A 226,428-nucleotide genomic window follows, 5' to 3' on the forward strand; every position below is an offset into this window, starting at 1 on the left:
TTTGCTTTGATTTTTAAAATGTAATGTAGTTTATAAATTATGTGTTTTGCTTTTTTATTGTGGTTTTGATCTTTAATATGTTTTTGCGTTTAGAGATTTGTTCATGTGATTTGAACTTTAGGGCCACCGTAGATGTCGTTTTAAGTTTAAATAAGGAAAATCTAAAAAGGACAAAGAAGGTTAAAACTATAAAACATGAGCCATGAGAGAAACTCTTTTGCTAAACCAACATTTCTTATTCTGGCCAGAAGTTTTGCAAAATGTCCCTGTGATCAAAATTCATTTTTAGTTGCACAAACAAAACATGAATCAAAAAAGTAATCTATACCTTGTTAAAATACTGATCTTTTTTTTAATCTAAAATGTAAGTGTCAAAAAAAGATGGTTTTATCAATTTTTATATTAACTTTGTTTCTGTTGCATGAAGAAAACAATAAAAGTTATTTTTTCTTAGGATATCTCTGAAAAGGAAGTGACTATTGGAACCTAATGAGGGCGGAGTTAGGTCAATGCAGCAACGCTCATCAGTTTTTGTGCATGGTCGCACATAAATATGCCAAATAACATCAGCCAATCTCAAAAATTGTACCAACGTTTTATGAGGACAAATATAATTTAACAAAGAAACAGATCAATTTGAAATTTTTTTCCATCTTTCACTTTGAAATTTCTGCTCTTCTATAAGGTTGCGATGCAATTTCTTCATTCTAACGTTCGTCTGATCCAAGTGTTTCTGTTTTAGTGTGTGTTTGTGTGTGACAACAGCAGGATTAATAAAAATCAAAAGCAGTTGTGAGAGGAGAAAAACACAGCACACCTTAAAGAAGACTCTCTTCAAAGCCGCATCACCAAAGCCAGAGATTCGTTCCTCGAGCATCACTGAAATAAAAAAACAAACAAACATTGCAGTTATGCTCAGGTTTGTTTCTTGCTAAAGCGAGTTGAGAGAAAAGTTGTCTCTTTGAGGGCTGGCACCATCAGAATTACCATCTTAGATGGTTAAATCACAAGCAGCATTCATTTTGTCTGGATCTGTGTTCAATAATTCAGTTGGAGCCACAAATTTAAAGGGATTTTTAGATGCAGCAAAACCTTTTTCTTTTTCGGTTGAAACCTACTCGTGTTTGGGTTGATTCTGCTGACTTTACTGGAGAAAAGGATTATTATCTTCATGATGATGCGTCGTCATGGAGACATGCATGAAGCAGTGTCGGCCTACATAGACGCCCCCCTGGGAAGGGTTGGGATCTTTGATTCTCTTTGATTCGCCATTTTGTGGCATTTTTTTCATCACTCGGCTAATAACACACCATGTTTCAACTAAAGACTTGGACTCCCGCCGGACGGCCGCTCCACAAGGACTTTGTCTCAAACATACTCACTTATCTCCTTTCAAAACTGCAATTATCCCACCTAATGCACCGATTAATTCATCAAAATGTTCATTTGCATAGGGTCTAAGTAATCATTGCTTTTTGGAAAAATCACTTTGCTTTAGTTCTCCTTAAATCAAACTCCACTTGACTTTACTTAATAATCACTTTATTTCATGAATCTAATGTGACTTAAATGTGTCTTGTATTCATAACTGTGAATATCTGTAGATATAATTATGAGATAAATATTTTCTTTTTACATTTACATTAATTAATGTTTGTTTTTGTTGTTTTTAATCAATGAACATCATTAATTCTGTAATGAGTTTGATATATATGTATGGTTTGTTGTATTTTGTACAAACAATGCTTGAAATAAACCAACAAATCTAATAGGTAAACAGCAATGGTATAAATTATGAGTCAGTTAACCATTCAGGTTGTACCTTGACTAGGATAGGCTCCAGCATCTCCCTTGATCCTGTAAGGGATTAAATATGTCGAAAATTCTTCAAATTTTCAAAGGCAGGTTTGAAAAAGCAAAAAAAGACTACAGCAACTCTTTAACTATGCCAAAGAGCATGTGATATTTAGGTGTTGCAGGCGATATCCCCGGCGTTAAAGGGTTAAACTAAGATTATATTGCTATCAAAAAACTTTCTTGATAAGATCATTTTTCTTCCAAGACACAAAATAAGTACATTTTTCCTAAAAACAAGGATCTTTTTACATCCAGGTTTCGATTTTGTAGTGTAGTTGCTCCAACCCTTTGGTTAGAAAACGCTTTTTATTACTAAACATGCAGATATACCGCTGATAAAATATACCCTGCCTGTCCCACCAAGCATTTTAGTGAATGCTGTCACTCAAAATGTGTCCACTCAGCAAAACACATGACATCACACGTTTATTTGGTTCTACTCATGTGAAATGAATGACAGTCAGACTTCTGCTTCAGGCTAAACAAAAGTAACTGCAACCAAAAGGAACATTTCATTTGTGAAACAATATTTATTTTAAGAGAGTGCAAAGAGTTTATAAAATAAAAGCAAAGTGTGAGGACAAATTGTAATGATGTTTTTACAAAAGGGGTTTCTGCCGGTCAGTGGTAAAGTCAGTTTTCACTCTTAAACTTGTGATTTCATGAAGCATATGCCAAACACCTAATATGGTGAAGCTGAACAAACGCTGCTTTATAGAAGTTGGAACACTGCCGTTGTGGTGGCTAAAAGCTTGCTTTGATTGTGCAATTGGAAAAGTACAAAATAGGGAAGAAAAAGTCTTCATGGATTTGGGAAAAAGCTCTTAATACAGTGCCAAAAATGGAACGGTGCTATCAGACGTGGTGGAAACGTGTGTGAAAGTGCTTCAATGCGTGTATGAGGCTAGTGAAGCCGTGGTAAGATGTTCTGTTGGAGTGACAGATGGGTTCAAGATAGGGTGGGATTACTTCAGGGATTGTCTCTGAGCTCCTTTTTATTCACAACAGTGATGGACAGCCTGACAGATGTAGCAGGGCAGGAAACCCCAGTGGACTAGCATGTTCGCTGACGATACTGTGATATGTAGGGAGCAGTTTGATGGAAGCCTGGAAAAGTGAAGGCGTACACTGGAAACAAGGGACATGAAAGTTTATGCTAAGCAGAAAACATGAGTGTGGGACGTACAGTATAATGTTAAAATGCAGGGTGAGAAGACTGTCGCGGATTTAAATACCTGGCATCAGCCGTACTAAGACATTTCACAAGGTGGAAGATGTGAGGAATCCAGGGAGAGTGAAGCAAGTCATGATGGATGTTGATGTGTACCAGATGTATGGTAGCAAGAGTGTAAGTTCTGGTTTATATTGTATGACGGAAGCTGGACCAACACGTTTCAGCCACGCCTTCTGTTCCCAAATTTGAAGCAAACTGAGAAGTCCCAAGCGATGCAATCTTAATAATATTTTCTTGACTTGTCTAAAAGAAAACTCTTTATTTTCACCAAAATTTTGAAGATATATAGAGTTTTGTTTCATTTATTTTTGTGCACACAATTCATAAGTGTTTTTTTGCGTTCTTCATTTGTCGATGTGCGCAGATGTCCATCGAGGGTTTCAGCCGACGGGTCTTTACGTAAACTGAGTTTGAGCTGTTCAAAATTTTGGTTCGGTTGGGAAATACGCAGTTAATGCATATTTTATGAAGTTTATACGCAATAATTACGTAAATCTTACGCAATTGTGCATGATTTTTGCAAGACGCATGTATGTCCAATAGATTTTTTTAAACATGTACCACAAATGTATAACTTTTGTGTTGCGTATACGGCGCACATATCACATTCAAACTACCCAATTGACGCACAAATCATTAATGAATTGCATATAACCAGCATAATAATCACATATGGTTCATGTTCTACGATGATTTATGTGTTCTCTGTGTGGTTTGCTTGTACTTCTTCCGTGATTTTAACGTGGTTCATACGTGATACATCTATCAAAACTTAACGTGAAGAGCACAACTTTTCTTACTTTTTCAACATATTTTATAACTCGACCAATTTATATCCATGCAATGTGCGCAAAATGTACATGATGGCTGTTTGACAGGGCCTTTCAGTTACAACTCCCCCTACAAGTAGATACGGGCTGTCTGCAGGCAAATCTGCATGGGGCACACAGGGGGTCTGCACAAAATTTTAAGATAGTAGATTGCTGGGTGATCCCGTCGTACAGATTTTTCTTTTTTTTTAGCATGCCCCCCCTCAAACCTGCACACTGCTCCTTGTGCGCTCCGTGTGTAGCCAGACAACAATAAATGAGGAAATTAGACACTCAAAGCAAACTTTGTGTTGACATCCTACAGGCGTCTTATAGGTGCTACCACATGCGTGTAGCAGTTGCGCATGGTCAGTAGACTACAGCAGTGTTTTTCAACCTTTTTTGAGCCACGGCACACTTTCACCCTGACAAAAAGCCCGCGGCACACCAGCATCCCAAAAAAAAACAAAAACAGAGATTCATGGTCTGTATTGATCGACCGCCCCCCCCCCCCCGTGCAATCTCACGTGGATTTTTGTGATAATTGTGGCAGAAAAAGCAGGAAGTTGCGGCTGTATTTTTCTAAGAGATGAACCACCACTAAAGACGAGCTCTAGCTGGTATTTTTGTTAGAACTGAGCGACTTTATCAGCAGAATTAAGAACAAGGAAGTGAAGACTTTAACCACTTCTGATAGGTCAGACCAATGACATGTGATTAAGCCTTCAAGAATGATTGGCGGAGACAGTTAAAGGGGCCAGACTTTTCCTTACACAGTTATAGCTGCAGCTAAATCGCGGTACCGTGATTCTTATCAAAATGTCTTTAATAGAATTAAATAAACACAAAGAAAAAGTAATTTTAAGATCTTTTACACTCCTAACTACTCAGTGTTTTATCAGGGCCTGTTTGGATGAACACAGAGCTGAAATCCTGGAGATGGAAAATGTTTTTAGATCAGTGAATCAGGGCAATTTTCCACGGCACACTTGACCATCTCCCACGGCACACTAGTGTGCCGCGGCACACTGGTTGAAAAACACTGGACTACAGCATAAGGGTACTGTATTACAGCATCATCCATATGTCATAACTGTGTGTAACTTACATTATCCTTACAAATACTTCACAATACACTTACCAAACGCAAGACATTCAGCAGATGCATGTGGCTAAGGCTTTAACCTGTCCTCCCAATTGCCTTTTTTAGAATATTGTTGAGGCTGGTGAAATAAACCCCGCTCAGTGACCCAGTCCCACTTTAGGCATCGTTTTCATTGGTTAAAACCCAATGGGTGAAATCAGAGACTTTCTTATCTCATGTCTGTCTTTAACAAGCCCATTGAGACGTCTATTGTTGTAATATTGGGCTACATAAATAAAGCTGAATTTAATTTCCGGTATCAGCTGGTTGTTTTGGAGATGCCCCTGCATGTTTGTCTCTTGTCCCCACCTGAGAAGTGGGGAAGTGCAGGTTTCAAAGAAGCTGAATTATGTTGATCATCCAGCTTATCTCAAAATAGGCGTCCTGCAAAAAAAAAAGGTTCCAAATGTTCTCATTTGACAAAACAGAAGTCTTGAAGCACGATAAATGTTAAAACATTTCATTCTGACGTCATGCTTAATCCTCATTTCCCTTCTCAGGAAGACGCTTTGCCCACAATTGTTTCCCCACCTCTGAGACGTTTTGAAAGGTGAGCTAAGGGGTATTTTATTGTTAAGTGGGCTTGGACACAGTTAAGAGCCGAGAGCTGGTGTTTAATAGGACTATTAACAGCAAGATGGTGGATCGATATAGCAAGGTAGAGAGGAGGCGCATCTCTGTCACAGTGATGTGTCATTAGAGCCTGAGAGGGGAGAGAGCTGGCTTTCTTCCAGTTCCGGGGCCTTGACACAATCCTTGTTTATCTCATTTCTGGTATAAATTCAAAGGCCTGTAAAGCACCAAAAAACAAACCGGTTGGCAATTCTAACCTTCAGAAGATAGTTTGATCTTTTAATTTGAAATTATTGAACATGATCAATAGAATTCTTTTGCCAGTATATTCTGTTTTTAACAGCAGTCGTTTAAAGTAGTCTCAAACAAATAAACTTAAGATTGAGAAATAAATCTATTTAAAAAAGAGATAAGTCTATGAAAACATTCTGTTGACCTGCTTGAAGGTTTAGAGTAACTTCAAATGGGGAGTTGTTAGTAGAAATAAGTGATATTAACATTAATATCTCCTCCTATGAAGGCTGAAAATTATGGTTGTTATTGTTATTACCTTTCAAATATTTCCATGACAACATCGATTTCAGGAAAACAAACCTAAACCGGTTTTGTAATTGTTTAAAAAATCATATGCCATTTAGGAAATTGTTATGATTATTTAAAAACAAAAAAAGTAATTTGGAGATTTGTAAGGTTGTCTTTAGGTTTAGGACATAAACTCATTGGCTGATTGTTCTTGGGTTGTAGAATTTACCAGCAAAATGTTGTGCCATCATACTTTTTAAGTTGATGAATCAAGCAGGCAAGAATTTGGATGGGCGGCAATTGAGAACAGCATAGTGGAAGGCCATTACAAATGAAGATATAAAATATACCTGTTTCAAACCGTTCTGTTATTGTTACTCTATTTTCGTTTGTCTTGTTGCGCTACACGTTAACTAAGTTAGAAGTGTCAGCCACCTGTACACCTATACCTCCCAACCTTGTTTACAACACGTAAAAAAACGGCTAATTCCACTACACAAATGTTATTATTGTGACTATGCCAACTCCCGCCTATGTTAGTAACATATGAAACAAAAACACAATGCGGCAAAACTACATGTTAGCCACGTTAGAATCGTTAGCGACATTAGCCATGACAGCGTTTCAACAACACCTGTAACTCCTAACATTGTTTACAACACCTAAAAAACTGGCAAATTCCACTACACAATTGTTATTGTGACTATGCCAACTCCCACCTATGTTAGTAACATATGAAAAAAAAACACAATGCGGCAAAACTACATGTTAGCCAGGTTAGAATCGTTAGCCACATTAGCCATGATAACGTTTTAACAACACCTGTGACTCCTAACATTGTTTACAACACGTAAAAAACCGGCTAATTCCACTACACAATTGTTATTGTGACTATGCCAACTCCCACCTATGTTAGTAACATATGAAAAAAAAACACAATGCGGCAAAACTACATGTTAGCCAGGTTAGAATCGTTAGCCACATTAGCCATGATAACGTTTTAACAACACCTGTGACTCCCAACCTTGTTTACAACACGTAAAAAACGGGCTAATTCCACTACACAAATTGCCATGTTGGCATATTCAGTAAAACCTAACCAAACCTTTTAAAAGAAGGCTGTAACTCTTAAAATTGCTTCAACATCAGTAAACACAAACAGAATTAATACTTTGTCATGTTGCCTAAAGTCTTCATTATTTCCCTCAACCCAAAAGTCCAGACAGAAACATCAGCACAGGCAAAAGAGATTCGGTTTCCCTCTAGTTTTTCACCTTCTTCCTTCGTTTTCTCCAGCAGGCAAAGAGATTAAAAATGAAAGAGTTTAACAGTGTCTCCGTATAATTTTTTGTCTCATTGATTAACTTACTGAAGTCAAATCACTGTTCACAATATAAGATTTAGTCAAAAGATTCACCTGACAACACCCTTATATCTACTCCAAAGCAACTGACGACTTTCTTTGCTTGGAGTCCGTCAATGAAAAGTTGGCCTCAGTCATGGTCAGTGGCGTAGCCTTGACTTATGTGTCAGCTGTCTTAACTCGGCTCCAAATGATTCTTTAGCTCAACTATTGCGCCATATGGCAAGTTTAAAAATTGCCACAATGGTGGACAGCCACCACCGTGTGACCACAGGTCAACGTTTGAACAACAGACCAAACATCTCCGTCTGTCTGCGAGTGCAGTCAAAGTTCTGCTTGAGGTGGAGTCTTAAGGTCCGCTAGACGAGTTTCCCTGCCAAGAGTATTTCAGCAGAGCTGCTCGACATATTTGGGCCTACCAGGTTTGTCAGGAGTCCTCCCCCAAACATCTCACCCAACCGACCAGCGAGTAGCGATCGGTTGACAGCTCTGCTTGGTTCTGTACCCAAGTGGGCTTTAATTGGCCCCATATCAAGTGACAAAAATGAAGAGTGGATCATTCCAGAGCAGATCTTTGTGCCTCCGGCACACATAGAGGTAAAAACAATTGATTCTACTTAAAAAAAAGTCTATTTAGTCCAGTATAAAAATTTGTAATGATGAAGAAATAAATAATAATTGATAAAGTAGTCTTTACTAGTTCAAGCCTGCCAACTTTTCATAAAACTTAAAGTCACACTCCATGATGCAGGAAAAAAGTCACTCTATATGATGGCAAAACACACGACGAGGCAAGTATGATTGGTTAAATATAGCACCACGAGATAGCAAGATTGATGAACTGAGAAGGGATAGGAAAATAAATAACTTCCTAAGAGTTTAAACCTCCATAACTATAGTATGTATCAACCTTTTGGTTTAAAATGTCTTTTAAAAGATAAAAATGAGATGGAAAAGCACAAAACGATGATTGTCAAGAAGCTTTTTACGTTTAGATTTCAGAAGACCCGACATATTATTGACTGTGTTTTTTGGTCTCCATTTCAGCCCAGAAATTCTTCATCTCAATGTTCTCTGTCCTGCAGGGGTAGCATTGACCTTGTTTATTTTTTGAGAAACTCGTAGGTCATGTGTGGCCCATGGAAGGGGAATAGATGTGAAATCCTCATTTAAAAAAACAAACTTTAAGTTTTTGATTACTGCATTCTCAGTTAAAGAGTCACGGGTTCCAGGACTCAGTTTGGGTTGTCTCTTTTTGCATTTGTCACTGCGTCTTCCAAATTTGACAACTGATGATGCAATCGCCTCCTGCAAGTCCCTCAAACGGCTGCACTGACCTGGTGGGGCTCGAGCTGCCCTCATGGGTGGATACCAGCAGTCTGCGCATGAAAAATGGGCAAATCGGTTAAGGTTATAGGTGTGTAGCGCTGTAGACGGCTTGGTGAGCCAGTCAGCCACAAATGTTCATGCATGTTTTTTCTACAGGCATGCTGGAGGGGTCATTTTTTAGTAAACAAACAACATCTTAAGGTAAAAAAGGGGGAAGTAGGTGAGAGGCAGGCGTTTCGTACAAATCCCTCCCCCACTCCAAATCCTGTGCAGGAAGTCTTTTGGTGCTGTTCAAGGGACAGTTGTGTGCTCTTTGCGTGCAGCCTGGCTGTCAGAAAAACATTAGACAATCCAAGTGTAGTTTGTGTGGTCATCTCAATGGCACCTACGTACGCGCGTAGAGTCATGGAGCAAGTGTACGTACCTCAGTAAATGACTGGAGTGTGGCGTAAAGACTTTGTACAACTTACATTGTCCCTGTGCTTTGTGTGGAAGCCTCAACTACTTATAACACTTATCACATGCACAACAATCACATGTTTCATTTTCATGATGTCCCTTAAAATGGCCGAACGATTCACAAGGGAACTGTAAGACACACCTGCGCTTCCTGTAACTCTTGTGCTATCCAAGACACGTTAGCGTTGGGAGTGGGGTCACCCCACTAGACAGTGCGCTGAACCTTTTTTCTTCAATGATCTTCACTGGTGTCCATGGATTACATGAAACCCTCCCCACCTTTATCCACCTTTGTTATGGTAGGGAGAACACGTCAATGCAAGGGTGGGGTCATCTGGACCCCATAAGATAGTACAAGGGTTAAGATGTGGCCACACCTGTCTATGACCGTCCACGGGCCCGGACATCCCAAAAACCCTCCTACTTATGTCCAATGCACCAAACTATAAGCTGCATACAGTGAGTCAGAGATGAGTCCATCAGTCAGTCAGACTTTGTTCACAGTAATTCTAGAACTTGTTTGTAACACGCTACACGTTAGGCACGTGAGAAGCGTTAGCCATGTACTTGTAACTCTCAACCTTATTCCCAACTCGTGAAAAAGCAACGACATTTGGACAGAGCGCCGTGTACCTCTCAAAACTGCTTTAACATCAGTAAACACAACTGGAATGAATCCATTTACATGGAGCTCCTGATTATAAAAAAAGCACCTTTTACTGTAGACATTTTGGTGATCATGCAGCAACATCCAAGCAGCAGAATCTTTGTTTCACTTGTCCAAATTCTAAAAAAACGCATCTTTAGTTAATTAAAACCAGTGTAACCGATATGAAGGAAATGATGTTTCATTGAAAAATTCTGTTTGATATATATATTTAGAAACAACAATAGTTTGAAAGCCTTTCTTTTCTGCAAGGTATTATTAATAAACCTGTGAAAGGTTCCAGTAGCTATTTTTTATTATAAATGTTTTATATTAAAACCATATTCAATCTTTTTTCAGAAAAATGTGCAGCAGCACAGTTGAGTTATAATAAGAGTTTGTCCTCCAGATGTCTCTCTGAACTCCAGATGCTCTCAAGTGCCGTCTCCCACCATCATCCTTCTTCATTCCCACCAACAATTAGATAATGAAACATTGATTTTTAGTTAGATTCATATTGATGCTATTAGCTTTGTGTGGATAAATCACCGATACTGAAAGCCAGACCAGGAGACATTACTGTGTCCATCTGATGGATCTGCTCTTTTCGTCGTGCATCTCTTCACCTGGACTGTCACACGCCGGCTCTTTAACGCTCATGGCTGCACGTCGGGACAGAAGCATGACTTCATATCAGGCCTTGAGGAATTTTGAAGCTCCACTTCAGATTTGTCACTTTTAACATGACCAGATCAACACCTAAACCTAAAGGCCGTGGCACTCACCCACATTTTCTTTCACGATACATGCATGAAATACATCATTCATAAATGTTTCCTGCGCAGATTTTAGTTGATAACTTCGGCCGACGGGCTTTACTGTTCAAAATGTTTGGTCAGTTAAGAATAAAGCAGTTTATGCGCATTCTGCAAAGTTTGTACACAATTTTTACATAAATCTTGTCCGTGACTTTTGTTAGATGTATATGCAAATTAGTAAAACAGTTCCACTTATGTCCACATAACTTACTTTTCACGCATGTACCACCACTTTTTATGCCGCGCATGTCACGTTATAATTATGGAATTCGCGCAAGAATCACTAATTAATTGCATGAAAGCAGTCCAATAATCACACATAGTTCATGTTCTACATTCATTCACATGTTTTTTTTTTGGGAATCTATACTTCTTCTGTTGTTCTAACAGGGTTCATTTGAGATGCATTTGTGAAAATTTCACAAAAAGACCACAACTTTTTTACAATCTTTCTACATATATTCACGTACAACCAATTTTCATCCGTGCAATATATGCAAAATGAACATAGTGGCTGTGTGACACGACCTTTTGACCTTTGAAATCCTGAGAATTACTTTGCAACTTTGGAAGATTTTCATTTAAAGTGTGTGTTGTGTATATAAGTCATTTTCTGAGCATATTTAAGCGTAATGTTATTTTAAATTATTTTAAATCACAAATTAAAATCCAACCTGACATTGTAAAGGCGTCCTGCACTACATTTACTTGAACTAAAGATGTTTAAGCTTTTATTTTTATTCTTTTTTTTAGTATTTGATCTAAAAATATTATCTGATTATTAGAGGATTAATACCCTTTTCATGACTATTTTTATTAAAAATCTACATAGTCCATTATTAATATCTTTTTTGAACCTTTTTCTAACTTATTACAACAAAAAAGACAAAACTGTCAAAACCCCAATAGCTCATTTTTCACCCATAACCAAGGAAAACCTTTTGTGGTGAATGTTAATTGAAATGTTTGCTTTCTTTATTTTTTATGACATCATTTTGTTTAATGTTTTGCATAAAATCCGCCATAAAACAGCTGATGCATCAAGGAGGAACAGAGGCTTACATTTTGGAGAGCTGAAGGAGGATGCTGAATAAACATAAGGCAAGCAAATACAATATTTGTTTTTGTTGTTGTTTTTTCCTAGCTATAGTTTTCCTAGCAAAACAAAATTCTCAACTGAAGCTGAAAAGTGGGGGATTTTAGAATCATCACAGTGACTTTTGGTTACGTTTTAATCATTATAACAGTGTTTTATATATATATTTTTTGTTTATAAGAGTCAGAAAAAGAGATGTGTTTTAAATAACCTGGATATGACAGAATGGACATTAGGTATTAAAAAAGAAGTAAAAAAGTATTTAAACACTAAAATGTGTGAAAATGTAGAATCCAGAGTTATTTCCATGAAAACTCTGATTCCTTGTGAGAGTGCAATAGACCACGGTGTTTTCCTGCAGACCTTCGCAGGGATTACCTTGTAGCTTCACGGTACGAAGCCTGGAAAAGGAGCGAGTGAGGCGATGTGTGAAAACAGCAGGTAACCATCTGGAGGATTAACGGCAAGTGACTGTGTGCTGATGAGAGCTGCTGTTTCCTGCCTTTTTTGCTGACAAGTCCTGCAGAAACAGCAGATGCATGTGGCAGTGGCATCCATGCACAGACAGTCAACAGGGAGTCCCGTTTCTATCACCTGACCTGAAATCTGAATTCCACAGCAAGCCCTAACTTAAATCAGCTCTTCCTAAAATCCAGTTTTGATTGTGTTAAATGCAGCTGCTCATCTTTTCAGAAAACTGAATCTTCAGAAAGTTAAAAGAGTAAAAAGACCCTTGTTTCACAAAGTAAAAGAAACAGTTTTTTCTTAATATAAGAATTCTTGGTAAAATCCATTTTTCTTACTACGGTGGCAGGTTTTTCAAAGGAATGTTTTCAGACTTTTAGAATTTCTGATTTATTTCTAGGAAGGCTGTTTTTGCAGAGTCCACTCCCAAAACCTATTTTAACCCAGACCTTATTCACCCATTCCTTCATAAACTGTTTATATTTCATTTACGCATCACCCTAAAAAAATGATTTCTGTTTTTATATTCATGGTTATGCCTGAGTTACTGACACTGTTCTGAGCTGCTTAACAGCAGTATGTTTTTTTCACAAAACCTGGTGGAATTTTACAGTGTACAAGAAAATACATTTAGCAAAAAAAAAACAACCATAAAATATATCAATTTACAGTATAAATATTTGGATCAGATTTGGTTTTTAGAATGATCCAAACTTTCCTTTTAAACCCACTGTTTAGAACACAGTTCATGCCCTGTAGTTCATCATCCTTCCACTAGGGGCATAGAAGGGCTTTTCCTGCTCATTTCAAAATGGCTGCTTCCTGAAATCTCAAAGTTTAGCTACTTTCTAAACTTTTTTGATATAAATAACTCATCTGATTTTTTTTATTTGTTTTTTTTTTTTTCAAAATGACTACTTGCTGTATGAAATGAATGGGAAATTTGATGATAATTAATTCTTTTTAATACAGTTACACCATGTTATTATTAAAACAATAAGGTGCTGTTTTTTCCCCTGAAACTCAGGTTAATATTTTGACATCTTAAATTAACATTGTTCTATGATGTACTGGGCTTTGCAGGGTTGGTCAAAAATACTTTTAATTTAATTTAATTTCAAACAGCAAAGTCTATGCCTAAACTGTGTCTCTTGGCTTCTGTCTGAGATTTTTGCATTGGACTAAGATTGTAGGACTGTCCTTTAGTAACATTCAATGTTGTACTCAGCGTGGATAAAATGCAGTAGGAAGTTCAAGCACAAAAGACTTAATAGCATCTCTTACCCAGAAATTTCATTCCACAGAAATGGGCAAAACAAAATCATTGTCAACTGGAAAAACTGGGAAATCTGCTTTTGTCTTGTGTCCACTGGTCTGACGCAAGGTTCTGCTGCTCTGATTGAGGTACGGTGGCCCTGAAGTTCAAATCACACCAACTAATTACGGGACGCGAAAACATTTTAAAACTCACAAATTAAAAAAGCAAAACAAAGAATGAATAAACGCGTTAAATTTGGGAAATTAAAAAAAAAAAAAAAATCCCATAACTGAAACAATTCCAAAAAATGACACAAAATAAAAATAAAACATTTCAGAAAACAAAAGTTATGTCTAGAAATTCAAAAGAAGTAGTAAAAGACGAAACACAATCAGAAACCAGAAAAGGTAGGTATTATGGGCTTTGCTGACTGCAATAATCATGTTTGAGTTTCTTCAGATGCATCTTTAGTGTCTGCATTAAGGTTAGACTACAGAGCTCATCCAGCATCACTTCATGCCAAAAAACCTTCATTTGAAATGAGAGACAGACATCATCATCCAATCAGAGACATCCCATTGTACCTCCCTTTTCCTGTTTCCTATTGTGTTTCATTTTTTATCATTTCCAGAAGAAACAAGCACATTGGAATTTTTCTTTGGCAGCTCTCGAGTCAGGTTGGTGAATTACAGAAAAAAAGACGATAACTTGAAGAGGGATCATAAAGAAAAACAGAAACGAATTCAGAACAAGAGAAAAATGTGACTTTAATAGCTAAGTGTTGAATTTCAGATAAATAATCATAAATCAATCATAACCAAACATTTTTGCACAATATCCCAACTATTCATTATTGCACATTATACAGTATTACTGTTGTGATTTCCTTTTGATTTCTGGAAATCACTTGTTTTGCAAAATGTTTCTTTTTTTTCTTTTTTTTGTATTGATTTCCACAATGAAATGTTTTTTTTGCTTGCGTTGAGGGATTTGTTGGTGTACTTGGCACTTCAGGGCCACCGTAGATCTGTCTGTAAAACAACTTGAATCAAACTATTTTTAGATGCAAATAATTAGGTCTGAGATTTTAGACATCCTGTAACTTGAAGAGAGGCTTTTGTTTTGAAGTGCAGCTCTCATCCAGCTCACTCTACAGCAGTGTGGTTCCTGTGAGGACAGCAGCACACGTTGGGCAGATCCCGACAGCTGTCACTCCCATTGGCCACCAAACCGTCTCCACTCCCTGCTCCACCACATCCAGGCATTTGGCTGTCAGACAGCATATGCCGCTGCGCTCTTCCTGCTCTGAGCGGCCTGACATGATCCACTCCCAGAGCCTGTGGCCGGCACGGACTCTCAGCCCTCTTTCTGGTGGCGCAACGAACATGATCTCTGATGTCTCACAGGCAGCAAAACTGATGCTGTCATTGCACAAAGACAGAAAACTGACAAACACGCTGTGACAAGGACATGCAGGCACACACACACACACACACACACACACACACACTGGAGTCATACAAGTACTCACATCTGGACTGTGGTACACAAAAAAAGTAAGCTTAACTATAAAAATTATTTAGAAATTCAACAGGAGAATAGAATAAATGCCTGTGATTTTACACACTGCTAATATGAGTTAAATAATTAGAAATAGAGCGTAGAAACATAGAAGAAAAGTTATTTTGTTCAGTTATGACATTTGATAAACTGATAGATAATTACATGGAAAAATATTTTTTTATTTTAATAAAATAGCTCAAAAGGGATACTAAAAGATATGGGAATTGGAAAGAAAAGAATCTCAAAGGGGGTTCATTTGTGGATGTTGCACGCCACCTGGTGGACGGAAGAAAAAATGAGCTCAAACTTTAGTTTATATACACAATAAAATCCCACTAAACCTGTAAAAATCAATACGTTCTTTTTCATTCATGTTGTGTTGAAAAATATTCTGAAATCTATCTTTTTTTGATAAATATGGAATGCTTTCTTTTTGTTTATTTTTGCTGGATGAAACACATCACACAGCACAAATTTCACGTTTAAATATGTACTTATATTTAGTAGTTTAATGTAAAGGTTAAAATCCATCCATCCATCCATCCATCCATCCTCTTCCACTTATCCAGGACCGGGGGGTCGCGGGGGCAGCAGTCTAAGCAGAGATGTCCAGACTTCCCTCACCCCGGCCACTTCCTCCAGCTCCTCTGGGGGGACCCCGAGGCGTTCACAGGCCAGCAGAGACATAGTCTCTCCAGCATGTCCTGGGTCTTCCCCGGGGCCTCCGCCCAGTGGGACATGCCAGGAACACCTCTCCAGGGAGTCGTCCAGGAGGCATCCGGACTAGATGCCCCAGCCACCTCAACTGGCTCCTCTGGATGTTTTGGAGAAGCGGTTCTACTCCGAGCTCTCCGCGGGTGACCGAGCTTCTCACCCTATCTCTAAGGGAGAAACCAGCCATCCTACGGAGGAAGCTCATTTCAGCCGCTTGTATTCGGGACCTCGTCCTTTCGGTCATGACCCAGAGCTCATAATCATAGGTGAGTATTGGAACAAAGATAAATTGAGAGCTTTGCTCAGGACAACATCATCTGCAGAGAGCAGAGAGGAAATCCTGTGGTCTCTAAACCAGATCCCCTCCGGCCCCTGGCTGTGCCTAGAAATTCTGTCCATAAAAACTATGAACAGAAACGGTGATAAAGGGCAGCCCTGCCAGCGTCCAACGCGCACCGGGAACAGGTCTGACTTACTGCCACCTTTGCAAACCAAACTCTTACTCCGGTCATACAGAGACTGGACAGCCCTCAGTAAGGCTCCCCGGACCCCATACTCCCAGAGCACCCCCCACAGGATACCACAAGGGAACGCAGTTGAGCGTACACATAGTTCTTGGAAAGTGTTGGGGGGCAGAATATTATTGATTTAATGACAGGGGCCTGCTCAGAGGAGGTTTTAATGCACGCTGCATTTGGCCCACGGGCCGGACTTTGGACATACCTGTTTTTAAACTGTGTGTTGATGGACTGAGTCCACTGTCAAAGGAGAGGGGAAAATAGAAAATGCCTGTCTTTGGTTAAAATGGCTGTGGTTTTTCTATGTGGGGCTTTTCTTCCATCATGCATCAGTCATGATTTTAAATATGTCTGAATAGCAGGGGCGGAGCTACAGGGGAGACAGCAAAAAGGTGCCCCCCACCCCCATTTTTGAGTTAAAGGCAGCATCATTATAGACAAAGATAAATAAATGATAAATACAAACTTCTTTAAGTTTTGCATCTCAGCTAAACTAAAACATGTCAGTGAGAACAAGTTCCACCATTCCAGAACCCCCATACTCAAAACGTTTAAGAAAAATCAAAAGATATTTCATTTTTCTTTTTCTTTTTTGCAAAAGTTGAAAGTAAAAATATTTCAGACCAACTTTATGAACTCAATCACGTCACTGTTCTCAAACGTTAAGGGTTGTAGATTAATAAATTTTCCATTTGAGTTTTTTGTGGTAACCATGAACTAATCCCCAGGCATGTAACACGCCAAAAACGTAACTGATTCCGTGTAGTTTATATATAGATAACTATTTCTCTTCTGGATTTGCCCCAGGCGCTGAACAAAAAGCAAAAAACATAATTCAAAACTAAATTCATTGTAATTGATTTGGTCCAATTAAGTCCAAACACCCAAAAGTTGACATTTTTAGAGATCCAAAACCACCCTCCCTTCTTTCCTATAGCTGTCGCTCTGATGAACTGTTGAACAGTATACGAAACCGCTACAGCAAATTTTCTATAAATCTTTCTTTTTTTTTTCCTCTTTTACACACTGCAATGACATGGGGCATGGGAGCTTAAGCCTCCAGTCAGGCTCCTGGTTTGTGCACTCCTATGTTTCAATATTGGTCTGTAAACCTGATTTGGATGTTTCAAAAAGGAAAAATCAGAAGTGCGGCTGATGGATCTCCACAATGAACCAAAGTTGAAGGAAATGGCATTCCAAATAACTCAACAAGCTTGTTTGAAGAGTTATTAGTGACACTAAAGGATAATCAATGTACCGTATGTTTCCGAGTATAAGTCACCGTTTTTTGCATAGTTTTGTCAGAGGTGCGACTTATGGGCGTCTGTGATTCTTTCCCCCCCAAACATAAATAGGCTCATTTATTCGTTTTTTTCACACTAACAACAGGTTTCCCTTCAGTGGTGGTTTTCCGCTAACACCCACTAGAGGGCACTGTGGATCTGTGTATCAATATTTGCTTCTGACACCAAAGAAGAAGCGCCGTCCAAAACAAAAATGGAGGAGAATCTGATCGTTCCCCTGAATGTCAGTATATTTTTATTTGCACTGCGACATTATTATTCTGGTTTTTATTTTTTCCTTCCTCTGACTAATGCAGAACAGCAAGTAACCAAATGGGACCACAGAGACACGGAAGTACCGCTGAAGGCGCCGTAATTCAGACGCAGCTCCTGCAGCCGACGGCAACGCTCGTTGTAAGAAAAGACTCTGAATGATTTCATGAACCCAGACATGGAGACGTCACTACCAATCCTTTTGTAGAGTTCTTCAAAATAAAGAAACCAGATGTCTTAACATCCTCTGTGTCTTCATGCATTGTAAATGAGATGTACAGTCAATGTTTCCATGTAGTGATGAAGCTACAAACTTGGCGGTAGCTCCTCCCACGTTTAATTTGATCATTTTATTTGTTTTTATTGTCAGTATTTTAAGCTAACTTGGAACTAATTTATGGCCGGGATAGGCTCCAGCAGCCACATGACCTGAAAGTGACGAAACGTGTTTAGAATGAAGGAATGAGTAAATGAATGTTTATACAAAATGGCATCAGAAATGCCGCTTTTTTTGCTGTTGCTTGTTTTAAAAGTAGCGCATCGTCATTATCGTTATCGTTTATTTTTGTTGAATACAACGTAACTTTTGAGTATTTACAAGTGTAAGATAACAGAGGACTCCCAGAGGGGGTGTTAGGACAGTTTACAGGACAACTTCAGAACAGTAACAAAAATATAGTGTAGATGCTACAACTAAAACGGAGGATACAAGCTAACAGTGGAGTTCTGTTCCCCGAATCCACCACGATCATTATCTGTCAATCATACCCTCCCCCATTAAGCAAAAAAGAGATTACTATTGTCTGTGACAAAGAAAGACTGTTTTGATGTTTTTAATAGTTTATTAATGTAACACACATTTGCAAAAAAAAAAGAAGAATAGAGGGATCAAAAAGAAACAATAACTACAATCAAAATAATACTATTGCAAAATGTCAGCAAAAGAAAAAAAAATGACATTAACAAAGAAGAATCGGCTGTGTGTGCTCCGGTGTCAAACTCACAATTCCTGCACGAGAAAACATGAAGTACAGCTGTATCCAGGCTATAACAAATAACTATTATGTGTTTACGTCGTCAGCTTTCCTATACAGGCAAGACGTTTTTTAACGGCCACATGTGACCCAGAAAAATAGCATTTTTGAATGCAGTAGAATGGCGTTTAGGACGTGCAGTTTGTACGCGATAAAACGCTGCTTTTACCAGTCTTGAGACGACACAAGAATTATGTGCTACTTTTAACCCTTGTGCTATCTTAGGCACTTTAACATTGGGAGTGGGGTCATCTAGACCCACAAGGCAGTGTGCTTAAGTTTTAAAAAGTAGCCAAACTTTGAGATTTCAGGAAGCAGCCATTTTGAAATGAGCAGGAAAAGCCTTTCTATGCCCCTAGTGGAATGATGATGAACTACAGGGCATGAACCATGTTCTAAACAGTGGGTTTAACCCTTGTGCTATCCTAGGCACTTTAACATCGGGAGTGGGGTCATCTAGACCCACGAGACAGTGTGCTTAAGTTTTGAAAAGTAGCCAAACTTTGAGATTTCAGGAAACAGCCATTTTTAAATGAGCAGGAAAAGCCTTTCTATGCCCCTAGTGGAATGATGATGAACTACAGGGCATGAACTATGTTCTAAACTGTGGGTTTAACCCAGGGGTGTCAAACTCATTTTGGTTCGGGGGCCACATTCAACCCATCTGATCTCAAGTGGACCGGACCAGTAGCGTAAAGGCAAAACAACAGCTTTATTCTTGTTTTTTACCCAATTGGAAAACATGCCTCAACCAACATGGTAGCCTAATCATTTCTTATTACACATTCATTCACAGAGGCCAATGGATCTTAAATAAAATTAATTTCACTTTAAAAAATATTGGTTTATTCAATTTTATACAGCCTGAATATTTTAAATCTGACACTGAAGCAATCCTGATAATAAATTCAAGAGTGGCTACAGAAAAAAATGAAACATCTTCCTAAAATGTAAACGTCCAAACGATGACAAAATTACACTAAATTAAACTTGCAAACATTGTGAACATAAGAGTTTGGAGATGACCTCCTTTCTCTTCTGAAACTTCACTAGATCGTCAATATCAGGATTCAAACCCTGTGCAGAAACACATTTACTGTCATTCAAGTGTGCAAAACACAATGAAAAGTCCATTATTATTATCATTCATTATTATAAGAATCTTTTCCTGGTTTCTGCCTGAATTTTGTGGCAACACCTGCCTTCTTCCTGACCTTTGATGGAGCGCCATCAGTGACCAAAATTACTTAATGTGACCAGTTCACTCCAAAATTGTCCAGCGCAGTAACTAGAGTGCTGACTATGTCATCAGTTGTTGTTGTGTCCATCAATTCAAGAAACTCCACTGTGACGTCTCTTCAACACCTCTAATAAACATGCACAGCTGTACATATCTGTGATGTTGGTGTTTTCATCAATAGTGACTGAAAATACAATAAATGACTGGATTCCTTCATATGGCTGCCCATGTTTCCTCAGAGATGTTGGATCTGGAGTCGTAATTCTTGACAGACTCATGTTTGACTGCTTTTTGGAAAAACAAGACTTCTGCAGCCTTCAGCATTTTTCAATAAGTTCACCATCAGAAAATGATTTGGATGTTTGCTCCAACTTGTTTGCAATAAGGTAGCTAGGTGTCACTGCTCCATCACTGATGTCACGGCTGCAGTAAATCCAGATGGTTATTTATCGGTCCAGCTAATAGTTGCTAAATCCTTTTTTTCTTAACTGCAAATGGTGAAACTTTTCTTCGTGGAGAGTCTCATAGTGGTGCTGAATGTTATATTCTTGGACAACCTGTTGATGACATACCAAGCTTGCAGGTTTGCATTCAGCTCTGTTAACAAATAAAACGCTTTCCATTTTCCTGGAAAGCTCAGGACTTCACTTCAACCTTTTTTTTTTCTTTTTGACAACATTTTGGTCATTAGGGTGTCACTACTGAACATCCTTCAGTGATGAAGCTGACAGGGAACCAAACTACTGCTTACCCAGACACAGAGCTGTTAGGTTTCGTTTTTGGCACATGCAGAGTTATGTTGTTTCACCTGTTAAGCTTTTCCTTTGCTCTCCCTAGTGGCGGAATTGCACATTTCGGTTATTTCTTTAAAAAATCATAACTCGCCACAGGAATGGACTAGAAACTTGCTTTCTTTTTTAAACATTCTTGCGGGCCGTATGTATGACACCCCCTGGTTTAACCCTTGTGCTATCATAGGCACTTTAACGTTGGGAGTTGGGTCATCTAGACCCACTAGACAGTGCGCTGAACCTTTTTTCTTCAATGATTTGTGATCTTCACTGGTGTCCATGGATTACATGAAATCTTTCCACCTTTATCCACCTTTGTCATGGTAGGGAGAACACGTCAATGTAAGGTGGGGTCATTCAAGATAGCACAAGGGTTCCAGTGTGCATAAAAGCGGTGTTTCTGATGGCCAAAAGGCTGTTCTTTGCACCACTTTTCCTGTCAATTTGTAACATTTTCACTTGCCGTATAGTGGATGCGTGAATCTTGTTCGGTGTTAGAGCAGCATTACGCAACACTTTGAGGATTTGTTTAGAAGCATTGGACTTAAAGTTTAAGTTCTATAATTTGATAAAAGTCTTTATTTTCTTAATTATGCATGTTTTGGCTCCTGCGACTTATCCTTCAACTGCAGAAAATACGGTAAATACAAAGAAAAAAGATGCCACAATGGACATGATGTGGTAATCACTTGTTTTAATAGAAATCAACTACAAACAACTACATTTGAATAGTTTTTTTCAAAAAAAAAAAAGCCGGACCTGCTGAAAATAGAAATTCTAATGGCTACATAATGACAGTTTACAATGTCACAAAAATGAAACCAATAAAAACACAAAACTTCAACGTTTGCATAAAAGTTCAGACTTGCATAAAAATCTACGACTCACTTCCTCTTTGTGGAACCCTTTAATGACTGCAGCATCACAGAAAAATACTGTTTAGACGACTAAAAAACCCAACAAAACACGTTTTTTAAACTATCAATATGAATCTTAATTTTAAAAAAATGAGAACAAGTTCTACACAGAAACTCCAGTAATAAATTCTGTTTTTTTTCTCGTGTTTTTACATAAAAATTGATTTCATGGCTTATTTTTCTATAAAGATCAATGCAGTAAATCTTTAGAACTAAATTGTGAACAAGCTAAACAATTACTTTAACAGAAAACACACAATTAAATTAAAATTGAACAGATATTTTTCCGTCTTTTCAGTGGAAGGGTTTTTTGTCACGTCGGCAAACTACATCTATAAAAAAAAGTCGTAAATTTGCTACATCATCGACACGCTGTAGGGGGGAGGGGATTTTTGCAGTTTAAATGAGACAAATACTGCATCTGGATTTAAAAAAAAAAAGAACATTTTCTACAGTGGGAGTCACTTTTCCAAAAAATTCATTTCTCCTGACACGGGAAGACACAGGAAATGACATCAGTCTGAGTTAGGTTAATAGTCTGGGTGTTAAAATCCAAAGTCCCTTCACAAATGAGATGGCGGCAGCAGCAGCAGCAGCGGTAGCGGCGCCGGCAGCAGCAGCAACTCCGTCAGGGTTCCCTTCAGCAGCACTGGTTAAGGCATCTCAGCCAGGAGCTTTGGTTCTTGGCACGGCACAACACAGCCGCAAGAAAACCATGCAAGACATCCTTCAGGATTGCGCCGAGGCCCCTCTCAGAGTCACAGCTTCAACGTAGCAGTTCAAAACCATGGAAAATGTAAGGATATTCCACTAACAGCACAAGCCATGCGACTTACAGTGGATGCAATATGCCAAACAACATCAAATTGGACAGAAATGGACTGTTTTGTTCCATTCCTAGTGCTTCAGATAAAAAACGATAAAAGACGGGACGGCACAAAGGACTTAACCTCGCTGAATCTGCATGAACTCGACGGAACTCAACCTTCTGTAAGAGAGTTAAAAAAACTCCATCTGTAATTTTAAATGTGCTAAACGACGATGAAAACGTACAATAACAACAAAGAAAATAAGTGTTTACTAGAATAAAATGAGCTAACTGATATATAAGCTGCTAACAAACATTTATATTCTGTAGTTTCAGCTAAGGAAATCCGCCTTAACACTCCTTCACATTTCATGTCTGCCTGAGCTGGGGTTCTCTCAAACCAAAATTCGGCCTTTTTTCCATCAAACGTCCTGAAACCTCTCTGGGAGTTTGCTAGCAAACATCTGCCTTCATCAAACAAAAAGAATGCATTCCAAATGTAACAAATTAAAAAAGGCTCTTCACATTTCTTTGCAAATGTTGTGCAATTGTTCAGTGCTTCTGTCCTCAGGACCAAGACTTCCACACCTCTTTGTTTTTAGCCGTCAGGATTGTCCGAGCAAGTGCCAGCGGGTGAAGAGGGATGCTTCACGTGCCTTTATGGTGAGACCCTGAGGATGAAGAGGAGGAGTGGCTGTTCATCTGTGGAGACAACACACAGTTTACACAATGGCTTAAAGACCCACTATGATGAAAACAGTGTTTACATTTTCCTCCTGATGGAGGACCCATTTAAAAGAGAATGGAGTTAAAAATGGCATTTCTGAGTAATTCCCTATTCAAATCATGAATCAGGAGCAGACGTTGGAAAAAGATGTGATCGCTTCACCCCATCAGTTCTGCCCACAACTCAGACGCTCTGTTCACACCGCCTTCAGCAATGCGCCACTTCCAAAGAAAGCTCCATGGAAACACGTAGGTATTTCGGGCATTTGCGTTCATGCTTAGCTAGGTAACCTTTTTGGATAGTTTTTAGGCTCTATGTGCAAAACATGTGGCTACTGAACGTGCAAGGAAATTTAAATTTGACCAATCAGGGACTTGGATTTGGCAGTGATCTATGGATGGCGTCCTCCTTGTATACACAGAAGTGCCAACCGTTTGAAAAGTGATCGTGTGTCTGGCTGGCACTTATATATCAGAATAGATGTATATCATATATCTATTATAGATGTATATCTTATTACATATATCACAATAGAGCTGGGAAAAACGCCTGCAGCAAGATTCACAGGATTTGCACTGCTTCCTCATTTTACATCAAGCCCCTTCCGGCTATAGGTGGAGGACGTGAGCTAGGAAATAGTAGAAAAGAAAAAGAAGAAGTCCCTCCCTGCTTGTTCAGTGTGAACCCCATGGGCGTGTTCAAGAACTAGTGTTTAGCGTGTTCTTAAACACACATCACAGGTTATTTGATTTTGGCTAAAATTGGCATTATCTTAATTAAAAGACTAATGGGAACACTTTGAAAATAGATCGGAGTGGGACTTTAACTTTGTCTATCTTGTAAACATTTTTCACATTAAGGCATGTTTTTGGTCTAAATGCAGATATTTCTGGTAACTAACTTTTTCACATTAGTTTAGCATTTGGCCGACAGATCAGTGCTTGGATGCCAAACAACTTTCTCCAGCTAAACCCAGACAAGACTGAAGTCATGGTCTTTGAGACAGTGTCAGCAGTTACCTTCACTCCCTGTCTCTAAAAGCTCCAAATCAAGTCAGAAACCAAGGGGTAAGCATGGACTCTGACCTGAACTTTAACAGCCATATCAAGTCAGTACAATCAGCAGCATTTTACCATCTGAAGAAGATTGCCAGACTCGAAACATAGTGTCAAAGCCAGACCTAGAGATACTTAAGGCCCGTTCACACCGGGACGAATATTCGCCAGGCGTTATTCGCCAGCATTTTTCGCCACGTTTTTTGTGTTCACACCCAGGCGATTTTCGCTGACGATGAGCCGAGCGAACATGCAATTTCATTCCCTGACATTAGATGGCGCTTAATGTAAACAGAAATACTCCTGTACACAAGGTGGCGCTGCGCAACTTTACGCTTCTTAAAGTCGCTTTTCGCTCAGAAGAAGAGAGCAAGTATTTACGCGCTTGTCAGAATCAAACAAAGAAAACATGAATATTTCAAGCACAAGTAGCTCCAACTGGTGCTACTTGGTGATATTTTAGAATGTCCGTCATTATTTCTCCACGGCAGTGTAGACGCTACTTGGCGTCTATCTTCTTCGCTGGGATGTGTGCTCAGCAAGGAAGTTTTGTGTTTGAGCGCCCCCAAGTTGTGTTTTACTGTAACTTCAGAAGCTCCAGACACGTGTGCAAAAGCGCCATTCTCATTGGTCGAATAGATTTCGACGCGAGGCGTCAAAAAAAAAAAACGAACCCGAGGCGTTTTTTTTTTTTTGACGCTTTGACGCGTGGCGTTTTTTCGCGTCGGTGTGCACACTCTCATTGGTGCCCTTTGTTTAGTCACGAGGCGTTAAACGTCGGCGAAAATCGCCGGCGAAATTCGTCCCAGTGTGAACGGGCCTTTATTCATGCATTTGTCTCCAATAGGTTAGACTACATCAACGGCCTGCTCACTGGCCTCTCCAAATGAGCTGTAAAACAGCTTCAGTCCTGACTAGAACCAGGAAGCATCACATCAGTCCTGTGCTCAGGTCTCTGCACTGGCTTACATGTTAGGACTCTGAGGACCTCAGGGACCGGCCTTCAGGGTCAGGACCAAACAAAGGGAATCAGCGTTTCAGTCTTATGCAGCTAAAAGCTGGAACAGTCTCTCTGAGGTTGTGAGACAGGCCTCTTCTGTACTAAAATTCAAATCTAGACTCAAAACATTCCTGTTCAGCCATGTAAATAATCACCTCTGTTCATGTTCTTTTCTCTTTCTTTTCTTTCAAAGTAAATTTTACAACGATTCTGTATGTTTTTAATCTTTGCACTGTTATGTATTGTGATTGTAATGCATTTTGCTGTGTTGTGAAGCTCTTTGAATCACTTTTTGTTAGAATTGTGCTATTCAAATAAACTTGCCTAGCCTATTTTAAAATGAATTCTTTCTTGATTTTAATATATTTTATCATTATTTTGTACATGAAAATATGATATTTACTATTTTACTGATTTAATCCATTTATTTGAATGTGTTATTATGTATTCAAGCTTTTTGATTTTTGAACACTTTATTTAGAAAGAAGTAGACAATGGGGCGACTAAAGCCGTACCGGTAAAAAAAACATAAAAAAGCTGCATTTATTAACCCTTTAACATCAGAGATGTCGCCAGTAACAACTAAGGAATCTAGGTTGTTTGAACTACCGCAGCTCTTCAATCATTTACGTAATCAGCGTAATTCCTTCTGCTGCCCCTAGTGGAATGATAAAGCACTACAAGCAAAAACCACGGATGAGGTTAAAGCGGCATTTTGGAATTACGTTAATTTTGTAAACAATTTGAGAGTTACAGTAGTTCAAAGAACGCTAAAGTTTCTGTGTTCAAGGGTTAAGAGAGGACACTGAAAAGTATTTGGCTATTTTTAGCTTGACAAATGTTTTTTTTTTAGCTCGTTCTTCCTGTTTTTCCTGCAGGTCTGATCGGATCAGTACATTTGCGCTCTTACAGACAGGAACACTGTCCATCAGTATCTTAAAAAGCAGTCCGCACTTTCCTTTAAGGGGGAAAAAAGAAAGCTAGAGCAATTGTGAGTTGCCTGGGGGTAGGTCTGACTGACAGGTTGAAGGCACACCATATGGAGACGCTGGCTGGATTTTACCCTAAGGGGGGGCAACCATGTCTTCCTATCATTTGTTTGCTTCATCCCTGTCAGCTTTTCTTGCACAGCGAGTGGGAAGAGATGGCCAAATTGTGGGAGCTAACAGACACAGGAACATATAAGAGGGCACATGTGTACATAGAATGACAGACAGTGTCAACACAGACAAATACAAACAGGAGAGCGGACAGACACAGCTGGTGAAGACGGAGGGGTTTCGGTGCTGCTACCCCACTAACTGACTGAAGTTTTCCTAATTAGAGCATGACATGTGACAAAAATGATGGGAGGGAAAGTTCTATGCAGCTTTGCTCGGTGTGTCTCTGAATATATTGTGTGATATAGTAATGACTATGCTGCAAATGTTCACACTACCAGACTGATATGACACTTTTGGTTATTTCCTATAGGAATGTTTTTCAATTCCTAGAAGTCATCTACAGCCAGACTCTAAATGTTACAGCAATTCTACCCACTTTGTGCACAAAATTCAACTGGCCATAAATACAAACAAACCCAGTGTCGTGTATTACTAGATTACTGGATTTACTAGTTCAAACATTTGGAATCACACTGATCCCTCGCTGTATTACGGTTCACCTTTCGCGATCTCCCGGATTGTTTTTTTGCAATTTTTTTTTAACAGCAGAGTGTTCTGCGTCTTGATGAGCTGTGGCGTGTCTCCTGTACTGACTGTGTTCAGCTTTTTTCAGAGATACAAAAATCTGTGGATTTCATAAAACTGGACATATTTTTCTATCAAGGTTTGAACTTTAAGAGTTTAAATAAGAGAGAAGGGTGTTAAAATGTGTCTGTTTGAGGAAAGTGTATAAAGTGAAGAGTTTTACACAGGAGTGTCAAATTATTTTGTTAATTGCAATTAGTTGACAAGAAACAAATGAGCTTTTTTCTTATTGCATTAATCTTATTTTTAATCTTTAACGTTACTGTTTCTGCATCTTGTTGTTCACCTCAGCTTATTCCGCAATCATTTCATTGATCCCCACATGTGTTTTTTGTTTTGTCGGATGCCCTTCCTGACATAATCCTGTCTTTTAACCGGGCTGGGGACCGACACAGGGAGACCCAAACTCAGGCCCCCTTGTGACTACAAAACTGTCTCTGCATGTCAGTTGCTTAAAAAAAAATCTCTTTTTAGACTTCTACATGCGAGTGTTCAGTATTAAGTGTGTAAAACATTCAAAAACACTACACACATAGATAGAAGTAGAGGGATGTGTCTTCTTTGTTCCAAGAAGTTTGCCTACCACTGAAGCATTTGGTAAACCACAGCCACCATGTTCCCTGTTCCTGACTAGAAGTGAATGCTTGATGCTTTTTTTTTCAACATTACTTATTAAAAATTTGTGTGTCCGTTTCATTTTAGATAAAAGTTTTATTTGGAATGATCAATGTCTTCTGGTTTGCTCACAAAACTGTTTGCCAAGTGTAAAATTAGAGCATTCTGAACCTGATGTTTTGTTTTTTCTTATTGTTCAAGACTGAAAACAACTACTAAGGTTTGAAATCTGTTCTAGCAAAACGTAAAACAGGGCTCGACATAGCCATTTGTCCGCTGGCCCGGTCCTGTTTTTTGAGCAGTGCGGACCACAAGACTTTACTTTTCACTTGTCCGCTCGGGCCACTAAAATATCTAACGGTTTATACATTCTTCACCTTTTTCAATAAAGTAAATTTTGCGAAAACGTGTAGATTTACCTCGTCTTCATAATTTAGTTTTTCTGCTAGTCCTGTGTTCAGACTTCAAGGGTTTCTATGGGAAACCTTTGATCACTTCTCCTTCTCTCCCGCCTGCACGCGCTCGGCTTTCACTGCCGAGCACCACGCGGCACGCGCTCACTACTTTTTTTTTCAAACTTTATTGAATGTAACAATTCAATACAAAACAATGTTAAACAGCAACAACGAAGGCACAAGCCAGTGGGTTATTATTACATTTGATTATAAATCCGACACCGTCACTGAAGAGAGACTGAAGCATGTCAGAGATGTGGAAGACATGGCAGGAATAGAAAGGAATATGTTAGATGGAGTAATGGGTATAATTAGTAGTATGGACAGCAAGATATTTAATGAATGCATTGTAGATGAAACTGTATCCACTAAGCGTTAAGCTGAATGTCAAAGAATCAAAGGCAACTCCAAATACCTGAATCTCAGACTCAAATGCAGTAGAATGTTAAACTACTTAATTTTGTTTTTCTTTACAACACTGTAAGCAGTAAGTATTTCTAGTTAGCTGAATGATCTCAGTTAGACCTGCACAATATGAGGAAAACTCGCGATATGCGATATCAGAGATTAAAATTGCGATAACGATATAATTTGCGGTATATAAACAAACAGCAAAATAAACCAAATAACCATTCCCAGTTTAAAAATTATACTCCAAATGACCCACGTTGACATAGGTTACAAACATCTAACATAACAGGGCTCCATCTGATTGGTCAACAATGTGAAGGCGTCCATCCGATTGGTCAAATGCATTAAGGGATTTATTTGATTCGTTAAATGGTTCAAGCTGCCATTAGATTGTTTTAACACATTTAAGGTTTATGATTTATTGCGATATTTGCCGTTAGAAGCACCATGAAAACTTCTGAACTAGTGTTACCTACTACACTGCAGTGCTCTCTTCAAAACATCTGAAACAGACTAGAGCAGATTTAAGTTTGACATGGTCTATTTTCAGTCATTGAAAAGTGTAGAAATAAGTGATGTCACCAGAATGCACCAAATTGCACCATATTAAAAGTTTCCGGGGGGGCATGCCCCCGGACCCCCCCTAAAGTTGCAAGCACCTGCGGAGCGGCGGGTCCCGCTATGCGCGGTGTCGGGCCAGTAACTTTCAGGCAGGGCCAGTAAGTTTCAAAAACTACTGGCCCTGTGGGCCAGTGCAAATTTCTGGGCTATGTCAACCCCTGTAAAAGCCACTTTTTTATATGTATTTCGATCTATTACTTGGGGATGGGTTTCACCAATAATTTCCAAAACTGATTCGATTTGATTAACCACAGCCAAATATTTTCGATTTTTTTTTTAACTCACTTGGTTCAATTCACTTTTGAATTTACACATTTACACATAATTGTATAGAAATAAAATAATAATTTATATTTTTAGAAGATATTCATATTAATCTAATACAGTTCACAAACTGTAAAATGTATTATTTAACGCAGACGCTCCAACAAAAACGTGCAGATCGTTAAGAAAACCTGCGTTTCAGTTTGGCCACTAGGTGGAGCTTACGGTTTAGCATTACACGCTATATTTGAGCCAAAAAATGTACTTTAGACCACAGATGGTTACTTTACAAAAACGTTTTCTTAAAAGAGTTTGGAATATTCCTGCCTGTGAGTACATAAAGCTGTCCATTTAGTCAGCAATGTAAGTGTTAGCATTAGCCGTCCTATGGGAAATTCCATTATACGTTAGCATCAAGCTAGCAGACTTTGGCTTTACTGCTGTTAATGTTAAAATTACTCTGTAGATGTATCCGAGTACATTAGTAATGCTTCATGAACCTTCTGATTGTATTTTGAAATCTGTTTAGCAGTTTTACATCTGTACACCATCATAGTTTCAATGACTGATCTCACAAAATCTCACGGGAATAGCGTTAGGTCACCGGAAAAGGAAAAGCATCAAAGATCTCTACTTTTATGGATCGATTCAGATTGATTCATTAACTCAGCCCTACTTTTACTGCGCAATAATGTCAAGACTTTAAATGAAAACACCTCAGAACAAGGCTTTTCTCAGTAAATATTGCATTAAAGACAGATTAATTAATTGCACATTATAATTAATTGCTCAAAAAATTAATTGCATGACAGAAATAGTTTTACAGCCTTGAAACATCTATAATTTCACCAATCTCAGATTTTTTTTTAAACTCCCACAATAAATGAGGGTTAAATCAAAGCCAAGTTTGAGTGAATTTTGAAAGAGAACATACTTGTTTAGAACCTTCGGAGGCAGACTGGACTTCATTCCCAAAACTTCCATTCAGCTGCATCATTGCTGTAAAACAGTAAAGGAACAATTTTACGGAAATCAAACATCTTGTGTCAACATTTGTATGTTTTATGATGGAAAAGGGCCTCTGTTAGCATTTTCCTGCCCTTCTACAGACCAGAGTGTCCTCCCCACCTTGTGGATCAAGTCGTGGATCTATGAAGCCCCAGTGTTGATAAAGAGCTGCCAGATCATGGGGACTGTAGCTCTTCAGGAGGCTGAAAATGTCCATGTCTGCTGGCCTTTCTCCTGTTGATTCACTATTTCCCTGAGCAAACAGAAGTGGGTCTAAATATGTCTTGCCTCCTGACAGCCTCCACATGTTCATGGTCGACCAAAGATCTGGAGCCTTTAGACCTGACGAAAATTCACACGACTTTCTGCGAGTGTAGTGTCTGTCTGTGTTTGAAGAAGTCCCGCTGTGGTTTTTTGCCAACATAAACCCTAACCCCTCCTGTGGGAAGATCCCTTCCTCTGGAGCCATGTTTCCTCTGTGTTTCAAGCTGCTGGTAGGCTGTAAATTAGGGACACTTTTGGCTCGACTAGAGCTGTCTGACAACGTATCCTGCGGACTGGAGCCTTTGCCTCTACCCTCTGTTGCTCGCTTTTGTTCACCGGACTTCCTTTGAGGTTGAAGGCACACCTTCCCACAGGGCTGAATCCCATCAAGAGGGCAGGAATCTTTCAAATGGGGCTTGGACTTTGTCGTTAAGTGCTTGCTGCTGCCTTGGCTTGTGACTCCTGGGGGTAAGGTGCGTTGTGTTCGTGGCCCGGGTAAAGATGGGCAATCTTTGCCTTCGAGGAAAGGCGGCGGTCCTGTACGTCTCCACTGACACGCTCCAGCTTTTGAGCTCTTGATGCTGTTCATGCATGGGGCCCACTTTGGTGCTGCCGAGCTTTTGCTGTCCACTTTGTGGGAAACGCGCTGATGGATCCACAGAACTTCTGGATAGTTAGTGTTGTGGGAACAGTATGGGCACTGATGCCTCACAAGGTCCTCAGCTTTTACTGGACAGTTCATGCTACACTTGTCCCCGCTCACTGATAAAGAGAGATTCAGAAGACTGACACCATCAGCAGCAACGTCTCCATCGCCCGTTACCTTGACGTTTGCCTTTATTGTGTCCTGATCAGGAAGATACGTGCAAATATTCCAATATGGCTGACTGAGCAACACGCTCCTGCTCCTGAGGTAATCCATGTATTTGGAGGATTTGGAGCTACTTCTGCTCACGTTGTTCAAAACGGGGCTCTGTTTGCTGGAGAAACCCAAATGCTGAGTGTGCTGATGAGACCTGAGTAGGGAAGCTTCAGCGGTGTGGAAATCACAGTGCTCACAAGAGTAGGACTTTTGACCTGCATGTAAGAACATAAGATACGGATTGAATGAAAAATGAAGTTCTGTTCCGAGACATGGAACAGTTCTTTACAGAGCTAATGTCCGTGTTAGAAACAGATCGGCCTTAAAATAAACATTTTTTTTCATCAATTCCAACATCTCAAAAGTTTTCAGAGTAGGAAGCTACCGAGAAGAAAGTACGAGGCTACACCCAAGCACTAAGATGAGGGGAACTTTTTAAAATTAGGATTTTTAGAAGCATTTTGGGCATCATTTTTGTTGATTTGAAAGCAGTAAAGAACGCGGATTTAGTAGTTACATTTACTCAGTCACTATTGACAGCTTCTTAACTACATCCCAACTTTTGAGGAGGAGCCTCTGAAGGGCCAGTGTTTGTAAAGTCAATTTACTCGCAACACTGTCAATGAAGTGTTTCATTTTTCATAGCAAAAAAGTTGATTCTGTGGAGCCCCTCTGCTAAACATAAAGTTGAATTCACAGTGGATTCATGTCTGGAGTTATACTTAGAAAATACCTTTTGTTTTTATTTAATGTTTTATGAATTCATTTTATTGTATTTATCCACAACGTCTTAAAGTCCGGTCCATGAAAGTGTTGTCTGACAATAAACCAGTTTGTGTTCACATTCTGGTGAAACACAGAACAGCTTATGAGCATCATAGTAGGCCTGCACAATTAACTGAAAATTTATCGTTATTGCGATTTCAAGCTGTGCAATATCCATATCGCAAAAATCAGTGAAAATCGCAATAAATGGTAAACCTTAAATGTACTAAAACTATCTTATGGCAACTTGAACTATTTAATTAATTGAATGAATCCGTTTATGCATCAGCCTTCATCAGCCTAACGCTACACAGAAGTGAATTAACAGGAGTTCAATTAAGTTACCTTCATTTAACATTGCGAGTTCTTTAAACATTCCTCAAAGGCTGGCTTTAGAACTTTTTAGTGATTTGGCAACCCCAACAGCTTGTAACCCTTGTGCTATCCTATGCACTTTAACATTGGGAGTTGGGTCATCTAGACCCACTAGACAGTGCTCTGAACCTTTTTTCTTCAATGATTTGTGATCTTCACTGGTGTCCATGGATTACATGAAATCTTTCCACCTTTATCCACCTTTGTCATGGTAGGGAGAACACGTCAATGGAAGGGTGGGGTCATCTGGACCCCATAGGATAGCACAAGGGTTATTCCAACACACATTGTGTGTAAAATCTTGATGTGAAAGGAGCCCTAGAAATTTCCCAGAAGTCTCTGCGAAAAACCAGGGTTCAAATTTTAGAGCATCAATACAAAAATCTACATGCTTATTGAATTTGACAACACAGGAGAAACCAGTGCTCTAGCTTCACTATTTCCAATCTGTTATCTACCGTAACCCATCATACAGCAACACTTTACAGAAGTTAAGTGTTTCATATGAGTGTGAAGGCGATATGAAATCTTTCACACTGATCACATAACCGGGCGAAGAGTTACTTTATGTCAAATAGTGTGTTATGGAGGAGTCATAAGCAACTTCTCTGGCTTTATCCCTTGTGCTATCCTAGATGACCCCACCCTTACATTGACGTGTTCTCCCTACCATGACAAAGGTGGATAAAGGTGGAAAGATTTCATGTAATCTATGGAGACCAGTGAAGATCACAAATCATTGAAGAAAAAAGGTTCAGAGCACTGTCTAGTGGTTCTAGATGACCCAACTCCCAATGGTAAAGTGCCAAAGATAGCACAAGGGTTACAGGGTTAAAAAGAGACAAAAATGTAAACAACAAAGTTGATGGGTTAAAAAAAGCTGTGACAGAGGCAGAGAAGTTCATGCTAATTTAAGACTTGTTTAAATCTCTTATTATATTTCTATCTATTAATATTTTGATTTTTTGATTAATCATTTCTGTAGGTATAGGGATAGTCAGTGCTTAGGGGTTTTGTTGGCTTTACAACGACTCAGAATGCGCATGTTTGTTTCCGTGAGAGGCGATGCGTTCAAGTTTTAAATTTGAAAACTAGTTCAAAATGCTAGAAGTTACATTTTTAGAAAATTCAAAATTGATTTGCATTTAGGTATTTTTACTTTTATCTTCACGTGCATCAATCATTGAAAACTTAAAGTCGTTTGTAAATCATGGCAAAAATTAGCATTAAGAAAAACCTGAATTTGACAAAAATGGTCTTAATTAAAAGATGTTAGCTCACCTTCTTTGTCTTCACCAGTGACCTTGAATGAAACATGAACCTCTTTAATCTTCTTCGTTTGTAGAGCTTCATAAAACGCATGACCAAGCCCATTTAAGACAATCCGCTCCTTCTGGCAAACCTTCTTGTCTCCACTTTTACTGTTGCCTATATTTGGCTCCAGGCCTGAGTCACACTTCCTCTTCTTCACACTGGAGTTGGAGGCGTCGTTCTGTTTCCTCTTCTTCTCCTGTTTCAGGGGAACATATTCTCCCTTCTCTGTGTCATAAGCTACCTCTGCATCCGCCAGTCTCTCCTCCCAGCCGAAGCATTTCTCCGAGGCCTCCACCAGTCGCCCCCTGGTGGCTAACTGCCATGCTTGGTAACTGCAAACTGGGTCCAGTTCAGGAATTCTCTTGGCGACGCTTTTCTCCTCCGTTCTGCCCTTGTGCTCAGCACATTTGAGGTGCAGGCTTTCCAAAAAAAGTGTCTTATCAGCATTTTTGTCTGAAATGTCAGCAGAAGCTTCATGTGTTGAATTCTGGGAAAAGCCCTGGTTGAGTTTATGTAGCTTTTCGTGAATCCGCAAGGTCTTTTGGTCCTGGAAGAAATTCCCGCAGCCTGCGCAGAGCTCATAGTGGCACTGTTTGTTTGTGAGGGATGCTGGGTCCTGGAGAACCCCGTTAATGGTAGCAGGCGGCTCGTTGACTTTGTTACCTTGCAGCTGGGCTTTAGCCCGGTGAATGCGCATGTGGCTTTGTAGAAACCACGCTTGGCGAAAGCGGCGCCCACAGATGCGGCACCCGTGATCCTGGGAACCATGGTGCCTTTTAATGTGGGACTTGAGGAGCAATAACTGGGGGAAAACCTGCTCACAGATGGTGCAGGTAAAAGGGCCGGGCTCAGCGCCATCTTTCCTCTTGTCTTTTTTGGTTAGTTTCTTCTTCACCTTCCCGTTGACATTATGGGCTTTGTCAGGTGTGCTGATGAATTCAGCCGCATCTGCAATGTCGGCGTGCCGTCTCTGTCCTTGCTCTGCCTCCAGCTCCTTCTCACTGACGTTACGGTTCAACAGCCCCAGTTTATGGCTCCTAATGTGAGCTTTCAAGCTGCCCTTTTGCGCCGTCCTGTGCTCACAGTAGGGACACTTGTACGGCTTTTCCCGGGTGTGTCTTCTCATGTGCTGCGACAGGGAGCTGAGCAGAGGAAAGCTGCGACCGCACACACCGCAGGTGTGGCACGACGGCATGTCTTCCTCCGAATCGGCTTTTGTGCCGGGTTCGTGTTTATGGGATTCCGCCTGCTTTTCTTCCGTCCCCATCACTTTTAGCAGTACGTCACAAATTTGGAAAAAAAAATCCTTTAACTAAATCGCTCGATGTTTCAGGCGTTACTAAGTTCTCACAGCAGGCATCAGGAACAGGACGAAAGCTCTAGTTTCCATTGTGATCCTGAAGATCTCACGAAACTACCTGGAAAATAGAAGAAAATTCAGAATTATTTATGTTTGTGGTGTTTAATATATTTGAAAAGTTCATAAAATATGTCCCAATAGAACAGCTCCGCTACATTCATCTTCATTTTATCAGCAAAAACAGCAGAGAAACAGAATAGAGAAGCCAAAAAGTACAATTAATTTCTAGTTCTGGTAAAGTAAGAACATGTTTGGATTTATGAAGTTTTAGGTTTCTTTCCATTGTTGATTTATTTATTTCTATTTAATCCCTTGATTTTTTTTTAATATTCAGTTGACCTTTTATATCTAATCTGACCAGAAATAATGTTTTGGGTTGCATCCTGCTTGTCTAAAAAACACTTCGAGCTGTGCAGAAGAATGGAGAACATTCTGCAGACAAACTTTTAAGGGATTGCTCTCCTTCTAAAAACATTTTTATCATTTTTATTTAACAGTTTAGGCTAAAAAGGGGGGTTGAAGTTTTACACACATTTTAGTTTTACACACGCTTAAACAGTCATAAAAATATTTTTTCTTGACAAATCTTAGTATTTCTCACATGCAATAATATCATTTTGTACCCCAGAGCACCATTCTGGGCCTTTTTTTACTTTTTAATGCGTTTCCATTTCATAAAATTTTGCATTATATCCTCCATCCCTTTCCTCTGCTTGGAATGAGGCATCTCTTATAATCCCTGAATGAAAATTGGCTTGTCATCCTCTGCAGATGTAGACCAGAAATCTCAGCTATGAAATATTTACAGAAATCAGCTTCTTTTAAACCAATGTTATTATATGTCAGAATGCATACAAACCCATTCATATGAAACTGTGTAATTGCAGATTAGAAGTTGTTGAAAATGTACAGGGGTGCAGCAGAAAGGATGGACAGATATTGTGGGTTTACTATCCCCTACCTCCATTTTCAGAGGTTAGACTTTTGCTCAAACGTGCTGTAAGACGGCTGCATTTTACCCAGAACGATGCAGCTTGGGTTCTGACTAAAACCAGGAAACCTGATCGCACCGGTCTGATCTTTCCACTGGCCTCCTGTCTGTCCCTCTCAGAACAGACTCTAAAACAGCTCTGCACGTGTACAGGTAGCTTAAAACTATATAGTGGGAGACTATGTAGTGCCCTGGATTTTAAAAGCAATCTGGACACCACGCTCACTGCAAACAATGTTTTTTTTAATCGAAATGAACGTTTTACGCCGACTATTTATAAATCCACTGTGTTCTGATGATGAAAATGTGAATGCTTTATTTAAAAAATACATTTATGCATACAAATAAAAAAATACATTAAACGCAATGCATTGTGGTCTATGTTTGCCAATCTAGTGAGCATCGATGCACACTGGTTTTTCACAAAGACTTCTGGGAAATTTCTAGGGCACCCGCTTTTGGAATTTGGTTCTGTGTCCAAATTCCTTTCCTACTCACCACATATACCGGTAGTTTGTTTGCCATTTTGTAGTGCTGTCCAAATCTATAATTTCAAAATCCAGTGGCCCAGAAATTTCCCAGAAGTGTCTGCGAAAAACCAGTGCACATCGATGCTCACTAGATCGGCGAATACAATTTTTACCCAAAAAATGTATTTAATTATATTTTTTTAATAAATCATCAACGTTTTTATCTTCAGAAGACAGTGGATTCATAAATGATTGTTGCAAAAAGTTCATATTTCATATTAGACCAAGTCAAAGTAAACTTTATTGTCAATATCTATAATGTTTTCACATACATAGAAATTGATATTCCATTTCTCTCATTTTAACTTTGTTGAATCGATGACGTCATATCCACCTGTAACAAAAGAAAAAGTAGTGAGCATGGCGTCTGAATTGCTTTCAAAATCCAGAGCACTAGAAAGTCCTGCACTATCTAGCTTTTTAATAGTTAAGTATTAGGGTGGGAATTCAGACATAGCTTTAGATTCAAGCAGCACTATAAAATGGAGAACGCACTATACAGTGCACTATGTAGTGAGTATTGAAGGAATTCGGACAAAGCTTTTAAGTTCCAACCAAATGAAGTCAATTCAGTCGCTATTTTTCCACAATATGTATGCCGCTATGTCTGAACCAGATGTTGTCCGTAAGCAAAGATTGGTCCAAATCAGTTGAGGTCATCATTTCTATGGCAACAACTCTCGCCAATCAGGAGTGAGCTTGTTTGAAGTCCACACCCCTACCAATAGAAAGCGGGCTACACGAAATCTGTCAATCAAACCTTTTAAATGTTCAACCTTTGACCACATGCTTCTATTGAGACATCTGATTGCTTAATAACTTTTACTAAAGAAAAAATTTGTATTAGCAAGAACATTTTAAAAATAGGTGGTAGAACAGAAATGGTTATTCTGGTGTAATGACTGAGTAATAGATTTTTATTTCTCACTGGAAGGATTTTGGTTTCCTGGAGCCAGCGGGTACTTCCTGTTTGGAGCCCCGGGGGGGAGGAGTCACTCAGTCCACTTCTCAAACTTATTAAATGTAAATACAACTACGCTGCCTTGCTGTTTTGTATAAATCTTTAAAGCTTAACAACTGGGAAATTAAAGTGAAATATTAACTGTACACCTATGTTCAGTTGTAATTTTCTCCAATTTAGTTTTCTTGGTTTCTACACCAATATTTACACTCATGAATTCATGAATTTTGTAGGCTCTTCTGGCTGAAAACAGTATCTTTCAGCTAAACTTATCAACAGTTTTTAGTTTTACCTGTTAAATCTTCCACCTGCATCAACTTGTGACCCCCTTCTCTAAAACTTTATAGCTGTATTTGTATAATTTTCCGTTAGGGAAAAAACATAAGAACAGGTTTTAGGTTTTATAGCTTAAACTATTTGAATCACAGATTACATTGCACTCTGGGTAATTTGACTGTTCAGATTAAACTATGAGTCAGTGTCCCAACAAACATGTGTCTGTTGGTCCCGGGGTTGTTTGAGCCTAAACTGAGTATGTGAGGTGAAGCATGAGGAGAACTGTTCAATCCTGTCCAATCAGGATCAACCCCAAGCGGGCATCCTCTCTAATTCACGATCGATAATCCATTATCAGCAAACTTCATTTTACAAACTCACAGACACAGTCTAAGCCCTGATTCATATTTCTAAATGTTCCTTTTTAACATTTTTCATGTTTGACAAAGAACAGACAATTCTATCCGCTTTAATGCGATCCAATGCACACAAATCCAACACTCGTAATTGAAATGACAAAAAATAATTACTGCAGCTGCCAGACCCCCTTAGCTCTTAGACTCATAATAAAAAAAATGGATCACTCCAGAGCACAAAAGCTATTTTTTCCATTCTACATGAAAAACAGTGCAGAGCACAGGCATGGTTAAACACGTTACTCAAGCGAAAATGACCATTTGTTGGGTTGCCTCTTAGTGAAAGGAAGGTACTCTGGTATACAGCCAGCCGAGCAGTCTAAAGAAAAACCTGCTATTGTGTTGGCCGCACCAGAACTGTCACATCGCTTCATGTCTGGCCCTCCAGCCCTCATTAGGGGGTCGAGAGAGTGATTGTTAAACTAAAGAGACCTGGATCCACACGTCACACTCTTCAAATCCATGTCTGGAGAAGAAGCAGCACTAAAAAAGAAATGGCTTGTTTGTGTTTGTCAGGGTCTGAAGTGTAAGGAAAAGCATGCATTTAAACAACAGTGAGTGATGGATATAGGTTTAGCTATAAAATGAATTCATGTGCACATCTGTCTACATGCAGATCTTTTTGGGTGCTGGTTTGGAATGGGTGTCGTTTCCTGGATATGGAAGATTTTCCGAGGGCCTTTCGGGATATGGCAGGTGTTCTGTAGGCAGACGCTATCAGATTAGTGCACGGCCAATGTGGCACACTGTCTCCAAGAGGCGGAGGATATGCGAGAGAAACTGGAGGGTGGCAATTAAGCGGTCAAGGTTAAGGCGAATATAATGAGTTAACACAATGGGGATAAAGTCAGAGAGCTGAAGGCAACAGATGGGTATAAACAGGCCATCAGTTTGGAGCTCGCCACCTCTATATTACGAGCTTATGCCTTTGTTGCCACAGCTTTTGTCTTAGGTCTTTTGCAAATGACTTTTATTTTATTTTTTTCCCTGTATTTTAGCTAAAACAAATTGTAGATACGTCTTACCTCCACCCACCCCCCCCACCCCCCCTTCCCATCAATTATCTTTTCAACCTCCTCAGCTTTCATTCCATAAACCCAAAATGCATTTTAGAGAATCAGTAAAGCAATTCAGCCAAACATGTTGCTCCGGGGCTCCACTCATTTCTTTTCACTCCCTTTTCCTCTCGCTTTTCTTTGGCAGATGAATAGGCATGTCCAGTCAGCTGTCCTCATATTGATTCATCCTGACGTCCAAACCAGCTCAGCACAAACTCCCTATGGTCAGGGCATGGATTCTGAAAGCCCATGTTGGTGTGATGTGTGTGTGAAAATGTCTGGTGTGTGTGCCTCACTGCTGCAGCAAATTGGAAATAGCAGATATCTGCTGCAGGATGCATCTAAACTCCACAAAGGATTTTTCCTTTCTTTTCTTATAAAAAAGATGCTTTCTTTATCCTCTTTGTGCATGCAAATGTTCCTGTTCTACTGTGTGTGTGGGCCGCTGAAGTCATCCAAAAATTCACATCCACAAACCCGTGCCAACATACCCCTGACTGGAAATAGCATGTGACTGTCCTTATGCTTGTGTTTCCAGCAATACTCACTTGTTAAGCCTCACCTCGCATCCACAGATTTGTGGCCGGCAAGGCAAAAGACCAAAGCCAGAACAGAAACTAAGACTGCTTCCTCTGCTAAATGTAGTTCAGACATAAAGACCATTTTAGCCTAACGTTACAAGAAGCTTAGTGCCAGTTGAAAGTGTTTGAAACATGTCGTGTACAAAATGTTGTTATAAGAGCTTTTACAATGTAATCAAAGCAGAAGGAAATATATAATTTGATCCTAGGAAAACAAAATACCTTGATGAATTAAACATATAGTTTTTTTAGTGCGTATTTTATTTATCATATTTTCACATTTAAAAGCCTAGATTTTCTTAAGGAAAAAGAACTGCACCTATAATCCAGGACACCTATTTATGCATTAATTCTGGTTGTGTTTCCTGATGTTGAAGCGACTTTTAGAGGTACACGGCACACTGTCAAAATGTTTGGTCGGATGTTGTTGTTAACACGTTAATGTGACTTAAAGTGTAGAGTAGTGTCAGACAGTTGTTTGTTTGTTTTGTTTTTTTTGGTGTTAGCGTACTCACAATAATGTTTATCTTAGTGGTAGTAGTCTTTTTTAATGTGTTGCAAACGAGGCTCTGTGTTACAGTTCTCTTGACCTTAGTTAAAGTCTGACTAACTAGCAGACTTTTCTCTGAATTTTTTGTCTTCCTTAATGTGCCTTATATTTAATATAAGTTTCAAAATAGATCATTCACTGACGGTGCGCCTTATAATGTGGTGCACCCTATAGTGCGGAAAATGCAAGCATACATTGCAAAGAAAATTATATATATATATATATATATATATATATATATATATATATATATATATATATATATATATATATATATATATATATATATATGACATTACTTTTCTTTCTCTAAAAAATGTTGTGCTTTTAAAAAGTAACAAATAAACAAGCCTCTTTAAATAATTATTTCAAATAAATCTCCAATTTCTTTGGAAAAAGAAAATTTAGCCCAAAATGTTTAAAAACAATTTCTTTGAGGATTAATAGCTGTAACAGTTAAGCTGTATGCTAATATGTTTAATTATAATAACTGAGACATATACCAACTATTTTATGTACAGAGAAAGAACATTTGCTGCATTGAAGTGGGTCAAACAGGACACCATCATCTGCATAGTCACACACTTGACACCCAGGTTTGAATTTTAGCAATGTGTGGTGTTTGTCAACACTTACTTGCCTGAAAAAAAGAAAAAGAGGTGAAGCAGCCCTCTTCTGAGGCTGGGCCGCCTAATGTACCTAAAAGATTAGACGGCCATGAGCTCAACAGTCACAGTGTGCTGAAACTTCCACATCGCTGCCCATCCCCCTCCTTACCCATCTCCACACTTGGTTACACAACAATATACAGGGATTACTCTTCACTGCATGAGATGAGCTGCTCAATGAGTGGCCTTTTATCGTGGATGCCCCTTAGTGCATTAAGGTGCATCTATGACAAGACAAAGACCAGAGCAAAGGAACAAATGGCAGAAGTTTTACCAGACGTGCTTCCTGAAAAATTCACTCCACTTAAAACCAGAAAGGTAGAGGAAGAAAAGTCTACTCAATTATTTGTGTTTTATGTATTTGGTGAGGTAGGTGACAAAGACCCCATACTCTTTTTCAGTTTGGATTGGCTAGTGTGGGAGACATTGAAGCATAATCTGCTGGCATTAACTTGCTCTCTAAAAAAAGCACTCTCGACAGGGATTAGATTATCATGGCAAGGTCAGCTCAGACTCACCCTGTCTCCCTTTATGTGTCTCTATCACTCTGGATGGTGTCTTTTTACTGCATCACTTTTCGTCATGCTCCCACCTAAGGAAGACGTTTGTCGTTTCACTTTAGCATAACGTTACATAACACATTACAATACATAACATTGATTGCTTCATTTTTGCACTCCTTAATTCTTACTGAGATTGATGATTAATTGGTAACTGTACAAACGATGACAAATATGTATTTTTTTAAATCAATTACTGATAGGTAAAGTGATACTCATTGATGATTTATTTTTATCACGTTATATATAAAGCGGCTTTGTTTAGCTGTAAGATCTTTGACTGTATACAAGAACTGGACTGAGTACATGAGATGTCACCCATAGAAAATGGCTTACTATGAAGTCAATTTAGTCGCCATTTTTTTGCAATTCAGATGCCACTCTCAGTTATCATTTCTATGGCAACCATTCTTGCTAATCAGGATCTCAATCTGTCAATCAATTGTAGATTGACAGAGACATTGTAATTTTATTGCGGCATTTGATTGGCCAGTTTATAACTTGAATAACTTGCTCTACAGAAAAAGATTAGGGTTAGGGAGAACATGCTTAACAAAAAGGTAGCAGAGCAAGAAAATATGAGTCATAGGTGTTTATTTCTCAATAGAAATCTATGGGATTTTGGCTTCCTGGAACCAGCAGGTCCTTCCTGTTTGGAATCTCATGGGGTAGGGGTTACTCAGTCTAGTTCTCTCATATAATTAATGGGTAAGATCAGGTCCTTGCCCCCAGGAAACCCAGGATCAAGTGTTGCTAGGGAAAACAACAAGACAAGCAACTACAAATTGAAGAATTAAAACACAAATGGTACAGCGGGTCAGAGGAGGAAATGTTACCAACATCCCAAAACTCCAATTTGGTACCAAGCCCCCCAAGATAAACTAACACAAAAGTATCTATCCTCAGATAGAACATAACAACTAAAATGGGATAGATAATAGATAATAGATTTATTAGTGATCAGCTACCAACAGCAACAGAGATCCAATACAAAGGTCAAAGTGGAGAGATCACAATAAGATCCAGTGGATTTAGTGGCACTTCTAGATACAAAAATGGCAATGGCTAACAGTTCAGATATTGTAGTGCTGGAGAAAAAGGAGATGAAGTCTGTAATGATAGATGTAGCAATCTCAGGAAAGAGCAACGTCAGGGAGTAGGAACATGAGAAGATCGAGAAATGTTAAGGGCTGAGAGAAGAGAGGAAACAAATGTGGAAGTAAAAGGCAATTTTTACACATGTAAAAGCAATAATTCTCCAGTAACTTTTAATTTGTAAGAACATTTCTGATAAATAAGATATGCGTATTTTGTTTTAGTAGGATTTTCTTCTGATTAAAGCAAGAATTGAACAAGAGTAACTTAAAAACTGCTTGGCTATTTTGCCCAAGAGTCACAGAGAATGACAGCTGGCAAGAGCGTCTGGATTAGGTTTCCCATTGGGGTATTGCATCTTTTACACCACCGCTTCTCTGGAGTAGAATGGGCCGATAGTAACCTGATTCCCTCAGACTCATCCAATCTCATCTCTCGCAGTCTCACTGGGACGAAACAGAAGGGATCTGTGAACCCCTTACTCATCCCTCCTATGTTCCATCTGGACTGTTCCCCAGTGTTTGAACTCCAGATCATCCACTGGACACTTAAGGCCAAGATTCTCTTGTTTTTTATTTTCCGGGAACTTGGCTGACACACCACAAGCTGGATTTATGTTCTACTATATTATTTCTTTGTACAAGTATTTAATTTCAAAGAAGATGTCAACAAAGCTTTTGGAGAAGTTTCCTTTTTCACACTCTTGAGCTTCATATTATTACTACCCACTCAAATACAGATTCTCATGTTTTAAAAGATAATAAATCAGAATTCTTTCTTATTGGGTTTTCCAAACCCAATAAGATATATAATAATATTTTTTCTCAAAGAAATATAAAAACTTAATTCCATTCTCTGTACTGCTATCTATTGGAAATGAAATCCTTCAGAAATCTTCTGGTTTTCTGCATTCTGGTGTTTATTTCTTTCATTAACTATCTTCTAGGAGTTTGGCAGGTCCTTGCCTGTTTTAATATCCTGTTAGTTTTATTTTGAAACTGTGTTCTCTTTGTGTCAAATCCTTGGTCTGGCTTGCCCTTCATCAGCTTATCCACAAGCAAGTTGAGCCCCTTTAACCCTTGTGCTATCCTAGGCATTTTAACATTGGGAGTTGGGTCATCTAGACCCATTAGACAGTGCGCGTAACCTTTTTTCTTTAATGATTTGTCAACCTCACTGGTGTCCATGGATTACATGAAATCTTTCCACCTTTATCCACCTTTATTTATGGTAGGGAGAACACGTCAATTTAAGGGTGGGGTCATCTAAGATAGCACAAGGGTTAAAAGGCAGGGACAGGTGTTTGTTTCTGTAGAAACAAGTAGCAAGAGATCAAATTGCCTTCCTTTACAAGTAATAACCTACAAAAGATAACTTAAAAAAATACTTTATCAAAGCAGCTGTCTAAAATATATCTGGAAAAGGGGAAAATAAGAAAACATTGGAATTTTAAAGAAAATTATTGAAACCAATTGTTCCAGTAGTCAACAAATACTCCAGTTACTTTTTAAAAAATAATTTTAGCTAACGTAAAAAAATATTACAACATTTTACCAAAATTGGAGGGAAAAAAATCAGGCTACATTTTGAAGTCTTTTTTTCTTGATGTTTGTCTGGGGTGATTTTAAGTTTCCGCAAAAACAGCTGCCTTGCTTGTTATGTTGTAAGATAAGTAATTAGGCTACTATCGGTGCATCATTGATTTTTAAAAACTATTTTGTTTCTTTCTGTAAGATGATATTTTTTATTAAAGTTTTTGAAATATGCAGCATATGGTCTAAAATATGATGAAATTATTGTTAAAACAGCTCTACTATAACTACAAATCGATAAACTCATGGAAATTTTACACGATTTACATCTCATATTGACACTATTTTGATCCATTATATAGGAATTTACATTCAAAAAAATGTATTATTCTGGCAAAAAATTATTTTAGCGCTAAAAAACAAAATTTAATTTAGCCAAAAACAACATGATCAAAGTAAGCAGAACTTAGCTTGTTTTGTGATTGAGTCTTCTTGAACTATTTCACCACTTATATTGGATAATTGATTAAATGTTTTAATGAAGAGAAGCAATAAGGTACATTTGTCATGACTAAACTTTAAGGCGTCACCTGAATGAATAAATATCTTCATTCGCCAGGATTGAGCTTTTGACACTTAAGCTACATATATACACAGTGGGCATGTGACGTATGTTCAAAAACATGCAAAATATGGGTTCTTGAGCCTCAGGATAGCCCATGGGGTTTACCTAGAAGAGCATCTTTTTCCGTCCCTGAATCTTGCTTCAGGCTTTGTCTTTTACGGATCTATTCCCATATATAAAACATTTGTGTCATAATTCCATCAGGGCACAAACTGCAATTATTAATTTCTCTTTCAAGATCAATTGTCAAACGTTGGGCACTTCCGTGAATTAAAAAAGACGCCATCAATTAGTTACTACCAAATCCACGTCCCTGACTGGTCAAAGTTTGACCTTGTTTAACTTTTAATGCTTACAATGGCTGGGCATTTTGTAAGTAGAGCCTGAAAACAGTTTAAAAAATGTACGTAGCTACGTTTGAACGCAAGAGTTTTAAAGGTTTTTAAAAAAATGCATGAACAAACTTTTGCATAGAGTTTCAATGACAACGGTCCCTTGAATGCATGTTGCAGAAGGCAGTGTATTTTTGTTCGACTGAGTCTGACAAAATGTCATTGGAGACTCTTGTCCAGGTGACGTCTTAATGTTGAGTCATAGCATCTGGAAACTGGTATCTGGTGAAACATTTTACCACTCATCCAACCATCAGTCTGAGTCTAACGATGCCAAGATAATATTTACAGGCTGTACACTGACTGATAACTAGATGTGATCCTTTGTTATCCAGCATGCAGAATGTTGGTGGAGCATTCACACTTTATACTGGTTGTGGTGCCTTTAGCAGTGCCTGTTAGAATCAGAAAATTAGCAGGACTGGCCGGCTTTCTTCTTCCAACCTCCTTCTTCTGTCTTGGTCTGGCAATATCACCGTTAAGAGAGCAGCTGTTGAAACTGTGTGGTTATTCCAGGCACGGTGGTCATCTACAGTTCACTGCTGTGTCCAAACCCAAGCAGATGCAGGTGTGACACTTATTACCATTCTCTGCCCATTCAGATTGAGTTCACAAGGCTTTCCTGGTTACATGTACATGTAAAAAGTACATGTACATCTACTTTTATTGTTTTTTTTTGTGTGTATATGTTGTGCAGTTTTTATAAAAAATATATGTTATCTTTATTTCAATAGTAGTACTGGTAGTTAATTAGTCTGACATTTAATTTTAGTTTAAATATCTTTGGTTTTTTATTAATATTCATCTGTTTTCATCACATTTCTTTATCAGCTTTCTTACTGTGATGTTTTATGAGCTTAGGCAGGACCCAGCTAAAAACAGACAATGCTAACACGTGTTAGCATTCCTCTGAATCCAATATGAGGTAATCACAGCGAACGAGGTGATGCACACTCAGCAAGAATGGATCCACACTTTTTTGAAGGCAGATTATGAGGCTTTGCAGCAAAGAGTCTTAGTGCTAGAGGAGGGGGTTTTTGTATTCCGTCGTGTTTTTTAGTGTCATTTCTCTGCTTAGGTTTTTATGTGTGACACTTCCCCCCTAGTGTGTACCATGACAAATGAGATACAGCAAAGTATTTGATAATGTTCTTATTTAAAACAATAAAAACTGCAAAAAATTTAAAATCCTTAATGCTAATGACAGAATTTTTCACTTATATAATATTTGAGATAAAACAGGACTGTAGAGCTTTAAAACTGAATTTAATTTGCTTTTAAAAGGTGTTGATGACTTTGGAGTTTAATAACACAAAGTATTAATAATACTTCTTGTAAATAAGATCTTTGCTTTTTTGCATTGTTTGACCAGGAGAGCAGTTTATACCCAGGACTTATATGTGATATAAAGTTTTATCCTCCCACGGTCCAAAAACATGCTTTATAGGTTGATTGATTACTTTAAATTGCCCCTAGGTGTAACTGTGAGTATTTATGGGTCAATGAGTAATATAGGCTAGCAACCCTACAACAGCCTGTTACTATTGTCCAATGTAAAGATGGACGTCATATTGGAGAGGGCAGTAAACAATGACACACATCTTAGCAGATGCAGTAAAATGATCATTGCATGGATCATTTTGGTCCTATTTAAAAAAACAAAACAAAAGTGATAATCATTAAAAAGGGAACTAGGGCGTGGGTAGCCGACATTACTGTCGACCCCTTGTGCCCGCTGGGCGACGTGACCCTGTAAGATTGCACTAGGAACAGTGCGCCCTGTCCCTCTCACATACGGGAGAGAAGGTGCAGGGAGCACTTCAGTCCACGGTGAGGTCGGGTTGGGGGCAGTGTTGCCGAGACAAGGCCGGGCGCAACGCAGCGCCACAGGGATAATGCAGCCTGCAAGGAATGGGCAAGGAAGGGCAACAAGTGGACCCCACCCAGCCTCTATCAGAAGAACTCCGGCACCTGCGCGACACCAGGTAGGCTATCTTCCGTACACTACATGTACAGACGCAATCTGAAGTCCTGAGGCACGATTTGGGCATCAGGCAAAGCGCGACAGACAGGGATTTAATGCTGTGGTCTTCCCTAGCCACTCAGTCTGTTCTTGTTACAGTATTTTGTTGAATGCATTTCTCCCAAATGTGCAACATATTATATTTTTCTCCTTTACTCTGCATTTTTGACTGCTGCGACTTATCCTACGTTCAGCAACATGCGTTCAAGACGCCATTTCAAAGGAAAAAAATATGTAAACGCGTGTTTCGAACTTTTGTAACCCTTGTGCTATCCCAGGCACTTTACCATTGGGAGTTGGGTCATCTGGACCAGTGTTTTTCAACTAGTGTGCCGTGGGAGATGGTCCAGTGTGCCGTGGGAAATTGCCCTCATTAACTGATCTAACAACATTTTCCATCTCCAAGATATCAGCTCTTTGTTCATCCAAACAGGCCCTGATAAACACTGAGAAATTAGGAATATGAAAGATCGTAAAATACTTTTTTCTTTGTGTTTATTTGATTCTATTAAAGACATTTTATAAGAATGACAGTACCGCGATTTAGCAGCAACTAAAGCCGTTTTCTGAAAAGTCCCGCCCCTTAAACTGTCTCCACCAATCAACCAATCATTCTTGGAGGGCTTAATCACATGTCATCAGTCTGACCAATCAGAAGTGGTTAAAGTCTTCACTTCCTTGTACCGATTTAACTCCTAAAGTCTCTCAGTTAAAACAAAATACTAGCTAAAGCTCATCTTTAGCGGTGTAGCTTTCCACAGAATCCGGTGTCAGACCATGGAACAAGTGAACAAAACAATGAAGCTCAGAGACGCCAATCTGTCTGCGTTTGGCGGATTTTTTGCACTACATCTCCCATGATGCATTGGGTTAAAGAGACAGCTTCTCGGCGCGCAACGAGTCTCTCCTCTAAACGTCTTAAAACAACAACGAACACACATCAAACAGTTTCTAAATCTTCTAACTTAACTTTTATTACATCTTTTAGAAAAACCTTTTTTCTTCCATGATTTGTGATCTTCACTGGTGTCCATGGATTACATGAAATCTTTCCACCTTTACCCACCTTTGTCATGGTAGGGAGAACACGTCAATGCAAGGGTGGGGTTGTCTAAGATAGCACAAGGGTTAAGAGCGTTTTTGGGCTCTACGTACAAAACGCACACCTATTGAACGCTAAACCAGGTGGACACCAAGTCCCTCATGAATCATTTTAGAACTGTTAAAGAAAAAGCCTGGAGCAAGATTTGGACCACTTTGACATTTTCCACCAAGCCTCTTCCATTTGTAGATGGTTGACATGCCCTAGTAAAAACTGCTTGTCCAGTGTGAACACCATGGGCTAAATGCGTATGAACGTAGTATTATACACCAGAGCGACTTATAGTCTGAAAAATATGGTAAATGGGTTTTGAAGCAGAAATCTAAAACGATGTTGCTTGCTTATTTTTACTTGGTCACCGCTCTGGCATTTGTGCAGCATTTCTGTTTTAGCTGTCACACTTGAAAATAAAGAATCTATTTGATTTGATTAGATTATGAAATCGATGCACCTTATGGCAAGGCAGCTCCTCAAAGTAGAGATGGCCTTAACCCCTAACATCCTCCTGTCTCCTATGTCTGCACCCATCCCCCCCTCCACCAACAAGCTCCTGTCCAGACCCCGTCTCCTGACCTAATCTAGATGATTAAATCATTTTTCTTTAGCACAAAATTTGTCGTAACCCCCCCCCCCCCTTTTCCCATCTCCACCCTCTCTGCATCTCTTGTCTGGTAGTTGTGTCACACACCCTCCCCTATTGATCGCCATGCTGAGGAGATTACCCTAATAGCTGGGATTACCTCCCCACATGTTGGTCGGCCGCATACTCCAGGGGGAGGAGGGGAGAGCTGAGGCATGGTGCATGTCAGGCATGATGTGCAAGTGTATGGGGTGGGGGGGGTGAGGGGGTGGAGGAGCAAGAAACAGCAAATCTGGAGCAACGTGGTTTATTACCAGGGAGGACTGCAGGCCTAAAATTAATATCACATCTGGATATCGGCGAGAGTTTAGGATGACAGAAAAAAACACAAACATCCCAGATAAACATGTTTAAAGCCTGTAATACTGTCTGATTAAAGTAGAACTAAGGGTTAAACCACTAATAAAAATGGAATACACTGGAATTATTTAATTTGACAATAAACGATGTGTATATTTGGTTCTATTGTATTAAAAATAACCACTTGTCTTCCATGCAGCAGAACAGTAATGATCTCTGGCCCATCCACATGTTGGATTAGTAAACAATGGGGCCTCATAGTTAGTGTCCAAGTTGAATATTATTTTGAAAAGTTAGGGGTATTTATGGGCATATTTGCTGTGCTGCGCCCCCACAGAGGCAGGGCAGGGGGCAGAGAGGGGCTGCAAGCCATTCAGACAGTGCAGAAAGAAGGAATTCCGTTAATCCGCCGCTGATCCGGTACAATGGCAGCCTTGTTGTCTATCCCGTCTGCACTCACCTACCACAAGTTTAGGGGAGCAGGACCCCGCGCGCCGCGGCGGGCTTCCATCAGCCGCGCGGGGCGACCGTGGCGGTCTTTGAACTTGACCGAGCGTTTGACGACAAGAACCCGTAACAGTTGCAAACAACCAATAAAGCGGCAAACCGGATGTTTTTTGGTACTTTCGACTTGACAAAGTAATAAAAACAGAGCGCTACCACTCAACAACCCCGCGGGAGTCACCAACAACCCCACACAATACCCCTGTTTCTGCCCCATGACAGTCGTTCCGCCTCATCATCCCTTACCTTGGGAGTTAGCGACCGGTCGGCGGCAGGTCGTTCCTGGAAGAGTCCCGTCAGAGAAGAGACAATGGCAGCCTTCGTTCAGATGACAAACACGGCCGATTTGGGCCACGGTTGGTTCTCCAACACCGCAGCGCCACGAACTTCAGTGTAATTCAATCACAGCGGTGCACCTGAACCGCAGTCTTCGGCTCCTCTGCAGTGGCGGTCCTTGTTGAGACATGAGTGACGCGAGAGATAACGTTATTAACGTTAATAACAAGCGGCGCGAGGATCTCTGCGCGCGCGCGCGCCGCTCTGTCCGTCCTGCGCGTGCTCGGACTTTCAGCTGAGATGGCAATAGTTTGGGCCAGTGTTTTTGTTTTCTTTGGTACTGTTTTTCTTTAGCCATGGGGCACAAGACAACTGAGTTTGTGTCGCTCCATTCGGACAAAAAGGCTTTTAAATTAATTTACAAAATGTCACCGGCTTTAAAAAACCAAATAATGAAGTTAAATTAAAAATATTGAAATAATCATCAACATGTTGCAAAAAAACAAACAAACGTGAAGCTAAAAATTAGCATTAAACGTATTTAGGTAGAAAGGTTGTCTCTGACAAATGTAAATCTATACAAAATAATTAGAATAAAAAAGATTTCTGGTCAATTGCTGTTTGTTATTTGATTTATGGGGACTTTATAGTTTATTTTTATCAAAGGATCTGTTTGATATAGCTGAAACGGATTAAGACCAAAACTATAATGGATGACGGCAACAGTCCTGCCCACAACACCCCAGATGGAATTTCTAATGAATTACTGGCGCTCTGCAGAAAGTATGTCCTAGAAAACCACACAGGTTTTTGATTTCGGATAAAATCAACATAATCATAATAAAAAAAAGACTACTGTGGAGGCTTTTATAATAGATCAAAAGAAGTGGTAGTCGGCCTCAATGTTTTCACTGAAACACATACAAAGGTGCCTGAAGAAATAAATCTGACCTGCAGTTATGAAGTGAACAAGCCAACCAAGAGAAAAGAAATATATTATAATATTGACTTCATTTAATACGATGGGGCAGTTACAGATGCGACAATGGGGGCAACTTTGTTTGAAAAAATGGAATACAGGATGAATGTGGTCCAACTTTTTACTGCATGGGGATACAGAGTAGACTTGACAATCAAATACAACCTACTGACATCACTCAGAGCTTTTCTATTGGCTGCTGCCTCACACAACTTGTTGTTTTTGGTCTTCCTTCTCTGTCTGTTGGAGGTATTTTCACAGACAGACTTCTGTAGAATTGACCAACAGAAGGGTTAATTTGGTTGCTTTTTTTTTTAGCCTAATATACACATTTTAGTGTAATCCTTGTGCTATCCTAGGCACTTTAACATTGGGCACAAACCTAACCTACAGGCCCAAACTGGAGAATCCAGCGTCTCTCACGATGACATGCTCTTGAGAGAAACCACAGCTTGTTTTTGTGGAAAGGTCTGCACAATCACATGTTGCAGATGTGTAAGACCCTATTGGGAAACTGTAGTCTGACTTAAAGCCCAAAGAAATAACAAAGAGGAGCAAAGCTTAAAGAGACTGTTTGGACCAGTTTTAACTTGTTCTTTTACTTTCATAGAATCTTTTCTGATTTTTCTAAAAAATTGTGGCGTTTCTGAGCTGTACCTGTTCCTGACCTGAACCAGCAGCTTTGAAGCATTGAATCTCCATTTAAATCTCCCTTGTCTTAAGACATGATGTGCTTTTCCTCATTAAGAAGCATCATCAAAAGAGAAGGAAACATCCTTTTTGTTTTTATACTGATAAAACAAAAAAAAGCCAAAACTCAGTGTAACACACAGCTGCCTGCACTTGGTTTATTAGTTTTTCTATTTAAGCTGCTTTGGCAGAGCCCTCTGTGTCAGAGCGTTCTGCCTGTTCTCTGACGGTTGATTACATTGGCTGATGGGTTTTCTCTGCATCTTGTTCCGTGTCATCCTGTGAAACCCAGGAAAGGCCCAGAGTTGGATCCAGAATGGGATCCGCTTTGATTCTGTTTCTGGAATGAACCGCTGCCTGGAGGTGTCAGTTTACACATGATCTACACTGATTGAACAGGAAGTAGAACTTGTTTTAACCCCAGGACAGCCATTACACAAAAGATGTAATGTAAATGTAAACTGTCACTGTAAATGTTTTTTTCTAGACATCCAATAGAACAATTCAAGGCAAAGATGAGGCCATCTCCGGCGGGGCCCTGCGTTGGGCTCTTCCGGCGCGGCGGGGGGGCTGCTTTCCTGGTTGGGCCGGGGCGGCGCTCTCTTTCCCTCCGTGCCTCCCTGCTCTCTGGCTCTGGGGGCCTCGCAGCGGTCCTGCTGGCCCTGGCCTGGGTGGCGGTCTTGGTCGCCCGGGGGGCGGTTGTTCCCTGCCTGTTCCCGTGTGGCGTTGGGGGAATTCCGGCTGCCGCTGCTGCTGCGGCGGGGGTCTGGGTGTGGGGGTGGCTGGGCGCTCCTCCTCCTTCTTTTCACATTCCACCATCCATTTTAGAAGAACATAAACACTCACCTGAGCACAGGTGTTAGCTCACCTTTGCACTTATAATTTGCATGATTAAATGAATGAAAGATTTCACACTAGTTGGTTTAAAGGCATAGGTATGCGTTCGTGAACACTATCTGTTTTGTGTACATGTTGACATGTGGACATTTTTTGCAGCTAGCAGGTGTGTTGATAATATTTGAGCGTGTGTGAACAGGCCCCGCCCTTTTTGTACTACATTTGAACCGTACCGTGATGATAAACAACCAGTAAACCTGTCTGCTCTATGCTGCTTCATGGTCTTACCCCCCCCTTTCACTATCACCCCCCTCTGACATCCCTCCTAATAACCCCTCTTGTTAAAGTAAAATATGTCCAACACAAGAGGCCCTCAGCTCTCATCTGCCTGCCTAGCTGTTGGACAGGACAAGTTAAAAAATAAAAATAAAAAAATAAAAAAGATGAGGCCATTACAGTTTTTCTCCATTTGTTTGGCTCATTTCTTGAAACAGGAATTACATTCTGAAAACTCAAAGATCATTTGGCAAAACAGTCTTACAGTTTAGCACAACACAATAGCTCACTTGCAAAATCTAATATATCTCCCAAAACTGTTGACTCATGCTTCATAACTAAATTCCTTTCCCATGTAAAGAGTCAGTGCCACCAAAATGGCAAAGATCCTTCTCAATAGCTTTGGCTCATTTCTTGATCAGACTGGACGTTCTCAACACACTTGGTGCTTTTGTCAAAATAATGTGGATGGTTCGGCACAACACCATGGTTCACCTGCAAAAGCTCATATTCGTCCCAAAACAATTCACTCATGTGTCAAAACTAAATTTACTTCTCATTTAAACAGTCAGTGCCTCCAAAATACTTTGTCCCTATGGCATTGTGTAGGCACTGCAAGTCAGAATGATTAGATATTTTGTCACTAAAGCACAGGACCATTGAAATATCCCTTATGTCCACTTTTCAGTCTTAGCTCAGTCCTTTATTGACAATGGTAACTGTACTGTTTTTGTATAGCTAACAGAATACAATTTTGAATAAAACTGAAAAAAAGAAAAAGGATTTTAGGGTAAGAGTAGACTCTTAGGTTTACAGTAACACCAGACATTGCACTCATACTGCCAAGGAAAATCTAACCATTATCATTCACACACAGAAAGTAACTTTCATACATCAGAGTAAAAAGAAAAATGTATACAGCATAATATACTTTATAATATAAACACAATGAAATGATGCAGCCTACAGTGCTGTAAATAATGCTTGAGTTTCCCAACTAACAGTTCTTCACTGGTCGCTGTCCTCACCCTCCCTCTCTCTCCTGGCCATCGTCCTCACCCTGCTCGCCGTCCACACGCTGCTGTCTGTCTGGCCACAGATTCTCGTCCACATCAAAGCCTATATTCTCCCTTGCGATGCAACGAGTAAAGAAACAGCGTGCATGTCGCAACCATCCCCTACACTGACTTCCTGTAAATCCTCACGCGCACTTCGGGTACCTTGTGTTGCAAAAGTGCAACACTTAATAAACTTTGGTTTGATTTGATTTGATCAAATAATATTCAAAGCAGAAAGACTGTATTACCAAAAATAGACAAAAGCTGTTCATCAAAAGAGAAGAAAAAAAAACAAATTTCAGGGGAAAAGTCATATTTATTATACACAAGGCACGCACAAACAAATAACAATTTTGTGTTTCCATATGTAGAGCAAGGCTGCAGAACAGGACATGTTTACACTTAAAACAATGTCCAATATTTCTTTTTGTTTGTTTGTTTGTTTCCATTTTTGTCTATTGTTTCCTTTAAAGCAAATGTCAGTAAAATTATTATCGTGTATTATTTCAAATTATCTACACAAGACGTGTTGCATTAAATCTGGCCACTAGAGGTCACTGTTACCCACTTTTAGACACAGCGAGGTTCTTCTGTTTTTTAGAATGGGGGGTTTAGAATAGAATAGAATAGAATAGAATAGAACCCTGTGCTGTGTCATGCAATGCTCCCATAAGCTGACAGGTAAATTCACACAACAGACATGACAGGGAAGCTAAACTATCCTGACCTCACTATTTCTCTTCATTGTTTACATTTAACTTTTCAAAGCTGAGCTGTTTGGACCGGACAATAACCGGATCAGAAACTGGGTTCTGAAATTATCCCAGAAGGCCCACTATCAAACACACAAAAGTTATTTAAAAAAAACTGTTTAGTTTAAAACATCCAAAGACTGTAACCCTTTTATTTTTGAATGAAAAAAAAATCTTTTTGCTTTCAAGTCCATGCTAAGTTAAGGTAATTAAAGCTGCAGTGGTTTGATGCATATTTGTATCTAAAGTCGTCAAAAGGTCAAATCTGTCTTTAATTAGAAATATGTGATAGAAATAAACTCAAGAATATTTTATTGTAAAAGTTCAGGAAGGAAAAACAGATTTGTCTAAAATATTTAAAAAATGTAAAAAATAGTGACTTTTATTACTCTATTGTGTCTCTTAGAAAAATGCTAACAATCTAAATAAATAAAACATTATTTAAGATTTTATTTATGTTTAGATTTTTAAAGTGAGGTAATCTTATATTAGTAAAAATTACTTGACTTGTTTCTGTACCACTCCTAAAATTACACTTTTTACCCTTCTCAGAACTGCAAAAATGTAAGATAACTAATTTAAAAATATAGTGAAAGCTTTAATCTACTATCAGAGCTGCTTATTATTAGGACAAAAATAATCAAATCTGTTCTTCTGCTGCACTAAAGTGTTTAGCTGCAGTTTTTAAAGTATATACTGTAAATGCATTTAGATGTATAGCTTTTTGTGGATTCTACATCAATGTTGTCATGTTTATTATACTCCATAGTAAAACGAGGTGCACCAATAATAATGATTAACCCCTGTGCTATCTTAGATGACCCCACCCTTGCATTGACGTGTTCTCCCTACCATGACAAAGGTGGATAAAGGTGGAAAGATTTCATGTAATCCATGGACACCAGTGAAGATCACAAATCATTGAAGAAAAAAGGTTCAGAGCACTGTTTAGTGGGTCTAAATGACCCAACTCCCAATGGTAAAGTGCCTAGGATAGCACAAGGGTTACACAACATTTTTTGCTTGACTTTCCTGCTTTTTAACCCTTGTGCTATCCTAGGCACTTTACCATTGGGAGTTGGGTCATTTAGACCCACTAAACAGTGCTCTGAACCTTTTTTCTTCAATGATTTGTGATCTTCACTGGTGTCCATGGATTACATGAAATCTTTCCACCTTTATCCACCTTTGTCATGGTAGGGAGAACATGTCAATGTAAGGGTGGGGTCATCTAGGATAGCACAAGGGTTAAGTCCATCTTCTGATGCAGGGTGTGTTTGATTTTGAAGGGAATTTATCTGTACTGTCCTCTAAGTTAAAAGAAATTAGATTTGTTTTAAACAGAAAAATATAGCACTGTAATAATTCAATTATTGAAAATAATTCAAACTTTATTTTATAAATTTGTGCCTTAAGTGCAACAAAAACATAAAGTGTGGCTCCTTTAGTGTTAAAGGCTAAATATAGCAATGTAAGAAAAACGGTTTAAGAAAAAAACATATACAACCAATAGTATAGAATTACTGCTTTACATCTAGAAAGTCTCAGAGTTGTTTTTTACATCATGTTTTTTAAAACTCGAAGTGAGGCATAAAACGTTTTGTCTCCAGTTTTCAGAAGTATTTCTTTGTTGTTTTAGGTGCTATACCAAACTGTTGCCGTTTCTGTGCTCTAATTCTGCAGCTCTAATTAGTTTTCCTACATCTAATTGCTTTTGTAGCCACTAATTTGTTGCTGGTGCTCACACATCTTCCCCTTTATCTTGCTTCTTTGCACTCTTACCATCAATTCTTCTTTTTTTTCCGGCTTTCTTACCAAAATAAAAGCATTTCCCAAATAACCAAACTTAATTATTTACAAAAGAATATAAAGGATTTTATCAATAATGTGGCAATAATTATGAATTTTTGTGGAAATTTCTTCATTTCTTTGAATTGAATGTTTTGTTTAATTAAGATACTTGTCACTCCGTCGCTCATGAAATGAATTCAACTGTTAAGGAGCTGTTTTGACACAGTAGTCCAGGTTCAAATGTCCATGATTCTGCTCCATGTTTCTGAACGGAACATGAACGCTCACGCAGCATATCCTTTTATTTCGTTATTTATTTATTTGTCCTCCTAGTTTATGACTATGCTCCCGCTTGGACAGATCAGCATAAATCAATTTCCTCACTCTTCCGCCGTTTTCCATCCTAATTTCATTTGCTCTTTCGCTCTTGATGTTCCTTTCACTATCAACAATTTATAATGGAGAAAGAATCATTTCTGCAGAAACAGTTCCCTCCTCTTGTGAACAGTAGACAACAAAATGTATATGAAATAGATTTGCTTCCAATTAACCTTTTGTGACAGGAACAAAACCGTTTTTTTAGTTACAAAAATCACATTTTTGGCCATAAATGATAGAAAATCACCTGTTTTGTGTACAGAAAATGAAGCAACTGGTCTAAAACAGGAAAAATATTGAAGAAAAACTAACAACTGAATCATTTTCACATTTACATCTACAAAAAAGCACAAAATGTATAAGTTAAAAAATGTGCATCATGATAAATGAACATATTCAATAAGTATTTTTGTTTAAGCTAATCTGTGGGGAACTTTCATAATTACTTCACTATTTGGTAAAATCAGCATGAAAATTGTTTTCTTAAAATAACAATTAGTGCCACATCATTGTTTTTTTATTGTGTGTGTGTGTGGGTGTGTGTGTGTGTGTGTGTGTGCGTGTGTGTGTGTGTGTAAAGATATGACTGCATTTGTTATTTCCATACTTTTAAAACAAGAGTTGAAGCTTAAAGATTTAGCTCATTTTATAATATCTAATTCTAATCATCATTTATTTAGAGTTGTTCGGGAGTGAATTATTTACTGGTTCTGTATTTTGTGGTGCCAGCATGGCTGCTTCTTAATTTGGACAACCCTGTTGGGGGCGGGGCCAAAATCCAAAGCAGCAAACGCATGCATGGTTATTGCTGTTGCAGTCGGAGATTTTCAGGAGAGCTGCAACTCTAAATACATGCTTTGGATGTTCGGGTAAGTTTATCTCTGTCTCAATTTCTGCATGTCACACTCCTCTGACAGCATGCACATGCTTCTAGCCGTTTTAGAAATTAACTTTAAGAGCTTTGCATGTTGGCTTTTTTTTATGTATTACTTGTTTGAAAAGATGACAGTTCACATTAAGCAAGCAGGACAATACGCTATTACGTTATTTTCGCCTGCTGATGAAAATCTGAAAATCTTTCTGCCAAAATATAACAATTTTTGGAAGGAATTGTTAAAACCTATTTTGATTAAAGACCAAATTCAGTGTGAAACTTTGAAACATGCTTTTATTGTGGAGATGACCTCACTGTTCGACATTAAAATTGTGCAACTTTCTGTTTGGTCCATTAACATACCTACATCCTTTTTAGCTATTTGTTCTGAATAAATGATAAATCTTTACATCAAAGGGGGAATTTACTTGCTGCCTAGTATGTGATTTCGACTGAATTATCTGACTGTGGCCAACGCTTCAATGTAATTTGTTTATCTGACTAAGTTAATCCACTTATCTGCTCAAAGTCTGCTCCCTCTATAATGTAATAATAATTTCCTCTTCCCTTGCAGGGTAAAGGACTTTCATCTAATAAAAACTCAGCCAGAACGTACATTTTTAATTCTGCGTGACCACAAAAGACGACAAGTGGACAAAAACTAGCCTTGAGGTTTTTCAGGGAGACAAAAATGTCAAATCTTGACCTGGAAAGAATGGAGTTCTTCAACAGCGTCATAGCTGGATGTGTGGGTCCATTCTGTAACAACTCTCTGCTCATTTTCCATGGCCTTAACAATGGCAGTGGCTTGGAGACTTATGATGATGGATCCCCTTGGCTCAGAATACTCATCTCTGTGGTTTACTTTATTGTGGCCACAGTAGGAGTCCTGGGTAATTTGTTGGCCATGTTTCTCCTGTATTCCACTCGCACCATCACCATAGGCACCATCAATTTCTTTGTTTTTAATTTAGCTGTGGCTCATTTTTTCTTTTCTTTGGCCTTACCGTTTTGGGCGGTGGACATTGCCCTGGACTACAACTGGCCTTTTGGCTTGGTCACCTGTAAGGCTGTTTCTCTACTCACGGGGCTGAACGTGTTTGCCAGCTGCTTTTTTCTGACGGCCATGAGTCTGACCCGGTACTGCTCCGTGGCCACGGCTCTGAAGCCCGGCTCGTCTCTGTGCAGCAGATCCTGCTCTTACCCGCTGGCCACCACCTTCATCTGGGTGGGGGCACTCATCGCCGCTGCGCCCCGAGCCATTTTTGCAGATCTGAAACACGTGGGCAAAGACACGGCGTGCCTGCTCCGCTTCCCGGACACGACCTGGCTCGGAATAAACCAACTTTTGAGAGTGGTGCTGGGGTTTCTGCTCCCCTACGCCACCATCATCCTCTCCTACCTGCTGCTGCTGCGCTTCCTTTGCAAACATAAACTCAGAGGCAGCGGCGGCTCCTCTCGGACTGCTGATATTTCCAAGACTGTGGCAGTGGTGGTGCTTTCATTCTGTGCATGCTGGTTCCCGTACAATGTCCTCACACTTTGGAACGTCCTCATCCACTTTGATGTAATTGATATCAGCAAGTCTTTCTACACGGCTCAGACATACTTCTTTCCTCTGGCCAACTGCCTGGCTTTTACCAGTAGCTGCTTCAACCCTGTCATCTACTGCCTGATCAGGAAAGAATACCGCGCGGCTCTTCGTAATGTTGTTCTCAAACTTAGACTGGCAGTTATGTCCAAGATGCCTTACAAGATGCACTCGGAGGAGGCGTCAGCGCAAGCGGGGTATCCTGCTGTTCCACTCAACATGTATAGCCAGACGTCCCAAACGGACACATGCAGATACGAACCGCTGTCCCCACTACCAGGTTTGGAAACCCCTTTATAAACCCCCAGAACAACCATCGGTCACAGTTTTTATCAAACATTCAATTCAAGGATACCTTCTAACAGTGTTTTTCAACCGGTGTGCCATGGGAAATTACCCATTCACTAATCTAAAAACATTTTCCATCTCCAGGATATCAGCTCTTTGTTCATCCAAACAGGCCTTGATAAAACACAGAGTAGTTAGGAATATGAAAGATTGTAAAATACTTTTTTCTTTTTGTTTATTTGATTCTATTAAAGACATTTTGATAAGAATGACAGTACCACGATTTAGCCGCAGCTTCAGCTCTGTTTCTGGAAAAGTCCCGCCCCTTTAACTGTCTCCACCAATCATTCTTGGAGTCTTAATCACACGTCATCAGTCTGACCAATCAGAAGTGGTTAAAGTCTTCACTTCCTTGTTCTGATTCTGTTCATAAAGTCTCTCAGTTCCAACAAAAATACCAGCTAAAGTTCGTCTTTAGCGGTGTAGCTTTCCACTGAATCCGGTGTCAGACCGTGAAACAAGTGAACAAAACAATGAAGCTCAGAGAAACGAGTGTGTCTGTGATCTGCAGCAGTTTTAGCACTACATCTCCCATGATGCATCGGGTTAAAGTTACAGCATCTCTGCGCTTCAATGAGTCTTCCCTGTTAAACGTCTTAAAACCACTACGAACAGATATCAGAGAGTTTTAAATCTTCTTGATGAAATCAGAGGTCAACAGTTTAGTTCCCCTTCAAGGTTTGTGTTTATTAACAGCCAAACATCCCAGAGTTTGGTCCAAGTCATCTTTCTAACGGAAACACTTTTCTAACAATGTCTGGATTATTTTATATTTAAAATGTTAAGAAGAAGTAATAACAACATTTAAGAAACAGGTTTAAGGTGAAGTGGCCAACAGACACAATTAAACTAAATTGAAAAAATTTAATAATCTAAGTAAGGGTTAATGGCCAACAAAGTGTGCATTATCACATTTAGAAAGAAGGTATTTGTTTTTTTGTGAGGTTTCATAAAATTGCATGTTAATAAACTAGAGGAAAAAGCAACTACCACGGTAAAATTTCAAATAATTTAGTTGAAATGTATTACTGAAAACTAATTTAGATGCAACTTCCAGCTTTTTCTGCCACAGTTATCACAAAAATGTGTGTTAGATTGCGAGGGGACTGTACAGAATTACAGACTATGAGTTTCTCCTTTTTAAATTTTTGGATGCTGGTGTGCCGCGGGATTTTTGCCAAAGATAAAGTGTGCTGTGGCTCAAAAAAGGTTGAAAAACACTGATCTAACTGTATCCTTGAATTGACTCATGCTGTGTTTATAATGACATTTATCAAATGTGTTGTACACCTGTTGTGAGAATAAACATCTTAAAGAAGCTACATACACATCACACGTTCATAAGCCCATGGTGTTCACACTGGACAAGCAGGGAGGGGCTTCTTCTTTTTTTCTACTGTTTGCCAGCGCAAGTACCCATCTACAGTTGGCTTTGTGCAAAATGTCGAGCGGTGCAACACTTGGGATTTGGGGGCAGGGAACAGACATGGTTGAGTTCATTGCTAGCATTCTTGCCATGTCAGGAGAGTAGCCTTGCAGATGTCGTCAGGCCCATCGTCGTGTCTTGGTTTCCCAGATAAACCAGCTAAGCTCTGAGTTAGTGTGTTTCACCGCATCACGGACAAATCTGAGTGGTCAAAGTTAACCCTTGTGCTATCCTATAGGGTCAAGATGACCATTGACGTGTTCTCCCTACCATGACAAAGGTGGATAAAGGTGAAGAGGATTTCATGTAATCCATGGACACTAGTGCAGATCGCAAATCATTGCAGAAAAAAGTTCGGCGCACTGTCTTGTGGGGTCTAGATGACCCCACTCCCAATGTCAAAGTGCCTAGGATAGCACAAGGGTTAAACCTGGTTTTGCTGGCAACTCGAGTTCAATGACCATGCTCTTTGTACGTAGGACCCGATAATGGTCGTAGAAATTTGCCTGCACATTAACGCAAAAGTTTTGAACATGAAAGCCCCAAAACACGGCTTTCAGGTGCGTTTACATAGACTTTTTATTGGAAGTGGTCGCTTGAATGTGCTTTGCTTAGGGCGGTGTGGACATAGCCTGAGTCGCATGCAGCCTTAAGGAGGGTTGACCCATAGGGATAATGCAGGTCTTGGGGTCGTTCGGGTCCATGGAGGGTCGTAGAGAATGGCAGGAGGTTCATGACAACATGAAAATGGAAGGTACAATTGTCGTGCTTATGGTAAGTGTATCGTAAAGTATTCGTAAGGCTATTGTAAGCTGCGTCCACTTATGACGCATGGGGATGCTTATGTACCACCATACGCTACATTCTCGTCATTTGTAAAGTGTAAGTACTGGCCCCTTACTTGCACAGTAACAGGTACGTGCCCATAGGAGGACCACATGAACTACACTCTGATTGTCAAGTTTTGTCATTTCTAGGAGGGCACACTTATCTCATGATCAGCACTAACCGGGTCCTTGCACAGTGCCCAGGAGTTGGTGGGGGTTGGAAAAAAGAAATCTGTACAACGTTTCTGCATCTCACCTACTTCACCCCTACTATGAATGTACACTGGTCCGTCTGCAGTGCGTGAGGACTTTGTTTCAGGACCATCAGTCATTTTACATTGACACGTTGCATCTCAGGTCCGTCTCCCCTCCCCCCTGTATCCCAGAGGACTGGTTGTCCTGTCACTCCCATGTCGAGTATTTCATCCTGTTCTCTGCGCTCATCCAACACTAAAACGATCATCTCCATGCCCTCCCCTTCCTAACTGAGCCTTGGTAAAATACATGTTTTGTATCATACATGATGGTATGCATTTGAACATCTACAAATAAACTTTGGTCATCCATGGTGGTGTTCTCTGCGGTGATGACATGCGTCATCACATGAGCATGTCACCCTAAATAGGAAATGAGGAGGCGATGTGAACAATCTGATTGATTAATAAACGTTCTAATTTTTGTGTCAGTGCAATGCAACAGAGATGCAGACGGACCAGGGAAATAAGCCTAATCAGCCTGTTGCCCTCAGCATGCCTGTTGAAAAAATATGTGCAAAAATATGTTGGCTTTACGGGAATATGTCACGCAGGTCGCCTGTGTGCCCCATACAGATTTGCCCATTTTCCCCCTGTTTATATGTGTCTTTAAAATAACTTGTGTTCTTTGCGGTTTATTGTTTCCATGCATGAAAAGTGTATTTTATATTTGATGAAAAATGAGAAAATAAAGCTTCTACGTACATTCAGTCACCTTACAGCACGAGTGTTTTTTTGTAAACAAAACCCAGAAAAAAAGTTATTCAGAAGAAATAATCATTTTGGCCAGTCATTAAAATATAATTATTTCAATGTTATAGAAAAAGAAGCAAAAAAGAAGATGTAGATCTTGAAAACATTTTCTAAAGTTGCTCCTTCTTTGGACACAGCTGTTTCTCCGTTTTGCCACACAGTGGTGCTGGTGTTTAATTTAAACATTTGTCCTCAGCTGAAACAGTCTGGATTGAGGTATGTCCTATAATCTGCACATCAAAACAATCATAAAACCTGCAGATTTTGGAGTAAATCAAACAGCAAATAAATGAGCATGGTATTAAACTGTGTGTACGGCATCTTTAATGTTTGTGGATACCCACTTGTGCAGTCATGCACAAGCTATTAAAGCTATAAACAACTTCGGGTGCCTTCTTTCTATTTCTCCATTTAATCATATGGAAATCTGTGTCTATTTACAAAAATATGTCTATCCATTCATTGTTTTTGAGATTAATGTTTCATTGAACCCACTCCAATGAAAATTGTGTTTTTAGTATTTTTCTTCTGATAGAGGACCTACATTAAGAAAACTAAGCTTAAAACTGAATTTCTGAGTATTTCTTTATTCAAATTGTTGTGAATCAGGACCAGTTGACAAAAATGTTGTTTGAAAAAGATCATACTTGTGACATAGAAAACACACTGGGCGGGTCACAGGCTCCCTGCTCCGCTCCATTCCGATGCAGACAAATAGATTTTGGTTTTCGTCTTTGGAGCTGGAATCTGTCTAAATACTGTACAACTGGATAGCTCCTAACCGGTAATGTGGCATTAGATTAATTTCACTAAAAACCCTAAAAGTTACCCCCCCCCCCTTAAGCTTTAAACCTTTACCCCTTGTGCTATCTTAGATGACCCCACCCTTACATTGACATGTTCTCCCTACCATGACAAAGGTGGATAAAGGTGGAAAGATTTCATGTAACCCATGGACACCAGTGAAGATCACAAATCATTGAAGCAAAAAGGTTTAGCGCACTGTCTTGTGGGGTCTAGATGACCCCACTCCCAACGTTAACGTGCCTTGAAGGCACGTTAACGCTGGGAGTGGGTTCATCTGGACCCCTCAAGATAGCACAAGGGATAAACAGAAAGCCCCTCAGCAATGGGGTTGATTGCTCGGCGCCGGTCGTCCCATTAATGTAATAAAAACAAACATGGCTAAGGAATGTTCCTGCTGTTGGGAAGTAGCTGCAGTCTCTGTGAAATTGATTTTCTTTTCTCTGTTTTCCAGCATGTCATGCAGTTGAAGCCCTTCATCCTCAGTCAGTCTGTACCTATCCTGTGAACAATAGCTGACATCCTCATTACCTGCTTACTTATTGGAGTGACACCAGAAAAAGACGGGTTGAGTGAAGTGGTGGGATCCTGAGCAGCCTTGACAGAGACAGCTGTGAGCTGCCCAAGGATAAAATATCAGTTGACCTCATTTGCATCTTTTCACTATTTTGTCCAAGATGCTAAAAAGCAAAAATATAGTACAATAATTTATATTAAATGTTAAGTTTAAGGAAAAACCAATTAGCTAGAGAAAGATAACTCTTATCTTCAGCCAGATAAAAACAGCTTTATTTTGACACTTCTGCTATGAACTGTTAAAGTGACTTTCTACTAAGCTTGATTTGTATCCGCCATCTAGACCAAGCAAAGTTTGTTGGTAGATGTTTCTTGTACTACAGGGGTTATTACAAGCAGAAAATTATTTAGAAAAATCTGAAATCATGCATTGTGGGAAGAAATCTCTTGGCCATAAGGAAAAACTTGCCATTTTAATTTCACTGCACATGCAGATCTGAGGTGACATTTGTGTTACTACTCTGAAAAATGGTCCCAATCTTTTTAAGAGCCAAAAAACAGATGGTAGGACTCGATTCTATGTGCCTTATTTTAGCATTTAATTTCATTTTTATGAGGAAAAAACTTGGGTTTTTTTTCTTCAAATGCATGAGCAAAGGTTTTTGGAAAGTCAAGTATGGAGTTATAACTTCTGTTCAAAATGTGGAAACAAATGTAGAAATTTCAAGATCTATTTTCTAATGTTTCAATTAATGTAAATATTTGCTTGAATAGGGCTTTCTAATGTCAAGCTAGGCAAATTCCTCATGATCTAAATTTGTTTTTACAACCTAGTAAGGTTGTGTTAGTTAGGTCAAATTGGGCAAAATATGATGTAGTCTAAAGCTACATACACATTGGGCATTTGATGCATGTTAAAAAATTGCCAAACATTTATCCCATTGTGTTCACGCTGGATAAGCAGGGAGGGGCTTCATCTTCTTTTTCTACAGTTTACTGGCGCATGCCCCCCACCTGCATTTGGGAAAGGTTTGGTGCAAAATATCCAAGCGATGCAAATCTCTTCAATCTTGCTTCAGGATTTTTCTTTCACAGCTCCATTTCCATATATAAAAACAACACCATCCATACGTCACTACCAAATCCGAGTCCCTGATCAGTCAAAGTTCAACCTGGTTTAACTGGCAATGCCCATTCACCGGCGGTATGTTTTGTACTTAGAGCCCCAAAAAAATCGTAGAAACTGCGTAGCGATGGATGAACATGTGTTGGTATGAGGGGCCGTATAAGACATTATTTATTCTGAACCATTCACATTAATACATTCTTGCTCTCACAGTCATATATACTCTCTTTCGCATACATATATTCTCTTACGCATCCATATATTCTCTCTCTCACATTCATACATTCTTGCTCTCACAGTCATATATACTCTCTTTCGCATACATATATTCTCTTACGCATCCATATATTCTCTCTCTCACATTCATACATTCTTGCTCTCACAGTCATATATACTCTCTTTCGCATACATATATTCTCTTACGCATCCATATATTCTCTCTCTCACATTCATACATTCTTGCTCTCACAGTCATATATACTCTCTTTCGCATACATATATTCTCTTACGCATCCATATATTCTCTCTCTCATATTCATACATTCTTGCTCTCACAGTCATATATACTCTCTTTCGCATACATATATTCTCACTTGCACATCCATATATTCTCTCTCTCGCATGCATATATATTCTCTTACGCATTCATATATTCTCACTTGCACATCCATATATTCTCTCTCTCGCATGCATATATATTACTTTACACATACATACATTCTCACTCTCATTGTCACTCTTAAAAAAGAATGTATGTATGTGAAAGACAAGTATATATGAACGTGTGAGGAAGAGTTTATATGTGCGTGTGAGAGAGGAGTATGCATGAAACGGAAGTTACTTTGCATGAAAAGGAAGGCACTTTGAATGAAAAGGAAGGCACTTTGAATGAAACGGAAGGCACTTTGAATGAAACGGAAGGCAGATGATTTCTCGTGCTCTGATTGGACGAGAGGCCGCCACCTCCCATTTTGAACACACTCTAAACCCTATCACTTGTACTGACTCATAACTATTAAGGTTACACAACTTAAATGTCATTTTGTAGTTGATTCAACTATAAAGTATTAAGCTCTATCAAGATTTTTTCAAATTTAACTTAACAGTGCTAAATATTTTAAAGCTTATTTGTATCTGGCACTCAAAAATTTTAAGATCCGTGAAGTAGCGTTATGACGTCATCACGTACTGGTGGGAGGGTCTTTCGTTTTCTCTACGTTAGCTCAGGTGGCCATGTTGGATTTGCCGAATGCGAGTATGCGACGTTTGAAATTGAAAGTCGAGCATTTTATTATTCTGCAAAGCGTTGCGATTTCGTCCCGCTTCAAGACGCCCCAACCTCGTTTTTTTTTCATCCGCCTCATCGCTGATGGTGCCGTCTTGTCTTCAGCCCTGATTTAATTTGGTAAGTATCGTTCATGGTTTATGAATGAATGCTTTAAAAATGCTCTTATACTACCGTAAATGTGGTTTACTGTTGTTTAAACATATGTGTGTTATGATTGTTTTAGAGATTAATGTGGAAATTTATACATGATTAGTTTGTCATATTAGCAGAAGACGTATGGCGAGCCAAACCCAAAATGCATTTCTGCCCGTAAGTTACGACAGTGATGAGGTTTTTTTTTTTTTTTCAGAGGTAGAAATGATCTGTTATGCTGCAATCACACTAAACATGATCCGCGTGTGAAATTCGCGTTGGAGGCCTCTGTCTGTGGCTAAAGTTTGCTGCTGGACATTTGTCCAAAAATGTCACTCAAAGCCTCTAACGGTTGTGTGGGAGGAGCTACCGCCAACAGTTTTAAGCCTGGTTGCTACATGGAAGCATTGGGTTTTGAATGCAGCTTTAAGCTTTTATAAATCACTGATCTCCGTTATAAAAAAGGTTTTTGTAAAAATAAATTAATCAACGTGCTCGTGTTGTGTTCAGGTACCGAACTACAGAGTGTTCAGTGTTTCACCTCCAGGTAGACGCCAAGGCCAGCGAGGTAACTTGTCTCAGTTATTTGTCTAGAGCTATTTTAAAAAAACAAAAAATGCAATAGGTTGTGTAGTGCAATAAATGTTTTTTGATCAGAATATAATTGAAACATTTTTTAACATTGAAAAATCTCTTTTGGACTTTTTCAGATACTGAACTTCAGAAAGTTCACCAGAAAGTCACCATTTCACCAGAAAAGAGGTGTCAGTGGGTGAGTTTTATACTTATTTAATACATTCATCCTGAACTATTACCATTATTAGATTTATACGGCAGCATGGAAACATTTATGCACATTTTAACTAGCCAAAGGTCTAAATAGAGCTGAAATTATTTACAATTTAACTAAACATATTTAGATTGCAGGCTGAAGGTGGCACAATGGAATGGAGGTGCAAGTTGTGTTCTGTTACTTTGGCACTATGCAGTACTACATATAATACTGCAGTACTACATAGCAAATATTCCAAAGTGTTTCCACTGCCATGTATGTGGAGACACTTTGGAATATTGTCATGTCTTTATGACAGTATATTACAATAATAAAATGATGTTGCATTAGCACCATTCCATCATTTGAAACCATGAAAACTCATCTGTCAAGATCTGAAATGGATTTATGTAGAGTAGATGCAGTCAGAGGAAATTGTGCAGTTTTTACATGTTTGTGTAACTTAAAGCTGCCCTTTTCTGAGACTAAGTCCACCAAAACAGACAGGAACTGGCCAGCTTGGTTAGGATTTATGACCTCCAGGTGAATTTCTAATGTGCATAATTCAAAAACGGATAACAAATCATTTGTAAACAGCTGTAAGAAGCCACGGTGTAACTTGCCTTCAAATGACTTTGGGTCTTTGACCTGAAGTGGATCATGACATAAACACTGTATTGTCCTCTTACTAGAAATAGACATCTAGAAAAGGTATCATTTTATTATTTCTTAAAGTTCCTTAAGTAAATATTGGAAGTGTTTGCTCTGCATTTGCTTCAAAGGTAATGGATATTTCTTTTTATTCTTTTAGGACCAGCGTGACGTGAACATGAGACGGGCACTTGTCCTCCTTGCACTTCCTGTTTATCTGCATGAAGATGCCTCCAACTTCTTCAAGACCTGTACAGTAAGTGCACACGACTCCCTGTCAATGGTTTTCACTAATCCTTTAATATTGATTGAGATTTTATTGAGTGACATAATAAATAGGGCAATTGTTTGTAGTTTGTAAACTGAGTGATATTTTTAAATGGTTTTAAAACTGAGACGGAAGATGAAAGGCGAACATCAGGGACTCCTGATTGGAAGGAGTGGAGTTTCGTTTACCTTTTCTGCTCCTGATCCATCATTATTTGAATAAAGAAAAATGAAGCTTTAGTCTTAAATTATTTTATAAATGTCCTCCTTCAGAAAAATGCTAAAGAACTTTTTAAAAACACAATTTTAATTGGAGTTGGTCCTTAAAACATCATAGCCAGTTGATTAAAAGCTAACAGAATGTTAGCATGAAAAGATTCCTATTGACAGATGGCAGGAATGTCAGTTTTGGACATTAGTGTGATGAATATCTTTGAGGGTCTGAACTCATCTGTGTTTTTTGTTTTGTATTTTCCAGAATACCAGACCTCACAGACACTGCTGTGGGTATCTTCTCAGTTGTCGTGGTGACGCTCCGGATGCTGCCGTCAGTGGTCCCACAGATCTGGCTGACTAATCTCTTCTAACTCTTCGGGGACATCTATGCTCTGGACCTACAGCACCCCAAAAAACTTGAACTTGCCTTCATATTTATTCAGAATGCTGTCTTGAGCCTTGAGGACAGCAAACCACTGAAAGGACATTTATTGTAACTAATGTGTTTTGTTGTGATCATTTGCTTTTTCTGCCGTAAAATACAAAACCAACTCTTTTTGTCAATATGTTGTGTGGCACTCTTATAATGCAGTTTTATTGCACTTATTGTTTCTTCATCCTCTTGATATTTGTGCTTTTTTTTAAAGAGCAATTAAAAAAAGTGTATTAAGCAATCACTATTGTGTGGCCTTCACGTTTGTTGGTTTTTATCAATGTTAGCCTTTAAAATGTAGTGGGGCAGTATCAATATCTCTGTTTAGAATACATTTTAAGCTGAAGAATTTTAAATATTTTCAATGCTACACATTTAATGAGTTAAAGAATTTATAAAGCATTTGAGTGAATTTTACATATTTTATGAGTTGAGTAATATAAAAATATAGTTAGTTAAAGCGTTTTTTAGTTGGAAAACATTAAAAACTTTAAGTAAATAATCTCTCTTTTATAAGTTGAGGAATCTTAATATTTTTTATATGAAATAATACAAATGTAAGCCAACTGACAATATGAATTTTAATAAATGTTAACTTAAAAGTTTTAATAATATAACTTAACTGTTGCGTAATCTGTTACAAAATAATTTTTAAGTTCAGTCAACTCGCTAGGGATTACAGTGCAGACGCTAACATGAACAAGCAAGAAATCCCAAATTAACAGACTTGTGTTGTGGAAAGGTATGTTTTTCAGCTAGCAGGAATAATCAAAGTATCCGTTCTCTGTTTCAAAATGAGATTGCCACAAAACCGTATGTTATCTCATACTGGAACAGCTTTGGATGTAGAATTCAGTGGGAAAAGGTTTGGACCCTGCCACAAAAGTATTTCATCACCAATAAAATCAGAGAAATTTCTTTCAAAATTCTTCACAAATTTTATCCAGTGAAACATTTCTTTACTAAGTTTAAAAAAGATCTGGACATAAACTGTTCATTCTGTCATTCCTCACCAGAAACTGTGCCTCATCTTTTTTGGTTTTGCTATTTCACTCAACTATTTTGGAAAGATGTGATACATTTTATAAGAACTCATCTATGTGAAGATTATAGATTATTTTACGAGCATATTATTTTTGGATATTTTACACAAGAAAGACTTAATGCAGAAAAAATATATGTAGTTAATTTACTTATAATTATGGCTAAATACTTTATACACAAGTGTAAATATGCCAACAAAAAAACCGTGTTTTATGTTTTTCAGAAAGAAATGGTTTTGTATGTGAACAGTATTAAATCTTCCACTAACAAAAAAGCTGTCAGAACAGTTGAAACATGGTCTCTCCTGAAACTTTAACAGATTCCTTTGCCTTATTATTTTTGTTTTCTTTTTGCATAACCTGTTTTACATGGTTATCATTATGTTTTTTTGTTCATTCTCATGGCGAACGTGAAGATTGTATTTTGCACACAGTGGAGTTTTGTGTTTGGTATTTTGTATGTGCAAGATATTGTTAATAAAGTTTATTTTTTTTTAAAAACGAACCGGCAAGAAATAGCCACGGGGGTCCTGCAGCCATCGGAACCTTAACAAATATTTCATCTCCACCTCACCGTTGCCTTTTTTAAGAAATGACAGCTGGTTTTCCCACATTTATATGTAGTTATGGATCGAAAACAAGAGGAATTTGTTTTAATGTAAATGCGTGTTCCAGCGTCTACAGGAAGTGTCGCCCATAATTCACGCAAAGGCTCATGGGGGCTAGGAATAAGGTGGATACGGATTTTCTGTTTCGGTGGCACTTCTATTACCATTATTGGTATTTGAGACATTCCTTTGTGTCTCTAGAGATGCAGACAGATTTGTGACCACTTGAGGTGAAGATAAAATATTTCTTAAGGTTCCGATGGCCTTCTTATTGGTTCGTGTTAGCGTCTGTTCAAAATGGGAGGTGGCGGCCTCTCGTCCAATCAGAGCACGAGAAATCATCTGCCTTCCGTTTCATTCAAAGTGCCTTCCTTTTCATTCAAAGTGCCTTCCTTTTCATGCAAAGTAACTTCCGTTTCATGCATACTCCTCTCTCACACACACATATAAACTCTTCCTCACACGTTCATATATACTTGTCTTTCACATACATACATTCTTTTTTAAGAGTGACAATGAGAGTGAGAATGTATGGATGTGTAAAGTAATATATATGCATGCGAGAGAGAGAATATATGGATGTGCAAGTGAGAATATATGAATGCGTAAGAGAATATATATGCATGCGAGAGAGAGAATATATGGATGTGCAAGTGAGAATATATGTATGCGAAAGAGAGTATATATGACTGTGAGAGCAAGAATGTATGAATGTGAGAGAGAGAATATATGGATGCGTAAGAGAATATATGTATGCGAAAGAGAGTATATATGACTGTGAGAGCAAGAATGTATGAATGTGAATGGTTCAGAATAAATAATGTCTTATACGGCCCCTCATATGTTGGTTAAGAAGGCCGGCTCTGTCCAAGGCTGCACACTGGTGTCCATGGAGGACGTGGCGGACAGGAGGATGTTGGCTAAGCTAACATCCATCATGGATAACCCCATCCACCCCCTGCACCAAACTGTAGAGGTGCTGACCAGCTCCTTCAACAAGAAGGAGCGCCACCACAGGTCATTCCTCCCCACAGCCATCAGACTGTACAACACGCTGCTGCAGTGACACACCATGTGCCCACGCAGTGTTTTTTCATTTATTTCTGCAATTGTTGTTTCAGTCATTTTTGTTTTTATAACAGTTGCTTGGTTTGTTTTTTCATTTTTTTGCGTTAATTAATTTAATTTGTCATGAAGGTTGCAGATGTTCTTCTGTACTTTCATAATGTTGCACTGTCAAACCCAAAGGTCATTTTGCTTGAATTCTCATGGTGCCTCTGGCAGCTCTCCTCCCCCTCCCGTCTATGATCTGCTCCTGACATGTACCAGCTGTGGCCACTCACCTCATCACCCTCCAGACTTTCTTAAGGAGATCCAGTGCCAGCATTCATCGCCGGTACGTTGCCCCTGATGGTGCACAGTCTGGTCACTAAGTTTATTCTCAGCTCATGTGTTTTTGCTCTTGCCTAATCTCACTTTACGCCTCGTCTACAGGACTACTAACCACGAGAGGTCACCTGAGTCTCCCGTCTCCCAGAGCAGAAGTTTCCTCACGGAAGTTCCTGGAAACATCCCGTCACGCCTTAACCTCCAGCCATGCCCAAAGCCACTACTAACCCTCCAGCCACGTCACGAGCCACGATTAAGCCTCCAGCCTCGCCACGACTTCAAGCCACACCGGATAAAATAAACTCTATTGCTCTATTACCACATAACTCACCTGTGTTTTCCTTCCTGGTTCCAGCACCTGGAACCAGGCAATTTCTAATGCCACTTTTGCCATTCTGGATGTCACTTTCCTATCTAGATGTCTTTTTTGCTGCTGCAGACAAAAGAATTTCCCCATCGTGGGAATAATAAAGTCTTATCTTACCTTTTCTTATCTTGAACGTGGCAGACCGAAATGCGTGTTTACATAGACTCGCATTGGAAATGGTCGCTTGTATGTGCGTTGGCAAGACTGTGTGCACGGAGCTTCGGAGTTGGGGGCGAGACCGCTGGGGCTGAGCAACTTCGCCCCCTCCGTCCCCTCCCCATTGCTGAGAGCTCTCTGTTTACATGATCCACACCCCCAACCTAGCATTACCAGAGCAAGTACTCTTGTATTATCTAATATAATCTGAGAACGATTTAAATTGATTCTTGCCTTGTTTTATTTAATCTTTTATATTTTTTTTGTATTTCGCCAAATGTTAAAAAAAACTAACAAATCACAAGTTGAGAGTTATTAATTTATTGAAATCACTCAGAAAAATCACCTGTAATATGAATACATTCCCTGTGTTCAAAAAAAAGAATTATATCAATCAAATATACACACACTTGTTATAATTACAGTCGCAATCATACCTACTATAACTACAATTATAAATTAAACTACCAACATTTAAACATCCAGCACACAACATGAGGGATCTGGAGGGTATGGCTTATCAATGGGGGCATGGCTTATTTCAAACAAAATGTCAAGTAAATTAAGGTATTACATCCATTAGGCCTAATTCAAGTCAAAAATCTCATCAACATATTTGTGACATTTGTGACTTTTCCTTAATTGTGCAGAATAATAGCTGCCAAGAAAAATATTGATCAATTCCAAAATGCTATACATCCATTTTAGAAACATAAATATACTGATTAATGGAATATACTATTTCTCAAAATATATATGTAGGATAAATAATCTCTTCTGTTAGATTCTGCATTAGCTGCACCCAGTTACTTTTCCTTTGATTCAACAAAGGATCATCCTAAAATTTCTAAAAGCACTTTTTTTTATCTTCTTTTTTTTTAATATTCCCCAAAGTTTTATTTCCGTAGTCGATCAGTTCACTTCTTCAGTTGGATTAACAAAAGGAAGATTTGTGGTAAATTAAAAAATAACATTTAAGTTATACATTTTTAAAGACAGGCAAGAGCAAAGAGCCAACCACAATAAAATCATCCTGTTTCCCATGTGCTTCAATTCGTGTTTAGCTGTAAATCTATGGTCGCCCTGAAGTTCACAGCACACCAACAGATAAAATAATGCAAACAAAATTCAAAGATAGCAACGACAATGAAAAAAGTCAAACAAATAATAAAAAGACAAAATGTTATTACATTTGGATTTCAAAACAAAATCCCATAAGCCTAAACACAATTTCAAAAAATGGAACGAATAAAATGAAACAAAAGCAATTTCCAGAAGTCAAAATGAAATGTTAATAAATCAAACATAATAAGAAACCAGAAAAGGTAGGTACTATAGGACATCGCTGATAAGGTAGGTACTATGGGACATCGCTGATAAGGTAGGTACTATAGGACATCGCTGATAAGGTAGGGACTATAGGATATCGCTGATAAGGTAGGGACTCTAAGGCATCAGAGATAAGGTAGGTAATATAGGACATCGCTGATAAGGTAGGTACTATGGGACATCGCTGATAAGGTAGGTACTATAGGACATCGCTGATAAGGTAGGGACTATAGGACATCGCTGATAAGGTAGGGACTCTAGGGCATCAGAGATAAGGTAGGTAATATAGGACATCGCTGATAAGGTAGGGACTCTGGGACATCCCTGAAAAGGTAGGTACTATAGGACATCGCTGATTACCATCCAATAAGAACACTTCGCTCGCAAAATGCAGGACTGCTTGTGGTTCCTAGAATTAGTAAAAGTACGGTTGGAGGTAGAGCGTTTAGCCACCAAGCCCCTGTCTTATGGAATAAGCTCCCAGCTCATGTAAGAGAGGCCGATTCAGTTTCTACATTCAAAGTTAGACTGAAAACATTTCTCTTTGGACAGGCTTATTGTCAGACTAGTTAGTATTCAGAGATTATTTTACTTAATGTTAATTTGTTTAAATTAAACTTAATAGTAACTATTTGTTTTAAAAGGCTGCTAGAAGTTGAAGCTGGGGTAACTATGGTGCTCTGGGGTTCTGTCCTCTTTTCTCATCTACTTCTACCCTTCCTCTCCTCTATTCTTAATCATTATTCATCATTTAGTTCTCCATGCCTCTGTTTGGTACAGTGCGATTCATGTATTGTCCCTCTTTCCCTCTCCCCTCCTGGGGACTGGGAGTGCTTCCAGACTCCTGTTGGCTCATCCGTGCTCCAGTTCCTGACCGTCTACCTTGCCTTTGCTCCCGCTCTACACCTGGCTGTGGATCCTGCCTCTGGCTCATCTCTGGCTCGTCTCTGCCCTGTACCTGACCGAGTCCCTCGTCTCTGCTCCTGCTCCTACACCTGGATGTGGTTCCTGTCTCCGGCTCGACTCGCGCCTTTGACTGTCCCCCTAACCACAGCTGGATGAAGCTCGTCTGCTGGACTTTATATATGTAGTTGTAGATTTAGATAAGTTAATTCTTCTCTAAGAGTTCTGGTAAATCGCCTGTCTGTCCTGGGGGAGGATCCCTCCTTCATGTGGGCACCCCTGAGGTTTCTTCGTTTTTTCCGGAATCCGTTTTTTTGGGAGTTTTTCCTTACCGCGAAGGGGGGTCTAAGGGCAGGGATGCCAGTATAGCTCAGTCAGTTTGTAAGTTCATTTTAGTATTTTCCTATTGAACTCTTTGTATTCGTGATCCTTTTGAGTTCATGTTTTACTTTGAAGCCCATCGAGACGACTGTTGTTGTGATTTTGGGCTATACAAATAAAATTGAATTTAATTGAATTGAATTGATAAGGTAGGGTCTATAGGACATCGCTGATAAGGTAGGTACTATAGGATATCGCTGATAAGGTAGGTACTATAGGACATCGCTGATAAGGTAGGGACTATAGGACATCGCTGATAAGGTAGGGACTCTAGGGCATCAGAGATAAGGTAGGTAATATAGGACATCGCTGATAAGGTAGGGACTCTGGGACATCCCTGAAAAGGTAGGTACTATAGGACATCGCTGATTACCATCCAATAAGAACACTTCGCTCGCAAAATGCAGGACTGCTTGTGGTTCCTAGAATTAGTAAAAGTACGGTTGGAGGTAGAGCGTTTAGCCACCAAGCCCCTGTCTTATGGAATAAGCTCCCAGCTCATGTAAGAGAGGCCGATTCAGTTTCTACATTCAAAGTTAGACTGAAAACATTTCTCTTTGGACAGGCTTATTGTCAGACTAGTTAGTATTCAGAGATTATTTAACTTAATGTTAATTTGTTTAAATTAAACTTAATAGTAACTATTTGTTTTAAAAGGCTGCTAGAAGTTGAAGCTGGGGTAACTATGGTGCTCTGGGGTTCTGTCCTCTTTTCTCATCTACTTCTACCCTTCCTCTCCTCTATTCTTAATCATTATTCATCATTTAGTTCTCCATGCCTCTGTTTGGTACAGTGCGATTCATGTATTGTCCCTCTTTCCCTCTCCCCTCCTGGGGACTGGGAGTGCTTCCAGACTCCTGTTGGCTCATCCGTGCTCCAGTTCCTGACCGTCTACCTTGCCTTTGCTCCCGCTCTACACCTGGCTGTGGATCCTGCCTCTGGCTCATCTCTGGCTCGTCTCTGCCCTGTACCTGACCGAGTCCCTCGTCTCTGCTCCTGCTCCTACACCTGGATGTGGTTCCTGTCTCCGGCTCGACTCGCGCCTTTGACTGTCCCCCTAACCACAGCTGGATGAAGCTCGTCTGCTGGACTTTATATATGTAGTTGTAGATTTAGATAAGTTAATTCTTCTCTAAGAGTTCTGGTAAATCGCCTGTCTGTCCTGGGGGAGGATCCCTCCTTCATGTGGGCACCCCTGAGGTTTCTTCGTTTTTTCCGGAATCCGTTTTTTTGGGAGTTTTTCCTTACCGCGAAGGGGGGTCTAAGGGCAGGGATGCCAGTATAGCTCAGTCAGTTTGTAAGTTCATTTTAGTATTTTCCTATTGAACTCTTTGTATTCGTGATCCTTTTGAGTTCATGTTTTACTTTGAAGCCCATCGAGACGACTGTTGTTGTGATTTTGGGCTATACAAATAAAATTGAATTTAATTGAATTGAATTGATAAGGTAGGGTCTATAGGACATCGCTGATAAGGTAGGTACTATAGGATATCGCTGATCAGGTAGGTACTATAGGATATCGCTGATCAGGTAGGTACTATAGGACGTCAGTGATAAGGTAGGGACTTTGGGACATCGCTGATAAGGTAGGTACTATAGGACATTTCTGATAAGGTAGGTACTATAGGACATTTCTGATAAGGTAAGTACTATAGGACATCGCTGATAAGGTATGGACTATGGGACATCGCTGATTTGATGATGCTGTTTGATTTTTTGATGTTTGAGGTTTTTTTAAATGCGTCTTCAATGTCCACACACCAACAGAATTTTTACGAGTAGCCCCGAGCATATCCAGTATAATAACGCCATCATTTGATTGAAAATGATGGACAGACATATGGGTTAAGACACAAGGGCTTTCTAATGTCAAGTTAGACAAATTCCTCATCATTTAAATTTCTTTTGTCAACCTACAACATAGGTACCTATTTCAGTGAGTCAAGTGGGCAAACTATGATGTAGTCTAAACCAACATAGTCACCATTCAATCAGCAATGTCCCACAGTACCTACTTTTTCTGGTTTCTCTTAAAAAAGAAAAAAAAAGAAAAACTCTGAAAACTTTTCAACATTTCATTTTAATTTATAGAAAAAAAAATTTCTCAAAGTGTTTTTTTTTTTTGTTTTTTTTTACGGAAACAGGAAAAGGTAGGTAGCATGGGACATCCTGATTTGATGATGTTACTCCATCCTTCTAGCCAAGTTATTTGACATTAAGCAATATTGGATATGCATTGCACTTAAATCTTTTATTAGTGTGTGGACATGAAAGACACATTAAAACAAACCAAAAAACAAACAAACAAAACATTAAAACTCAAATTTCATCATCCAATCAGCATCGTCCCATGATACCAACCTTTTCTTGTGTCTTATTGTGTTTTGTTGTTTAACATTTCAGTTTGATTTCTGGAAATTACTTTTGTTTTCTGAAACTTTTTTTTTAATTTAGTTGAAATTTTTTTTTGTTGTATTTTGATTTGGAATGTTGTTTTGATTTATAAAATTTAATGATTTTTTTTATTATTCGTTTTGCTTTATTAAATGTCGCTGTGATCTTTGAATTTCTTTGCATTAAGTACATTTTCATCAAAAAAACAAATGTTTACGTTTTTGTGGCTTTGACAGTTAAAAAGTTCCCTCTGAGAACAACATCTGGAGTAATTTCAGTGATACTTATGACAGTAGTAAGTTTATAGAACGAATGTTAGCAACTAGAGGTTTCTTAGAAAAATCCAGATTTTTCTCAATAAATTCCCAATGAGGACAGGATTTAGAGGTAGCACGCTACCACTGCAGCTAAAACAGACAACTGTTCAATGATACATGGACATCTTAAATAGTTTTAGATCTTTAAAAGCATATCTTAAAGACAATGGATAGTAGCTATCTGTAAATTTGAAAAAAGACAGTGTGACTATTAAAGAATTGTATTCCAAAAAAAATAAAAATAATAAAAACTCATAATTTTGAGCAAAAACGAAGAAAAAAAACTTAAAACTGCAATCCAGCATTTTTAAAAGCACCACATCTATTTTGGTTTTAAAACATTGGTGAGCTAAAGTTCATAATTACGTCATCTGAAACGGAAAAGTGCTCCGCTGGGAATTTAATTGGCTGTCTTCCCGTATAGCACTGTCGTTCTGGATTGCAGCATTAAGAGTTATTAGCTTTTGCCACAACTTCAGCATGCCTGAAGGTCTACCCTTGATTTCAATACGTTTTACATATAAGAATAGATATACACTACGCTATTTTATACATGTTAGGTAACATAAACATTTAACTTTTGTATCATTTATCTTGAAATAATGTCTTTAAAAGGCAAAAGGTTAAATCCTATGAATCAGAAAATCTGTTATGTAGATATGGTTCTGACTAACATTCAGTTAACTATCACTGTTTATTAATTTATCACTTAACTACAAAAAAGGACATTTATTATACAAAGTTTACAGGTTTTTGTATTGGCGTTACTTTTGGGCCCTGTTGCAAACTGTAAGGCGGTCAAATCCTATGCACATATACTACATATCCCTGCTTCTTTATGTTCTGTTGTTCTCCCTGTCCGTCCTCTGATGTCCACTTATTTCTTCAACTAAACCTCATGCTGTATAATGCAAAAGACTGAATGCCACGCTCTTCGCAAAAAAGATGGAAGAGTTAGCGGGTTGGACAAAAAAAAGAGGCCTTACAATAAGAAAGTCGAGTCTAAAAGTTGTTTTGTAAATTAGAATATCAGCATTTTCAAAGGACATGTTAAACTTTCGTACATCTGTGTTCTAGAAACATAACACAAACAGTTAATACACTAGTTGATATATTTTAGGTATGTAAATGCACATTTTTATATGATTAGAGTCATCACAGTTCCTCATTTCCACATTTCAAACCAGTGTTACAAAGGGGGTAAGGCAAAGGTTTTATCATTTCTAGCAATAATTTTATGATTCTCTAGTTAAACATGGGTTGAAATTTTAAATTTCTTTCCCATTCTAAAAAAAAGGGTGGTATTTTTATTACTAAATCTCATAAGCAAAAAAGGTTTGGGAATAGGAAAAAAAAATACCTAAAAGTAAAGGCATTGTGTTTCAATGTTTGTTTTGTCTCATACATCAACTCAAAGTGACTAATTCACAACTGTTAGGGGAAATGAAAAAAAGAAAAACTTAACAAACTTTATTTAAGTAAAATAGCTTATTTAATGTGCATTACAAAAAAGTAATTTAAATATCTTTTTTCCCTAAATTGCTATGAATTCTTTAAAATTATTTTAAGGCTGCATTCACACTGTTTGGTCTACACATAGACCCGTCTCGTTTAGCAAGTGCCTAAAGCTGTCTACTCCATGTATATGATTCCTTTAGTTTCATTGCATTTTAGCTATATAGGCAAAAAAAAAAAAAAAAAATTAAATATTTTTCCGCACTATAAGGCGCACCTAAAAACTTTAATTTCTTTTCAAAAAAACAGTGAACTTTACAATCTGGTTGTGCTAGGTTGGTAGTTAGCGTGGTCACAGTAACAATTTTTTGGAGGTATCACTATGTATTTTTACAAAATGCAAACAACATTAGGTGTTATTGGGAACATGCTAACATTTCTAACATGTAGTGGTGTCGAACTGAGTTTTCATTGCACGTTACTGACAAGATTAGGAGTTAGCCTAGTCACAGTAACAATTATTTTAGCTGTATCAGTCTGTTTTTTATTTTTGTTTTTTTTTACAAGATGCAAACAAAGTTAGGTATTATTGGGAATATGCTAACGCAGCTAACGTGTAGCAGTGGTGGACAATATTTTTTGTGTTACTAACAAGGTTGGGAGTTAGCATAATCACAGTAACGTTTGTTTTAGCTGCATCAGTCTGTTTTTAGGGTTGCAAACAAGGATGGGTATTATTGTGAATTTGCTAATGCAGGTAACATGTAGCGTTATTAAACTGTGTTGTTTTACTAACAAGGTTAAAAGCTAGGGCAGTCACAGTAATGTTTGTTTTAGCGGTACCAGTCTGGTTTTTTTTTTTTTTTATAGCATTTAAGGTTAGGTGTTATTGTTATTGAATATAGAACCCAATGCATTGTGTCGGAACATTTAATAAAAAAAATGTATTTAAATGTAATTTTTTGATAAACCATCAACATTTTTACCTTCAAAAGACTGTGGACTCAAGTTATCGTCACAAAAAGCTCATTTTAATTCGATTTTAACTTCGTGAAATCAATGACGTCATATCCACCATTAAAAAAAAAGTAGTGAGCATGGTGTCCGAGTTGCTTTTAAAATTCACGGCACTACATAGTGCCGCACTATATCATTTTTTAGCAGTTAGGGGTTAGGGTGGGAATACGGACACAACCTTTGTTTTTACACGTGTTACTAATAAAGACAGAAAGTAGGGTAGTGTAGCTAACGTGTCGCATGTTACAAACAAGTTCTAGAACTACTGTAAACCCAGTTAATAGAGTCTGGCTGACTGATGGATTTATCGTTGACCCTTTTGTCTTGCTTAGTGTGCCTTATAGTTTGGTGCAAACAAGTTCGAAACTAGACCATTTATTGACGCTCGCACTATAACTTGGTGCGCCCTACAGTGTGAAAAACACAGTGATGCTGTATTTTGAATTTTAAAAAACTGCCTACAGCCCAATCCAAAAGAAGTGCTACGTACTAAAAAGAATAGACTTGAATGTATGGTGTAGTAATCACGTGAAGACACTCCTTCATTGTTACTGGCCAATTCTCTTTGTGTTTTCTGTGTTTGTTTGTTTTTTGTTTTTCTTTTTGCTTTGTTTCTTGTTAAAGCTTGTTCTAGGAAAACAGTGCCCCCAAACAAGCAGTTGTTACTGCATGATGTTTTCGTCCTACCTAAGCGGTACAGTGTAAAACCAAACCAAAGGAAACTACCTTTTATTTAGCATTTTCTGTTCAATTAAACAGAGTCTTGATGTTGAAAGAAACTTCAAATTTATCTTGGAAACTTTTTACTGCATTTAGTAAGAACAGCTTAACAAATTTACAGCATTAATACTGACTTCTGCTAAAAAATCTGGGTGCCGTTTGATATAAACTAGTATTCCTCTTTGTATCACTGCTTTGAATTGCTAAGTATACTTAGAATATAATTTGTTACAATAAAAAAGAATTCGACTAAAATAATTAATAAATGTTGAGTTTTAAAATAATTAGCTATTTAATACATTGAAAGTCTAAACTGTGCAAAGGAAAAAATAAACGAGATGATAAGGATTTTGTGTGAAGCAACTCATAGTAGGACTTGTATATCGAATTGCAAAACTTACAGAATCTCTATATTAAACTAAACATTGTTTAATTGTTTCATTGTCGTCCAATAATCAAAGAGAAAACAGGTCTTTGTTTGGATTCTGCATGGCAAAATCATTGATGGCGCATCTTGTAACAACAGGTTGTTGGGAGTGTTGCCATGATGGATAACTGTGTTTGTTACAAGCTGGATGGTAAAATCTCACTCCATCTTCCTGCTTTTGTTTTAACACCCGGTTTTACATTCTGCTGTACAGTTTCAAAATGTCAGTAGGTACACTATTGCCATTATTGTGGCACTGGCTTATATTTCAGTCAATATGTGCAAAGAAATCCCCACACATATTGGTCCTCACATCAGGATGATTGTCAAGGTTGGGTTGAGGCTAAATTTTTAAATTGTGCATGTGTTTGTTCTTGTTCTCGATGTTGTTGTGACATGATGCATCCAGGTGTCCTTTGCAGAGCTCTGTCTTGATTGGGGTTTTTCCTTAAGGAACATCTGAATCAGCCCTCTTACACTTGAGTGACCATCATGAACTCTGGTCACTTTGGAGCTGACAGTCAGGATCCTGGGTGGCCCCCATAGCCCTGGCTGATAGACTGAACAGAAGAAAAGAGACAGTAAATAACACAGATTTCAACTAAAACTTGACTAAAACCTACAACAAAGTATTAGGGCCTCTGTAAGATTTAAAAAAAAGATAAATATATGAGAAAGAAGTGAAAATGTACAAGAATAAAGTCATAAAATTAAGTCAAAATTTTACAAAAAATAAAGTAATTTCAAATGTTAAAGGTTGAGAGATTACGAGATTAAAGTTGTAAAAATTGTTAGATAAAAGTTTATTCAGATCTACCACCGCTTATTAACGATTTCTGGTTCCAACATGGTGGTGCCAGTATCGCGAAAAAATGGCGACCGAATGGACTTGATTTGGTTAGAACTGGAAGTAAGCCATTTTCTAACGGTGGCGTCACACTCACTCGGTCCAGTTCTCGTATACAGTCAGTGAGTTACACCTACACATTTTAAACAACAATGAATGCATTGCTCCAAAATATTATTCAGTATGTCAGCAGAACAATAAAGACACAGGTTTAATGAGGCAACTGCACACAAAACATTAAAGAAATAAAAGAAACCAGCACTGTCTATTCACTCTTGGCCAAATTTAGGTAGTGATGCATGCCAAAGTATTAAACCAGAAAAATGGAATTTATAACTCGTGTATTAGATTTATAATTTAGATATTTGACAGTTTTGCAGAAAAGCTTACAAATCTGCATTTTTTCCCCCCAAAAAGTTATATTTTTTCACATTTTTCTTTGGAACATACTTAAACTTATTAATTAAATTTTTAAAGAGATTAGGTTTCTTTTATTAGGTTTTAAATATTACTGTATTAAAAGCATTCTCCTAATTTCAAAGAATATCATTTTTTGAATTTCTAATTCACAGAACAATTTTTTTAACAAACTGAACAGCAGTAATTCAAAGGTACTTTTTCTTTTTTACCATAAATACTTTGGTAGGACTGTAAAAGAAAGCTTTTATACTACTTTTACAGAGCAATAAGTAAATAAATGACTTAATTTGTATGTTTATCTGGCATTCGAACCAATCTCACAGCAGAAACATTTCTATATCTAGATGACATTTTGTCTATCTATGAGAACACCTGCGTCACAATTCAGCCCACGAGCTGTATTCATGGAGCAAAATTACTCTGATGAGTCACTGTCCTATATAGTCAAGTTTTTAATGCAAATAATCTCCAAACTGGCTTTGAAATCTAGCAGTTTCTTTAAATAGATGCATCAGTTTGATCTCCATAAACCCGCTCTTGATGTTTTCATGATCAGGACTATCTATCTACTCCTGGGGTGTTAGTGGTGAAATGTTGTGGCATTGAGAAATGGGATTAGGTGACGCCAACACCAAACTTCTCTTTGGCGAATGTTCTAAATATGATGCAAAAATGAAGCAAAGTGATTTAGAACATGTCTGGTTTAGGAAGTAAGGATGATAAAAGATGTAGACACAGGCACAAACCTGGTCTGTGAGGATTCGAGGCTGAATATCAGGAATGGCACCCCCTCTCAGCTCATCCTCCACAGCCAGGAGTCTGACAACAGGAAAATAAGAACAAACAAAACCGGATGAGAAAAGGAGAATTAAAAACCCGGTGCTCTTCAGATTTGCTGTAGGATTCTGCGGCCATATGGTGATATTAAGATCTTGAGATGTTTGTGTGCACAATCAGTTCTCCTCAGAGCTGTGCAGGGCTGAATCTGAGCTTCCTTCAGATTCAGCTGTTGAGAAGCAGGGGATGAGGAATGAGTGCTGGAGATGCTGGAGTGTTCACATTTTTGAATAGAATTTTGATATTGATCAAACTCAGTCAAAGTTCAAAGCCCGCTGTGTCTCCCTCTCCCCCCGCGGCAGGTGCTGCGATGCGTGCCGCCACCTCTCCTCTTCCTGGCGGCTCACCCCCCTCATCGGCCTCTTCCCCTCACGCAACAGGTGTGCACCAACTCCCGCTTGTCCTGCTGCGACGGGCCCGCTCACTCCAAGGGGACCCCCCTGGCTCCTTTGTCGTGGGAACCTCAATGGTCAAGCATGTCCGCGTTAACAGGAGCCGCATTTCCTGTCACCTAGGCGAACTCGTCCATGACATTGCCAACTCTGCCCACCAGCTTGCCCATCACAACCCCCCCCCCCCCCCCCCGTTCACACTATAATTGTCCACGCAGGAGTGAATGACCTTAAGCTTCAGAAATCTGAGACCCTCAAGAAGGACTTCATCACTCTCATCCACTCCATCAAGCAGCTGGACAAACAGTGCATCATCTCCGGTCCGCTTCCATCTCCCCGCTTTGGAGACATTAAATTCAGCCGTCTGCGACAACTTCACATCTGGCTTAAAGGACACTGCATTTCTAATAATATTCCATATGTTGATCATTTCACCACCGTCTTCAATCGACCAAATCTCTTTAAACCAGACGGCATCCACCCAAACCAAACAGGATCTCAACTTCTATCCATGAACATTGAAGTCACACTCCGCTCTGCTAAACTGCTCACTGACTGACTGGACCACCACCAGAATCCACCCTCAGTTAAAACCACATCTATCCCACAACACATCACAGTTCGCATAACAAGCAGATTTCATAAACACCCCCGGCTCAGACCCACCAGCTCCACAGTCAGATATCTCAATCACATTCACACATCACTGGACAACAAAGATGAATCAATCCACACACAGCCTTAAAGTTTGCTGTTTTAAACATTCGCTCTCTTTCAAATAAATCTTTTATTGTGAATGAGCTCATTTTAGAAAACAACATAGATTGCCTTTTTTTAACTGGGACCTGGCTGGGTACTGACGCTCCTGTTGTTCTCACTAAAGCTTCCCCACTAGATTTTAACTTTTTATTTTCTATTAGGGGAGATAAAAAAGGCGGTGGCACTGCATCGATTGCTTGTGACTCATTTGCAACAAAAACAATTACGCTAAATAGCTACTCCTCATTTGAGCATTATGATTTTCTTTTAACAGCCCGCCTATTTTATGTGTTACTGTTTACAGACCACCAAAGCCACCTTCAGATTTTTTATCATTTATACACTGTAAACATAGTAGAGTTCTAATAACTGGGGATTTTAACCTACACGTGGATAAAGATAGTCATGCATATGTAAATTAGTTTCTTAACCTTTTGCATTGCATGGATTTTACACAGCATGTCACACAGCCTACCCACAGCAGGGGGCCCACTCTAGACTTGGTCATAACCCATGGTCTGTCCTGCAGTGTGTCCTCTGTTGCTGCCATGGCTGTGTCAGAACACTATTGCGTATTTTTTAACATCACATGTTTTACTCGACAGGAAGCTCCAGCGAGAACTGTAAGGACACATTACATTACTCCTGACGTGGCTGCAAATTTTATCAACATTTTACATCAAACTCCCGCTCAGATTTTACCTGCATCAAGTGGTTTTTATGGTTGAACATTTTAACAACAAACTGCAGTCAGCCATTGATGCTGTAGCTCCAATTAAAACCAAAACGGTGAAAACTAAAGCTACAGCACCCTGAAAAAAACAAATCGATCAGAGCCATGTAACGCCAGTCCAGGAAAGAGGAGAGGAGGTGGAGAAAAAAAAAATTAATTCAAAGAAAAGCAAATGATGTACAACCAGCAATAAAAAAAACCTCCACTTCTCAAACTTAATCTTACTAAACAAAAACGACCCTAAATTTCTCTTCAAAACAATAGACACTAACCAAATGAAATTCTCAGAGGTCCTCCATTGCACCATCAGATGCTACATGTGTGACTTTGGCAGACCACTTCAGGAGTAAAATCAATGCTATTAGGTCTAGTCTTTTAACTCAAAAATGTGTTGATTTTAATGAATCTATAGCATTGTATTCATCGGAGGAAACACTGGAAAGTGTTGTCCTGGTTGACGCCATGGCACTTGGCAGAGTTCTCTCCCAGTTAAAGCCAACCACCTGCCTTTCAGACCCAATCCCCACATCCTTGTTGAAAACCTTTTATGACTTTTTTGAGTCTGAGCTTTTAAATTTAGTAAATTGCTCTCTTCAGACGGATGTCTTTCCTGCTGCCTTTAAAACGGCAGTGGTGAGGCCTCATTTGAAGAAGACCAATTTAGATCCAAACAACTATAACAATTATTGTCCAGTATCCAACTTACCATTTTTAAGTTAAATGATTGAAAAAACTGTTTTAATCCAATTCACTGAGTTTTTAAATAGAAATAACATCTTTGAAATACAGCAGTCTGGTTTTAGGACAAACAACAGCTCAGAGACGGTCCTTGTCAAAATAGTTAATGACATTAGATGTAACCAAGACCCTCAGAAACTTTTAGTCCTGGTACTACAGGATCTGACTGCTGCATTTGACAGTATTTTACTCAAAAGAAGCTACTACCAGAGATTTGGGCATCTCTGGTAGTGTGATGAAGTGGTTTTATTCCTGTTAGGAGTGATTAGAAACAGAATAGTTAGAAACTCCCTTTTACATTTTATTAAACTAACTTTTACCTTTTATTACATTAATGGCTTAACCTCGATTTACTATGTATTATCATCTCAAAATTATATTACACTCCAAACAGAACACAACCAAGACTATTGTCTCGCAAACATTCCTTTAACATCCTCCCTTTTCATCTTTGTGTGTTCTGGTGTATGCGTTCTGGCAAATGTCTCTGATAACCTCAGAGAGATCTGACACTTTAGGTGCTCTGACCTTCGAGCATCTAGCCTGCAACAGTCTGTGGGTGTGTTTTTCACACCATGATCCATCGAATGAGGTTCTGAATATGCAAATGCAAGGTATATATGCCAGGCCTTTTGCTGAACCCCTTTGTTCAGACTTTGAATGTACCTTGTTCATCTGTCTGTAACCCTGCGTACAAATCTGTGGTCTTTGTGCGGAGTAAATCTACAAAAGATAAGTTTTGTCTCTGAGTCGTTATTCATTATTTCTGTGTGTAAGAAACTGACGGGGTTACGAACTAACACAAATACAGTCCTTTCTAGAGAATCCAGTTTCTTCACAATTCCTAACTCACAGATCGAATATTTTATGTAAGTATAGATACATGCTCCTCAATGATTAGTGAAATCAATTGTGGGGTCCCCCAAGGTTCAATTTTAGGCTCAATACTTTTTAATCTATACATGCTGCCACTTGGGGACGTCATCAGAAGGCATGGCATTTGTTTTCACAGCTACATTGATGACACTCAACTCATCGCTTTGTCTCCTGATGACTAAGAGTCACTCAATAAACTCTAAAAAAAGAATTTTAGACATTAAGTCATGGATGGCTGAGAACTTCTCACAGCTCAACCAGGACAAAACAGATGTTTAAGTGATCGGCTCTGAAGACAAAAGAGAGATTGTTTTGTCTAAATTAAAAAATTACAAAACTTCTCAGTGTGTGAGAAACCTGGGTGTTACTTTTGACTCTGAGATGAATTCTATCCCACAAATTAAAAATATAAGAAAAACAGGATTATATCATCTTAAAAACATTGCCAGAGTCCGCCCATTTCTCTCTCTTGCCAGCAAAGAGGTGCAAATGCATGCTTCTATTCCAGCAGACTACATTATTTTAATGCCCTGCTCTCTGGTCTCCCCAGAAGAAGGATATCAAACCTTCAACCTCTGCAAAATTCAGCCGCACGCGTGCTGACAAGGACCAGGGGGCGGGAACACATTCCGATTTTAAAATGGCTGCATTGGCTCCCTGTGCAATTCAGAATTGATTTTAAAGTTCTTTTATATTGGTTTATAAATGTTTTATGGTCTTGGGCCTTCATATTTATCTGATGTGATTTTTAAGTATGAGCCCTCGCAAACCCAGAGATCCTCTGATAAAGGCCTTTTGGTTATACCAAAAGTTAGAACAAAAACATACGGCGAGGCCTCATTCAGTTTTTAGTGCTTATCTGAGTTTGTTTAATTAAGCTTTTATTTTTGGAAAATATGAAACTCACTTAAACATCAAGCTCTGACTATAAAACAGGATTTCTTTGTAGAACCTCAGAACATGTTTGTGTCCGAATTCCCACCCCAACTCCTAACTACTAAAAACTACGTAGAGCCCTGGATTTTAAAAGCAATTCGGACACCATGTAACGCAATGCATTGTGGTTTATATTCGCAGATCTAGTAAGCATCAATGCACACTGGTTTTTTGCTCATACTTCTGGGAAATTTCCAGGGCACTGGATTTTGGAGTTGTAGATTTGGACAGCACTACAAAATGGTGAACGCACCATATAGTGCACAATGTAGGGGTTAGGGTGGGAATTTTGACACAGCCAAAGTCTAAACTGGTCCGATCGGCACGTGTCCTAGTGAACAAAAGGTATGTATTTTTCACGTTCCTAAATCTGCCAGTCAAAAATTTCTAACTGTTCAGTTACCCATAAAACATGACCTAAAATTGCTACGTAAGCAAGTTAACAAAGTTTTTTGTAACCGACTTTGATACGTTGATACTGTGAAATTCCCAGACTCCAAACCTATATAAAAAATCTTCAAATGAAGAACTAAAAATGTATCCAGAAATTCTGTGAACAAAAATCATAATCATGTGTATTCTCCAAATACATATAATTATAATTTTGCGGACCATTATAAACCCTGATTATTAATCTTTGATGTAAAAAAAATAGCAAGAATAATTTCTTTATGTTAAAGAAATTGTTTATCCAATAAAATGTGTTTTCATGCATCTGCCTTTCATTTAACTTAATATTTTGAATATTTGAACAACCTATTTTACTTAATTATAAACTGTAAATACTATTTAACATTCAACCTTTTTTCAGCAGTGAACTTTTTTCTATGTCCTTTGCTTTGTTAACTGCTTATGCTGCTGTGGAACACTGAAATGGAATTTACGGTTATCCCGGGCAACATTTGTTAGGTTAATACTCTAATTTTACAATTACCGAGGTTTACATGAATATTTAAGATGATCACATTAAATGCTGTGGTGTAAGTAATTGGCAAATGCTGATGAATAAATAATTTAGCGTCACGAGTTGCAAAGCTAATGAAAAAAGATTTATGCATCCACAATGACATTAAAAACAAATGATGTTATACCACTTAGTTAAAAATGAAAGAAAAATACAAATTTTGTGTTAATTATTCCTTTCCGAAAAATAAACACAATAATCATTGTCATCATTTTAAAAACACTGCTTTACTATCCAAATATAGATAAAGACTTTTTTACTTTTTTACCGGAAGGCATTGTCACACAACCACTGTGTGCATTTATTTTCCATATTGCACGGATGAAAATTGGTCTTACGTGGAGAAAGTTGTGGTCTTTATGTGACGTTTTCATACATCTATCACGAATGAACCACATTAAAATCCCGAAAGAAGGATGACTAAACCACGCAAAGAACTCATAAATCAACATAGATCATAAACCCTGCATTATTATTATTGTGCTGCTAATATGTACTTCGTTAGTGATATGTGCGTCAATTTACGTAATTTGAACATGATGTGTGCTCGGTTTATGCGACATAAAAGTTATACATCGGTGGTAGATATGTGTTACACATACGTAGAACAGTAGTAAGAAGCCACAAATTTGCATATGCATGTCGAAAAAATCACACAAAATTGAGATTTATGTAACAGTTGTGTATAAATTACATAAAAGTAGGGGTGTATCACCAAGAGTATGGTGATACGATACGTATCCCGATACGCGTCCCACGTTAAAATTACATATCGCTATAATGTACCAGAACACGTTTTGAATATTAATATGTGTTAAAAAAAAACAGAATAAATGTCCCTTAACCACTAAGGTTCTAAAAGTATGATTGAGGAAATCTGTTTGTTTCAACATTGTTTAGTGTAGCTTCTCCAGTACCTTTTAAACGGTTAAGTAGCCTGAACGGTCCTTGAACAGGTGCTTCCAAAATGAAGAGGGGAAGAGAACAATTCTTTCCAGAAACATGAAAGTGTGATGATGAGGCAGCATGACAGGATGAAGGAGACGCTTTGATGTGGTTAAGATGCTGTATTGACATGACAGTCTGCACTGCAGCTGCAGCTCCGCTTTCTCACACGCAGAAGTAAACACGGATTTCACCGCTCATCGCCACGATGTTGGCCTTTTTTCAGAGCGTTGTACACATCAGTCTAATTGTTACGGCTGGGGCTGTATTTGGTTTGGTTTTGTTCTGTTTATTCTGCCTTTTGTGTATTTGATTTGTATCAGAGTGGGACTTCTGTGTTTTTGTGGATCTTTGTGTGTGTATGTCCATGTCTGATTATTTGCAGGTGTGGTGCATAAAGGTGTGGCTCCCATTGGACCCAAACTGATGGAGGCAGCCTTCAAAAGCCCCATGTGGACCTCCAGTCTGTGAGTAGGGAGCTTGGCTGCAGCCGGTCTCCACTGCAGCTTGGCCCTCTTCTCCATTTTGTTTTGTAGTTCCTCATTTGTTTTAGTTTGTGTGTTGCACTTAGTAATACTTTGTGTTTAGGCCCACTCTGTAGTTGTGTGTGGTCTAATTTTGTTTAAGTGAAGCTGTAGGGGTGAACTGCCATTTTCTTTAGTAGGTGTTTTCTCCTGTTTATGTTAGTGCAGGGAGATTAGAGTTTGTCTTTGTTTTCCCTTTTCCTTTGGTTCAGGTAAGAAAACAGATTTCAGTTAGGTGGGGTTTTGTTTCTGATTTTGGCCTTGGTTCACCCTGAAGTCTTTTTGCTTCACTTTTAGTTATTTATGGAAGCGATTGTGTAGCATAATTAAAAATAAAAGTCAATACCAGAAATGCTTTTTCATTTTCAAAATGAAGCATTTTTTGACTCTAAATTAAAATGAAAAAGCAATCGACCAAGATGCTTTTTCATGTACTACCTCAACACCGCTTATTCTGTCACTTAATTAAAATGAAAAAGAAAATGGTATTTGAAATTTCATTTTCTAAAAGTTCTCTGGTAAATGTGTAGCAAAATTCATTTAGAAATGTCTAATTTGACAATTAAAATGGATTAACAGAAATGCTTTTTAATTTTGAAAATGTAACTGCATCAAATGACTCAAAATTAAAATGAAAAATCAATACTTCAAAAGGATTTTTCATTTTCTTCTTTAACATGGCTCATTCTGTGACATAATTAAAGCGAAAATGCAAAGAAGGGATTGCATTTGCATTTTCACATCCACCCCGCAAAAACTGTAGCAATATTCACTACCAGTCAGCATTTCCAGGGGGAGGCGGGGCGGTGCAAAGTGCAGTAACACGGAATAAAAGCCTTCATGGGATATTCACTATATTTTTGGTTCATTATGTCAATTGTTAGAGGCAGAAAAAAATGCCACACACACAACCACTCTGTGTTTTTTCCACGTATGAAATTTTGGTATTTTAGCCATATGTGCGTGATATACATAATTCATAAGTGTTTCTTGCGTTCCTCATTCATCGATGTGTGCAGACGACCGTCGAGGGTTTCAGTCGACAGGAATTCAGTTTTGAGCTGTTGAAGATTTTGGGTCGAGGTTTCACACATTTTTTTAACACTTATGTCTGCCACCGATCTACCACCGATGTATAACCTTTATATCGCATATACGACCCACCTAAATAATTAATAAATAATATGTATGTGTATATTATTTTTGTCTTAATATGTGCATAGTATTTTGCAATTATAATTCATGCTCAGTATGTATGACAGTAAAAAAATTATTATATTTTATAGCTTATAGATATTATAAAACATTATGTATAAATAAAGAAGCTGCTTGGTATTATAATTAATATTTATGAGGACTAGGGGGTGAGTTTATGTAAGTTTATACTTCTTCTCACTCTTTTTCAAATATGTACGATCACCTGAGGCCGACGCCGGGACGATCACCTGAGGCCGACGCCGGGACGATCACCTGAGGCCGACGCCGCGACGATCACCTGGGGCCGACGCCGCGACGATCACCTGGGGCCGACGCCGCGACGATCACCTGGGGCCGACGCCGGGACGATCACCTGAGGCAGATGCCGCGATCATAAAGTCGCGGTTCACCCTTGCAGCCGCTGTTGAAGCTGGTGTGAAGCATCGCTGAGCGGAAGAACAAGGAGTGTTCCTGAAGATTCATCTTCAGAGAAAGATTCATCCTTCCCAGAGTCTGTCTGTTTTCACCTGACCATGGCGGTTTCTTCAGCTTGTCAAAACTGTTGCTGTGATCAAATGAATGAAACCGTCACCAAGTTCAAGGATGAATTAGTAAAACTTGCTGATGCCCTCACTGAAAAAGAGACCCTTCTCTCCAGTGCCTATCAGCTTGCTGCAAAGCAATCGCAGGTGATCACCAGGTTAACCGTCGCACAGGACACTCTTACATTGGACCCCGAGTGTGTCCGGACTTCCTCCTGCTCCACACCGAGAGACCATCCATCCTGGGCAGAGGTAGTTGTTCGGGGCCCAAAAAGATCCCAGTCGAGGCCGACACCGCCATCAACACCTCCAAAGCTCCCCCTCTCTAACCGGTTCACCATTCTGGGAAACGATGACGCTGATGCTGGGGATGGGCTAGGACCATCTCTCACCACACCAGTATGGTTGCCCGGGGGAGTGAAATGCTCCCCCACAATTGTGAATGGTGCAGACAACCCTGCTGCAGTTTCCTTCACTGGGGCCCGTGCGAGGAAGCGAACCCCGGAAGCGGCTCAGACCCGGCGGTCGCTGCGCGGAGAAGCAGCTTCCGCTAATCGGAGGATAAAACTCCTCCGGGACGCGGTGACTGAGCGGTGCATCGGCCACGACCCACCACAATCTGGGCAACCCTGCAACCGCCCCACAGCCACACGAGCAGCACTGAGATCAGCAGAAGAGCGGGAGGGCTCTGCACCTGTCGAGTCCCACTCTCCCCCACCTCGTCCACTCTTCACCCCAACAGCCTTGATCATCGGAGACTCCATCACCAGAAATATAAGATTCATCAACGCAGTCACCAGATGTTTTCCAGGAGCAGAAGTGATGGACATTCTCCTAAAACTCATAGACCTTCTGCTCTCTCTTCCATCCACCATCATCCGGATTATTGTTCACGTTGGGACTGATGACACCACGCTGCAGCAGTCAGAAGTAACAAAACGTGATTTTCTGGATCTTTTTCACTTCTTAAACACTGGGAAAACTGTCTTTATTTCTGGACCCATCCCCACACTCTCCCGAGGATCCACTAGAGTCAGCAGGATCCTTTCCTTTAACACCAGGCTGCAGTCTGCCTCTCGCAAGTTCAGCTTTGGTTTTATTGACAATTTTAATCTTTTTTGGAACCGCCCCTCTTTTTATCGACCTGACGGTCTTCACCCCAGCTCTCTCGGAACCAATATTTTAACTGCTAACATCCAACACACTGTGCATTGTTTGAGAGAAGACTGACTATCAACTTTCAATACTTTCAATTTTATTTTAATTAATATTTGCATATTTTACCTGTTTTCATATTTTAACTATTTTATTTCATTACTTCTACATTTTAGACTGTTTACGAGTGTTTTCTCACCCTTGGCCGGGGTGATAGTGTTCGGGCTCCAAGAGATTCTGGCCATGCTTGTCCTCTGGCATCTCTTGTTCCGACTACCCGGGCTGCCGGGCCTGGTGTGCCCATGTTTGGTCCTCTGGGACTGGGGGTTGGGGGTCTCTGGGGCGTTGGGTGCTGGGGATGAGTTGTGCTTGTGTTGCTTAGATGCTGACACCCCGGCAACAGGAGGACAGGGCGGACAGCGCCTTCTGGGTTCTCTTTTCTTAAGCTCTGTCATTTCTCTTTTACTTGTGCTTGTTTTTGGGTATTTTATTATGAAGGGGTTATTTAGTGATTTTATTTCATATGTGGGGTTTCTTTTTATTGTATTCTTGTTGGTTTTTTATGGAAAGCATCTTGACCTGTCTGTTTGACATGAAAGTTGCTTTGTAATTAAAATTAATTTGAATTTGAATTGTTGTATAATTCATATTCATATTTTTTTTCTGCTTGTGTTTATAATAATGTTTTTTCTTTCTTTTTTTCCCCGAGTGAACGTTTTTCTTTATTTTCTCTTTTTTTAAATATGTGTTTTTTTAATATTTGAAATAAACTTGTTTCTTTTCCATTCCTATCACATTAAAATTATGTAATTGACCACAAATCACTAATGAATAGCATATTAGCAGCACGATAATAACACACGGTTCATGCTCTTCGTTGATTAACGTGTTCTTTGTGTGGTTTTTTTTGTGCTTCTTTTGTGGTTTAACATGGGTTTTTTTTGTGATACATGTGTGAAAATTTCACATAAAAACCACAACTTTTCTCACTTTTTCCGCATATGTTCACGTAAGACTAATTCTCATCCATGCAATAAGTGCAGAATGTAAGGAGCGGCTGTGTGACGCAGCCTTTAGCAACTATTGTGGCGCCTGACCCACAAAAAGAAATGATTCTGTGTTGAAACGCCACAAAGGTAAGCAGAGGGCTAAATGGCCCTCTGTTAGCTCTACGGGCTGGACATGAAGGAGGCTGAAATCACCTGTGAATGATGCCTTTGATTTGAGAATCCTTCTCCAACTGCTGCAGCTTTAGGCGGCGCTCGCTGTCCTCCAGGCGGCATTGATACTGCTGGAGGATCTTGCTGGTCTGTTGTTCCTGGGACATAAGTCTCTGCTCATACTCTTCCAGTTTGCGATGTGACATCTTCAGGCGCTCCTTCAGGTTATGAATTTCTTCTTCATATTCTTTAACCTGGGAGAAAAATAACTTCAAATAGTTATGGGTTTACAAAAAAATTATCAGGAGGTTCAGAGCAGCAAAAATAGTGGAAAACATAGTTTTAGAATATAAAATACTTAGAAAAAAAATAACCTGTGTTAGAACATAAAAATCATATTTAAAGACCCCCTCTGATAATCTTTTGATCAATTTTCAAAGTGTTCCCAATCATCTTTAAATATGATTATGCCGTTTTTAGTCAAAATATAAAAACCTGTCATTTTCTATAGGACAAAGTTTCTGCAGAGCGGCAGGAGTTCTCTAGCTAAGTACACAGGGCATTTGACACATGTTGAAGAACACGCTAAACGCAAGTTGTTGGTCACGTGTTTAGCCCGTGGTGTTCACACTGGATAAGCAGTGTCCAGAAGGGTTTCTTCTTCTTCTTCTTCTTTTTCTACTGCTTACTTGCACATGTCCAACACGGACGCTAGTGCGAAATGTTGAAGCATTTTAAATTTGGTGAATCTTGCTCCAGGCTTTTTCTTCCACAGTTCTACTTGGTTAAATGTAAGACTTGCTGAGGGCAGTGTGCACGTAGCTGCTGAGTTGTGGGGAAGCCCCTTGGTGCAGAGCAACCCCACATCTCCTTCTCCGCCCCATTGCTGGGAGTTTGGAGCAGGGCAGATTTTGTCCTGCTTAGTGTACTTTCTACGTCACAAATGTAATCTTTTTCAAACTGATTCTTTTTAATCTGCTCCTGATTCACAACGATTTGAATAAAGAAATACTTAGAAATGCACATTTAGGCTCATTTTTCTTTCCATGTATCCTTCATCATCCGAAAAATGCTACAAAAACATCTTAAAAACACTAGAAACCCTGTTTTCATTGCAGTAGGTCTTTAAAGCACAGCATAACACATTATACACACCCTTTCTAGTCTGGATTCATCCATGCTCTTGGAATACTCTTTGAGCTGCCCCTCACGGTCTGGCCGCAGACTCTCGATGTCAGCAGAGAGGTGTGGCATGTTGGACACCCAGGCGACCGTCCGTTCATTCATGTTCCCCTAAAACAACGATACTAGGTCAAGATTTCAGGTCATTAACTTCCCAAACTGCGTCATTTTCAGCTGGACTCACCTGTTTGTTGGCGACTGGCTTGAGGAGATGCTGCTGTGGAGGCTGCAGCTGTGACTTCTTGCCGCTTTTGGTTGGTGTGTCTGTTGACTCCTCTGCAGCTGCCGCCGGGGCTTGGTTCTCTTTGGCGGCACCGGTCTGGAACGGGAGCCCGGGAGCCGGACTATCCGTCGCCGTCAGCTGCGCGTCCTGCTGAGGCGCCTGCTGTTGGGCCGCCTGCTGACTTGATCGTGATTTTGGCTGGCTACCGCTCATGTTTGTGTCAGAGGCATCAAGGAGGATGTTCCTGCTCTGCGGGCGAACCTTTGGAGGTGTGGCAGTGGCTGCAGTGTTAATAGAACGCTGGGACTTTAAGTGAGGAGCAATCGATGTCTGGCGGACAGGATGGACTGTGGTTGGAGGTGTGGCTAAGGAGGCGGGAGTACCTGTGCCAGTGCCTGTATGAGATGTGACTCCCATCAGATGCTGTTGCTGGAGAGATTCCTGAAAAAATAACAGAGTTAAGGAAAATGATGACCAAAATAATTGTAGAAATTAAGACGTTAATTTAACCATACATCAAAGTTATCTGTTATTTTAACATTTGCACACATGTCCTCAAAAAAACAGTTTATTTTCCAATGAAAAAATTCAAATTCCCTCTGAGACACACAGTTAAAAGTCTGCCAGATGAGAAGTCTGATTAGTAGACAGTGGCCTTAATGTGAAATGTCATAATCCCTGCATAGTTTAAGACCAATATAATATATAATATATATATAATATTTATAATACAGAGATATCCTCCCGATTGTCCTCTGTAGAAGCCATTTCTAAGCCTGAATATCAGGCATACTACTGAATTTGATCCTTTTAGTATCTAAAAACAAACATGATTTAAAAAATATTTAAAAAATATCTACACAACAGATATCTACAGCGAAAAGGTGCATTTTGGGTTTCCCTGTCTAAAACTCTCGCATTCAAGCATCACTATGCACATTTCTAAAATGGTTTTACGTTTAAAAAAAAGCGAGGCCATTTAATGCACTTTGAAAAAACCCAGGCTGAACTTTGACCAATCAGGAAGTCGGGAAAGGATTTGCTAGTGACGTATGGATGGCGGCCTTTTTAGTTTATGAAGTGTCAACTGTTTGAAAATTAATAATAGAGGAGAGATGAATAATTGTAGTTTGTGTCTAGCTGGAATTTTATGACACCAAAGTCTTTCATAGTTTGGGATAGAGCTGTGAATGAAAAGGCCTAGAGCAAGATTCTAGAGGTTTGCTCCACTTTGACATTTCACCTTAAGCCACTTCCAACTGAAGGTGATGGACATGCGCCAGTAAACGGTAGAAAAGGTAAAAGAAGAAGAAGAAGCCCCTGCCTGCTTGTCCAGTGTGAAGGTCATATTCTCAACGCAAGTTCAAGACCACAGCCGGTGCAAACGTAGCCCAATTCTTTTTGATTGACAGCCTGACTTTAAACCCCTGTTGCAGGCCAAACTGTGCTTTTTCTGCCTTTGCAACAAAACCAACAAACCCATTTATGAAAAAACAGAGGTGCAGCGATCTCCTGCCGAAATACCTTAAATGTGGATTCCAATTCAAACCATTGAGTAATGTCTAAAACATTTTGTCAGTGTACTTTGCAAGAGAAAGTGGCAGAAACTCCAATTTGGTGGTGCAAGACATTTTTTTTTCTGCTACTATTGTTTGAGGTCAGCATCGGCTTCATTTGCCACAAAAATAGCGGTGAAATACCTTTTTTTATTTTACTTTTTTCTTTGCTAACTTTTTAGAAACTAAAATCTGACTTGACATTTTGTTGATCAGTCTGCCCACCATCTGTTGCAAGTTTTAACTTCATTACAACCACACATCTATTTTTAGCATTTTGGGATATTATTTCTTTGCACATGAATCACACTGCCGCCTTAAAAGAAAAAAAAAACATGTTTTTAACGATCGATTGAAAAATAGGGTTGATAATTAATTCATAAAACACCGTCCTGATGAAACCATCTGCATTAACAAGCAGGCGAATTGTGACGTTTTTTTTTCCATTAAGGCCCACGCAGCAGGACGGAAATAGCTGAAGACGATACATGACAGCCCCATTAAACACAACAGCCTCGCAGAGAGAGTAAACTTAGGAGTGTGATGGATCCACAGCCAGTGAAAACAAGCCTCAAGACACAAAGGTCGGCGGATTCCATTTCAAGCTGCTTCGCAAAATACACGCTGCCCTGGAAAAACCAAGTCAGAAAACTGACAGTTTCATTAAATCTGAGACCCAATCTGGTGTTCTAAAAAGAAGTCTCCCTCAGAAGATTCAAAGAAACTGCGATCTTCAGTGCAGAATTGTGAACAGATGGGTACGTTTGATGAGCAGCAACAAGTGTTGTAACCGTTAAAACAAGGCCCATCAAAATACTCGGAAAAATTCTGCAGAGCAGGTGCAGGATTTATTCGCCTTTTCCAGAATTTACTGCCATTAAACAAGTGCTCTTGTACTGGTGTTGCATTTGCATGTTATGCTGCTTGATGAAAAGCCTTTCATTAAAGGTTTCATTCCAACCGAGTTCAGTTACCCACGGTCAACATGCTTCAATCATAGAGGCTCTCAAGCGACAATGAGCTTTAAAAAAGAAAGCCAAAAATAAAAAAGAAAGCAGAAAAAGGTCAAAAGAATCCTGTAAACGATCAAATTAATTATTTCGTTTTTGCTTAATATGACTTATAATATGAACTTACCCATCTGCTAAATCGATTTCTGCAGATTTAATAGTTCAAATTAAAACTGCGAGCAAGGTATTGTGGCATTGCCGCCCCTCTTCCCCAGCCACCCCAGTCAGAACTACATGTGTCAAAAATAAAAATCACTTTTTTCAAAATGGCAGCTTTTCTGATGGTTTTATTTCCATAGCAACCATTTTATTTTGTGGTTGCCAGGGGGTGACAAACAGATCTAGGTACGTTTTAGAAGATTTGGCAAGAGTACATTTTTTGATTTCCTTGGCAACGGAAGCTTTTTGCCAACCATGCCCACTTGCCTAGTACGTTTGTATCGTTGTCATTTTGTTTTGTTCAGCTTAAGCCAGAGATTCAAGTATTACCTTTTCCAGAAAAATGTGCGAGCAACAGGGGCAAACACCACTTTTGCGAGCTCACCACTCTAATGCCGTACAAAATCTGTAAAGTTTAAAAACAAACGTTTTTTCCTGAGTAGCTTCTCTATGATTATGCGGTGATAGATTCAGACAGAGGTAGGTTTAAATTTGTAGCTGCTACCAAAGCTAGTTTTGGTGGGGGAAATTGAAGATGGTAGCTTCCTCCCGAGGTCAAAGGTCAATGAAACTTTGTTTGTGGTTGTAGACTTAACATGCATGCGCGCGAAATTTAGAGAAAATTGTTGTGACAAAAATCTTCTTTTCCCATATTGTGGGGAAACGTTACAATTGACAAATTTCATGTTTTGCCACAAAAATGGGCACCAAGCTGTAGGTTCCCTGGCCATCCCATAATAATTTCAAAACTTACTTTGGGTACTCAGAGATGTTTGTTTTGGTTTCATAAGTTGATTTTTAAGTAAATCTTTTGAGCTCCAAAGGAGATTTTGGCCCCATAGATTTTCTTTTAATTTTGCCTGTCATCAATTGTTTGAGGAAGGGGTTTCTGACAACACCCAAAATTATTTTTCATTGAGTACTAGGTGTGTGCACATTTTGGTGGGTTTTTGAGCACGTGATGCTAAAATGTGCAATAGGAAAGAAGACTCTGAGTCACCTGTGCTTTATAGATGATAGAATTCAGGAATCACTTGCACTAGTTTTGTCTATGCGTGTTTCATGTTCGATGATGGATTTCATTAACCTCAAACAGTCCTTCTGAGCACGGTGAGGACATGTGACACATCCTTACCTGCACCTGCAGTGACAGTTGGTGCCAGGCGTAATCGTTGCTCTGATTCTGCCGGGTGAAATCATCACTGTAGCTGTGTGAGTGCACGATACTGGGCTGCACCAGACTGCTCTGTGACCGCAGGGCGGACAAGTCCTCGCTGCGAGAAAAAGCGCTGTTGCCAAACGCCGGCGGGTAGTCGGGGTGGCCATTTTCAGGCTCGGGAGCGAGCAGAAGAGGTGGAGGAGGAGCAGGATGCTGGGACTGAGCTGGGGAGTTCTGGGCTGCCAGATGGAATAGAGGGTTCTGGAAAGACAGGGGGAAGTGCATTGCTGCTGCTGCTTGTTGTTGTTGCTGGGATATGGACTCTGTAGGGCCCCCCACGTGGCCCATCTGGCTAAGTCGGAGACCCGAGCCGGAGGATCCAGGCGGCAAATGCCCCCCAACACGAAGAGGACCACCGAGATTCCCGAAACTGTGACCGAGACCAGCTATGGAGGCTTGAGAGGAGGCAAGCATGTCCCCCACAGAGTTCAAGTTGGAGATGCTGTTCATGCGAGAGTCCTGAAGGTCCATCATGGACACACTTTTATTTACACTGTGAACCTAGGAGACACAGAACACCAGCATTAACACTCTTTTTAACTGATTTTGTTCGTGTTTTGTCTGCGCGTCATTTTGGGGAGAAGATAGTCTAACCAGATTTGATTTGTAACTCATACAATTCATTTGCAATTGTGCATTCACAACCCATTTATCAGCCACTTTGAAATTTGATTGTGAATAATCTCAAGTAAAACCTCAACTTGAGTGCTGTAAAAAATGCGTATTAAGACTTTTTTTTAAAAATCTATTGGGGCATATCTGTTTAAGAAAGGGGGAAAGATAATACTAGATATCATTCACGTTTCTTAGTTCAAAGTGGCTGATAAGAAAACTCTGATGACCTAGCATTCTGGCAGTATTTAAACACACCACCTACACAAATCTGATGACCTGAAAAGAGTTTCACACCTCCTCGTGCACTTGCAACTCTGATTTGTGTGTAAATGGGGTTTTGTGAGTGAGTGTGCACATAGTACGCACAGATCAGGCGATTGGTGCGTACTAATTAAAGATGTGTATGTGTAGGTGCCATTTTAAAGTAGTAGTTTTAAGCTGGTGTAACTTCAAGTTGTAGGTGCATAAATTCTTTTTGGTATTTGTACGTTTTTGATATTTGAGGGTACATGTGAATACACAATTGCAGTGGAAGCCTGAACCGTCCAACGCGAAGCCATTAACCCGCTTATAACATGGTCACTTACAAAAGCAGTAAAGATTAACAGAATATTATCTTTTGGGAACGAGATATTATTTAGTGCGAACAAAATATTAATTTGTGGGAACAAGATATTAATCTGTGGGAACGAGACATATTTTCATTTTTTAATGTCAGGATACGGGCTCAGTAGAAAATAAATAGACAAAGATTTTAAAAATGGATTTTGATTAATTTTCCTACCATAACAGTTCAGATATGTTGAGCCAGAAACCAAGGCTCTTTTTTACACTAGTCCTCAATTTATTTAAACAAATAGCTGACTTTTGTCCAAAACTAGAATGTAGCCTAAGGTAGATTAGAGTTGCATTTCTTTCCAAACAGTAAAAACATGTATACAGTAGAACAAATTACAGATCATCTATTTAGATGAAGATGGAATATTTACGTAATGACCCCCTTTGACCTTTGGATCGGGTTCTGTGATGTCCGAGCTGCTGGTGCAGTATGCAGGGCTGGACCGGGCCAGTGGGGGGCGGGTGACATAGAACACCTCCCTGGAGGAGCGGAAGTCGCGCTCCGCCTGACGCCTCATGTTCAGATTGGATGAGAGCGACTCCACAGCCGACACCCCGGTGGTGGGAGATGGAAGGCGAGAGATGTCGATTGAGCTGGAACCACAAAACACAAAAAACAGCATAGGAGTAAAAATAAGATATTAGAAAAATGTTTAGAAAGCCTAGAAGCCATGTGTTCAGTGGTTCATCTTTTGGGCATCAAATTTAGCTAAAAATGAAAAATATTCAGGCAGTTCCTGAAAAGTATCGTTTTTAATCCATCTTCACACCTTTTATCTGCATGAATTGCAATTTTTTTTCTGACTTTGCACATTCAAGCGACCACCTCCAATAAAAAGTTCAATGTAAACATGCATAAATGCGCGTTTTGGGCTTCCGAGTTCAAAACCCTTGCATTCATGCATAGCCATGCACATTTCTACAACGGTTTTTGGACTCTACGTACAGAATACACGGCTATTGATTGTGCATTGAACGTTAAACCAATCAGGGACTAAGGTTTGGTAGTGACGTAAGGATGGCGTCCCTTTTAGTTTACGGAAGTGCCAACCGTTTGAAAATTGATCCTGGAGGCGAAATCAATAATTGCAATAAGTGCCTGGCTGGAATTCTATGACACCAAGTCTTTCATTTATCTGAACGGAGCTGTGAAAGGAAAAGCCTGGAGCAAGATTTGTGAGACTCACACCCATTTTATCAGGTCAGGATGGTTGACGAAGGACCCAAAAGGCAGAGACGCAAGGCAGGTGGTTCCAAGAACAAAGGGGTTTTAATTCAATAAAAAAAAGCGCTGCCGAGAAGGGAAACCAAAAAACCAGGGGTAGGGGTCAAGATGCAAACAGAAAGAAGACAGTATGGACCAGCATAGAGGGAAGCAGAGACAAGACTTAACAGGACTGACAAGACACAGGTGCAGACGATCAGGAGAGATTGGGACCAGGGAAGTAAAACTCAAAAACAAAGACAAGTAGAAAACCGGAAGCAGAACTCTGACGGTATGTCTGAATGCCCACCCTAACGCCTCCATAGAGCGCTGTTCGCCATCTTTGCTGTCCAAATCTACAATTCCAAGATCCAGTGCACTGGAAATTTCCCAGAAGTCTATGCGAAAAACCAGAGTGCATCGATGCTCACTAGATCGGCAAATATAGACCACAATGCATTGCGTCGGAACATTTTTTACCAAAAAAAAGTATTAAAATTTATCTTTTTGATAAACCAACCACGTTTTATCTTCAGAAGACAATGGACTCATAAATAATTGTCGCAAAACGCTCATATTAATTCGATTTTAACTTCGTGAAATCGATGACGTCATATCCGCCGTTATTTAAAAAAAAGTAGTGAGCGTGGTGTCCGAATTGCTTTTAAAATTCACGGCACTACATAGTGCCTCACTATCTAGTTTTTTAGTAGTAAGGGGTTAAGGTGGGAATTCGGATACAACCTAAATAATGGCAGAAACAAAATGGAAGCAAAACTAAGAAAAAAAATCCAAACCATGACAACTTTGATATTTTGCACCAAGAATCCTTCAGCTGTAGGGGACAGACAAGCGCTAGTATTGACTAGGAACGGTCCAGTGTAAACACCATGGGCTAAACCTACCAGTATTTAAATCTCTTTTAAGAAACCTACCTCTATAGGCGGGCTTTTAATGATTTTACTGGTTCTTAAATTAAAACATTTGATTTTATTGATTTTATTGATTTCATTGATTTCGTTGATTTTACTGATTTATCGATTTTATTGATTCTAACCTCTATCACCGTTTCATGTGTGTGCTGGGTTTTATTTCTACATACTGGAAACTGTTTTTAATACTGATTTTGTCTCACATTAATTGTGCAGCACTTAGTAATCTGGATTTCGAAAATTGCAATATAAAAAAAGTTTATTATTATTATTATTATTTTTAAACACGAGTTCCAAAATGTGCACGTCACATGTCCGTTGTGAATGTATCTTAACGGTTGCATCACGAAGCACGCGGCAGTGGAAACCAAGCATCTTGTTGGCACCATAGTTGTGACACTTCTGAGGTTAGAGTTGTCTCTCTCTCTCTCTGTCTCTCTCCTCAGCCATTTGATCTGTGCCCCCTCAAGCCTGGCTTCAGCAGATTATGCAACTGTTTCGGTGACATGTTTACCCTAGCAGATTTGGTTCCCTTCAGTCCAGTTTTTGACAGGAAGGACACTTTCCAAAAGAAAATTAGCACTGTGCAGTTCTTCTGATATTAACACGGTTTTCATCTCCTTTAAGAGGTTCTAATTTAAGCTCCCTGTAATGGAGCGACTGGCTCCTGACAGCAGCTGATGAATTCAAAGTAAGAAAAGGTTCCGGTAACCGCGCCCATGAAAAGGCTGGCGCTGCCAATTACTCATTGATAAACACTCATAAGACATGAAAAGGTTAACTATCTTTATGGGTTCTTAACAACACACCTGGAATATAAAAAGCTCTTGAACTTAATTTCTTTTATGTTTTTTGTCTGTTCTGCAAATTTATCGTAACAAACCAGAATGTCTTAAACTTGTAAAGCCCACTGCATCAAAGAACTGACAGAAAGTTGCAATTTGCCTCTACTTTTTTGATGATAACCTTGATGATTTGGTTAGTTTTTGCTCACAAAATTGTTAGTTTAAGATGCAAAAAATAGTAAAGTGTTCAGGACAAAAACACCTTATTTCCCTCTGTCTCAAATTTGACTCACACATTTTTAACATTGAGTAACTGTATTAAATGGAAATAACTCTCAACAAATTTTTTATTCTTTTAAATCAGCAAGTGGTCCTTTTAAGGAAAATGACCAACAATAGATGAATTATTATCATCATAAAGGTTTAGCTAAAAGTTTCCCGCTAAAAGTGTTTTTAATTTTTCACGGAGGCAGTCATTTTTAAATAAGCAGGAAAAACCCGTCTACTGCCCCTAGTGGGTTGATAATGAACTACAGGCCTGAAAACATGGACCAAAATTATACATAGTCTCATAAAATTCTTGATTCAAATATGATACAAATGGTTGCATAGGATTAATGGAGCCAAAAAGCCAAACAGAAGCTGAGGACGGGTTCTGTTCACAGACTTGCAAGAACGTTTTGATGGATAGGAACTGAAGGCCGCGGTGTTGTAAGAACCTGTTCAAGTCACGCATCATAAGGCTTTGGAAGTCGGAGGACATGAGGCGATTGAAGGATGGGCGGGTGAAGAGCCTGTCCTTCGGTCGCTCCGGCTGCTGATTTGTTGGCATGTGGAGCTGCGGGTTTCTCAGGGCGACGCTGATGTCATTCAGCAGGCGGGGCAGGGGTCCAAGTTTCAAAATGGCATCCTATAATAGAGTGAAGCTCAAAATTATTTCAAGAACTTCTGCATTTCAAAAGTACAACAAAAGAGTTTTCCATAACAATCTGAGACAATATGAGGTCCTTTTGATTTTTTGATTTAGGAAAAAAGAAATGATTCTTTACTTTCACTAATTTCTATAAGTCAGTAAACACATAATGAGGATTTTAACCTCTGACTTCCGGCCTGTTTCTCTGAAATATTATTTCTATTTATTTCATCAGTTAGAGAGCTTCTACTTTTTTACAGTATTATCTGCACTATAAAGGTCTACAACATAATAGCCTACATAAAAAATGCAACAGTTGATCAATAAAAACAAGGAATCCCAACTAATCAAAAATTACTAGAGGGTCTTCCATCTTTAAAAATCAAGAATGTACAATGAAAAAAGGAATGTCAAAATAGTTAAAACAAGCTTAACTATACTATATAATAATAAATATACTTTAACCTTAATAAATTATTCAGTCTAAAATGTCAGAATTTCCGACTCTAATCTCCATATTCTGACATTTTACATATACTGTAAAATATTAACAACAGCCTTGTAGTTAAGAAAAAAATGGACTTGGTGACATTGACATATTTAAGGCACCTGTGTCGGCATGTCGATCCTATTCAGAGAATGAAATATTTATTTTATTAAGTCTTATAACTGCAGTAAATATATATTTAAAAACACCCAAATTATAAACATGGTTATGACTTATTTCAGCTCAAATAATATCTTATTATTACAAAAGTTAAAATATAATTGACAACATTGTGTCCTTCCACCCACCTTGCTGAGTTGGCCCATGACTTCCCACAGCAGACTGTGGAGCATGGACAACTCTCTGCCCAGGTCAATGTAGCCCTCAAAGCCTCCAGCGTTTCCTCCAGTGTCCAAGTTGGAAATTTCATAGAGGAACTGCTGCATGGAGCCCCACTCCATCTCCAGGAACTCGTTCATGAAATACATGTATTCCTCCTTTGGCCCAAATCTGAACAAAAAGATGACAAAAAGGCACGATGCCGGTCATCGGTGGATACAATTTTGGGGGGAGATTTTGACATTTAAATTGAAAATGTCATCAGCATTTTTCTAAACATTGAACAACTAGAATATATTATTAAACTTTGTTTTTATTGCAAGAATGTGTCTTGGTACAAAACATCTTCTATCAATATGAAAGCTAATGATGACCCTGATGGTAACCATGGTTACAGCCTTCTCTTCTGCTCTAACTAACAGGGGTCAAAGCACGTTTCCACTTCCACAAAAGAGCTTAAAGACACGGCAGCCTCCGTCACTTGGCAACTTGTGTCGTTTTTTGTTTTGTTTTTTCACATCAGTCAGCTTTGTTGTTTTACAAACCTCGTCTACTTAACCGTTGTTTTCTTCTACCTTTAGAAAAATGGCATCTTATTCTTAGATGATCTATATCTTGGCACTTACTCTGATTAAAGTCAACTTTTTGAAACTATGAATGTGCAAAAACAGCAGCAACTTTAGCTTACTCCCAAGATGTTAAATGTGGCAGACATCTCACAAGTTACAGGCAGTGATCAGTTGACAAACTCTACCAGATTTAGCATATAAATCCCCTAATCTGTCATTCAAACTGGTCAACCTTCCTCACTGATAAGAACATTCCCATGATTCTGCAGAAAGTTTCAGACAAATCTTGAAAGGAAAAGGGGGTCAACACTGTAACGCAGCAAAATGTAATCAAATGTAAGTTTCTGACATGTTCAGCAGATTCAGGCGGGATTGATGTACTACTGCTTTTCATCAAAGGTGGATTGACTTCTTCCTTCCTGCTTACAGCATCACTGACAGAAGATTCAAACCCAATGAGAAGTGAAGCTGCTCAGTTTAGTACGTAATCTTGTCATCTTGTCTTGGTCTTTAGGAGGGTTTGGCATCAAAGCAGTCTATTTTCAAAGCGTTCCCAGTGGTCTTTTTATGACGATTAGGCCATTTTTAGCCAAAATAAAAAACCCTGTGTCGTTTTCTAGGACATAGTTTCTGCAGAGTGGCAGGAGTTCATCAGAAATGTGCCTGTGATTTATGGGCGGGGGGCGGGGACCCCCCCCCCTTTTCCTCCCTGATGCTGAGAGCTCTCTGTTTACCTGCTCTCCTGCTAGCTCACAGCCTCCCATAACCCAACAGTAACACGACAAAATCACTTGGACAAGGAAAACGAAAACATACACGGATGTGGATGCATCAGAATGAAGCGCAGCAGGGAGCTAGTGGTCCGCCTAGGGTATTTTCTACATCACAAATTAGCTCTTTTTTTTTATACAGCTTTTTTTTTTTCTGCTCCTGATTTACTAAAAATTAAAAAAAGAACTTCTTATAGGCCTCTAGACTCAACTTTTTCCTTAGGTGCACATGTGTCAAAGTGTCGCAGCAACCGTTCACACGATGACCATGAATCAGCTTTTCTTTGCACCAATGTGCAACACATTGCTAACGTAGAGAGCTGCTTTTCTCTGTGGCAGTTTAGCCGTTCATCGCATAAACATTCAAACATTCACATTGATTCCCGCCTGGCACGCCCATGAGTCGATGTTTCCTTGGGCGAGACACTGAACCCCACCTTGCCTCTGGTGGTAGGTTGGCGCCTGTGTTCGGCAGCGGACACGCCACCGGTGTGTGAATGTGTGTGTGACTGTGTGAATGGTACTGTGACTGTAAAGCGCTTTGGGCCTTGTAGGTAGAAAAGCGCCATATAATTATACGCCATTTACACCATTTAAACAAAAGCCTAGAGGACAGGATGGAAACACTGGAACGTGTGCAAACTGGACGACTCAGATGTACATTCTCATAAACAAAAACAATCATACCGTTTTTTTTTCCTCACAACGGCTGGACCCACAGATGCGACCGTGTATTTTTTTTTTTTAGGCGCACCATTGAAAAATTCAGTTCATATATATGTATCTATCTATCTATCTATCTATCTATCTATCTATCTATCTATCTATCTATCTATCTATCTATGTATATATATATATATATATATATATATATATATATATATATATATATATATATATATATATATATATATATATATATATATATATATATATCTGTGTGTGTGTGTGCATGTGTGTGTGTGTGTGTGTCCTGCATCTTTTAAAGGCAATACGCTCAGTTTGCTGCACCACTGTTCTGCATTGAAACCGTTCAGAATTGTCGATCTTGGGGGGTTCCGGCTGCCGCTGCTGCTGCGGCGGGGGTCTGGGTGTGGGGGTGGCTGAACCTTACCGTAATGATAAACAACCAGTAAACTTGTCTGCTCTATGCTGCTTCATTGTCTTATCCCCCCCTCCCACTATCACCCCCCCCCCCCCCCCCCCCAACATCCCTCTCTCTTCTTCCCTTCTTTCCTTTTCTGTCCGGTCCAACGCCAAAGATTTTCAAACATGATTGAAATTAATAAAGTTTGGCCTCAATTACAAAAGGGGTTTATTCAGTCATGCCTTTGGTTTGTCTGAAGATTGATAACCCCTCTTGTTAAAGTAAAATATGTCCAACACAAGAGGCCCTCAGCTCTCATCTGTCTGCCTAGCTGTTGGACAGGACAAGTTAAAAAAAAAAGAAGAATTGTCGATCTTAACTGGTCACACTTCCAAATGTCAGATAAAAGATTTTGTGATTTTTCACACCTAAATAACTGCTTTTTAATCCATTATGTTTAGCAGCTCATAGCACAATTTTCTGTGATTTGACACCTTCAGAATGCATATTTATTTCAGTTTTCGCCTTACCTTGTAAGTGTTTCTAGGTAATAAAAATGTAACATATTAAATGATCTGATCAAGAAAGTTTTAAATAAGATTAGCTAAAAGAGTGAATAAATCCCTCTTAGCTTAAAATCTAATATTAAATGTTGAATGTGTCAGAGCTCACATTATACATTTGCAGAACTGAGCATTTTAATGTAAGCAAGGCTCATTTTCTACTGAAAGAGCTACAAGCAGACAGGCAAAGCTTAAATGCATACTTGCTGAAGCTGGCCAGGTTCTGCATCACCCTGGCGATGAGCGTAAGCGTGCGAGACGTGCGTTCAGCGGGGTACTCCTGCATCAGGCTGAACAGGGAGGGAGACATGATGGCTGGGCACATGAAACGCAGAAACAGGGAGGAGCTGATGAGGCTGTCAGCAAGATCCTCTCTTCCACGCTCAGCACATCTGGCTCTCCAAGACGCAAAGACTTCCTTCAGCTCCCGGGGGAAGATGCTGAAACATGTATTTTTTTATTTTAGTTTATTACAACAACTGTCAAAAAAGCTACGCAAAATGCTCTGAACAATTCCCTGTAATGCCAGCTTTAAAGAACATACAACTATAACCTGATGGAAGTGAATTTTAAAAAAGAAAGTGGCAGATTTAGGATTGAGCTGCCCTGACCAGAGGGAGTTGATGATTTTGCAGAGTAAGAGCTCGCAGCACATGCGAAGGTTGGCTTGATGGTCGGCGAGGACGGATGGGGGGACACGCATGGGGTCCACCTCACAATTCTCCTCAGACTCATATAAGGCTCGAATGAAGTCACCTAAAGATGGAGAACAAAGTCCACGCATTATTGGATCTTATACCATGGTCCGGTTGAATACTCGATTCTGATTGGCTGCTGGGTATGCGTTAAAACCTGATAACCGCACGGTGAAAAAAGAAGTTCCGGTCGGCTAGCTTAAATGATTTGTATCACTGCGCCGGCTTCTGTAAAACAACCTTTTGCTTCATCATCTGGGCAAAAACAAGCGGTAAGCGATTAACTTTCCCTCTGAATTGATGCTTTATTCAACCCATCGGGACGATCAGCATATATATATCGCCGAATCTTGACTGCAGCGGTGGTGCTGCGCGACGCGTACTATATGTTACGTTTATGTTTATGAGAAAAGTGATCCAAATCGGAAAAAAAAAACAAGAATAAAGTACTAAAACTGATTGAAAAATATATTTTTTTGTAAATGACCATGGTATAAGCGGGTTAATGGCCTTCGAAGTGTGCGGTTACTACTTTTTAACGCACTTCGCGGAAGCAACCGTCCTCCGCTTCGCGTCGGACGGTTCAGGCTTCCACGGCGTGCGTTAAAAAGTAGTAACTGCACACCTCGTCGGCCATTAACCCTTACAAAACACACAGAAACCAAAGGATTAGCAAAAGCTTAACTTATTGTAATCATCAATTTCATACAAAGTATTTTCATGATTGAACTTATTTTAAATGAAACATTGGGTTTGAAAACAGGCTTCTGCAACTCAAGCCTTATTTAAGGTTTTTCACAAAATATGGAAGGAATTCTTTTTAGAATTGAAAAAGATTTATCTACACAATGTAAGTGAACGGCATCAAAATGACATTCTGAGTCAAAATGGCTAAAGGTGATAGACCATATAGCAACAGCTGGACTTTTAGCTTCTTTTGGACCAACGTATCCATTTTTCATGAAAATCCATGGCTTAAAAATTCTGGAGTTCCTCGGCAACCAGAAACCCAGCCCTCAGTGATGGAAAATAAAGGAGTTGAATAAACTGTAATCACCTCTATCATCTATATTTCTATCATCACACAATTTAAATCACCATCCAACATGTAGAATACTATTAAATCTGTTTCAGTGATAGTTTAGTTTAGCAATTACCTATAATACATAAGATTATACAATTATGAAGCCCATTGAGAAAACTATGTTGTAATTTGTGCTATAGAAATAAAATTGAATTGAATTCAATATATAATTTGGTCCTTGCAGGCAAGGATTGCTGTGGGACAGGATAACATCACAATCATTTTTGTGTACTCTTGTAATTTAGTGTAGCCTCTATACAAGAAACAAAACTGTAATTGCATGAACAATGCTTTATTCAACCAGTAAAAATGAACTTTAATTCATTTGAAAATCAATTTACGACGGAGTATTAGGGCCACCATAATATGAAAAAAGTAAAATACATTTACGAGAAGAGAGTTGTGAAATTATAAGAAATAGATCGGAATTTTACAAGAATAAAGTTGTAAAATGATGAACAAAAAAGTCAAAAGTTTATGAGAAAAAAACTCAGAAATACGAGTAAAAAAAGTTGATATTTCACGATAATAAAGTATTAATTTCATAATTTTCCAGTTGAGAATTTACTAGATTAAAGTCATACATTTCTTTTTAGATCATACATTTTCTCTCACAAATGTATGACTTTATTCTGGTAAATGTATTTATATCATCTTCATGGTGGCTCTTATCCTCTGTTGTATAAATACCCCAGATGGTGAAATGTCATGGTAATAGATCTGGAATGGACACAGTGTCTTACCTATAGCTTCCTTGAGGTATCTGTGGCCTATTAGTTTGAGGTACTCTTCCACAGCCTTCGTAGCGAGCGTGTTCTCCCGAAAGATCAAGTGTTCACGGTCCATGAATCGATCTGCCTCACACATGGCCATGTCTGACAGAAACTCCTAAGAGGAGATCACACTTCCAGGTCAGTGAAGGCCACACAAAGGAAACTACTGCAACCGCACACACGCCGCACTACACTACCTTTGTTTTCCCTGTGCTTTGCAGGATGTGCACCAAAGCGAACGCCACCTCCTCTTTACTCTTCACGCTCAGCAGCGGCTCCAGGACAGCACACAGTGTTCTGTAGTTGTTGGTGATGTATTCGGCGAATTCCTTGTATAACTCCATCGGGAGGATGTTCATCGTCTGGTAGCGAGACTTTATGCGCAGTGAAGCGTTGATGACTTTGGTACTTCCCACGCCGCCACCTTTGGCCAGAACACTGGACTGTATCACTGGGTACCACTGCTCCACAAACTGTCGGCCTGTGATGCTGGAAATGGGGATGCTGACCAGGCCAATGTATGTGCTTTTCTCCTAAAGAGCGGAACACAGAGACGTTCTTTCTTTGACACCTTTTTGTCTTGTTTTTTTGTCGGTTGTTCTCACCTTACGCCTCTTCTTGTCTGTTTCCTTGTAGAGGTGCAAACGAAGGCTACGAATGGTGGGTAAATTGTTGAACTCGAAGTGCTCCCCCCAGAAGACGGTGTCAGTGCGGGGTTTGCTGGTTGTGCGTGCATACAGCATGTCATCCAGACACAGCTCACAATAGTAGCGCTTCTTAGCTGGAAGATCTCGAGCCTCAATGATCCACAACTTGAGCACATTATCCACTCGTCGGCTGTTATCCTGCAAGTGTAACAGTGATCATACTATAAGAAATGTTTAGACCCACTGAGAGTTTTTAACATGTTCCTGTGGTATTTTTACTGATGATGGAAGACATTTATTAAAAAAAAATTGAGCTTTTGTGAATCACAACAAAATGTTGTTGTTTGTGACGTAGAAAATACGATGGAAGAACCACAAGCTCCAACCTCTAAAGAACGGGAACAGGAAGAGGGGGCGGGGTTACTCCACACCAACAGTCCCGCCCACAACTCATAGGGTTACCTTAAAACTTTTTTTTTATTTTTTTATTCCGAGGTGAATATTTACTGATTTACTGCCGCTCTGCAGAAACTATGTCCTAGAAAACAACACAGGTTTTTGGATTTTGGTTAAAACGTCATAATCATAACAAAAAAAACGCTAGGAACGCTTTGATAATAGATCAAAAGATGTTCGGGGTGAGACTTACGGCAACATTACTATTTTGGAATCCATTTTACTATTAAAGGGATAAAAATAACATCTGCACCGAGGTTACCTTGTTTGGTTTGACCGCTCGTTGCAGATTTTCAATCCATTTGTCTCTTTCTGAAGCAGATCGGCAGGCAAAACACTTTGTCCCTGAATTTGTTGTTACCTGCAGACAAAACCAGCTTATAAAAGTAAATTCACACATTTGCACAGTTATTTTGTTTGTTGAAAAATGGTTCATCTAGACCAGTTTTTTTTCAACCTTTTTTAAACCAAGGTTCACTTTATCCTTGACCAAAATTCCGCGGCACACCAGCATCCAAAAATTAAAAACTAGAAACTCTATAGTCTGTTTTGATATACAGATCCTCTGCAATCTCACGTGTATTTTTATGATAATTTTGGCAGAAAAAGCTGGAAGTTGCAACTCTTTTTTTAAGATGCAATAAAAGTTAAGTTAGTTTTCAGTAATGAATTTCCAATTAAACTATTTAAAATGTTACCCTGGTAGATGTTTTTCCCTCCAGTTTATTAACATGCAGTTTTATGTAACCTCACAAAAAACAAATACATTCTTTCTAAATAACATTCTAAGTGTTGGTGCAAAGGCAACTGTAATTTCTGAACAATTATATGATCACTATTTGTTTGATGCATTTTACACAACAAAAACTATTATATTTATGTGTTCTGTAGCTACACAAAAAGTGAACATGTTGAAGTTGTATTAGTTTTTCTTTTGTCTTAATCAAAGATGAAGTCTTTGAAAACTTTAACAAAAATGTTTTATTTCTTTTTAGATGATTAAATTGTTTCAGACTGGCCAGACTTGACTATTACATTGATTTGCGTATTCTAAGCGTGCTTTATTTGTACGTCTTCCGTGGTTTTAACATGGTTCATTCATAAAGTTCACCTAAAGACCAAAACTCCTCTCACTTTTTCCTGGTTTATTCACGTTTGACCAATTTTCTTCCATGCAATATATGCAAACTTATGTGGTGGCTGTGTGCCATGGCCTTTAAATGCAAGTTGTATGAATTTTAACTACACTTTTCCCATTTGATCCTTTACTTTTCAGCTGCAGTTTAAACAAGCTGCCTCATCCAAAGTTTCAACCAAAGTCCTGCGATGATTTCTCAAGATTAAATGAAAAAATGAGGCAGTGAAGGATTGGAAAATGGTGATACACTAACCTCAAAGCAGTACTCTTGACCTAAAATACTGGAGTGGACCGGCTTGATTATGGCATCCTCATCCAGAACTAGATCCAGAGCTTCTGCAGCACTGCTGGGGGAAAGAAGGGACTCGTGGGAGTGGGATTCTTTGAAACTTTGCATCAACCGTGTCCTGAAGAGAAAAAAATACAAATCCACACCTTTAAAATTTTAAACAGATTAATTTCCACATTTTCAATGTTTCTATTTTAATTAATTAAACAATAGAACAGAAAAGACATGAAAAGTTGCTGTAAAAAACTCAGGTTTATTTTACTTTAGTTACAGAAGCTTTTATTGGATTTTTTTCTATTTTCCTATTTTTTTCTCATTGTGTCCCTTTCAGTGGGAAGGGTCTACTACACCGCACATTCACTGAGCTGCTGGAGCCTATCCTACTTACTGTTGGGTGAAGGCTGAGTGCACCCTGAACAGGTCGCCAACAACAAACCCTTTGACAATAAAACCGCATGTAGTCTTCCCAACATGTGAGATAAGCTGTCTCCAAAAACACAGAAGTAAAAGAAAGAGAAGGGGGCGGGGCTACACTTCATCAGGATGTACAGCATAACTTTAGAGGAGAGCAGCGCCGTCTAGGAATAGAAAAGTGGTGAAATTGGAAGCAAAAGGTGAACAAAGGTAAAACAAGGTCCCCTTACAAGCTGAAAAATACAGCTAGAAACCTCATTCTGGTGATCTGGAACGCAGACAGTGATATCAGCCGAGGAACAGACGCCTGTCCTTCAGGGTTAAAGCGCAAACAATGAGGCTCAAATTAAGCTGTAGGAAGCCTGCTTAGACCCAAACACAAAACAGAAGGATTTATCATGTCGGGTTGATTATTTCTTTCTTTTAACGGCGCTTCTTGACAAAACATTTAATATTGTCATGAACAAATTGGTAACATTTAAATGGTGCCACATTTTTAAGACAAATACATCTGTAGGGATGAGCAGAGGAGTGCAGGATGATTTAAAAAGTCTCTTCTGTCAGCAGAACTTTATTTATTATCTGCTTGCTGGAATAATTATTAGAGTATTAAAGAAACAGAACCAAACAATTGCATTTTTAAATAATTTTAGCAATTTAACAATTTATACCTTTAAAGACTGGTTCAGATAAAAAAAAGTGTGTTTTTGGTGTTCCTAACATGTTCTTGTCACGTTTTTCTGATGAGAGAGGACATATAAAAAGAAAATTAAGCTTCAAATTGCTTTCTGAGTATTTTTTTTATTGAAATCCTTGTGAATCAAGAGCAAACGAAAGAGAGCGTAGTTGGAATATAGAAAACATGATGGGGAGGCCACAAGCTCCCTGCTCCAAAGTGGAAGGAAAGGGGGGGCGGGGTTGCTCTGCGCCAACGGTCCTGCCCACAACTCAGATGCGAATTTCTAATGAACAACTACCTGCCTACAGAAACTATGTCCTGGCATCATCAGAATTAAAAGACTACTGGGAACACTTTCAAGATACATCAAAAGATGATCAGACTGAGTCTTTCACAAGCAAGAACCTCAGGAACACGTGGAAGAGCCTAACACGCTAGAACACCTTTTTTCAGACCTTCTTTCTTTGTTCAGAATGGCTTTCAGTTCCAAACCCTCTCAGAGCACTCAGGTCCCAAGGTGCAGGTCCTCTGGTGGTCCTCATGGTTAGAAGAGAAACCCTCTGTGAGGTCAGTCTCCAGCACACTGGAGCTCGCCTGTGAAACAGCCTGCCTGCGTAACCCTTGTGCTATCTTGTGGGGTCAAAATGACCCCCACCCTTACATTGGCGTGTTATTCCTACCATGACAAAGGTGGATAAAGGTGGAAAGATTTCATGTAATCCATGGACACCAGTGAAGATCACAAATCATTGAAGAAAAAAAGTTCGGGTCTAGATGACCCAACTCCCAATGATAAAGTGCCTAGGATAGCACAAGGGTTAAGTATGTAAGGGCTTCATCTAGTTTTTAAGAATAAACGTAATGTTAACCCTTTTAGCCTTTCTATGAGGGAGATATTACACACCTTCTGATGTCTTAATGGATTTCGTGCATCGTTTGCTTCTGTATGATGTGCGTGTATGTTGAGTGGGTTTTATTTAGGCTACTATTTTCACAGTTTCATGTATTTATTTTATGTAAAGCACTTTCTGCAACAGGGGAAGTGCTTCAAAAATAAAATTGAATTTGAATTTGAACTCACCGCTGTGGGATGGAAACCCACCTACTGACTGTAACGGCGAACTGGAGTGAGTGAGTGTGACATCACCCACTCAGGATGGCTCACTTCCGGCTCCAACTAAATTAAGTCAAGTCAGTCGCAATAGGAGCCAGTAAGCAGTCATTGGTCTGAATCGGTCTGACTCTTTGTTTCCAAGGCAACCACTCTTAGCAATCAAGTAAGTTTGTTGGAAGGCCACGCCCACTCAAAAGCAGGTCAATCAGGCGTTTCAAACGTTCGACGTGACACCATTTACTTTTATTGAGGCATCTGATTGGTCAGTTTATGACTTAAATAACTCGCACTACAGAAAAAATATTGTGAAAAAAGTCGGGATTATCAAGAACAGTTTTAGAAAAAGATAGTAGGTCATGAACGATTGTTCTGATGAACAGAATGACTGAGGAACAGCTGCTTATTTCTCTATAGAAGTCGATGGGGTTTTGGCTTCTTGGAACCAGTGGGTACTTCCTGTTTGGAACACCAGGGGGGGGGGGGGGGGGGGGGGGGGGTCACTCACTCAATGGAGTCATCCTTCAACCATGTCTGACTAGGGAAGCAGCATATGTGTCTCATAATTCAAAATAAAAGTCAATAGCAGAATTGCTTTTTCATTTAATCAAATAAAGCTGCGTCCATTGACTTCAAAAATAAAATGAAAAATCAATCCGCCAAACGGCTCTTTATTTGACTTTTTTAACGTCGTCGCCCCGCCTCCCCCCTGGAAATGCTGACTGGAAATGAATTTTGCTTTTGCGTTGTGGATGTGCAAACGAAAATGCAATCTTTGCATTATTGTTTTAATTACATCACAGAATAAGCAGTGTTGAAGTAGAAAATAAAAACACATTTTGAAGGATTGATTTTCCATTTTATGTTTGAGTCATTTGATGCAGATACATTTTGAAAATGAAAAAGCATTTCTGTTAATCCATTTTGTCAAATTAGACATTTCTAAATGAATTTTGCTACACATTTACCAGAGAACTTATTGAAAATGAAATGTCAAATACCATTTTCTTTATCATTTTAATTAAGTGACAGAATGAGCGGTGTTGAAGAAGAAAAAGAAAAAGCAGATTGATTTTTAATTTATTTTTGAGTCAACAAACACAGCTTCATTGTTAACAGGAAGTACCCACTGGTTCCAAGAAGCCAGAACCCCACCGACTTCTATAGAGAAATAAGCAGCTGTTCCTCAGTCATTCTGTTCATCAGAACAATTGTTCATGACCTACTATCTTTTTCTAAAACTGTTCTTGATAATCCTGACTTTTTTCATGATATTTTTTCTATAGTGCAAGTTATTTAAGTCATAAACTGGTCACAGTGAACAGCACACCCAGGCTGATCCCACAGGTGTATGATGGGGTTAAGTTCAGGACAAACAGCCGTTCCATCTTCTCCACTCCTAAATCCTGAAAGTGGTCTATTCTAGTATAACATATTCTCATTTCATTTGACATCAAGGCTAAATAAATGCAAAGCGGCTCTCCGTGGTGATGGTAATAATTCTTTGGAAGCTGAATCTCAGGTTGTGCAGATTGCAGCACATAAACTGGTAAATCAAGCGACTTGGCAGTAGAGGTAGAGCAGCTGCAATGGAAAGCTAGAGTGTGAATTTGGATGCTGCGGGTTTATGGCAAAGTCATCTTAACACTACAGAGGGAATTAAGCATGTGTGGGCAGAACTCAGAACAGGCTGTGAAGGCAGCTGTCTGAGGCAGCGGTTAGAGGCGACCTGATCAAGGCAGTCTTTCAACCCCAACATCACTTCAATGCTGCCCCTCAGAATCAACTCAGGCTGCAGAAACACTTGCAAAATCTTTTCTTGAGCCTCTGCCGAATGACTTTTTCCACCTCCGTGAGCATCGCACATCCTCATCCGGCCTAAAGTGTCTATAACACATCTCTTGCTTCGGCAGGAAACTGTGCTGTCAGCACTACATTTTTACTCTCAACATCTTTGTATCTCCCAAATGTGCATCGTGACTGGATTGTGTGAGGACAGCATAAAATTTGATCACAATGCCAGCCAGATTCCACTGGGATGTGACCTCTGAACAGAATGCACAACAAGGAGACGCTGTCAGGGAGCTGCGAGCCAGTGCAGCCTGACGACAGCAGATTAAGAAAAAGATTTAGGAAATTAAACTGGCGTGATAAATGCAAACACTAACCCTACCTTAGTCTCTCTGGAGAGAGGGAACAGGTGTGACAGCATAGGTTACATCTGTTCAACATGGCGTTGACTCAAATATCCAATCAGCCAATCAGCACCGGATCAATGTGTTTAGACCAAATGAACTCGATCAACGGACCTGCTGAAGTTCAACGAAAGTATCAGGATGCAAAAAGGTGGAATTCAAGTAACTTTTAATGTGCTACAAATTAATACAAATTAATAAATACTCAGATTTAAAATTAACTTGGTCATCAATAAGCATAACCAGTGACTCCATATATAAGGTGCTTTGCTGTTGTTTTTTTTAGTGAAGGCTTTTGAGTGTACCCAACCTTGGTCCCTACCTCCCTTCTTCCCTAATATCCAATGAAACCTTAAACGTCAAGCATTGTGTGTTTAATGTTCTGGCACCATCCAGGCACAGACCTGCATGTTTGTGGACGTTAATGCCAACGATTCAAGTAGAATAGACAGACTCAAGAAGACAGAGGACCAGGATGCTGCTGCAACCCTGAAGAAAGTACTCAGATCAGTTAATTTCTGTTATAATTATGACCAGTCCGAAGATGAGAATTATTGCAGTTCCTTAAATGGCCACTGGAGGCATCCTTCAGAAGAGAGCAAGTGACCAAGACGTGAAGTCTCATTATACCCAATTACTCAACCGTTTAAAGTTTTTTTTAGCTCAAATTTGTGCATAATTAGGTATGTTTTTAATATGTTTTTTTAATGAAAAGTGGGAGGACCTGACAGAACCTTTATTATCCGTTGACTTGACCAATTGCTCATTTTTGAAATGACAGAGACTGTTTTGAATGAGGACTCAAAACCTACCCTTTTAGCTGAAATATATTTGTTTATTATATAATACTTTGTTATAATTGTATCTATTGAAACTTTTTTTTACGTTGTATTTATGGTCAATTGTTTTTTGTGACCGTTTATGTCTACTTTTGTGATTTTTACCTGTCCATTAGAGTTTATTTATTTATTTATTCGTTAGTCTCTACATTTACTTTTGTTATTTTTACTCTTCAAATCTTTGTTTTAATCCAGTTTCCTGACTTCAGGAGGATCCTCCACAAAGGGACCAATCCATCCCTGCTTTTGTTTCATTTCATTGGGTCCATGGCGTTGGGAGGATTTATATATTTTTTATTTCTAATTGTAGTCTGAAAAGCACTTTTTGCTATAGTAAAAAACTTTTTATAAATAAAGTTTGATGTGAATTGATTTGATTTAATTGACATAATTTAATTTAAATAATTTGATTACATTACATTAGATCTGATTACATTAGATTAGATTAAATTAGATTACATTACATCAGATTTGACACATTCATTTGTTCATTTTTTATCCATTCTAATGGTTTCAATTTCTTGAAGACAAGATTCCTTGAATCAATGTCATCAACTGACTCATTCAGATCCCAAACGTTATGGAAGAATTCGTTTAATTTGTTTGTGCAAACTAACATTTATATTCTTATCATACACACATAAATGTGAAGATAAATGTTTTTATTGTTTAAATTGTCATAAATCTGTAAATAGAATTTTAATGAAGTACAGAAGATTACTACATTATTTTCCTGACAGATAAATCTGTTGTATGTGGATTTTAAAATGAAATAGAGGAATAAAAGTCTTTCCTCATCTGTGTATGGTGAACACTGATTCTGATGACTTTTATTTTGTTGAAAAGTAAAACAATTCCAATTCTGTTGGCATTTGCTGGTTACAATGGCTGCTGATCTTTGATGTGCTGCTTCATTTTTACCAACATTTGTTGTGTTTTGAATGACATAAAGTGTTGCAAAAAATTGTTTTCGACGGTCACCTGATTCTGCAAGGAATCCCTCTTAAGAAAATGAGAGATCTATAATGTTCATCATAGATGCACCTCAGCAGTGAGAGACAGAATGTAAAAATACAATCCAAGAAATCACCTTGTTTGTTTTTGAAATAGTTCATTAGTATAATGGTGCAGAAAAAAATAATCAACAGAAGTTTAGCTCAGTACTTTGGACTGTAATGCTGATCTTCACAAACAGAGGTCAGATGTTTCCTGTAGGTCTTCTTACACTGTAGCTGCCATTTTGGTCCATTCTTCCATGCGGATCTTCTCAAGAGATGTGAGGTTTTGGGGCGACACACAATTTCAATGCACTTCATGTATTTTCTATTGGATTGAGGTCCCGCTGCTGCTGACGCCACTGCAGAACCTGGAAAACCTTCTTTTGTAGCCACTTGCTCCTCACCTGGATGGCGTGTTTGGGATCATCGTCATGCCGGGGGATCCAGCCAAGTTTCATTCTCGATGCTCTCACTGATGGAAGGAAGTTTTTCAGATACCACAACCATCTGTCCCTTCATATGGATCAGCACTTTGCATAAAAGCGACCCCATACAAAAATGTTTCCACATCCATGGGCTTCAATACAATAACCCTGTACAACAACTCACAATGCAACAGATAACCTTTGCACATTTTTTTTCTTCTTCTTCTCTATTTTGCACATTTCTTTTGCACATCTCTTTACCTGCACTGTTTTGTAAATAGCTTTTTAAATTATACCACATTTTACTTGTTCTTGTTTTTTATTTGTATTTATATTATTCTTAGTCTTTTTTTCCCCTGTCAGTTGATATGGTAACGAACAAATTTCCCACGTGTAGTATCAATAAAGTATTTCTGATTCTGATTTTTCATTCCTCCTATTAATCTTGTGTTTACTCCATTTTCTCAAGTTGTTTCAACAGCTGATCTTGTATCACTAAGTTGATAGGATCATTTCAGCAGGGGGGGGATTTTATACGTTCGCTTCCTTCCACTTCCTTTCAAGCAATATTTATTAATATGTCTAATTATCCTAAGTTTGATTTGTCATTGTATGAATGTATAACTGATGATTGTATCGTTTTTGTGATTTATTCTTATTTGATTGCTTGAAATAAACCATTTCAAAAGAAAAAAATTAAATCAAATCTTATTCAGGTGAACAATCATCTCCCGGTTGTCCTTCGACAGCTCTTTGTCGTGGTGGAAAGGTAGCAGTCTGACTGCTTGAGGTAATGGAAAGGTGACTTTTATACAGATAGTGAGTTCAAACAGGAGCCAGGTAACAAGTGAAGGACTGAATTCTTGCTCATTTGTAGGAGAGAGATTATTATTTTCTGCACCATCATGCAAATAAATTCTTCAAAAATCATACAATTTCATCCTTTTTTTAACATTTTGTCTCTCACTGTTTGTTTACCTTTGATTGACACTAAAAACTTCTCGTTTTTCTTTTTTTAAGTGGGACAACCTACAGGCTGACAAGTAGTTGTTTGTCCCGCGGTATGAGGTTGGCAGAAGTCCCTTACCTCTCCTGGTCAGCACTACGAAATCGAGGTAAAATCATCTGCCTGAAACTGCTGGTCCGGTCCAACTTGGGTTGACTTTTTGCCCTCTTGATGGATCCCTTCAGTTTTCGATTGAGAAAACTCTGCAAACCCCAGACAAAAAAACAAAAAAACAAAGACAGGTGGCTTTTAATGGCAACACACTTCCAAAAGCATCACCTAGACTTTGTCTTCCAGCAGTGGCAGAGAAAGAACACTTTATACTGGAGGGGGAGCAGAAGACTTTGGAAGGGTGGCAATAGAGTGAAAGACCTTTACAAATGAAAGGATAAAGAAAATGTTTAGTTTTATTATTATTAATATTAAAACACTTCTTTTACCTGAGGTGCTTTTACTATGCTTAGAGAAGTTTGTATTGATGATTTCTTAATCTTTGTCAACAATTATGCTAACATTGACTCAAAAAGTTGGGGGGGGGGGCAAAGCTTCTGTGCTTGGGGGCAGCTCCCCCCAGCCCTCTAGCTGCGACCCTGTCCTCCAGCAGAGCATTTTTGACAGCTCATCAAGGGTATTTTAAAGAGCTCATAGAAAAGTTCTGCTCTGGTTCTTTTTTTCTTTTTTGGTGGGGGGCGGGATGTTGTACTCACAGGCTGCCTGAAGGGCTGTGGGGTCGTATTGGGAGGGGTTTCCATGCTTGACTGTCTTACAGAGGCAAAACTTGCCCTGCGAGATTGGTCTGTAAAAAAAATAAAAAGGCAAAGTAAGGAGTCAGGAAATAAATTATTATCAAAATTTCTGACTATTTTTATATTTTATCTAACTTTTTTGAAGACATTTTTACTTAAACAAAACTGCACCTTTTATCAAAAGAAACAATATTTTCAAAATAAAAGCTGGTGAGAGTATCTTGTGCGGGTATAGAAGGTATAGAATATTACCTTGACATTCCTGTCTCTACAAAAGGAATTCAGCATAATGCAAAGACATATACATACGATTCCACCACATAACAGCAGAAGCAGAGGAAATACATCGACAACACACACCTAAAAACATAAAAATGTGACTGCGCGAGCAGACGTTTCTAACCAGCAGCCGCCGTCATCAACGGCTGTGTTCCAAGGTCAGCAAAAAGTGGTGCACAAAACTTCATGTGAGAGCTATATTGGAAGGGAAACAGACAATCCAGTGAGTCATCTGGGAACTCGTGGCTCAGGTCTCACTTCAGGCAAGAGCAAACTCTGCAGCTTAGTGATGGATCCATGAAAGGATGAGCAACTATCTTTAGAGATACTTTTTTCTGTTTGACCACAGAGGAGGTGGTCATTGCACACGGAGAAACTTGGAGCTTAAACTCTGCACCAGTACAGATTTTCTTATTTTTCCAAGTTAGTAAAGTTGACAAAGAGGAAGGAATTGTGTGGCAAAAACATTTTTTTTTCTTCTTCCAGCCACATCACTTTGGTTTTTTTTTGAACCATCAGAAGGGCACCATCTTTCACAGATGTGACGTCAATATGTGACGACTCTAAACATGCAGCACGATACACCAGATTTATGAACGGAAAGGCCCAAATTTAAGCTAAAAATGTACTAAATGTTGGTTTCACTCTCCAGTCCCTTTTGTTTCTGTGGATAAAGAGCCGTGGCGTTTTTTTTTTTGTTTTTTTTTTAATTATCCTTTGCTTTGAGCTGTTTTTTCCTTTTGAAACAGAGAATCAAGACACTGTCATCCTGTGATTTCTTTGCTCCTAAAGCCTGTAAGTAGGCTACTCTCCAGGTTCTATTCTGAATCACAGCTAATTGTTTGGTTTCTATGGAAACAACTCCAAGGGCTTCGATTTTAACTTGAATCTTGGAAGATGATGGCGAACGACAGCACACGGACTCAAAAAGAACACTAAGCCACACAGCAAATGTTGTGTCTTTGCTTTAAGACATGAAGAGATCGGATCTTTGAACCAACACAAAATCTTTCCATTTCATTTTTCTTTTTTTTGAATTATGAACGATCAATTTTTTCACATACCTGTCTCATAAAACAGTCACTTGTCATATGAGCTGATGTGGAAAAGTGTGATGTTTTCAAAGACATGGATGCGTTCTGTTGGGCCACTCTGAATGTAAATTGCTGTCAGGACTGAGCGTGTGGGCGGCAACAGCCTCTAGCTCACCGAGGCACAGAGAGAGGAAGACAGAAAGAGGAAGATTGTGAGTGGGTGTTGCAGAAACATACTCAACCCCTCTCATATCTATTTATACATACAGAGAAACTTTTTCAATAGATACACATTTCAAAATCTGTTGGTCTTCTCAGTCTACTTTAAAGCCAAAAGCAAGGAATTTAGAGAGTGTCTTCAAATATTTACATACCATTGTGACCAAAGCTACAATCCAAATGATTGGTGAATCAAATGCGTTACAACATACGTCAGAGGTGATGGTCTGAAGCAAACCAAGTCTCCTCTGGACAAAACCAACAGCCACGCAGGAGGGCTTTCAATATCATGGGAGTTTCTTAGAACAAGAAGCATTCTCAATCTTAAGGTTAAATCTCTGAGTTGCAGCACCCAAAAAATGCATAATAAAGAAGAAAATCATAGATGAGTCACGCTTTTGGGAGAAATTTATTGAACTAAAAACTGGAACCAGAACGGATATTTTATATTGAAATAATAGCATAACAACAATATAAATATCTGCACGCTTCACTACGGTAACACAATGATGCTTATGTAGCTTCATGAAACATGAGGAATCTAGTCTATTAGTGCAACACATGAGCAATTATTCAGATAGCATAAAGAACAAGCTAACAAGTCAACTCAACTCTTTATATCACTTTAAATCACTAAATCCATTGAGTTCTTAATCTTCTTTGGAACATTTCTGCCAAACCCGGTGTAAGAAAAGAACAAAATCAATCTTGAATTTTTTTAGATTCAATCCAGAGCTGTACTTCTTCTCTTGCAAAGAGGGGAAGGTCAAAAAATGTAATGATAAAAACGCATCTGAACTAATAGAGTGAAAAGAAAAGTATATATCAATGAAGAAATCAATTAGGAAATTAAGAAAGTAACTGCTCAATTTTTTGGTTTAAAAATTATTATTGAGACAAAACGAACCCTGGACATGACACTGAAAAACTAAATGAAGAAATGATCATTAATAAATGATAAATGATCATTTTGTTTTCACAAATCAGTGTTTTGTGAGCACAAGTTAGTATGCTGGGAAACTCAAAAAGTTTTTTACATGATAAAAATTATATTATTGAGTCAGTCAGGTTTGAATGACATCATATCGTCTGTAAATTATTAGGAGTAAAAGTTGACTAGAAAATCTGTATTTCTGCGTGTTAAACTACTAATTGAATATAATATAGAGGACAAATAAAATGAAATGTTGTTTTTAGGGTTGCAGACAGGAACGCTGACTGCCTTACCTTTCTGTTTAAAATAAAGTGTTGCAGGTCAGAGAGGAACTCGTTCTAGGCTGCATCTTGACTATCAAGAAAGTCGACAGACCCGCACAGTATTTTTTTTTATTAACTGCAAACTGATTATTAATCTAACTTTATCTGTTATTAATTTTTTTTCAAGAGATCGACAGCATTTCTGACCTGTCAGGAAGAATACGAGAATGCAAAGTGTTTACTTTGTAAACTTTTCTAATTTAAACTTGATTCATGTCTAGGTTTCCTGTTTAACTGTAAAACAAATTGATGCAAAGTTTTCGTACATGCATTCTTCTGTTCAATTATAGGCCATTTATTTAAGTCTTATGGTGAGATTGTTGCAAGCATTGATGACATTTGTTTTTAAGTAGATCAGATTTTAAATATCAGTTTTACAAATATGTTAACCATATAGTTTTTTTTAATGCCTTATAGGAAACATCTGACAGCACAACAGTGACTCCCAAACAGCTAACTAAACCTGGTTTCTTCGGTGTAACATAAACTGCAAAAGTAGAAGTACTGGATTCCTGAAGTCAGCTTCTGTAAAGCTAAATCAGATATCTGTAGGAAGACCTCTGCATCATATAATGAAAGGAATGGACGTCCCCTGACAGTGGAGGTGTGGAAACCTGCTGCACATGTAAACCTGAAGAATGAGTCCACCAAAAATGAAGTTACTTACAGACCCACTCTGATGAAAAATTGTTTTTTTTTACATGTTCGTGTGACATTTTTCTGATGATGGAAGACACATAAAGAAAAGATACGATTAAAATTGCATTCCTGAACAATATTCCCCCGGTGATGTTAGACTGGAGGTGTGAGGGGCTGCAAGCTAGTGGGAAAGCATGTAAACAGAAAGCTCAGTTGTGGCCGACGGGAAGGGGGGACGGGGGTTTTTCACATCAGAGGTCAATTTCTAATGAGCTTCAGCTGCTCTCTGTCTTTTTTTTTTTTTTTTTTTTTGCTTTGACTAAAAATGACAAAACGATGACTAAAAGACCAGCAGGAGTTACCTGAAAATAGATCAGAAGATTATCTGCATGGGACTTTAAGGAAAAAAAAAAAAGCTTTGGAGAAAGTCGTAAGACAAATTGGCTCAATAAAACCACGGATGTTACCAAAAAATCAGGTGGGAGTGAAATTAATTAACCCCACAGTTTGTAGCTAAAAGCTAAAAAGCAGCAGAGTACTTCAATGTTAAAGGTCTCTCCCACTCCATAACAGCCAAATTCACAAAAGCTAAAATCCCACATCAGCTCAGGAAAATAAAAGTTTACTTAATTAGTAAGAAAACTGTCCAAACAAGCAGCATGACTGACAGGAGCCAAATCTCCCCGCTTCAACTCCGTGGCTCTTTGACAGGCCGGCAGCATCACCTCAGGGGGGGTTTGGCACCGTCTTATTCTGAGCTGTGATTTATGAAAAAAAAAATGACATCTGAGATGCCAATTGTGCAGAAAAACACTTTCATTTAGAGAGACTCAAAGAAAAATCTCCCACTTTTTGTCAGTGTCTCTTGCTTTTCAAAATTATCTTTAATAAAGTTTAAAAAAAAACTGAAAGGACAGAAAATTGCACTAATATGTTAATAACGCTGTAATAGCCGGAACGAAAAATATGCACGGTTTGCAAAAACAACAACAACAAAAAAGAGGTTTTATATTTAGAGACACATTGATGCTATATTTAGAAACAAACCTTTTAATGAGGAAAATCTCAAACGCACCGGGAAGGCAAAGCTGACGGAGTTGAAAGGAGGGGTGGGTGGAGGGGTTGAGTGAGAGGGGGCAATGTGGGCGCCAAGGAGCCACAGGAAAAAAACCAGCGATCAGCCACGAACCTGAAGGATATGTTCACAAAATAATGCAGTGGCTTCTGGCGTTCTGCACTGAAACGAATCATTTTTAAAAGGAAAATGCCCTCCGAGTGGAAAAGACTTCAGGGCAGCTACCAGAAGTTTCTATCCATCACGTGTGTCTTTCAGCTTTCCTGTCTTTCTCCAGCGCTTATGTGTGAGAACTGGCCAAGAGGAGAGTGGCCTAGTTACCATAGGAACACACTCACAGCTTGTGCACTGCTCTCCATCTAACTACCTTCATTTCCATGGATATATAAGCTTTTTCTGTTTTGTTTTAATGCTGCTTGTAAATGTTAAAACTGTGCTACTGAAATTCTGGAACCAAAGAAGCAAACTGAAGCTCCTGCTATCTACTAAAATGCATCACAATAAGGTGAATTTCTCTTTGAAACCACCCTAAAGCATAAAGCTCTAGACTAGACCACTTCATTAGGAACACCTCGCTGGCACCGGGTTGGACCTCCTTTTGCCTTCAGAACTGCCTTAATCCTTGGTGGCATAAATTCAACAAGGTACTGGACACATTCCTCAGAGAGTTTGCTCTACATTGACACGACAGCAACACACAGTTACTGCAGATTTGTCTATGACTATTGGGTTATAAGGTCCTCTTTGGGTTGTAGTGTTCAAGAAACCAGTCCAGATTGATGGAATCACTGTGGCCAGAAAGGGATGGACATGGTCAGCAACAACACTCAGGTAGGCTGTGGCACTGTAACCATGCTATATTGGTACTAAGGGGCCCAAAGTGTGCCAGTAAAATGTCCCCCACAGCATGACACCACCACCACCATCCTGAACCACTGATACAAGGCAGGATGGATCCATGCTTTCATGTTGTTGATACCAAATTCTGACCCTGCCTTCAGAATGTAGCAGCAGAAATGGAGACCCATCAGACCAGACAACGTTTTTCCAATCTTCTATTGTTCAGTTTTGGTGAGACTGTGTGAATTGTAGCCTCAGTTTCCTGTTCTTATCTGACAGGATCAGCACCCGATGTGGTTTTCTGCTGCTGTAGTCCATCTGCATCAAGGGTGGACGTGTTGTGCGTTCAGAGATGCTCTTCTGCAGACTTTGGTTGGAGCCGCCACCAGTGTGTGAATGGGTCTGTGACTGTAAAGCGCTTTGGGCTTTTTAGGTAGAAAAGTGCTATGTAAGTATACACCATTTACCAACCAATTGTTCTTTGAGTTTCTTTTGTATTCTATCAGCTGGAACCAGTCTGTCCATTCTCCTCTGACCTCTGACATCAACAAGACATTTATATTCACAGAACTGCCGCTCAATGGATATTTTCTTTTTTTCAGGCCATTCTCTGTAAACCCTAGAGATGGTCTTGGGGGGAAATCCCAGTGGATCAGCAGTTTCTGAAATCCTTAGACCAGCCCATCTGGTACCAACAACCATGTCATGTTTAAAGTCCCTTCAATCCCCTTTCTTCCCTATTCTGACGCTTGATTTGAATCGTCAACATGTCTAAATGCATCGAGTTGCTGCCAGTCACATGACTGGTTTATTAGAAATGAACAAGCAGTTGGAAAGGTGTGCCTAACAAAGTGGCCAGATTACTTTCCCTCCCAGCAAAAGCAGCACATATAAGCTGGACAAAAAGTATAAATTTGCTTCAACAGTGAATGGAACTTTTATTAAAGTAGATGAGGACGCTTTGAAGTGCATCAAAGAAAATGACACCATCGGGTCTAGGAGATGTCAAAATAAAACTGGCAGTGACGGAGCATGGATCATGGATCAGGGCGAGGGATGCTCCGCTGGACAAAAGAGTGGCCTCAAAGATTCACAACTTGAATAAATTTAAAAAAAACAACAACAAATGGTTAAACCATTCACTGGTTACCGAAAGCAGAGACAACAGCAGCGCAAAGCACATATAACATGTATAACAGAGAAAAAAACCTGACTGGACCACGACAGACTGTAGATGAGGCTGAGAAAACGGCGCAGAGCCGACAGAAACAAAGACAAACGTAGTCTGGTTTTTCAGCTAAACTGACTCACTTGGGGTTAAAACTCCAGATCCACCACAGCAAGCCTCCGCCTGACCAACCAACCCAAACTGACTCTGATGCGGCAGCCACGACTTTGAAGATGTGTCCATGCAGCTATATGGCACAGACACAGGTGTCTTTCATTTTCAGCACTGGTATATCAACAATCACAGCACTGAAAATCTGAAATAAAGGTTTGAAACTTAAGTTCATTTTCCAAAAGGACAGTTACCTCTCTTGAGGCTTTTCAGAAAAAAAAAGACATTTGACCCAAATGATAATAAATGTTTGTTCAATCATGGACACAAACAAACATTTGTCAGGAAATATGACTGTATGCAGCAGGTTCTTGTATGCAGCCCATCATAGTTACCCTTTACACAAATCCCAGTTAAATGTCACAAACCTCAAGCTGCTCCCATGATTAATTGATAAGTCTTTCTACACTGATCCACTCTAACTGGGTTTAAACATGTTAACAGAAATAGTTATAGAGAATAAAAAGACATTTAACACAAACTTTTATTGTTTTTGCTTAACTTATTCAAAAGACTCTTGAATTATTTTTGTCTTAGGTAAAATCTTTCCATGTTTGTTCAATAAAAGTGGATCTCTGTAAAGGAACTGTCACTCAGCCAATAAACGTATTTTTAGTTCTGCAAATAAAAATACAAAAAATTCATTTCAAATAAAAGCATTTGAAGATGAACTTACTTTTTTATATTTTCTAAATTAATGTTTACCAAATAAAAAAGGCAGAATGTGAAGGTTATGATCAAATGTCAAACAAACAACAACCTTGATGTCGTTTGTTGTGTGCAGTGACACGTGTGGCGTGTTCACATGAGCCCGCAAATGCAGTCAGGGACAGAAACCTGCATGAAAGATTCAGACGCTGTTGTGTGTTTAAGCCTTAGTTGCAACTCTCTCTCTCCTGCCGACTGTCTGCAAACCTGTACCGGGCACGCAGGAGGCCCACATGAAGTTTTAAGATTGTAGACCATTCCATGAGTCCGTATAAAGAATACTATGAGCATGCTGGGGTCACATCTAAGACTAATGCTACGTTCACACCGCCCTCTGAAACACACGTTTGCGTCCAGCTACACGCATTTTTAAGATCGTTTTCGGCCTCTACACACAAAACCTGCATCCATTGAACACGTGTTGCAAACGTGACCAGGTCCCGCTTTGACCAGTCAGAGACTCAGATTTGGTAGCAGCGTATGGATGGCGTCTATTTTAATTCATGGAAGTGCCAGCCAGTTGAAAAGGAAAGAGAAATAATCATTTACGTTTGTGCTCAGATGGAATTGTACAACACCAAGTCTTTCATATATCGGAACAGAGCTGTAAAAGAAAAATCCTGGAGGAAGTTTTGCACCACTTCAACATTTCCCACCAAGCCTCTTCCAACTATAGGTAAATGCGCTAGTATTAGGTAGTGACAGTTCAATGTGAACACTTTCTGCTACAAGCACATACAAAAACTCGTGTTCTTGAATGTGCGTCACATGCCCGGTGTGACGAGCCTCCACAGGCCCGGTCGACCCTAGAACTGGCAGTGGAGGTACAGGTCAAATCCCTGTACGGGTTCATGTCACTGAGACTTTAAGCTTAAAATTAAGTAAAGACTTAAAGCCCAAAAAGGTAGTCATGGTCTGAATGGAAACGTCTACATGCGTGTTTGAAGTATTTCTCTTTTTAAACCATTTAATTGGACAGACTTCTGGTAGTCATGGAAACAGATAAGAGGCAGAATTTTGTCTTGTTGGGTACAACAAATACACGCCTGTTTGGAGTCTGTGTTCCACAAAGAAGCAGAAACTGAGGTTCTCAAGTTCAGTTCATTATGGGACATTTGTCCCACACACAAGTTTGAGGCAGAGAGAAAAATGTCTCTCAGCCTCAAACTTGCAATTTTGCAGCTTGTTCTTGTCATATCTTGGACTAAATTTTGTCTCGTCTGTTGTGCGACAACTGCTCTGTGATTGTTTAAAAAAGCGCTTTTGTGTGTGCTTTGTATGTGCGAGTACAGAAAAGGGGGTTTACCTTCTACTTTTACTAATTTCTCAATTGTTTGGTTCACAGTACCAACCAACCTTAAACACACAGTAGGGTTCTCTCACTGTGTGTTCACCATCAGCTAAACTCTTGTAATGTTACAATGCTGAGGCTGAACTGTTGAAAATAAGGACTACACAAACGCTCTGCTCTTCATCTCTTCTTGAAGCATTTAATTTCATGCTCTGCAAAATGTTTGTTCCTGCTTTTGGAGCCCTGCATGCAAAAACAAGTGCTTTCCTTTTCTCTTGTATGATCTTGAGTTATAAGTTCATGCAAGAAAGAAGGGAGACATTTGTTCTTGCATGCGGGGCTACAAGAAAACATGTCTCCCAAACGTCTCCCTTCTTTCTTGTATGAACCAGAGTCATTGGTTCATGGAAGACAGAAGGAAGATATTTGACCTTGCGAGCAGGGCTACAGGAACAAACGCCTCCCTTCTGTCTCGAATGAACCAGAGTTATTGGTTCATCCAAAAAAGAAGGGAGACATTTTCTTCTAGCAAGCAGGGCTACAAGAACAAACCTCTCCCTTCATGCAAGAACAAACTTCTCCCTTCATGCACAAATGTCTCCCTTCTTTTACGTATGAACCCGTTATTTTATCATGCAAGAAAGAAGGGAGACGTTTGTTCATGTATGTAGAGATACAGGACAAATGTCTCCCTTCATGCAAGAACAAATGTCTTTCTTCTTTCTTGCATGAACCAGTAATTGGTTTGCCAGTGCACACCTTTTTCACACATTATATTTGTATTTTTAAAGCACCCCATGGAGTAAAAAACGACAGAATCAGCTATTATGAAACAAATATGATTTTCCCTTTAACACCGGACCTTCAGCTACAGTGTTGGCATTCCTTCGATTACCGTAACTTTTCAACCGTTCACGCAAGTAACGTAATTCCAGCAGATTCTGAAGAAGAGAAAAGCAGCTTTGCGCTGATATGCAACACTTTACGGTAATGAAGTGTTTGCATAATGAATCTAAATCAGATTATTCTGTCATGGAAAAAGGTGTCTTTTTTTAAGCTACTACCTAACTTACGTTAGAAATGTGTGGCATATCGGTGAAAAGCTGAGATGAAAAGCCACTTTTCTCCGTGTCAGAATGAGCTGATTCACGCTGATCGTGTAAACGGTTGAAGGGCTACAGTACGTCAAAGAGTGCATGTCCTTTAGGTGTCGCCATGAAATCACTGCGTTAAAGAGTGGAGAAAATAAAATGTGTTATTGTTGTAAGATTTTACAAATTAAAAAATGGCTTTTATTTCAAGAAACATCATCTTGGATATCCCGTGTGAAGGAAGCACCTGGATGAGTCTAAACACCGGTGAAGAAAGTTGATCCAGAGCTTCATCCGAGCTCACTGACTGACAGCAAGCGATGCTGCAAGAAGAAAGATGTCACTGAAAACAATGGGGAGGGAAACAGCTGTTAAACTTTATGAATACTGTTGGCTTCAATCTGGAAAAAATCTTTGCAAATCAGTTGTTAAAACTGCAGAGAAGAGGGTGTGTAAAACAGAGCATTTACAACAAAAGAAAGGCAAATGGATGAAGTTAGTGTTTGTGGACATGACCTGTAATTCCAGTAACTTCAAAAATGTCCAGGTGTTCAGGAGAAGGAACTTTTTTAAAACTGTACAATAGAGAGTGTTAACCACATTTACAACATCAAAAACAAAACATTTGGATAATAAGCCAGAGATTTAAACATTGGCAAGATCTCCTTTTAACCCTATAAAGCCCACTCCAAAGAATTTACAGAAAATTCACTTGTTTTTGGAATTAAGATGTTTTTAACCCCTTTAATGGAATAATATTTTTAGTATAGTATAAATTATGAATGGTTGGGGAATTTGATGGTTTTTTTCTTACAACTAAAACTAGATTAATATACTAAAATATTAACATGAGTGTTCAGGAAAAAAACTTATTTACCCACTGTCTCAAATTTGAACCACACAATTTTAACATGGAGTAACTGGATTATAAAGAATTATTTTTCAAATTAAATTAGAATGTTGCATTTTTTCAATACATCAATAAGTCGTTAAAAAATAACAACAGATGAGTTATTCTCACTATAAAGTTTTGAAAATTGGCTAAAGTTTTTCCCACCAAGAGTGTTAATGAGATTTCAGGAGGCAGCCATTTTGAAATGAGCAGGAAAAGTCGTTCTACTGCCCCTAGTGGGTTGATGATGCACTACAGGGCAGAAAAATGAACTCAGCTCTGTAGAAAGGGTTCATAACAAAAGTTTTATATCATGATAATAATATGGGGGGGGGGGGGGGGGTCTCAGAAATGTAGAGTTACACAAACATTAGAGGAGTTGGTGAAAACTTACCAAAAAATTGACTGTTTACAACTGAATTTATGCAAAGAACAGCGGCTTGTCTCTCATGAAAACAGGAGAGAAGATCATTTAGGATTGCATTTCCTTTTTTGGGGGGCGGGGGGAGCATTCAATCAGGCAGATAAATCCTTTCTGTTCTTGGCAGTGCGATGAAGCTCCACTGGTGCATGGCACCGACGAACAATAGAATGAAGAATCAAGTTGGTGCTGGAGAAGAATCAGCTCGATGCCTGCTGTCAGGCAACCCGGCTGACAACTGTGACAAGGCGGAAGAGAGTCCAGATTCTCAACCATTTGAAGAATGTATCTGTGATTTTTCAGAGCCACACCAACAAAAAAAGGAGGAAAAAAACAAAGTGGAGGATGATAAAATCCAGCGATGGGGAATGACTCAGAGTCAGTGGGACTTATATTGTTCCATCAGGAGAGCAGCCTCAGACGTTTCATTAACTGAAGCACTTCTGCCAGGGTGTTTTTTTTTTTTTTTTTTGGTTAGGAAGGGGGAGCCTATTGTGTGCAATCATCGTGCCACATAATGGGCCATGACGATGAAGGCCATCCACAGCATTTAAACGTTAACAGCTTCTGTTGCCAGCTGAGGCGGACGACAAACACTTATCCAAACTGGATTTTTTTTTTTTATTGGAAGAATAATTTCCTCTTTGTAAAGTGAGCCGGGGCTTACAGAAAACCGACTATTTGTCAGAATCTTTGGAATTTTTGACATCAGTTTATGTCAAATGCAGAATCAGGAAGGCCCCCCTGTGGTGTGTGCAACAGTTTCCGAGCAACTCTGAAACTACAGAGACACCTGGCATTGACACATGCGCAGGAACCCTGATTAGCATTTAGCCCTTGATGTTCATATTCAACAAGCAGGGAAGGGATTTTTCTTCTTTTTCTGTTTCCCACTAGCGCGTGTCCACCACCTACAGCTGGAAGAGGCTTGGTGCCAAATGTGAAAGCAGTGCTAATCTTTTCTTGCACTGCTCTATTATGAAATTTGAAAGACTCATAATTCTGGCCAGCCACAAACCGTGATTATTAAATTCTCCTCTATGATCAATTTTCCATCGGTTGGCCCTTCCGTGAATTAATAATGACGCTATCCATGAGTCACTACCAAATCGGAATCCCTGATTGGTTAAAGTTCAAGCTTCAACTCTCAATACATGTTCAATAGCTGCATGTTTAGCATGTAAAGCGAAAACTCTTAGAAGCTTTGCCAAAATTTTGACTACGTTTACCGGACTTGGGACAGGGATAAGGTTTGTGGCCTGTTGAGGCTGCATTTATCTTTTTTATGTCTATCTGTCCCCACATTTTTTTATCTTTTGTTTTATTTTTAGGTTTTTTGTGCATTATGTTGTTTTTTATTTGTGTGTTGATTTGTTTTTGGCTTACTGTGAGGTTGTTGGTTTTCTTTTGTTGTTTTTTTTATTCATCTAGTAATTGTTGCGGGACATCATGTTTGAGGGAATAGAGACATTTGTCCCCCTTTGCCCAAGCCTATATCCGGCGTTGTAACAAAGAGTCTTCATTTAAAAAAGGAGACATTGTAAATTTAACTAAACTACTACAGAGAGGCCGGAAACATCGTATAGTTAGTTTTAATGATCATAAAACCCACAAATAAAAACACATCTCAGAGACGCTTGTTAAAAAGTGAGATGGACCAGCTGCCTCACACAGCGTCAGTGAAGCTTGATATCCTCCAAATAATTAATGCGTGCAGGAAGCTTGGGAAGCTGTAATTAAACAGTCATTAGCAATAAGGAAAGAAAAACACAGATTTCAGCAATAACAAACCTAGAGGATTAGAAAAAAGCTTGTCAAGGAATCTGTGTGTCATGAAGGGTCTCCCAGGCTAGAATGTGAGTTGAAGTTGAGCCAGAAGCTGAAGCTGCAGGATATCTGGCCTCTGTGTGCAGCTCTGGAGACTTCCCCTCCTGCAACATCTGTTGTGGTGCCTCCTGCATATGCCGTGCACACACGGGCTGGAAGGAGAGCAGAAGCATCTCTGCGTCTCCTCAGACCTGCTGTCATCCCTGCTGCACTTTCTCATCCATTTAAAACCAAAATTACACTACAGAGGCTCGGCTGCAACTTATACACTCACCCAGAAACACGGGACTTTCTAATGTGAAGAAATGGAGACAGATCAGTTACATCTGTGGCTGGATCTGGCAGGTTCCCAGGGCACTTGCGGGGCTGAGGTTCCAGATCAGTTTGTGCAGACCTGAGAGATGTCCAGATTCAAGGAGGAAAAGGCCAGTTCTGTGCTCTTTAAAGACTTAAGATGCCAACTTTAAAGTGGGCAACTCCTTCTGCCTCTCACCTGCAGTAAGTCCGCGCCTGTGATGACAAAAAAAGGGGAAGAAAGTGAAGCCGAGTGTCCTCAGCTTCCTGCTCAGTCCATCACTGAAGCCTCAGCTCGGCCGTGCAGCTCAGCATCCTCCCTCTCCTCCTTCTCCTCCTCCTCAGCCTCCTGCTCTCCGACTCGAAGCTCCAGCAAAACGCAGCTTTCCAGGTGATGAGGAGGACCTCCGCGGGCTTTGGTCATGATAGCTCCTGATTTCTGCTGCGTCTGGTCTGGGAACTCCTCTTTGAACAAAAGAGCGGTTCAGTTCATCATCTGTTCCCTTTAAAACAAGATACTATACAGACATTAAATATTGATTTTGAAGATTGTTCCAACTCTGGACAGCAGCTTTATTCCATTTTGCGCCATCCAAAAAAAATCCTGCTCAAAAACAGAAAATCCTGGAAAATATGAGAGCAAAATAAACCAAAAAACGACGCTCCGTTTCTAGATGCAGCGATTTGCAGATGTTCTGTAGTATCGCAGCGTGGATCCGACTCACATTCACCCCCAAAAAAGAACAAAAAATGCACTAATGACGGACGTGGTGAAGAGGTGAGTCCTGTGACAATTTGGATGGACGGCCTTTACCTTTCTGCGCCCTGAAAGGTGCGTGGAGGAGTCTCTCCGTGGAGGGCGGGCACTGCGCGTAAAAAGACGAGCAGATTTTTTTTTAAAAAAATAATGAAAAAAAATAAAAAACGACGCCTCCTCCTGCGTAAGGCAGCGCAGCCCGCGCGCGCAGCACTCACGCGTCTCCGGAGCGGCTCTTTTCACCAAAGACTGAAGCGAAATGACGCAGACCGCCCATTGCGCTCTAGAATTACGCTGGAGATGAGGCTGGGGCGCAACAAAGTTCATTTAGGGGAAAATTTCGAGGGGAGCAGACGTCTCACCCTTTTGTTGTCGGAGGGGGCTGCACTGCGGTTCCAATCCTCTCTACAGCATTGCTCAACGGATGCTTATCTGTGCAATTGGAAATATAAGGCACTAGAAGCTTCACTAGTAAACCTCAAAGATGGTTTTGAAAAAAAAAAAAAAAAGAAAAAAAAGAATAAATTTGGGTTATTTAAAGTCTCTAGTTTTCACACAAGAAAGCTTTACAGCAGCCTTCCGGAGTATCTTTGAATAATGTGTTTACATTATGCACACTTGCATTTAATTTCAACTCAAGCAACTCCAAAGAAAATTGTGTTTGTTTTTTGTTGGGGGTGTTTTTAACATGTTCTGGTTGCATTTTTCTGACGATGGAGGACATACAAAGAAATGTGAGCTCCAAATTGTATTTCTGAGTATTTTTTAGTTTAAATTGTTGTAAATCAGAAGCAGACAGAAAAAAAATCCCATTGGAAAAGCATCTTATGAGATATAGAAAACACTGGGCATGCCACAAGCTCCCTGCTCCGCTCTGGTTTGATGCATTCACTTGTATACGATTAGATCCACGTACATTTTTGTTTTCCGCGTCAAAGCTCAAAACCGTATGGCTGGATAGCCCTAATTGCTCGCCATTTTTGTTGCACCGTTAATGTTAGCTTGGGGTTGTGAGGGCTGTAAACCAGAGGAGTGTGTAAACAGACAGGTGACAGGAAGGGGGACGGGCTTACACTCCTCCAAATGCTCCAAAGGACAACTGAGAGGATAATTTATAACGAGCTCTGCAGACAAACCTATGTGGTTTTCTAGGACATAGTTTCTGCAGAGTGGCAGTAGTTCATTCGAAATTTGTCTCGGGGTTGTGAGTGGTACTGTTGGCGCCAAGTAAGCCCGCCCCTGCTACCCATCATTCATTTGTTTCCACTCTCTCCTGCTAGCTTACAGCCCCTCACAACCCCAAAAACACATTACCGGCAAAACAAAAATGGCGAGCAATATTGGCGCTATCCAGCCGTGAAGTTTTGAGTCAGATTCCAGCTTCCAACGAGGAAAACAAAGACGTTCATGGATCTATTTGTCTACAAGTGGATGCATCAGAATGGAGCGGAGCAGGGAGCTTGCATCCCACACAGCGTTTTTTTCCAACAGCATTTTTTTGTCTGCTTCTGATTCTGAACAATTTGAATGAGGAAATACTCAGAAATGCATTTTTAAGCCTCATGTTCTATCTACACGTCTTCCAATATCGGAAAAATGCCACGTGTTAAAAACACTTAAGCACCATTTTCATTGGAGTGGGTCTTTAACTCTCCTATAAGGAGTCCAGAAGGTGAAACAATCATAGGTTCATCAAGAGTCTGATGACTTTCAACACATGAAACGTCTTCTTGAAGGTCCTTGTTGCATTGAATACATGCAGCAAAGAGAGTGTGTTTTGCATTTTGCATGTAAAGAGGTTACATAATTATACACTGGTAATTGTTACATTGTAAATATGTCATAGATCATTTCATTGACAAGATGCTGTTACATAAATCTTATGAAAACCTTTTTACGGTGTTTTTGTTTACAGTCAACCTCATTGGAAGTGTTACTCATGGAAGTCATTTTTATAAAAAGGGCATTCAAACTGACAATTGTTCTTAGTTTGTGTCACGAACTGGTGGTGGAGGACCCAAAATGCAGGAGACCAAGCTTGGTGACAGGAAATAAAACATTTAATAAACAAACTGAACCGTGACAAAACTACGGGGAGAAACAAACCGGTGACAAAACAGAGCAGATTACCAGGGGGGTATTCCAGGAAGCAGGTTTAAACTAGCCTGACTTTAAGCCTGAACTCTGGCTGAAATCCGCCTGAACTTGCTTACTCTGGGTATGTCGGTTCCAAAAGACCGGATATGAGTTGGCGTAATTACGCTCGACTTGGTAACCCTGGGTTAATGCACGTGCACAGCAGGTACATAATGACGTTCTCAATAGATCGCCGATTTCTGTAGTCTCCATGGAAACGCGTGGAGAAAAAAAGAGAGCCATACTTCAGTGAGACAGAGTCTGAGATTAGTGACGGCGTATGAAGATTATACGTGCATCAAAAAAGTGAAACGGCTTCATCAGCAAAAGAAAGAGTTTCTGCTTGTAGTAGAAGAACAGACAAAGTAAACGCACGAGTTTCTGATCTTATTTCCATTTTCCTTGTGACGCGCATTATATATATATATATATATAAAAAACATATCCAATTTTGCAAACATAAAAATGAATTACTTCTATTGGTAACAAGTAATTAAGTTAAATTTATTCAACCTAATTTCTTACGTCTATAAAACTTAATTGTTTATACAACTCAAATTTACATATTTAGCTAAATGTCATATTACTCCAATTCAAGTTATCTTTTTTCCATCGTAATGAATTATAATTCTTGAACTCTCATGTGTCTAAGTTTGAGCCTGCAGATCCTCATTTTTATAACAATAAAAAGAACAAAATGGTATATATCAAGAGCGTATCTTCATTTAGGAATTTTCCAACATTGTAAATGCAGTATGACTGTAGGGGTGCTATATAAACTCATCATCCTCTCCCTCCCTCTCCCTCATGGTGCAGAGACTTGAGCAAAGTAGGACAAAATAACTCGGCAAAACACGGTAAAACACAGTAAACAGCTAAACAACTAACACATTTGGTCAAAAACCCACACTTGAACCCAAATCTGTCCAGACAGGCAAATGGAATGGTATCCCACAATCCCTTGCGGTGCAGATCTAACAGCAGCACCAAAGTTACACCTACTTAATTGAATTAATTTGAATTAAAGTAAAATAATTGTCTGAAAACTACATGTTATTTTTAAACTGACTTAACAAAAGATTTTTAATTATCTTAACTGAAGCAAAAAATTAAGTTAGATCAAAGTAAAAAAGTTTATTTTTCCAACATCCATACGTGGTCTTATCACCCTCTCACGGTGGAAAAAGTATTAAGGTTATGTTCAGAGCATGAGTTGCTATGGCACTTTGACCTACCCTGAAACATACCTCCATTTTTGGAACCGAAAGCTGAGGTTATCAACTTCATTAGCCTCAAACTTACTGTGGGAGCTAGCATAACCTGCTTTCTGGAATACCCCCCTGATAAGGATGAACAGAAACCAAGACACTTAAATAGGCTGAGGGTAATTAACTGAACTGAAGACAGCTGTGGATCATGAACCTGAAATTTGAGTGACTGACAAAAAGAAAACCAAAAACATGACCAAGAACAAAACCACAGAATCCTTACAGTACCCCTCCCCAAAAGGGCAGATCCCAGATGCCCAAACAAACCCAGAGAAGGGGACCTGGAGGAACAGGAAAAGAAAAGAAAAAAAAGTCCAGAACACAGTTTGGGTTCCTGCAGCCTAGCAGAAATGAGGGGTGACATGGCAAACCCCTCTTCAGGAACAGGCATGAAGAGGAGCGGTCCCAATTACTCTCCCCAGGGACAGGAACCATGGAGGACACAGTTCCAGGGCAAGGGGTTTATTCTAATAACAAAAAGCGCTGAAGAGCAGGAACACAAAACTAAAACTCACTGTGGGCATAAACATGGAAACATGGCAGAAGACGGTCAGGGATGAGACGATAAAGACATTAGAGAGATTACATGAGAGACATTAATGGACCAGCCCAAGAGGAAGGTAGAGACAAGACTTATATACAGACAAGACACAGGTGAACATGATCAAGAAAGACTGGGACCAAGGAAGTAAAACTCAAAAACATGACAAAACAGGAAACCTTTCAAAATAAAACAGGAAACAGAACTCAAACATGACAGAGACCAAAACGGAAAGCAAAAACCAATACAAAGAAACCCAAACCATGACAGTTTGAGCCTATTTTTTAAAAAAAAATTAGACGTTAATGTTCATCTAGCAGAAGCAAGTAGAGTTGAAGGAGGGGAAAAAAGGGAAATTATGATGGTTATAGTTACTAAATGTGTATCTCGGGACGCTCTTGCAGTTACACCAAAAATATAAACTGGAAATGACACATCCTTTCACTTTCAAACTTCAGTCACTCGCATCCACACACAGATTCAAATCTCCATGGAAACTGATAAAAGAATAGCCAGGGAGGAGAAACAGAGACTGATTGACAAAGCAGAGATTTTAAAAAAAAAAAGTGTGAGTGGTCAGCAAGAAAATACAGAAATAAAAAATAGCTTTCATGAAATCAAAGCAATTAAAAGAAATAGCTCATCAAAAGGGAAAAAATGTGAGAATTTGACTTCAAATGGATGTTAAGTGAATGACGAGCGTCATTATTTGAACTCAAAGGTGTCAATGTTGCACGGATGTTGCAGATGGCAAAAAGATAAAGGGGGGATTGACAGAAAAAAAGGGAGAGGACGAGGGAAGAAGTACAGCACAGAGTACAGCACTGTACACCACCTACACTCGTCGCCATGGCAACTACCTCACTAGACCTAGTGATAATGCAGCTCCCTCTCTTCCTCTTCTGTAAACTGTTCAATTGATACCATATGCAGCGTGCAATGTGGGAAACAAAGCTTTCTCTGTTCTGTCACTTGAGGAGATTAGATCCTTGTTTAGAAGCAATAAAGCAAAAATAATTTCATTTCTTAAAGATTTAAATATGCGTCTACTCACCAGAGATGTTGGCTTAGCCTGACACTGAATTCATAATTATTGCTTCAAGGGAGAACTTGTTATTTTTAAATTAGCGTTCGGTCCTCTGTTACCAAAAAGCAAGTGGTAAAGTGTGTAGGCAGCATTTGCTCTTTTAGAAAACCAGTATTGAGTTTAAAAAAACAAAAAAAAACACAGTAAAATGATTTCATAATGCGGTCCCTGTTATGAAGGAAAGGTGACACCACCAATAAAAACTGTTAGAAGCAGCATCTTCCTTCAGATCTCTGCACTGAGGGAGTGAAGGCTGAATGGTGTTGCTTTGTGCATTCCTGTGAAAGATGGCCGTCCACACACAACTAACTCACAGTCAGCTTCCAATGCATGCTGAATGCATGCCAGAACTGGAGACTGTTCTTGTTTGGCTATTATATTTACATCGGATTGCACTAACAGGAAACATCTGAACCGAGAGCATCATACATAATTCATGAATGCTGTGCCCCCCCCCCCCCTTTGTCTATGACACCTAGAGGAGCAGAACATAAAGTTACGTTTTCCCCCCTAATTTAAATTAATAACAAAAACTTCAACAGATTGTTCCCATATAAAAATAACCAATTTGCAAATTGCTAAAAACTTAAAGGTGAAGCAAAAAAGGCCAAATCAACAAACAAAATCCCACCTGTCTAAAATCTGAAAATGTACCTGTAAATGAAAGAAAAGGATAAGATTAACAAAGACATGTTAGCAGAGCAAGACTAGTTCTACTGACAAATGGTAAAAGCTGTGTACTTCTCAATGGGAGTCAATTGGATTTTGCCTTCTTGGAACCAGTGGGTACTTCCTGTTTGGAACACGTGGGGGTGGAGTCACTCAGTCTAGTTCTAATAATCCGTCAACAGTTTTTACCCCATGAAACTCCTAAATGCGTCTGCTTTGAAGTTTATTTTACAGCATTAGAGTTCTGGAAATCTGCCTCCTCCATCAGTGGGGACAAGCCATAAACCCATTACAATTAAGACTGATTGCTTTATACTTTAGATCAATGTTCTAAAAGATAAAAGCCAAACTGATTTTCTTTTGAAACAGTTTCTTTAGCTTTTTTTAGGCAAAATGCATATTTTCTGGGAGTTTTTAAAGCATAAATTCCTCGTTTTATTTATAATAATTCTAATTTTGTACACTTGATCACTAGGTTAAGGTAAAGCTGCTTTTCATAACATTTTGGGAAAATTCCTAGAAATTTGAACAATTTATGCATTTTTATAAATTGAATTAAATCATGAACATGAATAGAATTGGAGTCAGTTTAGTGTTTTGGCGGTAATAACTAGCTCTGATAGAGATGTGACTGACACTTCAGGTTCATGTTGACAAGCAGCAAACTTCAATTTGTTTATTAGAGACTGTGATCAACTTAAATGTTCAAGTTAGCATTTTTAACAAAGAATCTGATGAGAAACAGTGTTTTCTTTTCTTAAGGGACCTTTAATTATTCTGAAATGAGCTTATATTAAAATTGGGAGTATAGATTCCTTACTTCATCAGACAGCTTTAATGCTGCGAAGGCAGATCCTACAGGGTTTCTTTCATCCGTCAATCATCTTTCCATGCCCTGCCATCAGAATGCATTTGAAAACATGTTATTTTTTTAGTGACTAAACATTTACATATCTCTTTTTTCACGTGGGCTTTAATGAGGCGGAAGCTGGTCAGAGGCTGCAGGATGCTGTTCAGGGACGAGTCAAAAACCCCACATTAGTCGAGCGCTGAGGGGTGGCTCTGTAATTCTGTATTTAGGAAATAAAAATAGAAATCCTCATCAGGCCCCAGAAGGGTTAGAATAACCAAACTGCAGTTGGATGGGTCAGGTTCAAGACTGAGGCTCAATGTTCTGCTCCTCAAAGCCAGTCGATTCAAAAATACATCCGTCTGCAGGTCAAACTGTGATGGTTTCACAAGTGAGGCATAAATTGGTGGGATAAATAGGGCTCTTTCATCAAAACTGAATGTTTTTGAGGTCTTATGTTAATAGAAACCCCCAAAGAGAGGGTCTTTGATCAATCAACACCGTCAGAGGGGTTTGTCAGCCACAGATGACGAATTGAACTCAAGAGCCCGATTTTCTGAGGCAATATCCTGAAATTCAGAAACGGGGTCGGACTCTGTTTTCTGAAAATCAATTAAGTTCACTCACCGGCGTTGTTCACTCCTGCTTTAGCGTAACAGTCTGTAGTTTCACCAACTTCCAACACAGCTATACAAGTGTTGACATCCAAACTTGTTTCTGGTGCATTTTTAATTCTCTTGGTCTTATTTTTTGATGTTCCAGGCTTGTTTCTTCTATATTTTATCCTTGCACAAAGCTGTGCGTCTGCAGTTCTTTGACGCGTAGTCCTGAATAACGAAAAAAAAAAGAAACGTGCCTGTCTAGCCTTTGCCAGGGCTGCAACAATGTGGCTCTGCAGATAAGCAAAGTTTGAGAAAGGCAGTCAAACCAGCAGCAAAGGTTTATAAAACGAGGGATTTGTTGATCCCAAAACCCTCATAAAAATCTCTGAACTCCAATCAAAGCCTTCAGCGTCTTCTGGTTCTGATCTATGCTATCCAGAAAACTCAGATGTGTTTGTCCTCTTCCTGTTTGGTCACTTAAAGTCATGCTTGCATCTTTCTCTGCCATGGCAACCCATCCAGAGTGAGCCCCGCCTTCACCCAGCTGCAGTAGCTGCTATAGGCTCCAGCAACTTTAATGGGTCTTTGATAAAAGTTATTAAAGGATGAAAATCGTGTTTTTAACATGTTATTGTTGTTAAAGAAAACTAGTCTTAAAACTGAATTTCTGAGTATTTCTAATAGTATTTCTATTTCTGAGTATTTCTTTATTCAAATCGTTGTGAATCGGGAGCAGATGAAAAAAATGCTGTTGGAAAAAGATCATATTTGTGACGTAGAAACTACACTGGGGGGGGGGACCAGGAGCTCCTTTTTTCTGCTCTATTCAGGCACATCCACTTGTAAACTGGATCCATTTACGTCTTCCTGGCCTGAGCCTGAATCTGGATCAAAACTGGACAGCACCAAGATTTCTCGCCATTTTTGCTGTGGGGTTAGAGGCTGTGAGGGGCTGTAAGCTAGCAGGAGAACGTGTAAACAGACAGCTCTCAGTTATGGGGGCTGGGAAGGGGGGGGGGGGGTTGCTCCAGACCAACAGTCCTGCCACAACTCAGAAGGAAATTGCTAATGAACTACTGTTCTAGAAAACGACAATTTGTTTTTGAGTTTGCCTTAAAATGGCATAGGAGACCAGTGGGGACGTTTTTATAATAGATCAATGATGGGAGCCGATCTTTCAGTGGAAAACAGATGAATTGATTTGGGGGGGGGGGCTTCTGCTGTCACACCAGAACACCGATTTCTAGAAAATCCACTGAAGTATTAATAAAAAACGAATAATGATAACTGATCCAGTTTGAGGGGGAGAAAAAGTACAAATTTGAAATTCAGTTGAAAATGACAAGTTGGTCCAGGATGCTGGGATGAACCTCCTGTTCTAATTAAACGCTCATTGCCATTGATAATTAAGAAACTGTACATACAATTATTTTAATATTTAGCACCAATATGTATATTAAGGAGGTTGTGTAGTCAGGATTATAATCTGTAATTACTGAAGTTACCTCCCTGACTAAAAACAACAAATTCTTCAGATTTCAGGGCAAAACATCGCCTCTGTTGATATTAACAATCAAGTCAAGAAATGAGTTTTACTTTGAAATATTTACTTATGGTTAGTGGAAACAAGTTTGTACATTTATGGAAGCAATGAACAAAAAGTCTGGACATTAAGAAAAAAGATATAAAAACATTACAAAAATAAAAGTGGAAATAAGTCTGTTTGGGATTGTTGATCATTTTACTGTTTGCTCTTTTGGTGTTCTTGGGTTTACTGTGGAAATATTTTCATGAACACAGTAACCCAGCTGTCATCCCAAAAAAAGACTCCTTACTGAGTATTCTTCATGAAAGAGAAGCAAGGAGGAAGAAATGTTAGCGGGACAAAGACTAGGAAGTGACTCCAGTTTGTCTGACAGACATTTTCGGTCGGGCGCCCTTCGTGGCTCCAGAGTCCCCTGGCGTCCCCCCTCCTGATGTGTTAGGAAAGCCGTGCGCCGCCACGTATTTACGGTACGCCTCTCGGATGATGCGGAAGGCCCGCGCGTTGGCGTACGGAATATCGGTGACCGGGTCTCGGTACAGAGCGGCCTTGTGGGTAACGGGACAGATCTCCTGAACGGGCGGCTGGGGGCCGGGGTGGGCGCTGCGGGGAAAGGCCACCTCGAACGCCTCGTCGTCACTGAACGTCACGTAAGTCCGGGAGCACAGGCCTCCGGTTGGCTGCTGGGACGGCGTGGAGGGATTTTGCGGCGCGGCCTGAGGGACGTCCTGATCCAACCTTTGGGATACAAGATGAAACCTGTTACCATTTGTTCTCATTTGGCCCCCGCCAGAAACTCACCGACCGGTGAAGATGAATTTTGGAGAAAAAAACAAGATGACATCACAGCGCCTGAAACAAAGAAATCTCTTCTTTGGCTCAAAAACTATTTCAAAATCCACAAAGGAAAGCAGAACTCACATGTGAGGGAAAGTTTCATGGAAAGGAGGTTTTCAAGTTATTATGGGATGGCCAAAGGGCCTACGACTTGGCGGCCATCTTAAGAAATTTCACACACAGGTTAATTCGTTAACCATAACGGTGGTTTTGTTGACCTCAGAAAGAGGCGGCCATCTTCCATTTGAAAGTAAATCACCTTTAGCACCTCCTACAAATTATACGTCCTCCTTGGAATTGCAACCCATCGCCTTCTAACTCCCCGTGCCTCATCGGGAAGCTACTTGGGAAAAACTGTTGGAATTAGAAATTTGTTGATCTGGAACGGCTGTAGAGTGGCGAGCTCGCAAAAGTGACGTTGCTTTGTTGCTCACACATATTTTACCATAATATTGTAAAAATGTAACAAATGAATCGTTGGCTGAAGCTAAACATACCGATATGACATAGGATAGGAGAACATTAGGAATGCAGGTAACATAAATCCTCTGTTGCTAAGGAAATCCAAAAATTTACTTTTGCTGATTCTTCTAAAAGTTACATCAACCTGTTCGTCATCCCAAGGGGACCAAAAGATAAAATGGTTGCTATGGAGATAAAAGCAACAGAAATGTGGCCATTTTGAAAAAAGTATTTTTTTTCCCCATGAATTTGTCACATGCAGCTCTGACCAGGGTGGGAGGGGCAGAAGAGGGGAGTGAGGGGCATGTAGCAGCCGCTCCAATGGTGAGGGCGATCAAAAGGGTGCAGCGAGGGCGGGGCCAGGCAGCACCTTTAGTTCTTCTATTAATTTACTGCCTTGATTGTTTCAGGATAAGCTAAGCTCACATCACAGTGGATTCTTCAACAACAAATCTCACTAGAAAATTGCATAACAGCTAAAAAAAAAAAAAAAAAAAAAAAGCATAAAATATTTCAGAGATTAGACATAAAAACTGAGATTAGTTGGAGCAGGGCCACTAAAGGCGTACGTACCCCTCCACATCCACGTTTTCCTCTTTCAGGACAGAGTGGGAGACGATGGGCATGAGCAGCGAATGGTAGCGGATGGTTGGACCCTCGAATCGACGCTTCTTGTGGACTTGCTTCTTCTTGTCTGCTTCCAAACGCTCATAGTTTTCTGCAGAAACAAAGACGTCACTCATTGGTTTGTGTTGTATCTAAATGACAGGAAACATTTGAATTTTATGTTAGATGAAGTTTCAAATCCTTTAATAATTATACATTATAGACTCCAATGCAAAGCAGTGAATTGTGACTTTCAAGAATTATTCATCGTTTCATTTCATTTCTGCTGTTTTTTGTATATTATTCAATAACTGATGGACACAAACATAAGGAAAGTATTTTTATTTGTATTCAATCTGCACACAAACAGGTTATGAGCCAAATAAATGTATACTGTGTTCAAAAAAGATGTATTAAATGTAACCAGGCAGTCCTAAAAAGCTATAAGCTGATAGTTAATCTGCTTAAACGTCAACTGTTTTGATTTAATCTTGTCCTAAATCATGTTTCACATAAAGTGTCCTAAAATAAAAATCACTTCTTTTCATTTACAGGGTCGGTTTTTTTCTTAAAAGGGAGTCACATGGGTGAACTCTCTTAAAAATCCAGAGTTTCTAGTTCCCTGCAGAAATGTTATGGATTTAACCTCCTCCTTGTAACTGGAGAGCTTTTCTTCAGATTTCAGTTGTCTGATTATGCTGTCTGTATTAAAGGGCTGCACACATTTGTTTTAGATCTCTTTTGTTATTGCTTAATCCTGTGATTCTAATCTGCGGCAGCCACTCGGATTCTCACCCAGAGAGCGGATGTTGAGCTCCGCTGTGACTCTGGCCTCTGCCAGCAGCTCCTCCTGAGTCAGGGGTCGATCTCGATGGGCTCCTCGCCGTCTCCGCGGAGCGTCCTGGCGCTCCTGTAAGCGCAGGTTGGTCTTCCTGGTGTGTTCGCTGGTGGACTGCCGCACCGACTTCCGCGCTGTCGGAGATAATGCACACAAAGAAACCTCCAAAACCTGACCTGGGATGGACTCAACCCTTTAAACGACGTGTTCAATTACAGGTGGTTCTGCTTTGTTTTTGTTTGCTTTTTTACAAAAATGAATTCAGCTTATGGTTGTGATCTTACTCTCTGCAAAGTCCTGCAGTTCTTGTGGAATCCTCCTCCTGAGCTCCACTCGGGTTTTCTCCGTCTTCCTCTGCTCTTCACTGGGTTTTTTAGGTTTGGGTTTAGCCACCTTTATGGGTTCCTTCAGTCAAAAGTAAGAAAACTAAAAACCAACACTTTCACAAGTCAATCCTAATTAAAAACATCCAAATCTTATTGGTATTTATTTCAAATCTGCTTTAATGCTGTTCTTCAAGGAGGCGAGATTTATAGCATGATTTAAGCCTAAAGTAGTCAGTCTTTGAAATGTTCCTTTATTGTAATTAATTTAAAGAAAACCAATAGTATTGATTAAAAATGTTTATATTTTCTGGATGACCTTCCACAGTGGAAGCATTTGTAAGTGTATTATCTAAATACAATAGTTTTGTTTTTCTGTACAGATTTTCAAAATAAACGTCTTTAGAATATTTGTACATCTTCCAACGATTACATCCGTTGGGTCAAGGGTCAAAAATATTCTGTGAAGATTTTAGTAACGAACAAAAAAATGAAGTCCAGTTTTTTTGTTTTTTTAAAGCAAATGCTCAAATGTTTAGTAGAATTGTCTCCTTATTTATGGGGGATTGAACAAAACAATCTGAAGAAACAAGAAAACATAACTCCGTGCTATAAAAAGGGTCATTCTGACCCTAACACTATGCAGTGAGTTAATTTCCAGATTAGAAAGACACTTAACTGACCTACAGAAGCTCAAATACATTAGTGAAACAAACATTTACTTTATCAAAAAACGCAAAAACGATAAAGAACACAATACAAGACCATTTGTTCATGAAGAAGCTTCATTTAAAGGCTGATGAAGTTGAAAGAAATACAAAATACCTTGTAAGCTTTAGTAACAACTCTGCTTTTCCTCCGAGGAGCGTCTTCCTCTTGGTCACTATCCGGCTCATCACCTTCATCAATGTCAAAGTCACTGTCAACCTCATCCTCAGTGTCTGAATGTTCCCCGTGATATTCATCATCTCCCGATTCCTGCAAAATAAAAGCCCAGATAAGAGAACAATGAAATAACTGAAAAAAGGTGGTTCTCCACACAATGGAGCAGCTGCTAAATTCGTCCAGATTTTCTCACTATTTAAAGGTTTCAAAGTTTGCTGCTCCACCCATTTTCTGAACATCATTGTCCACTTCAAGTGTGTGAGCAGCAAAATATGAACATAGATCCAGGAAATCACAAAGTTTGATTTGTTGTAAGGAATGAATTTTTATAATAGAGAAAAAATTAAGTATTTGGACAATAAATAAAGTTCACTTCAACACTTTGTAATGTAAGCCTGGTGTCAATGACAGAGGTCAAAGGTTTCCTGTTGGTCTTCACCAGGTTTGAACACACTGTAGCTAATATTTTGGTCCATTCTTCCATGCAAATCTTCTCTAGAGCAGTGATGTTTTTAGACTCCAAAGGTTCTCTACTGGACTGAGCTCCAGAGACTGGCTAGACGACTTCAGAACCTTGAAATGTCTTTTCGTAGCCGCTCTTCGGTTGCCCTGGTGCTGTTTTGGGGATTATTGCCATTATGGAAGATCTAGGCTCAAAGCATTATGTTCCCGCCCTCATGCTTCACAGTGGGTACGGTGTTCTTGGGACGCCGCTCCTCCAAACACTTCCTCCTGAGAACCAGCATATTAATTTATGACCTTTGAAGACTCCGTTTTGTCTCCCCAGGAAACCAAACTTCCCATAATTCCACCCAAACACACAAGATATTATTGGAAAGGCCAGGATATCCTTATTTGAGCACATCAGGATTTAGCTTCAAATGAGCCAAATAATAATCCAAAAACAACTTCTGCCTACAGAGGACGTAAATAAATGGGCTGGTTCTCAAGAGGATAGACCCCAAAAAAAAACATATTTTTGTCTCATCTGACCCTATGACAATCTCCAAATTTTCCTCTGGATCATCCAGATGGTCTCTGACCAACTTTAGGCAGGCCTGGACATGTGCTGACTCAAGCATAGGGACCTTTGGAGCGTCTATGATCTACGCTCCCTTCAGGTCATTGACCGGATCCCCCCCTGTGGTTCTGTCTCCATACTCTTCCCAAGATCATTTGAACCCCACAAATAAGAGATTCCATCCAACCCCAGTTGGAAAGAGACTGCCAGTGACCGTCTAATATTAGCTCCAACCGTTGATCTCCATCAGTCTGCTTGTTTATCGTAGATTGGTTCATCTCAGTCTTGCTCAGGTCTACAGTCTTGTCCCATTCGACAGCTGTTATGTTACGGGTGTCTTTTAAACAGATAAGCAGTTCAAACAGGTGACATTAATGCAGGAGAGAACAGTAGCACTCATGAAGAAGAAGTAGCAGGTCTGTTGGGGACAGAATTCTTGTGTTTGTGGAAGACAAACACATATTTTCTTCACCATTATACAAATAAATCCTACAATGTGATTTCCTGCTTCTTTTTCTAGTTTGTCTCTTACAGGTGAAGTGTACCTTAAAGTTAAACATCACAGTCCTCTCATCTTTAAAAGTGAGACAACTTTCTCCCCATATTGTTCATCTTATCCCTTATTCTCTGGGTAACAGCTCACTAGTTATTCATTCCTGCAGCCACAGGTCTGTTTGACTCACATCGTGAAATCCTCCATAGGTGGTCTTGTAGAACTCGTCCTCTTCTTCGGCGTCCAGAAGCTTCGACATGCGGTTTCCCGCAGTCTTTCTGGGTTCACGGCTTCCTGCCAGACTCATAGTACCTGCTGTTAGCTACACCGCTAGCCGGGTTAGCTTGTTGTGCAGCGGTTGTCAGTGGAACACCAGACTCACGCTTTCGTTGCGTTTTTCTGCACTAAATGAATTATGAAAGGCCGCCTGTATTTAATACATTTTTCAATTTAAGTGGCGTTTAAGCCACTCTAAGCAATATCTTCAAGTAATAAATACGAATAACTACAGCGCAAAACACTACAGAACTGTGGAAAGCACATCCGGGTGACGGAAAGCACTTCCTTCTTCTTCTTGTGATTTTATTGGCGGGAGGCACTAACGTGAAGGTGCATTACCGCCACCTACTGTGTTGGAGTGTGGGTCAGAGTGGGGATTACCTAACCAAATGTAACTTAAAAAAAAAAAAAAAAAAAAAAAAAAAATAATAATAATAATAATAATAATAAACTAAATTCTCCTCAATAACCTAGTTCTTTTCAAAAAACCTATAATCGCACCATTGAAATTCTCCTCCCCTCCCAAAAGCTTCTTTAAAGTCATTTGCTCACCCTCTATCATCCGTACCCTACTTTCCAGTTGTCGTCTTTCCTCCCTATACAGTTCACACTGACATAGCACATGCTCCACCGACTCTTCCCCTCTCCCGCACTCACACAAACCAGTTGGATGTTTCCCTATCAAATGCAATGTATTATTTAAACCAGTGTGTCCCATCCTCAACCGTGATATTATGCAGCTATCTCTGGTGTTTACTCTGACATTCATACCTCTCCCTACTCTGTCCTGAATACTAAATAGATGTCTTCCTTTCCTCTCCCTTTCCCATTGTGTCTGCCATTCTTCCATAATACGCCTCCTAACAATTGCCCTAAATTCTGTCCTATCTAATGGAATTTCCATCTCTATTCCCCGTTTCAATGCCCTTTTTGCCAGGAAGTCAGCCATTTCATTTCCCTCCACCCCCCTATGTGCTGGTACCCACATGAATCTGATGTTTATTTTCAAGTTTGCCAACCTGATCAAACTCTCATAAATTTCATATAAAATATCTGATCTGCTCTCAGAATTGTATGACTTCAGAGACATCAAAGCTGACAATGAATCTGAACAAATTATACCATCCCCAATTCTGTTCTGTTCTAGCCAGTGTAAACTATATGATATTGCCAACATTTCAACTGTAAAAACTGAAAGATCCTTTGACGTCTTAACTCCAACAGATTTGTCCAATGTAGGGATACAGAAAGAAAAACCAGTTCGCATTGTTGCTGGGTCTTTAGATCCATCTGTATATATGGGTATAAATGAAGCGTGGGCTGTGTCTAATCTGTCTGCTGTTAACTCATCCCAGTTTCCCTTCCCTTTTCTATCCTCCATTGTTCTATGGAGATACAAATCCACTTGCGCAGTTGGAAAAATCCAGAAAGGAGTGGTCGGGTACAAAAACGTCTTAACTAGGGTTTTGCCATGAATATTTGCTTTTTTCGCTAACCTAGCTAATTTCCAAGCAGCACTTTCATTTGTCCCATTATCACTTTCCCAACAAGGATCAATAGCCCTCCTAACCATGTTCTCTACATCTACACAACCCTGTATTTTCACCCAATAGTTAAGCATCAGCTGTTTAATTCTTAGTTTCAATGGTAGCTCCCCCATTTCAACTTGTAATGACACAGCAGGAGTTGACCTCATAGCCCCAGTGCATATTTTCAAAGCCTGATTTTGGATGACTTCTATTTTATGTAATAATGTTTTGCACGCTGTATTGTAAACAATAATTCCATACTCTGTGACTGACCTAATCATTGTAATATATATTTGTTTTAAAGCCTGTGCACTAGCTCCCCACCCAGTACCTTTCAAGCATCTCATTATATTTATGACTTTCTTACATCTCCCTACTATACTATCAATGTTCTCTCTCCATTTCAATTTTGTATCCAATATAACACCCAGGTACCTAAAACTATGTACTTGCTCAATTGCTTCTCCATATAACCTTAAGTTCAAAACAGTTCCACGTTTCCTAGTAAAAACCATGCATTTTGTTTTAGTTACTGAAAATTTGAATCCCCAGTCATAAGACCAGTTTTCCACCTCCGTAATCGCGTCTTGTATTTTTCTCTCCACATAATGAATATTTCTTCCCCTCTTCCACAAGGCTCCATCATCTGCAAATAGTGCTTTCCCAAATTCACATCCAATTGAATTAAATATATCATTAATCATAATTGAAAACAACACAGGGCTAATCACACTACCTTGTGGGGTTCCATTATCCACTACGTACCTATTAGAAAAGGACTTTCCTATCCTAACTTGAACATATCTATCAAACAAAAACCCCTTAATCCAATTATAGATTCTTCCATTAAGTCCTAACGTACCTAATTTTATCAATAAACCCTCTTTCCAGACCATATCATAAGCCTTTTCAATATCAAAGAATACCGCCACCAAATATTCTTTATTTACTTGGGCTTTCCTAACGTCTGCTTCTAGACAGATTACAGGATCCATTGTCCCTCGACCTTTCCTAAAGCCATTCTGATATGGGGACAGCAAATTTTTACTTTCCAGGTAATACTGCAATCTCTCATTTATCATTCTTTCCATCACTTTACCAACATGTGATGTGAGTGCTATAGGCCTGTAATTTTCTGGGCTGCTCGGATCTTTCCCAGGTTTTAATATGGGAATAACCACCGCCTCTTTCCAATTGGTCGGCAATTTACCTTCACTCCAGACCCTATTATACATGTCCAATAATTTCAATTTCATTTTCCTACCTAAATGTTTTAACATAACATAACTTATACCATCCCTACCGGGTGATGTAATTTTAGATTTATGTAGTGCTAAATCCAATTCAAAGCAGGTAAACGGAGCATCCATGGTTGTCAAATAAGTGTTATCATCAAAGTCCTTGTAGTGCCGTTCCCTAATTTCATCTCTCCTCCCTTTCCTATACCCTGACAAATTCTCATTACTTTGACTTCTCACAAAAGTTTTAGCCAACATTTCTGCTTTATCCGTATCCGATATCGCCAGGTCATCACCTATTTTCAATACTGGATATTGTAACTCCCTCCTTATACCCTTCATTTTTCTAATCATTCCCCAAACCGTATTAACTGGAGTTGTTCGACCAATTTTATCACAAAAAGCCCTCCAGTACTCCCTTTTCTCCTTTTTAATAATCCTTCTTGCCTGTGAACAAAGTCTCTTATAATTCAACAGATTTTCATATGTGTGTGTCCGTTTTAAGAGTTTCAAACCCTTATTCCTATTCTTAACTGCTATCTTGCAGTCTTCAGTCCACCATGGAACATTTTTCCTCGTCATAGTTGCTTTACTTCTCGGAATTGTTTTTTGCGCCGCTGAAATTATTAAATTTCGAATTTTCTTTTCCATTTCTTCAGCCGTACTCTCCATACTAATGTTTGAACATTCCTCATCACACATAAAAGTAAATTCACCCCATTTTGCTTTATGAAAAAGCCATCTTCCTTCCTTTCCATTACTTGGTGGTTCTCTATCACCACCAACCCTAGAGAACACAGGATAATGGTCACTCCCCATTGTGCTGTTGTGTACATTCCACTCACTACCCCCTGCCAAAACGTTTGAAACAAAAGTAAGATCTAGTGCTGACATATTCCCTGTTCGAACATCAGTTCTTGTTCCTCTCCCATCATTGAGACACACCAAGTGTAATTCATCCATCAAATCCTCCAATACCTCACCATTAACATCTGTCACCTTCCCCCCCCATAATGTGCTATGTGCATTAAAATCCCCACAAACAATGACATGCCCAATGTCTAGATGAATAATTGATTTAAGAAGACTGAGATCTAACTTTTTGCATGGATTATAGTAATTAACAACGTTTATTCTCCCCAGACCAATATAAATTTCAATGCCAATAAATTCTTCTTGTGTCCCTATCTTAATCACCCTGTAATTGAAATTATTTTTTATAAATGTGGCACAACCACCCCCACCTCCCTCTGCTCTATCACACCGGATTCCCGTATATTGGGAAATTCTAAAATCTAAATTTGGCCTTAACCACGTCTCTTGAATACATATAATATCTGGTTTTTGATCCAGGTCATCTATACACTTTTTCAATTCCTGTCCATTTGCCAATAAGCTCCTTGCATTCCATTGAAGTATAAGAACCATTTACTATCCCACACTTCCCACCTCCTGACTAGACTGGGCACTAAGGTTATTCCGAACCTCTTCCCATGTCAACTCATCGATGTCCAAATGGTTCGCTGCTGCTTTTAGGAAAGCACTTCCGTGTAGCGATTGCGTTTATAAAATAAAAGTACTTTTAAACTTTGATTATGATTGTTTTTGTTTAATCGAAATTGTATTTCTCATTTTGACTTGATTTGAGTTAAGTTATAGTTAGATATAATTAAAAAAATGGGTATGGTTGTGTTTCTTTTATTTACCACAATGTTTGCAAAATCCTCCACGATTATTATTATAATTATTATTATCATTTATTTTTTTTTTTACAATGTTCTCACCTTTATGTTAACTTATTGATTTCAACAAAACGCAATGTTTTGTGTATCTCAAAGGAGTAGTTGTGGAATGTAATAGTCTCTCTTTTTGCATTAATTTGGCAGATTTATCAGTAAAAGGAAACCAAAAATGTACCAGTAGAATTATTTGTTATTACACTAATTCGTCTATTTTCTTAGCCTTCTGCAGCCCTTTGGGGGGTCCCAGGGCCACCAAAGCCTGTCCAGGCTACAGTACACCCTGGACAGGTTTTCTGCCAGGATTTGAACCACTGTTCACTGGGCAGCCCCTTTTGTAGAATCTTGTATTGGAAACCAGTGAGAACTCTAAAATGTTTTTTCTTACAACAAAATTATTTAAATAATTAAATTGGGAATTAAATTGAAGTGATAAAATAATTTGCTACAAAAAGTGTGTTTTGCAGGTTCTCCACTCACTGTGACTGCGTCAAATATTTTTCCACAAAGTGTATGTTTTAAAATTGTGTTCACGTGGAAAAAGTTCAACTCTCATGCTCTTTTTTTTGTTCTGCAGTTTTTCTCTACATGTTAAAATGTTCATTTCAAAGGGACCACAGAAACTATAAATGCACCGCAGCTTTATTTTGACATTTTTATAGAACGCAGGACAAGTTGAAAAAAGAAACGGAACAAAAAAAAACATTAAAGCAACCTGATATAATTACCAGTTCAAAATTGAAGTAAAATGTGTCATAAAAGTTATTAACAAAAACATCTTCAATAAATGAAAACTATCTAGCGCAAAAAAAAAAATAGATAAGTGACTTTGTTTATAAAGATGTTTAGAAAGTAACATTTCAAAATTAGTTTTAGAAATAAAGCTCATTGACAAAAATAGATGTCTTCCATGTAACGACTGACACATGTGTTGTTTTTTAACTAAGCATCAAGCTCACTGTAGGGGTCCTGGGAGCGTGGTGTTCATCACCGGGTCCGTTACCTCTGGTACCTGTTAGGGTCTCTTTGCTCATCCAAAATTTTAGCTTCTTCTTCTTACTAACCTAATATATTACACAAATAGGTTTAGCAGGTAGTTATAAGGAGCATGGATATGAATTGGTTAGTTCAAAAGGGGCCCAAGTCCAAGAGGTTTGTTTTTCCAGGAAATTATTTAATTGCATAGCTTAAAGGGAGGCTACACCAAATGATTAATGCTTTACCCAGATTTAGCACCAGTTCAGAGCTTACAAATGCTATAATAATGACACCTCACTTCTATAATTTTAGAGCACTAGCAAACTAGAGTCTCTGGACTTGGGCCCTTCTTGAATTAAACAGGGGTGCTGCCATCTATGGGATGAAGCAAAACCGATGCAAGAGAGGCCCAAGTCCAGGAATTTTGCACTTTATGCATTTTAAATGTCAAGCATAGTCAAAACATTACAACGGACTTGGGACTTATTTCCACATAATCAGATAGCTTTTCCCTTGAAGACCATAGAACAGATAATATCTCTATTTTGAAAAATTGTGGACTTGGTCCCCATTTGAACTAACTGATTCATATGTATAGATCAGTTAATTAAACAGCAAACAGGCACATTTTTTCCTAACTGATCAATCCTGCAACAGACATGAATTCTGAGCAAAATCCCAGGCGATGGAACTTTACATCCTTCCATTTGGACTGATCGATCTTGAATTGTTCAGACTAATAACGTCAGACAAAAACATGCTTAAACGATTAAACCAATCACTTGTTAAAGGCTATCGGAATAATCAGACATTAGGTTTTTATTGTCACTGAAATTGAATTGCATTTTTATTAAGAAAGCAAATTAATAGCAAAATAACAAAATCATATCAGTTTCATGGTGAATCTGCCCGTCTCCATGTAGCTGCCCGCTGCTTTATTGCTGCTGCTGGACACGGCACTTCTTGGCACATATGCGATGGTGGCTGTGTGTTTAATCTGCCCTTTGCCTTTACTCCAGAAGAACATGAAAACGAAGCACACGCTCACAGAGCTGAAAAACGACAGAAACCCAATCGTCGCTGCTATCAGGAGCGTCTTGACATCAAACGGGAGCTTGGGATTTCCGATCCCGCCGGGGGAGGGCGATGGAAGGACAGACCAACCATGAAGAGCAAAGCGGTTTTTGGAAGGTGATGGCAAGGCTTGGACGTGAAGGCTGACGCGCAGGCTGTCGTTTCCTCCGGCATTGGAAGTGACGCAGATGTAAGCGCCACTGTCGTGTGGCTGAGCAAAGCGGACCTCCAGCGTGCCGTTGGTGAGAGCCCGTATTCTCCCGACTGGTGGGACTTGTCTTAGCTGAGGGTTCAGCCAGTGGATGGAAGGAAGGGGGTCGCCTTCTGCACCGCAGTGGAGCACTGCTGTGTGACCCTGGTCCACCATCACATCTTGGCGTTTGCTGTTCAGGATTCGAGGCCTGTGACAGGTGAGAAGTTTCAGGAGTTCGTCGTCAGAGAAGTCCAGAAAATTCCAGCCCTGCAGCTGGACTGAAGTGGTGCAAGTCGGCGGATTCCCCCCAAAATCCAGAAGCAGTCGCCTCCGCACCACCCAAAGCAGTCGGCAGTCGCACGCCAGCGGGTTTCCGTCGAGGCCAAGAGCTTTTAAGCCGTCCGCCGACTGGAACGCCCCCGCCTCGAGGGTGGTGAGATGGTTTCTTGACACGTTCAGCAGATTTAAATGCAGCAAACCCTCAAAAGCTCCAACTTCGACCTGGATCAATGATCCGCCCACTAGATGGAACTCCTCGAGGCGGAGTAAATCTTTTAGCAGGTTCCCGTGGATGTAGGTGATTGGGTTAAAAGAAAGGTCAAGATGCACAAGATACACAAGGTGATGCAAAGGGACGTAGGGGACACCACCAAGGTTACAGTGCGTGATGCTCAGGGACGTGAGATTGAGTCCGAACAGACTATTTGCAGACAAGCGCTCCAATCTGGGGCACTGAGAAACGACGAGGTCTTTCAGTTGTACTAGGGAACTGAAAGAGTGGTTTGGCAGAGTGGTCGTTCCCAGTCGCCGAAAACTGAGGCTTCTCAACCGACCGAGCTGATTTAGAGCTTCAGTTGGCACCACAGTGAGATTAAAGCCATCAAGGTCCAGCTCTCGTAAACTGGAGAGTCCGTAAAAGGCTTGATGAGAGATAAAAACGAAGCTATTGTCTGACGCTTTGCAGAACTGGAGGGATGTTAAGTCCCTAAAAGTAAAGTCCAGGAACACAAGAAGCTGATTACTACTTATGTCAAGCAGCTTTAAGCTGCTCAAACCAACAAAAGCTCCAACTGGAATGATCTTCAGGTGATTGTGTGAGATGTTGAGAGTCAGGAGGTTCTGCAGGCCCAGAAAGGCGTCAGCTTCAATCAGTACCAGCAGGTTGTTGCTTAAATCCAAGTGCAGCAAAGGAGTTAGCATGTGGAACTGCTGGTGCACCAGAGTCTTGATTGCGTTCTTGCTCAAGTTGAGGAGCTTGGCTTCCTGCGGGAGGCCGTCAGGCACGGAGGTGAGCTGGCTGCCCCAGCAGTCTATCACCAGCGCAGAAGAGTTGCAGCGGCAGGACGGTGGACACGCCCTGCTGGTCTCAGAAGATGAAGTCACTGCCGCAATCAACAAAGACAGAACTCTCCAGCGTATCCAGAACTGGGCGGGAGTCACGCTGAACATCTGATGGCATGCGTGAGGGAAGGAGCGCTGACAGAAGACAAACGAAGAATGATGAAACCTGAAACACATAAAAAACACACAACGTGTCTTGATTTTAGTCATTTGTTGCAGTAAAATCTTGCCTTTCTTGGTGAAACCATGCCATAATCTAGCCCGCCAAATAATGAATGAATAATGAATAATGAATAAATGATATTGATTATCTTTTACTTTTTCTTTCCAAGTAATTCTAGTGTCTCCCCAAAGATGGTGCAAAACGCATAAATAGACCTTTGTTCAGGTGCATAAACTTGGAAGATTTGTGTGTTTTCCGGGTTGGACAGGCAGTTTTTCCAATTATTCCAATGTGACCTGAACGCAGCATTTCTCTAAATTTACGTTTTCCCCTGGCGGACATCAACCCATTGGTGCAAATTGCCATAAATCAGAAAAAAAGTCACAGTTTTGGCGTTAAAAACTACTAAATGCACGTCATCGCCCCGCATCCCCTCTGGAAATGCTTATTCGAATTGAGATATGCAACAGTTGTCGCAGGGTGGATGTGAAAAAAGGAAAATGCAATCCCCTCTTTGCATTTTTGTTTTAATTATGACAGAATAAGTGGTTTTTAAGTAGAAATGAAAAAGCATTTTGAAGTATTGATTTTTCATTTTATTTATTTATTTATTTTATTTTTAATTATGAGTCATTTGATGCAGTTACATTTTGAAAATGAAAAAGCTTTTCTGTTAATCCATTTTAATTGTCAAATTAGACATTTCTAAATGAATTTGGCTACACATTTAGCAGAGAACTTTTTGAAAATGAAATGTCACATTTTAATTAAGTGTCAGAATAATCAATGTTGAAGAAGAAAACAAAAAAGCATTTTAGTGTATTGGTTTTTCATTTTTAATTTTTAGTTAAAAATGCAGCTTTATTTTGAAAATGAAAAACCATTTCTAGTTTTGGCTTTTATTTTTAATTATGCTACAGAATCGCTTCCGTATTTCTCAAGAACAGACAGCAAAGCAAAAAAAAAAAGAAAAAAGCAGAAAAGTGTTCTCTAGAAAAATGTTAATTTTAAATATCAGAAATGTTTAGCCCAGGGGTCTGAAACCTTTGACGCTACATGAGTCAATTGAGCCAGTTTCTTACTGACTAGAACCCAGCAAGAGCCACAAAGCTACACTTTATTGTGTAGAAAATACACTATTTATATTTTTGTAGAAGTTAGGGATTTTTATAATAAAAATATAGCATTTAAAAATTTGCAAAATTTGAATTTAACGATATTTTCTGTATAAAAATGTTTTAATTTATTTTATTTTAGATGGAAGTATACAGAGCCACTCAACTTTTGTACTTTTATGTCACTTCAGGGACTCCGTAGAAACACAAATAAATACATCTTGTGTTGAATAAATTTGTCCTGTTCCAGCAGATTTACTGGAATTAAAAATGCAGAAAAGTCTGTCCTTTATCCTGTTTCTTCTTTTTCAATTGAATACAAACATCACAACAGTTGTGTTGAATCCATTAAAATTGTCCCATACATGTAAATGCATTTATGTAAGAACATTGACCCTGAACAGCAACTAAATACTTTTGTGCAGCAGAAGATAACATTTGCTTTATTTTGAGATATATAATGAACAGATCTGAGAGTAGATAAAATCTTTTACTATCATTTTAGTCAATTGTCTGATTTGTTGGCAATTATGAGGAGAGGAAAATCACATAAAACCTCTTGATTCTAGTGGAATCTTAGCAGTGGTACAGAGAAAATCAAGTAATTTTACTAATATCTAAAATCTAAACATAAATGAATAAAACTTCAAAAAGATATTGTTTTTTCAGATTGTAACTATTTTTCTTTTAAGCCAAAGAGCCAGAATAAAGTGATAAAAGCAGCACATGTGGCTCCAGAGACTCAGCTTGCAGACCCTGGTTATTCTGTATTATTGATTGTTTGCTGCATTAAATCTACAAAGATCTAGTGATTGTGTTTCACCCGACAATCAACAACTTGAGCCGGTTTGGCTTCACTGAGACCATTTTGAAGTGTGATTTTGTTTAAACAACATGGTCAATAGAATTCCCATAATTATAAGTTAATCTTGGACTATCAAGATGTAGTTAAACGTGCTAATTCAGAGAGTCAAGAAATAAAAAATAATTTAATTTGCACTTTTGCATTTTTACAAAATGCAACTTACTAGATGCATTCATTTTTTGTGAAAGAGAAATCAGAAAAATCTAATTTACGGATTTTAATTTTGTGTCCTTTTGAAATTATTTGTATTTTGTACATAAATAATCATCTGCATCAAATCATTCTGCTCAAAAGTTACCTTAGTTTAGAATGAAGCCCAAACACAAGTGAGTTTTTTCATCAGTCATCAATAACAACACTGTCTGATAAAAATTATTTTGAACTTTTTTTTTTGACTCAAAACAACAACTATTACATAAATCTCAATTTGCCAAATTCCAATAGAACAAAAAGAATACATTGCCAAGGTTTGGAATGAAAAGATCATGACCTAAAAATTATTACAAATGGGATCACATAACAGGGATGCTTCAATACAGCCACAAATGTATTTCTTTAATCCCCAAAAATCGTACAATAACGTTTCCTTTTTGAAGTACTTCTAATCCACCACTAGGGGGCAGAACGTTTATAAAAATGTGTGGAGATGGTATGCATGGTAGTGATGTTGTCACACTGTTAGTACACAGATAATCAGGAAAAAAACTCATCATGCAGTATGTTCTCACTCTGTGACAAGTGAACGTTTTCCTCAAATGCAAACTCTGTCTGGTGGCCACAAAGCAGTGAGGCTAAAGCTCACAGAGCAGTCGTCCTATAAAATGTGCAACATGCCTGGGGAATGCTGTTTGAACTGTCAGGAGAGAGGCAGAAATGAGCGACATTGCACTTGGAAGTGTGATACCACCTTCTACTTTGGCAGCTCTGCTCACACGTCGTACGGAAGGGTCAGCAGAAATTCAGGAAACAGACAGCAGGAGATGAGAACCAAATGATTTCAAGGCAAGTCGTTTGTGCAAAAAAACAATACATTTACCCCCAAAAAAACAGATTTTTTCTTCTCATGGTGTTCCTGATGAGAAAGAAAACCTTATTTTGAAAGATTCACCACATTGAAAAAACACATTTAACACCCCTTGATGCAAATATGCATCAAACCTTTTCAGGTCCAAAACCACCTCAGCATCTATAAAGGCAGAAGACTTTCATTTTTAACAACTGGATCTAAAACAGGATGCCAAAGAAGAGTAGATATAAAAAATCTGAAACGAAACTTTTATTTTAATGCTAATTTTATTTTGAAAAAGTTGAAAAAACAAAAGTGTTTGAAGGAACAGACAGCCTCAGACTGTTTTCAGCTGCAGAGACACACTTTAGTTTTCACAAATGGAAAATAATTACAGCAATTCTTTTTTTAAAGAATCAAAGAAATACGGCAACTCACCCTCTCAGAAAGCAGAACTTGTCATATGGATGTCTTCTTCATGCAAACCTGTTTTTTCTTGACGTTTATTGATGTTTTAACAAAAACAAAAAGACATTCCAGGATTTCCCATGAACCAATGGAAGTAAAATGAACAGATTAAATCAAAAAACAAGAAAGAAAATGTACCCCCCCCCCTCCCTTCTCCATTCGGAGACTCCTGAGGATGTTGGTGCTCGGTTCCCCTGTGGCTCCGCTGTCCTCATGGCAACAACAAGCTGGCTGCAGAATCGCAGGCGCTTGGTGCATGCTGGGGGATTATATGCACTAGCTGCTGGACTTCCTCCAACACATCGCACTGGATGACGGGAGGGAGACACGGGTCAGCCAAACGCAGAGATTTAGGAGCAACACCAGATGGGACTGAGATATGAATGTAGACACTTGGAAACAAAGATGCATCTTTGAGAAAATTTGGGAAGTAAGAGATTAAACCAACGACAGAAAATCCCTCCGGAATTAAAAATAAATGTATTCCCTCTGAGATATTTGTTTGAATACATAGTATTAGTGTTGCCTTGCAAATAATACGCACTTTTAATCCTTTTTGTCAAATCTTTGGTAAACAAAACACAAAAAATGAACATTGTGACGCTTCAGGGTAAATGAATTTTGGGTTAGTCTTGTTAAAAGACTAAACTGTTAATGAAAGAAAACTCGACAATTAGGCAGTTTAGATAAGATTAAATACACAAATCCAACTTTTAAACAGAAAAAATTGTAATCAAAGACTGCTATAATGTAAGAAAGTGGCTTCTAAAGCAGAATGATTTTGAGTAATAAAAAGTCTCTGACCCACAGGGCTTTGTTTGGACACTTAATATTAAGGATGGCCAATTTATCTCTCTTTATAACGCAATGCAGAACCAAATGACCTTACAGAAGACATGAAACGGCAACAACAGATAGTTTAATCATCTAAATAAAGTAAAGGTAAAAATTATAAAAACAAATATACAAAAAAAACAAACGCAGACATGGATTGAATTCAATTGGAAAAAATGTCAAGATAAACACATTTTGTGGTTTTGTTTTTTTCCCCCAATCCTGAAGAAAACATCGTTTAACCTTTAAGCACCAGAGCTGCTGCCAGTCACCGCTACAGTGTTTGTAGGATCCCCATCAGCTGTGCTTAGCAGACGGCTGTCCTTCCTGGGAGGCTTCATAAGAAACACAAAAACATTCATAATGAAACATGCATCTCATTTTATGGTCATCCCAAAACATGCAGAATATAAACACATAAAATTCCCATTTTAAATACTCCCGCACCCCAAATCGTTATGCTTGAAATCAATTACACATTCAAAATTTGGAAATCACATTCAGCTTTTACCCAGACATGCACCTCATTTAAAATATGCTGCTCCAAAAGGTTTTTTGAAAACATAATTTGGACGTTTTTCCATTAAAAGCTGTTATTGCTCTAAAAAAAAATGTTTTTTTAAGAAGGAAAAATAAGAATGAAATGAAATGAAAATAAGAAGAATATCATGAAGTTCAGGAGAACAATCAGATTCTCCTCCATGATGGAATTGGACTCTGATCCTATCATCAACATGTCGACATATTCTCTGCCAAAGCTCAGATGATTGAACTCTTGACGTCCAAATCGTGCTGCTGCCTGACGAATGTGGACCCAATGTTAACATTTATCTATTTATTTAACCTTTATTTTACCAGGAAGTCCCATCTTCTTCAAGGGAGACCTGGTCACGCCGCAGGACCTCTGATGGCGTCTGTTCTTTGATTTAACACTGAAACCTGCGAATCACATTCAGTGTGAACGCAGATTAAACATGCTTTTCTGTTTATATGATTATATGAAATCCCTTTTTTCTAATATACCCATTCATAGTTATTATATAGAGTTTAATTTCATGCAAAGCTTTCACCTCCAGTCATCTAATGTTTGGGCGTTAAGCATCTTCCCCTCAGACACCTCATGGGTGATCCTCATGCTGGAAAAGGACCACTTCAGCAGAGATCACTGCGTAATAAAAAGCTTGTGCTGAGTCAGAAACTTGCCATCTGGTGCTTTACCTCAGGGAACCTGCGTTCATCAGCAGAACTCCGTCCAAACCCGGATTCTGGGAGGGCAAAGGTCAGAGACGCACGCAAGCAGGAGCGGAAGCCAAATCAGAGTTCAACATGGCATCATGGCTTCATTAGAGCAGCTCCCCTATGGGCGGGGCCACTTTGATGATTCGGGGTCATTTCCCAGACTGTGCTTTTTTTGTCTGATTGTATGAATTAAATGTAAATGAAAGAATTATGTGAAAGTAGAGAGGAAATGATACAAAAGCTCAACAGAGAACAACAAAAACAATGCACATGCGAGGAGTTTTTTTCTGGAATGGATTTTATTGTTATATGAATGCATATATGCATATGTGTAAATGCATATTATTCATATTATAATTATGTTAAAGTGTTTTAAGCTTATATTTCCTGTTCTTTCAACTCTTTCAGCTGCAGCACATGGTTTAGGGATATTTTAGGCCATGACAGCTGACAACAAATGAAATTCACATGACACGCTGCTACAGTTGATCGACTCGAGAAACCGGTTTCTTAAAAGGGTTTGCAAGAGGAAACTGAACTTCCTGTTTTGACCGTGAAAACATCTACTCTTCTGAAACTATCTGCATTTTTGTGGAAACACAACACGGCTCACAAAGTCTCAGTCAACGTGAGTAAAACTGTTTCTCTTTTTGGCATCTTTTTAGACGGTTTTAGCAGATTTTCTCCTCAAAGCTCTAATTTGTCTATGTTACTCAGTCATGAAACTGAGTAGATCTGTTCAGAAGAAAGTAAAGGGATTGCTGCAAAAGCTTCTGAATCTTTCTTTTTTTCGTTGGCACAGAGATCATACTGTCTTTTTTCTATATTTGGATGGCAAACTGAATGAGTTTTCATTAGTCAATCAAATTCTGGCTTAGTATTATTAAAGTCAGTATTATTAAAGTCTGTAGTTCAGTTAATGAAATGAAGAATTTAACATGCGTCTTCCAATTTTACACTTTGAATCCACAAAGAAAAGGGATTTACTTGTAAAATTATTTGGCTGTGATTTCTACTCAACAGTTTTTACTTATTATTGTGGTGAGAATTCAGTAACTTGCAACCCTGATGTAAAAAATTAAGACAATAAAAAGGAATAACTACAGATGACAACAAAATTTCAGAAGAACAGGCCTTGAGAAACAAAATGTTGCCATTGAGTTTCAGTAATCTGTGGCAATGTGTGGTAGCCCATCATTGTTTTTTTGCTTTTTTTGGCGCTACCCGGAAAAACAAAACTGTCAACTTAAATGAAATTATTAAATCAACTTTAAAAGCCCAGAGGAAATTGTTTTAAGTTTAGAATGTTGTTAGTTTTCATAAACTTTCCTTTTTTTCCAATTTTCCTTTTTTTCTTGACAAAAAACAAAGAAAAATGACCTTCGTAAATCAAATCTAGCGGAAAAATACATAAATTCCAGTTTTGCTTTTACTCCAGGTTAATGAGTAATATTGATTGACTTTATCAATGCGTACAAACTTGTATTTATTGAGGCTGAGGTAAACCTAAAACAGCGAAGAAGGAGACTTTAGTTTACAACAAAAATGTAAGATTTTCTATTTAGGAAAATAAATAAGCTAACTAGGTTATTTATACACATTATAAGGATGTCCATATGCTACTGCTGTTAGCTTAAAAAGTCCTATTTTAGAGCAACCTAGTAGGTTGTGGTTCACAGATAACAATAAAGTACCTTTTGTATTAGAAATCATTGTAAGAACTAAACCACACACAGTGACAAAACACATTGACTAAACCACTTCCACAAACCTGTAGCCTTGTGTATTCACATTTTTAAATAATTATGAAGTGTTATTATTTCCCAGCATCCTCTTTTATACCTCTTGTGAATGATAGTCTCATAATTTACACTGTGATTAGCACAATGACTGCAAAAGCTGGTTCTATAAAAAGTGATATTTTAACCTGGGTGTGTTTTGTGTTCTCTGCTTTATTCTATGTAATTCAAATAAGCGTTACTTTTGTAATCCAAAAGAATTCACACACGTGTGCCAAAAAGAAAATACGTAGTGACAACTGTAACTCAATTTCAAAGGTTTGTTTTCTGACAACAAATGTAAAATTCAACATAGCAGCTCTATGAGCTTGTGTGTTTCTTTCATGCATGTGTAGCGCCTTCAAGAACGAGCAAAACGCACATTTTCGCGCTCGCTTTCAGGCCTGTTGCAGTGTCGCTACCCGATACAAACGCATGTACCAGTTGGAAGCGACTTGGTATGAAATGTGAAAGCGGTGCTAATTCTGCTAATCTTCCTCCAGGCTTCTTATTTCAATGGCGCCCAAAAACGTTCATAGAAACTTGGGTAGCGACACATGGACACAACAGTTTTCATCACTCAAGCCCAGAACGCACATTTACGAGTTTTTACTTAGACTTTTCATTGAAAGTGGTCACGTGGACGCACGTTGCTCAAGCCGTAGTGAACTAAGCATGACATTTAAGGTCATTGTTCTTTATAACACTTAGATGGTGGTGGGTGGGATTAGATAGAATAAAAGCAATATTTTAAGACAAATTGAATTGTTTATTTAAACTCAAGACGTTTTGCAAAAAAGATCTTACAGTCAGTCACAGTGGTTCAGTTTGTCAAGTATCAGTCAAATAGAAACGCTGAAAGCTCTGTTTGTCTTGTCAGGATGCATCCTTTTTGTGCCGCTCTGCTTCTGGCTTTTTTCATCCATGGTCATTCCGTTCCTGATGTAAACCGTTTGTGGGAGGAGTGGAAACAGAAACATGACAAAAGTTACAGTAATCAGGTATGTTTTGGGAGGAAAACAAAAAAATACACACATTCTCCCCTTAATGTTCAGTGTTTACCAAAACAGTGCTTCTTAATATTTTCTAGACAGAGATGAATTTCAGAAGAGCCGTATGGGAGAAGAACCTGCATGTGGTGATGAAACACAACCAGCAGGCCACGGAGGAAAAACACAGCTTCACTGTAGGACTCAACCACCTGTCTGACATGGTAAACTTCTGCTTCTGCCTTTTAAACTTCCCCTTTTTCTATTGATTCATAGGTTGTCCACACAGCTAAAAGAAGATGGATTAGAAAAATAACACAAGTATAAATGTTTGGCACAATTTGGGAACAATCTTTTCTAAGATCTACACATTTTCTTTATATTTCTTGACTTTGCTGACAGTTTTATTCACAGGCTTTCTGCTAAATGCAGCTTTCAACTCATATTTCTGCATCCAGTGGGTGTCCTACTTGAGTAAATGAAGCTTAAAGAAGCAATGCACTCAACCAATTGGATGAAAGGCTTCAATGCTTCATGAAGCTTCATATGTCCATCACTAGTCAGTAAGAAGCCAGTACACGCACCTTACTGATGGCGTTAGGGCATCGTGAGACAGTGTCACCGGTGCTTCACAAATACATCCAACTTCCTTAAATATACTTCACGATACACTTACCACATTCAGGACAATAGTACGTTCTATTTTCATGGAGTACCTTTAAGGTGGCTGTTTGAGCCTCGAGGGAACTGCAAGACACTCCCCTTAAGATGCAACCGCTCCTCTCTATAACTCCAAAAATCCACAGCATCAGTACCGGTCAATCCCCCAAATAGATGCATGGGACTAAGCCTTTAGTTGGCCAGTGAATAACTTTATTATTCCTTTAAAACAACTGGATGAGGTGAACAGGAAGAGGGAAGTCTGGGTAATTGATAGATAATGAGTGGGACAGCATTCACGCAAATAAAATTGCATCAATTGAAAAGAATTTCCAAGAAAAACATGAAATAAACAGTAACTTGATGCATACAGCTCTGCTCACATGGATAATAGTAAATAAAAAGAAAGTTTACTACAATTAAAATATACATTAAAACAAATTAGTAACAAGAACAAGTCATTTTCTTAGTGAAAGTCTCAAGTCACTGTATGAGCCATGTTGGAATTCATTACACAACCTTTACTTTAAATATCTGTGGGTTCCTTCATTGTGTCATTTATCACAAAATCTTATGCAAAGCAATGACCAACAGATAGGGATTAAAATTGTTAATCCATACTGCATGTAAACACTCTAAAGAGCTTCCACAGTGGACGTTTGTGCAAAATGAATGTCTTCGTGCGGCGGCGTTAATCTGCACTTAAACCTCCGTTCTGTGCGCTTCTTTAAAACCAAAACCTATAGAGTAATTCCAATCTCTTTGCATCCAATCTGATTAGTTTAATCCAGCCTGGGTCTGGCTGAGCCTGGACAGTCACTGGCGTGTTACACAACTCTCATATGAGCAGCAGTATGTCTGGGAGGGCTAATGAATTTATAAGCTAACAGACATTTGAGAGCATCAACACAGCCGTGCAACATGTGCAACCGCATATGAGTGCACTGAATGCACTGTATGGCTGTTATTCTTTTACTCAAGAAACTGATGCATTCAGTGTTCACATCTCAGTTAAATGTCGTCATATACCAAGATAGAGTTTGATTAATTAAAACATGCAGATAATATGTTTGGAGAAAGGGTCAGAGTATACATTTTCTGAAAACACAAGTAACTTAAAAATGAAAAAAGATGGAGATGGTTTCATGAGGAGGAGTTGATGAAAAAACAACAGCAATGAAACCCTGAAGCCTGGATGGGCTGTGACGTGCTGACTCTGCAGGAACCTGGCAGACGTGTGGGACACACAAACAAGCTCTTGGCCTGCTGTCAGAGGACAGTGCATAACAGTTCTATTAGTTTCTGCTGCAAATATGAGCACAAACGCAGAGCGGCAGAGGCAGGAGCATGGCAAAACGGAAAAGGTCTAAGAGGATTTGGACAAAAAGGGGAAACTCAGAAAAAATTTAGATTAAAAAATATACAAAAACAAAACAAGTTTCAGGAAAGACAGAGATTATTGACGGGAACATTAGGTAAACATTGGAAAGTTAAAGGGATTAAAGGAATTGCAGCAAATTCTAAATGAAATATCTTGGTTTTATGACAAAAAATATTCAACATATCTGGAGGTTCTTTTTTCACAAAATAACATTTTGCAGAAATATTTAAAAAAATTATATTTATGATTAGTCAGTTTACATATTACAAAGTTTAAAAAAAAAAAATAAACACAAAGTAAATACAGTTTTGACAGTGTATTACCTCATGTTCTTTTTCAGAGTTTAGCTAAAGTTGTGTTGAAAATCATACAGGAAGTTTTGAACATTATTTTCTTTTTGCACAATGTGACAATTCACTGATCAGCTGTGTTGAAAGTAAGAAACAACGTGAATGTAATTAAAGTCCATCTTTTGATCTATTTTAGAAGAGGTCTTTTAAATATAATTATGCCGTTTTTGGCCACATCTGAAAACCTGTGTCATTTTCTAGAGCCTAGTTTCTGCAGAGCGGCAGGGGTTCATTAGAACACCCCCTCTGAGTTGACCGATGCTTCCCGACATCCTTCTGTTTAAGGCTGTGGCACACAGCCACTTCGTTTGTTTTGTGCGTTTTCTACGTATTACATTTTGGTCTTTTGTGACATGACACTTATGAATTATCACATGCCTGATAATTCATAAGTGTTGCCTTTGTCATTGGTCGACGTGCACAGCTGGTCAACGGTTTTGGCCGACGGGTCTTTATCTTAGTTCGGTTTTCAGCTTTCGAACATTTTTGGTCAATTAAGCAGTTTACACGCATTCAATTACTACATCAATCTTCCACAAGTGTGGGTGATTTCTGCTAGATGCATACGCAAATGTGTGGCTTCCCACGACCAGTCCACGTGACAGACTTTTGACGCATGAACCATCGACGTATAACTTTTATATCGTGGATACAGCGCACATATCACGTTCAAATTACGTAACTGACGCACAAATCAAAGATGATGTTTGCGTTGTTTGTTCGTACTTATTCCATGGTTTTAACGTGGTTCATTCATGTACCTGCGAAAATTTCTCGTAAAGACTTCAACTTTTCTTGCTTTTTCACATGTATTCATTCACACATGACGAACTTTCATCACTTATTTCAATGAAAAGAGGTGAGTTTAATGTTATGGGGTTTTTATTTTTAATATTTATTTTTTACATGCTGTTTTTGACGTTAAGACAGCTGAGGAAATAAACGAGAAGCTCAATGGCTTCAAGATGGAGGAACATGCCGACTACAGAAATCACACTTCAAAGCTATCAAGCGGCGTATCAACACCAGCGAGCGTAGACTGGAGGAAGAGCGGTCTGGTCGGTCCTGTCACGAACCAGGTAAGAAGCTGCCAGCAGACAGCGCACATCCCCACGTGAGACCACTGCAGTTCAAACGTCTCTGTGCTGTAGGGTTTGTGCGGCTCGTGCTGGGCTTTCAGCTCTTTGGGGGCTCTGGAGGGCCAGCTGAGAAAGCAAAGAGGAGTCCTGGTTCCACTGAGTCCACAGAACCTGGTGGACTGCAGCACTGTGGACGGGAACCTCGGCTGTGGAGGAGGCTACATCACCAAGTCCTACAGCTACGTCATCCGAAACAAGGGCGTCGACTCGGAGGAGTTTTACCCATACGAACATCAGGTCAAACTCTAGTAAAACTGACCATTGTCTCTGCAGATGATCTCTTCTGCGCGAAAAACGGAAAAATGTACCCAAAAAAAGTTGTATTTATCAATTAAATGTACAGATTTGATTACCGGTAATGTAATTTTTTAGGAAAACTATCAGAATCAGAAGCCTTTATTGTCATTGTACATAATAATACAACGAAGTTGTAGCAGCCCTGGAGTAGTAAAATACTGTAAATCTAATCAAAAAATGTACAAGAACCAATAAAAATACAAGTATGAAAAAATAGAATAAGGTGAAGTGCAGCACAATATCAGCATATCAGCAGAGAGGCTACATTTAGTCAAACTACCGGTGCTACCAATATTTATTTGAATAATGAGGAAAAGAAATGGTAGAACAGTTAAAATATGTATGTTGACAATTCTGCAAATGTTTTGTTTGTTTGCAGAACAGGAAATGTCGCTATTCTGTGACAGGAAAGGCTGGTTATTGCTCCAGCTTCCACATTCTTCCACGGGGAGATGAGGGCGCTCTGCAGGCCGCAGTGGCTGCAGTGGGACCAGTCGCTGTAGCCGTGAACGCCATGTTGCCATCTTTCCATAGCTACAGAGGAGGTGAGGCCTGTCCTGGCCAGAGATTTGGATTTGGAGCTTTAAATTCACAAAAAATCTCAACTTAAAAATTGAAAGTCAATAAAAGAAAAACTTTTTGTTAGAGTTTTTTCTGCATAATTTTGATGAAAACTGTGTTAATTACTCTTTATTTTTGTCCCTTAAAATGTCTTTCAACCCCAATATTTTGCCATTTTTAAAAACATTTTTACCTAAAGGTCTAAAACATTTATTAAACTTATGTCATTTTTTGACAGCTGCCATTTATTTCCCAAAATTTTCACTTTAGCACTTCTTGTGCTTTTAATTGACTTTAAATTAACTTTTAATTACAATTTAAGAAACTGACATTTCTTTACATACTGCGTGAAAACAGTTTACTTATTTATTTGGCAGTACATTTTTTCCTGAGTTATATATTAGTTGGTCGTTTTTCCAAATGTGTATCTGTTTTATATATATATATATAACAAACCTTTTTTTTTTTTAAATAGTGTCAATTAAATACATTTGTCACTATGGGTGAAATTATTACAGATAACGTCAGAAAATTGAGCCATTTGCAGTTTTATGAAGTCATCTCAGAGCATTTGTACGCAGCTCATCCATTTTGGAATATCTAATCCATTCATATTATTCTACATTTTGGAGACTAACCTTTTAACAATTATTGTACTGCATTTTCACATACTTATATTTTCATTGTTACCGACATGTTCTTTTATTTGTAGGTTTGTACGATGACCTCCAGTGCAACTCCATGCTGGTAAACCATGCTGTCCTGGTTGTGGGGTATGGCAGTGAAGCAGGACAGGACTACTGGCTTGTGAAAAACAGGTAGACTGTCTCTTTCCAAGCAACATCAGATTTAAAAATAAACCTAGCCTGCAATTACTGTTTGATCTTTGTAATAAATTGGAGTATTTCTCATGGTTCCAGCTGGGGGTCTGGATGGGGAGAAGAAGGCTTTATTCGGATTGCCAGGAACAAGAGCAATCTCTGCGGCATTGCAACGTTTGCAGTCTACCCTTCACTGTAGATTTTCATGAAAGTCTATTTAAAGTTCCACCATTTTAAAAGCCTTCCCTGTGGTCTTTTCATCCTGATTATGCCGTTTTTAGCATGACATAACAAATAAAAAAAATGTAAACAGCATTTTTTTCATCTGCTCCCAATTCACAACAATCTGAATAAAGAAAACTCAAAATGTAATTTTCTTTATGTCCTCCGTCATCAGAAAACTGCTACAAGAACATATAAAAAACAAAACATTTCACCATTCTCATTGGAGTTTAGAGTTAAAAACCAAAACAAGTGTCTTTTGCATATTGTACATTTTTATTTAAATAGTATGCTTGATAAAAGTTTTTATTATGGTGTTAGAATACCAACTTTCTTTTTTATGTTTTTTTGTATGTGTTGAAGTACATTTTATGCAAAATAAACATTACATGGAAAAATACAACACTGCTCCAACCTTTTCTTTTCTTAATTCAGTATCTGATCTCTGTTCTACCATCTTTTTGAAGCTTTTGGTTCCTAGGAAGGCAGATCAAACTAAAATGACTACAACACATGTTTAGTCTGAACCAGGGCAAACTTTTTGACTCATGGGCCACAAAGGGTTTTTAAAATTTAACCAAAGGGCTGAACCCGGAGTAGATCCGTGGAGCGTTTTTGGTAATCCACCTCATACACTAACATGGATAAAAACATGCTTTAATTTTGATTGAAAACACATTTAAATACTTTAAAACAGATCATCATAGAGTTTTTAATTTCAAAACTTTGATTGGACTCAAAATGTTATCTCATCAAAACCAAAATTGTAAAATGTCATAATCCCCTGAAGCATTCGTTTATGTTTAATTTCAGTTTCTGTCATTTGATCTCTGGAATTATTTAAGAGGCAACAGTCAAACGGTTCATTGCACAGGCAAGAAGGCAAAAGTTAAGTTTATTGATATGATGGGTTCTGTCAGTTCTATTTTTGGCTTTTAGAAGTTAAGCTAAAAAACCTATTTGATTTTTGATTTGATTTCCAAAGATGAAAAATACTTACATTCATAACCATGGTGGCTCTTTTTGTGGCTTGTTTCTGCTGCCACCAAGTGGCCAAAACCTTCACCTTCATCGACCTGCATTTGATTTGTAAGGTGGCCACACTGATGAATTTAGGTGAAATAATTTATAAAAAAAATTAGTACTCCATGCTGTCTTTGAAACCAAGTGAAGATCAGGTATTTAGGAATCCACAGAAAAACCAGTTTCTGCCGGTTTCAATGAGAAATTGGCTTCACCTGTGTCCTCTCGTTCAGATGCCATTAACCAATCAGAGCTACCATAGTCTGATTTCTATAAAACGTTTTTGTCTGGTTCAGCTCCTGATGCCTGCCCACTGAGATCTTCCCACCTTGAAATGTTCTGGAGGCTGTTTTTCACTGTTCTGTGTGGATTTGTGCCTGCAGTCAGGTCACACCTGGATCAGCACTGGAACCTTTGGAAGAAAACGTACAGTAAAACGTACTCCCATGAGGTAAAACCCCAAACTTTTATGTCCACTCACTTCCCAAACAAATGCAATTCATTTTATTCTCATTTATATTTTTGTGTGTTTGAAGATAAAAGCACACTATAATCTGTTTACTTTTATTTAGAAGGAAACCATTAACTTCTCCCTGTAACCCTCAAGTCTGACAGCTTGTGTTGCATGTTCAATGTGCTGTGCTCCAGATTGAGGAGTTTGGTCGCCGACGAATATGGGAGGAAAACCTGGAGATGATTAGCGTCCATAATCTGGAAGTTTCCCTCGGCTTGCACTCCTATGAGCTGGCAATGAACCACTTGGGTGACCTGGTCAGTGAAGGAAAATGTAACCGTGTGAAGATGAGTTGTTTTAAGTTAAAGTTGATGCATCAAGTTGCGATGTCTTTTCAGACCATCGAGGAGCTCATTGCGTCTCTGACGGGTACTGTCGCACCAGTTGGCCTGGAGAGAATTCATTATGATTTGGTTAAAATAAACACGTCTGTGCCTGAATCTGTGGACTGGAGGGAAGGAGGACTGGTGACTTCGGTCAAAACACAGGTAACCGGCGGGCGTACTACAAAAAGAAGCCTTCAAGAAATTGTTTTTTTTTTTTTAAAGTGTAATGTTTGAAAACGTCACACACTTATTTCTTAAGTGTCTTTTCTTTAGAAAAAAACACCTGTTTAGTACCTTTAAAATTCAGTGCGTCTTGACCCTCCACTTCAGGGTCGCTGTGGTTCTTGTTGGGCGTTCAGTGCAGTCGGGGCCCTGGAGGGCCAACTAAAAAAAACTACAGGCATCCTAACGTCCCTCAGCCCACAGAACCTGGTGGACTGTTCCACCAAATATGGCAACTATGGCTGCAAAGGTGGCTTCATGTCAAACGCCTTCCAGTACGTCATAAAAAACCAGGGCATCTCCTCTGATGCTGCTTATCCCTACATCGGAAAGGTGGGTCAGAAGAAACTTGGGTTTGCGTGAAACTGTGGCTTGAATTTTTAACTTTGAAAAACCTTTTTTTAGAGAGACAAATGCAAGTACGACTCAAAGCACCGAGCTGCCAACTGCACCGGATACAACTTCCTACCGAAAGGAGATGAGTTTGCACTTAAAGTGGGTGTGGCTACCATCGGCCCCATTTCTGTTGCAATTGATGCTTCGAGGCCCAAGTTTCTCTTCTACAGACATGGTGAGATGGTGTGCTTTGTCGTGGTTGACTTGAAGTATGAAGCTTTTTAACGCGTTTTCCTGACAGGTGTGTACAAGGATCACTCATGCAGCCACAACGTGAACCACGGAGTTCTGGTTGTGGGGTACGGCACGGAGAATGGAGAAGATTATTGGCTGGTTAAAAACAGGTTTGTAGGGCAGGTGGAAGAGTGCAACAACTATTCAAATTCTTGCATTTGATGTCCCTTTATCAATTATTTTTTTTCTTTTAAGTTGGGGCGAACGCTACGGAGATGGAGGATACATCAAAATGGCTCGGAACAGACGCAACCAGTGTGGCATCGCTCTCTATGCTTGTTTCCCGGTCATGTGATCAGGATTAGTGCTTTTGAATCTGTATGATGCATTTAAAATGTTTTTCTGTGTATTGGTTTTAATAATTCACTGAAAACACGTTTCTTGGAATAAAATGTATTTAAATTAAATACTTTGGTCCCAAATGTAAATCTGTCAATGTGGACAGTGTCGTTACCTGGATTAGGTGACAGGTAAATCAAAAGCTGCAGGGGCGTCTGCCCTTGAATACTTTGTCATTGCTCCCTATTTTACAGTTTTATCCTCTTGCTTTGAAATTGTCGTCCAGCTTAAGAACTTTAACTAGATCAGAGGTCTGCAACCTACGGCTCAAGAGTCCTATGTGGGTCTTTGGACACCCCCCCCCCCACCCCCCCCCCCCCCCATGTGGCTCTCTGGTTAAATAAAAATGTTTAGATTTTAGAAAGGAAAGTTAGCGGACTTATTCAACTTGCATGTTGAACTAGGACATTTAGATTTGATCCCATTTAGATTTTGTTTGTTGCACTGGTCAGGATAGGCTACGAGGGGAGGTAAGCTAGTGGGAGAGCGTGTTAAAAGATGGCTGGGAAGTGGGGGCAGGCTCACTCGGCACAGATGGTCCCACCCACAACTGTAAAACAGCACTTTTTTTTTTTTTTTTTTTTTTGGGCCAGAAATGGTATTAAGAGTCTAATTCTGTCAGAAATTGTATAAAGAATTTACTGTTTGGTAGAAGTTGAGAAGAGCAGATTGAGACATTCAATGCAGTCCAAGACAATGATCTTTTGTAATGTTTATTTTTTACTTATGATTCCCATCATGAAACTGGAAAGCTGGTACCAAATGCACCTTCCAGCACAAGCAACTCTCACAAAAAATACAGCACCTTTTCAGCATCACTAAAGTATTCTCAACAAGAAATGAAATATTCAGTTTACCAAGATTTTCATTTACAAAACATGAGGACAACATATAACAGCATTGTTTTTTTGTTTTTCCTTGAGCTTTTGTTCCACAAACTCTGTACTTTCACATACAAACATCTAGTTTCTACACGAAATACACTGAATTTCTCAAGTGAAGTCACATTAAGAGCGAGACCTTTCAGTTAAACAAATCAAAACTGAAAAACGAGGACACTCCTCGAGTCCCAGCTACAGTGGAGGATTCCTGCAAGTTCCCCGCCGCCACGGGTTTCCTGGCGTAAGTAGGTCCGTTTTTCTGGACTCATTGGTGTGTCTCCAGAACCAAAAAGACAAATCATGCCATAAAAACATTTGACAAACTGCCATTATTAGGAAAAGTCCTTTATACTAGTGTTTCACTTCCACCACATTCCATATCACTCCCATTGATACAGATAAACCAGCAATCCTTTTCACAATTTGTACATGTGTGTGTAAATATATATATATATATATGTTTATATAGAATGAAAATTCTACACATTTTATAGCAATCTTTTACATTTTGGGCAGAAATCAGATTTCTTTGAACTTTGCTACTTTTTTTAGTTTTGTTAGGGGAGGGGCTCCAGGTTATTGCTTCCACTTCCTTCTTTAATAATGGATTTGTACAAACAACCAAGCTATTTATATTTTTTTACACAATGAATGCATCTTCATTCCTATAACTATTGCCTTTCCCCGGCCTTAACCCATCTTGTATCTTCGTGACAAGATAAACTGTAGGCGCACTGTATAAATGTCATCATATATACTTCATAAACATGGATAAAAATCACCTGGGTTCAGGTAAACAAAGACCACAGCCACCACTTACTTTCAGAACACAAACTTAAGTCGTAACCACTTTTTAACCCCACTTTGATTAAGAAAAACCACTGCAAGCAACAAGTCTATATCATCTTACAACAATGGGAACACTTGTTCTTTCTTTGGACAAGAACAGCTGGCATACAGGACGTCCAAGAGGTCAGACAACACGGCACAAAACATGCGTTACGATCAGTTGGACAGAGTTTTGGAGGACGGCGCTGTCGTTGAAGCTTTTTCCCTAAATGGAGTCATCTCTGAGACTGACTGTCTCTGAGGAGAAAGGCACTTTCAGGGATGACTGAGCAGCCAGATGCTAAAGGACGAAACTGCAACTGCACAAGAACACCCAGGTTGGTCGTAAAAGATAGACATCCACACCTTTTTATCTCTCTTTTAAATGTTTTCCCTGGTCTTAAACGAAGAAAACGGTAGGAAAATAGTCTTCAACACAATTGAAACATTAAAGACTTGTTATTTAAAAAGTAATAGAAAACTGACAGAACACTGTTTGACAAAACTTGAAGCTACGTTCACATCGAGTTTTCAACACGTTGTAGGACGCGAACACCCATGGTGTTCACACTGGACGAGCAGGGAGGGGCTTCTTTTTCTACTGTTTACTAGCGCATGTCACTTAAACGGGCGTTGCCTTGTGCGGTGTGAACGTAGCTTAAGAAAAATATTTAATTTAAAAAATCTAATTTTTCATGCTACAGTCAGGGGGTTCATATAAAACTAATTTCTTACGTTTAAAACCAATAAATCTAAAAAAATACAGTTAGCAAGTGATTAGCTTATATTATTTTAGCATAGATTAGCTTAGCTTAGCATAAAGAGTAAAAATGCTTTCTGGGTTGTGTCGGAATTCCTTCACGTAGTGCACTGTATAGTGCGTTTGCCATTGTGTAGTGTTGTCCGAATCTACAATTCCAAAATTAAGTGCCCTAGAGATTTTCAAGAAGTCTCTGCGATAAGCCAGTGTGCATCGATGCTCACTACATTGGCGAATATGGACCACAATGCATTGCATCTCAACAATTTTTGCCAAAAAGTGTATTTTTTTAATAAACCATCAACGTTTTTATCTTCAGAAGACAGTGGATACATTAATAATCGTCACAAAACGCTCATCATTTCGATTTTAACTTGGTGAAATCGATGACGTCCTCTTTGCCGTTTAAAAAAAAGAAAAAGAAAAAAGTGGTGAGCATGGTGTCCAAATTGTTTTTTATATCCAGGGCACTACAGAGTCCCGCACTATCTAGTTTCTTACTAGTTAGGGATTAGGGCGGGAATTCGGACATAGTTTAGCTGTTCATGCTAAGCTAAGCTAACAGAAGTAAACAATGTTATCTGTTGGTGTCAAGATGAATAACAACCCTTAGCAAAAAGTAGTACACATGCATGAAGGTCAGTCGTAGTAAGACAGAATACATGTGTCTGAACGAGAGGGATCAAGGTAGAAGCGTTAGGTTACAGGGGGCTGAGGTGAAGAAGGTGCAGGAGTTTAAGTACTTGGGGTCAACAGTTCAGTGTGATGGGGAGTGTGGAAAAGAGGTGAAGAGGCGAGTGCAGGCAGGTTGGAGCGGGTGGAAGAAAGTGTCAGGAGTGTTGTGTGACAGAAGAGTGCCAGCAAGACTCAAAGGAAAGGTGTACAAGACAGTGGTGAGACCAGCTCTGCTCTATGGGTTAGAGACGGTAGCAGTGAGACCGAGACAAGAGGCTGAGATGGAGGTAGCGGAGATGAAGATGTTGAGGTTCTCCTTAGGAGTGACCAGGTTAGACAGGATAAGGAACGAGTACATCAGAGGGACGGCTCATGTTGCCTGTGTTAGGGACAAAGTCAGAGAAGCCAGACTGAGATGGTTTGGACATGTTCAGAGGAGGGATAGTGGATATATTGGTAGAAGGATGTTGGAGATGGAGCTGCCTGGCAGGAGGGCGAGAGGACGGCCAAAGAGGAGATACATGGATGTCTTAACAGAGGACATGAAGTTGGCTAATGTTAGGGTAGAAGATGTCCATGATAGAGTGAGGTGGAAAAGGATGATTCGCTGTGGCGACCCCTGATGGGAAAAGCCGAAAGAGAAAGAAGAAGAAGCAAAAAGTAGTACACAAATATACTACTCTACGTAATAGACCAAATACATGTAGATTTGGATATATGTCCTTCTCACTGAATACTTCTTCAGACTAAATTGGAACATTTTTAGTTTACAATATATAGATAGCATATAAAAAGTAAACTTCAAGTATACTGTCTCACTTTTAGTATAGACTAAGTGTAATTGTAGTACACTTAAATAGACTAGTTTTTGCTAAGGGAACCTCTGAGGACAGAAATGTCACAAATGTGTAGGAGAAATATAAACTAAAGGGAGATTATGAAATATAAAGGGAATGCCTTTAAAATTTGTGGGAATAAAAACACACACAAAAAGTGTAATTTTAAAATATAGAAATCTAAATGTGTAGTTTTCTTTGAAAAGACTGATACTTTTTGATGTCATCTTTGTGTCTTTTTATGGTAGAATCACTTCACTCACACATGCATAAACAGAGGAGGGTATTTTTGGGTCAAACTTCCACACTTTGACTTACTGATTGTCGGCACACGTTGGTTTACACCTTTGGAAAAATGTTACCAGGTAGAATTGGGATCAGTTTTTCTTGAAGTTCTGTCAAATTTTAAGTCAGAACAGATATTTTAGCACTAAAAGAGTCAAACATGAGCACAGAGGAATCACCTTTACAGTAAAATTGGGGCTTGGCAGTAATTTTGTACCAAAGTATGAATTTTGTTGACTTTCACCTTTTCGCACAGTACAGGAAAATAAAGTTTTGTTTAAGCGATCTTTATGAAATTCCACACACACATTTCGATGATAAACCTGATACAGCTTTACAGTCAAGGTTGCACCTATGGCTCCAGAAAAAATACTTTCCTCTCTAAGACGATAAAATTTAACTAAATTAAGCCCCAAAAAATTTGTGTGACTTTATAAAATGGTTAAAAAAATTATGTATCTGCAGTAAAATACTAAAATGGTTGCACTTATTTGTCTACATGGTGGAATGTAAATAGGTTTTTTGTGCTAACTTTGCAAACATTTTTTTATTAATGTACAAATCGAACGCACTCCTTTGTGAAGACTCTTACACCATGTCTCAAGTTGTAAACACCTGCTTTCTGATTAAAACCTCAATTTAAAAAAAAAAGCCCCATAGACAGTTACATGACTGATTTATGATTTAAAAAATGGATTTGACATTATTTTTATGTAACCCAAACCCCTCCCACAGACATATGCGCGATCCACATAAAAACGCCAACAACATTCCACACAACAAGGAGGAGAAACACAGGTTCAACACTGAGTAAATTGCTCCAACTCTTCCCATGCACAACAGAGAATCCTGGGAAATGCATCTTTACCTGTTTGAGTTTCGTGGCAAAAATTCAACTGGAATTATTCAGGAACTGAAACGGAAAAGTGTCTGAATAAGTCCAGCCTAACTGGAATGTTAGAACATTATGCGGCAGAAAATAACAGCATTCAATCAGCAGGTCTGGCTTCAGTAACAGGCAGTTTTCAAGGGTCAAATATTTGTGATTTCATCTTAGAAAAAACAAACACAAGAATCACAAAAAAATACTCAAAACATCTTTTTGAGTGAAAATATAAATCAAGCTTTACCACAAAAATCACAGTAAATTATTAGCAGCACTGAAAGCCAGTCACTGAAACCAATCACAAGCCAAAAAATAAAAAAAATACACAGCGATCATGTCTGTAGACTGCATATTTTCATCCAAACCACATCATCTTTTAGGGTAATTCCTTAGTATTATATGTTTCAATGTATAAAACCACATCTGGCAGAGAGCAGCTGACTAAAGCAGAGGTGTTGTGATGCTCAAATAGCTTTGTCCACATGTGTGTGCTCTTCTTTTATGATCGCTGTGTGTCTGCAAAGACATTGGATGATGCAATCCACATTTCAAAGGATTCTAGGCCTACATTTGGGAGGCCGGTCTGTTCTGTGTGACAGACAGGCAGCGTTTGAAGCTCTCGGGGGTGTTTGGGCTCCAGGGCTCGGCCACGCTCTCCAGTTTTACTCCACTGCCCACTGCCGGTCATTTTCTTTACTGTAACACTTGGCCACGAGTTTCAGGCAACTTTGTTGCAAGGAAACTGCCGGCAGCGAGGGCACCAGCAGCAAACAAAATAGGCAAGGCTTTAGTGATGCCAACAAACGACTGGAAAATGCTGATACCCAACACGGCAGCCAGTTTACAGAGGGCATTCAGGAAACCAAATGCTGTGGTCCTGAGGAAAAGAGGGACAAATACAGTCTCAGATGGATGTTACAACACTTTCCAACAACAACAATTTATTTATAATCAGCTAAATACCTCACAACTTTCACCAGGAGCTGCAAGAAAAACAAAAAGCATATGCACTTCTAATGTTTGGGAGACTGAAAAACTAAATTTGTAAACAAGAAACCTTTTTTACAGCTCTTTTGATTGATCAATATCAACACCTGTTGAATTGTGTGAAAGCCAGAAAATCTGTGATCAGAGGTATTGACTGTATATAGGAACTGGACTTAGTGACTCCTCCCCCTTGGCGTTGCAAACAAACAGTACCAGCTGGTTCCAAGAAGCTGACTTCTAATGAGAAATACACAGCTATTACTCAGTAAATATATTTCTCGGCATAGCCATTCTTGCTATGTTAGCTTTTTAACATTTTCTAGATAATCCTTTTTTTTCCATGATAGTTTTCCTGTTGTGCAAGTTATTCAAGTTATAAACTGACCAATCAGATGCCTCACTAAAAAAATCTCTGATCTTATCAAACGTTTGAAACAAGCTCCTGATTGGCAGGAGTGGTTGCCATGTAAACAATGACATTCGGACAAACACGTGGACATGGGTATCACAAAAAAATGGTGATTGAATTCACTTCATTTGGTTGGAGCCAGAAGTAAGCCGTTTTCTCTGGGTGAGTGTCACTCGCTCCATGTTCTCATTTACGGTCAATGAGTGGGGATGAAACCAGCGATTCGGGTAAAGCAACTTTTCTTGCTGGGTCAATTTCATAAATTATAATAGAATTATTTTTGGTGGGTCAGTGTGGGTGGAATAGATATGTGACCTCTGGTGAATCATTCGTTATAAGCCTTTAATGTCAGAAAAAAAAACCATTTCGCTCAAAAATCAAAATTTCAAAGGAGTATTGACCATAAAAGGCAGCAGCATGCTTGATCATCTTCCTGGTGATCTAGTCAACATTCTTTATAAAGGCAGTCCAAACCTTGTCCACTAATGATGACCTGGTTCCCCATGACATAATCTTTGTAATGTACTAGATGTATGTAACTAGCTGATGTGTTACCTCCTTGCTGTGACTTTGTTGTGCTGGAAATGTTTTTGTTTTTATTAATTTTTTTTCTTCTACTGTTGCTGTTTGTTTTTCTCAAAATAACAATAAAAAATGTTAAAACTAAAAAGGGCAGCAGCAAGTCTACAAAAAAGCAACATGGTTAAAGGGCTGGCAAAAACATACAAACACAGGCAGATGAAATTTTAAAAAACAAATTAGACATTTGATTTCAAGAACTGTTTTTTTGTTAATTTAACCCCTTGATGCCAATTGATGCCAATTTGCATCAATGTGAATTTCCTCTTGGAAATCAGCAGCTATCACCCCTCTTTGTAACCATTGTGCTATCTTAGATGACCCCACCCTTACATTGACATGTTCTCCCTACCATGACAAAGGTGGATAAAGGTGGAAAGATTTTATGTAATCCATGGACACCAATGAAGGTCACAAATCATTGAAGAAAAAAGGTTCAGCGCAATGTCTAGTGGGTCTAGATGACCCAACTCCCAATCTTAAAGTGCCTAGGATAGCACAAGGTTTACAGGAGGTTATGCTTCAGATGTAAATTGGAGTAGGCCCATCTCCATCTTACCTTGCTTATCTAAGGTCTCCCAAAAACTGGTCAAAAACTAGTTTATCATCTTGAAATTCACAATACTATGACCCCTATGCAGTCTGGTTTCCAAAGTGGACACAGTTGTATCTCAGCAACTATGAAAGTGCTGACTGACATTATTTGTCCCCTTGATAAGAAGGTGTGGCTGTTTTTGTCGACTTGGCTAAAGCCTTTGATTCTCTCGACCGCTCAGTATTGCTTAAGCGGCTCCATCATATAGGTCTCTTAATGGATTGTGCTGCTTGATTCAGAAGTTAGATCACCGACCGTGTACAATTTGTGCATACAGCTGGCTACCAATCCTCTTTACTCCCGGAAACCATGGGGATCCCTCAGGGGTCTATCTCAGGACCAACTTTATTTAAAATCCATATAAACTAAATTGCTCATCCTTCTGGAAATTCCCTCATTCATTTTTAAGCTGATGACAAAGTTTTGAACACATCTGGTTTCGGAGAGACCGGAGATATCATCTCTTCAATATAGTTTAAACGATTTGCAACATTCATTGTCCAGCTACACATCGGATCAATACTAACAAAGCTAAATTTATGATTTTCAATTTTCTGTTGGCTCAGACACCTTGTGAGGGCAGTATTTCAACCTTTGATAGCATGACACTGCAACAGCTCATATAAATACTTGGGTAATTGGCTGGACACTTCACTCACCTTTGACTCTCATATTAACACAACAGAAGGTAAGATCGTTCTCTCTTCTGCAATGCATTATCTGGTAAAACTGACAGTACTACCTATCCTGGATTCTAGTGACATTATCTACACATCAGCTTCAAAAACTCTCCTTCATAAATTGGATGCCCTTTATCATATTAACCCTTGTGCTATCTTAGATGACCCCACCCTCACATTCACGTGTTCTCCCTACCATGACAAAGGTGGATAAAGGTGAAAAGATTTCATGTAATCCATGGACACCAGTGAAGATCACAAATCATTGAAGAAAAAAGGTTCAGAGCACTGTCTAGTGGGTCTAGATGACCCAACTCCCAACGTTAAAGTGCCTAGGATAGCATAAGGGTTATAGTGGCTAGGATAGCACAAGGGCTAGTATTCATTTTGTCACTGCGGCTCCCTTTAATACCCATCACTGCCATTTATAAGATCTTTGAATCATATACTTGGCCGTCGCTCCACTCTCACAGGCATTGGTACCATTTCATTTACAAGACTCTCATTGCCAAAACTCCAGATTACCTTTGTTCCCTCCTTAACATCTCTACCAGTACTATTAAGTTGCGTTCTAGTGATTTTTTCACTATGGTGGTTCCCAGGGACTGTACTCTCCTGGGCCACTCTTCATACTGGAATGAGTTGCAGGAAACCTTGAAGTTGCGTTCCTTGTCATCCTTACCTGCCTTGAAGACATTTTTACTAGATGTGGTTTGTGACGAATGTAGATGTTTTTAAATGTTTTTATGGGTCTCCTTCTGTCCTTTCATTGTAAACATTAACCAGGTGCCTCCTATACACTTTTTATTGTTAATATTGATGTGTTAATATGTCCTGTTTTATTTGGATGCAACTTTAATTATATTGTCATTCTGTTGTATTGTGGCTGCAAACTCAGGTCATCGTTGCAAATGAGAAATTGTTTTCAATCGACCTATGTGGACAAATAAAGGTTTACCTAACTAACCAGCTAAAACCACTTTTGCTCCAAACTGCCCTTAAATTAGCTTCTACATGAAAGTTTAAACTTTTTTTTCATTGCTGGAAATAAATTCAGGCATCAAGGAGTTAAAATGCAGGCACACATATTTCATTTCCCTCAAAGAATTCTGGAAATCATTGGTGGATATTTGTTTTATTTCCAAGATTAAGGAAAGCAAAGAGTTTTGGACAAAAAAGGGTTTCTGTGGAGATTCATTGGCTTTAAAAGGATTTCAGCATATAAGTGAAAATAAATATCTGACCCATTTAGGTCAACTCAATCAAAAGGAGTTTCTAAAACAGAACTCTGCTGCACCCATTTTATAAAGTAAAACGTTTCAAATAATGTTTTGCTGGTACTACTTTCCTCTAACTATTGTCCATCTTATTTGAAGTATTATAGCCTGCAAAACAATCAAATAAGCAAACATACCTACTGTATGTCAACAAAAAAAGAAGCGTCCATCCCACCTTTTATCGGAGGGGTACAGCTCCACTGTGACCACATCCAGGGCGTTCCAAGAGGCAATGCTGATGCCCCCAAACAGACACAGGAGGGCGATCATCCCTGACTCGCTGTTCCCAAACATCAGGAAGAAACAGCTGACGCAAGAGATGATGCTGGACCCCGCTGTGAGGAGACAGGAAGGAGCGCACTGAAGGAAACAGATTCTGCCGCCGTCACTGACACGATGCCCCAATTCACCCACTACTCCATAAAAAACTCGATAGTGCAGGAATATCTGGTAACGTGATTTTTTAAAGCAATTAAGACACCATGCTCACTACTTAGTTATTTAAATTGCATATATGACGTCTCATTTTTTCTGAAGTAAAGTAATAAATATGAAAATTTTACAAAGATTATTTAAAATTCAGCTGTATTCTGAAGATGACAATTTGGATTATTTATTTAATATATATATACATATATATATATTTTTGTTTTTCAAACGATAAACAGCTCAAACGCAATGCATTGTGGTATATTCATCAATCTAGTGAGCATTGATCATTGACTGTAAAAGCAATGGATGAATCGAGCATTACCTCCAGCTCTCGTAAAATATGGCAAACTCCCTCACCATTTCCCCCCTGATACGGGCGCCGCCATGTTGAAACCAGTCACGGTGAATTGGTCAGAGTCACTCTGAGTCATTGTATCTATGGCAACTCCTGTCACCACTGCCACAGATACGATGACTCAGAGCCCCTCGGACCAATCACTGTCGACTGGTTTCAATATGGCGGGCCGGCGCCCATCAGGAAGCAATGCTACTCCCTATTGGGAACACGAGAAGGGAGGGGTTGAGCTGTCCATTGCTTTTACAGTCAATGACATTGATGCATACTGGTTTATTGGTGAGACTTCTGGGAAATTTCCAAGGCACCTGATTTTGGAATTGTAGGTTGTGTGCGAATTTCTTCACTACTCACTACATAGTGCGTTTCAATTCCAAAATTGAGTCCCCTAGAAATTTCTCTTTGTGAAAAACCAGCGTGCATCGATGCTCACTAGATTGGCGAATATAGACCACAATGCATTGCGTCTGAACAATTTTTGACGAAAAAAATGTATTGAAATGTATTTTTTAAATAAAATGAAAAACGTTTTTATCTTCAGAATACAGTGAACTCATAAATGATCGTCTTAAAACGCTCATATTAATTCGATTCTAACTTCAGGATGTCACTGTTTGCCGTTAAAAAAAATGTAGTGAGCATGTTGTCCGAATCTTTTTAAAAATCCAGGGCACTAAAAAGTCCCGCACTATCTAGTTTTTTAGTAGTTAGGGGTTAGGGTGGGAATTCGGACATAGCTGTAGATTCAGACAGTTCTACAAAATGGCGAACACCCTGTAGTGCACTATTTTGGACACAACCACATGACCAAATAGAATGACCCACCAAGCATCCTTAGACGACCAATTTTGTCCATTAGCAGAGCGGAGACGATGTTTCCCGGCAGCACTGCCAGGGTGCCCAGGAAGTTGATGAAATATATCATGTAGGCGTTGTTGAAGTCGTCACTGAAGTCCAACACACAGCCCTCCTTGTTGTGGAGAAACGTGCTGTTGGCCAGTTTACAGTCAACGAATCTGTATTTAAACAAATCTGAGGAGGGAAAAAGAAAGCACTGCTTTGACCAACATCATTTTAAAGCATTTTAAGAAAAAAAGTCTTTTTGGGGGGGGGGTTCCACTGTTAGTAGTCTCAGGCCTTGTTAAGCATTTTTTTACTACTTTACAATTTTCTCTAATAATTTACCTTTAACATTGTTTTTTGTGAAAATTCTTGATATTCATCTTTATGGCCATGTTTTCAAATGTTTTACAAAAAAGTCCAAATTAAACCTGAAACTGTACAAAAAACTCAGTTAAGTGTAGTAAATGCCCTTTATTTACTCTGAGAGTTGAGATCAAACTGTTTTCATTTTATAACAAAAACTGTTTTCATTTTATAACAAAGTGTACAGATAAGATGACAATGTTTAAAACCCAAAGAAAAGAAGAAGAGAAACCTTCACATCCAATTTTGAGTGAAAAACATTTTAACCCTTGTGCTATCTTAGATGACCCCACCCTTCCATTGACGTGTTCTCCCTACCATGACAAAGGTGGATAAAGGTGGAAAGATTTCATGTAATCCATGGACACCAGTGAGGATCACAAATCATTGAAGGAAAAAGGTTCAGAGCACTGTCTAGTGGGTCTAGATGACCCAACTCCCAATGTTAAAATGCCTAGGATAGCACAAGGGTTAATAACAGGTCGGTGTCATGACCATGTCACTGTAAACAACCGATCAGTTCAGAGCCTACTAAAGCTATGCTCACAGGTTCAAGCACCCACTTCTAATGTAAGGTGTATGTAAACGCACATCAACACGCATTTCGGGATTTTGCGTTCAAAAATCTCGCCTTCACGCGTAGCTACACACATTTTTTTAGATTGTTTTTGGGCTCTGTGCACAATAACGCGTGGCCATTGAAAGGTAAACCAGGTTTCACTTGGATCATTTAGGAACTTGGATTTTTTTCGTTTACAGGGACTTTTCATTGGAAGTGGGCGTTGTGAAAGTAGGATTAGTCTTAATATTTTCATTGGAACTTTCTCACTATCAACACCGAAAAACCACACTTGTTTGATTTCTGGAGATGCAATGTATTCATTCTAATCCCACATCCTTTCAAAAATCACTAGTTATTCCCAGAAATAGGACAAAATATGATCAAGTTCTATTTCAGGGAAAGTTGCCATAGAAGCCACCGCAAAACCTATCCTGCTCTGTTTTCAATCAAAGCTGCTCTCAGCAGAAACCAAACTGTTACATTCTCAGCACTATTTCCTCAGGAAATCTTTATACCAATATAGGAAAAACTGCATAACTCCATTTACCTTTCTTCACGTCGTTGTGACAGCACCTTTACAAACGAGTAACTTGGATTTTTTCATTTCTCAGCTGATATCCAAGCTGGAACAATAACTGATATAAATCTAAAGGGAGTGAATCTGACAATCGTTTTTTGATGTTTGAGTGATACAAACATGAAGGAATGCACAGCTGGCTGTCTGGTTTAGGAGATGGCTGCTGCCGGTGTCACAGAAAAAGCTAAAAGCAGATAAATCTGTAATAGCTGAGAAAATGCTGCAAAGAGATGTGTTTTCCAGCTGTGACCCTAACATGTGGATTTGAATCTAAACCACACCGAGCTGTAGCAGCTTTTCTTTTTTTCTGCTCTCATGCATCTGTCTTCTGTTAACTGATGTCTAAGGTTCTTGTTCTGTTCGATCGACCTGATGGCAGTGTTTCTTTTCTAATCTGGGATGGATTTGTTTGGGTTGCCATGGTAATAGCTTTACTGCACCAGCGTAACCCAGGGTTACCAAAAACAGTGTTCCTATCGGCTCTGTCTAATGTTTTCTAGCCGTGTCCCACTTTCCCTCCTCAATCAAGAGCTTGATATCCTACAAAGTGTTTCTGCATGATAGTAAATTGTGTCTTTCAATGTGAAAAATCCCCCTATGTGGTAATTTAGTGGAATTTTATTTCTATATAAAGTAAATATTAATGCATTTATGTAAACAAATCTTTTTCTTTTGTTTTCATTTTGCCAAAAAGCCTTTGTTCTTTGACAAAGTTGTAATCGCATTTAATTTTTTAAATATATATATTGTACATTTTTGCTGCCACAAAGAGTCAAAGACAGAATAGTGCAAATCATTGCCTAACTTTGTAGCAATTCAATTCAATTCAATTGTATTTACATAGCCCAATATTTACAACAGTAGTCATCTCAGTGCACCTCAGAGGGCGGCTGTGGTGCAGCGGTAGGGCGGTCGACCCATGATCGTAATATTGCAGGTTCGATTCCCACCTTGCATGCCCATGTGTCGAAGTGTCCTTGGGCAAGACACTGAACCCCACCTTGCCTCTGGTGGGAGGTTGGCGCCAGTGTTCGGCAGTGGAGCTGCCATCAGTGTGTGAAAGTGTGTGTGCATGTGTGTGTGCATGGGTGAATGGGACTGTCACTGTAAAGCGCTTTGGGCCTTCGTAAGAAGGTAGAAAGCGCTATACAAGCATACGCCATTTGCCATTTATCAGTGGGCTTCATGTAATAAACATGAATCGTATAGAACATAAAGTCACCAATTCAATTGCTGAATTAAACTAAACAGGGCATCCCTGCCTTTAGACCCTCCTTCGCGGAGCTACAAGGAGGCGCAAGTCTGGGTCAGCCCGGATAAAATACAGGGTTGTGTCAGGAAGGGGATCCGGCGTAAAACTGATCTCTGCCAAACCGCCGGTGCGAATCAGTGAAAGATTTTCTGTGACGAGCCCTGACGGGAAATGCCAAAGGTGATCAACAACATTGCAGGTCAGAGATCGAACAACACAACCTCCTCATTACCTGTGTTGTAAAACAAACTTGCTATGAAGGTGCAGTTCTTGAAGAAGGTGTTCGTGGAGGTGATGTCCTCGAAGTAGCACTCCTCAAACACAGAGTCTTCAAACACCATCGATTTCATCTTCAGGTTGAGGAATCTGTGGGAAAGTGTTGAAGCTGCTGCGTTCATAAAATCTCTCACACGGCAGCACAAATTTATGTTGCAGAGTGAAGAAAAGCGGGCTTACTTGTCATTAAAATAGTAACCGTTGCGATGTATTTGGTTTTCCAGGGTGAAGTTGAAGGTAACATGCTCGACTCGCTCCTTCGTGAAGGTCTTGGTTCGAGAGTCATACTCCTGCTTCTGGATGTACTTGATCATGTCGGGGAACCACACCGTCAAACCGTAATAGCTGCAGTTTGGAGAAACCAGACAGATGGAAGATGTCTGTTTGGCACATGTTAAAGTTTCTGCCACTTTAGCTCACGTTACCTGAAGGACATGGTGAACCACACAGCCATGAGCATGAAAGTAGTCCGTTTATATTCCGGGCTGAAGCAAGCAAGAAGATTTTTCCTTATCTAAAACAGATGAGAAGACAGCCCATAATTAAAAATCTTTAGATTCTTTTTATTTTTTTAATGTGTCCCTTCATAGAATGTAAGGATGTGTTTTTGTTGGTGTTTTTAACATGTTTTTCTCATTTTATTAATTTTATTTTATTATTCTTTATTTCTGGACCTAGAAAAAAAACACAGTTTTTGTTTTGTTTTTGACTAAAACAGCACAATCATAACTGGGAACGCTTTGAAAATAGCCTCAAAGATGATCAGAGAGAAATGACTTGGGCGCTGAAAGTAACTCAAACTTTTAGTGTCACGATTTTGTTTTGTTTTTAGTTTGCATCAGCAGGTGGGATGATTGGGGATGTAGGCGTGCACGTGTACTGTCGCAGCACGTAGGCCGAATGCAAAAAAAGCCAGAAAGTATCTCACTGTGCTCAGCAGAGTACTGCAACAATATGTAGTGCAACTTGTATTTCTTTTTTTTTGTTTTTACATCTCATTCCTTCTGTTGTTTTACTTTTGACAAATCAGTCCATCATACATGGAGGAAACGTATTCAAAGGTGGCTATAATGATCACTTTATAAATATATCATTGAGTAATTGTACATCATATAACACCTCTTTATTCCATTATTGTGATCTAAACAATAAAAATAAGGCATTTTTGATAATGTCTATGAAATGTCAATCTGTGATAAAATAACTGACTGACCTGCTTGGAAAGGCTCATGATCTTCTGTCGGTAGCGTTCCCATACGGGGGTGTCAGTGCCGATATTTACCAGTTCATCTGCCGGCTTCACTGTCTTGATTGTGGTCACCTTGGATTACACAGACACAGACAGGTCTAAAATGGAGGAGATTAAGGTTTGGTTTAAACCAAAACAATCTTTAAAGAAAACCTCTTTCTGATGTTTTAACCCTTGTGCTATCTTAGATGACCCCACCCTTACATTGACGTGTTTTTCCTACCATGACAAAGGTGGATAAAGGTGGAAAGATTTCATGTAATCCATGGACACCAGTGAGGTTCACAAATCATTGAAGAAAAAAGGTTCAGAGCACTGTCTAGTGGGTCTAGATGACCCAACTCCCAATGTTAAAGTGCTTAGGATAGCACAAGGGTTAAGATCACCAGGCAAGAAAAGAGAAAGAAGTGTTTCGGATGGCAAAGACTAATGGCCTATTGGTTTAAAATTTAGACATTTGAACTCACGTCTATGGAAGCCAGGAACGGCCTACCTTGCTTGTTTTTTTGTGTGTGTGTTTGTTAGTTATCTCGTGATAAGGACATCTACTTTCTGAGTGATAACAATGCCAGAAAATAGTAGCTCTCCTCAGCACCAGAACACTTTGCTATCTCGTTAACACAGAAAATTGGAACATTTGGGATTTTCATTGGTGAACACTGTATATCTGCTTACGAACATTACAAAAAATCAATTGCGTATCATTCTGTAACCATACAGACGTCCTGATCGCCTCATCTGGTCAATGATGAAATTGACAACAAGTGCAAGATCACTGAACTGCAGCCGCTAATGACGATTACCGATTTGGACGTTGTTTATGACTGACACATCAGCACAATGTCAATTATATAGTACTGACCAAAAGTTTGGACATACATTCTCATTCATTTGAATGGGAAGGTGTGTCCAAACTTTTGCTCTGTACTGTATATATTCTGCTGTTTGAAATTTTCTCTGACAAATTGCGTTGATTTGCTGCGGATTGTAGACAAAGGAAAAAGTACATTCCTCCTTATCTCATCATTATGACGTAAAAAATGTATCATCTTGTGATGAGGACAACCACAATCTTGTTATCACAAGATAACTAAATTTGTGATCTCATGACAACGACATATTCTGACTCAAGATAATGAGATCCTGTGATGTCTAGATAACAGACGTTGTGTTTACGAGAAAATAGGCAAAAAAAAGAAATGCGTATGTAGCTAATGTTTTTTGTTTTTAATATGACATGAACAATAAACAATTCATTCATATCTAAGGAGAAGTTAGCTACATTAAAAACCAGCAGAGTTGCAACTTCTTTCTTTAACAAGTTTGGAAAAAAACAGCTTTCTAAAGCAACTGCCCAATATTTCTTTATTTCTATATGTCTTTTTAGCACATAATTGAATGTTTGTACCCCTCTTATGATTACATCAATAGCTAATGACATATAATTTTGTTATAGCACCAAATGTGCCATTTTTCAGCTTGGTAGTAGACAGTTTGATGCAGACCGGAAAAGGTTCTTTCGTTACAACCAAAGATCTTACCAAAAATAAAAATAAACCCACCTTTTGAATTTAAAAACATTGTAATTGTGGAAACTTACAGAAAAGACCTTCTCTGGGTGTCCCTTTGCTCGCATATTTGTGTCGTGAACTTGCTTCAGGATCATCCAGCCTTCATCGTGTTTGCCATTCTGTTTTAAAACAAGGCAGTGTTTACACCTTACTCCCCAGTTCCACACACTGCTGGTCAGTCATCCATATCTCTGTCAATGAGAAAAACAATCCTCACCTCCAGGTAGAAGCGTGGACTCTCCGGCATGGCGTTTAGGGCAGCAATGGCCGCCACAGAAGGGAAAGCACACACCAACACAAACACACGCCAGCTATGGAATTGATACGCTGAACCCATCTGGAAACTCCATCCTAAGAGGAAAATGAAACAATTCATCAGAAAAATCCGCTCATGAGTAATTATAGCGGAAGAGATCCATAGAGGTCTGCAAAAACAAGTCAAGAAATTGAACGCCAACAAGGCAATCATTCTAAGCTTCTTCAGTGTGGCGCAACACATTATGAACCTTGTCCTTGACCTTTGACTTTCATCAAACAGAACTGCAGTATTTTAGCAGTAAGCCTCTTCCTTGGGCTGAAAACAACATTACAGGAAACTCAGTAGTCGTTGACCATTCATATCATATTTGATCCATGCACTTCTGACACCCCTACCTTAATAGCATGATCTAAACTTTCCTTAAAAAGCAAATGTATATAACTTGGTCTGCCCTGTAATTCATCATCATTCCACTAGGGGCAGTAGAAGGGCTTTTCCTGCTCATTTCAAAATGAAATGAGCTGTGAATTTCATTCCCTTTTGGCAGGAAAAAGATTTGCTAGTTTTCAAGACTTAATTAAAATGACAACTTATCTATTGTTATTCATTTATAAAAATACATTTATTTAAAAAAATGTATTTCTAATTATCAAAATTTTGATACGTCTTTGTATGAATGTATAACTGCTGATTGTACTGTTTTTGTGTATTATTTTTACTTGATTGCTTGAAATAAACCATTTCAAATCAAAATCAAATCAAATATTTGCTGTATTGAAAAGACGCCAAATTTGTTGATAATTAATTAATTATATTATAATCCCAATTAGTTTTTTTAAATTTTTGGCAAGTTTTTACAAAGTCTTGTAAATTTATTGGCTTAGTTTTGTAACTTTAAAAAGCTGTGTGTGCACTCTTTGAATTAAATGTCCCTAAAGACCATCATTACAGAGAAAAGAAATCTGATAAACCGTACGTGCGCAAGGTTTATCAGATTTGGACGACATTAAAGTGGGATAATATCAGGCTTTATTTTGTCAGGACCCGATTGGTAACACAAATTCACAATTGTTTGCACGGTTTCTCAGGACTGTTCATTCAAAAGCCGCCTCCGCCCGTCCCAAACCCGTCCTCTGTCTGGCAATACAAATCTCCCGGGAGACACGGTTCTCCCGAGTCCAGCAGCTCGCCCACGCAGAGCAGGACTGCGGTCCGAAGCCTCCTCAAGACCGCACACCGTAACAACACCCTCCCCTGCCTGCAAACATGAAGCTACAAGTCCGTCTGCTCTGCTCTGAGACATGCACATGCAATACGTGCACACCGTTTATCAGATTTTTTATTTTTTTAACCACTGGCACCTGGAGGGCTCCGTACATACCGTAATAGAATAGTTTTGTTGCATATGCAACGTTGTCCTCCTTTCTTCTTTCTCTTTTGTTTGTTTACCAGTGCTATCTACTGATTGCCTTATAAGTAGCACATTTTTAGCCTAATTTGTTAAATAAATAAAGGTGGTTTTGTGCTATAGGGTGAAAATTGCGAGAGTCATCGTGCTAGCTATAAGTGAACATGATGACTGAGACTGCTGAGCCACTTTGTTACTCACCATAATGGGGGATTATAGTCCAGGCCATAGCAGAGGCATATATTCCTCCAATCATCCAGAACATGCAAAGCCAGCTGAGGTGTTCACCGCGCTTCTCTTGGGCCAAAAACTCAGAGTAGTAGGAAAACACAATGGGAATTGAACCACCAATTCTGCAAAAAACAGAACATACTTCAATGCTGTCACTACAGACTTTAAAAAAGGCTTGCATTTTTTTACTACACACTAAATAACGTGTAATTAATTTTAAAGACCCACTTCAAGGAAAAGTTTCTTTTTGGTGTTTTATATTTATTTAATTTTATTTTTTATTTGATTTAACCTTTATTTTACCAGGAGACCCCATTGAGATAAAATCTGTTTTTCAAGGGAGATCTGGTCCAAAAGGCACCCTCACAATAAAATCATACAGTTAAAACTATAAATTAGAAATAAAATTAAAGTAAAATGAACAGTATAACCATGATAAAAAGGTTAAATCATGAATTAAAGTCAGGTCAAGAGTGACGTGCTTATTTCTTTTAATGCTCAAAAAGCTTTGCTATACATACCCATGCTTGTGGCATTTTTCTGATGACAGAGTATATTAAGAAAATTAATCTTAAAATTGCATTTCTGAGTATTTCTTCATTCAAATTGTTTTGAATCAGAATTAGATGATAGAATGCAGTTAAAAACAAGCTTTTAGTTGTGATGTAGACAAGACACTGGGTGGGCCATAGTCTCCCTGCTCCGCTCCATTCTGATGCATCCACTTGTAAACAAATAGATCCATGAACGTCTTCGTTTTCCTCGGCGGGGCTGGAATCTGGATCTAAACTGCACATTTGGAAAGCTCCGACATTGCTCATCATTTTTGTAGCACCGCTAATGTTAGGTTGGAATTGAGCGGGGCTGTAAGCTAGCGGGAGAGCGCGTAAACAGAAGGCTCTCATTGATGGGTGACAGGAAGGGGAAGGGGTTGCTCCGCGACAACGGTCCCACCCACAACTCAGAGGGGAATTTCAAAAGAACTACTGCCGCTCTGCAGAAGCTATGTCCTAGATTATGACACCGATTTTGATTTTGCCTAAAAACGACATAATCATAACTAAAAGATCAAAGGGAACATTTGATCCAAAGATGATCAGAGTGGGTCTTTAAAGATTATAACACAACAGAAATACAGATAAACACATTTTTGGTTTTACTTTGTCTCTTTTTCACCCTCTAATATCTAGCTGTGAATGGCTCATCACTTGATTCTTTCCTAATTTCTTGCCTTTTCTTTAAATTACAACAAGAATGGCTCCACCAAAATATATTCTAAACGAAATTTAAAACAATCAGATTAAACTTCCATCCATTTTCCAAGCCCGCTTAATCCCTTTTGGCGTAATGGAGTTGCTGGGACCTATCCCAGCCACAGTTGGGTGAGGGCAGGGTCCACTTTTGACAGATCGCCAGTCCGTCACATGGCGACAGATCATCAATTCGTTGATTTTGTGCTGCACACAGCCACATGTAAACTGAAGTGAAGCCGTTTTTTTCTGCAGGAAACAGATTCCGCCTGGACTGAATACTGAACAGGAACAGCTAAAGAAACACACCAGAACTGGACAGCTCACAGAGCGTCCAAGTTCCCCACATCCCCATTCCATTGAGCTTTGGCTAGAAGAGTTAGCTTGGATTAAAAAAATACACATCTTCTCTGCACAATAATCTTCAACGGCCATGTTTGCGCTTACCCAACTCCTGACAGGAGACGGCAAAACAGAAAAGTGCTGTAGCCCTGGACGAAAGAGGAGAAAAAGGAGAAGACGCTGTTGATGGAGAGACAGATGAGAAGAGACTGTCGGCGGCCTATCCGGTCAGCCAGAGCTCCCCAGAGGAAAGCCCCAACCATCATCCCAAAGTATACAATCAGACCTGCGCAGAGAGTAAAAAGAAATGGAGATATTACCAAACATTACAATAATCTTAGTTTACTAAGATAATTCATTTAGATTCCTGTACACAGTGTCAAATAGTTGCAACTTTTTATTTTTATCTGAGCTCCATCTATGATGCTACACAAAATAAGACTGTCTCTCTAATGAGAACCACAGTGGGGTTATTATGGTCTGGTTTTGACCTGGAATTAGGCAGAAAGCAGGATTATTAGTACTCAGACTGTGTGTCTTCTGTGGTGGCCGAGAGGTGCAGGATACGTTTACATTTAAGACACAACAAACAACAACAAATCCCAGAACAAATGAACAAATACTGAAACACCACAGCAAATCCAGGTGCAAAGGACCAAATACAGAATTCCAACAGCAACCCCGTTACTATTGACCAAATTCAGAAACACAACTCTGAAGGGGGACACGGCTTCTAACAGGAAGGGACGTTATATAAATCTAATCGAGTTTGATTTTATTTTAAGTTATTCATTGCTATTTTCTTTATGTGGACATTATTAATACATGAAACATTCCTAAAGCCATCCATCCATCTTCCTCCGCTTATCCGGGACTGGGTCGCGGGGGCAGCAGTCTAAGCAGAGATGCCCAGACTTCCCTCGCCCCAGCCACTTCCTCCAGCTCCTCTGGGGGGACCCCCGGATGACCAGCAAAATCAAGGACTCAATTACGTCGCCCGGATTGGCGTCACCGGGGCCCCACTCTGGAGCCAGGCCCAGGGTCGGGGCTCGCAGGCGAGCGCCTGGTGACCGGGGCTTTTCCCACGGGCCCTAGTCGGGCACAGCCCGAAAGAGCGACGTGGGACCACTCTCCCATGGGCCCACCACCCGTAGGAGACCCCAAAAGGGGCCGGTGCATTGTGGTTTGGGTGGCGGTCGAGGGCAGGTGCCTCGGCGGCCGAACCCCGGTCATGCAACATTCCTAAAGCATTTTTTAAAATTGCATAACTACAATAAAAATGACAACAATGTTTAGCAAGGTAAAGTGGCAGCTTTTGCGTTAAGCAGTCGGTCGGCAAGTGCAAAACACAACAGCAGAAGATGGAAAAAAAATGAATGAAAGCAAGCAGCTGCTAACGGAAATATGCTGTTGAGTTTTGTGATTTGCTGTTGTGTTTCACTAATTGTTAATTTGTTTGTCTGGGATTTGTTGTTGTTGTATCTTAAATGTAAAGGCGTCCTGCCCCTCTCAGCCACCACAGTATTCCCGTGCTAATGAATGATTTAATTCCATACTGCAGTCTTAAAAAACAGATTTTTAAACCCCCAAACAAATCTGTCTAATAGCCAGATTATAAGTATTACAATTGAGCTTAGTTTTACATTTTTGGAATTTACTGAAAAAAATCCAATTCTACCAAAGATTTCAACCCTTGTTTTTAGACATTATTTGACAAGGTTTGACTTGTTTTCACTTGTCTTTGCCATTTCGAGAAGATGTTGTCTCATTAAAAGCTAGGATCTAGAAATAAGGAAATTATTATTAAAATTACTCAAAATCATTTTGCTCCAAACTCTTCACAGTACACAAAAAACGTCAAATTCCAGAATCATTTTGGATTAGATGTTATAAAGTTCAACAATTGTTGACAAGTTAGACTGGCATTCAATGTCTTTATTTTGGAAACAAAAATATAGATCTATGTGATATAAGAATAATTTTATGAGGACTTGTTAAAATGGACAAACTTCTACTAAGATGGTGTTTTCATTTTGTTCTAGATTGAGTCAGTTCTACAAAATACTCTAGTTTTTTGTCACTTTAATCCAAAGAAGCTACAACTAGGTACATAAAAACTCAAAAATACAAACTAAGGTAATTAGTATTGGGCTGTATGACCAGGAATTCAAAGTAATTATGACAAACAGTTAACTTTTTTAGCTTGTCTTTCACTTTTTGAATGTCTGTGGAACTTCTTAGCCCTAGATTTAATTATCTTATTTTAATATTTCTTGTTAAGTAAAGATAAAGGTTGCATTGTCAGATCATTTCTCTTCTTTCAAGTGATTGTCTTCTAAAGATTTGTGTTCTTTTCTTATTTATAGGCTGCCTCTTTTTTAAAGAAAGATGCCATTTTGGGGGGATGGCATCTTGTCTTTCTGGATTTTCTGTCTTCGCTTTCGCAGTCATTTTTGTAAATAATTGAGAAAAAGATTTACAATGAACGTCCTCATTAAATGTTTCCCACATTTGCATCTATTTAGCCAAAGCCATCGGTTTGTGGAGCAGAGCCAAAATGATCTAGAGTGCAAAAGTAAACCAATAGAGCACATGGGGTAATAAGCAGTGGTGAGACTAAAGGGGTAAGTATACTGAGGGGTAATAAGCCGCTGGTCTTTCTGGTAGGGTGTTGAATAAACGTGTCACCATGAGCAACATCGTGACTCATTTAGGTGTTCAAAATAGTTTTTTTTAGTGAACTAGAACTGGCATTTCGGTGTCATCACAGCTTGAATTAAGTGGGACGTCTTCCTTTGTTTTTGAAAAGAAAACAGCACACATTGTTAACCCTTGTGCTATCCTAGGCACTTTAAGATTGGGAGTTGGGTCATCTAGACCCACTAGACAGCGCGCTGAACCTTTTTTCTTCAATGATTTGTGATCTTCACTGGTGTCCATGGATTACATGAAATCTTTCCACCTTTATCTACCTTTGTCATGGTAGGGAGAACACGTCAAAGTAAGGGTGGGGTCATCTAAGATAGCAAAAGGGTTAAAAAGGGATAAACATCCATTTGTCTTACCGAGCATGCTTTTGTTGGGTTCGGACAAACACATGTCCTTCTCTGCGCTGGGAAGGACAAACCCAACCACGAAGATTTCCACGCCATCAGCCATGAGGGCCAGCCCCAGCACAAAGTACAGGCTCCACTGGAACCTCCCATGGCCGCACTCTTGAAGGATGGTCTCGTACTGCTGGGCCAGCTCCTCCTTATCCTTTTTCCTCTGGGCGTCAGACACGTCGATATCTCTGAACTCTTGAGCTCCGGCTGTAATAGAGCCCGGACCTCCGGCCAGACTCCCTTTGCCGGAATCAGCCCGGGGGATCCCCTGGTACTCTCCTTCATAGATCTCGTCATCTTCATCATGACCCTCTGTGGAGTCACTGTGGCCACCTTCATCGTCATTCCGTGCCGTGCTATCTCCGCGGTAGTAACCTCCATCTTGGCTCCCCTGCATGGGGTACTCATCGTCATCGTCCTCCTCAAAGCGGCTGTAGGAACGCCTGGCGTACTCGTCACTCATCTTGTCCACTGAGCGGCCCACCTTCTTGGATGCTTGCCGCTTGACTTCTTTAGCGATGTCTTTGGCACCTTTAATGAAGGCAGTCCGGTTTTGGTAGCCGTCCTCCATGATGAAGGGGTCTCCAACGGTGCACCAAGAGGAAAAAGATTCTTGAGAGGCCCCCTGAACGAGTTCAGGGTGCAACCAGTTTATGTGGCAAAAGCCTTGTTAAATCTGTGAATTAAAAAAAAAAAGAGATTAAGATTTTCTAAATAGTTCAGAATTTGTTAAATATGATATCATGAATATCATTTTATGGCAGCCAGTTTGTTTTCTGCAAACCTGTTTTCTGGAGAAATATTCAACTAAAGAGCAAAAAACACTGAAGGAATTGTTGACTTTTTTAGTTAGAATAAGAAATACTAACAAACAATTAAAAAAGAAACACAAAGCGACAAAAAATATGAAAAAGGATTGCAATACAAACTTTAATTGCAGAAAACAAATAAAAAAGCATAAATGTAATTTTGTTTTAAGTTCTTTCTGTGATCAAATCAATTACAAAAATGGCAAAAGCTTCATCTACCAACATCACACGAGAAATAAAAGTTTAAACAACAGGCAAGCATGGTGGTGGAAGGTTAATGATTTAGGCTGGCCTTGCTGAAACAGGAACTGGATGAAGTACAGTTACTGATTTCAAATCAAATCAAATCAAACTTTATTCATAAAGTACTTTTCATATAAAAGAATAACACAAAGTGCTTTCCATTAAAACCAAACAAAATAAATAATAGAAAAACAAGCATGAAAATTAAAATAAACAAGCACAAAAATAAATAAAATAAAAAGTAGGGCCCCCCTCCTCGTACCTACACACAACCCCGCACTTCCTTCCCACCTCCCACCCCCCTACTGATGGGGAAAGACAATGAGAAATAGGCTGAGCACAAAAAAAAAAAAGATGTTGGAAACGCTGATAATTGGAACCTCCCTCTCTGTGAACAGCTGCATAACCAGCCAAACGCAGCATCACAGGCGGGGACCGCTCCACCACAGCTAAGCGGTGATGCAGGTCCCCATCCAGAGCCGCAGGGGCTGAACAGCAGCCGTCCCAGAGGGAGAAACTGAAGAAGCACCGGAAATAAAAATGAAAATAAAAATGAGAATGAAAAAGTAAACATATTGATAAAAGCAATAAACAATAAAACATAGAAATAAGATAAATTAAAATTAAAATAACACATTAAAATCTACTGTAAGTTCATAAAACAAGATAAAATTGATAAATAAAAATAAACGAATAACCAAATAAATAAGTGAATAGTGGTAGTAAAAGATTATCTGAGAGCCAGGTTAAAAAGATGGGTCTTTAGCCTTTTCTTAAAAACTTCAATGCTCTCTGCGGCTCCGTAGGTTTTGGTTTTTACAGTCGGAATGGTTAACAGACCAGTGCCAGAGGATCTCAGGGTCCGCGAGGGTTCATATTTTACTAAAAGATTGGATAAATTAGGAGGCGCAAGACCGTTAAGACATATGGGGAGCCAATGCAGGGATTTTAAAATTGGGGTAATGTGAGCTCGCCTCCTGGTCTTGGTGAGAACTTGTGCAGCAGAGTTCTGGAGCAGCTGAAGGTTCCTAATGTTGGTTTATGGAAGACCAGCGAGCAGAGTGTTACAGTAATCAATTTTACTCATGATAAAAGCATGCATTAGCATCTCCATATTACCAAGAGAGAGTAGTGGGCGGATAAAAGTTAGCTTAGAGTTGAAGATAACACCCAGGTTTCTGACTGTTTCTGAATGGTGTAACCCTTGTGCTATCCTAGGCACTTTAAGATTGGGAGTTGGGTCATCTAGACCCACTAGACAGTGCTCTGAACCTTTTTTTTCAGTAATTTGTGATCTTCACTGGTGTCCATGGATTACATGAAATTTTTCCACCTTCATCCACCTTTGTCATGGTAGGGAGAACACGTCAATGTAAGGGTGGGGTCATCTAAGATAGCACAAGGGTTAAAGAAAGTTCCTGTAGCTTCAGAAACTGTTTCTCTCTCTTAACTTCAGGACTGATAACTAAAATTTCAGTTATTGACTATAAATACCAAAATATTATGTTTTTCTGGAGTTTAAAATCAGTCTGATGCTTCCCTAATATTAGGTTATTATCTATTAGGTCCATATGATCCCACTCCCAACGGGGTCATCTGGACCCCACAAGATAGCACACGGGTTAAGAAAACAACACACCAGAGCACTCCGGAAAATCAACAACAGGAAGACTTAGCAGAAAAGCCGAAATGACGCAAAAGACAGCCTGATAAAAGTTGTCAATGAAAAACTATCTAAAATTCTCACAGCCAATAAAAAAGGTTTTATCTAGGCAAAAAATAAATAAAAAAACATTTGACCTCCATCCCTCTGAATTGTACTCTTTTCATGCAGCAAAGTAAACCGTAAACTACGGCTTTATGGGTTTATTTTCACGCCGTTTTTCAGTTAACATCCACCCAGTTTTGTTCTCTGCTGAGTCACATACGAGCTGCAGCAACTATGGGGTGCGGCGCGGCATTGCCAAACCCGAAAGTGCTTTTTAATAGCTGTTTCCTAATGTGGAAAGACATCAGTTCACGGTGGAGGGTCAGTGCATGTGGAGGGAATTAATGGGATGTTGGAATCACTACAATTGTTTGATACACATTAAATATTAAGACATCGCTGCAAACTTGCTTGTATCCAAAATCTTTTAATTACTCCGTATTAGATAGTTTATATCAAAATGGTTAAAAACGAAGCTCCCATTTATGGCTTCAAGAAAAAGTACATTAAATACATCAGTAGATGAAAATAACTCTCATGAACTCTTTAAGTCCCATAAAACGTGCTTTTATGTTGAAAAGATCTGCCTTTAACGTATCATATGTTTATGATGTAATGATGTATAATTGTTAAATGTTGGGTGATCCAGTAGGGATCAAATAGGCGATCGAGGACTTGCAATCTCTGATCAGTGAACTTTGACCATTCATATGATGGGTTCTGTCATTAAATGACAGAGAATATCATCAGAAATGACTGATTATGAAACCTGATGCTCCAAAGCCACGTGTCGCTCTTCTACCCCTCCATTGTTGCTCAATGGTTACGGAAAAAAAAGGTTTTAATTTGAAAAAGTATCTGTAAGGTGAACAGTAAGTAGTTCATTAAAATAAGTAAAGTAATCTCACTCAAACTTTATTGAACTCATACAGTTGAAGATCAGTACATATCACTCTGTGAGGTTTCTATGGTACTGCAGTTACCATGGCAGTTCTAATTCGTCAACAATCCATCAATCCTACAAAGTTTACTGACATTATGGAAAAATACTTTGATAGATTTTTGGGCTCTTTGCACCACAAAAAGTATATTTGAGGTGAAGGAAGCACAACCAGAATTCACACTGATTATCAGGTGGATTATCTAGTTTTTAGCAAACTGAAGGATTTAAGTGCAGCTTATGGTTTGAAAAATACACTAAAATACCCTGGTTTAATTTTAGTTCCTTAGATTAATAAATTTCTGGATGAAATTGCGCCACAACTGTTAAAATAAACTGTCACTGCTGACACTACACTATGCTTCATCATTTGCTGCGTTGAGGTGATCCCATGTGACACAGGGTGTCTTTTATTTTGAAAGGAAGTCAAACTATTTCACATTTTCAACAAAAGTTTTGTCTTTGTTTTATTTATGCTAAAACTAAAAATTTGTTTATTTTTTTTAATCCTAATTGTAGCAATAACAAATATAAAGCAGTGTCTTATTTTTCTAAAGGGTGAAGTAAGACTTTGTGGCTCCTATTGGGCGGTGAGAAATCAACCTGATTGGCTCATGCAGTGTTGAAGGTTGCAGAATAAAGGATTTAAGTTTAACCAAAGTGATAAGATCTCATCTATATGTGTCTGATTAATCTACTGCAGGATCCCCAGCTCTAATTTCAATGCCAGCTTGTTCATGCTCCTAGGGAAGGGTGCCTTAGGTCATCATGCAATAAGACAGCGTGTCACTTTGAATTTGTGGTACCATAACGCATCAATAACAAGACGTCCGCGCACTTTCAGTCCTGTTTGAAAAAGAAGAAATCCCACAGGTCATACCAGGCCCCACTGATGTATCTAAAGGAACATGTTTAGAAGCAAAGTTCACAATTCAATGTCATTTATATAGCCCAATTTTACAACAATAGTCATCCTAATCGGCTTCAAACCATTAATAAACATGAATCCTCACAGAATCAACATAATTTTTGCTCTTTTGATAACACATCTTAGCTTTCTGAAATTTGTCTCATTTGCGGAGGTGCTCAAATAATAACCAGAATCAAAATAAATAAATGTGTATAATTACAGTGAACTGAAACTGTTGGGTTGGATTCTTTAGTGAAGCCACAACACTGACTCTTTAATGAAACACAATATGTTCCCAAAAACATATTTGTTGGGGTGAAAAGTGCTGCATAGGAAGCAGGTTTACACCGCAGATGCTCTGATCTGTTACCATATTACCTACAATGTGTTTGCATTTCAGTCTCAGCATTGACACAATGCTGTTCCATTTATTTTGGATTTGTTTGAAGACATTATAAGCAGTGGCGAGGCAGCAGGTTCTTCCCTGTCAGCAGCAGCAGGATAACTCAGATCAAAGCAGCAGGCCTGGTCAACCAGGTCAAGCTTTATTGACACAGACACAGGCCGGTTTTGTCTCTTGCTAATAAGCACATAAAGAAAAACAACCACATCGAGTATTTTACTTTAGAGATCTTCCACGTGCAAAGAAACTATAAAAGATCATCTTTTTTATAGTAAAACTAGGACGTAGTTTCTGCAGAGCCGCTGGAGTTTATTAGAATATTCACTTTTGAGTTGTGGGCAGAGCTGTTGGCGGAGAGTAAGCCCGCCCCCATTTCCCATCATCCATCTGTTTACACTCTCTCCCGCTAGCTTAAAGCCCTTCAGACCCCCAACCGAACATTACCAGTGAAACGATAAAAAAAATGGCAGACAATGCTGGGATTATCCAGTCATACAGTTTTGAGCCTGATGGGTAGCCCATCTACACACGGATGCATCAGAATGGAGCAGAACAGGGAGTTTGTGGCCCGCCAAATGTAGATTCTATGACACAAATACCCACATTTTCAAAGAACATTTTTTATCGTCTCCTGATTCACAACAATTCGAATAAAGAAATACTAAGAACTAAGCACTACAATTTTAATCCTAATTTAATTTATATATGTCCTCCATCATGAGAAAAGCGTCTTAAAAAACATCATTTTCATTGAAGTGGGTCTTTAAAACATGTAATTTATAAGGAGTCTAGCTATAAACAGCATTCATTTGACCAGAATTAATTAAAAAACGCTATGAGAAAAACTCCAACTAAAAAGCTGCTTGATGGATTGAGATTGTTCAAATGTTGGAGCTTTTGGTGCTTTTTCTTTAATGGAGTTCAATGGAGCTGAGCTGATCTTCACACCTTGAGCATATTAAAGCCCTGAGACATTTCTGCCTCGAGAACATACTGATCTTCTGGAAAGAGACCCCCAGCCAGACCGTAAACCTCATTTATTACACCTGTACTGAGCTGATTTGGCATTTTTGAAATATTTTTCACATGCACCTGCTCAGTGGTGAACAGAGTGTCCAAGAATTTGTCTTAAAATACACAAATGTATCAGCAAGACTAGCGCCTAAAGGCCCGCCGCCAACAGTTCATCCAAACAGAGTCTGACTGAATCGTAGATCTGGTCCTGTTGCTGCAGATGCTTTCCTCCCAGCTTCCATCCTCATATAAAAGCTCATTCTTAGAATCCGCAGCTCGTCACGACAGACTCTGTGAGATATTCCACAGGCCCGATTCACAAAATCGATCTGAACTGCAGCGTGGAGCCAAGCGTTCCTGGAACCGCCCATCGCGCCTTAGTTTCTCCACATCGTCTTAATGCGCCACAAGAAGGAAACGAAATGTTCCTTAAACCGTAATAGGGCTTATTTTTTCCTCTCACCTTAAATCCTGCGAGCGTCGCTCCGGCCTGGAGATGCTGGGGATGAGGAGGAGGAAGAGGAGGAGAAAGAGGAGGAGGAGGAGAATGCGTACGAGGCTGTTGCCGTGGACCCGCTGATGATGATGATGTGCGGCTTGGAGGGGGGACAAGCCCACGCTATCCACTCACCCTCAATTATATGCGCCACCCCCCCCCCCTCACCAAAATCACGCCGCGTGATCATGTAAACGCCTTCGTTTCTTCATTGGATTGGAAAAAGACCTGCAGCGGCTTTACGCACGTCGCTCGTGTCCATTAATTGAGCGTGCGTAATTTTGTTTGGTTACCATTCCTCGTTACGCGTTTTGCAAACACACAATGGTCTGCGGACACTCGTGGAATTGTGTGCACAGGCTGAACGCACACACCAGTGTGCAAATAGCGCACCTGACTCCAGTTGCCATGACAACTTTGATTTGCCTTTAACTGACTTGGCTGCAGAAACGCGACACGTCTTAAAGTGTTTTTGGAGAGAAAACTGATTTTGATCACTAAACTAAATCATGTTTCAGGCTTTTTTGCAAAAGAAAAACCACCTTTTTATGATTTTAATCATGAAATTGAGTCCATATTAAACAATTTTGCTTCCCTTTTACCATTTTCTCTTAAGCTTTTAAATCTTAGTTTGTCTATTATCAACCAAAAAAGAAAATTTAAAAACATACATAAAATATCAAACATTTTATAAATTGTGCTGCAAACAGCTGCAACTTGTTACAATAAAACATCATAATAAACAAATAAATAGGAAAAAACCGTATTAAAAGTTTTATTGGGCAAAGGTTTGACTGTACAATTGAGCAAAAACAAACTGAAGGTTCAGTTACATCCATGTTTAAAACTAAAGCGAGGAAATGTTAACACTTTTTCTAAAGAAACAAACGAAAGCCAGTTTTTGCTAAGCAGTTCAGGTTATGGTGGCATTGGTGCCCTCATCGGAGGGGCAACTGGAGGTCTGGGGGGCATTGGCGGCCTCTGCATTCCAAAAGGAGGTGGACGAGGAGGACCGGGTGGAGCAGCACCGTAGCCGGGGGGAGGCATGGGGGGAGGAGGGCCTCTCATACCAGGAGGCACCGGGGGACCTGAGAGACACAGAGAGGGTCACATCATGGAATCAAATGTGAGAAAGCACCAGTAGTCTTCTGCATTTTCCTCAGGATTCAAGTGGAGTTCTCAGCTGAAACCACCTGCTACATAATGTACAGGTGAAGTCCTGTCTATGTGGTTTTCTTGGGAGTTTATGTTTGAATGAATAGCAGTGGACGTTTTACTACATTGGCAGGAGACTCTTGGACTACAAATATGGCTACCTGGGGACTTCCTGCCGCCCAGGCGAAAAACTGATTATTACGAGGAAAGGGGGGTGAAGGAGAGAGACACGTGCTGTTGAAGATTCCGGAGACGTCGGAGAGGAGTCCAACCGCGTCGATGGAAGCTACGGGGATTTTATTTCTGCAATGGGGTGAGACCCCCACATGCATGGAATGACTGAAAACCCCATCAACTGTGAATGAGCCACGTGGGTTCATCCTACGGATGGAACTTCGTCGCCCTGCGAGTCACTTGGATTCCTTTTATGTGGAGGGTGGAGGATGCCAAGGAGAGGCGGTGAATATGAACTATCGGGTGAAGCTCTTGTGGGGTTAAGTAACCAAGACTGTTTAGAGAACTTGAGGCATATTGTTTGTTTTGTAGTACTTTGATAGACTGACGGGTGTTACAACAGGTCAAGGACAAAATCCTGGGGACCAGTCATGTGATTATTCCATCCACTGCAGTGAGGACAGTAAAGGACAGAAGATTGGAGAAACCCAAAAGCCTCTATATAGACGACTCCAGGCACAAGACTGGGATTAAGTCTCACGCTCAGCAAAAGGACATAAACCTTTTTTTCTTTTAGAAAAACTATTCAACTATTTTGTTACAGTTGTGGGGTTTAGGTGCTCTGCTTTCTGCATTATTTTTTTTATATAAATACACATTTGTTAAAATATCCAGTGGCTAAATGTTCTTATTCCTAATGATCAATATATCCCATATTTCTTAAAAGAAAAGATTCTCAGTTTAAAACCATTTTCTGGTGTAAAAAAGCATCAACTGTCATCACTGAATTTACTTTTCCATGAATAATTCCTAAAAATGTTTAAAAATAAATAAACTGCAGTTTTTATCTGAGGATGTAGAATACGGAGCGTACGTGAAAACACAGAGACAACAAATCAGCAGCTAACTCACTTATTTTTATTCGATTTCCGATCCCCCCATACTTTAGGAAAGCAATAAGTACAAACGGCAGACAACGTAAAGCAAATTTTGCTTTTATTTAATCAAACGCAAGACAAATGTAACCCCCATTTCTGGGATGAATCCTAAATAAATGAACACACTCTTGGAATCAAAGTCCCAGTTGTGTTTTCAGTCACACTTTGTAGTCTAGACTAAAGTAGACAAACATTCACCTTGACAGTAGCACCTTTTTCTAGAGGATTAACAAAACAGCTCATATCTGGGGTCTAAGGTTTTAATCAAATTTTTAAACCCCGTCTTCTCCACGGTATATATGGGTACCGTCATGTCTTTGGCGATATGCAAAGCCATCACTTCAGTGATGAAGCAGCAGGGGTCGCGGTCAACCGCCAACCCCCCCGCCCGGCGCCGCCGAACACAAAATCCTTCGGCGGCAGCGGCAGAAATGAATACCGGTACAAGTAATAATTACAACCCAGTATTCTTTATTAACAAATAACATTAACAACTAACTACTACCTATCTAACTAATGAACTAACTATATAGGTTTTGTAGAATGACTGTGTGTGTGTCTGTGGCAGTAAACCCAGACCAGTTCCAAACAACAGATCATTTTATTCCTTTCTTGGGAACAAACTTCCCACTCTCACCGGTAGCCATGTTGTCGCTTGTTGTTCCGTGTGAGCTATGATGTTGTTGTTTGTCGTTTGCCTTACTGCCCGTAACAAAAATTTCGAATCGATTCAATCGATTTTTCGCCCAGGCCGAAGTCAAACTAAAGCCGTAGGTCATTAGGTCACTGTACTGATTTTAGTCACAGTTGAAAAAGAAATGAGACCAAAGTTTGGAACAGATTATGTTTGAAGGGTTCCTTTAGATCATGTGTCAAACTCAAGGCCCGGGGGCCAAATGTGGCCCTCCATGTCATTTTATGTGGCCCGCGAGATCATAAAAGTTTTTAATTTCTTAAAATAAAATAAAAAAAATGGTGTAGACAGGGCAACTATACATTAGGACTTAAACACTGTCCATATAACCTAACCTGACAGAATCAAATTTAAAAGGATTTATGCTGGAAAAACAAGCAAACATGTTTTCTATGCAACTGTAATTGTCACTTTAAAAATTTATAGTAAATAATGAGTTATTTAACATTAAGGAGTAGTTACATTTATTTTTCATTACATTTAGTTACATGTATAAGTTATATCTGGCCCTTTGAGGACAGCCGCTATGCAGATGTGGCCCTCGGTGTAAATGAGTATGACACCCATGCTTTAGATGGATCCGAATTAGCATCTCATTTATTAAGTAAAAAAGTTAAGTATTTTTAGAGCAGCTAAAATAATTGAATCCACTGCAGTAAAGTAAGAAGGACTTTTTAAACTTTATACATCTCTGACCACATGTCAGCCACTCCTCTTTCAAAATACTCATCCACATCCCTGCTGTAAAACCATTTACTGCTTTAAAACTAGCAAATCTGTCCAGGGATGTGCGGAGCTGAATCGCGTGAATCGGATTTTATTTCCGGATCAGAGAACTTATATGTCTTGTATTCTAATTATGATCAAAAACGACTATGCTAAAAGTCTGCAGGGGTGTCAACATGAAGTAGGGATTCTCGCCAGGACGGACAGGCGACGTACCAGAACTCCTAGAGAAGAATTAGCTTATCTAAATCTACAACTAGATGTTTAAATAGTCCAGCAGACGGGCCTCATCCAGATAGAACTGGGGGACAGCTAGGGGCGCGAGACGAGGTCCACGGCCAAGCTGCACTATTTTTACTCGATTGTTCAAACTTATTCACTGAAGTGCTCTGTTTAAGTCTAAAATGATCAAATCAAAACTAAAAACCAAACGACTCTGAATCTGATCAGGATATCCTTAATTCAGCTGACAATAATTCATTAGCAAGTTTAGTTTGAAAAGGTAGGTATTTGTTTGAAGTTTTACTTTATCAACAACTCAAATATTAGGATGCTACAAGCACAGGTGATTTCATAAATGTAAGTCAGTGACTGAGATGATTGGCGGACCTGGTTCCTTACCAAACCCCCATTACATCACTTTCAGAGCGTCTCTGCCAAATCCTGCCAACTCTGACACTTCCTTCAACGCCGTTTTTCCTTTCAGGTGTTTTTTCTATTTGACAGAGACATGAAGAGGCGTCATAACACTCACCCATGGGGGGTCCATATGGTGCTCTGGGCGGCATGCCCATAGGCGGGGGTGGGGGGAGGTTGGGGGGCGGGGCGCGTTGGGATGATCCTGGTGGAGCAGGAGGAGGTGGAACCATGCCAGGCGGAGCGGGAGGGTGCATGGGCATCTGAGGCATACCTGAGTGACAGAAACGGATCAAACTGGAGGTGGCGGGAAGAAAAACTAGATACTAAAACGAGAACAGGCTTTGACTTTCAGATGTTTATGCGGATGCCAAACAAAGTAAACGCGGCTCTGAGGCTCAAAACCTCTGTATTTCCTCCGACAGAAAGACAAAAACCACTCTTAAGAAGTCACAATGTCTCACCTGGATGCATACTTCCAGGCGGGAAGGGTGGTGGTCCACCTGGACCGCCAATACCCTGTGGGCCACCTGCTGATGGAGGCATCCCCATGCCATGGGCCATGGAAGGAGGGAGTGATCCGGGGGGAGGAACAGGGGGAAAGGCACCAGGAGGTGGCAGACCTGCACACACAAATCAACACAATCTACTTGAAGGACTTGTGGGTACATTTGTTTGTATTTTTGCAGCTAATTGCTAATTTGTATCTGTAAAAACACTTGTTTAGGCTAACACAAAACACAAGTCCCACACTGATCATCCTTTGATCTTTTTTCAAAGCGGTCTTTTATGAAAATGATGATGGTGATGATGCCATTTTTAGCCAAAATCAAAAGATCCTGTGTTGTTTTCTAGAACATAGTTTCTGCGGAATGGCAGTAGTTATGTAAAACTACAGAAAAATCCTTTTTTTTTGTCTGCTTCAGATTTAAATCCAGTTTTTAATTTTTGCAGTTTGCAGTCAAATGCAAGTTTGAGCTACATTTTCTTTGTCTCTATCATCAGAAAAATGCCACAAAAATACATCAAAAAGACAATGTTCATAAAAGCGAGTCTTTAAAAAAACAAAACTATTTTCACATAAATGTGACGTAACACCCACCTCCCATGCCCGGAATACCCATTCCAGCTCCTAGTGTGGTCAGGACCGGGGTGGGAAGAGAGGGAGGTGGTGGGGCATCAGCGAACAGCTGGTGGGGCCTGTCCGCCTGGGACAGCGGATTCTGCGCCGCCAGGAGTCGCTCTGCGGCGGAGCCGTGGCGCTCCCCTTTAGAATCTTTCTTGAAGGCGTACGACACAGTGATGGGCCGGTTACAGAGGTACTGGCCATTCATGGCCTCGATGGCGGCATCAGAAGCATCAAAACTGGCAAAGTTGATAAAAGCGTAACCCTTGGAGTTGCCGGTGTCTGGGTCTCTCATGATCTTTGGTGTTTGGAGAATCACACCGAAGGCACTGAATGTGTCGTAGAGCAGTTTCTCATCGATTTCTGGGTCCAGGTTACCGATGAAGATGTTCGCACCCACATCCAGGTTTTTGTTGTGTGCCGAGGCCTTATTGACTCGAATGGGTTTTCCATAGAGCTTGATCATATTCATTATTTTAATAGCATAATCAGCATCCTCTTCGCTGAGGAATTCCACAAAGCCATAACCTAAATAAAGAAAAACAATTTTGTAAAGATAATTTTCTAAGAAGATAATTGTTCAATCTTGTTGACCAACTGAAAGTGCACTCACCCTGATGTTGACCCGTGACCCTGTCTTTGGGCATGTGCGTGTTTACCACAGGACCAGCCTGCAGGAAGAGTTCCCATAGCAACGGCTCCGACACTTTCTCATCCAACCCACCGACATACACCGTGGCATCTGGACAGACAAGAGCAGGCTTGGTGAGTAAAACACTACAAAGGTTTCCACTTTCTGACACAAGTTAATGAATACGAATTACAAAAAGAAATGACCATATTTATGTTCACTTAAAGTTTCATTAGTTCTTTTTAAAACCATTGTTGAAACTGTGAAAAATTTAATGATCATGCTGCCTGGTAAGAATAAAATGAGGTCAATGAACTGAAGTTAAATTATGAAAGAAGTTGCAGTTGTTTAGTATTAGTTCCTGGCATAAAATATTGCTTTTTCTCTTTCTATTTATAGATTTGCAACAATGGAAATGAGTATACGTTTTTTCACAGCTTAATGCTTATATAAAAGGACGTGCATCTAAAGTGCAAATTCGATAAACGATTAATTGGGAGAATGGCTTTATTAGCTACAAGCTAGGCTAAAGCCGCTTCACTCCATGTGTTTACCCGGTTTCAACAGAAGAATATTAGCTAATTTTAGGATCCATATTCGCTCTATGAGGAAAAATGTGCCCTTGTTGGGTGTTACTACACATTACATACATTTATGCACGGCTAAATGTCAAAAGAAATGGGTAATAATTCCGTAAATTACCTTGGTTTCTTTCAGAAATTGGTCCCGCGGCCATGTTGAATGACCAACGCACCAGAAGCGTTCATGTAGGAAGCTCCGCCTCTTCCTGTTCAGCAAACCGGAAGTTATAATATAAAATGAACTCCTCTTTCAAAAAATAAAATACAATATCTTTGCTTCGTTTTAGATTATTTTTTTAATAGCATCGAACAATAAAAACACAAGACCAGATAAAGTTCAAAACTTTGTACGGACCAATTTATTACATATTTATATACATTTTTATATAAATCTACTAAAAGTATAAACATGGAATACAAATTGTTCATACAAAATACAATTTGGGCATAATAAAACCATTTTTATAAAACAATACTGTATCAAAATAAAATAAAAAAGCATGTCATGCAACAAAGTTCAAAACACAAAAAGCCAATGTTTTCATTTTATAAATGCATATATAAAAATGGGTTAAAAAAGCCTTGATCAATAATAACATAAGTGAAATGCATTTGTGTACAGAGCTGAGACTTTTACATTAAAAAAAAATGAACATTAAGAGCTAAAAATGGCTGCTCATTTAGAAAAGTAAGAAACAAAAAGGACACACATAGGTCAAAGTCTCCAAAAGCTTAATAAAAAAGATGTTCAGATCATTTTTTGATGGCTCTTATGATATTGCAATCATTGTTTCTAAAAATAATAATAATAATAATCAAACGAAAAGAAAAAGGAAAAAAGTCTTTTGACTAATCCAACTTGAGTCACAGACTTAGCAGAAAAAAACAAATTTTTATTTCAGTCAAACTGTTCATTCCTTTTAAGTCTCATTAGAAATCTTTCAAATGTTTCAAGTAACTGAGCAAATTACAGATCCATTATGTAAGAAGTGTAAAGGCCAAAAAGTTTTAATTAAGATGTTTTTGAAAGGTTTTACAATCAAATACTACCTATTTTCTTAAAGTTGTATCAACATAACACAATTCCAAATGGTAGACTTTAATCTCAGTCTTTTGGATAATTTTCTGTTATTTTATGTTGCCAATTCCTAAACTTTTATTGTGCTGCACAAATGCCAGCCCTCCTGCTGTTTAATTTGCCTAAATCCAGACTGATCTTTTAAGTAGAGACAGTCCAATAAACTGCATTCACAAGCGTCTTCAAAAGACCACCGGATCAACTGCCTTCATGTTTATAGGGTGCCTAACTATAAAGATTTTTACTTTTCAACAAGTGTTATGAGGTTGTATTTTATTTTCTCAATGTAAAGTTGTGGTATCTCAAACCAAAAAAGGAAAAGCAGCTCAGAAACTTTCCAAACTCCTTTTTCTAACCTTCTTATTGTACCTCTAACCAACACTGAATCCTGATCCATCTACATTTCAAACACAATCCATACCAGAGCAGCATTGTAGGTCCTTCTGTCGGTGACACAGAGCATACATTCGGCTGCTGGTGTTCTCACCACATACAATGAAGTCTACAATAGACAAAAGGAACATGATGACAGATTACCATCTAATTCTTGTTAAACCTGAGCAGCTGCTGCAGGCATCAGTAAAGCCTTAGTCCTGCGTTCACCTGTACGGTTAAAACTGTACGGCTGTTTTTAGGTTGTCCAGGACCATGGAGGGTTGTAGAGAAGGACGTCGTGAAAGGGAATGTACTATTATTATGGGTGTTGTAGGAGTTTAGTGAAGTTACACATACATGACATGTAGGTGGTGCGTCATACGGTGCCCTAACGCTGCACTCTTGTCATGAGCAAGTTGCGAATACTAGCTCTTTATTGACTGCACACAAATGCTGCACACACGGTGTACACGGGATAAGTACCATATTTTCTGCACTATGTGGTGGACCTAAAAGCATCAATATTTTTTTTCAAAATAGGGCCTTCTATTGATTCTGGTAGCGATTATTGATGTCGAAGCAATTTTGATAGGTACGCGGCACTCTGTCAAAATATTTGGTTATGGTTTAGTGTGAATATGCTAACGCAGCTAACATGTAGCGGTTTTGGTGCGTTTCTAACAAGGTTGGGAGTTAGCGTAGTCACAGTAATGTCTGTTTTAGCGGTTTCAGTCTGTTTTTTATGTGTTGAAAACAACGTTGCGTGTTATTGTAATGGGAATAACTCTTTTAATGTGGCTAATGTGTATCGAGTTACGAACGTCTTGAGTCTGACAGATTGACGGCCTTATCTCTGACTTTTTTGTCTTCGGTGCGCCTTATATATTGCAAAAGTTCGAAAACAGACCATTCATTACCGGTGCGCCCTATACTGCGGAAAATACAATAAGTGCGGTAGGATGCCAGTACAATGCTTACCGTACATCTTCCAATAGTGGCCGGTCTTTAATTGACGCCAATCTAAATAAACGCCGGTCCTAACAGGTGCTCTTAACTTTAAGTCGCCAATAGTGGGTGAGCTCCTGTAAGCCGTATGACCTGCCTGCACCTCACCTACGTCACTCTTCCTAAGGTCGTGTCACACAGCCACTACTTACTTTTGCGCATATTGGATAAAAGAAAATTGGTCATACGTTAACCTACATGGAAAAAGAGAGAAAAGTCGTGGTCTTTATGTGACATTTTCACAGATGTATCACAAATGAACCACGTTAAAACCACAGAAGAAGTACGGATAAACCACCAAAGAACACGTAAATCAACGTCGAACATGAAACGTCCGCGATTATGGCACTGTTAATATGGAATTCATTAGTGATTTGTGTGTCATTTACGGAATTTTAACGTGTTATGTACCCCCGTGTACGCTGTATTAAAGCTATCCATCGGTGGTTCGTGCGTGAAAACGTGGAATAGTCGTGCAAAGCCACACATCTGCGTGTGCCTCTCGCAGATTAACAAATAATTGTGAATGAATATCTTAAAACATGCGTGAACTGCGTAATTCTCATCCAACCTAAAATTTTGAATAGCTCAAAACTGAATTCAGGTAAAGACCTGTCGGCTGAAACCCTCAGTGGACATCTGCACACATCGACGAGTCACGAACGCAAAAACTTCTGAATTACATATATGACGCACGAATCACAGAATACCGATATTTCATAAAATGTGCAAACTGTATGTAGTGGCTGTGTGACACGGCCTTTACCCTCATGTGTTCACTGCAACTTGTTGGCCCCACTATGCACATAGAAAAATGGAATCAACATTTTCTTTCTGCGGGATCACCGACTGGTCTAAGATCTTAAAATAACATGCAGGTCACCTGCAGGTTTGCCCCTTTTTCCCCCGCAGACAGCCCATATCCATCCGTAAGGGCAATTCTGACTAAGGAATAATCTGTTTACATATTTTGCTAATATTTAAAACACTCTTAATAAAGTTTAAAAAGTTGAATTTTTTCAAATACACGAAACTTATAATAAAAAAAATTGTTGGATATTATTTTTGGTGTGGGCAGGCTCTAATCCTAGTTTTACAAACAACGGTTTATCCTCATAAAAATGCAACAGCCACAATATCTATAAGGAATGATGCGGTTAACTAATCCTTCCTGCTTCCTTTCTGTGTTTTATAGGTCACATTATGTCCCTTAAATCCAGACAGTAAAACTTGGTTTCCTTAAGTTTCCTCTCAGTAAATAGGATGGTAGCCTGTGTGTCAGTCACATTTTGCTTTATGGACTAAGAAGTGAAAGTCTGATCAGCTGCTCTTTTCAACCAAAGGTTAGACAGTGATCAGTGGTTACCCAGAATCCTATGGTGTGGTGAAGGTGTGCTTTTCTGTGAAGCCTTAGTGTGAGGGAAGAGTGGCAGCATTGGCAGTGCTGAGCTGCCCCACCGCCAGCATGAGGATGTCTTTCTTTTCTTTGTAAAATCGCAGTTCTCTGCCCGCCAGCCTGGCGTCCTCCAGCTCTCGCTCAGTGGACGCCAGCTCCTGCGCGATGGTGCCCGCCATGCTCTGCTCCCGGTTCACCCAGTCGGCTGCCATCTGAGTGCGCATGTCGTCATCCAGAGCCCGGTGGGAGTAGTGAGCCAGCACCTCCTGGACGTTCAATCACACAATAAGTCAGGACTTTGCGGTTCATCATATTTGATATATAAATGAAGCCCATCACCCGCCTTAAAGACCCACTCTGATGAAAATGGTGTTCTTGTGACATTTGTCTGATGGTGGAGGACATAAATAAACTCATCTAAGCTTAAAATGACATTTCTGAGTATTTCTTTATTTAAATCGTCGCGGGAGCAGACGAAAAAATGCATTTTCAAAAGAGCATATTTGTGACAAAGAAACTACGCTGGGTGGGCCACAAGTTCCCTGCTTTGCCCCAAAATGGGGAGGGGAGGCGGGTTGTTCCGCACCAACAGCCCAGAGGCAAATTTCTAATGAATTAGTGTTGCTCTGCAGACACTATGACCTAGAAAACATCACAGGGTTTTTTTTTTTTATTCGGGCTAAACATGTTTTGACAATAGATCTAAACTTTAAAAGCTGGTGTAAAAAATATGTAAATAAATAAAACAATATAGTGGGAAGAAATTTTCAGACCATTTCCAGAAAGAACCTAAAAGGTTCTTTCTGGAAATGGTCTTTAGACTATTTACTTTCCTCTTTCCTAAAGTCTTTCTGGTGAGCGTCTAAAGTAAAGAGCAAATGAAGATGTGTTTTGTTTGCAGTGAAAGTGAACCTGCTTTGAAAAATAAAAGTAAAATCCCGGTGTTTTGTGCTCCAATACCTGTCGGGAACACTGCCGCTCTCTCATGGCTTTGAGGCTTCCGTTCCAGTGCAGCAGCTGGAAAACGGTCATCAGCTCCTGCAAAGCCACAAAATTGAGGAAAATGTCAAATTCAGCAAAGGAACTGAAAGGAACTATTTGATTAGGTATGGGTTTATAGTTTTGGTTGATTTGTTTAAGGTATTTAGGTTTTGTGTTGACATTATTAACATGTCAAATAACTGAACAAAATGATGGTAAATGGTTTGCATTTACTGTCAAGGAGAAAAATGATGAGGGTCCATCATAATGAGGCTTTTTACCCTTTTAATTCCAGAAAATCTGCAGAAGCAGGATGATCTTATTTGGCACAGGGGGAATTTTATTTTGAAAGGAACTTGTATAGTTAAAGAATTTAAAATTGTTACAAATAGCTAAATAAAATAGTTATTTTATCATTGTAAATTTTTAAAATCTACATTTTATAAAACAAAAAACATTTTAAAACGTGTATTTTTATAAAGGCTTTTGGTCAGTAAGAAACAGGACCAAATGGCTCTTTCAGAGTTGAAGGTTAGAAACCCCTGGAATAACAACACATTGTAGTTTCTTTTTGCGTTGTTTCAATCAACCGATCAATCCCTCTATTTGTAGATGCACCTTTCATCGACATGCGTAGAAAGCAGGCTGGGTCACATAAGAGACATGAATAAATATAGGTTAAAACAATAAAAAGTCATAAAACACCATATATTTAAAGCAACAATAACCACAATACAAACTTAAAATGGAAGGAATCGCTGCGGTTAATTGTTTGAGACGGCAATGTATGGATCAAAACATAGGAAGGGTGAAAAGTACAAACCATAAAACAGCCCAATAAATAAATACCCGTATTTTCCGGACTATAAGTCGCCCTTTTTTTCATAGTTTGGCAAGGGGTGTGACTTATACTCCGCAGCGACTTATATTAGAAATAAATTGAAATAAATACATTGTTAACCCTCCTGTTGTGTTCATTTGTGAGGAACAGAGATGATGTTCCTGGGTCAATTTGATGAATGAGGTATGTGTTAAGTGTTAAGAGTATGTTTAGTGACTCAGAGAATCAGCAAACGTTTTTTTACAGTAAGATCTTGAAGGCTAAAAACATAATATTCTATTTTCCAATGATTTCATGGATTCAGAAATGTAATAAAAATGACAACTGTTTCTAAAAATACAGGATGAAAACAGAGTATTACTTGGCCAATGATGTTTCATGAAAGGAATAAATAAATAAGTTTGAGAAAGAATTACTGTGAAATTATGAGATAAACAGTCTGCTATGATTCTGTCATATGAGGTTGTGCAAGTTATTAGTTCTTGGTCTCAGATTTTGTCAAATAAATTTCCCGTCAAAACGCGACTTATAGTCCAGTGCGACTTATCTGTGTTTTTTTCTACTTTATAATGCATTTTTGGGCTGGTGCGACTTATACTCCGGAGCGACTTATAGTCTGGAAAATACAGTAATATAATTCAATGAATTATGCAAAGTTAAAAAGATGAGTCTTTGATTTACATTTAAAAATCGCATTAACAACATCAACAAAAGCTAGAGTTTTCCGTTGATATTAAACACTAAATGGTTTTTTTCTCACCTGGAACTCCAGCATGGACTTTCCTTTGTTGGACTCGAGCATGAAGCGAAAGGCTCCAATCCCTGTGTTGGGATTGTCAGCCTCCTCTCTGTTTCCCTGGAAACAGCAATCAGACGGACATCCCAAAACTGCGCTGGTTTCACAATAAAAGCTTCAGTCACAATGGTGCGATGGTAATTTACTATTTTTTTCTTGCTAAAAACTAACGGTTAGTTGTTTAGGTTTTGTATTTCTAAACCCACATGTTGAACACATTATACAGAAGTTTATGTAAATCACAGGCAAAAATCTTTCATTTCGACTCATTCAATTATTTTTTATCCGTAATAAATGTAATGAAAGAGTTCAATCGTACACGTGTGTCATCAGTACGTCCTATAAATGTTTCCGACTCACATTAAAGGAGGTCAGGGCTTCGCTCACGCTCTTCTCAATGAAGTCGTCTGTAATCCGACGGGATGGATGCTCGTTAAAAACGGAGTTCATCAGGGCAATCTTGGCAGCACTGCGCCTGGCTTCAGCTTTAGTTGGACAAAACTGGCAGACACAATTAAACACATAAAGTTTGTAAGGGAAACACCTATAGTACAAATACTCATATCAGTGTTTTGTACCTGGAAACTTCCAAAGCAGCTTCCACCCGGTAGGCTAACATAGCAGACATAGGGGGGGCTGTTGGAAGGAACCATTTCATAAACGACCAGGGCGCCGTTCCGCAAGTCTGCTCCTCTGGTCTGCTTCATTTGCCAGAACTCCTGCAACGCCTCCACCACGTTTACTGAAGAACACAGACAGTGAAGGTGCAGAATGAAGCCATACCCCATTTGTAACAATCATATCTGTCCAATACTAGAGGCACTCAGCTCTGATCTGCCTGCTCAGCTGTTGGACAGGACAAGTTAAAAGGAAAAAAAAGAAAAATTTACTTTTTTTGTACTCTTTTTAAAATTCTGTTTTATAGGAGTTGTAATTTGTGAATTATAATACAAAGATAAAATATTTCACAATAAAAGAACTCTAAAAGCACTCAAATTCTGAGCCCTTTTATTTTTATTCACCTCTCGAGTCCAAATCATATTTTTGCTTACATCAAGAAAATAAAAAGCAAACCATTTTATATTTTTCCTGACCATTTTTTGTAAAAATTGAACTTAGAAAAATAAGTTTAATTTCATACAAAGTTTGTTTTCATGAGCAATCAGGACTTTAAAAGCTGAAATAAGTCAAGGGTAAAGGACAAATCAATACTCCAACAATACTCTAACAATACAAATTAAACATAATATATTTAATTTGGATTTTCAAAATAAAAGAATGTATTCAAATGCCTAATTTCCGCTTTATTTATTAAGTATAAATTATAAATCCTAAAGCTAAGTCGGGGTTTACACTAAAGCAGTCATGTTTTCAGACATGTTGCTTTGTGAACTGTAGGACAAAGGAAAAAAAAAAACTTTTACACAAAGTTGAACAAATATTGTCCATGAAACTATGCAGATACTTTCCTTTTTGGAATGGAGAGGCCATCAAAACGCCAAAATAAAAGCTGTTTCAGTGTTCAGGGGGCGAACTAAAGCATGTTCCAGTTGTCATACTGGGGTATCTCCAGGCAGGAGGCCAGTCTAACCACTGACTAAACTTTGAAATTGTCGCAATGTAGTCATGAAGAAAAAAAGGATTCGACAAACCCAGATGTGCACGGCTAACAGAGAAGCCTGATTGGTCCCTGCACACAACACGTCTCCATGGCTGCACAATTTTGTGGTTTTGTTCTTTTGACACGACTCCATCCAACACCTGGAAAAAACTTCCAAATGTGAGGCCTGCATGCAGCTGCTCAGCCGTTTCATGTTCCCACTTAAAAACCACTTAAAGTTGGCCGAGCCCAGGAGGGATATTATTCACACGCAAAAAAAAAACAAAAAAACTCAGACATGAGGTCAAGAGGTGAAGCCAAGAAAATGTTGATAGAGTGTTTATAGCTGTGTTGCTCCAAAAGTTTGAACCAAATTTTTCTGGTGACACTTTTTGTGCATCTTTAGTCATCAAAATGGCTAACTGATGTTTTTCGCATGTTTTTGTGGCATTTTTCTGATGATGGAGGACACAGATGAAGAAAATAAAGCTTAAAATTGCATTTTTTTTTAAAGTATTCCTTTATTCAAATCTCTGTAATTCAGGAAAAAAATGCTGTTTGACAAAGAGTTTATTTGTTTCGTAGAAAATGTGGTGGTTAGTCCACAGCACAGCTCTCAGCAATAGGAAAGGGGGCGGGGTTGCTCTTCTACGCCAACAGTCAAACTCAGAGGTAAATTTCTAATGAACTACTGGCACTCTGCAGAAACTATGTTGTAGAAAACGACACCGGGATGCCATAACAGTCTCTGAGTCGAACATTCCTGTTGGAGGATAAAAGGAGTGAAAGACATTTTCCAGATCATTGGGATTTCTCTTGGATCTGTTTGGAGCCTCGTCCATAGTTTGTTTATTTCTTCCCATTTCCTCTCTCTTAGATTGGTTGCAACAGAAAAATGTAAAAAAAAAAAAAAACACAGACATCAAAGACTTTACTTCAGAGACCCACTCCAATCGTCTTTTTATCTATTATAGAAACGTTCCCAGTGGGGTTTTAATAAGGATTATGCAGTTTTTGGCCAAACTAGGACAGTTTCTGCAGAGCAGAAGGAGTTCAGTAGAAATTCACCCCCTTTCCCATCATCCATCTGTTTACACAGTCCAGCTAGCTTACAGCCACTCACATCCCTAACCTAACAAGAGAATGGTGAGCGATGTCAGAGCTGTAATCCAGCCGGAGCCAGATGCCAGCTCCTGGAAAACAAAGATGTTTGTGCTTCTGTCAGAATGGAGAGGGGAGAATTTTTTCATCAGCTCCTGCTTCACAATGATTAGAATAAAGAAATACTCAAAAATGCAACTTTAAGCTAAATTTTCTTCATACATGTCATCTGTCACGGAAAAAAACCGCCACAAGAACATGTTAAAAACACCATTTTCATTGAAGCGTGTCTTTAAATAAAACCTAACAAAAGTCACTAAAACTTAACATTTAAAGAAACTAATTAGAGCAACACAAAATGTGAGCTAAGCCTATTAATGCCTTTTTTTTTACTTAAGTAGCCTAAATAAGATAAAGCAGGGATGAGGTTGTTAGTGCAAACAGGGACAATCTATTCCAAATAAATCCTATTAGTGGAAAATGTGGTTTAACTACTAAATTCAAGCTTTACAGACACACAGGAAACTACTTTACTCCAGAGATGAGGTAAATAAATTAGGGTTTTTTTTAAAGTTACACTAAAATCAAGTTTTTTCGTCTTTGTTTAGAAGAGGTTTGGTAATTTTCTCCTTGTTTCAAACAAATGGCGCAGCTCCAAGTGGCTTTTTTCGCCCAAAACGCGCGTGGACTGCCTGAGTGAGTGAGTGACCGAGTGGACGCGCGTTACCTCTGCCGTAACCCTGCGTGTGCTTGGCGAAGCTGCGGACCACCGCCTCCACCGCCTCCTTCAGCACGGCGGGGTTCCCCGGGTTGCAGTGGCCACTCGCCCCCGGCCCCAGCCCGGCCGCCACCCCGCCGTACAGGCTGTGGAGCTGCAGCGGCGGCGGCGGCGGCGGAGGCCCCGACGACGCTGACAGGGTCGCCGCGGGGACGAGCGGCGCGATGGGGACGGTGACCCCCGGCCGCAGGGAGGAGCGCAGGCTGCCCGAGCCGAAGAAGCCGATCCCCGGCTGGAGCCTCTGGCTGCGGAGGCTGTCCGGGATGACGTTGGATTCCATTGTCCGGACGTAACGTCTGCTGGAGCGCGGGTCAGCAGCGGGGGGAAACGGCAGCGACCAACCCGACGGCAGCCTCCGAAAAGTCCTCCGGAGAAACAAAGGCTTCGGGGTCCTTCGTCGGTCACCCTCGAAATGTAGTTATCGAGGCGGAGTGGAGACGCGCCGCTGCCGCTGCGGATCCTCACTCTGGATTAGGCTGGGGGATTGTCAGTCAAATGATGCCTTCAGGGACCCCTCGGACATTGACTCTCAGGCACCACCTAAAACCACTCAACACTGTTTTTTGCGGTTTTTCGCGCTTTGTGTGTTTGTAAAATGTAGAAACTTGATCGCCAATTCCTTTTTATTATTTTGTGCACACTTTTCATACAACAAAGTATTTGTATTTAATTTCTACACACATGGAAACGCTAGTTTTGACCCACTCCAATGAAAATCGTGTTTTTCTTGTTTTTGTGGCATTTTCCCCACAATGAGGGACATATATAAAGAAAATTAAGCTCAAAATTGCATTTCTGAGCATCTCTTTATTCGAGTCGTTGGTAATCAGGAGCAAATGAAAATGCAGTTTGGAAAGTTCATCTGTATGATGTAGAAAACATGCCGGGCGGGGCCACAAGCTTTCCAACATCCTTGTTTTCCTCATCTAAGATGGCATCTGCTTCAGAACTGCACATCTGGATAGCTCCAATTCCTCACCATTTTTGTCGCACCGGCAATGTGAGGTTGGGGTTGTGAGGGGCTGTAAGGTCGCAGAAGAACGTGCAAACAGATGGATGATGGGAAGTGGGGCACCAACTACCCAGAGACAAATTTCTAATGAACTCCTGCTGCTCTGCAGAAACTAAGTCCTAGAAAACGACAGATTTTTTTTTGGCTAAAAACTGCATTTATTTTTCATGCTCAGCCTGTTCTCCAATGTTTAGGTGCAGCGGATAAGTGTGTGTGTGTGTGTGTGGGGGGGGGGGGGGGGGGTCAGAGGTGAATAAGGGTTAAGTTATTAAGTTATTGTTCTTTTTTTGTTTATCTTTTGTGTTTAGCACTTTGTCTCACATTGTGTAATAAAGATTTTACATGAATAAAGATTGATTTGACTTGATTTCATCATAATAAAAAGAACACTGAGAATGTTTTCGAATATATTAAAAGATTATTTGGAATTAGACGCATCAGATGATTACTGGGGAAATATATTACAGTCACTTGAAAACAATTGTAAACAAAATCTAATTACAAAACATGGGACTCCAAAAGTAAGTTCACAAGGAAGACAGGTAACCCAGCATGAATCCAAGACCCAATGTGTGCAAAAAGACCCTGAATTGGAACAAAATAAATGTAACAGGGTTGCGTTGGCGTTTCCCACGTTTTGCACTGAATCTGAACGCATCAGTGGAAAGTCGAGAAATGTCAAGCCAAGAAATCTGAGCCTCCTCTGTTCTCTGCTGGCAGCAGCACACAACAACTACAGTGTGACTTTACAGCTCCAGCTCTGCAGCCTGAAGCATGTGATTACACTTGGAAGCGGAGTCACACAGTTTACTCAATGAGAGAGCAGAAAAATGTATTTATTTTTTCTCTAAACTGTTGTTTATGAAGGAGATTCTGAGTACCTGGGTGGAACACTGCCCCTCGACCACCTACTTTGTGCAGAACAAAGACATTGGAGGGAAATGAGACCTCCTCTAGTGTTTCCTTAAAGAAATTTATGTTCTTCTGGATCCTGTGTGATGATTTGTTCCTTCTGTGTTCTGATTGGAGGTCTGAGAAGTCCAGAGGAGGAACAAGGGAGTACTTAATAAATCTCCTTTCACAGGAAAATCAACAATCTGTTTCTACGGAGCCCTGAACATGACATAAAAGAAGTTCCCCGAAAATGAATCATTTGTGTCTACTAATTGTGCTCAAATTGGCATTTCGTGGCCACAGTTAGGTATTTCATGGCCAAAAATTAGCATTTTTGTATGCAAAAATATGCATACAAATTTTGCATTTGGTGGGCAAGAAATTAGTATTCTGTGTAAACAAATATGAATTTTGTGCACTTAATTTAGCATTTTGTGCACATACATTGGTATTTCATGGCCACAGTTTAGTATTTCAAATTAGTATTTTATAAGCATTTTGTAGGCACAATTTTTTATTTTTTTGGATACAAATAAAAAATTAGTATTTTGTGCACACAAATTAGTAGTAGGAATTGAAGATACTAAAATACCACGTTGTGCCCACAAAATGGTCAATTGTATGCACAAAATGCTAAATTTTAATCCCAAAAACACACAAAATTGCGCCCATAAAATGCTATTTGCGGCCAAAAAATATTAATTTGTTCACAAAAAATACTAATTAGCAAGTGTCTGTTTAATGTTTGTTTTTGAATGTCACGTCTAGGGCTGCATAGTTTTTGCGTACATTGAGCATAAAAATAGAAAGAGACTTTGAAAGTGAAACAGAAATTTAAAAAGTCTAAAAATGTCCATAATACAAAAGACAAATACTATATTTGATAAGACTTTCATTTTGATGCCAATCATGGTGCTTTGTGGATGCTACATGTATATTTCTCCTTTGTCGCTCAGAGCTTTGCATCAACTCTCCTGAAATGCTGTCATTGGCAAGTTTATCTTAAACTGGGGGGGGGGGGCATTTTTTCTCTATAAAAACTGCTTTACAGTTTTTAAATTGTTCATTCATTTCCTATTTCTAACATGCATTTCATCTTATTTGTTTTTAATTGCATACATTTTTAATGTGTGAGATACAAATGTCTTGAACAACTCTCATGATGTATGTTTTGTACGCCATTTTAAAACCATATTATCTATAAACAGCTTAAATCACACACACAAAAAATGAATTCTTGATGTGGACTACCAAGTTTTAAGAT

At 39.2% G+C, this 226,428-nt stretch overlaps 10 protein-coding genes and 3 long non-coding RNA genes across 27 annotated transcripts in view; 5 read left to right on the plus strand and 8 right to left on the minus strand.

The window, feature by feature from the left end:
• Positions 1–14,230, minus strand: part of LOC144995646 (uncharacterized) — a 19,298-nt gene extending 5,068 nt beyond the window's left edge. Inside the window, exons 1-3 of the long non-coding RNA XR_013659167.1 lie at positions 13,600–14,230; positions 12,229–12,370; positions 818–879 (exon numbers count right to left, since the gene is read on the minus strand). This is a non-coding gene — a long non-coding RNA (uncharacterized LOC144995646). The remainder of the gene's footprint in view (positions 1–817; positions 880–12,228; positions 12,371–13,599) is intronic.
• A 7,433-nt stretch (positions 14,231–21,663) lies between these two features.
• LOC101160989 (zinc finger protein 516) lies at positions 21,664–50,973 on the minus strand. 3 transcript variants are annotated; one of them, XM_023960025.2, is made up of 6 exons: positions 50,609–50,895; positions 37,352–37,413; positions 34,166–35,616; positions 30,739–31,959; positions 30,545–30,609; positions 21,664–23,416 (listed from the first exon to the last, which is right to left on the minus strand). In XM_023960025.2, the coding sequence occupies exons 3-6, from the start codon at positions 35,463–35,465 to the stop codon at positions 23,363–23,365; spliced, it is 2,640 nt and encodes an 879-aa protein (XP_023815793.1). In that variant the 5' UTR covers positions 35,466–35,616; positions 37,352–37,413; positions 50,609–50,895; the 3' UTR covers positions 21,664–23,362. The 3 variants fall into 3 exon arrangements, with proteins under 3 accessions (XP_023815793.1, XP_078811515.1, XP_011479077.1); XM_078955389.1 differs by lacking the exon at positions 37,352–37,413 and adding an exon at positions 42,108–42,181; XM_011480775.4 differs by lacking the exon at positions 37,352–37,413 and having other exon boundaries at positions 50,609–50,973.
• A 7,215-nt stretch (positions 50,974–58,188) lies between these two features.
• Positions 58,189–63,429, plus strand: LOC144995348 (relaxin-3 receptor 1-like). The gene is made up of 2 exons (XM_078954996.1): positions 58,189–58,268; positions 58,848–63,429. Exon 2 carries the CDS (start codon positions 58,965–58,967, stop codon positions 60,162–60,164), a length of 1,200 nt encoding a protein of 399 aa, XP_078811122.1. The 5' UTR covers positions 58,189–58,268; positions 58,848–58,964; the 3' UTR covers positions 60,165–63,429.
• Positions 63,430–67,203: 3,774 nt separating this feature from the next.
• Positions 67,204–69,633, plus strand: LOC144995350 (uncharacterized). Of its 2 annotated transcripts, XR_013658909.1 has the most exons (5): positions 67,204–67,323; positions 67,849–67,906; positions 68,049–68,110; positions 68,922–69,017; positions 69,507–69,633. It is a non-coding gene; the product is annotated as an uncharacterized LOC144995350 (long non-coding RNA). The 2 variants fall into 2 exon arrangements; XR_013658908.1 differs by lacking the exon at positions 67,204–67,323 and having other exon boundaries at positions 67,695–67,906.
• A 2,952-nt stretch (positions 69,634–72,585) lies between these two features.
• LOC144995351 (uncharacterized) lies at positions 72,586–73,035 on the plus strand. Its single transcript, XR_013658910.1, has 2 exons — positions 72,586–72,724; positions 72,823–73,035. It is a non-coding gene; the product is annotated as an uncharacterized LOC144995351 (long non-coding RNA).
• A 7,371-nt stretch (positions 73,036–80,406) lies between these two features.
• Positions 80,407–137,156, minus strand: LOC101160492 (ras/Rap GTPase-activating protein SynGAP). Of its 11 annotated transcripts, XM_078954988.1 has the most exons (22): positions 136,955–137,156; positions 136,340–136,605; positions 136,121–136,240; positions 129,589–129,692; positions 122,896–122,984; positions 122,270–122,391; positions 114,486–114,639; positions 113,357–113,455; positions 112,597–112,836; positions 112,189–112,524; positions 111,962–112,106; positions 110,051–110,195; positions 109,643–109,879; positions 106,420–106,621; positions 105,431–105,621; positions 102,162–102,384; positions 100,474–101,058; positions 96,575–97,054; positions 96,364–96,501; positions 95,251–95,462; positions 84,197–84,269; positions 80,407–82,743 (listed from the first exon to the last, which is right to left on the minus strand). In XM_078954988.1, the coding sequence occupies exons 4-22, from the start codon at positions 129,686–129,688 to the stop codon at positions 82,705–82,707; spliced, it is 3,810 nt and encodes a 1,269-aa protein (XP_078811114.1). In that variant the 5' UTR covers positions 129,689–129,692; positions 136,121–136,240; positions 136,340–136,605; positions 136,955–137,156; the 3' UTR covers positions 80,407–82,704. The 11 variants fall into 11 exon arrangements, with proteins under 11 accessions (XP_078811114.1, XP_078811116.1, XP_011479076.1 ...); XM_078954990.1 differs by having other exon boundaries at positions 102,180–102,384; positions 136,340–136,998; XM_011480774.4 differs by having other exon boundaries at positions 136,340–136,998.
• Positions 137,157–145,640: 8,484 nt separating this feature from the next.
• Positions 145,641–151,630, minus strand: vps72a (vacuolar protein sorting 72 homolog a). Its single transcript, XM_004073804.5, has 6 exons — positions 151,249–151,630; positions 149,485–149,637; positions 148,621–148,741; positions 148,294–148,470; positions 147,466–147,610; positions 145,641–146,331 (listed from the first exon to the last, which is right to left on the minus strand). The coding sequence occupies exons 1-6, from the start codon at positions 151,363–151,365 to the stop codon at positions 145,941–145,943; spliced, it is 1,104 nt and encodes a 367-aa protein (XP_004073852.1). The 5' UTR covers positions 151,366–151,630; the 3' UTR covers positions 145,641–145,940.
• Positions 151,631–156,467: 4,837 nt separating this feature from the next.
• On the minus strand, positions 156,468–163,289 carry LOC101160249 (leucine-rich repeat and immunoglobulin-like domain-containing nogo receptor-interacting protein 1). The gene is made up of 2 exons (XM_011480773.4): positions 163,017–163,289; positions 156,468–159,595 (listed from the first exon to the last, which is right to left on the minus strand). The coding sequence occupies exon 2, from the start codon at positions 159,535–159,537 to the stop codon at positions 157,705–157,707; it is 1,833 nt and encodes a 610-aa protein (XP_011479075.1). The 5' UTR covers positions 159,538–159,595; positions 163,017–163,289; the 3' UTR covers positions 156,468–157,704.
• A 2,296-nt stretch (positions 163,290–165,585) lies between these two features.
• LOC101160005 (cathepsin K) lies at positions 165,586–173,720 on the plus strand. 2 transcript variants are annotated; one of them, XM_004073967.4, is made up of 8 exons: positions 165,586–165,747; positions 167,778–167,898; positions 167,988–168,110; positions 171,204–171,356; positions 171,429–171,653; positions 172,093–172,258; positions 172,987–173,092; positions 173,195–173,720. In XM_004073967.4, exons 2-8 carry the CDS (start codon positions 167,779–167,781, stop codon positions 173,292–173,294), a joined length of 993 nt encoding a protein of 330 aa, XP_004074015.1. In that variant the 5' UTR covers positions 165,586–165,747; position 167,778; the 3' UTR covers positions 173,295–173,720. The 2 variants fall into 2 exon arrangements, with proteins under 2 accessions (XP_004074015.1, XP_078811125.1); XM_078954999.1 differs by having other exon boundaries at positions 165,669–165,747; positions 167,992–168,110.
• A 941-nt stretch (positions 173,721–174,661) lies between these two features.
• On the plus strand, positions 174,662–176,439 carry ctss (cathepsin S). Its single transcript, NM_001104687.1, is given in 7 exon segments — positions 174,662–174,791; positions 174,989–175,111; positions 175,193–175,342; positions 175,511–175,735; positions 175,808–175,973; positions 176,040–176,142; positions 176,228–176,439. Coding segments are annotated over 7 exon segments (984 nt in total). The 5' UTR covers positions 174,662–174,674; the 3' UTR covers positions 176,328–176,439.
• Positions 176,440–177,070: 631 nt separating this feature from the next.
• Positions 177,071–207,041, minus strand: LOC101169372 (synaptic vesicle glycoprotein 2A-like). Its single transcript, XM_020706998.2, has 13 exons — positions 206,614–207,041; positions 200,085–200,799; positions 197,125–197,305; positions 195,398–195,549; positions 193,747–193,880; positions 193,559–193,648; positions 191,923–192,030; positions 191,135–191,223; positions 190,890–191,054; positions 190,666–190,799; positions 187,662–187,868; positions 186,225–186,384; positions 177,071–182,399 (listed from the first exon to the last, which is right to left on the minus strand). The coding sequence occupies exons 2-13, from the start codon at positions 200,692–200,694 to the stop codon at positions 182,216–182,218; spliced, it is 2,214 nt and encodes a 737-aa protein (XP_020562657.1). The 5' UTR covers positions 200,695–200,799; positions 206,614–207,041; the 3' UTR covers positions 177,071–182,215.
• A 366-nt stretch (positions 207,042–207,407) lies between these two features.
• On the minus strand, positions 207,408–213,549 carry sf3b4 (splicing factor 3b, subunit 4). The gene is made up of 6 exons (XM_023959648.2): positions 213,429–213,549; positions 212,709–212,837; positions 212,072–212,623; positions 211,434–211,592; positions 211,088–211,243; positions 207,408–207,734 (listed from the first exon to the last, which is right to left on the minus strand). Exons 1-6 carry the CDS (start codon positions 213,460–213,462, stop codon positions 207,565–207,567), a joined length of 1,200 nt encoding a protein of 399 aa, XP_023815416.1. The 5' UTR covers positions 213,463–213,549; the 3' UTR covers positions 207,408–207,564.
• An 89-nt stretch (positions 213,550–213,638) lies between these two features.
• On the minus strand, positions 213,639–223,753 carry lix1l (limb and CNS expressed 1 like). The gene is made up of 6 exons (XM_023959866.2): positions 223,208–223,753; positions 220,358–220,521; positions 220,140–220,280; positions 219,744–219,839; positions 218,122–218,199; positions 213,639–217,427 (listed from the first exon to the last, which is right to left on the minus strand). Exons 1-6 carry the CDS (start codon positions 223,536–223,538, stop codon positions 217,176–217,178), a joined length of 1,062 nt encoding a protein of 353 aa, XP_023815634.1. The 5' UTR covers positions 223,539–223,753; the 3' UTR covers positions 213,639–217,175.
• Between the last annotated feature and the right edge of the window lie 2,675 nt (positions 223,754–226,428).

The sequence above is a fragment of the Oryzias latipes genome, chromosome 11, assembly GCF_053564925.1.
Source record: "Oryzias latipes strain Hd-rR chromosome 11, Olatipes_Hd-rR_3.1".
Taxonomy (NCBI): domain Eukaryota; kingdom Metazoa; phylum Chordata; class Actinopteri; order Beloniformes; family Adrianichthyidae; genus Oryzias; species Oryzias latipes.

Coding starts and splice junctions, on each gene's coding strand:
- LOC101160989 (XM_011480775.4), bottom strand. CDS start 35,465: ATGGGGACGGAAGAAAAGCAGGCGGAATCCCATAAACACGAACCCGGC. Junction 31,960..34,165: donor CACTGGTGAAGACAAAGAAG/GTGAGCTAACAT, acceptor TCTTACATGCAG/GTCAAAAGTCCTACTCTTGT. Junction 30,610..30,738: donor TCCACGACTTGATCCACAAG/GTGGGGAGGACA, acceptor ACTGTTTTACAG/CAATGATGCAGCTGAATGGA.
- LOC144995348 (XM_078954996.1), top strand. CDS start 58,965: ATGTCAAATCTTGACCTGGAAAGAATGGAGTTCTTCAACAGCGTCATA.
- LOC101160492 (XM_078954988.1), bottom strand. CDS start 129,688: ATGGACACATCTTCAAAGTCGTGGCTGCCGCATCAGAGTCAGTTTGGG. Junction 112,837..113,356: donor GAGCGGTCAAACCAAACAAG/GTAACCTCGGTG, acceptor TTACACTTGCAG/GATAACAGCCGACGAGTGGA. Junction 112,525..112,596: donor CAGACAAGAAGAGGCGTAAG/GTGAGAACAACC, acceptor TCCGCTCTTTAG/GAGAAAAGCACATACATTGG.
- vps72a (XM_004073804.5), bottom strand. CDS start 151,365: ATGAGTCTGGCAGGAAGCCGTGAACCCAGAAAGACTGCGGGAAACCGC. Junction 148,742..149,484: donor TTGTTACTAAAGCTTACAAG/GTATTTTGTATT, acceptor TTTTGACTGAAG/GAACCCATAAAGGTGGCTAA. Junction 148,471..148,620: donor ACTGCAGGACTTTGCAGAGA/GTAAGATCACAA, acceptor TATCTCCGACAG/CGCGGAAGTCGGTGCGGCAG.
- LOC101160249 (XM_011480773.4), bottom strand. CDS start 159,537: ATGTTCAGCGTGACTCCCGCCCAGTTCTGGATACGCTGGAGAGTTCTG.
- LOC101160005 (XM_004073967.4), top strand. CDS start 167,779: ATGCATCCTTTTTGTGCCGCTCTGCTTCTGGCTTTTTTCATCCATGGT. Junction 167,899..167,987: donor ACAAAAGTTACAGTAATCAG/GTATGTTTTGGG, acceptor AATATTTTCTAG/ACAGAGATGAATTTCAGAAG. Junction 172,259..172,986: donor TTTCCATAGCTACAGAGGAG/GTGAGGCCTGTC, acceptor TTTTATTTGTAG/GTTTGTACGATGACCTCCAG.
- LOC101169372 (XM_020706998.2), bottom strand. CDS start 200,694: ATGGAGGACGGCTACCAAAACCGGACTGCCTTCATTAAAGGTGCCAAA. Junction 192,031..193,558: donor ACCCAGAGAAGGTCTTTTCT/GTAAGTTTCCAC, acceptor GTGTAATCCAAG/GTGACCACAATCAAGACAGT. Junction 191,055..191,134: donor TGGTTCACCATGTCCTTCAG/GTAACGTGAGCT, acceptor TCCAAACTGCAG/CTATTACGGTTTGACGGTGT.
- sf3b4 (XM_023959648.2), bottom strand. CDS start 213,462: ATGGCCGCGGGACCAATTTCTGAAAGAAACCAAG. Junction 212,624..212,708: donor GGTCACGGGTCAACATCAGG/GTGAGTGCACTT, acceptor TTCTTTATTTAG/GTTATGGCTTTGTGGAATTC. Junction 211,244..211,433: donor GCCTGGAAGTATGCATCCAG/GTGAGACATTGT, acceptor TCTGTCACTCAG/GTATGCCTCAGATGCCCATG.
- lix1l (XM_023959866.2), bottom strand. CDS start 223,538: ATGGAATCCAACGTCATCCCGGACAGCCTCCGCAGCCAGAGGCTCCAG. Junction 220,522..223,207: donor CACGCAGGGTTACGGCAGAG/GTAACGCGCGTC, acceptor TGTGTTCTTCAG/TAAACGTGGTGGAGGCGTTG. Junction 220,281..220,357: donor GCTGCTTTGGAAGTTTCCAG/GTACAAAACACT, acceptor TGTGTCTGCCAG/TTTTGTCCAACTAAAGCTGA.